The 288,358-nt window shown below is 41.3% G+C and overlaps 3 protein-coding genes and 1 pseudogene across 10 annotated transcripts; 3 read left to right on the forward strand and 1 right to left on the reverse strand.

Annotated features, from left to right (window-relative positions):
• Positions 1-13,078: 13,078 nt before the first annotated feature.
• Positions 13,079-64,517, reverse strand: LOC131196430 (histidine--tRNA ligase, cytoplasmic-like). Of its 8 annotated transcripts, none has more exons than XM_058179245.1 (15): positions 64,359-64,513; positions 63,816-63,894; positions 62,890-63,096; positions 54,801-54,884; positions 53,523-53,648; positions 30,152-30,247; positions 29,298-29,423; positions 28,926-29,033; positions 28,736-28,834; positions 27,636-27,729; positions 27,265-27,392; positions 26,936-27,175; positions 20,883-20,999; positions 13,495-13,641; positions 13,079-13,326 (listed from the first exon to the last, which is right to left on the reverse strand). In XM_058179245.1, the coding sequence occupies exons 3-15, from the start codon at positions 62,989-62,991 to the stop codon at positions 13,261-13,263; spliced, it is 1,533 nt and encodes a 510-aa protein (XP_058035228.1). In that variant the 5' UTR covers positions 62,992-63,096; positions 63,816-63,894; positions 64,359-64,513; the 3' UTR covers positions 13,079-13,260. The 8 variants fall into 8 exon arrangements, with proteins under 8 accessions (XP_058035228.1, XP_058035224.1, XP_058035226.1 ...); XM_058179241.1 differs by having other exon boundaries at positions 63,545-63,894; XM_058179243.1 differs by lacking the exon at positions 63,816-63,894 and adding an exon at positions 63,545-63,774 and having other exon boundaries at positions 64,359-64,510.
• Positions 64,518-64,586: 69 nt separating this feature from the next.
• ZMAT2 (zinc finger matrin-type 2) lies at positions 64,587-157,940 on the forward strand. The gene is made up of 6 exons (XM_058179249.1): positions 64,587-64,622; positions 79,518-79,611; positions 80,469-80,592; positions 130,956-131,029; positions 154,258-154,403; positions 157,559-157,940. The coding sequence occupies exons 1-6, from the start codon at positions 64,605-64,607 to the stop codon at positions 157,700-157,702; spliced, it is 600 nt and encodes a 199-aa protein (XP_058035232.1). The 5' UTR covers positions 64,587-64,604; the 3' UTR covers positions 157,703-157,940.
• A 12,453-nt stretch (positions 157,941-170,393) lies between these two features.
• Positions 170,394-202,149, forward strand: LOC131194986 (protocadherin-10-like). Its single transcript, XM_058176613.1, has 4 exons — positions 170,394-173,030; positions 193,399-193,451; positions 193,564-193,652; positions 201,095-202,149. The coding sequence occupies exons 1-4, from the start codon at positions 170,394-170,396 to the stop codon at positions 201,349-201,351; spliced, it is 3,036 nt and encodes a 1,011-aa protein (XP_058032596.1). The 3' UTR covers positions 201,352-202,149.
• A 73,963-nt stretch (positions 202,150-276,112) lies between these two features.
• On the forward strand, positions 276,113-278,067 carry LOC131194987 (E3 SUMO-protein ligase KIAA1586-like; annotated as a pseudogene).
• The last annotated feature ends 10,291 nt before the right edge of the window (positions 278,068-288,358 follow it).

Here is a 288,358-nt window from a genome sequence, read left to right on the forward strand (position 1 = left end):
CCTGTTCAACATCTAAATGAAGCCATTGGGAGAGATCATCAGTGGTTTTGGGGTGAGGTACCAACTGTATGCTGATGACACGCAGCTGTACTTTTCCACCCCGGGCCACCCCAACGAAGCTGTCGATGTACTGTCCCGGTGTCTGGAAGCCGTACGGGTCTGGATGGGGAGAAACAGGCTCAAGCTCAATCCCTCCAAGATGGAGTGGCTGTGGATGCCGGCACCCCAGTACAGTCAGCTGAAATTGTGGCTGGCTGTTGGGGGCGAGTCATTGGCCCCGATGGAAAGGGTGCGCAACTTGGGTGTTCTCCTGGATGGACGGTTGTCCTTTGAAGATCATGTAACGACCATATCCAGGAGAGCTTTTTATCAGGTTTCCCTGATCCGCCAGTTGCGCCCCTTCCTTGACTGGGATGCCTTATGCACGGTCACTCACGCTCTGGTTACCTCTCGCTTGGATTACTACAATGCTCTCTACATGGGGCTCCCCTTGAAGAGCACCCGGAGGCTCCAGTTGGTTCAGAATGCAGCTGTGCGGGTGATAGAGGGAGCCCCTCGTGGCTCCCATGTGACACCACTCCTGCGCAGACTGCACTGGCTACCTGTGGTCTTCCGGGTGCACTTCAAGGTGCTGATTACTATCTTTAAAGCGCTCCATGGCTTAGGGCCGGGTTACTTACGGGACCGCCTACTGCCACCGATTGCCTCTCACCGACCTGTGCGCTCCCACGGAGAGGGACTCCTTAGGGTGCCATCCGCCAGACAATGTCGGCTGGCGGCCCCCAGAAGTAGGGCCTTCTCTTTGGGGGCCCCCATCCTTTGGAATGAACTTCCCCCAGGACCTTCGAACCTTCCACCGCTAGCTGAAGACATACTTGTTCATCTGTGCAGGTCTGGCATAGGGTTATAGTTTTTATTGGTTTTAATTGATTGGGTTTTACTCTTAATTTTTAATATGGGCCAAATTGAATTAGGTTTTTAAATTGTATTTTATTCTGTATTTATTTTGTTTGGTGTTTTAGCTGGCTGTAAACTGCCCCGAGTCCTTCGGGAGAAGGGCGGTATAAAAATTTGATTAATAAATAAATAAATAAAAAAATACAGTCATACAGTCATAAGTGGAAAGAGATTGGTGATGGGAACCATGAGAAGATTAATAGTAGTGCAGATTCAGTAAATAGTTTGACAGTGTTGATGGAATTATTTGTTTAGCAGAGTGATGGCCTTCGGGAAAACTCTGTTCTTGTGTCTAGTTGTTCCGGTGTGCAGTGCTCTATAGCATCGTTTTGAGGGTAGGAGTTGAAACAGTTTATATCCAGGATGCGAGGGGTCTGTAAATATTTTCACGGCCTTGTTGTGTCTTGCCCGCCCTCAGAGCAGCCAGGGCCTTCTTACCTGCTCCCGAACACTGAGGAATGTATGCCTCCTGGCCCAAGTCCTGGCTCCATGCCCAGACAAACTGCAGAAGAAGGAGCATCTCCCTGCCCCAGCCCTGACTCCATGCCCAGGCAAACGGAGCAGCTAGACCCCTCCCCCTCCTCCACAGCAGGTGAGCCTGAGGAGGGTTTACTCCCAACAACAGCTGATTGGAGTGACCCTCGCATCAGAAGATTGGAGAGGCGGAGGCAACAGAAGGAAGGGAGGGGCAGGCCTTAATGAGTGCTGAGTCATGGAGCCACACCCCATGGCCTATATAAAGGATCTACTTTCTGGCAGTCTCTGAGTCAGGCAAAAGTCGAACTTATCTTGCTGAAGTCACTTACTGGTCTCCTGCCTGCTCTGAGGACTTTGCTAGGATTTTGGGCAGAACTGCAGAGGCAAGCCTGATTCGGATTTCCCGGACCCAGCTGTCAGCGGAGGAGTGGGACACGACAGGCCTTCTTCTTGATTCGTGCAGTATACAGGTCCTCAATGGAAGGCAGGTTGGTAGCTATTATTTTTTCTGCAGTTCTAATTATCCTCTGAAGTCTGTGTTTCTCTTGTTGGGTTGCAGAACCGAACCAGTTATAGAGGTGCAAATGACAGACTCAATAATTCCTCTGTAGAACTGAATCAGCAGCTCCTTGGGCAGTTTGAGCTTACTGAGTTGGCGCAGAAAGAACATTCTTTGTTGTCCTTTTTTAAAGATGTTTTTGATGTTAGCTGTCCATTTTAGATCTTGCGATATGGTAGAACCTAGAAATTTGAAGGTTTCTACTGTTGATACTGTGTTGTCTAGTATTGTGAGAGGTGGAAGTATGGAAGGGTTTCTCCTAAAGTCTACCACCATTTCTACGGTTTTGAGTGTGTTCAGTTCCAGATTGTTTTGGTTGCACCACAAGGCTAGTCGTTCGACCTCTCGTCTATATGCGGATTCGTCAGTCTCGAATGAGCCCAATCACTGTTGTGTCATCTGCGAACTTCAGTAGCTTAACAGATGGATCGTTGGAGATGCAGTCATTGGTATACAGAGAGAAGAGAAGTGGGGAGAGCACACAGCCTTGGGGGGGCCCTGTGCTAATTGTACAGGTATCTGATGTGATCTTGCTTAGCTTCACCTGCTGCTTCCCGTTTGTTAGGAAGCTTGTGATCCATTTACAAGTCTGTTCCGGTACCGGTAGCTGGTTTAGCTTAGTTAGAAGAATATCTGGAATGATGGTATTGAATGCTGTATCTCATCTTTCAGTATCTCATCTTTCAGATTTCTCTACCAAAATGTAGCAGTTTTCTCTGTATTTTTAAGAAACTTTAGCATCGATTTAAAATACTCATTTTTTTAACCTCCTCGGAACAAAAATTGCAAAATAATTTGGTCTTCTTTAACCTTACTATATCTGCTCTGCTACATTTTTGAGAGGAAATAGACTAGAATATACATATGTAATTAGGGCTCATACTATATAAGATGCAGATTTTTTAAAAAAATATTTTAATACAATTCTAAATATCTTATCTCTCTTGTGAAGATGATGATACAGGAGAAGTTCATACCCAGCGCTCCATATCTACAAAATAAATTTTTTTGTTAGTTTCTCCTTTAGGAGAAACGGTTTTTCAAGGTTAATTTCACTTATTAATTTGGGAAATAAGTGATTAAGGAGAAACCTACAGAATTCAACGTAACACAAACAATAGAACAAAATGATACCAGAATCTTAGATTTTAAAAGAGCAGATTTTAATAACTCAGAGAACTTGGGAAAGATTCCTTGGATGAAAATCCTGAAGGGGAAAACAACTCAAGAATCTTGGGAAACTCTGAAAAATACGATCATAAAAGCCCAGACCAGCACAATACCGCTGAGAAAGAAAAAAAAGAAATCTAAGAAGAAACCAGTATGGCTGCACAAAGATCTCTCTGACAAATTGAAAGACAAAAAGGACAAGTACAAAAAATGGAAAGAGGGACACATAACTAAGGCAGGATATCAGCAGACAGCCAGAATCTGCAAAGACGAAGTCAGGAAAGCAAAGGCTCCGAATGAACAAAGACTTGCAACAAAAGTCAAAGATAAAAAAAAAATTTCTTCCAATATATAAATAACAAGAAAAAAATCAAGGAAACAGTTGGTCCACTTAAGAGGCAAGATGGAAAGGAAATAACAGGCAACAGAGAGAAAGCAGAACTGTGTAACTCATTCTTTGCATTGGTCTTATATGCAAAAATAAACTATAGCCCAATCTACCAGAAACGTAACTGTAAAAAACAGACTGGAAATAAAAGTTAAAATAAGCAAAAAAATGGTAAGAGAACACCTGTCTGATCTTGATGATTACAAATCACCAGGACCTGATGGATTACATTCCAGAGTTCTAAAGGAGCTGGCAGATGTCATCTCAGAACCATTGCACCACATCTTTCAAGAATCCTAGAACATCGGGGAACTACCAAAGGACTGGAAAAGAGCTGATGTGGTTCCCATCTTCAAAAAAGGAAAAAAACAGACCCAGGAAACTACAGACCTATCAGCCTAACATCAATACCTGGGAAGATATTGGAAAAGATAATAAAAAAACAGATTGGCCAACACCTAGAAATGAGTAAAGTAAAGTAATAACTAGCAGTCAGAACAGGTTTGTTAAAAACAGATCATGCCAAACCAATCTTATCTCATTCTTCAACATAATGACTAAATTAATAGACAGCGAAATACTGTGGACATAATATACTTCAGCAAGGCATTCTATAAAGTAGACCACAACCTACTTCTTCGTAAGCTAGAAAAAAGCGAGATAGATAGCTTTGCAATTGGCTGACAAACCGTACTCAGTAGTCCTTAATGGGTCTACATGGAGAGAAGCAGTGGGGTGCCACAAGGTTCCATTTTAGGCCCAATACCAATATCTTCATAAATGACTTAGATAAGGGAATAGAAGGGGAACTCACCAAATTTGCAGATGATACTAAGCTGGCAGGAATAGCTAACACCCTAGGAGATGGGCTTAAGTTCCAGGTGGATCTTGACAGACTTGAACACTGGGCTCTATCTAACAAAATGAAATTCAGTGTAGAGAAAAGTAGTCTTACACTTAGGTAAGAAAAACCAAAAGCACACATATAAACTGGGGAAACCAGGCTTAATAGCAGTGACTGTAAAAGGGATCTTGGAGTCTTAGTGGACAATCAGCTAAATATGAGCCAGCAGTGTGCAGCGGCAGCTAAAAAAAGCCAACACAATCGTAAATTGCATTAACAGAGGGATACAATCAAGCTCAAGTGAGGTACTAATACCACTCTATAAAGCCTTAGTAATACCACACCCAGAATACTGCATCCAGCTTTGGTCACCACACTATAAAAAAAGATGTTGAGACTCTAGAAAAAGTGCAGAGAGCAACCACAATGATTAGGGGTCTGAAGAATAAAACATATGAAGAATGGTTACATGAACTGGGCATGGCTAGTCTAGTGAAGAGAAGGACCAGGGGAGACATGATAGCCATCTTCCAATACTTGAGGGCTGCCACAGAGGGGGTCAAGCTGTTTTCCAAAGCATGTGAAGGCCAGACAAGGAATAATGGATGGAAACTGACCAAGGACAGATTCAACCTAGAAATGAGGAGGAACTTTCTGACAGTGAGAACAATCAACCAATGGAACAGTGTACCTTCGGAAGTTGTGGGAGCTTCATCACCTGACTTTCCTGACTTTCAAGAAAAGATTGGATTGCCATTTGTCAGAAATGGTATAGGATCTCCTGCTTGAGCAGGGGGTTGGACTAGATGACCTATTAGATCCCTTCCAACTCTGTTAATGTTAAAATTTCAGGCCACAACATAATTAGTACATTGAATTCCTTTGTAGTGTCAAATGTGTATGCTCCTTTGATGGAGGCATTATAAGAATATTGTGGAATATGTATGTAGTGATAACTATAAAGGAGAAAGCTTAACAGCTGGGTTCAGCTAGCAAGATGTTCCTGGAGAGTGATAAAATTTACTTATCAATTAGAAGCTTGTAGTAATATTTATCTTCCACCATTGTCTTCCTCAACAAGACTTGTTGCCAGGGAATGCCTTTAATTTAAAGCTGTGGTAATGCAGTGGTTAGAATACAGTACTGCAGGTTAGTTCACTCCAAGAGTTCAATTCTAAGTGGCTCAAGGTTGACTAGCTTTCCATCCTTCTGAGATTGGTAAAATGAGGACCCAGATTGTTGGGGGCAATATACTGACTCTAAAAACTGCTTAGAAAGGACTGTAAAGCACTATGAAGTAGTATATAAGTCTAAGTGCTACTGCTACTAATCTTGGAGTATATATCTGTTATTTATCAAAATTAACCCTATGCAAAAAAGAGCTAAAAGTTAGAACAGAAGCTCTCCTATTACTGTATCAAAAAAGAAGAAATGCTCTGGCTATTCCAACTGCTACTTTGCCAACCTTTTCTGAAAGATGTCTTAACTCTTAGCACAAAATGAGCTGAGCAAACCTAAGGCCAATTCATAGAAGAAAATATTTGTAGATCAAGGTTGAACTGTGTCACTGATGCTCTGAACTTGGTTGTTTTGTTGCAGACATTTAATTATCTAAGTAGCACTGATGTTATTAAATGTGGTAATGAACCAGCTGCAAGAAAACAACCAAGCTCCGAGAGCACCAAGAACCCAAGTATTTGCATGCAGCTGAGCATTTATTTCTGACCTATTACTGAAACAACTTGCTTTCTGTTCTTCAGGCAGGTGATTCTAACTGTATGAGTAAACATAACCTAGCAAGTTGGGAGAATAAAAGACAGACTATATTTTCCCTGGCTTGTTTAAAAGTCAATCCTACCAACTGAGTTGCCATATGTGAAGCAACTGCATGGCCCTCTTCAAATTGGCACACAGTAAAATTTGAAAATGGTAAAAAACTAAAAATGAAGTAGACTCAGGAAAAGATCTTATAAGAGACTCCTCATACATAATGTCATCCCAAAGACCAGACTCTTTAAGTACCTTATAAATACCTAAGCAAACTACTTATGATTACTAAAGTCCCTGTGATGACATCTAGTGGTACTATCTGGTTTTCATCTTAGTCTGAACTAAGGCATAATATTCAATGTAAACAAAGATAGAAAGCATTTATTAGTACTCAGAAAATGTACCTCTCCATCAGCTAAGGTCTTTAGAATATAAGCCTTCATATTATTAAGATAATGAACAGAATGAATTCAGTTTAATTTCTAATCATACCAAGGAACATTTAGAAAATTCTAGATGGATACTGATCACGTATTTGGCCAAACCTATATCCTCTGCTCAGCAACAAACTTTTTTTAGATCTGACATGTTTTACCTGCAGAAATCCTTAGTGGAAGATTAGCCAAAATTCCTTTCTCCAGAATGATATGTCCCTATAATTCAATTTTGATAGAAGCCATTCATTTTCTGGTATTGATCATGTTAGGATAATCAACTAAGTTTAATCTTGCTTTCTCTTATTAGACAATAAACCTAATATTATATGCAATGTAGCTTGATTTTGTGTCACAGCTATTAAGGCATGAAAATAAATTTCAATAGAATTAGATCTGTGGTAATAATATGCCGAGTGAGTTGTTACATGCATTAATTTTTATATAGTTTTAAATAGTTTTTATTATGTTATATTACTGTAATTTTGGTGTTCTCATCATTGATCAAATAAATATAAGTATTCTAGTTCTTTTTATACGAGAAAGTATAACAGTCTTAAAATTAGGCTATTGGTTTGAGCTTCAACCTTGGCAATTTGGTTGCAAAACATTTTGTCACCATTCGAGACATTGTTAGTGCGTTTTGAATTCAAAACTCACTGACAATTCAAAACACATTGACAACTTCCGGTGACTCCGCGGATCGTTGATGGCGGTCTTTTGCAGACCGCCAGCCCCGTGATCTCGTAAAGCCGCTTAGACAGCGAAAATCAGCTGTCTGGTGGCTTGGATGCCTTCCCCTTGGGAGAAGAGTGGAAGGTGAGCTTTCGGGCTGAAGTTGAGCCCCCCCGGAAAGCCCCAGGATTAATCCTGGAGGCTTAAGGGAGGGAGCTCCTTCATTAGCCTGGAAAAAAGCTCCAGATCCAGAGGCACCTCTGCCTTGTGCAGAGCCAAACGTCGCATCCACATCTGTGTTCAATTTTGGATTATAAATGCATTTCTACGCAGATGGAGCAAAACCAGAAATATTGGCAGTTGCAAGTTAAAATTTTAACTCCCCAGTTTGTGGATATAACGTATGATCAGAGAAGAAGAAAGGAAATGGTGTCTTTGTAACAAGGCATGAAAGTGAAAGTTAAAGAAGCTTTCACTAATGGTGCTGGCGTTGATTTTACAGCAAGAAGTTAAAGCAAAGAGGAGTTATTTAATCCAATTACATTGTTAAAGAGAGGATTGGAAGATTTACCAATTTTTTTTCCTTTTTTTCCTTTTTCTTTCCTTTGGACTTTGTAGAATAAAGTTAAGGAGAAATGGCTTCTAAGCAAACAGAGTTAAGTGTTGCTAAGAACGTTGAAGTTTCTTTAGCTCAAATACACAAATTGAAAGAAGACATGAAAGAATATTTAAGAGCTCTTCTAAAAGAAATTTTTGAGTTTCAGACTTCGGTAATAGACCAAAAATTTAGTGAAACTGAAAAAGAAATAATTGAATTTAAAAATATGGTGGAAGCTTGGAATAATGAATTGGAAGAGGAAGTGTGGGCAACATTTCAAAAATTGGCAGAACATGCGGTTCAAATGAAGGAGAGGATGGAAGAAACTAATCAAATTAATTTGGATTTGCAAAAGGAAATAGAAGAGGCCCAGAGGGAACAAAACAATTTGAATTTGAAATACAAAATAGTGGAAGTACAGACTAAGGTGGATCAGGCAGAAGAACAGATGGTTATATTACAATATAGAACAATGGAGTATGCCTTGAAGGTTAGAGGACTGAAAGACTGTAAACAGGAGAACTTTAAAAAGATTTTTACACAAGCCTTTGCACAAGTAATTGGAGAGAAAGCAGAAGATTTTGAAGTTCACATTGAAAAAATCTTATCGTGTTAACTCCTGGATTGCAAGACAGCAGCAGCTACCAAGAGATATTGTGGTATATTTTACAACTAAGAAGGTTAGGAATGGAATTTTACAAGCATTTTTATAAAAACAAAATTCAAATATTAGACCAAGATGTACTAGTGATGAAGGAAATCCCTCCTAAAATGTTAAGAAGTAGAAAGCAGTTTGCCTTTTTAGTGGAGGAGCTTAAGAAACATCAAATATTGTTTAGATGGAATGTTCCAGCTGGTTTAACAGTGAATTATAAAGGAAGAAAGTATAGTTTTAATACAGTTTCCAAAGCAAGAGATTTCTACACTAAGGTATTAAAGGCTGAAATTTTGGGTTGTTAGAAGCTAAGATGAGTGTAGGAATGGAGGGGGAAAAATGGGGGATGGAAGTGAAACAATCACGAGATAAATAAACCTGTAAATATGGAGAAATATTGATAAAAGCAGAGGAGGTAAAGGATTAAAGATTAATTTGTTTAACTATTAAATTTAAGGGAAGAGATCTTTTTCCCCCTCTTTTTCTTTAAGTGAAAGGGTTAATTATGGAAACTTTTTAATATAATATAAAAAGGAAGTTTAATTTGTACGTGTATTTTTAAGAAATTTAAATTTCTTAATTTAACTGTTGGAAATGTGTCTGTGGGGTTAAATGGAGAAGAGTTTATATTAAAAGTAGATGGTATTTGAGGTTATTAGTTTATATATGTATTAAAAAAGGGTTATAAGAAAAAAAAATAAGGGAAAGAGTGGGAAGACATGGAGCAAAAGTAGATGGCATAGTTTTGAGATATGATTGTGGTAATCTTATCTGATTTTATATGGTGAATTTGCTAAAAATTAAACTATTTAGGATAAAAATTGTTAAAGTAGGTAAGAACTAGATAAATGTTAATAGAAATATTGATTACTTAATACTAGGTATGACAGATAAATATATTATTGGGTGAAGGACTTTTGTAATAGCAAAATTAGAAGATGGACTATTGGTTATTGTTGAAGATTGGATATTAAATTAAAATTTATGAGAAGTAGAAAATTTAAATGTAAGAGATATGATAGTGGTAACTTTATTTGATTTTATATGGGGGATTTATTAAAAAATTAAAATATTTTGGATAAAAATTTGTTAAGTACGTAAGAATAAGATAAATGTTGATAAATCAATTACTTATGTATGACAGACAAATATATCATTGGATGAAGGACTTTTGTTATAACAGTACTGGAAGATGGACTATTGTTTATTGAAGATTGGACGTTAAATTAAGGAACTTATGAGAAGCAGTGGAAGTTTCAACGTACATGAAAGACTATCCATGAAAGATATATACTGAGAAGAAGGACTGAAGATAGCTTATGATTGGATAGGGTTTAATTGTATTAGCTTGTTTTTCCTTTTTTCTATTTGTTAATGGAAAAGGGGAAGTTAAAGTAAGAGTAAGATAAAAGTTTTTAGGGTTGTTTATGTTAGTTTATGATTGCTAAGCTTTATATCTTGTATTTTGCTCTGGGAAGACTGGGGTGGGTGGGTGGGGGAGGGGGGTCTGGGTGAGGGAGGGAGGGGGGAGGGTAGGGGTAGGGGTGGAGGGAGAAAACTTGCGTAAAAATGTTTGTAAAACTTTTTAAATAAAAATTAAAAAATAAAACACATTGACGATGTCTCCTCAAATGGTGACAAAATATTTGCAACCAAATTGCCAAGTTCAGAGCTCAAACTAACAGCCTAACTACCAACCCAAGCTACTAATATTCAAACACATTTTAGTCTTAAAATTTAGAATGAAACCAATAAAGAACTAAATGGACATAAGGAGAAAAGAAGTTATGCAGTTTTCTGCTGGTTGTAAAAAAACAAGCGACAAGATTATACAAGCTGTTGCAAAGATATATATAAATCATGATCTCCAGATGACTGTGGCCTCCAACAGCTTTAGCAATATGATCCAAGATGAGATATAATTTGAAGCATCAGTGTTGTCAAGAACAATTAGCCAAATCTTGGCACAGGTAGGTTTTGGATGAGACAGTGGTATAAAATCAGAAACAATATCGTCCCTCATATAAGAGAAGCCAGAATGTTTTATTTTTTATTGGAGAAAAATTAGATTAAATAATAAAAATGAAGAAAACCCTATATTAAGTCTACTTTAGGGTCTGCATTATATTTTCCCTGTTTCCTATGCTATTTGTGTTTGTTATGGGGTTGGTGGGGCTCTAAAGGGGTTATGGGGTTATGGGGTTGGTGGGGCTCTAAAGCCTTGGCTCCTTCAAATAGCCATTCCTGCACTGGCAATTCACCAAATTGGGTGAACAGATCTGGGCTCAAGGTTCTCTGCTAAGTTTCTCTTTGATTGTAGTTGCTGAATGATACTGTGAAAAGATAGTTGCTTTAAAGAGGTGCAAGCATGTAGTATATTCATGCATTCCAAAGCACCAATTGGAAGTGCTCGTAGCTTACTCTGATGCTTTTTTTACTTGTACAATGAAGAGCAAATTTCCATTCTCTAATTGATTTTTTAAATTTCATACAAAAGCCAGGGCTCTGACAGTGTCACTGACATGAAAACACCCCAACTGCATTCCAAAATCATTTGGGGCCATCTGGCACAGACCATTTAACTGATGCAATGCGCATACAGATAATTACACAATTGATCCATTTAAGATTAAGTATGGCAAGTGCATAAAACAGAATAAAAGATCTATAGTATTTATTACTGCATGTCTACAGCCAGACATTAATCAGGACAAAGCTATGTGATTTGAGCAGAGGTCATTACCACATTCTGAGGGAGATGGGTGATTTAGAAATATGAAATATAAATAAGTAAAATCTAAGCATTCAATAAGCATGTCCTGATATATCCTTGATATTGCCTTCATCTCATCCCCAACCTAGGATTTAATAGAAACTTTATGCACAACAACTTTTGGAATTTTTCACTTTCATTAAACAAATAGCAAGTTTGCAAATATGATTTACAACCAAACACAGCATTCCATTCTTCCCTTTTTCTGTTGACTATTTTGAGTTAAGAGAAGCTGCTTGACATTTTAAACTGCAGAGCAATATGTAACTGGATATATAGACCCCCAATAATGGTGCTTGATTGGTGTGCGTATGGCAGATGAAGGTACCTCTACACTATTTTTCTGCTCTTACCTATCTTCTAGAGTTAAGGAAGGACTCTGTGTTAATAGTGACTCTTACTCTGTAAGTAGGCTGGCAGTTGCCATTTCTTAGGTTGGTAAAACTGCTGATCATCATTTTGACCCTCTTACTACAGCCATATGCAACCGGGTAGGCAATTATGTATCTACCTCTTTCATTTTGGCACATATCCCTAGCCTGCCCTGAACCCATTTTGTGAACTTCAGGCCACTTTCGAACAAGCTTTTTACAACATAACCGCTGCCCAAAACCAACTCATACTTGCCAGCTCTTTATTAAAACCATACTACTTCAAAATTCAGTCTTGATCTTAGTTATTAACATTTTGTTAGATTTATAACCCACATATTTGTACAACCCAAGGTGTACACAATACTTTTACATCCTGTTTTCCCCAAACTTCCATCCTGTGAGATGAGGTGGTCTAAAAGTCAGCCAACTAGTTTCCATGCCTAAGGTAACATTGGAATTCATGGTCTCCCATCTAACAGTTCATTAAAATGGCTCTGTACTTACTTTACTTGCATTTTTTCAGCTTTCCTTCCACCCCAATATCTTCAGCCCCTCCTTCTTTCTCCTATGGGAATATGTATTATATGAAGCTAAACTACGTTGTTTTCCAGTATGAGTATATGTCAGGCCTTCAAGGCACACCACTCAAAAACAGGCATGGCAGTGATTCTTTGAATGTTCTTTGCTAATAGTAAGATAGAATAGCAGTCCTAAATTCCTTTAAGGCAAGTTAACAATCCACAGGAGACCACAACTGAATATAAGCTGTTACAGATATACTTGTTGGTTGTGAAGTCAAGTGGCAACAGGGAATGTGATCAGATCAGCACTTATTGATCAGTTGAACCTGATGAAGTTATGACCCCCCAGGGCACTCTCTTCCAGGTCCATTCTGTTTGTGGAGCTGGAAAATTAGGCTGAAGCATTATACCCTGCATCTTGCAGATCAGCTCTGGAAAATGGTAAGTAAAAGCATGAGAATTCAGTTATTTCAAAAGAAGTACTTTTTGAAGAATGAAACTCTATTTTATCTTTGCATCTGTTGAGACACTTGATTTTGACAGATGGCTTAACCAGCACGGTTAAGAGCTCATGAAGAACTCTTTCAAAACTCTGCATGTCTGCAAAGCCATCGATCAACAGGCTACTACAGATGGTGAGTTTTGCCAGATGGCTAAAACAATGAGTCAAAAACATTTATCAATCATTCACAAATCTATCAGCACTGCTTTACAACTGTGTAGTTAGCTGCAGATTTGGGAACTGACATGCCAATCAGATTAGTAATGTAAGTGGAGAACATAATTAATGACAATAACAGAAAAGCTAATTCTTTTTGAAAGGCCAGCATACTTAAGCCTATGTACACAGCAATAGTGGATAAGAAAAGTACAATGACACAAATCCAGTTCTCTAAATCTTGGTTTGTGTGACTAAAATGTGAAATATTATTTTATTACAAAAAAAAGAGAGAAAGAAATACTGAACAACTCCAGGTGCTTTACAAGCCTGCAGTATTCCATAAGAGCAGTGTGTAAGCATATAAATCAGCCTTAGGAGCAGTATAAAAAGTCGATTACATGAAATTAAGTATTGTATTTTTCCAATCTTCTCTTGATCTCCTCTATAAAATTCTCTTGAGGGATATTAACCTAAAAAGCAGATAATAGAGACTTGATTAGTGCAACTAATCAAAATAAAATATCTTTACTGAGGAAAATTGAATTGCAAACATGATCTCAGTGGTGTTCAATCAGCTCTAGGGAAGATTATTTCACAGCAATAGTTTCAAATTGACTCCATTAAATAACAACACCAACCTCTTTCCTAGTCACAACATCCCGAAGTTTCACTACTCCATCATTCAGTTCTTGTTCTCCAATGATGATTGCCAGTGGGATTCCTGTTTCTTCACAATATTGCAATTGTTCCAGTAATCTGGGATTTTTTTTATATAACATCTCTGCCTGAAAAATGTTAAGAAATGGAAATATAAATACTGGCAACATCAGTTAAGATATAGTACAAAATGATTGACTCACAGAATTATTTAAGACATTTAGTAAAAAACTAAGATATTTTTCATTGAACTGAAGGTTGCATAGAGCAATAGCAATAGTACTTATATGCTGTTCTAGTGCTTTACAGCACTCTTGGAGCAGCTTACAATGTAAGCATATTGCTCCCAATAATCTGGATCCTTATTTTACTGATCTTGGAAGGACGGAAGGCTGATTCAATCTAGAGCTGGTCAGGATTGAACTTGTAATGTGTTGGCAGAGTTAGCTTGTAATACTGCATTTTAACCACTGTACCACCACAGCTTTTATAACCATTTTACAACTCTGTATAAGTATTTACCCCTTTTGGATCTTACAAATATTTGGAAAAATGTGCCACTATATATTAAAGCTTTGTGTGAATACTATATAAATAGTATTATGTAATTATAATAATATATAGTCTGAGTGAACAAATAGCAATGTTTCTTTTATTTAATAAATTCAATAGGCAATGTGGAAAAAGTATTATCTCTAGTTTGGGTGTTGGCAACTTGCAGCTCTGCAACCACTCTTTGGGCCCCTTGCTGTGGTTCCCTACCAAACTGGATCCCATCATTGGCTGCCCCTGCCCCTGCCCCTGCCCTCCCAGTCACTCCTCACCTGAGAAGGTAAGGGTAATGGTGGCGGATGAAGACTCACTCCATATTCCAGAATGGGAGTGAAACACCCCCAGTACTTGCCTCTTCTTCCGGCCTTTGTTGGTGCTGCGCATACCTCGGTCGCTTGGGGAGATGCGCAACTTTCTCTCCACCCTGAGACACTGGCCCAGCCCGGCTGCAGCTTATGCTGGTGCTCTTACCACCTCCATGGCCTCTGCTCACTGCTCTTCAGCGCCTTGCACAGCACACTTAAATTTAGCATGCTTCACAATGGGGGAGACGGCATCCCCTGCTCCTCCTGGAATCCATTACAATGCGGAGCATTGGTCGCTTGAGGAGAGGGCAAGGGGAGGGGCCAGCCAGTGGTGGGTTCAGCTGGCAGGCAGCCACAGCAGGGGGACAAAAGAGCTTCATTTATCTGGGAACCTGAAATGACTCTTGATTTAAATCATATGGTAAAAACACACAATGAAGAAGAAAGAACATTATCAGCCAAACAAAAAAAACAAAACAAAAAACCAACCCTCACTTGTTTTTGGAAATGGTTCAAGAGGGAACACACACATACACACACACGAGAGAGAGAGAGAGAGAGAGAGAGAGAGAGAGAGAGAGAGAGAGAGAGACAGAGAGAGACAGAGAGAGACAGAGAGAGACAAACAGACAGAGGGAGAAACAGAGAGATGAAGGGGAGATGGGAGAGAGAGATATGAGAAAGAGAAATAGAGACAGAGGAGATGAGAGAGAGGAGAGGGAGAGAGAGAGATGGTCCAAGCTCCGGATTGACACCAGTAGGAAAAACGCCACACGCTTGAATTCAAACTGGGTTTATTCAGCCAGACTCTGGCACACAGTGAGTTCATTCATCAGCAAAACAGCAGGTTGTAAAGTCTGTTTGAAGCCTGTTAGATGCAAAGTCAGCGCTGGGAGCATCCTTAAAGAGCCACACCTCTTCCCTGGGCTGGCTGGCCTCGCCTTGGTGATTATTCTGCACTGACACTCCGGCCCAGCTGATTGTCAGGCCGGAACAGCTGCTTGGCACTTTCCTTGCCTGGCCGCACCTCTACGCCTCAGCTGAGCCTTAGCCTCAAGCTAAGCTGATCATGGTAAGGACTCCCCCGTTGTTGCCACAGCTGTTCTGTCACCCCCATCAATGGTGCTCTCCAGTCACTGCAATGGCGGTCCCAACACCCTCCTTCACCTGTGCTCCGTCCCACCCAGATGTGACAAGCCTCATGGCTTGACAGATGAAAGCCATGCCCACCCAGGTTTTGTGGCTCCCAGTGTTTTCTGTGGGAAACGGGTCCAATGGCCCTCTGAGTGTCTAAGGTTGCAGACCTCTGCCCTAGTTCAATCAATACAATTAAAGAAATAACTGGTATCAAACTAGTATTTTGTGAGTACTTCATTTGATATTCAAAGTTGATTTGGGCCAGTGCTACCTTATAAACATCTTACAGATTTAACTCCTCTCATTACTGTAGGCTTCTCTTCACACAAATGAGACATGTTATGTCTTGCTCTAAAGAAATTTCTGAAGACCTTCACAAAAAAAAGTTAATTGATCAATGTGGTGAAATTTATAAAACTAGTCTTGAGACATAATCTTGAAATGGAGAAGATATGTTCAATAGTGAATCTCCAGACAGAAAAGTACTGGATAAAAATAGGATTGAAAGGGAATAAGAAAGCAAAACCCATTGTTCATTGAAAAGTATATTGATGCTCATCTGAAATTTTCAATAAAACAAAACAAAAACCCAATAAACAAAACACTACACCTGGATGAGTCTCCAGAACTGTGAAGCAATGTTCTGTTGACAGATGAGTTAAAAAAGAAACTTTTGGAGCCATGTGAGTCTTATGCTGGCAGAAACCAAAGACTGCTTTTAAGTCAGTGTTAAAATTTATAAAGGACTTAGATGAGGAATGAAGATTTAGACTGTGAAACTAACTATAGATTACTCTCACATCTCCATAAATACTCTCTTGTGAGAGAGGGTCTTGTGATGCTCTGATGAAGTTAAGAGCTATGCTGGTGATAGTGTATTCTACCAGAATATGCTACATATAGTGTATTCTGGTAGAATACACTATATGTCAGGCAGGCAGGTCTTAGAAAAAGAGCCAGACTATATGAATTCATCAACCCACTTAATATTGTGAGAAAACAGAAAAAGAATTCTATACTGGATTAGGTTGTGCTGATGATAAGATACACTGCTGGAATTATTAACTGGACACATCAATTTGGACAAAAAACCTCAAGAAAACTAATGACATCGCTGCACATTACATCCCCATATTACATAGCGATACTAATAGATTATACCTACCCCACAGAAATATGGGCAGAGTTTTAAGTCAAGTAAGAAAGGCATTAATTAGCTGATTACATAAAAGACAGCCAAGAACAAGTATCGATGCAAGTTAAAATTTGGAACTTACTGAAGCAGAACAAATATTGAAATAATACAATAAAAACATGAATAGAATGCTAGCAAGGAGAAGCATTACATCGTCAATTTCTACAAAGGATAAAGGGAAAAATGGATAAAGATGAAACTTGACAATGGCTTACAACTAGGTCATTAAAAAAAGAAGTGGTTTTGGCTGTTAAGAGCAAGCTATTCAAATTAATGCAATCAAAGTCCAAATTGAAAAATCATCAAATAATTCAAAGTGCAGATTGTCCAAAGACAAAAGAAAGAGCAGATCATATACTCAGCCAAAAACATTGAAAAACTGATTACAAATAATAACACCACAATTGCCAAAATGATTCAGTGGAACATCATATATCAATAATGAAAAATTGATGGAAACACAGAGTTAAAAGAGGAAAACAAGCAACTTAAAATATTGTGGGTTTTCCAAATTTGAACTGATAAAATCTTGGCCATAACACAGAACATTTAAATGAGGTTGAAAAGAAGGAAGTGTGGGAAATTGATGTAGTAATATTAAGAGATAGTAGAATACAAGACAAAGAATTAAAGATCACAAAGCATCAAAATCTGAAAATTGGAAGATTATGGCCATGATGGTCTTAGTAGTTATCCTTGCACTGGATGTCATGTCAAAAAATGTTGGATAGAGCTTAAAAAATCTGCACATTGATAAAATTTCTATCAATCAATTACAAAAGGCCACATTGCATCACACATGTACTAACAATATATTATGACATCCTAGGTTCTTGGGAAGAACTCAATGTGTACAACACTCAACACTAGCTAAAAAACTGCCAGCTGTGATTTCACATTTTTTGTGTATATAATCATAGTAATAGTTGTCTTGGATGCAATTCTTAAACACTTGGAACACCACTTGAAAATCATTTGTGTTGATAAAATCACTTAGTCAATTGTAACTTACAGCCTATGACAATACCCTTAACACCACATAACATCTGCCCATCCTTGATCATCAAAAGGTCTTGGTAGGTAGACAAAAATGCCAAATCCAGTCTAAACTTCTGGCTGACTATATGATCAACTAATAGGATATATTAAAGTTATATATTAATGGTGGTTAGAATGCAATATTGCAGGCTAACTCTGCTGACTGTCAGCAGTTCAATCCTGACGGGCTCAATGTTGACTCAGCCTTCCATCCTTCCGAGGTCAGTAAATGAGGACCCAGATTGTTGGGGACAATATGGTGACTCTATAAAACTGTTTAGAGAGGGCTGTAAAGCATTAAGAAGCAGTATATAAGTCTAAGTGCTATTGCTATATGCCAGCAACTCTCAGTGATTCTATAATTGTTAGAAACATTTCAGAACAAAAAGCATCAGAAAACCCACAAATAAGAGAACAAGCAATAGCAGAAAAAAACAAAAACTGCTTCCAGGGTCCCAAAAGATGGCATTATGTAATCAATGGAACCTGAAGCACACCAATTCTGCTAGATTGAAGTGGCGGAGCTGATAGTGTGGGGCATAAGAAGTCTCTCAAGTAATGTACATTCACTGTCAGATATGCAAGCATTCAAAATATCTGAAAGGGAGTGAATAATTTTTCACAGAAATACATGCTATAAATATATGCTAAATATAAAACTATAGCTTGAGGGTATACACTAATGCAGCCCACTATGTGGTTAGATCTGGCCCATCGAGCCACCCTGGAAATAGTGAAGGTCTGGCCAGCAGTGCCTTGGGCCAGCCCAGGCTGATCGGGCGTTGATCTAAAACCTGGCGGCAGCCAACTGGTCCGGAATGTGGTCAGCCTTAGATCCATGGGGATGCCTTGGAGCCGGCAGGGGGCTGCACCTGCCCTGCTCCCTAGGCATGTGCACGGTAGATGGCAAGCACTCAGGGCCTGGCTATCCTGGGGACCGTCTTGCCTTGCAGGCTGACTTTGTTCTGAGTGCTTCCCTTTCACCCAGGATGGCAACGCTTGCTGCCTCCTGTGCACATGCCCAGGGGGCAGAGCTAAGGCAGCAGGGAGGTCTCTTGCTGGTTCCAGGGCAGCTATGTGGGTCAGATCTATGGCTGACCGCATTCAGGCCTGGATGGCTGCCATAGGTTAAAGATCAGCACCTGATTGTCCTGGGCTGGGCCAAGGTGATACAGGTCAGTCCTTTGCTGTTTCCAGGGTGGCCCCATGGGAGAGTTTGGCAGAGCTGCCAGCGGCCATGCCTTTCCCATGCTGGAGCATTCCCAGTGAATGGGAAGCCTTGTGGGCTGCTAGGCCAGGCTCAGAAAGGGATGAGGGGAAGGAGAGAGACTGGCAGCGCTTTCCTTTTACTGGAACAGCCCCCGCCCCCAGTTGTAAAGCTCATAGCCAACACCTACCCCTGGTACCCGCAGGCTCCTACATCCTTTGAACAAGCAAGGCAGGAGTTCTACCGGCAAAGCTGGTCCAGCTTTCCTGATCTGCGGGCAGAGGAAAGGCATTGCCGGCAAGGCTTGGCCATAGGCGTCTGCAGGCAAAGCTGCAGGCCGTCACACCTGGAGGGCACTGTGGGCCAGAACTGAATATGAGGCGAGCTGGAGGGGCTGTGCGCTTGGGTGGGTAGATTGGAGCAAAACTGCAGCCCAGGCATCTGGTGAGGGAGCTTCTGGGCATGTGAAGAGTGTCCCTCGCTTGCTTCACCTGGATCAGGGTCTACAGCTGAGAAGCCTGGCCATGGCTTTCCAACGGGGGATGGTTGCAGTGAAAGGGAAACCTCGCAAAATGTGAGGTCAGGCCAATGAGTGGGGCATGGAGTCTCTGTTGTAAGTGTGGTGCTGATCTATTCTACAATCTGGTGGCAGCCATCCAGACCTGAACACGGTCAGCATTAGATCTGACTTGAGAGGCCGCTCCGCCACCCCCGCCTCACCCCCTGGGCATGCTCACAGGAGGCGGTGAGTATGCATGGGGCCTGGCATCCCTGCGGACTGTCTTGGCCCACAGGCTGACTGCATTCTGAGCGCTCCCCTTTCATCCAGGACGTGCATGTGCACTGTCTCCTATGTGCACACCCACAGGGTGGGGCCAAGGTGGCAGAGTGGGGTCGGATCTAAGGCTGACTGTATTCCAGCCTCAATGGCTGCACCAATTTGTAGATCAGTACCGCACCTCCATTCCCTGCTTGCTGGCCTTGCCTCGCAGCCCCCCTTTGCTGGGATCACCCTGCCCGCACATGGGAAAACCACAGCAGGGGGCAGCGCTGCCAATCTCTCCCCCTGCCTTCATCCCTTCCTGAGTGTAGAGGAAGATTGGAATGGCATGAAAAGTGCTTACAAGCTGACAAGACTTTGGGGCAGCGAAATAGCCTTGCTTCAAACCTCCCATTGGCTTGTAAACGCTCTTTGTGCCGAGACTAGAACAGTGCAAAAGGCGTTTTCCAGCTGATGGGAGGCTTCAAGCAAGGCAATTTCACTGCCCCCAAATCTGATCTTGCAAATGCTCTTTGGACGGATCTGATACAAGCCTCAGTTCATAGAGAACAGAGGCCTAAACTACTGTAGTGTGAGATCAGTAGTGTGAGATTTTGCGCTACTGATCTTGTGTGATCTTGCACTACGGTACTGCCCAAACTGCAGGACACTGGTGCGTGGCTGGGGAGGGTGCCTAGGGGAGTTGAACAGTACTGCATGGACTGCAACAGGGAGGGGGGGTGAACATGGGAAGCTGCCATGGGCAATAGTGGGTAGGGGCTTCCCATTTTGACGTCTCCCCATTGCGGTTACCTCTGCGCCTGAACTCCAACCTAAAATTGAACAGGTAGTTCGGCTGCGCCTCCCACTGTGCCCCAGCACTGTCCAACCCCTCAGGCACCCTCCCCAACTATGCTCAAGCACGATGCTGCCCACCCCCCCAGGCTTTAGTGCTCACTGTGGATCACCGTTCCCAGCCTTGTCTGACCCATCACAGGTGCTCCTTGACGTGAACAACACTGAGTGGGCCAGGTCGAGTTGGCCACGCCTACCCAATTACATGATCACCCAGCCATGCCCACCTGGTCCTTTGAGGGCACCCATAATGTTGATCCAGCCCTCAATGAAATTGAGTTTGACAGCCCTGCACCCGTGTAATAACTTCTCATTATTACCTTGATGCCAGCATTCCATAATTCAGATATGAATTTCATTCTGAATGCAAGGAAATTTTTCTGGGGAGTTGCCACCAATACTTGTGTCTCTGTTGTACGGATCTTCTCCTTGGCCATCTCAGAGGAAAGAGAAAAAAAAATCAGCATTATAACCAGAACTAAAATTTGCAAACAAGCTGTAAGGTCCTAATCAAGAAAGTACAGATTCTTGAGACAGCAGCATTTCAAAAGGAACCTTTTATTGAAAGGGAGTGATTGAAAGACAAAAGCAAAGCTGGGTCTAAGGTCCCCTTAGGCAATTCCGTTAGGATAAAGTGGTTAGAAACCCCTCCTCTCAGTTTGATATTGAATGAGCCAATCCACAGGTGTGGAGATGTTGTGGAAACATCTGAGAAAGAGATACGGATTTGTTCCCTTGCATTTTTTCTGTGAGGCTTCCAAACTGAAAGAGAACATATGGCCCTCCCCCACTTGTACATCCCCCAAGGTAAATCAAAGCACAGGGCAGAATAGGTGACAGGGTAAAAGTTATAAACTAGGGAATTACAGGATACATAGGAAAACAGGATGAGAGCAATAAGTGAGTAAAAGTTTCCCTCCCCACTTGAATGGCAGTATCACGATAGGGATCAGATACAAGCTCTACCTCAATTGGACTTAATTATTGTTGGAAATATTCTTCAGACAGTTTCAGTTTCAGATGTTTCCACTTATTTCCAAAATATAGATATTATAAACAACTTGTTTATAGAGACAGTGCCTTATTGTTGATTCTTTTATTGATGGATGGAGAATTTAAAGCTTATCTTTCCTGTGTGGAACATTGGAAAATTAAAACTGTGAGAATAAGGAAGATGATCTTGACAGAAATATGAAAGAACCAATATCCAGGCAAGAAGGGCTGAAATGTTCTTTAAATCCTGGGAAGCAAGATAATTTTTGCAAGTGCCTCAAGTAAACACCTCCCTTATACTCAATCAAGCATAAGAAAGAAGGGAAGTAAAGCACAACCAGACTCACAAGAGTCTGTTATTATAGCCTACCTCAATAAAGTATAAAAACAACTGCTTTTAAAAGTGTTGGAGTGTGCTGGCATTTGCTTGTAAGAAGATTTTAGCAAATGGCGTTTTGTGTATTGGAAGCGAAAGTTAATGAAATGCTTACTATAACTGCTGGCGTGGAACCTATAAGAAGAACAAGCTACTTTTTAAATGGAATGAATAAGAACTGTTTATGATTTTTTTTCTTTTTATCTTTTTCTCTATCACAGTGTTTAAGAAGAAAAGTTTATTGAATTTTTCCCCCTCTTTTTGGTAGATTATACAGTTTAAAAATGAATTAACTACTACTAAAAACAGAATTAACTACTACTAAAATCTTGGAAATTTCTTCAGTTCAAATATGGAAATTAAAAGATATCAAGGAAGGTTTAAGGAATTTTTTTACAGGAATTTTTGGAGGCTCATCTTTTCTTAATAAGTTTTTAAACAAGAGATTTTTACACCAATATATTAAAGATTGGAAATTCTTTATTGTTAGATGTTAAGCTGATTGGTGAGCAGATGGTGGAAAATGTGTAAGATAGAAGACAAGGGGAGGGAGAATGCTTAAGATGTGATTGTGATGGTATTTTTTTTTATATATATATAGGATTTAATTTTTATAACTGATCTATTTTGGGTATAAGTTATAGGTATTATTTGATATATGTGAGATATAAAGGAATGGGAAGATGGAATATTGTTTAATTTTGGAGGACAGATAGAAAAATTTATGAATTTGGATTAAATATTATATTTGAGAGATTGTTTATGGATGTAATGTTATTTGGTCAAACAGAATTTAATTGTTATAATTGATATATTTTGGATATAAGTTATAGGTATAATTTTAATAATGTTATTTGACATATGTAAGGTAAATTGAAGAAATATTAATATTAGCAATGCTATTTGATGTATGTAAGTGATATCAAAGATGAGAAGATAGAATTGTTTATTTTTGGAGATTGGATAAAAATTTAAGAATTTAAGCTGGAAATATGAATTATATTTGGGAGACTGTTTAAGGAAGAAAGGTATATTATAAAAGAATTTCTGATGAATACTGGAAGATGGAACATTGTCTTGGTCTTGATCGATGGAGATTGGATATTAAAAACTATATATTTTATTGATGAACTGGGAATACCAATTTAATTGGAAGATTCTGAAGACTTCAGGAGTGGAATGGACTGATATATATTTGGTGTTGATCGATGAAGACTGGATATTAAAACTATGTATTTTATTGATGAACTGGAAATACCAATTTAATTGGAAGATTCTGAAGATCTTAGAAGTGGAATGGACTGATATATAATGGACTGGAAGAAGAATGTATTTTTTTGTTTCTGGAAGGGGAGTTAAGGTTTTAGAGAGAGGAGTGACTATGGATTATGATTTATGTTGTATTTTAATTTATGATTGTTAATTTTATACCCTGTACTTTGTTCTGGGAAGTCTTGGGGGAGGGGGAGAAGGGGAGATGAAGGATCAATGTACAGGAATGATTGAAGATATGTAATTAAGAAATAGAAATAATTTGAAATGAAATCGGGCTGCTCAGCTGCCATTTCAGAAGGAATGGAAAGGAGAGAGGAGAGAGTGAAGGAAGAAAGTAGGTAGGAAGAGAGAGGTAGAAGAGGGGGAAAGGAGAGGAAGAAGAAAGGGGAAAGAGAGAGGGTTAGAAAGGGTGGAAGAGAAGAGTGGGGAAGGAGGAGAGGAAGTAGAAAAGCGAAGGAGAGGAAGGATGAAGAAAGTAGAAGAAGGTAGAGAAGGGAGGAGGAAAGGTTGTGTTAAGGAAGGAAGTGGTAGCTGGGCAGGTCCGAATAAGTAACAAATGAAAGTTAATGACTAATGTTGAATAACAGACTGTACATTGAATAGGTTGTTGGAAAATGAAAATAAAAAAAAGTATAATTGGATCTAGTTTTCTGTGAAACTGATTTTGGTATGGTCTACTTCAGGGTTCTCCAAACATTTCAGTCTGAAGGCCACATTGGACATTTTGCAAACATTTGAGGGGCCAGAGAAAAAAAAACAATTCTTGATTTTATAAAAATAATAATTAAATGAATGTGTTTTATTTTGCTCAATATGATATGAATCAACAGCAACAGCAAACAGCAAAAAAAGAAATGTATTATCTACAAAGAAACAATGTCTTGAGATATATAAGAAAAACTTCAAACATAAGCAAACACTCTGAAGAAATAATATATTAATAACTGCAGATGAGAAAAGAAGGCAATTCTTTTTTTCAATAAATATTATTTACCGGAACTTAAACTTTACAATTTACTTTAAATGAGAATCTGCACATAAAACAAAAATAGAAAAGCTATGCTGGGATCACTCTTTCCCTCTTTGTAAGCAAAGGAAGCAACCTTCCAGCCATCTAGAATGGGACGACGCACAGTGGCCAGGTGGGCATGGCTGGGTGGTTACAGATGGGTTGCTGCAACTAGGTGGGGGTGACTGGGTGGATGTGCTCACTTGGCACAGCTGACTTGGTATGGCCAGGTGGACGTGGCTTGGTAGACGTGGCTGGGTAGATGCAGCTGACTTGGCCTCTCTTTCTTGGAACCAGTGGTGGGTTTCAATTTTTTTTACTATCAGTTCTGTGTGTGTGGCTTGGTGGGTGTGGTATGCCTTGGTGGGCATGGCAGGAGAAGGTTACTGCAAAGTCTCCATTTAAACCCCACTCCAGGGGAAGGTTACTGCAAAATCTCCATTTCCTCCCAATCAGCTGGGACTCAGGAGGCAGAGAATAGATGGGAGCGGGGCTAGTCAGGGGTGGTATTTACCGGTTCTCCGAACTACTCAAAATTTCCATTATTGGTTCTCCAGAATTGGTCAGAACCTGCTGAAACCCACCTCTGCTCGCGACACCTGGGCTGGCATGGAACAAGTCGCACTAGCTAACTTGACTGAGGACAACTCAGTGCCCTACAAACTCCTTGCATCCCCAAACTGCTGGCAGCCAAGTGTATGTGTGCATATATCCACACACACCACATTCCAAGCTTGGAGACTTTTATCCACATCTGAGCTGGCAAGCTGCCAGTCATGTCTGGGCTTGGGGAGAAGGACTTCTCCTTCTTCTATGGATAAAAGTCCCCAAACTTGGAACGTGGTGTAAGTGCATGCACCTGCGCACACGCACTTGGCTGCCAGCAATTTGGGAGGCAAGGAGCTTGTGGGGCACTGATTTGTTCCCACGTTGAGTTAACCGGTACAACTTGTTCTGTGCCGAACCAGCCTTCTGAATCAGCTGGGCCAAGCCAGCTGCACCTACCTGGCCATGCCCACCTGGCTGGACCGAGTCAGCCACACCAAGTGAGTAGCATTGAGCTGGCGACAGCGACCATGCCCACCCAGCCATGCCCACCTGGCTGTTATGAGTCATCATAGAACCCCAGCCAGCTTTCTTTTCCTTGTCTGGCTGCCCTGACTTTGAACAGGGCTTTCTTTGTGAGGGGGCAGGGGGAGGAGAGAATGATCCAAAGGAGTCACTTGGATCCACCCCCTGCAAAGAAAGCAACTCTCCAGCTGGCTGAAAGCTGGGACAAATTTTAAAGGGAAAGATGTTTCCCCCTTCTTTGTTCAGAAACCCTCCAGCTGATTTGCACGCACACGCACACACACACACACACACACACACACACACACACACACACATTGTGGAGTCCTACTTTCCACTCATTCCATTATTATTTTTCTAGGGCTTCTCTTAGCACTCAGCTATTGATTGGCTATGGGTAATCCCTGTTTAATGTCTATTCATTTAGTGACCATTCAAAGTTACAATAGGGCTAAACAAGGGATACTTAAAACACGAACTCATAGTTGTGGCTGTTGCATTGTCCCTGCTGACACATGCTCTCAATTAGGGCCTACATTACATTACAGTTGTCTGCAATCATGTGATCGCTACTTGAGACCTTCATTGCTGCCTTCTGACAAGAAAATAAATAGGGAAGCCAGAAAAGATCGCAAATTGTGACCATATGACTATGGAAGGCTACAGTTACTCAGGATTCACCTAACAATGGCAACTAGGGCTGCCAGAACTGCTGTTGTAAGTCAGCATGCCTGTGTGATGTCACATTTTACAACTGCATCGTTTAGAAGCAGAGTTTCCACTTTCAATTAAAGACTGTCTGTAATACGGGGGATTGATCAGAGAGATTGAGAACAAGCAAGAGAGAGCAGTTCTGATTCAAATTGCATTGGTAAAGATCTCTTACTGAACAGGTGGTCTGAGCTAGTATGAAATAATAATGCAATTCAAGATGCAATGATGGGTCATATTGGACTGAAGGGAGAATAATATGATCTATTCTAGACAAAAATCTATGATTCAACTTGGAAGAGCCTGGCTCACTGTCCCCTAGAGGCAGCTGGGAGCCTATTCAAACTGCCTTTGGGAGAAGAGTGCCATCACTCTCTTTTTCTTTTATAAGACTAGACTCTTCTATCACTCTCTAGAGACGTTTTTCTCAACCTGAGTAACTTTAAGAAATGTGAATTTCAATTCCCAGAATTCCCAGCCAGAATGAAATGAGACTTGGACTATTTCAGATTGACTCTAGTCTTGTGATACCAGTAGGATGTAATCTTTCCAACTGAGTCTTTTTGTGCAGGTTTTTTCCAGAGAAATTCTACAGAGTTCGTTTGCTGCCAGGAAAAGTGGAAAAGGCCTGACTACATGTGGCAGGTCCCAACCATTTTCTCAAAGCATAGAACAGGAAAGCAGGCAGGCAGCCAAACTCTGAGGAATATTTTAAAATACTAACGGGGAAGCTACAATGCTTGAAGAGTTGGGGCTGTGCTATCCTTCATCCCACCCCTATCCAACAACTAGAGTTTGGACAGTCCTTGCATCTCTCTATTATTTCCTACCCTATAAATGTCTTTCACTTCCACACTTCCGCATTTGTATTCTGATCCCTATGCACAACCCTGAACTCTCATTTATTTAAAATCTTCTAACTGATTAATAGACCTTACCTCATTATTCTGCTCTATGATAGAGAAGATTCTTTCAACGCCAATGCTGAGTCCAACGCAAGGTACTTTATGTCCCTTTGAATCAAACTTTGCTACAAGCTCATCATAGCGTCCACCTCCAGCCACACTTAAGCTAAGAGACTCATTTAGGTGGCTATGCTTTTGGCACAATAAAACAGCCTCATAGATGACTCCAGTGTAATAACCCAGACCACGAGCCAAACTCAGATGTAAGGAGACCTGTGAAACAGGACAAGAGGGCTTTTAATAGGAACATATTGGACTGCTACAGATCTCTCATATTTACCTAATACCATATTCCAATTCACCTGATCTATGATGCCGAATAGAGTAAGGTATTCAAATAGCAATTTCATGTCCTCCAGTCCTTCCATAGCCAATCTGTTCTGTACCAGTTTTGGATCCTTGAGAAGCTTCTCAATGAGATGTGATCCCCCTACAGAAAAAGATGCATTTAAAGATGGAAGATATACTTACATTGTTTTCTATCACCTTCAGTAAATCTTACAATTACAATACTAACTCAACATTATTTCAACTTAAATTGAATCCAATGTTTGGAACACAAAACATAAAGAAGAGAGCACTTCGTACAAAATATCTGCAAAATCATAGTCAATCTTATTCCAACTAGAGATTAATTATTAATACATTACAGAATGCCTGTACTGATACTCACCATGAAGTTGAACATAATCACTAATACGATTGACACACTCAGGAGAAATACCATCCTCTAGGATCATTTCATTTTTCACTTCCTCCCATGAGATCTGTGGAAGAAGTGGGGGAGGAATGCATTATCTAGGTTAAATAATTCATCTTTTGCCTAATGCATTTCTTTGCTCAAAAAGCAGATAATTTAAACTGACAGTTTTTTTCAATATGGATGACATACAGACATAGGGAATGGCAATTTAACAGGATCCAAGTGAAATAATTATTCTTTTTCTTTCATGCATACCACATGAATGGGTAACATTTTCAGAGCTGAGGACCATACTCAGGCTTCCATGTTCATATGTGCCTGAATCCAAACAAATCACGTCGATCCGGGCATACACTTGCCGAGTCTAGCAGTGCTAATTCACAGAACTGCACTTCAAGTAAGAACTTCCATGGCTGCATTCCTTACTCCTCTTCCATATGCACAACCACAAATTCTCTCATACACAAACATGCTAGACAGACACTTCCATCACATATTCTGTTATCATTCTACCCCTCGTGTGCCGTCCTAATTCCATATACCGTATATACTCGAGTATAAGCCGAGTTTTTCAGCACGTTTTTTGTGCTGAAAAACGTCCCCTCGGCTTATACTCAAGTATATACGGCTTATACTCGAGTTTTTTTTTTTCTTCTTTTTTTCACATTATACCGGATGGTGCAAACTTGGCGGGCTTTTGCATTAGCGCGGGGAAGCCCTGCCGGTGCAGTGAGAGGGCGGGGCGGGGGAGCCGCCAGCCTTCTCGGCTGAGGAGGAGGCTTTCCTGACCGGTAGCTGCCTCATTTCCCTCCCTCGGCTTATACTCGAGTCCCCAGTTTACCCCAGTTTTTTGGGGTAAAATTGGGGACCTCGGCTTATACTCGGATCGGCTTATATTCGAGTATATACGGTACATATCCTATCTCTTCCATGTTCCTTCATATATGCATGTCCTGCTACCTTTCGGATCAAATATATAAATTATTATACTCTTCCTCTCCTCTACTTGTACCAATTCACTTTATTGCCTCTTCTACACGCCCACCAAGATCATACTGAAGATACTTAACCTTATCCAATTTGTCAAGAGTTGAGCAAATCCTTTCAAATTTGATTTCTGGAATACCACATATTGTAAAGATCCCTTGCAAAATGCGTCTGTCATTGATCTGGAGAAAACAGCAGAAATAAAAAAGAGATTAAAAAATAAATGCATACACTAAATAAATGAATACACAAGAAACAGCCAGTTCTTCTTACTTTGATAAGGAAATCTCCAACTTGCATGGCAGTTAAGATCTCATGTATGACTTTCAAACACTCTGCATCAGGAATCATAGGATCGTATTGGCCAGCAATGTCAAAATCCTGGAATACAGAAAGTAGCTTTTAAAAATCTCCAAATAAACTAGGTAGAGTAATTGAATAACTGAAGTACTCAATGATTAAATCTATTTTCCTGAAGTGTGAAGTAACATATGTACCCCATCTCACAAAGCATCCACTCATTTTCATATTTCAGACATGGATTTCTCTGCTTCTTTAAGTTCAATTTAAAGATCAAAGACAGGAGACAGCTCCTCTGCCTTTCTGTTTTGCCTCCCCAAAGTGGAAAAATCTTCAGATACTCACACATTGGATAAACTCCCTGAAGCGTCCTTTCTTTATGGATGGGCTATCACGCCTATAGACTTTTGCAATGTGATAACGTTTACATCGTTTAATTTTGTTCATAGCTAAGAAACGAGCAAATGGCACCTAGAAACATAGTTAAGAAAACTTGCCTGTAGCATGGAAAGTAAGCAAACAATGGGCAACCTTTTTCCATCTGAAAAATATTCTATTTTTTAATAAAAAACAAAAAACAAAAAACAAACAAAAATCCCACACCTAGTTTTCAAGACTGCTAGAAATACATCCAGTGACATCATTATGGCTACATTTCCAGTCTTTTTGAGTGTGAGATTTAAGATGTAAAATAGGTGTATAAAATCTCATTTAGGCTCAGATCATCTGTTTAATGACAACATTCACTTAATGACTGCAGTGTTCATTTAACGACCACTACAAAAAATATCCAAAAAATCAGATCATGTGATGACCTTTATTCTTGGCTCAATTGAGGACTAACTGTATGTAGAAAGAATTCTCTGTATCTTCTCAACAGTTTCAAGTTATAGAACAGTTACAAAAGATGACACACTGCACTGGTTCATGATATTTATATTGCAGTGTTTCTCCCTAACATATTAAATTGTGAACGAGAACATCCTGGCTAACAAAGTAAATAAGAGCTCTGATCTGATATGCTTACCTTAAACAAATCAACTAGAAAAAGAAAGCTTCTTCTGAATACCTCGCAATTTTTGACCAGCCTTCAATTACTGTTATGGGTCATGCAGTAATCTATTGTTATTCCACAATTCTGCCAGAGATGATCTATCTTTAAAAGTGGTTCTTGCAAGTTAGAATTTTTTTTAGGATACAGTTAAGTCATATCGAAGAGACAGCATCTCTCCTCCTTGATCTTCCAGATCATAAATCAACTTTGCCTCTTCACCATAGTTCTCTTGAAAGAGTTCCTTAAATGAAGGAAAAGAAAAGAAGGAAAAACATATTTTATCATTTGTAACTCTATGTTTCAATCTCATGTATCATTTTATTAAAAGTTTTAAGCAAGATGAAAGCTAACACAATCTAATCGAAAGTAAGAAAAAAGAAATATCAAAGAAAGATGCAAGTAAAGGAAAAAAAGGAGACATAGAAAAGGAAAAAGTATAAAATACCTTCCAATATTCTTCATAGCAGTTATAAATACAAATATATTTTAACTTATCTCCAAAGTTATATTACTCCTCTTTCTATAATCTATCCTGTGTAATCATCAAAACTGTAAGTTACAAGTTCATTATTTCATTTTTACAGAAAAGCCCATTAGAGACTTCCAGTTGGCAATAAATGTAGATTTCTTTTTTCTAATCAAATAATTTAATTTATCATTTCAGGAAAATGTTAACTTTACCAGCCATTCCTCCATAATAGGCAGTATTGAATCTTTCTATCTTTATACAGTAAACTCACTGTGGTGGTTGCACATTTAAATAACCTTCCCTAGGTTTTTTTTCTAATTGTTTATCCATTAATCCTAAAAGGAAAAGTTCTGGTTTCAAATAAATATTAACCTTTAAGATCCTCTGTATCAAAGTATGCATTTGGATCCAGAATTTTCAGCTCCTTTACATCTTCAAACATGGTGAAATATCCCTTCAACATTTGAAATGTCTTTATATATTGTAATTTTCATTCTAATAAATTTTTCTCCAAATTTCATGGTTAATTGTATGATTAGGAACAGCCAATTTAAATTATCGAAAGCCTTTTGTGAATCCACCAGTACTAATGCTAATTGTTTTTCAGGGTGGGCCTCATAATACTCTAATATGTTCATTATAATTCTTGTATTGTTTCTAATTTGTCGTTTGGGTAGAAACCCGTTTTGATCTGAATGAATAATATTGTTTAATATCTTTTTGAGTCTTTCTGCTATAATTGCAGCCAGGATTTTATAGTCAGTGTTTAGTAGAGAAATTGGCCTATAGTTTTGGATCAATTGATTATCAGTATTTTCTTTCAGGATTAATGTTATGAATGCCTCCGTCCATGAGTTTGGCATTTTAGCTCACTCTAATACATTGTTACACATTTCTAACATAATCTCTAATGGTTCTTGAAATTTTTTATATATTTCCACAGGAATCCCATCTGGCCCAGGTGTTTTATTGTTTTTTTGTTTCTTAATTGCCTCCTTCATCTCTATTAAGAGTAATTAAGGTATTAATAGGTACCTCTATTAAGGTAATTTTATTGTTTAACATTTCTTTTGCTTCCTCTGATATATTTGGCAGGTTTCTCTCTTGTAGATACTTTTGTTATTTTTTTTTCTGCAATACTTTCTTGACTATATAACACTTGAAAGTAATTTTGAATAATGTTTTTTTTTTCAATCTTGTAATGCAGATTCCCTTGTTCATCCTGTAGATGTTGTATTAACTTTTTAATTTTTTCCTTTTTCAGTTTATGGACCAACCATCTTCCAGGTTTATTTGCTGTTTCGAAGTAATTTTGTTTTGCCATTTTTATGTTCTGTATCATTGCTTCCGGTTGTATTAGATTGATTTTATGTTTTGTTAGCTCTCTTTCTTCCTTAGTTCTATTGTTCTGGGTTTTTTCCTGCAGGGCAATTTCCAATTTTTTGAGTTTCTCCAATAGTAACATTTGTTGTTCCCTTTTTTCTTTATTTCTCCTCGCCACATAAGCTATTGTTATTCCCCTCATATATGCCTTAGTGGTGTCCCATAAGTTCTGTAGTGTTGTTTGTTCTTTTCTGTTCTCCTTAAAGAAGTTATTCAATTCCTTTTCCATTATTTGTAAGTAGGGTTTTTCTTTTACAATTCTTTGGTTTAAAGTCCATCTCCTTCCCCCCCCCCCCCAACCTTTCCATTTTATTGATAAAGGGCTGTGGTCAGCCCAGGTATTTGGCAATATTTCTATATCTTCTATATTATTAATCAGTTCTGGATTCATCCATGACATATCTATGTGTGACCACGAACTATGAGGGAGGGAGAAGAATGTGTATTGTTTTTTCCCTGGGTTTAACACATCTCTTAGATTCAGTTCTTGCACCATTTCAGAAAATGCACTGAGTAATTTTCATCTTTTGTGTTTATTTTTCTTTGTAGTCCTGTAATTTCTTTTATTGTCTACCATCACATGGAAGTCATCTATTATGCAGATATTTTCAGTCTAATTCAGTTATTTTCCTAAATAGTTTAGAATTTTTTTGTTTTGTATTTGGTGCATAGATTGTCACTAAAAGAATTTGTTTATAATTTGTTGTAATTTCCGTTATCAAAATTCTATCTTCTTCATCACTAATTATTTTCCTTGAATTTAACCAGTGTTTTATGTATACTGCGATCCCTTTTTTTTTTGTTCTGTGCCAGCACCAGATGTAGTTTCCCTAGTTTGGGGCATTTTAAAAAGTCAGTGTTTTTCTTTAATGTGGACATCCTGCAAGCAGATGATATCCATATTTTCTCTTTGAAGTCTTGTTAATGTTTGCTTACGTTTTGTAGGTGAATTGATGCCATTGATGTTTAGTGATAACATCCTTATTTTGTCTTCCACCCTGTTATTTGTATTTAAGTTTTGGTCCTTCCCTTGCTCTTGTCTCAGTTTGTGCTCTCACCTGTTGTTCTATTTCTCTCTGATCTCTTATGCCTTGTACTGTGATTTTTTTCCTCTGATATCTGGTCCTCCTGGCTTTTGCTTTCTGCTTCCTCTCTGCTGTCTTGTTCATCCTCCCCGCTTATGTAATGATCGTAGAATTCTTGCCTTTTTCCAGAGAGTCAATCCAAAATTCCTTTTCCTGGCATGTTATTAACATCCCCTCAGGGATGAGCCATCTAAACATAACTTTGTATTTTAGCAATTGTGTGGAGAGGAAGTGATAGTTTTGTCATTGTTCCCTTATTCTTCTCGGTATCTGTTTTAATATTATAATCTCTTTTCCTTTGTAAGCCAGTGGATCCTCTTATTCTACTGTATACTTAATCTCTAGTTTTCTTTCTCACGAACTTGATGTGTACCTTTCTCAGGAGTTTGTGCCTGCGTGCATAATTCATGTGTATCCTGAATGCTTCATCTATTTCATTTTTGACTTCTTCTTTACATTTTTGCAGAGACTCCGCTAGAAGTTCAGCCATCAATGCACTAACAAGGGAGATAAGAGCAGCAAAAAGAAGCTACTCTGAAAAGCTAAAGAATCAGTTTTCAGCAAATGAACCAGCAAACATGTGGAAAACTCTTAAAAATATCACCGGCTATGGCAAACCTCCTTCCCAGGCTGAAGGTAATCAACAACTGGCAGATGACCTGAATGAGTTTTACTGCAGGTTTGAAAGGAAGCTACAGCCACCTATCTCCACAACCCCCAACTCAGACACACCAACAACACCCAAGCCTCCTACAACTGACCCCATTTCATTGGGTTCACAACCCCTAGTGATCACAGAAAAGGAAGTGCAGGACCTATTTCACAGACAAAAGCCAGGAAAAGCTCCAGGCCCAGACAAGATAACTCCTTCTTGCTTAAAAGTCTGTGCTGACCAATTGGGCCCCATCTTCACCCATATTTTCAATAAATCACTAGAGATGTGTTATGTTCCTTCTTGCTTCAAACGCTCTACCATCATCCCAGTGCCGAAGAAGCCCACCATCAAGGAACTGAATGACTACAGACCAGTTGCTTTAATATCTGTAGTCATGAAAACCTTTGAAAGGCTAGTGCTTTCCTACCTGAAATCCATCACGGATCCGCTGTTAGACCCCTTGCAATTTGCATACCGAGCAAATAGATCAACAGATGATGCTGTTAATATGGCTCTGCACTACATCCTACAACATCTTGAGTCTCCAAAGACCTATGCAAGGGTCCTTTTTGTAGACTTTAGTTCAGCATTCAATACCATCATTCCAGATATTCTTCTAACTAAGCTAAACCAGCTACAGGTACCGGAACAGGCTGGTAAGTGGATCACAAGCTTCCTAACAAACAGGAAGCAGCAGGTGAAGCTAAGCAAGATCACATCAAATACCTGTACAATTAGCACAGGGGCCCCCCAAGGCTGTGTGCTCTCCCCACTTCTCTTCTCTCTGTATACCAATGACTGCATCTCCAATGATCCATCTGTTAAGCTACTGAAGTTTGCAGATGACACAACAGTGATTGGTCTCATTCGAGACAATGACGAATCCGCATATAGACGAGAGGTCTATATGGTGCAACCTTGTGGTGCAACCAAAACAATCGGGAACTGAACACACTCAAAACCGTAGAAATGGTGGTAGACTTTAGGAGAAACCCTTCCATACTTCCACCTCTCACAATACTTGACAACACAGTATCAACAGTAGAAACCTTCAAATTTCTGGGTTCTATCATATCGCAAGATCTCAAATGGACAGCTAATATCAAAAACATCATTAAAAAAGGACAACAAAGAATGTTCTTTCTGCGCCAACTCAGTAAGCTCAAACTGCCCAAGGAGCTGCTGATCCAATTCTACAGAGGAATTATTGAGTCTGTCATTTGCACCTCTATAACTGTCTGGTTCGGTTCTGCAACCCAACAAGAAAAACACAGACTTCAGAGGATAATTAGAACTGCAGAAAAAATAATTGCTACCAACCTGCCTTCCATTGAGGACCTGTATACTGCACGAATCAAGAAGAGGGCCGTGAAAATATTTGCAGATCCCTCGCATCCTGGACATAAACTGTTTCAACTCCTACCCTCAAAACGACGCTATAGAGCACTGCACACCAGAACAACTAGACACAAGAACAGTTTTTTCCTGAAGGCCATCACTCTGCTAAACAAATAATTCCCTCAACACTGTCAGACTATTTACTGAATCTGCACTACTATTAATCGTTTCATAGTTCCCATCACCAATCTCTTTCCACTTATGACTGTATGACTATAACTTGTTGCTGGCAATCCTTATGATTTATATTGATATATTGATCATCAATTGTGTTGTAAATGTTGTACCTTGATGAACGTATCTTTTCTTTTATGTACACTGAGAGCATATGCACCAAGACAAATTCCTTGTGTATCCAATCACACTTGGCCAATAAAAAAATTCTATCAATTTAGGAAGTTCTTCTTCTTTACTTTCCACAATATTTTGAAATCGGAGATAAAACATTGATTTTTCTATCTCTAAATTTATTATGACTTCTTCTAACTCTCTATTTGCTGCCACCATTTTGTTTTCTATTTTCTATTTTTTTTCCATTTGTTCCATTTTAGCCTCTTACCGTTTTTATCTTTTGTTCATTTTTTATCATTTTCTGCACTGTACCAATTTTGTTGTCTAATTTGCGAATCTCGCCTTTCACTGCTCCCATATCATTCTTGATGTCTTTGTGGTTTTTGGACATTACCTCCTGCATTTTCATCATCTCCTGTATTGCCATCAAAATTGACTGCATATTCTGTAAATTCACAGTGGAACCAGATATCTCCCCTCCCAACATAGTTTCCACTGAACATGATCCTGAGTGGGAAGCTATTATCGAGGTTGCTTCCCCCCCTCCATTTTTGTAACTGGTAATTGTGCTTGTCATTTTGATGTCTTTTTTAAAAAAAACCACAGTACCATATATATCCACCCCTAGACTTTTCCTCCCTGCTTTTAGTCTCTGTCCTTTCTTAATTTCTTGAAGTTCTTTTCCACATATAATACCCCCCGGTAGTCACTTCCTATAAGACAATCTTTCTAGCAATCTATCTAATTCTATTTTCTCAATATCATTAGTATTCAATATTTCACCAATCAACCAACGACCTCTACATTCCCTCTATATTACTTGCTTTAACTTTACATCCAAATGAATTAAATTTAATACAATTACTTGATTTAATTAATAATTCATGAATAAATGTCTTCTTTCTTAAAGATCAAATAAAGCTATCTATCTTAAATATATTTCTATATATATGTTGTAGTATGTTATATATGTTAGCTATATATATATATAGCTGTACGGGTCTGGATGGGGAGAAACAGGCTCAAACTCAATCCCTCCAAGACGGAGTGGCTGTGGATGCCGGCACCCCGGTACAGTCAGCTGCAGCCGTGGCTGACTGTTGGGGGCGAATCATTGGCCCCAGTGGAAAGGGTGCGCAACTTGGGCGTCCTCCTGGAGGGACGGTTGTCCTTCGAAGATCATTTGACGACCGTCGCCAGGAGGGCTTTTTAACAGGTTCGCCTGGTCCGCCAGTTGCGCCCCTTCCTTGACCGGGATGCCTTATGCATGGTTACTCATGCTCTGGTTACCTCTCGCTTGGACTACTGTAATGCTCTCTACATGGGGCTCCCCTTGAAGAGCACCCGGAGGCTCCAGTTGGTTCAGAATGCAGCTGTGCGGGTGATAGTGGGAGCCACATGTTGGTCCCATGTAACACCTCTCCTGCGCAGTCTGCACTGGCTACCTGTTGTCTTTCGGGTGCACTTCAAGGTGTTGGTGACTACCTTTAAAGTGCTCCATGGCTTAGGGCCAGGGTACTTACAGGACCGCTTGCTGTTACCGAATACCTCCCACCGACCTGTACGCTCGCACAGAGAGGGACTCCTTAGGGTGCCGTCTGCCAAGCAATGTTGGCTGGCGGCCCCCAGGGGGAGGGCCTTCTCTGTGGGGGCTCCCACCATTTGGAACGAACTTCCCCCTGGACTCCGGCAACTGCCAGACCTTCGGACTTTTCGCTGCGAGCTGAAGACCTATTTGTTTGTTTGCGCCGGACTGGCATAGGATTTTAATAGGATTTTAATTAGTTTTAATGTTTTAATATTTTATAATTTGGGGATTTATTTTTAATGTTTTAATTCGGCCATTTGTATAATAAGTTTTTTAATTATGGTTTTATGTTTATATTGCTGTTGTTTTATTATGGCTGTAAACCGCCCTGAGTCCTTTGGGAGAAGGGCGGTATAAAAATTTAATAAATAAATAAATAAATAAATAAATAAATAAATAAATAAATAAATAAATAAATAAATAAAATATATATTATTTCTGTTCTTTAACTTACAATACTATACTTATCGTTAAATACACAGGTGATATCTATTGAATAAATAAATAGAATAAATAAATATAGATGTACAAATATAAATAAGGCAAACCTCCTTCCCAGGCTGAAGGTAATCAACAACTGGCAGATGACCTGAATGAGTTTTACTGCAGGTTTGAAAGGAAACTACAGCCACCTATCTCCACAACCCCCATCTCAGACACACCACCAACACCCAAGCCTCCTACAACTGACCCCATTTCATTGGGTTCACAACCCCTAGTGATCACAGAAAAGGAAGTGCAGGGCCTATTTCACAGACAAAAGCCAGGAAAAGCTCCAGGCCCAGACAAGATAACTCCTTCTTGCTTAAAAGTCTGTGCTGACCAATTGGCTCCCATCTTCACCCATATTTTCAATAAATCACTAGAGATGTGCTATGTTCCTTCTTGCTTCAAACACTCTACCATCATCCCAGTGCCGAAGAAGCCCACCATCAAGGAACTGAATGACTACAGACCAGTTGCTTTAACATCTATAGTCATGAAAACCTTTGAAAGGCTAGTGCTTTCCTACTTGAAAACCATCACGGATCCGCTGTTAGACCCCTTGCAATTTGCATACCGAGCAAATAGATCAACAGATGATGCTGTTAATATGGCTCTGAACTACATCCTACAACATCTTGAGTCTCCAAACATCTATGCAAGGGTCCTCTTTGTAGACTTTAGTTCAGCATTCAATACCATCATTCCAGACATTCTTCTAACTAAGCTAAACCAGCTACAGGTACCGGAACAGACTTGTAAGTGGAACACAAGCTTCCTAACAAACAGGAAGCAGCAGGTGAATCTAAGCAAGATCACATCAGATACCTGTACAATTAGCACAGGGCCCCCCCAAGGCTGTGTGCTCTCCCCACTTCTCTTCTCTCTGTATACCAATGACTGCATCTCCAACGATCCATCTGTTAAGCTACTGAAGTTCGCAGATGACACAACAGTGATTGGTCTCATTCGAGACAATGACGAATCCGCATATAGGTGAGAGATCGAACGACTAGCCTTGTGGTGCAACCAAAACAATCTGGAACTGAACACACTCAAAACCATAGAAATGGTGATAGACTTAAGGAGAAACCCTTCCATACTTCCACCTCTCACAATACTTGACAACACAGTATCAACAGTAGAAACCTTCAAATTTCTGGGTTCTATCATATCGCAAGATCTCAAATGGACAGTTAACATCAAAAAAGGACAACAAAGCAAGTATAATTCCTCCCTTCTTCTTTTAATGTATACAAAGATTTTAATTGTAAATTATACTTGGTTTCAATATGGACAGTTAAAGGCTAGATGGAAAGAAGATCAGAAAATTGGTATTATTCAAAATGAAGAAAACTTGGTTAAACAAATTAGAAATCAAACCCAGGGGCATATAAAGAGATTGTATAACGTCTTGATAGAAATAGACTCTGAAAGAGATTTAATAAAGAATTGTATGATAAAATGGGCACAGAATATTCAGGAACCAATAATGTTGGACACATGGGAGAAAATTTGGGTTAGAAATGTTAAATTTACACAAGCGCAGAATTTAAGGGAAAATTTTTATACGATGTTTTATAGATGGCATTTAGATCCTAAGAAGTTATCATGTATGTATCCAGATATGCAAGCGAAATGTTGGAGATGTAATTACGATGCTACATATTTTCATGTATGGTGGACTTGTAAGAAAATTAAGTCTTTCTGGATAAGAATCTGGTGGATTATTCAAAATGTCTTGAAGAAGAAGATAAAGTTCCTGCCGCAATTTTTCCTTTTGGGAATGATAACAGACTGTACAGTGACTGAGACGAAATTGATTTTGAACTTAGTAACAGCAGCAAGATTGTTAATTGGACAATACTGGAAGAAAAAAGAAGTACCCACAATAGAAGAATGGATATTGAAAGTTTCTAATTTGGCTGAGATGGCTAAAATCTCAGCCTTCTTGAAAGACAGTACTCAAGAAAAATATTTAAATGAATGGAAGAATTGGATTGATTATATTTAAAATAGATATCAGATTAAGAAATTTCAGATTGCCTTTGAATGAAGGGTGCTGTTTTTGATCTTAATGGAAGAAGTCAGGTTATGTGAAAGAGAAGGATTATAATTGTGTTAGATTTTAAAAACTTAATGTATGACTGTTTGTTTGTCGAACTATACCTTGCGTTTGTTCCGGGAAGTCGGGGGGAGCGGAGTTTTGGAGGGTGGGGGAGGGAGTGGGGAGGGGGGATGGGAGGGGAAAAGTTAATTGTTTTTGTAAAACTTTTTCAATTAAAAAAAAAAAGGACAACAAAGAATGTTCTTTCTGCGCCAACTCAGTAAGCTCAAACTGCCCAAGGAGCTGCTGATTCAGTTCTACAGAGGAATTACTGAGTCTGTCATTTGCACCTCTATAACTGTCTGGTTCGATTCTGCAACCCAACAAGAAAGATACAGACTTCAAAGGATAATTAGAACTGCAGAAAAAAATAATTGCTACCATCCTGCCTTCCATTGAGGACTTGTATACTGCACAAATCAAGAAGAGGGCCGTGAAAATATTTACAGATCCCTCACATCCTGGACATAAACTGTTTCAACTCCTACCCTCAAAACGACGCTATACAGCACTGCACACCAGAACAACTAGACACAAGAACAATTTTTTCCTGAAGGCCATCACTCTGCTAAACAAATAATTCCCTCAACACTGTCAAACTATTTACTAAATCTGCACTACTATTAATCTTCTCATTGTTCCCATCACCAATCTCTTTCCACTTGTGACTGTATGACTGTAACTTTGTTGCTGGCAGTCCTTATGATTTATATTGATATATTGACCATCGTGTTGTAAATGTTGTACCTTGATGAACGTATCTTTTCTTTCATGTACACTGAGAGCATATGCACCAAGACAAATTCCTTGTGTGTCCAATCACACTTGGCCAATAGAAAAATTCTATTCTATTTTATTCTATAAATGTATAGATATAAATATGTGAATAAATATATCACGTTTGTTCATCGGTAGTTCTTGCAGGTTTATTGATAACAAGAGTCCGTTCCTAAAGGACTATTTTTTTTTAATTATTTAAGCCTTTTCCACAGTTGACTCTTTAAGAATGTTCTATAGTACTTAAATGAGTACTATAAGTCCATGTCAGGACTCATAAAGTCTTGCGGTTTGTTTCTTCTTTCTCTTTTGAGTCCTGTATATGAAAGTTTTTCCCCCTCCAAGATGTCTTCTTGGTTCAAAAATGCAGTCACACCACTCTCTCTGGCAAAGTTTCTTTTCTAGCACGCACAATATTTTCTCTTTTCAAACACTGTTCTCAAAAGTCAGTTGATCTTTCAGATAGAGAAAAAAGGAAACAAAGCCCGAATTCATTCATTCACTCACACACGTTACTTTCTTTTCCAATATTTCACAGCTCGTAGTCTCCGCTCCCACCTCCGGATTGCCGCTATTTCACCTTCGTGGAGATTCCCTTTACCGCTAATATATCACGTCATTTCACAATGAATTTTTCCTTTCTGTCTCTTTTATTTCTTTTCTTGCCGATCCTTCAAGCTGCTTTTCACTCTTCTCTTCCTACTCGAACTATCGGATCATCACACCTCTGGATCCGCCATGCCAGGGCGATTTCTTCTGTGTCTAATCGGAGAGTTCCTCTTGCCAATTGGGAGCTCACACCACTCTCCATTCAGGCTCTGAGGGTACCCCTCTACTTTGTCAATCCCTCCAGGATCAGACTTGCCCGTTGGGTCCTTAAAACACAGAAAATCGGGTGAAAACGAGCGGAGCCCTGCTCGCTCGCCCTGCAATAGCATGTCGTCACTGCTGGAAGTCAAATATATTATAGTTTTTCTAGCATCATATACCAATAATAAATCATTTTCTAAAAAATGAGATCGTAACCCAGTATAAACTTCAACCCTTTTAATCTTGTATTTTCCTACTAATCCATCTGTATATTATAACCAAAAGTCTTAGCCCACTTCACCTCTTTTATCCTATTCTCCATTTCAAATTTCAAATTTTTTTACATTTTAGCAACTACATGTTTATCATTAGTACACATTTGTATTTCAAATTCCATCTTAATTTGGCTCCATTCCATAAGTCTTTTTGTCCATTCTAAAATTTCCAGATGACTGCAAATGGGAAAGCCATAGTCTGTGTTTTAGTCTTTCTGTCCATCCACTTCTGAGGGTTTGTTCATAAACAGGTACCTTACCTGATTTGTATCAATATATTCTGTCTCTGCCTCTCTGTCTGCACATATTGCTCTTTTCATCGATGTATACTAACAATCCTGCCCTCCCCCATCATAGCTTCCTTTATAGGAGCACCTATTTTCCTGCTAAAGGTTTCTTATATGTTCTGAAATATATTGACACATTACTTTCTATAATTATTATGGATGTTTTGTCCAGCACTTTTGAAACTCTGGCCTTCTCTTGAAGTACAGCAATGTACCACTTCATTGCTGAGCTACTAGAATAGGTAAGAATCCTGCTGCATTAGAAACACCTTGAACATATTATTTCTGGTAAGGCCATATGACTAAGAACTACGAACTACAAATAGTTGAAAAGGAAAGTAAGATACATCTTTCAATAATAGAAATGGAGAAATATTACGATCCTATAGTAGATGGAGAGTAACATAGGATAGATAATTCCCCATAATCAATCTAGAAGGAAAAAAATCATAGAATTTTGTCAATTCTTCATGATGGGACAGAACTTTCCTACCTAAGCTTGACAGTAACACCATATAATCCTATTTAAGAGGAATATTGAAAAACAGGAAAATTAATTTATAGAAACAAAAGGGAAAAAGTATCCTACTAAAAGATATGAAATCTAGAAGACACAAAATAATTGACTATAATAAAATTGCTCTTATCAGAGTGGGAGTAAAAATTATCTAACCACTGCAGAAGAACCTCACAGTAAATCTGATGTTCTATTTTCCAAGAGGATTTATTTAAGAAAAAGTATGCCTATTCATTGGCTGATCTATTCCAGTTTATGAATATTCATACTCTGACAGTGTTATCATAAAAGAGGACCTGATCTGGGGCACTCGCATTGCAGCACTGGTCAAAAGGGCCCGGCAGAGATTATACTATCCGAGACTTCTCAGGAAACAACAACTAAATGAAAAATTCCTGATGACCTTCTACCGCTGCATCATAGAGAGTATTTAAACTTATTGTCCCCTGTGTATGGTTTGCCAATTGCAGTGGCAGATAGCACAGCACTCCAGAGGGTTAATGTCCTTGCTCAGAGGATCATTGGTTGCTCTCTCCCCTCTTTGGAAGAGCTTTATAGCTCCCACTGCCTTAAGAAAGTTTAAAACATTCTTAAGGATCCATCTCATCCTGAGCACCATTTTTTTTGAACTATTACCATCTGGCAGATGGTACAGGATAATAAAAACAAGGACAAATAGGCTGAAAAACAGCTTCTATCCCAGGGCAAAAAAGTGAACTCTTTCCTCTTTTTTGTCTAACTCTAGAATATTAGACATTAGAGGGATTAAACTGACTGTTCTAATTATATTAGAGAGAAAATGGCCAAAACCACCTTATTTCTTTTAGAAATTAGAAATAATTTAGAAATAATTTATTTCTCTAAGAAATGAGTTGCTACCTTAGTAAAACTGTAATTTAGGACCAAGTTACAACTTGGAAGAAAATAAAGATAAATTATAGTAGGATACTAGAATGAGGCGCTTGTAATTATGGCGTCCAGCCACAGGTAGGGCCACCAAAACAGTACCAGGAGTTGATTAGACCGTGCCCTGACAAGTGGTAAGCCTGGCCTTGTTCAGCAATGATCTGAAAAGGTGAGGCCTGAAAAGCCCAACGAAATATGGTTGATCTGTAAAAGATCCTCATCATCAGAAAACTCAATATCACACTGCATCTCCTCCCCTGAGATGGAGCCCCAGCTGGAAGAAGCCTCTGCATCTTCCAGATCATGGAAGGGAAGATCCCAACCCCTGATGCCTATGATGGAAAGATTAGAGCTCTGGAACCTTCAGAAGCCATAGTAGCAGATATACATTGTAACCCTGCTTCAATGCCCTGATTTATGGCATTAGAATCAAGGTGGACAAATGTTCAGAGGTTTGTGTGTCAACTGTCTGACCAGGCTGTAAGCCTGCAGAAGTGGGAGTAGATGATGCCTCAAGAGGAGGAGACCTGTGTTCCACTTGTTACTCTCACGAGATAACTGAAGGTTCAAGAGCAGGAAAAGAAGATCAAAAAGAAGATCACTGTCACCAGGCAAGACAGGGGCTTGTGCAGAATCCCCACCTGGAGACCAGGCCAATGGAGGAGCTTCCTCTGGAATAGCTGACACCTCTTGCATCTCTTCAGAGGCAGCCTGGGCTCTAGGGAGATCCTTGCTCTGTGAACTCTTCCCCTTAAGTATAGTCTCCTTCTGAATCCTTTGGGAAACCTTTCCAAAGGACCTATGCTTTTACTTGGCCCCTCATTTAGAATATTTTGAAGGCTGGGAAGAAGGCTTTTGAGCTCAAGAATGGGCCTTGCCCAGCCCAAGGGATTGAGAACCCAAAGGCCCTTCCCCGGGATCACTGTCTTGTTGCAAAGGGCCAGATCCAGATTTGGACCTGGAACTCCCCGAAGCTGTAGAGGCCATTGTGCCAACTCCTGCAAGGAGAATATGGACACTATGAATAATGGTAGTAAAGTCCCCAACTGCAGTAATACTGAGTACTCACGAGGCCCACAATGCTCAGATAAAATGGGGAGGCCTAACAGCATGATTGGGTTCTGAACCCCAAGTGCCACTTCCCCAGCCAGGTCTCCTAAACCACTGCTCACAGGCAACAGAGACATGACTAATTACATGGACTCCCGGCTGAATAAAGTAGAGTGGACGCCCATGAGGCTTATCCCTTGGATTGGTCTTACCCAGGCTGAAATGAGCAACTGAGGATCTGTTGCCGAACTGCCCACACAGAGGTAATCAAAATGGCTGCCGAGCCTCCTTGCAGCCTTTCCAAAATGGCTGCAATCTTCACAAGGCTTCAAAATGGCCACCACTCAAACGAGGCTCTCAAAATGGCCACCAAGCCTCCACGCAGCTTTGCAATGCCGCCGAGCCTCTCATGGCTCCAGAAAGGCAGCTGCAACACAATTTCTGCTGAAAATGGCCACCACAAAGCGCAAGGTTCTGCAATAGCCGCTGCTCCTCTTTGCCGCTCCGTCCAATGCACAGGTCAGTGCTACAGAGCCAGGCTCATGGGCGTTGCCTGATGCTGCTTTCAGCGGTACCAATCCCACGCACTCACTAGGCAAGCGCTACAGAGCTATGCTTATGGGTATTGCCTTTGCTTTACAGAGAGACTGAAGCCTCGAATCCCCTGCGGGCCACCTGTTTGAGGAAAAGCTTTTGAGAGCTGCCTAGAGGTCCTCAGCCAAGAGACCTCACGCCGCTCCCGGGGCGCTCAGCGGGCTCAGGCTAAATCACCCTTCACGCTGGAAGAAGGCAAAGTTAAAGAAAAAAAAAAACACAAAAGAAATCTCCAACCTTTTTTTCTAGGAAAAAACAATCAGGAATGGATAGCTCAAAGAAAAATGTCTGCCCAGCTCGACTGAGTCTAAAAAGTTGGCAAGCAACAGGAAGAGGTGTGGCTTAACAATTTTGCAGACTCAGTCCAAGCAGAGTTAACTCATTCCTGACTGCTATTTCTTCCTGGATGGAGAATGGCCTATCTGCTGCAGACCTGCCACTATACCTTGCGAAATAGCCTCAGCAATGAGGTTTCTCATATCCTGAGATAGCCCAGATCCCTGGGCCTCCTCTGGGCAGAGCTCCGCCGTAGCAGGAGTAAATGCAGCTTCGGGAACAGAGCCCCTAGAAGAAACAGGCCCTGATTGCAAACTTATAGGAGCTAAACATGAGAATGGTAGAAAATTCACTTCCTGCCCTGCTATAAAGGCAGATCGAAACTCACCAGCTCCCTCTGGTGATCACTCCTGTTACTGTACCTCACTGAGTTGAGGAGACAGAGCAGGTTGCAATGATGTAGGGAAAACAACTTCTGCAAAGGAGACAGTTGGGTGCCTGAGCTCCTGAACCTGTTGCTGGACTTTGGAAAACTATTTTTCTAGAGTCCTGTGGTGCCTCTTGGCATCTTTCTCCAAGGTATAAGTATCCCTCTTAGACAGAGGCCTCTTAGAACTTTCTTTTTCCGATGCCCCTTTAGTAGAGGCCTTGGTATGCCTGGGGCTACAATCTCCAGCTCTATGGAGTCTGGGAGTTCTGCCTGGCCCTTGTTCAGGGACAGGGCTCTCTCCGCCATTTTGCTACCGCCCACATGTATACAGACGAGTCTGAAGGCTTTCTCTACCAGTTCCGGTCTCTCTGCAGGCTCAAGGGCCATGGTGGATCCACGTGGAAGGCCAGGGAAGTCCAGCACCCCCAGAGAAGGGGCGTTGGTCTTACCTGATAGCTCCTTCTCAGGGTTCAGGGAAGATCATCCAGATACGGATAATACTCTGCTTCACTACTTGGAGACTGAGTTAATTTTTCTTTGGCCACGCCTCCTCTGCCCGGGTCCTCCCGTTTGACGAGGGCGTGGCAATGAGGAGGCTCAGAAAAAAAGGATCCTGCGAAAACATAAGCCCCTCCAAACAATGGACCAGACGGTCAATAGGGTGGGGCTGAATGATCTTCCCTGAACCCTGAGAAGGAGCGTATCAGGTAAGACCAACGCCCCTTCTCCATTGTGTTGGGGAAGATCATCCAGATACGGGACGTACCAAAGCTGGCTAGTCCTATGGGAGGGCAGAAGTCTGGTCTCATTGCTCACACAGCGCGAGCCTACTTGGGAACCCCCTGCCCCAAGGTGACCCTTCCAAGTGAGAAATCCCAAACGATTCCACAAACCTCCATGACGGATCATCAAGTGATGCTACAGGAGGAGTCCCCCAGACAATGTCGACACAGCTGAATGGAAAACAAACGGAGGAACGAACCTCCCTGACAAATCCTTGTGTACCTAACTCAGGAATATCAGCAGAACCTGAAATGGTCAGGAGGTTGCCTGCTCCACATAGCCGGGTTACTGTCGAGAGATGTACCGTGACACCACAGGGCACCTGAAAAAGGAGAAAAAGGAGACTGTGCCCTCCAAGGAGAAAAACCCCAGAAGAAATGAAATGACACGAAATCTAACCTACCCAATTACTGGCGAGGATTGCAGACGGGACCTTGGAAGCCGGAAGTGACCCCATTGGACCTGTTCCAACAGGGAGAAATTCGTTAGGCCCTCCGAAATGAGGAACCGGTCATCCGTAGGCGACGCCGGAATCAACAGTCAGTCGGTGCTGTAACCGTTCTCCAGAACGAGGTGTGTGTGTAAAACTACCTGAAGATTGTATGGTGAGAAGACACTGAACAGAAGGCGAAGCCTTCCACCGTGCCAAAGACGAACCGTCTCCCTCTCTGACTCAGGAAGCCATGCCGAAGCTAGAAAGGAAACCATGGGCCTGCAAGGCCAAATCCGAAAACCCCGTGGGACCGTTCGGGAACCATTGTTATCTGTTGACCAGACGGCCTGTAAGGGTGGAATGTTTGAAAAAACCCGGAAGGGAACTGCGCCTCCCAGGGTCCAGATGGTGTACGGTGGGCAGTACAAGCCCTACACCATGAATGGATCAGGCCTCCCGTGGCTCCTGGCAATGGAGTGGGGCCCTAACAGCCAATTAGCAGGAGTAGAATCTTATGAACGCTATGACTACCTTCCCCTGCATAGCCCCTAAAAGTTGTGACATGCCTTGGGGCATATAAGGTTAGTCTGGTTACCTTAATATAATTTAGATGTTCTTGATAAGTAACCACAAAAGATTTTGTTTGTTTCATCATACGCCAGAACAGTGGAGCCCAATTAGACCAGGGTGATGCAGGGGCCGAAGGAAAACTGACCTGCAAGGATACCAGGATCTGACCACCCCCTAGGGAATGGGACAATGGAGATTGAAAGGACCATCCTGGGACTGTGGAAGTTCTCAGGCTCAAGGGCTCTGCAGAAGTAACAAGCCCTCTGGCCATGTTGGGACACGGGATGGCCACCTGTGATGGCGATGTCTAACTGGCCAATTAAGTCAAGAGCCAGCCTTGGAAGGCATGGTCCTGGTCCTAGGGTCACAGCTGATTCAACCCAGGAAAAAGCCCCCCAAGGGTGTGGGATTAGAATGACTGCTAAACCCAAGCGGCTGGCCAATATGGAAATGTCATCGTACCCCTGAAAGGTGGGCCACTAGAGATCCCCAAGGGAATGGGAACCGAACCTCGGTCAAGCCTAGCAAAGATAAGGTCACAGAAGCGCAGTATGTACATCCTAGGCAGTCACATTGGCTCCTAAGTTTCCAGACCAGAACAAATTCCTTGAGCTAGTAAATAATTCCAATAGCAGATTCCAATAGCAGTGAAACCTAAGTCAGTCTTAAAGTTTATGTTCTGACTTGACTATGGAATCAAAGCTATGCTACTCCCATAGCAACTGGGCGGGGAAGGTAAAGGATCGGAGCGTGGATTGTTCACAATTGAAGAACCTCATTTGTACTGTTTCAATGTAAAATGATGAAATGAACTCACTGAGAGCAGCAGAGGAAGGGATTAATGCTGACAAGGTAGAAACCAGCAGTTTCCAGGTTATAAACCTAGTCACGTCTCTGTCCTGCACATATTAAGGTGGAGGAGTAGGGTGGATGACCTTGTCCCCGACGCCGTGGGCAATTAGTGAGCTGCCAGGACGCCGATAGCCTGCCGAGGCCCATTTGTAGAAGGGCATTGGGACCCCTAAACTAAACTGGAGAGAGTAGAGGCACACTCCAACCCTTGGAATTTAGGAGCTCTGAATAGAGTGACTAAGTGTGTCATATACGGTCCCAAATAACTGGAACCACCTTCCCCATCAGGCAAGTGGTGCAAGCATTATCCAAGTGCCATGGCGGCACATAAGCCTAGTAGTAATTGAAGGACTGAGGCCCCTTGGTGCCGACAAATCTATCACGTTAGGGGACAGATCAATTTCAACATTGGCCTGCCAAGAGGAAGGACAGACTCGCCAGGCAATTAATCCGTGCAGCCATGAAGGTTAACACCAGGATGTCAAGTACCTTCTCCTCAAAGGTGGAGAATTCCTCCTGTCAAGGGCTGCCAGGCCCACTATCACTTACCCCCTCTTTCCGGCGAGAGCCGGTGGTGGGATTATTGGAGAGTAATGGTCCTTCCCGGATATACAATGGAAATGGACCTAATGCAAGCAGTATCGATGCCAGACAAGCAGCCGTATAGAACGACTGTATAAATCATTGGGTCAAGGCAGCCATACACTTATAACAGTAACAATTATATCATATCATATCATATCATATCATATCATATCATATCATATCATATCATATCATATCATAATATTTTATTTATTTATTTATTTAACTATAATAATTATTATTAAGTCATTTAACTATTATTTTTATTGAATTCTATGCAAATGTCCCTTGTATTCCTCGGCAACCAGTGCTCGAGGTCAAAACCAACTTGGCTGGAGGCAGAAACACTGCTTGAGAACACTAGGGCTCTAAGTATGCCGGGCAGAATGCCCACAGGACATTGCGATCTCAAGAAGGTAGCTAAAAGAAATCATATCTGCTGCTATTAGCGATCGCTGCTTTGTTAATAGGGTTAGATTTAATAAGCGGGTATGGAATAGGAGCTAAAGTCTCAAAAGGTCCCAAGGACAGTGGGAATGAGCCATAATAACCGTCAAAATGACGGGTAGGACTAGCCCCATATCTGACGAGGCGCTGCCTACGTCACCGTTTAAGGAAAGGGCGCCAATATTCCCGCCGTCTTCCTGTCTTGGAGGGAAATTTGGTTTAAATCTGGCCAACCGGCTTCTGCCATACCTGACTGAAGGAAACTCCCCTGCAACGCTGTAACAGCGATGTCTAAAGAAATCAGATTAGCCCAATAAGCTCCACGACGATGCTGCCCTGTGGAAAGCGCCGCCCGAAATGAGAGGTAGACTGGCTCAAGGAGCTACTGCAATCGCCGAAATGGCGTTAGGCGCTGTGGGTCCATCCCCACTTGTAATAGGTAGACCGGCTCTAAAAGCTCTCCTGCCGCCGCTGTTGGAGCAGTGAAGTCAGCCTGTGAAGTGTTTAGGGATTCACTCAAAAGGACCTATCAGCCTGTCCAATTTTTGTGACACCAAAAACATTCGTCCGGCTAGTCGATGGGGAACTCAGCGATTAAGGCTGCTATGGCACGTTAGTGCAGTAACTTTCTGTAACACTTGGAAAATCATAGCCCTCTTAAACGAACCATCCAGTCGCTTTTGCGATACGTCCCGGCTGCCCCATTACCTGTATAGTTGGGCAGACTGGCTCAAGAGTCCTCCAGCCGTTAAATCGCTGAGCGTCTACGCTACTGAGGTGGCGGAAATAGGCAGACTGGCTTGAACAGAGCGTTCCTGCCATGGCCATTAGATCGCCGAGTGTCGACGCCACTCAGGTGGCAGAATTAGGCAGACCAGTTCGAATAGATCACTCCTGCCGTGGCTGAAAAGGCACTGGACTCTCCCCTGCTCATGAAGCTGAAAGGGAGATACTCCGTCGTGGCTGCAGAGAGCCGAGCGCTGTTGCCACTTCAGTCAGTGGAAAGGGGCGGCTTGGGTCTCAAAGAACACTCCTGCAGCGGCAATAATGGCGCCAATCTCCTCAGCCACTGTCCACTGTAATTCAGGCAGACTGGCTCGCCATGAGCACTCCTGCCGTGGCTCTCAAATGCGCTCATGCGCTTGCCGCCATCAGTATGCCCGGATGATACCGGCAGGGACTGAATCCCACTTTGCCTTCGCAAAGTATACCAGGGGTAGCCCGCTAAAGGACAAGCCCCCTCTGCTAAGCGCGGGATCTCGGCTGATTTTAAGCCAGTAGGGAGGAATACCAGCGACCGGTACCTCCAATATTGCTTTCTGCGATCTTCGAGCCTCGCTCGGTAAAATATTTCCATTAAATTGATGAAGTAGCTGAGCCTCATTTTTCTCAATCTCACTCCTTGGAAGACTGAGTCGAACTGGGGAGAACCTGGGCAGAGGAGGCGTGGCCAAAGAAAAATCAACTCAGTCTCCAAGTAGTGAAGCAGAGTATTACCCATATCTGGATGATCTTCCCCGACACAATGGAAAAACTCTGGCTTCGAAGTGCGAGACACGGCAACACTGCCACGCCAAAGACCCAGCCACGCCTCTCAGCTGACTTCAAATGGCGCGAGAGTGAACTTTTTCACTCTCCCAGCATCGTGTGGAGAAAGGCAAGCCCCAAAGCTGGCCGCTGCTGAATAATAATATTACTTACTTACCACACGTATGTATGCATAGCTGAATAATACTACTTATATAAATAGCTGTTATATGTATTATTATTTTTAATAATAATTTCATTATATTTTAAAGTAATGTTATGTATTCTAATGTTTATGTTTGCAAGTAGTCTTCAGTTTAGGACCATTCATTTAATAATGGTTCGAAGTTATGATAAATTGTATGTTTTTTTATTGTTATTTTTTACCTCTCTAAAAGATTTCAGTTGAATTGTACAGCTTATACATTATATTAAAGTTGGAAAAATATCTGAAATGATTTATCTTGGTCTGATAGTTTTTTACATTATAAAAACCTGGCATTTTAAAGGAATATGTAGATTTTTTATATCCACTGTATGTCTATATGTACAAGTAGTTCTTGACTTACAACCACAATTGGGACCAAAATCTCGGTTGTTGAGCTAAGTGGTTATTAAACAAAATGCCCATGTTACTGCTTCACTCAAGAGCCTCTGGTGGCTTAGACTGGTAAGGCAGTCTGTTATTAACAGCAGCTGCTTGCAATTACTGCAGGTTCAAGTCCCACCAGGCCCAAGGTTGACTCAGTCTTCCATCCTTTATAAGGTAGGTAAAATGAGGACCCAGATTGTTGGGGGGCAATAAGTTGACTTTGTATATAATATACAAATGGATGAAGACTATTGCTTGACATAGTGTAAGCCGCCCTGAGTCTTCGGAGAAGGGCGGGATATAAATGCAAATTAAAAAAAAATGACTGCAATCTAGGCACTCCTGGCTGTAGCTGTTAAGTGATCTCCTGGGTTGTTAAGCAGATGAAGCAAAAGAGGTAGTTGACTCACAAATGTTCCTGTAGCCCTCATGCATGGAAGGGAGGGGAGGGGAAATTCTGCAGTAGGCTGTAGGAATGGAGCTGAAATCCTGAAGATTTCTGCTCCTTTTCTGCATCCCCACAAAGGATTTTAGCTCCCCTTTGAACGCAACCTTTCTTGCCGGCTTTTGATTGACTTCATGGAGAAGCCAGCAGAAATTATTGCAAATAAGGATCACACATTTGTTGGGTGCTTGGATTCCAGTTGCAAATGTGAGCCAGTTGACAAACGTCTGAAATGTCGGGGGAAATGGTGCAATGTTTTATGGGAGCCTGAAATGTTGTACAGGCTGTAAATCATTCTTTTGGAGGCCACTGTAACTTTGAACAGTTGTTAAAGAACTGGTCAGAAGCAGACTAACTTTATATCTCTATATATGTATTTGATATGTGTGTGTGTATTTCATATATATTATGTTGTCTGGCTCTAAAGCCATGAATAAGATTAAAAGCATTTTTCTCAAACAAAGTGAAGTACCAAAGATCAGCAAGAATAATATGAAATAAATACACATTTGGAGAAGTACCAAATAAATCAAATTTAAACAGTCTGCAACTTACGACCACAACTGAGCCCAAAATTTATGTAGCTAAGTGAGAAACTTGTGAGTTTTGCCCCATTTAACTTTTCTTGCCACATTTGTTAAGTGAATCACTGCAGTTTTAAATTACTGCAGCATAGTTGTTAAGTGAATCTGGCTTCCCCATTGACTTTGCTTGTCAGAAAGTCTCAAAACATGGTCACATAACACCAGGATGCTGCAATTGTCATAAATACAAACCAGTTGTCAAGCATCCGAATGTAAATCATGTAACCATGGGAATGCTGCAATGGTCATATAAATGTAAAAAATGGTCATAAGTAAGTTTTTTCAGTGCCACTGTAACTTTGAAAGGTCACTAAATGAACTGTTGTAAATCGAGTACTACCTGTGTATAACATAGGTTGAGGAAAAATATGGTTTATTAAAATAACCCAGCTATGAAATATGCTTACAAAAAAACACTTCCTGATGAAATAATTGTATGAAATCATTTTTACTTGGATAATTTATAATTCAAGATTTAAGCACTAAATTACCACAGTCAAGATATAGTACTATAATGTATCGTATTATATTTTCATATATGACAACTTCTGTTGTAGAAGAGATGCTTTTGCACAGTGATCTGTTTGAAATACATGGCTTATAGTTACTATTTTTATTGCAAAACACACAGTATTGCTGTACCCTCATTATAGGAATGTTTTATAAAATCATAAATTGATATTAAACATTTTATTATGACTTTACCCTTAGGAATAAAATTAATTTGGCTTACATTCATCTTTTTTAGTTCTTTAACACTTCATGTTATAAATTTGGAAAGGATAAATCTGTTTTAGGGTATGCTGGAAATATTTCCTAGGATTATCCTAATCAAACTGATAATTTTCATGTACTCCCAACATTATGATTCTGCTTGTAAAATACATAGCTTAAAAAATATTTTGATGAAAATAAGGGACATTGTAGAATTTACAGTGTTATGGGTCACTGCAACGAAGAATCATAAAATTGGGTCAGTTATGTGATTGGTCCGCTTTACAACTGTCATCATTTATGACCGTAATGGGCAGGCTCGATTATAGTCATAACTCAAGGTCTACCTGTATAAGGACACTACAGAACAAACACATTTCCATTTAAGAAACTAATCTTCATTCTAAATTTCATTATTTGAAACAAAATAACTGCATAACCAATGAATTCAACAAAACAAAACAAAACCATCCTTCCTTCCTCCTCACCCATCACCATGTTCAACCATGCATATAGTTTAATTAATTAAAATTAAGAAAGCTGGTTTATTGCAAAGAAAAAAGCTACAAAGACCTTATCAGCAACAGCAAAATTATTACTTACTCTCACCTTTAGCTCAAACACGGGAGTGTCTATTGTTACGGCTCCATGACTCTTGAAACAACTAATTATGGTGCTGAAGATTTTTTCACGGACAGCCATTTGCTTTGGGCTAAAATCCCTGGTACCCTAGGAGTTCAAGGGAAGGCAGAGGTTAGAACAGGAGTGTCAAACTTAATTTCATTGAGGGCCGCATCAGCATTATGGTTGCCCTAAGGGGGACAGGGAGAGCGTGGCCGGGTGATCACGGTCAACTGGGTGGGTGTGGCCAGCTCAACATTGCTTGTGTTGGGGACCGCCTGTAGGCGACCAGGCAGGTATGAAGAGGATCCACGTGTCTCCGGCAGAGGGGGAGTGGGACCAGGGTTGGTGCTGGGGCCTGATCCACCAGAGGAGCAAAGACAGATGGTGGTGTCGTGGCGAAGCAGCCCAGCCGGTTGCTGTCACTGCCGAGTCCCTGTGCACTTGGCCCCAGGCTGTCACGGGTGGGGTGGCGAGTGGAAGGCTTGTCCCACATGTGTAGCAGAGCTGGAAAATGAGGTTGGCCTGCGAGGGCACCACCCCCATCCCGCCCCAGTGGCACCAACAGCAGGTGGAGGTAGAGGTGCGCAAGCAAAGACAGATGGTGGGACAGAGCAAGTGGATGGTTAGCCACCCAGCAGGCTGGATCACGTCTCATACCTCTGCCTGCTTTGAGGGCTGGCCTACCTGTCACAGCCTCCCGCCTCCACCTGTGCTGTGCGAGATGAGGGGTCCCAGAGTGCACCAGTTGAGGGGCTGATGGGCTTCTGTTGCTGGACATTGTCAGCCCCTGCATGCTCATTGCCTCCTATATACATTCTGGGGGAATGCCCGGCTTGGATGGGCCGTGGTCGGGGCAGCAGGGGCCAGTCCCTTGCTGTCTCCAGGGTAGCACAGTGGGTCAAATCTGGGTCCATTGCGGGCCGTATTCTGCCCACAGACCTTGTGTTTGATATGTCTGGGTTAGCACATGAACATGTTTGGAAGAGAGGATAAAACTGAAAAAGCAGATTTATATGTATGTATATATATGTATCTCTCTGTGTATCTATATATGTGTAAACACACAAACACAAATATATATATTTCTATGTATACATACATAAATACATACATATACACACAAAACTTATGTGGAAAGATGCAAGTTCATTTAAAGTGCATTTTTCCACTGAACAGACTATCAGTGCTAATTCCAAGAAACCCTGGAGAGGAAAATAACACAGTAGATTCAGGAAGGTTACCATCATGCAGCATTACCTTGGGAACTTTGAGAATCAGGTTTCCTTTTGAGGCACCAGCATTCTGCTGGTGTGATAGCTGTTTTTCTGCATCTTCAGTAACCTGGAAAAGAGCAGAGTAATACAAACATGATATAGAAAACAAATAGCATTGATCTTCTAGTCATTCTTATTGTCATAAAATTCAACTTGTAAAACACAGAATAAAAGAACTTCTGTACTTTCAATGATCATTGATTCTGTGTGGGTATATTGGTTACATTTAGGATTGGCAAGGGTAAGGGGACAGGAGACAGGTTCTTGTTGTCCATAAACCAGGCAAACTCACTGCATTTCTCTCAGCCATTATTCAGAGCCTACTCAGGAGTATATATCTTCCATTTTTTAAAAAAAATACTTTACAGTACTAAAATATGTATTAATAAAATTGGCATATGATATTATACTTAACTTATTGTTAACAAGCCCTTCTAAACATGTTGAAGTAACTTTGTAATACTAATCCAGATGATTGTCCACCTAGTCCAGGCTTATGTAATTAAAGAACTCCACATGTAATCTAGCAAAGTGATTTTTCCCAATCTAACTATCTATTTTTTATTTCTTTGCGTTTTGCTGCTTTTTTCCTTGCTTTTTGGCGGGCCTATACTTGGATATAAATTGCTTGGAAATACCACGAACTATATTTGGTGGATTACAAATATCAAGACATTCATTACAAGTTAAAGAAAACAACATCAGCATTGTCCTCAGTGTCATCCTCTGCAACTTCTAGCCCTGCTGGTCAAAGAACATTAGATTCTATGGCACAACAATAAAAACAAATGCTATGTAATTGGAATTAAAGAATATGACACAAGCTCTTCATGAAGACTTGAAGGAAAGAATAGGCAAATCAAATGAGAGAATGGAGAAAGTAGAAGGGGAATTAAAAATGCTCAATGGATTATGGAGAAAAATGAGCAAAGAATGCAAAAAGTAGAAGAAAAACCCGAATTAACAGAAAAAAGACTGGGAGACCTGGATTACAGACTAACAGCGGCAGACAGAAACAAAGAGAAGACAATAATCTTGTTATAAATGAATCGAGCAGATTATTATCTGAAATTTCATAACTGGAAGAAGAGAAAAGGGAAAATTTACCAGATTTGTTGGCTGAAGTGATGGAGGAAACCAAGGAAAGAATTTTGAATGACATTGATAAAATATTTAGAGTGCATACAAGATACGCAATGAGAAATAACATACCCAGAGAAGTGCATGTTAGATTTACCAAGAAAGCAGTAAAAACAGAGATTTTACAGAGAGGAAGAAACATTCCTATAAAGTACAAGGGCAGAGAAATAGCAGTGTTAAAACAAATACCAAGAACAGTTAGAGACCTGAGAAGAGGGTATCAGTTCTTGACAAAATGTTTAATTAAAAAAGGAATAGATTTTAGATGGCTGATACCTGAAGGAGTGTTGGTGACTTGGCAGGAGCAAAGATACAGACTAGACTTGATAGGGAAGGCAGAACAATTTTATGATCAATACTTGGGACCACAAGAGGAGAGACTGAGAGGAGAGAGAGAGAGATAACAGAAGAAATCATGGAAGAGAGAGACAAACAACAAAAAAAAGCTGTTAAAGATCGGGAGGAAATAACACTAAGAGAAGAAGCAAGGGCAAAGGAACCAAGAGAGCCAAGAGAGATAAGGACAACTAGAGCAACAAAATTCACATATAAGTAAAACAAGGAAGAAGAAATAAAATTAACATCAATTAATATAAATGGACTGAATTTGGCAATAAAAAGGAAAAGAACTTCTAATAAATTGGAAAAATTAAAACAGGACATAATTTATTTACAGGAAGTTCACATCAAAAAACATCATAATTTTTTGGGGAAATATCCCAAAATAGGGAAACTATATGCCTTGCTTACACATCAAAATAAGAGAGGCGTTGTATTGTATATTAAGGAGGCAATAAAAGCCAAACCAATTTTTATGGATGATGAAGGGAGGATATTAATGGTGGAGATAAGGATGAACTATAAACAAATACTTCTAGTGGCAATATATGTACCAAATGATAACCAAGAACACTTCTATGGTAAATTACACAGGAAAATAATAGAATTGGAGTATGAAAACATATATATATATATAGTAGGTGATTTCAATGCAATTGTGAATGTGGACTTGGACTATAAAATGAAAAATATTAATAAGAAAGCTAGGAAAACACTTCCAAAACCCTTTTTCAAAATGGTGGAAGAATTAGGTATTCAAGATGCATGGCAAAAAAGATTTCTGGAGAAAAGTCAATATACGTTTTACTCAAACAGATATATGTCTTGGTCCAGAATTGATATGATGTGGATGTCAGACAATTTACTATCTAATATACAAGAAATAAATACTGAAACAAGCATATGGGCGGATCATAATCTAATGAAAATTATATGGAAGGGATAAAAAAAGAAATTAAGATGGACACTGAATCAAACAATTCTAAATGAAAAATAATTTTTACAGCATATGGAAAAGGAGTTGGTTTTCTTTTTTAAAGAGAATAGAAAGGAAGAAACTTAATTACAAAATGTATGGGACACAGCCAAAGCATATATCAGAGGACTGGCAATAACATATTTGGGAAAGAAAAATAAAAAGAAAAGACAAACTCAAAAAAACCCACAAAAAATTAGAGGAGTATAAGAAATTCGAAATGGAATTGCAAAAAGATCCACAAAAAAAGAACATAAAAAATCAAATGGATTTGAAAAAATATAAATTGAATTTAATAGAAAAGGAGGACTTAGCTCAAAAAATTAAGAGATCTAAACAAAACTTTTTTGAAAATGCAAATGAACCAAGATGATGGTTGGCATATAGATTGAAGGGACAGTACATTACCGAAATGAGAAAAAGAAAATGATTCATGATTATTATGAAAAATTTTACAAACAAGAGACAGTCAGAAGAAAAAATAAAACAATACTTAGAAAAAGCTGAATTACCTATTATACCAGAAACATTTAAAAAGGCACTAGAAGAAAGGATAACAATAATGGAATTGACAAGCAATTAAAAGACAAAAGAATGGCAAAGCACTGGCCCAGATGGATTACCTGTAGAGCTATGTAAAAAGTGACAAGAAGTTAAAAGTAATAAATGCTAGACGTATTCAATGAACTATAGTTAGAGGCGAAAATTCCAGCTTCGTGGACAGAAGCATATATTACTCTCATTCTGAAAGAAGACTCAGACCTGCAACGGATAAAAAATTATAGACTGATTTTCCTATTAAATGCAGATTACAAAATATTTACTTCAATAATGGCAGAAAGATTAAAGAAATGTTTAAATAAATTTCTACATACAGACCAAAATGGTTTCTTACCCAAGAGACAGATCAGAGACAATATGAGAATAATTTTGAATACATTGGAATATTATGAAGCACATCCAGAGAAACAAATGGCATTCATATTCCTTGATACACAAAAGGCGTTCGATAATGTGAACTGGCAATTCATGTTGGCACAATTAAAAGTTATGGATTTTGGGGAGAGATTTACTAATATGATTAAAACGATGTATTATAAACCAGCGTTTGTGAACCTTCCGTGTTCTTGCGTGCTGCCTGTGTGCCGGAAGTGGCACCAAAACCATCCAAAGATAAATGCGCGCCCTCGCCGGCTCCCATCGCGTTCCTGTGGTCAAACGCACGCCGGCCAGCTGGTCATCGCGCATGCGGTGCTGGCGACCCCGGAAGTGCGGCGGTCCATCACGCATGCGTGATGGCGAACCTCCGGCACGCACAGTCTGCTGGCACCGCACATGCACGATGGCCAGCTGACCGGCGCGCATTTGACCACAGGAACGCGACAAGGAGCCAGCGAGGGCACACATTTGTCTCGGGACGGTTTCGCATGCCGCTTCCGGCACGCGTGCCATAGGTTTGCCAACACTGTTATAAACGATTGGCAAAGGTAATGGTAAATGAAGATATGACAGAAAAGGTTAATATTATGAAAGGTACAAGGCAGGGATGTCATCTATCCCCACTATTATTTTACTGATGATAGAAGTATTAAATAGAAATATAAGATAGGATAAAGAGATAAAAGATATGGAAATTAAAAAGGAGGACTATAAATTACAGGCATTTGGAGATGATCAGGTGTTTAGTTTAGAAGAGCCATAAGAAACAGGGTCAAAAATATTAGAAAGAATAAAATATGGCGAGGTGGCAGGATTGAAAATTAATAAAGAGAAAACTAAGATATTAGTGAAAAATGTTACAGAGAAGCAGAAAAGGGAATTAACAAAGAAGTTAAATATTCAGATCATAAAGAAAGTGTTATGATTAAGGAAGATAATTATTATAAACTAATAAAACAAATTGAGACAGATTTGGAGAGATGGGAAAATTTGCAATTATCGTTAATAGGAAGAATAGCAACAATCAAGATGAACATATTACTAAGGCTATTGTTTTTATTTCAAACAATTCCAATAAAATTGGAGAAAAAATATTTTGAAAATTTGAATAAAACAACAGTGCAGGGGAAGAAGGCGAGAATCAACTTAAAACTGTTACAAGATGCAAGAACCAGAGGAAGGTTTGGATTACCAAAGTGGGAATTATATTACCAGGGAGCAGTGTTAACATGGATGAAAAAATGGATTATACAGAGAAATACAAGATTATTGACACTGGAGGGATATGACTTGCAATTGGTTTGGCACACCTTTTTATTTTATGGGAAAAATAAGATACATGGTTACTTCCAAACACATTATATAAAAAATATGTTATTATTACTATGGGAGAAAATTAGAGAACATTACTTGAAGATACCAGTTTGGCTTTCGACAACAGAAGCATTAATACATCCAAATATTATTAATATGGGAAATATTAGGATATTTTGTCAGAAAAGAGGGAACTTAAAACAAAACAGGATTTGGAAAAGCAGGGGATTAGTATGGTATGGTATACACAACTGCAAATACAATCTAGATATGAAAAAGATGCAAAATTATATGGTTTTTATATGGAACTGACAGAATTAGATATCAACAGGAACAGATGGAGTGATAAGAAAATTGTAAAGCTATTTATTGAGTATCAAATTGGAAGAAGAACAAGTTAAATAAACAATGATAGCACGGGCAAAAAACATTGGACATCACATCAGATACCTGTACAATTAGCACAGGGGCCCAAGGCTGTGTGCTTTCCCCACTTCTCTGCTCTCTGTACACCAATGACTGCATCTCTAACGATCCATCTGTTAAACTACTGAAGTTTGCAGATGACACAACAGTGATCAATCTCGAGATAATGATGAATCCGCATACAGACAGGAGGTTGAACAACTAGCCTCATGGTGCGACCGGAATAATCTGGAACTGAACCTACTCAAAACCATAGAAATGGTGGTAGACTTTAGGAGAAACCCTTCCATACTCCACCTCTTACAATACTAGACAACACAGTATCAACAGTAGAGACCTTCAAATTTCTAGATTCTACCATATTGCAAGATCTAAAATGGACAGCTAACATCAAAAACGTCATCAAAAAAGCACAACAAAGAATGTTCTTTCTGCGCCAACTCGGAAAGCTCAAACTGCCCAAGGAGCTGCTGATCCAGTTCTACAGAGGAATTATTGAGTCTGTCATCTGTACCTCTGTAACTGTCTGGTTTGGTTCTGCAATCCAACAAGACAAACACAGACTTCAGAGGATAATTAGAACTGTAGAAAAAATAATTGCTACCAACCTGTCTTCCATTGAGGACCTGTATACTGCACGAGTCAAAAAGAGGGCTGTAAAAATATTTACAGACCCCTCACATTCTGGACATAAACTATTTCAACTCCTACCCTCAAAACGACGCTATACAGCACTGCACACCAGAACAACTAGATACAAGAACAGTTTCCCCCCGAAAGCCATCACTCTGCTAAACAAATAATTGTCTCAACACTGTCAAACTATTTACTAAATCTGCACTATTAATCTTCTCATCGTTCCAATCAGCCATCTCCTTCTACTTATGACTGTATGACTGTAACTTTGTTGCTTGTATTTTTACAATTTATATTGATATTGTTTCCTGATTGCTTATTTGTACCCTATGATTATCATTAAGTGTTGTACCTTATGATTCTTGATGAACGTATCTTTTCTTTTATGTAAACTGAGAGCATATGCACCCAGACAAATTCCTTGTGTGTCCAATCCCACGTGGCCTTTAAAACTTCTATTCTATGGAGCTGGATAAATAGCAGCAATTATGGGATAGAAATTATAAATTAACAATGTCTACTGCATACAAGGAGAATTTGTACAAGAAGTTTTATATATGGCATTTGTCACCTGAAAGACTGGCAAAAATGTTTAAAGATAAATCAACTAAATGTTGGAAATGCCATCAGACACCGGGATTGTATTGTATGTGGTGGACATGTATAGAAGCAAAAAAATACTGGGTAAGAATTCGTATATGGTTGCAGAAGATGACGCATCAGCATATTGATTTAAAACCTGAGATATTCCTGTTGGGGATTTTACCAGGAAATTATAATAAAGAAATTTTATACTTGATTATTCAGGTAATAACTGCAGCTAGAATTGTATTTGCACAGAATTGGAAAGGTGAAGAGATCCCTGCAGATGAAAACGTGATTAAGAAAATATTGGAATGTGCAGAAATAGATTAACACTCACAATTAAAGGGAAGGAAGAATCCTATTATTAAAATATATGGGATTTATTTTATCAATAGTTAGAGAATAAATATGAAAGTAATGTACAGTAAATAAGTAAGCTCAGTAATGTTCAGTAAATTCAAACTGCCCAAGGAGCTGCTGATTCTGTTCTACAGAGGAATTATTGAGTCTGTCATTTGCACCTCTATAACTGTCTGGTTCGGTTCTGCAACCCAACAAGAAAGACACAGACTTCAGAGGATAATTAGAACTGCAGAAAAAATAATTGCTACCAACCTGCCTTCCATTGAGGACCTGTATACTGCACGAATCAAGAAGAGGGCCGTGAAAATATTTACAGATCCCTCACATCCTGGACATAAACTGTTTCAACTCCTACCCTCAAAACGACGCTATACAGCACTGCACACCAGAACAACTAGACACAAGAACAGTTTTTTCCCAAAGACCATCACTCTGCTAAACAAATAATTCCCTCAACACTGTCAAACTATTTACTAAATCTGCACTACTATTAATCTTCTCATCGTTCCCATCACCAATCACTTTCCACTTGTGACTTTATGACTGTAACTTTGTTGCTGGTAATCCTTATGATTTATATTGATATATTTGTGTTGTAAATGTTGTACCTTGATGAAGGTATCTTTTCTTTTATATACACTGAGAGCATATGCATCAAGACAAATTCCTTGTGTGTCCAATCACACTTGGCCAATAAAAAATTCTATTCTATTCTATTCTATTCTATTCTATTCTATTCTATTCTATTCTATTCTATTCTATTCTATTCTAAATAAATTAAGAAATGTTATAATAGATATGTTAAAGATTAAGCTCAGTGGATAAGACGGTGAGCTTGTCGATTGAAAGGTTGGCAGTTCAGCGGTTCGAATCCCGAGTGCCACGTAATGGCGTGAGCTCCCATTACTTGTCCCAGTTTCTGCCAACCTAGCAGTTCGAAAGCACGTCAAAAATGCAAGTAGCAAAATAGGGACCACCTTTGGTGGGAAGGTAACAGTCTTCCATGCGCCTTTGGCGTTTACTCATGCCGGCCACAAGACCATGGAGATGTCTTCGGACAGTGCTGGCTCTCTTTGGCTTTGAAACAGAGATGAGCACCGCCCCCTAGAGTCGGGAACGACACACTTTTAATGAATGATGCAATGTTTTGTATTAAAAGAAAATAAAAAAATAAAATAATAATGGATGAAGAATAAATAATAATATTACATATTTTTTAATTTTCAATTCCAATATTTCCAATTGATTTAGTTCTCAGTCAATAAACAGAGCCATAGATCAAAGTAATTCTAGAATTCTAAGTACATAAACAAACTATACTAAGGAGAATCAAATACTGCTAAATGATACACACCTGATTTGAAAGATGACTGGACAAAAAACGTAGAATGTGAAACTGTACAGGCAAGTGCCGGGTTCGAAAGGAAGCAGTTCTTAAAACAGTGATCCAGTGCATGTTGGAAAGTTTAGATAATTACATCAATTGCTGTAGTGTGATACTATTAGTACATCAGATATATGAAGTATTGCCTTCATTTTAGCCAAAGATGAGCAGAATTATCTATAAAGAAAAAGACATGCAGAGAAAAGGAGAAAAGAAATAGATAAATCCCTTAATGAAATCATATTGGCCTAATGTTTAATATTACAGCAAAGATGCAACATAATTACAGAGCAAAATAAAGCCTGGGAGACAACATTTGCATTCATTTATCATACGCATAACTTCTTGACTCTTCTACTACTATAGAGTTTAAGACTATACCGAATCTATTAGGAGGATTAGGTCAGCATATGATTAGTTTAAGGATCACACAATAAACTTTATGACACAGTACAGTTTAACTCTTACTGCCAATACTAAGGAGACAAGTAATTTAAAGTCCCTAACTTCTTCGTTGCAGCCCGTACATCCTCTATTGATAAAAATGAAGGGCGGGATTTTCTCGCCATTTTGAAGCAGGAAACATACTTTAGACACAGGAAGAAAAAAGATTCATTGAAATTACCTCTCCAAAGAAAAATCATGCCCAGGGGCGTGCCAAATCCCACGAATTTTGCATCACTTCCTTCTTGCAAGCCATGCCGATACAAAAAGATTGCTCACTCCTGCATCAGCCGACTCTCACAAACGTTGTATGTTAATCAGATTAAGGAACCGAGCGAGGCAAGAACGGCTACTAACGCCCAAATGCATTTTTTGAAAAGTTAAACCGCCGTTTCACAAAACGACAAAGGGCTGTATGGATAAAAGTTCTAAGTAAGCAAGAATTTCCTTACCATATGACCATTCTCTAAAGTTCCCATAAAGTGCACGAATCGTTCAAAGTAAATTTCCTAAACCAATGAGAAAGTGCCTCTGGAAGAAAAAAGCTTAAGTCAACTTCATAAGACGACAGTATATTCCTCACCGGAAGTAAAACGTTTTCACTTTCTCGGTCACAGATTTAAAATGATAAACCAGTTTTGCTCAACCTTAGAAAAGTTTAAGATGGTCAAATTTCAAAGCCCAGAATTCCCAGGCAGCAGAGTGGCTGGGAATTCTGAGAGTTGAAGTCCCCCTATCTTTAAGTCACCAAAGTTGAGAAATACTGCAGTAAATTAGCCATTTCACCCACCCTGCTTCGGTCTTCTGACACACGTTTATGTTTATTTTAAATTTAAAAACTTAAAGTTTATTTTAAGTTTAAAAACTTAAAATAAAAACTCGGTTTCTTCTAATGCTACAGAAATGATACGTGCCATGAATACGTGGACAAACACAATCGTTTGAAGGGTTGCATCTACTAAAGTCTGTGTTTAAAGTATAAAGTAAAAGCAAACCGCGTAGGGCGCGTTCCTTTAGCCTCCAGGTTTAGACTCAGGAGTATCCGACCAGCAGAAAGGCGCTACCGGGGCGAAGAAGCTCCTGGTTGCTTCGAAAAAAGCCCGGGCCCGCCTAACCTTCCTCCCCACTTCCCGGGTGCCTCTGCAGCCAGGAAGCCTTTCGGACGCCTCGGAGCCTGCCCTTGCCGAGCGCTGGGGGGAGGGGGGACGTCGTTTTCCGGCTTCCGACTCTTCAGAGGCAAGATGGCGTCGAGCAGCGGGGTAGGTGATAGGTTTGTGTTTTATTCCCCCAAAGAAAGGAAAATACGGTTTCTCTTCTAGCTCATTTGCTGAGAATCGTAGCACAAAACTGGTAAAGCCCTCCGTATAATTTCATCCGCGGAGATCTGGAGCGCCTCCTGTTTTTAAGGGCCGTAAGAAAAGGTCCGACTTCAACTCTTGATAGGTTTGACTGCGTTCTCTTTGTATGGGTATAGCTGGGACCCCGAGGAGCCTCTGTGGGCTTGGCCATAGTCACACCAGCGTTTTGGGTGATACAGTGGCTTCACGGACGGAAATCGGGAAGCTCCCAGGATAAGACTAGATAAGACAAGGTGATAGGTTCCTTCGTTAAAGGAGTTTGCTTCTGTGGTATGCAGACTTAATGGTTGCATACTAACTCTCGGATCCTAACTCCACAGCATCTAAAGGTGGCAATTTCTTTAATTTAATTTTATTGCTTATGAATCTCCTTTTATTGGATATCACTTTATATGTGTGGGAGAAAAGTAGGGTCCACAGGTTTATATAAGATCATTGGCAGTTTTATTTTCAGCTACTTTCCTGTTGATTTCAAGTATGACATTAGCCACATAGTGGGTTCACTTCTTATGATAGACATGCTTGAACAGTGCACTGAGCTAAAATTTTAAAACATAATTTATAAATACAGGTAGTCCTCAACTTACAACAGTTCATTTAGTTACTGTTCAAAGTCACAATGGCACTGAAAAAAGTGACTTATGACCGTTTTTCACACTTACCACCATTGCAGCATCCCCAGGATAACATGATCAAAATTTGGATGCTTGACAACTGACTGTTATTTATGGCAGTTGCAGTGTCCTGGGGTCACGTGATCACCTTTTGTGACCTGATAAGCAAAGTCAATGGGGAAATTACATTCACTTAACAAATGTGTTACTAACTTAACAATTACAGTGATTCACTTAACAACTGTGACAAGAAAGGCTATAAAATGGGGCAAAATTCACTTAACAAATGTTTCATGTAGCAACAAAAATTTTGGGCTCAATTGTAGTCATAAGTCAAGGACCACCTTTAAAGTTACATAGAGTTGGAGTTATATAGAGTTGGCATATTGTATTAGGTAAGAAACGATGGCAGATAACAGGAACTGGGTTCATACATTATGAAGCCACAGAAATATAAACTATACATTATCATCGGTCTATACGCAGTACCAAAAAAGTTGGAAAATAGCATGAATTTATAGGGCTTCAAATTAAAGCATTCCAAGAGATGACTATCCAGTTTCTGGTTGAATATATCCATCGAAGGAGAATTCACTCCTACTTAGTGTTTTAATCAAACATTTCTTATTTGGAAGGTTTTAATAATGACTAAATGTCTGTGGAGATTCTCAGTCATCAGGGTAATGGTTGAAAAAGCACCTTTGGGTTAATAATGACTAGAATCCCTCTTCTTGCAACTTAAAACCATTGTTCTCTGCCCTTCATTAGAGTAGAGTAGAGTAGAGTAGAGTAGAGTAGAATAGAATAGAATAGAATAGAATAGAATAGAATAGAATTTTTTATTGGCCAAGTGTGATTGGACAAACAAGGAATTTGACTTGGTGCATATGTTCTCGGTGTACATAAAAGAAAAGATGCGTTCATCAAGAATCATAAGGTACAAAACTTAATGATAATCATAGGGTACGAATAAGCAATCAGGAAACAATATCAATATTATATTGATATTGTTTCCTGATTGCTTATTTGTACCCTATGATTATCATAAGGATAAAGCAACAAAGTTACAGTCATACAGTCATAAGTGGAAGGAGATGGGTGATGGGAACGATGAGAAGATTAATAGTAGTGCAGATTTAGTAAACAGTTTGACAGTGTTGAGGGAATTATTTGTTTAGCAGAGTGATGGCGTTCAGGAAAAAACTGTTCTTGTGTCTAGTTGTTCTGGTGTGCAGTGCTGTATAGCGTCGTTTTGAGGGTAGGAGTTGAAACAGTTTATGTCCAGGATGTGAGGGGTCTGTAAATATTTTCACAGCACTCTTTTTGACTCGTGCAGTATACAGTGGAATGGAAGGCAGGTCAATGGAAGGCAGGTTGGTAGCAATTATTTTTTCTGCAGTTCTAATTATCCTCTGAAGTCTGTGTCTGTCTTGTTGGGTTGCAGAACCAAACCACAAGGTTATAGAGGTGCAGATGACAGACTCAATAATTCCTCTGTAGAACTGGATCAGCAGCTCCTTGAGCAGTTTGAGCTTTCTGAGTTGGTGCAGAAAGAACATTCTTTGTTGTCCCTTTTGTGATGACGTTTTTTATGTTAGCTATCCATTTTAGTTCTTGCGATATAGTAGAACCTAGAATTTGAAGGTCTCTACTGTTGATACTGTGTTGTCTAGTATTGTAACAGGTGAAAGTATGGAAAGGTTTCTCCTAAAGTCTACTACCATTTCTACGGTTTGGAGTGTGTTCAGTTCCAGATTTTTCCAGGCGCACCACGAGGCTAGTTGTTCAACCTCCCATCTGTATGCGGATTCATTATTGTCTCCAATGAGACTGATCACTGTTGTGTCATTTGTGAACTTCAGTAGTTTAACAGGTGGATCGTTAGAGATGCAGTCATTGTATACAGAGAGAAGAGAAGTGGGGAAATCACACAGCCTGGGGTGTGTGGCTGTGCTAATTGTACTGATGTGATTCTGCTTAGCTTCACCTGCTGCTTCCCGTTTGTTATTATGGGATATAGATAGTCCTCGTTTAAGCACAATTGGGAACGAAACTCCCTTACTAAGCAACTCTACCATTAAGCAAGACATGTGACTGATGGACTTACAACCTCACTTCTACTGCTTAAGCTGTTCTTAAGCAAGATATCACAACTTACAATTTTATTGCCAGCTTCTTCATTGACTCTGCCTGTCAGAAATCAACTGTGAAGTACACAAATTGTGATTACATGACAGTGGGACACTGCAACAGTTGTTGTTTGCAAAGTGTTTGAATCTTGTTCAGGTGACCACAGGGATGTTTTGATGGACTTGCCATAAAGTGGAGTTGTAACTTCAGAATGATCACTAAATAGTCACTAAATAGAGCAGCTGTTTAACAAGTTCTACCTGTAATAGACAGCAAGTTGTGATACTTCTTCATGTACTTGAAGAAGTACTTGCTGTTCGCAAATATATATCCAGTTTCCTCAATTTTACTTGTAAGACTTAGTTTCAAATTTGTGTAATAAGCTCAGAAAGAGGGTAAATAGTTATCTGTCAGAAATAGTGTAATCTATCTAGACCCGTTCCAGTCCGGCTTCCGGCCCGGATATAATACGGAGACAGCTTTGGTCGCGTTGGTGGATGATCTCTGGAGGGCCAGGGCCAGGGGTTGTTCCTCTGCCCTGGTCCTATTAGATCTCTCAGCGGCTTTTGATACCATCGACCATGGTATCTTGCTGCACCGGTTGGGGAGTTTGGGAGTGGGAGGCACCGTTTATCGGTGGTTCTCCTCCTATTTCTCTGACCGGTCACAGACGGTGTTGACAGGGGGGCAGAGATCAACTGCGAGGCGCCTCACTTGTGGGGTGCCGCAGGGGTCGATTCCCTCGCCTCTCCTGTTCAACATCTATATGAAGCCGCTGGGTGAGGTCATCAGTGGCTTTGAGGTGAGATACCAACTGTACGCTGACGATACTCAGTTGTACATTTCCACCCCAGGCCACCCCAACGAAGCTATCGAAGTACTGGCCTGGTGCCTGGAAGCCGTACGGGTCTGGATGGGGAGAAACAGGCTCAAGCTCAATCCCTCCAAGACGGAGTGGCTGTGGATGCCGGCACCCCGGTACAGTCAGATGCAGCCGCAGCTGACTGTTGGGGGCGAATCATTGGCCCCAATGGAAAAGGTGCGCAACTTGGGTGTTCTCCTGGATGGACGGTTGTCATTTGAAGATCATTTGACGGCCGTCTCCAGGAGAGCTTTTTACCAGGTCTGCCTGGTCCGCCAGTTGCACCCCTTCCTTGACCGGGATGCCCTATGCACAGTCACTCACGCTCTTGTTACCTCGCGCTTGGATTATTGCAATGCTCTCTACATGGGGCTCCCCTTGAAGTGCACCCGGAGGCTCCAGTTAGTTCAGAATGCAGCTGCGCGGGTGATAGAGGGAGCCCCTCGTGGTTCCCATGTGACACCACTCCTGCGCAGACTGCACTGGCTGCCTGTGGTCTTTCGGGTGCACTTTAAGGTTCTGGTTACTACCTTTAAAGCGCTCCATGGCTTAGGGCCAGGGTACTTACGGGACCGCCTATTGCTACCAAACGCCTCCCACCGACCCGTACGCTCACACAGAGAGGGACTTCTCAGGGTGCCATCCGCCAAGCAATGTCGGCTGCCGGCCCCCAGGGGAAGGTCCTTCTCTTTGGGGTCTCCTACCCTCTGGAACGAACTTCCCCTTGGCTTGTGTCAACTGCCAGACCTTCAGACCTTCCGCCGCGAGCTGAAGACGTATTTGTTTATTCGCGCGGGACTGGCTTAAGAATTTTAAATTTTAAAATTTTAAAGGGTTTGAATTTTAATATTTATATTCGATACAATTTTAAGGGGTTTTTAACGGTATAAATGTTTTAAATTTTTTGCCAAACATATAATAAGTTTTTTAATTTCTGTTTTTATCTGTAAATTGTCATTGTTTTTATTGTGGCTGTGAATCGCCCTGAGTCCTTCGGGAGAAGGGCGGTATAAAAATCTAATAAATACTAATACTAATACTAATTTGATTTTCTGCATCAGTCCTTTCTCAGACTGCCCACTCTATGCATCTCATAAAGTGAGGTGCAACTTACAAATACTTAGGTTCTTAAATAAAATTTGTTAGTTGGAAGAGGTGCTACCATATTCCTGATTTTTTTCCACCATAGACTAACATAATCTCCTCCTACAAATCACTAAGTGGAAGATGTTTATTAAATAAATCCATATGGCCACCCAACTGACAGTGATGCCAGGTGGCCTACAGCAATAAAAAGCTGCAGTACCAGTAGCACTTAAACTTCGTAGTGCTCTACATCCCTCTCTAAACTGCTTATTGTCAGCATATTGTCCCCAAGAATCTGGGTCAACATTTTACTGACTTTGGAAGGGTGGAAGGCTGAGTCAACCTTGAGCTGGTCAGGATTGAATTCCCAACATACACACACATACACACAAACACAGACCACCACCACCACACATTTAAGGAGATAAAATTCTCTTTCTAACTCTATAATATGAATAAATAATAATGAACAGAATTGGCTGAGCCTGAAATTGGTATAAATATTTTTTTGATGTACCTCTGCTATGTAAAGTATTTACTTTAGCACAGATATAACACATTGATATTTTCCAATCCTGTACACAGGGTTGTTCTATATTTGTTGACCTAGAGCTATTAGAACCAACTGCCTCCTTTTTTTGCTGTTTTAAACGGTTCAGTCATATTTCTTCAGTACCTGGTACTGTCCCTCAAGTTTCAGTAGAGTTTGTTTCTGAATGTATTCTTGCTTTACAAATGTCTTGTTATAGTAACATTTGTAAAGAGTTGCAGTAGTCTTTCTGTCTTCCTTTAATCTCACTTCCCTCTTTCTCTCTTCTTTCATGGTTATATTTATGTATTTTTATCTTACTGCATTTTCTTTGATTTTATTGATAGCTGTTCATTAGTTACCATACTTTTCGGAATATAAGAAATACTCCCCCCACCAATTGTGGTGCATCTTATACACCGAATGTTGCCGAAGCCCTGCCTACCTCCCGGCCTCCACCCTTTGGCCGTTTTTGGCCTCCGCACAACCCATTCTAGGCTGTGGGGATTGCCACAGCAAATCACTGCCGATCACCACCTCCGCGCGTTGCATTTTTGGCCTCCATGCGTCATGTTTTTGGCCTCTGCATGCCCCATTTTAGACCCGTTCCAGGCTGTGAGGATTGCCACAGCATATCGTCACCAATCGCCACCTCCGCTCATCGCATTTTTGGCCTATGCATGCCCCATTTTTGGTCTCTACACATCGCATTTTCAGCCGGTTCCAGGTGGCGGGGATTGGTGGCGACAATCCTTGCTGCCTCGAACCAGTCAAAAATGAGATGCGCAGAGGCCAAAAATGGGGAATGCAGAGCCAAAAATGTAACACACGGAGGCTGAAAACGTGATGCATGGAGGTGGTGATGTGCTGTGGCGATCCCGGCAGCCTGGAACAGGTCTAAAACGGAGTGTGTGGAGGTCAAAAATGTGACGTGCAGAGGTTGAAAATGTGATGGGCTGTGCCGATCCCCACAGCCTAGAACAGCTGATTGGCAGTATTCTGGGTGGCCGATCCAACCGTCAATCAGCTGTTTGTGCTAAATCAGGCTGCGATAATGTGCTGAAGTTGACCAGGCTGCTTGCTGTTTACTGCAAGAACTCTAGCCAGATGAACACTGATGGATGCTGCTAGGCAGAGGCAGAATTTTTTTTCTTGTTTTCCTCCCCAAAAACTAATGTGTGTCTTATATTCCAGAGCGTTTTATACTCAGAAAAATACGGTATATATTCTGCCTTTATTTTGTATAACTCAAAGCCAATGTACATAATGCTGTTTTCTCTATAACAACAATCCTATGAGATAGAGAGGTTGAAAGTAAGTGATTATTTCAAGGTTGTCTAAGTAGCTTCTGTGACTAATGATCGACAAGCATTCTTGTTGGACTGGTTTCTAGTCCAACACTTTTAACTTCTACCTATATGAATACCTACATGACTTTCTTAAAATATTTTTAATCTATAAAATATCTGGTGGCATTTTTTTGTTTTAGTATTTTTTTATTTATTGGTCTCCTTCGTGGAGGACATGCAGACCTGTGTGAGGGAGGGCAGCCTAGCCAGGGAATAACCTCCAAAATCTCATCTAGAATCAGGAATTGGTAAACTATTTCTGTATTATTGTTGTATGGCTGTGGCTGCTAAGCCTATCATGAAATGCTGTTGTGATTTCCAACAAACTGGTCTTTTGATTACATTGGAAAAGTTTTTTTGAAATTACAAGCTTGACAAGTTAGTAGTTGAATAATTCCTTTCTACCTGCTTAGTTTAGGAATGCAGCTAAAAGACCTTCAAAAGACTACGGCTTCTTTTTATTATTTAGGAGAAAAGTGAAGCAGCTAGTAAATTGCTTTCTCTCAGGCATGGGAAACTTTGATTTATTATAGTATTACTTCAATGTAGTTCAATCTGAAAATACCCTCCTTGCCACCTTATTAATTTTTGCCTTGTAAATCATCTTTATTATTCTTCCTGGAAAAAAATAAGCAGTGATTTAGTTATGACAGGTTTGAAACTGCTTAACAGGCCCCAGAAATAAATGAAACAAGGTTTTAAGCTGTTTGGGGCTCTTTTTGGTAGAATTTGCACTGGTTCTGTTTTAGGTTTTTGGCAGTACAAAAGTAGGAGGAAACTTTGATTTTAGTACACCCTTTTCAATTGAAAACTTTCATTTCTGTGCACTCAATAATGTAATTGTGGAAAAGAAAATATGAAAATGTTGATGCTTTGAGACATAACATTTATGAATAGCCTGTATTCTCATTCACTCAACTGTTTTATCATGTTAAAATACTAGTATGCACCCAGTTTCTGAAAAAGTAATGTTTTTTGGAAGCTGTTTGATACCTACACTTTTATTAGAACTGTTTGGATGTTAGTAACAAGGATCTGATATATGAATTTGGCAACCAACATGTCTTACAGGCAATCCTTGACTTATGATCACAATTGAGCCCAAAATTTCCATTTCTAAACAAAACAGTTGTGAATTGAGTTTTGTCCCATTTTATAACCTTGCTTGCAAAAGTTGTTAAGTGAATCATTGCAGTTGTTAAGTTAATAATATGGTTGTAAAATGAATTTGACTTCTTCATTGACTTTGCTAATCAGAAGGTTTCAAAAGGTGATCACATGACCCCAGGACACTGCAATCTTCATAAATATATGCCAATTGCCAAATGTCCAAATTTTGATCATGTGATCCTGGGAATGCTGCAACGATTGTAAGAGTGAAAAACAGTCATAAATCACTTTTTTTAATGAGTGGTTGTAAGTCAAGAACTGTCTGTATTTTTGGTGTATCATGCAACTCCATAGTAAAATGAACAATTTAACTTTAGTGGAACAATAGTTGGTACTCATGAATGAAAACAAACATATTTGTCCCTGGATAACGTTGCAGGATCCAATCTGTCACCAGGACCAGAGGTTTTGTCACCTGAGCTTTTGGACTCATGCTGGAGCCCTGACAAGGGTCCCAGGCTTCAATCACTTCCCTGGCTGTTTTTATTCCCTGCATGGATTGCCCCTATGACTATATAGGATAGATGGGGAGGAAGGTAATCACCAGATTGCAAGAACACAAACGAGCAGTCAGACAAGGAGACCTGAACTCATTGGTAGCCTCATACTGCAATGAACAAGGACACACATTCAGTTTTGCAACTACTAAGATTGTTGGACAAGCAGGCACAAAAACAGCCAGGAAAGAGATTGAAGGTCTGGGAAACAGGCCCCTTATCAGTCAACAGGAATGCTGATTTGCCACCAGCCTATCAAGTACTTAGAAGATGAAGGCTGGGCAGCACAAGCAAATACCAGCTAATGACTTAAAAGGCAGCCATCAACAAACCCCAATCATCATCTAAAAAGCCACATACAGATAATAATAATAACAACAACAACAACAGAGTTGGAAGGACCTTGGAGGCCTTCTAGTCCAACCCCCTGCCCAGGCAGGAACCCTATATCATCTCAGACAGATGGTTATCCATCATTTTCTTAAAAATTTCCAGAAATCATCTTGCTGGTGACTCCTTAATGCCAATCTGCCACAGTTGGAGTCAGTTAACATAAATAGAAATACCCTTGGACACCATGATCAACTACAAGATACTACTGGTATTAGCTGTTTAATAATGATCAAATTCACTAAACTGATAATGAAAAAGATTATTGTAATCAAGTTACAACAGAATATGTCTGAAAATATAATAACAGAACAAGTTAAAATACTGTAGTACAATTCCAGATATGTATGGTTTAGAGCTGACTATTTGCTATATTAAAACAACTCTGCTTTTGTTTATCCCTAAACTTCCATAAACCTGTAATCCTCAAAATGTCTTTTAATGTTAGCCCAGATAACTTTAGATACTATGGATAGGCAATGACTCTGAAAGACAAAAGAGAGAGCTGCTACTGTGGCATCATTCAGATAAGCAGGGCTTGAACTCCAGTTGAAGAAAATAACTTGAGGAAGCACTTTGAGATTTGCAAGATTGTCAGCCCAACAAGATAAACCTGAGTAAGAAACCAATGCTATATATACAGAGAGATGAAAAGTCTACACACCTTTGTTAAAATGCCAAAATTTTTGAAATGTAAAAAAATTAGACCAAGATAGCACTTCAGATTTTTCCACCTTTAGAATAGAATTTGTTAGACTAGAATAGAGTAGAATTTATTGGCCAAGTGTGATTGGACACACAAGGAATTTGTTTTGGTGCATATGCTCTCAGTGTACATAAAAGAAGAAGAAAAAAAATACCTTCATCAAAGGTACAACATTTATAACACAAATGATGGTCATAGGTTGCAATTTAACCCTTAATGATAGCAACAAAAAGTTATAGTCATACAGTCATAAGTAGAAAGAGATTGGTGATGAAAACGATGAGAAGTTTAATAGTAGTGTAGATTTAGTAAAAAGTTGACAGTGTTGAGGGAATTATTTGTTTAGCAGAGTGATGGCCTTCGGGAAAAAACTGTTCTTGTGTCTAGTTGTTCTGATGTGCAATGCTCTATAGCGTCGTTTTGATGGTAGGAGTTGAAACAGTTTATGTCCAGGATGTGAGGGATCTGTAAATATTTTCACGACCCTCTTCTTGATTCATGCAGTATACAGGTCCTCAATGGAAGGCAGGTTGGTAGCAATTATTTTTTCTGCAGTTCTAATTATCCTCTGAAGTCTGTGTCTTTCTTGTTGGGTTAAGATGTACAATTCAATTGAAAAACAAATTGAAATCTTTTAGAGGGAAAAATAATAAGAAACATATAATAATAATCACTAAATGAATGGTTGTAAGTCGAGGACTACCTGTAATGTTTTTAGGCTTTTCTGTGTATTTTGTTTGGTGTAGAAACTAAAGAATGTTTAAAGAAAGAACTAAAGAAAGTTTATCACTTGCTAAAGCAAAAGTGAGAGCTTGTGTGGTGTAATGGTTAAAGCATCAGGTAGGAAACAAAGAGACTGAGTTTTTGTCCTGATTTAGGCATAGAGTCAGCTGCGTGACCTTGGGCTAGTCACTTCTCACAGACTTGGGAAGGAGACAATGGCAAACCACTTCTGAAAAATCTTGCCAAGAGAACTGCAGGGATTAGTTGCCAGTAGTCAACACTGTTTCAAAGGCACCCTTCCCCCCTCCCTCACACAATCCCAAAGTAAATGGGATATTTGAAATTAGTTGCTACTTTATCAAATCTCTTCGTAATTGCATTCTGTGTGTTGTTGGGCTAAGGGATCCAGAATAGCAACTGATGCATGGAAATACATTGCTGAGCTATAGTAGGTTGTAGGGGGAGAAAATTATCTTACTGAGATTTCTAAGCACCTACTGAAATCCTGGAAGCGAAACTATGATAGTGGAAAAATAACAAGCAGAGCTCTGACATTAAAATGCTTGTGTAGAAATGCTTGACTAATTTTAATTTTGATGTCTTATTCTAACTATCCCTTAGGCTCACGCTTAGTAACAATTTAAAGTTGTAAATTTAAAATTAAAGCCTTTTTTCTTCTCATGCTCCAGGTAGGTGACAATAATTTGAGTAATAATAGGAATTAATATTTTTCAAAGCAAATTAACAAAGTATAAGAAATCTTCAAGCTGTTTTTCCTCTTTATGATTAATATTAAAATAATAAATGAATTACTCATATCATCCTGACCATCAGTGCTCATCTGATCAGAAGCTTTGAGTTATTTATATGAACTCCCAGAGGGATGGATTTTCAGAGTGAGGGATTGTTTGCCAAAGAATATCTTGATCTCAGCTCCTTCTTCACTGTCTGGTACATAAACAGCATGTGGTACACATGCAGTAGTTGATTTTTACACACTGAACAAGTAAGCAAAAGCACCCAGTTCCATTATTTTAAAAAAAATAGTGCCTGCTTACTATGAACTGATAGTACTGTTTCTGTTACAAGGTTTAGAAAATATCGTGCTGCTTTTTAATATTTGAGCCTTGAATTGAATAAAATAGTAGGATGGTGGTCCTGTATCTGACAAAATCTTGAATAAGGTAATCAAACAAAGTATTTATGAGCATCTAGAAACAAACAAGGTGATTCTTAGATGCCAGCTTGGGTTTGTTAAAAACAGATCATACCGGACAAATCTTATTGCCATTTTTGATAAAGTAACTAAACTAGTGGACAAGCAAAATGCTGTGGACATAATATACTTAGACTCCAAGCAAGACATTGACAAAGTTGACCACAACCTACTTCATAGTAAGATAGAATAATATGGGATAGACAGTACTATAACCAGACGGATTTTCAATTGGCTGACCAACCACACCCACAAATAATCCTTAATGGAATGATATTTACATGGAGGGAAGCATGCAATAGGGTGCCACAGGGTTTGGCCTTGGGCCCAGTACTCAATATCTTCATAAATGATCTAGACAAGGGGATAAAAGAGGAATTCATCAAATTTGTAGATAACATCGAGCTCTGGAAAATAGCTAATACCTTAGAACAGGTGTGTCAAACTCGATTTCATTGAGGGTTGTGTTTGACCTTGGGCTGGGTGGGCGTGGCCAGGTTGATGTCACTCATGTCAGGGTCACTTGTGGTGGCCCGGCAGGGCTGTGGGAATCCACTGTCTCCAGCAGAGGAAGGTGAGACCAGGGAGAGTACCAAACCCCTGTCCTCCGGAGGAGCCTCACCGTCCCTCTCAGGCCACACGGAAGACCCCCGGACAGCAGTGCAGGATGTCCAGTGCCCTAGGCAGCAGAGGGCAAGCGCCCAGCCTGGCCCTCGAGCTCCCAGGGCACAGGGACCCCACAACCCAACCCAGCCCAGCTTTGCTTCCCCGAGTGGGTGCCTGGCTATACTTAACCTCCCCCTCGAGACAGCAGGCACGTAACAATATAAATTTTGGTCTTAATTGTGGTTGTAACTCATGGACTTCCTGTACACATATGTGGAGGTTTGTTGGAAATGAATATGAAGCTCATAAGTTTTTTGTATTTTTCCAAATTTAATTTTTATATCTGAAGGTGAATTTGTATTAAAGTTCAGCCATCAAGTAGAGTTCCAAGTACAATTTAGCTGCGTTATTGAATGTTTCTGCTGCCAGGCTTTGGATGTTACCTCCCTAGACTCTTCCCCAAGGCTGGTGTCTGTCTTGCTGCTTCCATTGAGAGCTCAAGACATTTTGTTCATTCCTATTAAATGTTCATATTGTCCACATCTGTTTCCTACATGCTTTTAGGAATTTCTTTATGTTTCATGCCTGGGTAACTATGATCAAAATATCTTAGAATCAATGTATTCAATTTAGCTTTCATGATTAACTAATTGTTTCTTATTAAATCTGATCCAGAGGCCATCAACACATTTTGTAGCCTTGAATTTCATACCTTAGATGATGTACAGGCAATTTTTGATTCATGACTACAATTGAGCCCCCAATTTCTGTTGCTAAATAAGGCAACAATTATGGGTTTTGTCCCTTTTATGATCTTTTTTGCCATAGTTATTGAGCATATCACTGTAGTTGTGAAGTGAATCATACCATTAAATCAGTCTGGCTTCTCCCGTTGTCTTTGCTTTTTGGAAGCTGGCTGGGAAGGATACATGATGGTTACATAAGCTCTGGACATTGCAACTGTTATCAATACATGCAGTTGCGAAGCATCTAAATTTTGATTGTATGACCATGGAATTGCTGCAATGGTCATAAGTGTGCTAAGTCACTTTTTTCAGTATTGTAATTCTGAACAGTCATTAAACAAATGGTTTTAAGTCAAGAATTACCTGTACTACTTCCTGTTATCTGCCTTGAGTCTAATATCCACTATTCATTTTATTTACATAGTGATAATCTTGTTTTATAGTTTAATGCTCTTGTATATATCTATAAATTATTTCAAACTACTGAGATTTTGAGGAACTTAAAGGTAAACTGATTTTATTTATTATGTTACAATTAGTATTGAACCAATCATAGTTCTACATGTTATCTTGACATCTTGCTATGTCTAGTTCTTAAATTTTTTTTCTTACAATGAAAAACTCTACATGAGATTGAAGCTTAGTAGATAATAGTTTTTTTCCATGCCATAATTTAAGACTCTCTAGATGTACTTCTATTACTTTTTCCCCTCTTGCATTTAATGACAACATTTTCATTTTGGTTGTATGTCCCTGCATTTTTCTTAAAACTATATAAATATTTCATGTGCCGCGGTGTGGCTCAGGCTGTAAGAAGCCTGTTATTAAACACAGCTGCCTGCAATTACTGCAGGTTCAAGTCCCACCAGGCCCAAGGTTGACTCAGCCTTCCATCCTTTATAAGGTAGGTAAAATGAGGACCCAGATTGTTGGGGGGGCAATAAGTTGACTTTGTATATAAATATACAAATAGAATGAGACTATTGCCTTACACAATGTAAGCCGCCCTGAGTCTTCGGAGAAGGGCGGGATATAAATGTAAATTTTTAAAAAAAATTATCAGATATCTGCTGCCTTTATTTTTCTGTAGTTCACTTTAATAAGCAATTTCTACCTTCTTGGTCTAGTAACTGTCTCCCTAGGCTAGTATTTATTTTAGTCAGGAATGAATCTTTTCTCATAAAACAAAAGTATTATTGTAAGAATATTAATAAGAGTAAAACAAGTGTATCAGCAGTTGTGGTTATCATGATGCCTCTAAATGGCTCATATGGAACTCCAAAATGAAACAGTCATTTTTTTTAAATGGATGAAATCTTACATATTCACCAAATCTTATCATGGTGAAATTTCTGTCATAAGGTCTCTAGACTGAGACTGTAAAATCATGAGATTTCTGCCCTTTCAAATAGAAACGAAGCAATGTTTTAAATGCCCAGACGCAAGATAATACGATGATACAATTAGAAAAGCCATTTAAGCCATTGAGTCCCATTCCTTATTCAGGGCAAGAATCCTCACCAATGGCTGCCTAGTGTCCCTTTAAACAAATCCAGTGAAGGGGAATCCTTCTGGGTAATTAATTCCACTATTGTATTGGTTTTCTTGTAAAAACAAAACAAAACCTAACATTCAGTGATAATCTGCCTTCCTATAACTTTAATCCAGTATTCTGGGTCTTCTTGTCTGAGAAGGGGAGAGCTAGACTTTTTTGTGTATGACATCCTTTCAGACATTTGAAGACTATAATCATAGCTGTTGTTGGTCCTCTTTTGTGAAGACTTAAGATGCTGTTCTGTGATGGACTTTGACTACAGAAAAAATGGAACTATTACTTCTCATGATTTAGAATGGATATTTCTATTGATGTAGCCTAAAATTTCACCATGTATGCATACTGCCTAAAGAGATTGCTGACCCTTGTGGAATTCAGCTGTTGAGATTTACAGAAAAGTGTTATTCCTTATCAGACCTTCTCAGTTCTGTAGCTTTTAGAATTTGCCTGTAGCATATACTAGTTGAGGTAATGCTTTCTGTATAAACATTGCCTGTTATGCTTTTCCTGTGTAAGAATTTTTAGAGAAAACGAGTCTCCTATAAGCCAATAATTCATATTATTGTCAACACCAGACCATTTTTGTTAACTGGAACATTACATTCTTTCAATCATAGGCTAAAAACTTAGACTTCCGCCGAAAGTGGGACAAAGATGAATATGAGAAGCTTGCAGAGAAACGACTTACGGAAGAAAGAGAGAAGAAAGATGGTTAGTAGTATGCTGACTATGCAATGCACGGCTCTGTTTCATTAGCAGTTACTAAATCAGTTTGTAGATGCAAAGGACAACATTTCAGAGGGAAGGTTTAACCGCCCAGAGTCACCTTGCAGGGGAGATGGGAGGCATAATAGATAGATACATAGCTATATAGATAGACAGACAGCTAGATGTTCTTATGTTCTTTTAAAAATTGTAAAAATTTATTTCCTGTTTAATTTACTCATATTCAACAAATTATCATGTTTCCCTGAAAATAAGACCCTTTTTTATATTTTTATATTTTTTTCAACCTCGAAATAAGCACTTGGCCTTATTTTCGAGGAGGTCTTATTATTTTGGGGCACATGGAGCAAGACAAGGCTCCTCTTGCCATCTTACCTGATTTCCAGCTCTGTCTCCCTAATCCTAACCAGAGGAAAGGGCGGGGACTGGCTGCGCATGCGTTTAAATATTTTTGGGGAGGGCTTATTTTTGGAGAGGGCTTTTTTTTTTTAAAATAAAAAAGTTTTATTTCCATTTTCCAACAGCCTATTCAATATACAGTCTCTTATTCAACATTAGTCATTAACTTTCATTTGTAAGGAGAGGGCTTATTTTAGCACATGCTAAAATTTACCGATTGGATTTATTATCTGGGGAATGTCTTATTTTCAGAGAAACAGGGTAAGAAGTTAGGTTTATTTGATCTTAGAGTTGGGAAAATTAAAATTAAGTGAAGAACTTTCTTGGGCAATAGAGGAAAAATATTTACTGATTAAAATGAAGGTTTTATATTTCAAGGGTATACCAAATCATTCTCTCTATTTCTCTGTCTATCTCATTAATTTTTTTAATTTATATTTTAGGCAAACCAGTGCAGCCTATCAAGCGTGAGCTTCTGCGGCATCGAGACTATAAAGTGGATCTGGAATCCAAATTGGGGAAAACTATTGTTATTACCAAAACTACTCCTCAATCTGAGATGGGAGGGTAAGGTGATAGAGATTTTGTGTGCTAATGTACTAACATTTGATTAACAGGTTTAGCAACCAAACTTCCAGTACTCTTTTTCATAATATATTTGGAAAGAGTGGGCACGTGATTGAACAAACTGAAATGAATGTGAACCATGCCAAGTTTGATAATAGTAGCATCCCTTCAGATTGTGGATTGTACAGTTTGTAGATATTTGAGATGGCTGTTGTTTACTCATTGAAATAAGTACACATCTTAGGAGAGACATTTGATTCACCCTTTTTTATCAGTAGATTATTTCAGTTAACAAGAATATAAGCAGTGCCCTGTTGGATCAGACCCATCGACTAGATAGCCCATAGACTGTTTTCACAGTGACCAACTAGCTACACAAGGAAGCCTACTAATCTTGCAGCTAATGGCCTTCAAAGCCAATGGCCTTCAAAGCCAGTTATTGCTCCCCATGATTTCCATGAATTGATTTTTTTTTTAAGCTAGCCAAGCTAGCAGCTTGCATAATATCCCATGGTAGCAAATTCCAAAATTTAGTTATGTGTTGTATTAAAAAAATTGTCAATGGAGATTCTCAGTCATTCAGGAGATGGTTGTGTCAAAGGTGCTTTTTCATGAGGCAACTGGACTTACTTGTTTTTCTTTGAAGATGTTTTGCTTCTTATCCAAGAAGCTTCTTCAGCTCCGATTGGATAATGGGGAATGGAAGTATTTATATTCCTTGCAGACAGTTGGTCATTTGCATTCTTTTAGAATAGACAGTCGTTGAGGCCACTTGGAGGTTTATCTGTGTCCTTAGCCTCACCTGAGAAGTGAAAAGGGAACTGGTTCCTGTAGTCTGCAATTTTATGGAAACCGGTTCATACTCCCAAAGCATTCGAAGAGGGTTCATCCCAAAGGGCATAGTTAAATGTCTGATGATGAACCCCCTTCAAATGGTATGGGAGTATGAACTGATTTCCAAAAAATTGCAGACTACAGGCACTTCACTTTGAGATGCAGACAACACAGACTCATCCCCAACAGTAAAGGGACACTGTTGTGTCTTGCCCGCTCTCACCGCAGCCGGGGTCTGCTTATCTGCTTCCGAACGCTGAAGAATGTCCTCCCGGCCCCATCCCTGGCTCCATGCCCAGACAGGCTGAGGAGGGGGCATCTCCCGGCCCCAGCCCTGGCTCCATGCCCAAGCAGGCTGCAGAGGAGGGAGCACCCTCCTGGCCCCAGCCCTGGCTCCATGCCCAGGCAAACGGAGCAGCTAGACCCCTCCCCCTCCTCCACAGCATGTGAGCCTGAGGAAAGTTTATTTCCAACAGCTGCTGATTGGAGTGATCCTCGCATCAGAAGACTGGATAGGCGGAGGCAACAGAAGGAAGGGAGGGGCAGGCCTTAATGAGTGCTGAGTCATGGAGCCACACCCCATGGCCTATATAAAGGATCTGCTTTCTGGCAGTCTCTGAGTCAGGCAAAGTCGAACTTATCTTGCTGAAGTCACTTTCTGGTCTCCTGCCTGCTCTGAGGACTTTGCTAGGACTTTGGGCAGAGCTGCAGAGGCAAGCCTGATTCGGATTTCCCTGACCCGGTGTCAGCGGAGGAGTGGGACACGACAGACACAGGGCAGAAAACATCCTGCAAAAAAGCACAGCTCCACACTCCTTTCTGCAGTTCTAAGAAGGCACCACACCCATTTGCACTACTCAGGTGACCCTGAGGACACAGATAAACCTTCAGGTGGCCTCAATGACTCTCTAAAAGAATGCAAATGACCACTTGTCTTCAAGGAATATAAATCCTTTCATTCACCACCATCCAGTCAGAGCTGAAAAAGAAGCTTCTTGGATGAGAAGTGAAGCATCTTAAAAAACAAAAACAAAAAAACAACAATTCCAAAGAAGTCCAGTTTCCTTGGGAAAAATCACTTTTGGAATATTAAAAAAATCTTTTGTTTGTCCTGATTCTCTCTGAATTCAATTTTCTTAGACTTGTTTCTTATATTTTGGGAAGGGAAAAATAGCTTTTCCTTCTCTACTTTATCCATATCATACATAATTTTGTACACATTAATCATGTCTCTTCTCATTTGCCTTTCTAGATTAAAAACCCAAATGTTACTTTTCTCCATATCGGTTGGAAACATTAGCCAGGAATGGGTTAACTCCATCTACCAATAGATGGACTGAGTCTGCAATTTGCTTAGCCACGCCCTCCTGTAGCTCCCCAGTTTCAGGTTCAGTTGATCTTTGGACTAGGTGTGTTTTTCTGAGCTAATCCTTTTGGCTTATCTTTTTCCACTGATTAGGAGAATGGAAAGAAAATTTATTCTCCAGAAAGGCGGGACCCGCAGTCAGGAATGGGTTAACTCATTCTGATCTGATAGGACTGAGTCTGCCAGATGATAAGCTCCTCCTCTTCCTCTTGCCTCCCAGCTTTCAGACTCAGTCTGATCGGACAGATGTATTTTCTCTGAGCTGTCCCATTCTGACTGCTTTTAGCTGATTATTAATCTTGCCTGGGTCCCACTTTGCTGGTTGAGCATTAAATTTCCCAGCGTGAAAGGCAATTCAGCCTGATACCGCTGAAGGCTGCTTGGCAGCAGGAACATTAGGGAGAGTTCTCTGCTTTGCAGTTTGAGCTTATCCCTTTCCTGCATGCTGGGCAAGCAGACCCAATTCCGCTGAAGGCCTTAGGTGGGCAGCATCACGGAGGTAACCAGGGCACCAGATCTGTCCCTCTCAGCTCCCAGCGTGAATGACGCAATCAGCTGGAAACTGCTGAAGGTCACCAGCGTCGATGTCTCTGCCGGCCAGCAGAGCTTGAGGGCGGCGCTCTCGGGCTTGCTCAGTTGCCTAGCCCTTTGATCAGAGGGTCTGGAGGCTTCCACCCCTGACACCCCAGGACAAGCTGTAGGTGCAGTGCTCAAGAGTGAGCCTCTGCAGCCGCACTAGAAGGCCTTTCTTGAAGAAGCAGCTGCATCGAGCCGGTAAGACTGGTCCTCGCAGACGCAGCCAAGCCATTTGGCCTAGGATTCCCTCTTGCCCCGGCTAGGACAGGGGAAGGGGCTGAATGGGCCGATTTAACTCAGCTACAGCCCGTTTTGCCTTCAGGCCTTTTATTCAGGCCTTTTACTCAGGCCTTGGCCCATAAAAACAGGCCTTTAGGCCCTGCCACATGCACATTAGAGGTCTAGTGCCCCAGGCTTTATTGCCTGTTCAAAATGGCCGCCGCTCCAACAAAACAGGCCCGCAAATGTGCCTTTTAGGCCGTGGCCGCTGAGGCCCAGGAGGACCAGAGGCCCCTAACCAGAGTGGAACATCAAAAAACAAAACAAAAAAAAAACAAAAAAAACCAGCCAAGCCCCACAAGCAAGCCTCTAAGGCTTCGGAAAAGGAGGCTGAGAAGAGGCACAGGGCCATTGAGAAGGCCATTGAAAGGGCAGTCAAGAAGGCAAATAGACACCCTCGGGGTCTGCAGGAGGCTGTATAGCAACCCTTGCCTATCTCCTTTCCTATTCCAGAGATGTTACCAGCAACCCCAGTTCCCCTTACTACTGCCGGTTGGTCTCCTGATGAGAGGAGATGCAAGCCCCTCTGCTGCCAGATAACAGTGACAGGCTGTTTGGCCGTATCCCGGAACCAGGCCCCATGATATCCACTGGCAGTCACCCAGTCACAGGGGATCTTCTGTTCCAGCGACTTTTACACCTAAGGCCGCTGGCCTCAGACCCCACCCCCAACAGGAGATCCCACAGATACCAGCTAATATGGCTGCTTTTATTTCTGATGTCATCCAGTACAGCATGGCAGCTTGCATACAACAACAGGTCCATGCATGGGCCCTTGATTATCCTAGACCCCAGGGATCCTCAACAATTAGAGGAAGCTGCCCCTTCCCAAGATCTCGATTATTCTTCTGCATCACCCAGCCAGGAGTCTCTGGAGGGAGAGGACAATATCCGAGATCCGGATTTGTCAGAGGATGAAGACTTTCTGACCAGTCATCATTTGTGGGTCTTTTTCGGCCCCAACTTTTCCAGTCCTTGCTTCACAAGGCCAAATCCACTACCAGGCAAGGCCCAGTCTGGCCAATCCCAGATCCCTCTATGGGCGAGGTTGATCCCTCAGTCCCTCTGTTTTCTGAGCTGGCCATTGAGGCAGAGGAAGTGCCCACCCCCAGGCTATTTTCTGACGTCGTGCAACAACAATGGTCTGCACCGACCTCTGGTCCCAATCCAAATAATATTGATAGATGCCTCTACAACCTGGGCGCAGATTTTACCAAATTGCTGCAAGTACCTACTATTGATTCACCAGTGGTGGCTTTGTCCGCTCCTCCAGTTTTAACGTGGCCTCCGGAAGAGATACTACGGCCGGAAGATAAGAGGGCTGAACAATCACTGGTCAAAGCACACCAATCAGCTGCCTGGGCCATTAAAGCCTCCATGGCAGCTTCATTCTTTAACAGGGCGTCTCTGCTTTGACTTAAACAGCTGCAGGACCACTTGTCCCCATCTGACACCAGATTGCAGCGGGTTTTAAAATCGTGGCTGCCTTAGAATTTTCGGTGGACACCACCCTAAATGCCTCCAGATTTGCTGCCAAGGCTATAGGAGCCACAGTCTCTTCTTGACGATTACTCTGGATCCGCCATTGGCAAGCAGATGCCCGCAAGAAATGGAGGCTGGCCTCAGGCCCCTATTCAGGTAGCAGTCTGTTCAGCCAGTCCCTGGAACCCATCCTAGTGGAAACCAGGGACAAACGGAAAATCCTCCCAGGCCTATCCTGTAGAGCGGAAACTAGGCCTCAGCCTTATTTTTGTTCCTTTCGGGGGTCAGACAAGAGTCACCTTTCTCCTACAACTCACATTCAACATTTAGGGTCCATCATAGATATGGTCAAGGGCAGAGTATACCTTTCCCAGAAGCGTCTTGTCAGCCTGACGGATCTGGTGCAGTGGGTCAGGGCTTGGAGCCAGGTTTCTCTGTTCCTGGTCTCCCAGTTCCTGGGAAAGATGGTCTCCCGCATAGGCATTGTACCCTGGGCACACCTCAACTGCAGGGCTTTGCAATGATTCCTTCTCCTGTACCAACAAAGGTTCCAGAGCACCTCATACCTGAGGGTCCAGGTTTCTTTAGAATTCCTTCAATCCCTCATGTGGTGGACCTCTCCAGCCCCTCTCCAGGGGGTTCCCTGGACCCCAACCAACTAGTCCTGACAACAGATGCCAGCCTTCATGGTTGGGGAGCCCACCTCTAATTTCAGATGGCCAGGGCCAGTGGACTCAGGAGGACCAGAGCCACAACATCAATTGGTTGGTGCTCTGGGCTATCCATCTGGCCCTCCGGGTGTTTTGGGACACGATCATAGATCGAGACATTCTGGTTCTGACAGACAATGTGGCCACAAAGGCCCACATAAACCGCCTAGGAGGGACCCACTCCCGGCACCTCATGGAGGAAGCCGAACAGTTGGGCCTCTGGGCGGAGACACATCTGCGGTCCATTCAGGCTGCACACATTTCAGGAGTGGCAAACATGCAGGTGGACTGGCTCAGCCGGACTGTCGTCAACCACGGGGAGTGGCACCTGTACCCGGTCATGTTTCAGGAACTGTCAGCTCGCTTCAGCACTCCGACACTAGACCTGTTTGCCACCCAGACAAATCACCAAACAGCCACCATACAGGGGTCACACCAGCCTTCCACCTGCCGTATCTAGGATGCTACTTGGCAGGCTTTAGACATCTGGTACGCCCAGAAGAACCAGGCTCCCACGGAGGCTTCCACGCCACTGGTCTTGGAATTCCTGCAAGACGGCTTGGAGAAAGGATTGGCCCCAACCACTTTCCGGAGACAGGTAGCTACCCTTTCATCCGATTTATCATGTGGGTCCACGGGTTCCCTGTCCAGCTTCCCTCTCATTTGACAATTCCTCAAGGGGGCTACTAACCCCAGGCCTCCTGTGGTGCACCATTTCCCCACATGGAAGCTTATGAAGGTGTTATCCATCCTAACCTGCAGCCCCTTCAAACCCTTGTGGGAGGTCAACCTTTGATTCCTCTTATACAAGGTTGTGTTCCTGACAGCCATTACATCAGCCCACTGAATTTCTGAGCTGGCGGCCCTCTTGATCAGGCCCGACCTCTGCATCTTCCGCCCAGACAGGGTAGTCTTACATTTGGACCCTATGTTCATTTCTAAGATCAACACAACGTTCCCTCAGTCCCAAAAATTGGTCCTTCCCAGTTTCTGCCTTCCCACCAATTGGAACGTATGTGGCATACCCTAGAAGTCCGGAGGGCTCTCCGTATCTACAGAATCCCTCTTTGTATCTTTCCATCCATCTACCCTTGGTCATCGGCTTACGTCGGCCATTTTGGGGCACTGGATTAGAGCAGCGATTGCTAAAGCCTACGATGCACAGGTCTTTCCCGCCCCTAGATGCATCAGGGCTCACTTGACCAGGAGCGCGGCCACCTCGACTGTGTGGGCTATGCAGACCTCCTTGGTCTTCCCAGTCTCCCTTTACCCACCATTATAAATTAGATGTTTATGGTTCGGCCTTTGGCCACCGGGTTCTCCAGAGGGTTCACACGAAGTTGAGCATGCCGGACCAGTCGGGTCCCTCCCATTAGGACACACTGCTTTAGTATGTCCCATTCCTGACTGCGGGTCCCTCCTTTCTGGAGAATGAGCGTTGCCTTACCTGAATGCTCTTTCTCATAAAGCAGAGACCTGCAATCAGCCCCGCCCTGGTTCCTCCAGGTTCCAGCCTCGGGGGAGGGGACTAATATTGTCATTACAGCTCAGCACATCGGTCTGCCACTCATCCTCGTCAGAAAGCTGGGATGCAAGAAGAAGAGGAGGAGCTTATCATCTGGCAGACTCAGTCCTATCAGATCAGAAAGAGTTAACCCATTCCTGACTGCGGGTCCCTGCTTTATGAGAAAGGGCGTTCAGGTAAGGCAACACCCATTTTATTCCAGCATCTGAGGGCCGTGGAGATGGCACAGGACTGCTGGCTCCCAGGTCCTTTGTGCAGCACTCACGAGCCTAGCTCCAAACCACTGCCCCACGGAGTGGGGGATTTCACCCCTCCCATAGATATTCAAGCTGTGGGACCGCAGTGGAGGCAAGGGCAGCGCGCATGAGCAACAGCTCTGCAGCACAAGCCTTTTTAGCGCAACGAGGTATTCTGTGCTAATTACAAGCTTTTGGGAGCTGGAGAGTCAGCGGGGAGAGGCAAGCAGCCCCACTTTTGCCGCCTTGCTCCCACGCCAGAGGGCAGCATTGGAGATCAAATTTGCTGACCCTTGGGAATCTGGTTGGTGATTTCAACCTCTGAGGAGGCAATCGACAGGGTGGTGAGTACTTGCGAACACAGTTCCCACCCAGAAAACTACTTTGTGAAGCTTTGCAGCAACTCGGCCCTCTAGGTCAGATTGGCCTAGCTAAATTTAAAATGGCAGCTGCCAGAAAAGGGCGCAACACCCGCGTGGTGGGAAACCCTGTGCGCATGCGTGCACCAGGGGAGAGGGAGGAACAGTGTTCAGATGCTTTACCTTCTAAAAGGAAGCCTCACCATTCTTCCAAGAAGCCTTCCAAGCAGTCTTCCAAAGCTGAGGAAAGGAGGCATAAGGCAATGGAAAGAGCTATTCAGAAAACTCAACAGGAGGCAGAGAAAAAAGCTAAGATGCCTCAGATTCTGGAACAGTCCTCCTCCATTCAGGCACCATCTGCTCTCCTACAGCAGGATGGTCCCCTAGAAGGGACATCAGCTGCAAATTGGTCTCCGGATGGAGCCATGGTTTTACCTCTGGAACATTCTGACAACAGGGATCTGCTGTTTCGTGTGACAGAGGGACAGGAGGTTACCTGGGAACAACCTGTTAGGCAGGGGAGCTCCTCTGCAGAGGCTACCTTTACGCCCACAGCCGAAGGATTGCTACAAGAGGTGTCTATGGAGACTCAGATTCTGGCCTCATTGGGAGCTTTAATTTCCGACGCCATAAAACAAGGCATCGCTGAGGGTCTCCAAAAAAGAGCAGGAACAAGAGTTTCTGATTCTCCCAGGGCACAGGAATATGATCTAAATCTGGCCTATTCCCAGCCTTTTTCCAGTCAAGCATCTCTCTCAGGGAATGAGATTCAGGTTGATTATGATATATCTGATAATGAAGGCCTTTTGCCTGACCAGCCAGCCTTTCTGGGGCTTTTCTGTCCCTAGATGTTTAAATCCTTACTTCATAAGGCCAAGACTTCTTCTGGATTGTGATTCAGTCAAGTCCCTCAAAGGTCGGTGGGGAAGGATCTTCGGATCCCATAGATCCTTTGTTTGTGGAGCCCACTGTTGAAACAGAAGAGGTTCCAGCCCCCAAAATGTTTCTGGATATAGTACAGAGGCAGTGGGCCTCTCCTGGATCAGGGCCTGCTCCCAGTGGATTAGATAGACGCTTTAATAATATGGGCATGAATCTTTCCAAGGCTCTTCAAGTTCCCTCTTTTGATAGTCCAGTGGAGTCCCTGGCCTCGCAGTCTGTCCTAACAGGTCCTCCTGAGGAACTTCTTCGACCTGAGGACAAGAGGGCAGAACAATCGCTGGTCAAAGGTCATCTGGCTTCTGCATGGGCAGTTAAAGCTTTGTCAGTGGCCTCATTTTTTAATAGAGCAACTTTAGTGTGGTTGAAACAGCTGCAGCACCACTTGCCAGCTGAGGACACTAGGTCACAGCAAGATCTTAACAAAATAATTGCAGCTATAGAACTTTCAGCTGACGCCATGTTGAATGCCTTCAGATTTTCGGCAAAATCCATCGGTTCTTCCATTACAACCAGGCGTCTCATCTGACTGAGACAATGGCAAGCTGATGCCAGAAACAAATGGAGATTGGCTTCTGCTCTGTATAACGGGGACAAATTATTTGGTGATTCCTTGGAGCCTCTTCTAGTAGAAACTAGGGATAAACACAAGGTTTTGCCCAGCTTGCTCCGTAGACCGGATTCCCAACCAGGTCCTTATTTCCATCCTCAGCCCTTTTGAGGGCTGGATAGTGGATTTGGAGGGCCAGGGTCACAAGGTTTGTATTCTTCCAGACAGGGTCCTTATCAGGACAGACAGAACAGGCAGGGCCACAGATATCCCCCTAGAAGGTCCTTTCGGGGCAGAAGGGATAGGCCATTCCGACATTACAAATAGCTGCCCTTCCGATTCTCCCATAGGTGGTCGATTGGCACTGTTTGCCAGCCAGTGAGAAGTGATCACCACAGACCGTTGGGTCAGAGAGACCATCGGATCAGGTTTAGTTCTGGAGTTTTTGTCCAGTCCCCTTAGTATGTTTATTAGTTGTCCTTTGTCCAGGGATCCCGCCAGGCGGCTAATCATGGAAGTGGCAATCAGCCATCTTTTAGAGATTCAGCCATTCAACCAGTTCCCCAAGACCAATTCAGACAAGGGTTTTATTCCCATTTGTTCATCGTAAGACATTCTTCAGAAGGATGGAGGTCTATTTTGGACTTAAAGTCCCTGAACCATCATGTCATCTATAGACCATTTAAAATGCAATCTTTCCAGATTATCTTGGAGAGCATAAGGGAGGGGGACTTTCGTACATCTGTAGATTTGACGGAGGTCTATTTCCATGTTCCTGTCCATCCAGATTTCAGACAATTTCTCCACTTCCATTATGCGAGGAAGCATTTCCAGTATAAGGCCATGCCCTTCGGGCTGTCGTCCGCCCCCAGAATCTTCACTAAATTGATGGCAGCTTTGGCAGGCTACCTTAGAACCCTTCCAATACGGGTGGAATTCTATCTGGACGGTATTCTTATACAGTCCAGGTCTGAAGCTCTGGCACAGTGAGACTTGACCAGCACTATGCAGGTTTTACAGGACTATGGCTTTTCTATTAACCGGGCCAAAATCCACTTGGAACCTTCCACTAGGCTATTCCATCTTGGGGCGGTCATTGATACTGTAGAGTCTAGGGTAGTGGTGAAATGTAAAATTTGTTACTGTTGGTTCTGTGGGCATGGCTTGGGGGGGGTAATGTGACTGGGTGTGTGTGGCCAACTTTTATTTTTTTTACTTTTAAAAGCATTTTTTCTACAACCTCTTCAGCCGAAGAGGTTGTAGAAAAATGCTTTTAAAAGCCTCTGACAATCCCAAGTTGAACCCTGCGATCATCAGAGGTTTTTTTTTTACTTTTAAAAGCATTTTTTCAGCCGAAGAAAAAGTGCTTTTAAAAGTAAAAAAAAAACCCTCTGATGATCGTATGGCTTAGCTGGGCATGGGGGTATGCAGGGATTTTTGCTACCGGTTCTCTGAACCACCCGCCGCCATCGCTACCAGATTGGATAATTGGGTCCGAACCAGGAGCATTTCATCCCTGGTCTAGGGTCTTTCTTTCCCAGGACAGGCAAGTCAGTCTGAGGGAGTTGACATGACAGGTCAGGGCGCAACTTACAGTTCCCCTTCTTTTGCTCTCTCAACTCTTGGGGAAAATGGTATCAAACATCGCTGTTTGATCAAACATCAAACACACCCTGGGCCTGCCTCCACAGCAGGGATCTGCAGTGTTTCTTGTTCCCCTTTCAAAAGTCAGGTACCAGCACCTCTCCAGACAAGGTCTGGGTGCCCCCAGAGGTTCTCCACTTGCTCAGCTGGTGGGATTCCGAGACCATCACTTAGGGATGCAGATTTAGGGAACCTCATTGTTTGGTTCTCGCCATGGACGCTAGCCTCTGGGGCTGGGGTGCCCACCTAGGGTCTCACATGGAAGGGAAAGTGGGCCCAGACAGATTTGACTCACAACATAAATTGGTTGGAGCTCCAGGCTATACACCTGGCCCTCCAAGCTCTCAAGGACATAGTAGTATGCAAGGACATTCTGATTTTGACTGACAATGTGGCCGCCAAGGCTCATGTAAATCGCCTAGGGGGCACCGAATCCAAGGCACTGATGGACGAGGCCAAACAACTAGGGCTTTGAACAGAGGCCCATCTTCCTTCAATTCGAGCAGATCATATCTCAGGGGCGGCAGATGTGCAGGCGGACTGGCTCAGCCGACATCGACCACGCAGAGTGCATCTGCATCCATCCCAGTTCCAAGAATTTACAGACTGGTTCAGTCTTCTGACTGAAAATCCATTGGGTTTTATTCTATGCATGTTATTCTATGATTTCACGGTTATCTATCAAGTTTGTCAGTGTCTATCTTCAAAATTGATGGAGGTTTCATAGCATAGGGATCACCAGCAGGTTCTGTCAGCAGATGCAGCTTTTAGTTCCCTTAGCTAGATGTCCCAGTGGTGTAGGTTTTCTTTCATGGTGTATTTTTAGTTTAGTTTTGTTGACCTTAAGGTCTCTTCCCAGATTCCAGCACACTAGAACAACTGGAGAGAGGCATAAGGAGGTCATCCATTCTGATGACATGTCCCACTCATCTCATATAGGCGTTGATAATTGTGACTTCCATTCCGCAGCAAATTTCCTAAATTGAAAGCTTGTAAACTGAGAGCCATTATCAGAGATCACTTTATCTCGTTGGCCATGACGTGCAAAATGAGCCTTGCATCTCCTAATACTAGTGTCAGGGTTCCAAGTAACACCCCCAACGAAAGAAGACTCCAAGGGTTAAAATTCCTCAAAGTTCCATTTTATTAGAGATGTCATATTGGCCATCTGGGAAAACCCGAATCTGAAAGCTTCCAGGTTTTCCCCACTCAATGGAAAGTCCAAGTCCCTGCCCAGCACCCACATGTCCATCACATGGTCCAATCAAAGCACCATTCCAACTTCAGATGCCTCCTAGTTCCAGCCCTCCAGGTGTAGGGCAAGATGTCCTTGATTCTCTGCGAAAGAATGTTATTATGACTATATATCACCCATGCTCCATACAGTCCCCCTCCCAATTTCCTACAGTAGTAAATGTGGCAGGCCTGAAGACCCAATGCAAAAGATGGCTTCCAGGCCTGTCAGGCTGCCCACCATCAGAAGATTGTGTCCTGCAACAAGAGTAATACAGGGGGTTACTTCAAAGGACTAACCACTTCTTCCCCCGCCAGAGGGGCCTTTTAGCTTATCAGGGTATTTATCATGGAATTGTTTTACTAGCCTATCTGCTTTCACATCCCAGCTCTTAACCCAAGTAGCTTCAGACAAAGGGGTACCCCTTCCAATGTACTAGATATTGCAGTCTAAAATCTTTTTTACTGGGGTTTCCCCTTGCACCACCATAGGCTTGGGGAGTGGTTGAGACTGAGGTCTTAATCTGGACCCTATGGCTGGCTTCAGCAGACTGCAGTGAAAAACGGGATGCACTTTCCCTAGAATGTGGGAGAGGTTATGTTGAACTGTCACTGGGTTAATTACTATATTTTTCAGAGTATAAGACACATTGGAGTATAAAACACAGCTTAGTGTTTGGGGAGGAAAATAAGGGAAAAAAGTCTGCGTACCAGGTATTCATCTGGCTAGCTTCCTTAGTCTGGTCAGCTTCAGCACATTAGTTTGCTGGTTTTTATCCCCTGCTTGGGGATAAAAAACAGCTTCTAAAGAACAACTGATCTTTGGAGAGAGAAGCAATGAGAAAATCAGGCAAACCACGGAGATCGCTTCACTCACTAGCACCTCATTAGGGCTGAAAAAAAGCTTCACAGCTGAGAGTTGGAGGGAGCAGGCAAAGAATGGACGATCGCTTTACTGAAAAAAAGCTAAAGCACAGCTGAGAGTCGGAAGTAGATCACTTCACTCGCTAGCGCCTGATTAAGGCTGAAAAAAAGCTTCGAAAAAGCTGCATTTGGAGTATAAGACGCACCCAAATTTTCAACCTCTTTTAGGAAGGAAAAAAGTGTGTCTTATACTCAGAAAAATACAGTACTATAAGTTTAGGTCCCAGCTTCTTACTAGGCAGCTTTAGTCTTACGTATTTGGGGGGGGTTGGTTTTTTTTTTAAATTTGAATTTATATCCCGCCCTTCTCCAATGACTCAGGGCGGCTTACATTGTGTTAAGCAATAGTCTCATCCATTTGTATATTATATACAAAGTCAACTTTTATTGCCCTCAACAATCTGGGTCCTCATTTTACCTACCTTATAAAGGATGGAAGGCTGAGTCAACCTTGGGCCTGGTGGGACTTGAACTTGCAGTAATTGCAAGCAGCTGTGTTAATAACAGACTGCATTAGTCTGTTGAGCCATCAGAGGCCCATAGATAAACCCGATTACCACACGGAAGGGAGGCTGAAGAGATCAGTGTTATCCGCTTACTTTTTATATCCCTCAGCGGCCTCCGCTAGCACTTTTTTAGTGTTCTCCCAGCTATTTTTCAGCAACTCCATCCACTCATTCAGGTTCATGGAAGAGGGGGGGCTCTCTGGGCAGTTTGGGCATGGGTACACTGGTGACCTGGAAAGGGGTTAATCAGGTGCCTCTGTGCACGGCATTGTAAGCCACTTCTGCAAATGGCAGCAGGTCCACCCAGTTCTCTTGTTGGTAATCCACATAGCATCTTATAAATTATTCCACCATTGCGTTCCCTTGTTCCTCAGCTCCGTTCATACTCTGATGGAAAGCTGAGTTAAGTCCTTGTGTGTATCCGGCTGATCTCAAAAACTCTTTCCAAAATTTAGCCGTGAATTGGACTCCTCAATTTGAGACCCAGTGGGGTATTCCGTGTAGCCGGTAATTCTGTTTGATGAACATCTTCACCAGTTTTTTCTCTGATGGTAACCGGGAACAGGCTGTGAAGTGGGCTTGCTTTGAAAATAAGTTGATTACTGTCCAAATGACTGTATTTTCCCCCACTCTCTGGGAGTTCAACTATAAAGTCCATTGGAATCTCCTCCCAGGATCAGCTGGGGCTGCTACTTGCTGGAGGAGCCCAGGTATTTTCCCTGGTCTCATTTTCATGGCAGCACAGGTGGCACAGCTTTGCATGTAGTCCTCCACCTCAGCTTTCATTTTTGGCCACCAAAACTGCCTCCAGGCTAAATGCAGGATTTTTAAGAATCCGAAATGGCCAGCTAGCCTGGGATCGTGGCTGCGCTGTAGTACTTCAGGTCTCAAGTTGGCGGGGACATATAGTTTCGAACCTGTTCTGTTTCCCTCCCCCAATACTCCCAACAGAGAGTCAGTCAAAGGCCTTCTTTTCTAGTTTATTTACATAGATAAATGTTCTGGCCACGTCTACCCACGGGCCTGCCAAATCTCTGGAGATAACTAGGAAATTATAGATAAGGCTGGAGTTACTTACTAAGGTATTCTTTCCTCCATTGAAACAGTTTGCCCACGCAAATTCACTGCTTTGTCCAAGACAAAAAGCCAGGAAGTCCCGCCTCCTGCTTTTATAGCCTCTGTGGGTGTCACTGCGTGACTCATCATTCTTTGACTTTGTCCCAACACCTCCTCTACTGCGCGCGCCGGTCACATCTGCGCAGTTTTGCATCAAGCCAAAACTGTTCTTGGGGCGTTGCCAAATCAGAAGAAGGCCCGGGAGAATCAGGCCTTGCCGGCCTCTTCTCGTCCCTTTGGGTGGGTGCCAGGGAGGGAGAGGGCCCAGGAGAAGCAGGCCTTGCCAGGTCTTCTTCCTCACTTTCTGAATCATCCGAGTCCAGGAGTCAGTCCAGGAACCTGGGTCACAACAGAACCCTTCCAAGCCAGTCCATCTCTCATGGTCAAGATATCCCTATTATCTATGAACCATAGGTAGGCTGGGAGCGCTGCTTTCAGTGCCACCGTCGGCTTGTCCTGGCTGGGATCGGGTTATCTGGTGGTGACTTGTGCGGCTGATTGCGAGGGGGGAATGATGAAGTGGACGATTTCTTCCCTGAAGCTATCAAATTGGGGTTTTCTCAATAGGGCATCAGCTAGTAGATACTTTCCCACTGGGATGTACTTTAGCTTGAATTTAAACCGCCTGAAGTACTGCCCAGCGGATTTGTTTGGGAGATAGTTTCCTGGCGTTTTTTTAGAGCTTCGAGGTTTTTATGATCAGTCCAGACCTCTAGGAAATGCCTCCAGGAGAGGAGAGCCCAGCGGACTGCGTAGGCTTCTTTCTCCCAAATGGCCCACCTCCTCTCAATCTCTGTAAGCTTTTTGGATATATAGGCACAGGGCAGGAGCTATCCTTGTGGGTCCTTCTGTAGGAACACGGCTGCAACGGCTATGTCGCTGGTGTCTGGTTGGATGATGAACTGTTATTCTGGGTCTGGGTGCTGGAGGATCGGCTCCTTGGCAAAGAGCTGTTTTAGTTTTTCAAAGCCTCTTTGACAGTTGATTGACCAGGTGAGCAGTTGGTTCGGCCGTGGTGCTGCAGGAGGAGGCCCCATTTTAACAGTTCTGGTAGTGTCAGGGCGACTATTGCAAAGGTTGGGATAAATTGTTTGTAGAAGTGTGCAAACCCCAGGAAGCTTTGAAGCTGTTTGCGGTTGCATTGGGGCTGCCAGTCTAGCACCGCTTTCACTTTTCCTGGGTCCAGCTCCACCCCTCCACTGGATATTCGATAGCCTAGATAATCTAGGGAAGTTTGATGGAATTCACATTTTGACAGCTTTGCGTAGAGTTTTGCAGCGAGGAGTTTTTTCAGCACTTGCTGCACCAGTTTTACATGCTTGAGAATGTTGTTCAGGTAAACTAGGACCCCTTTGTATAGGTGTTCATGCAACACTTCATTAATTAATTGCATGAAGACTGCTGGGGCTCCCGGCAGGCCAAACAGCATGACTTTGAATTGGAAGCTGCCAAGCAGGCAGTTAAAGGCTGTCTTCCACTCATCTCCTTCTCTGATTCTTATGTGATAGTAGGCTTCTCTCAAGTCCAGTTTGGTGAACACCTTGTCCTTGGCCAAGTGGCTTAGCATGTTCTTCATGAGGGGTAAGGGGTAGGTGTTCTCCACCTACATGATGTTAATTCAGTGAAAATCAATGCAAAGCCTCACCCCCCATCTTTTTTTTCTTTAAATGGTACTGAGGCCGCGACTCTTGATTTTGCGGGTTAGATGAAGCCCGCACTAGGTTATCATTGATATATTTTCTCAGCTCTTCCATCTCCTTGGGAGTCATGGAATATATCTTTGGCCTGGGTAGCTTGGCTCTGCCAAGAAGGCTCTGCACATGCGTGGAGGAGGCGCACGCATTCACATTTGCGAACCGGTAGCGAAGGTAAGTGAATACCACCCCTGCTACACCAGTCTAGTAGCGCTATGAGGTTCTCATCATGGTCATGCTCAACTTCTTCATCTGTATCACCATAGCAAACTACAAGAATGTCATCAGCTATTGGCTCAGTTCTACTGAGCCCAGTTAATAGTTCATGCTACTTTTGTTGATACACCTCTGGTGCTATAGAGGCTCCAAAGGATAGTTTGACTCATCTCTTTCTGCCCCAAGGAGTCCAGAACGTGGTCATGTAGCTACTCTTTTCATCCAGTTTGCACTGTAAAAAAGGCATCTCTGGCGTCAACAAGCATGAAAACCTATGCTTTGGGTAGTTGATACTGACAATAGCAGTTTCTGATTGGCTTCCACAATCTCAAATTCAAGTTTGTGAATACTCCCATGTATGCTGCATTCTGTTTGGAAAAGTCCTAATGATTCATTAGCTCCCCTGAATATAACTTCAGTTTGGTGCTATTAGGCTGAAGAGGTACTTCAGGTGCCAGTTACATTTTGTCCTTCAAACTCATGACATCACATGTTGCACCCAAGTCCAGCTGGCAGGGTTGGGTTAGATTGTTAAAACTCAGATTTACAAACCATTTTTTGCCCTTAGACTGTACTGCACCAATGCATTCTTTTATATAAACCACATCAGTGGTAAACAAATGTGTATTCTCAGGATCTGACATTTTCTCAATTGTGTACAGCTTTGCAGGACATACTCCTGCAAAATAATTAGATCTCTCACATGCTCTGCAGATTTTCCCATATGCAGGACATTGCTGTTTTTCTCATACATGCATACTGCCACAGTATTTACATGATACTGGGTTGCTCCCAGGTGAATTGTGCAGATGAATTTTGCGCTAGCGCTTGTGGTGATGGTTCTTCATGCTTAGTGTTGTTTGGAGGCTGTATTGATACTGTCAATCTGTTCAGTAAGTTCTGTGGTACGACATCTCAATTGTTGCTTGTAAAAATTAAATTATGTTCCTTCAAGAGGCGGAGGCAGCATGTGCTTTCACTAGTGATACCCAGAACTATTTTATCACGAATAAGTTCATCTGTCAGAGCCATGCTCACAGCTTGCAGCTTTTTCTCTTAGTCATGTGACAAAACACAGAGTCCTTGAGTGGCTCAGACTGCTAAGACAGTCTGTTATTAACAGCAGCTGCTTGCAATTACTGCAGGTTCAAGTCCCACCAGGCCCAAGGTTGACTCAGCCTTCCATCCTTTATAAGGTAGGTAAAATGAGGACCCAGATTGTTGGGGGCAATAAGTTGACTTTGTATATAATATACAAATGGATGAAGACTATTGCTTGACATAGTGTAAGCTGCCCTGAGTCTTCGGAGAAGGGTGGAATATAAATGCAAAAAAACCCAAAAAACCTGTCTATTGTTTCATCTTCTTGCTTACAGCTGCCAAATATAAATCTTTCATATCAGGGTGAAAAGCTCCCAGTTCGGACTGGATCAGTCAATCCGGTAGCGATGGCGGTGGGTGGTTCAGAGAACCGGTAGCAAAAATCCCTGCCCCCCCCACCCCTGGCCCATGCCCAGCTGAGCCGCGTGATTGTCAGAGCCTTTTTTTTACTTTTAAAAGCATTTTTTTACAACCTCTTCGGTTGTAAAATGCTGCAATCTCCACTCACCCTCATGTCCTCAGGTGCTGGTATGCTGTTAGCAGCTGCCATGATGCTGATATTTTTGTTTCATATGCTTGGCTTCCAGCATATGACAGGACTGCAAGTGCTAGACTGGTATGCATCAAATGTGTAGAGACAGCATAGATTCAGATGCTTCTGACACCATATTTCATGTAGAGTATGTAAGCACACTACAAGCCCTCACTGTGCAGAAGCCATTTTATTAGAGAGTGCATCATAGGAATAGTAGAAATGAATTCTAGAATGGCAATGTGGTACACGAAACAACTACAATATAGAGGAATGATAGAGCTGCATATAAGGTAGACATAACACCTGTAACATACACAGCCATTCCAATGCCTGGCTGGCCTTGTCAATTCTGGATTCAATTTCTTTATCCAAAGACTCATCACTCAAGATGATGCTTCCCAAGTATTTGAAGCTATTTACATTTATCAATTGGGTGTCACCAACAGTGATTTTTCCTTCTACGGGCTTCATATTTGGCATGGGCTGGTAAAATACTTAAGCTGATAGTCTGAAGAACATAGCATCATCTGAGAATTTGTTCAGCATCAACTGTAGATCACTATCCTTGTGTGCAAAGAGTGCATAGTCATCAGCAAAGAAGGTCTCTCGAATGACTGAATGTATGTTCAAGTTGTCAAGGTCAGAGAGAGAGCTGTCCAATCATTACCTGATAATACACTTTCTCCTTCAGACCCTGGATAGCATCTGGTGACAACATGCAAGTGAAGAACAGACAGAATAGCCCACAACCTTGCTTTACCTCATTGGAAATGGCAAATGCAAATACAACTGATGTATCACCCTTTTAAAGAACTTATCTGTCATTCTGTCATGGAGTAGCCGAATCAACTTCACAGATTTCTTTGGAGATCCATAATATCTCAGAATAATTCAGAAACCTTCCCTGTTTACAGTTCAACTGCCTTTGTCAGGTATGCCTTACCTGTCTGCCTCCCAGTGGCCCCGGCGGCTGCTACTTCCCCTCCCTCCGGTCCTGGTGACAGATCTGCAAGGTCCCAAAACTTGCGGAGCAGCCACGGTATTTTTTTTTTTAAATCACACACTGCCCCCACAGCACCATTGCTTCTGCCTGCCACCCAATTGGCTGGGGGCTATTCGTCCATGCAACCAAAGGCTGTTTGGGCGAATGGGCAGGGATGAAGGGTGAGGCCCAGAGGGCCAGGGGCCTATTGGCCGTGGAGAATGGCCCTTGGAAAGGCCAGTGGAGGAGGAAAGCTGGCTGTAAATGGGCTGAGGTGGGTGGCTAGGCACAAAGGAGGCATGGCCAAGGGTCCCTGCCTAAGCATGCTAAACCCATTTTGAAAGTGTTTGGGTCTAGTGCTTTGTAGATCTCAGCAAGCATGCTATCTTGCTCTGTTACTTTATTTCAGGTTATTTGTGAGATCTTTAAAAATATGGCTAAATAGCCTCATTCTCTAAGTTTGAAGTCACAGTACTAAATTTCTGTTCATAAATCCTGTCTTTGCTTGGCTTCCCTGGGTCAGGGTCATGTTGTAGTCAATTGCCCACATTTTACAAAGCAAGATGGCTTACCAGATCATCCAGACTTTGCTTTTGTTTGAGGGGAAAGCATTGGAATCAGAGGCTTCATCAACTTTTTGTCCACTGGTTAGACTAAAAGTGCCTTTTTAATCTACCTTTAGGACTTTTGCGGAGAATAAATCATGTTTTAGGTCATATTTATGCAGAAATTGAGTTGTTAAAATTGGGGAAGCTTTTGAGCACCACTCTAACCTTCCCATTCTGCTGCCTTTCAGTTGTGTTATGCTAGAAAAGTGTTTCTCAGACTTGGCAACTTGGAAATTATGTGGACTTCAACTCTCAGAATTTCCCAGCTAGCAAGCTGCCAAAGTTGAGAAACACTGTACTGGAACTTCATTTTGACTAGCAACATGCTAGTTCCAAATGGTAAAAATTACAGTCTGAACATATTTGAAAAGCTTCACATAGGGAAGCTATGTGAATAGCTTCACATACCACTGCAATATTACTGCTACCGGTACTAAGATGTTGAAGTTCTTTAGCAACTTTAGGAAAACTCAGAGGAATGGACCAGAAGCAATATATGCTCTGTAGCATTTGAATTCAAAAGAATAACTTGGAGAACAAAATTATGAATTGCAACAACTAAGTTATGGGTAGAGGCCTTTTAGAGTCAACAATTCAGCTACACATATGACCTGTTTTCTTCAAACCTGTTGGTTCCATACCAGTGAATGTGGGTTGAGAGTTAGATGTAATGAAAGATAGTCATGTTTGAATGCTCTGGCATTCAGCGTTTTCAGTCATTCAGAACTTGCAGCTCTTCATGAACTCTTATGTGATATCAGTATCTTGATACAAAATCCAAATTCTTCCATTGTTTTTTATAAATTTTCAAGAGAGCTGATATGTACGCCAGAGCTAAATAATATCTTTGTAATTGAAGCACATTCCCTGTATAAACAGAAGATTATCTTAGTCTGTAGAGTTTCTCAGTCATTCAGGCCATGGTTGTCCCAAAAGTGGTTTTTCAAGAGGCAGCTGGACTTTCTGGTTTTTCTTTTGAAGACGTTTCGCTTCACATCCAAGAAGCTCCTTCAGCTCTGACAGGATAGTGGGGAATGAAAGGATTTATGGAAGAGCCACTGTGGTACAGTGGTTAGAGTGCAGTACTACAGGCTACTTCTGCTGATCACTGGCTGCCAGCAGTTTGGCAGATCGAATCTCACCAGGCTCAAGGTTGACTCAGCCTTCTGAGGTCGGTAAAATGATACTTGATACTTGCAATTACAGTTGCCAGAACTCCTGTTTTCGCTCCGTCTGCATTGGAATCATCTTGAAACAAGTATTAAGCACAGAGGTGGATGCGGCGTCTTGTTCTGCTTAGGCAGAAGCGCTTCGGATCCGGAGCTTGTCAAGCTTCTGGGGAGCTGTCACCTTTCGAGCCCCAAGCTTTATTCCTGGGGTTCTAAGGGAGCTCTACCCATGCCTGGCTGCTCTTCCTCCCCTCTTCTCCTGAGGGGAAGGAATTCAAACCGTCGGACAGCTGATTTGCACTATCCAGATGGTTCTAAACGTGATCCCGAGGCAGACGATCCATGGGACCGTCTTTGACGCAGCAGAGCCAACCGGAAGCTGGGTGGGTATTCATTCTTAAGGAAAGTGTTAGGCCACCTTAAGAGCTAGGCTTGTGTATGAACTTAGTTGTAGGTTCGGCTCACAGTATGGTGACTAGAAGTAGGACCTTCAGCATTTCAATTATGGAACTTTTAGGAACTTTCTCCCAAAGGATAAAGGCATATCTTTTTCAATTTGTAGGATAGCACTTATCAACACCAAACTGTCTTTTAGATTGTCTGTTATTTTGCTTTTTTGATTTGTAAAAATATATTCTTGAGCGTTGCTAGGTTTGTGGTGATGGTTTTACTGTGCAGGTTATTGTATATGTTTTCCCCTTCTGTTTAATACTTTTGGGTTCATAAGCTCCATTACTTTGGGGTGGTGCAAGAAACTAAGTCCTTCAGAGGTTTCATTCGCTTTAGAAATTCTTGCCAAAATTTAGATATAAACTGTACCGCTCTTGGTCTGAGAGGACTCTCTGGAGCTCCCTGGAGCCTATATGCGTATTGTACCAAGAATTTTGCTAGGGTTCACGCCAATGGTATTTTAGGACAAGCTATGAAATGTGCTTGCTTGGAGAATAGAAAATGGTCTTTCCCAAACTCTCTGATAGCTCCACAATGAAGTACATGGATATTTCTTTCTGGGGAGTGGTAGGATTGGCCACGGACTGCAGTAAACCTGGTGTCTTGTCAGGGCATCTTTTTGCTGATGCACACACTAGACAACTGGTCATATATTTCTCAATGTCCTTTATCTTAGCCACCAAAATTGACAGTTGATGAGGTGTAGGGTTTTTACAAATCCAAAATGTTCAGCTGTTTTGAAGTTGTAGCTCCACTGAAGGATTAAGCTTTTCTGATTGGAGGGCACATAAAGTCTGGTCCCAATCCAGGCCATGTCATCCCTTAGCGAAAGATCCCCTTTATGGAGTTCAAACGATTCATCACCCAGTAGAGCAATTCTTAATGCCCAAGTCAGGTCCTCAGTCATTTGCAATTTGAGTTTTTTCTGTGCTCCAGTGATGGCAGGAGCTGCTATTTGGTTGGATGGGACGATGCAGTTTATGACCTCCTTTCTGATGCTGTTATATTGGAATAACCTGGACAGGGCATCGGCCAGGAAATTCTCCCCACCCCACCCCCAGGCAAGTAACGAAGGATGAAATTAAAATGATTGAAGTATCGCGCCCACCTCACTTGTTTAGGGGATAACTTCTGAGTAGTGTTCAATACTTCTAGGTTTTTGTGGTTGGTCCAGACTTTGAACATGGTTTTCCTGTCCTCTGAATTGCCTTCACTGTATAGCATAAGCTTCTTTCTGTCATACTGCCCATCTGCGTTCCACATGAGAAAACTTTTGGGAGATCTAGGCATAGAGTTGCAGTGCCCCTTGTTTATACTTTTGGAAGAGGACTACTCCCATGTCATATTGCTGGCATCTGCTTTAATGATAAACTGCTTGTCAGGGTCAAAGTGTTTGAGCATGGGCCTGACTGCAAAAAGACGCTTCAGCTTCTCAAAAGCTGCCTGACGCTCCATAGACCATCGTAGTGGTTGATTCAATTCTTCTTCCAGTCTACTGATGGATTCCATTTCTTTAGCCAAGCCAGCCCAAGCGCCATCAGTTCTGTCATGCCAGGTCCCACAGTGAAACTGATGGTTTCCTGTGGGGCTTTATCTTTAGTTCCATAGGCTCCATTAGGAATGTGGCCAGGTTTCCCCCGTTTGGGTCCCATCTAGTTGGGAAAATGCTATGGGAATTTTTAACTCCCTGAGACACATTCCCAGTTTCTCCACCATGCCAGGGCTAACTGGGTATCTGGTACACCCAGAGTCCAACAAGGCAGTCGTTATGCCCTTATGTTCCGAGGAACCAACCGTTAGTTCCAGAAAAAAAAAATCCTGGCCAAGTGAAACTCTTTCAACATCTTTCAAAGTTCTTTTACTAGGATAGGTAAACTGGTACATCTGGGAAAATCTAAATTTGAGAGATCCAGGTTTTCTCTCAGTAAATCAAAAACCCCAAAACTACCCCCTGACTCCTCTGCCGATCATATGCTCCAATCGCCAACCGTCCCATCTCAAGATATCACTCTGACCACTCCTTCTCCAGATGCAGGATCGGACTGACCTTGACCGATAGAAATAATGTTATTATATCTAATGGCAACCCCTTTACTAAATCCCCCCTCCTACTTTCCCACACATGAGAAAGTGGCAGCATGGAAGCTTCCGGCCTAGTATGGCTTCCAAAGCTGACAGGTGTCCCTCCCTGCAGAAGAAAACACACCCTGAAAAATAAAACAGACAAAATACAAAAGATACATCATGTACACACGCCCTTAACCCCCTCTCTCCTCTCCAGGAAGACCCTTAGGTTTCTCAGGGAATTTATCATGAAATTGCTTTACTAGTGTATCAGCATTCACATCCCAACTTTTCACCCACGTAGCTTCAGATTACGGGTACCTCTTCCAGTGGACCAAATATTGCTTAACACAATGTAAGCTGCCCTGAGTCTTCGGAGAAGGGCGGGATATAAATTCAAAAAAAAAATATGTAAACGACCTCTGTATAGTCTAGAGTCAAGGATCTTCTTAACTTCATAATGAGTCTCCCCTTGGACTATCAAAGGGGGGGAGAGCAGCTGGTAAGTGCCTTTAGTTAGGTCCTCTTGCTGGTTTCAATAAACAACTGTGAAACACTTGGTGCACTTTCCCTAATTTTTGAGGGAGGCTAAGTTGGACAGTCACTGGGTTAATCACCTTCACTATAGGAAAGGGACCTATGAATTTGGGTCCAAACTTCTTGCTAGGTAACCTCAATCTTAGGTATTTGGTTGACAAATACACCTTATCTCCTATTGGAAAGGTGGTTGGAGAGACCGGTGTTTGTTGGCCTGGGCCTTATATTTCTCCGCCGACTCAACCAAATCTTTCTTAGTGTTCTCCCAACCCCTTTTTAATGAGTTCATCCATTCTGTCAGGGACATGGAAGTGGGTGGCTCTCTAGGCAGCTCAGGCATTGGTACAAAATGCCTGTGTACTGCATTATTATAAGCCATTTCTGCAAATAGTAACAACTCCGCCCAGTTTTCTTGTTGATAATTTACATAACATCTAATGTATTGTACCACCATGGCGTTCAATTTTTCAGCGGCTCCGTTAGTCGACAGGTGGAAGGTTGACTAAGCCCCTGGGATGGCCTAATGGACCGCAGAAACTCCTTCCAGAACTTAGCAGCAAACTGAACCCTGTGATCTGATATTATTCTCCGTGGAACCCCATGTAGTCTGTAGATATGCTTCATGAAAAGCTTTGTCAGCTTCTTGGCCGAGGGTAGCCCATTGCAGGCAGTGAAATGTGCTTGTTTGGAAAATAAATCAATGACAGTCCAAATCATCCTGTTCCCTCCGCTGTCAGGGAGCTCGACTATGAAGTCCATTGCAATCTCCTCCCAGGGCTTTGTGGGTTCGGCCACGATCTGGAGAAGTCCCAGGGGCTTCCCTGGTCTGGACTTCATGGTGGCGCAGGTGGCGCAGCTTTTAACATAGTCATCTACATTGGCTTTCATCCTTGGCCACCAGAATTGTCTTCTAACCAAATGGAGCGTTTTTAAAAATCCAAAGTGGGCCCCTAGTCAAGAATCATTACTCTGCTGTAGCACTGTGAGTCACATACTGCTGGGCACATAAATCTTACTCCCCTTCCAAGCCAATCCCTCTCTTAGGGTCAGGTCCGTTAGGTTCTCCTTGAACCAGGCATCAGCTGAGAGTGCCGATTTTAGCTCTGCTGTCAACTTGTCTTTGGGGAGATCAGAACTATGGCTTGGTTGCACTGGAGTGCAAGCTTGGGCCGCTGGTTGGGTTTCCGAGATCATGGCGTGAACTACCTCTTCCCGTCGGCTGTCAAACTGGGACTTCCTTGATAAGGTATCAGCTAATAGATTCCCCCCCCCCCCCGGGGATGTATTTCAGGTTGAAGTTAAAACGTTTGAAATACTGAGCCCAACGAACCTGCTTGGGGGAATGTTTCCGACGGGTCTTCATGGCCTCGAGGTTTTTGTGGTCCGTCCACACTTCAAAAGGTTCCTTAACTCCCTCTAGGAAGTGTCTCCAGGATAGGAGAGCCCATTGCTCCACAAAAGCCTCCTTCTCCCATACCGCCCATCTGCGCTCTGTGTCCGTTAATTTTTTCAATACATAAGCACATGGCATTAGTTCGTTTTGGGCATTCCTTTGCATTAGAATAGCCGCCACAGCCACATCACTAGCATCAGCCTGGACCACAAATGGTTTACTTGGGTCCAGATGCTGGAGGATTGGTTCCATTGTGAACAGGCACTTCGAAAGGCTTCTTAACTCCCTCTAGGAAGTGTCTCCAGGATAGGAGAGCCCATCACACCGCAAAAGCCTCCTTCTCCCATACTGCCCATCTGTGCTCCATGTCCGTTAATTTTTTTGATAAGTAAGCACACGGCATTAGTTCATTTTGGGTATTCTTTTGCCACATCACTAGCGTCAGCCTGGACTACAGTTGGGTCAGGGTGCTGGAGGATTGGTTTCATTGCAAATAGGCGTTTTAATTGCTCAAAGGATTTTTGACAGTCCATTGTCCAAGCTAGGGGTTGGCTAGGTTTTGGATTGGTGGGAGATGGACTGGTTTTTAGTAATTCCGTCAAGGGGAGAGCAACCTCAGTGAAGGAAGGGATGAATTGCCTGTAAAAATTTGCAAACCCCAGGAAACTTTAAAGCTGCTTACGTGTTCATGGAGGTTGCCAGTCTAGCACCGTCTTCACCTTCCCCGGGTCCATTTTGATTCCTTGGTTCAACACCCTGTAGCCCAGGTAGTCCAAGGACTCCTTATGGAACTCGCATTTTGACAGCTTTGTGTAAAGTTTGGCTGCTAGGAGTTTTTTCAGCACTTGCCTGACTAACTTGATATGCTCTTTCATATTTTCGCTGAATATAATAATATCATCCAAGTAGACAAGAACCCCCTTATTTAGGTGCTCATACAGAATTTCATTGTTCAGTTGCATGAAGACTGCTGGGGCCCCTTGAAGTCCAAATGGCGGACCGGAATTGGAAACTGCCCAGGGGGCAGTTAAAAGCAGTTTTCTGTCCGTCTCCCTCCCTTATGCGGATCCAGTAGTAGGCTTCCCTTAGATCTAGCTTGGTGAAAAGCTTGCCTTTTGACATGTGGTTCAGCAAATCTTTCATCAGTGGTAGGGGGTAGGTGTTTTCTATGCAAACTTCATTGATATTACGAAAATCAACACATAATCTCAGCCCCCCCTCCCATCTTTCTTCTCTTTAAACAATATGGGGGCGGCCACCCTGGACTTTGCAGGCTCGATGAATCCTCTGGCTAGGTTGGTGTTGATGTACCTCCTCAACTCAGTCATTTCAGCAGGCATCATGGAGTACATCCTGGGTTTTGGTAACTTGGCTTCCAGCTCTAATTTGATGGCACAATCTGTGGCCCTATGATCTGCCCCATCTGTCGCTTAGGCACCCCCCGGATTCCATAGGCTGTTCTGACTTCTTGATTAATGGCCTCTTTAAAATAGTGTAGGAGTATGCGGTCTGGCCAATGCCCCAGGTTCCCTGCAACCCGTCTAAAGTCCCACACAAAGTCTTTTATGGGTTGATTACCTTGCTTCATCACCTTAATGGTGGCTTCACTGTCATTGATACGGTCTGGGTCTTCAAATCTGGCCCGGAGCAGTGCAACAAACCCATCGACATCATTTAATTCTGCAACGCTTTCATTGTGCAGCTGGGGCTATCCATTCAGAAGCCTCCCCTTCATTCATCCCATCAGAAATTGCTGATACCAAGTCCCGATCTGATTCGTATCGATCTCCATACTGATCTATATGAGCCCAGACCCTGCTGAGGAAGTAGGCCAATTTGGCAGGTATGCCATCAAATGTTGCTCTGAAGCGTGGTGGTGTTGACCACACAGGGGAATGGGTTTGGTGGCAGGCAGTTGAGGTGGAACCTGTAGCGGAGCTGCTGCAGGTTGTGTAGTTTAGGTCTTCAGGTAGATTGCTGTTGCACATCTGGCTTAATGCATTCCATAGACCTTAGAATGGTCAGCAGCCCTCATGGGATGGCACAACATGTAGTTTCAATTCCCCTTATCACAGCTCCTCCTTTACAACTCCGCAACACCCTCCCCCTATTGCGTTTGGCAGACTAGTATCTAACAAAGCACAGCTGGTGCAGCAGGGTGGGAATCCTGACAATTATTTTAGCTGACTATGCATATTTTAAAGCTGCAGTTCTCTTTTTTACTTTCTTGGGACCAAGGCAGGGAATGTTGGTTTTATTATATAGGTTTGCAATGTAGAGTGTAAAAACCATATCCTGGAATGCCAGATAGCCAAGCAGTTATCTTTAGAGCAGGGATGTCAAACTGGTGGCCCATGGGCCAGATGCATCACATGCAGGCCACACCCACCCTAGCTCCATGAAGGGGAAAAAGGTCGCAATACATCATGTGGTGACAATGTGATGCCGCGGGTTTGACACCTGTCCTTTAAAAGATCTCAATGGTTTCTTTACACAGGCAATATTTTCTTCCATGGCTTTTTACCAGGGTCTTCCTATTCTGTAGTTATGTAGAACAGAAACTTGGTCCCAATCTTTTACCTTCATTAGATACTATTGCTTTAATGTTCATGTCACAATACCGGCATCTTATATGCGAACAGTCTTGGTTTCCACTAGGTGTGACACTTATCTATTGCAAATCATTAAACTTGTTCCTTATATATAAGGTTATGGCTTACCTACGGCTATTCTCACACTGTCTGTAAAGAAGGGTGCTTCTATTGCAAATCACAACAATAGTTTCTGTGTAGCCATATCACTTACATATGGGAATCCATAGGCCATTCAAAGAAGCATATTCAGAGAAGCAGATAAAGTTGTTTAATGGGTATTTTATTTTTACAAGCTTTAGGTAATTGCTCTTTTACTGCAGAAGATAATAATAAAGAAATATATTTTTATATTTGTTCAAAAGATAGATAAATGAATGAATGAATGAATGAATGAATAAAAATACACTTCTGTATTATCCTAGGCAGCCTCCAATCATCCAATAAAAATGCTGTATAAAACATTAAAACAATAAATAGAGATATTAAATTGAAATTTAGTTAAAATTAAATTAAGATGGAGAGGAAGGGAGCAAAGTATGCACAGGAAGGAGGTGGGGTGTTAGCTAATCCATTAGACATCTCCAGAGTGCCACATCCCTATTAGGGCCCTAAGCTAGTTGGCAGATCCATATCTTCAAGCTGTTTCTGAAGGCCAAAAGGGTGGTTGTGGATCTCACTTCGGGAGGCATGATAGGGCTGGAACTATAGCAGAAAAGGCTGTGAATCCCGCCAGCTGAAATTCCTTGACTGCCAAGCATTCTCTTTCTGCCAGTGTGGGTGGGGCAGTATAATCACATCCAGGTGAGATGGTTCCTCAGATAACCTGGATCTATGCTTTAAAGGTGATGAGTGCATCACAGTAGTTCAAGTAGCCTTGGAGAAAGGAATCAACCAGCACAAGACTGTGCCACCCAGTCCTAAATCCCACAGCCAGCCCAAAAGGATACCATGGTTAATGGTATCAAAGGCCACTGGGAGGTCAAGGAGATCAAGGAGGGATGCACTATTCCCACCCTGCTCTTGCCAGAGTTCATCAGTAAGTGTGACCAATGCTGTCTCTGTCCCATAAGTGGGCCTGAAACCTAACTGGAAAGGGTCGAGATAATCCATTTCATCCAGGATCCTCTGAAGCTGCCATGTGGCCACCTTCTCTGCCATCTAAAAAGAAGGTGGGAGAATGGATGGAAATTGCCAGACAGATTAAGGGATTAAGAGATGGTTTTTTTGAGGAGGGGTTGAACCAAAGTCTTGTTAAAAGGTCTTGGAAATGTCCCCTCCTCCAGTGAAGAATTTATCACTGCTTGTACTCACCTGGCTGTCACTGTCATTGGACGCTTTCACCAACCTGGAGGGACAGGGATTTAATTGACAGGTGGTTGCACTGACAGCATCAAGGACCCTCTTCACTTCATCAGGTGTGACAGGATCAAACTGTTCCAAGAAAATTAAGATCTTTCCCCCAGCATAGACCCACGCTACATATGGATTCCATCTGGTAATGAATCTGAGTAACTCTACCAGGTGTTCAACAAATTCTTTTGAAGAATTTCAAAAGAGGCACTGGGCGATCCTGAACAGGACCACCGGGTGACACTTGCAGATGCAATATGTGTGGAGAACTAATGTGATTTGCCATTCTTATTTCATGAAATAGGCCTTTGTAGCAGCTTGAAGCTGTGTCATCCTTTATTTTCCTCCAGCAGCACTCTCTTAACCTCATTTCAGAAACGCAGCTCAACTGTGAACCACAGGGAATGCTAGGCGTGATGGTCAAGAGAGACTGCACATATGCAATCCTGTCCAAACCCTTGGCTGCCCTTGGGTTCTAGGATATAACCAGAGTGTTGTCAGGACTGTGCAGCAAACCCCCATTCCCTAGAATATCCCCCTTCTGGAACCCATTTAGGTCCATCAGTAACCAGAACGACCACTTGAATGGGTCTGGTCAACCTATGATGGTGGTGGGATGCCCTAAGAGAATTTCAATGATACCAGGGCATGAGATCACCATGGTGGGGAAATAATTATAGATTCCCTCACCAAATCACGTTGCCAATGCTCTGACAAGATCATATTGGCATGCGACCACTGTCCTGAGTTGGATCCAAGATGACCTGGGAATAAGCCCATGGCCACCATGATAGAAGATTTTAATGAAAAGTAGGCAAAAATAAAATACGATAAAACTGGATGGTCTTTTCATGAAAACATCTCATTGCTCTGTTCCCTTAAGCATTCTAGTGCCATATCAGCCAACTTTGTAGAGTGTCCTTGTATAGACTTACAAGTAGCTATAGCTTCCTGAAATATAACCACAACTAATTAAATCTTTGTGTCTCAGAGCTGCATTTCCCCTGGAAATTGACAGTAATATTACAGTGTCATGTGGAATTGATTGCTAATCGTTGATTGCTTTTGAAGAATTACTTTTCAAAAGAAATTAATTACTGGGCTATTTAACCACATATGCAGGAGGTTGCCTGTGTCTCCAAAAATCCTTCAACAACTCATTTAAGAGTCAAGGATTAGGCAAGTACATAGGAGTAAAAATGCCATGTCTGCCCCAGCTTCAGAAAAGAATAATACTTGAATAGAAATAGTTTTAATAATTTGAAAAATAAAAATTATACAGCATTGAAATTCTCCAAGTTCCTTATTCAAGTCATTTTCCCATATTGGCTTGCACTCAGATTTCTTTTTTATAAGTTACTTGTTGTTTGTAGTTAAATGGAACTTCCCTTATCTATACCTTCCAGCACTGCACAAGGCTGTTATAAATAAAAGAGTTAATGACCTACAAGTTTCATTGACTAGATAAGCTGCAGTGGATAATGCATCTGCAACCATCCTAATGGATTATTCCCTTGCATATTATTAATAGAATCCCCAGTCAAAGAAAAGTTTACTCTACCACATAAAATCACTAAGCTTTCTCTTCCCAGCAATAAATTGTTTATATTTTATAAGTATAGAAAAGTAAGATAATCCTCCCCATCAGAATAAAAAAAAATCTAGTTCAAGATTTCCAAATATTTAATCTAGATATGTCATGGCAGTGACATAAATACAATCAAGACGTGGCAAGTAGCATCTTGGGAAAAACAAAAACATAAAAATCAGTAGCATTAATAATTCAGTATTTGACAAACTGGCTCTTAAAGCTTCCTAATATTTGACTAAAATAATTCATTTCTATATCTTCTCCTATTTATCTATTTTTAATAAGGACTGCTGCTGCTTTAACTTATTACCTGAAGGTAATCTATGGACTGTTTGAACAAGAAAAAAATGGGGTAAAATAATCAATTTAATTATAAATATTTGCCCCAAGAGAGTTACTTTTAAATCATGAGAATACGTCAACCTTAATTGTCTTAAATGAAAGATTCCTAGAGAATAAATTGCAATTTCTAGGGATCTTGAATTCAAACTTTCCTGTCCATAACATTTAAATATTGATTATATACAAGGTAAACTTCGACAATTCACATAATCTATATTGAATGGAACTTGACATCTCAGTTCATATAAGAAAGGATTTTTTTTCATGATTCTTTTTTCAAATGTTATTTAGGAAATTGTATTTCTTGTATTCTATACTTTTTCTTTTTTTTAAGCCATATTTTATTAATTTTTTTAAACCAAAAAACAAACAAACCACCAAATACAGCAATACAAAAATACAAAAAAGAAAATTTTTGTTTAGAACTGTGACCATTTACACGACATATCCCTAAGAAGTTTTTATACTCTGTACATTTTGCTTTATTAAATTTTGCTATGTCTGAGTCTGTTTTATTTTTCTCTTTTCAATCCATTTGTACCATTTCTCCCATGATACATAATACTCCAAGTCTGTCATTCCTTTCAATTCCAATGATAGTTTGTCCATTTCAGCACAGTCAAAAAAAAATTAATTATTAAGTCATTGAAGGGCGTCTTTACATTCTTCCAACATTACGCAAAGGCCAATCTTGCTGCAGTTGTTATATCTAATATCATGTGTCTTGTTTTCTTATTGTAAGTTTTTCTCATTATCCCCAGAAGAAACAATTCCGGTGTATATTCTAGTTGAACACCGGTTATTTCCTGTAGCCAATTTTCCCCCCCAATATTTTTTCGATTTTGGACACAGCCATCATGAGTGATAGAAGGTACCCTGCTTCTGTGCACATTGCCAACAATTTGGGGTTAAATTTGGATATCTTTTTGCCAATCTTGAGGGAGCCAAATGCCAGCCTTAGAACATTTTGTATTCATTTTCTTTATATTTTGCCAAACTTGTTATTTTATAATTTCTATTCCAAATTGTTTCCCATTCCTCTAATTCAATGTTATGTCCTACATTTTTTGCCCACCCTATCATCACTCCCTTCACTATTTCTTCTGCTTTGTCAAATTCCAAAAAATATTTATACAATTTAGTTATTAATTTTTCATCTGGACCAATCAGTTATTTGTCTAAGTGTTGTGGGACCAATTCAATTCTATATTCCTCTTTGTCCTTTAAATACCGTGATTTTACTTGTAGGTAAGGCCACCAATCAATGTTAATTCCTTGTTTCTCCAAATCTTGCCTACTTTTTAAATTTCCTTGGGCATCTAAAATTTTGCAATATTTGACCATTTTGTTTATATCCATGGCATTTGGGTGTATCATTGCCTCCATTGTCGACACCCACCCAAGCATTTTTATATAGTATTTTTTCTTGATCTCTTGCCATATTAGCATTAAGGCCTCTTGTATTTTATGATGAAAAAAATATGAATGGGATTTATTTTCTTTGTCCCATAGAAAGGCATGCCACCCTTTTTGGAAATCATGCCCTTATAATATGAGTAATCTTTTTTTTCTTAAATTTATCCGCTCCTTAATCCAGGTTAAAATTGCTGCTTTGTAATAGAGTCACTAGTCTGGAAGTCCTAGACCACCTCTGCTTCTGCTATCTTGAAGGTCTGTTAATTTTATTCGTGCTTTTCTGCCAGCCCATATAAATTTTGTTGTAATTTGGTTCAATTCTATAAAAAAATTATTATCTAATTTTATGGGTATGGACTGAAAAAGGTATAATAATTTTGGCAAGACATTCATTTTAATTGTTACAATTCAGCCTAATATTGATAATTGTAATGCACCCCATCTTTCTAAATCTAATTTTATTTGCTGTATAAGTTTTACATAATTATCTTCTTTTATTGAGGTACGTCTCGCTATCAACCATATTCCTAAATATTTAATTTTCTTTACACTTTGTAATCCCAATTTTTCTTCTAATTCTCTTTCCTGTTGTCTTTTCATGTTTTTAACTATCATTTTGTCTTATTAATTTTAAGGCCCAATATTTCTCCATATTTTTCTATCTCCCTTATTAAAATAGGTCCTGTCTCTTTTGGCTCCTCAATGAAAAACACCAGGTCATCTGTGAATGCCTTTAACTTGTATTCTTCTCTCTTAATTTTGGTCCCCTTAATCTCTGTATTTGCCCTGATATTTTTCAATAATGATTCTAATGTCAGAATAAAAAGCAGAGGTGATAATGGGCATCCTTCGTGAACTCCTTTCTTTATCTCAAATAATTTTGTTGATTATAATATTTGCTTTTTGGGTGGAGTAGATTATTTCAATCATTTGTTCAAATTTATTACCGAATTTCATTTCTTTGTTTTATTATATATTTCCAATTTAAGTTATCAAAGGCTTTCTGCGCGTCCAGAAAAACAAGGGCTACTTGTTTCTCTGGATGCGCCTCATAGTATTTTAATATATTCAAAACTGTCCTTGTATTGTCTTTAATTTGCCTCAGTGGGAGAAAGCCATTCTGATCGGAGTGGATAATTTCATTTAATATTTTTTTAATCCTTCCTGCCATGATGGTCATAAAAATCTTGTAGTCGTTATTCAAAAGAGATATTGGTCCATAGTTTTGAATCTGATTCGGGTTGGTACCTTCTTTTATGATGACTGTAATATATTCTTCTCTCCATGTGATGGGCATTTTTGCTTCCAACAGTACCACTGTTGTGGTCCGCCAGCAGCCTGCGGAGCTGGCAATGGAGTCAGACAGCGATGAGGCTGAGGAAGAGTGTGGGCCAGTCCTGGAGGCTGGGGAAGGCTTGAATGAGGGCTCTGCGTCGGAGGCTGAGGTGAGGCCAGGGCCATCGGGGAGTGAGGTGCAGACTCCAGAGCCTCCAGAGGCTGACAGTAGTGAGGCAGAGGAACAGGAGAAGCCTGTTCCTAATGCACACATGAGAAGAGCTGCCAGAAGGCAAGAGCAGCTCAAGCTCAAGAGGACAACTCAGGAGTAGGGCCAAGAGATGATTGGCCCCTCCCATAAGGCTTAAAAGACCAGCAATGGCGTTTGGGCTTTGCCAGAAAACGTTGATAGATTTGTTTGTTGCATATATTTTGTATTGGTGTCTCTGAACTTTTGCCAAGAAAGGCCTTTGGCAGTTTGCCTAATTGGACCAAGGTTGATGATAGGACTGAGGAATTGTGTTGTGAGGAATTTGCTTTAATTTAGTTGAACTACACTGAGAATGAAGTAATTCTCAGCTGTTCAAATAAAGTTTGTTTGTTTTTACACTGACTGAGTTTTCTACTACCAACCTGGGCCTGGGTCACAACAACCTCGTTATATAAATCCAAGAGTATCGGTTCCAATATTTCCCCATATTTTTGTAAAATTCACCTGGTAGACCATCAGGTCCCGGAGTCTTATTGTTTTTTTGTCTATGGATCACTTCCTTTAATTCTTCTAAAGAAATCTTTCTATTTAAGCTCATCCTTTCCTCTTCCTCTAACCAGGGCATACTTTCCTCCTGTAAGTAACCATTTATTTTTTTCATCTCCACTTCCTCTTGATTATACAAGTTTTCAAAGTATTCTAACATAATTCTTTTAATTTCTTCTTCATTGTTTTGTAGTTGCCCACCTCATCTTGTAATTGGTATGCTATTTTCTCTTTCTTTTTTTAATTTATATGTTAACTACCTCCCTGATTTATTTGTGTTTTCAAACTGATATTGTTTTGCGTATTTAATATTTTTAATATGTTCTGCTTGTTCAATTTAATTTACGTTTAACTGATGTTAAATCTTCCTTAATTTGGGGTCCACCTGGATTTAGTTGAAATTTGTTTTCTAGGTACTCTAGTTCCTTTAATAATATATCCTGCTGTTGCTTTTTTTTCTCTTTCCTTATTGATGTATATGCTAATGTTATTCCTCTCATAAATGCCTTTAATGTATCCCATAGGTTCTGCAATGATGTATGGTGTTTTTTTTTTGTTTTTTTTTTATTCAAAAAGTTTTACAAAAAATTTTTTTCCCTCCCTTTCCCCCCAACCCCTCTCCCTTCACAAACCCCCTCCCCCCTCCCCCCCTGGCTTCCCGGAACAAACACAAGGTATAGTTAAAAATAAAACGACCATATGCTAAAAAAATTTTTTTTCCCAAAACTATTATACCAATTCTCCCTCTCTAGCTCTGACTTCCTCCTTACATAACCAAAATCCTTCAAAAAATTAACAATAAACAGTAATAAAATATATAGATCAGTAGAACAAATTAATCCTAAAATATTTAAAACCAGCTAAAGCATAAAAATCCAATCCAATTCAGAGAATATCTCCCTTATAACTTCTATAACCATATAATTTTCCCCCCAAGTCTTTCTTACATAAGATCTTTCGAGAATATTCTATTTAAAATTCAATACAACAGATTATAGAATTTCAATACAGGGAAATTACAATATCTGTTCAACTTTAGTCCTTCCTCGTCAAAATCCAGTATAAATCCAAATATCTAGTCTTTTATGATGGTTATAAAACATATAATCAACCCATTTCTTCCAAATCTTCCTTACGTATTGTCTTTCAGAAAGGCTAAAATCTTTTTCTGTTAATATTTCAAAAAAAAAAAAATTCTTTCAAAAATGATACTTTTGTCTCTTGCCATTTTTGATGCATTAGTCTCTGTCTTTCCTTCATTACTCCTTTTGAAAAGTCAGTCACAATATTTCCTAATAGTTCCTTATGTCCAAGAATCCACGAGTTACTGCCGTATATTCCCTCAATCCGAAAAGAGAACTCTTGGAAAGCATTAACCCTGTGAATTTTTCCATTTCGGGAGACAGCCTCCTGTAGCACAACTTCAGGCTTTTCATCCAAACTTTTTAAAAAAGGCTTCTTTACATCCATTCCATATTCCAAGTCCTGATTACTTTGGTTAATTTCCTCCAAACTCTCATCCAAAACGCCTCCATTTTTTCCCAATTCGTATTGTTGAATAATTAAATACATTCTTTCTGTATAATCCTGTATAAAGTCACGAATCCATTCTTCTGAAAAAACCTTCATGGCAAAGTTCTTGCTGAAAATCCCCTTATAAAATACTTAAACAAACTAAAGTAATCCAACAATCCACAGTCCAGTACAATAAGATAAAATCTCCATTCAGTTTCACTTTCTCAACAAGTAAATGCCATTTTATTTCATTGTGTTAATTGTAGATGAGAGGGGAAAAAAATATTTTTTTAAAAAAAAATAGAAGTCAGATTTAATACTTGCAATTTAAATGACTGATCTCCTGTGTTTTATTCCGTCTGCTTATAAATATCCATAACAATCAATTGAAGCAGAAGTGGTCGCTCTCTTCTCTGTCTGCTTAAAGCAGAAACACACTGGGGCTGGAGCTTTGCAGAAGGAATTCCAGGGAACTTTCCCTTTCGAGTTCCCCAAACGGGGCCTCTAGAGAGAGCTCTACCCTTCCCTCTTCTGCTCTTTCCCTTCTCCTTACCGGGGAAGGTACTTTCAGCCGTTGATTTCGCCGGCTTTTACAGAATCCCAGCGCGGGCGCCCTTAGGGCGTCCTTCGGAGAGAGCGGAGCCACCAGAAGCCGATGTATGGTGTTTTTTATTTACGTCTAGGAACAAAAACAGCTCTTTTTCTATCTTCTCTAAGGATTCCTTTTCCTGTAGTATTTGCGTGTTTATTAGAGTCCATCTCCTAGGTTTCCTTTTTTGGCCTTTCCAGGTTATTCTCAAGGGATTATGATCCGCCCAATCATTGGGAAGAATCTCTATATTTTCAATTTCTTTGATTATTTCTCTGTTTGCCCATACCATGTCAATTCTTGAAAACGAATCGTGTGGATTAGAATAGAAGGTGATTTTTTTTCCCCATGGGGTTTAATAGTCTCCCTACATCCTTCAGATTCAGTTCTTCAGCCATATTAAAAAAAGTTTTCGGTAATACATTCCTCTTTTTTTGTTTTTTTTATTACAAATATAATCATTTCTTACATCTATTATTCCATTATAATCACCCACTACACATACATTTTGGTAATCTGCTTCAATAATCATATCATGCATTTTCCTATAAAATTATTTCTGTTTTTTGTTGGGAGCGTATATATTAATTAATAACATTTTAGTTTCCCCTCTTATCAATTCTATCAAAAGTACCCTTCCTTTAGGGTCCTCATAGATTGCTTTAGCTATTATTTTTTTTCTGAGATATACCACTACCCGTCTTTTCCTTTTTTCTGATAGTGCTGCAAACAAGTTTCCTAATTTATTGTATTCCAGGTATTTTCTATCTTGTTTTCTAATGTGTGCCTCCTGGAGATATATTATATCTACATTCTGCTTTGCTAATTTTGAAAATATCTTTTCCTTTTTATCTGATCGTTCAGTCCATTTACATTTATTGATAGTAATTGGGTTCTTTTCTCTATTTTCTTATTTATCTGCCGGTTTCTGATTCCTGGTTGCTCTAGTGGTTCTTTGTGGTCTATTCTTACTTTCCATTCCTTCATCTCGATTTTCCATTGTCACCTTAGTTCCCTCTTCCACTTCCTCACTTCCAGATTCTTGTATTTGTTCTTCTGTGCTAGCTGTCTCCAATTGCTCTCTATTGCTTGAACTTTTCTCCACCCCTGTCAATTGGTCAAATATTTCTTGGGCTTTGTCTAAGTTGTCAATTTTAATTTTTTTGCCTTGCCAAGTTATTATCATTCCTTCTGGAGTGATCCACCTAAATAGAATTTTCCTTGTGTTCAATAGAGATGCCAGGAATCTATAATCCCTCCTTTGTTGTCGTACCCATCTAGGAGTCTGCTTTAGTGTTATGATTTCTGTCCCTTTATAGAATATTGGTTCCTCTCTTGTAGTTTTATCATCACAAATCATATATATCATCACAAATTTTTTTACGTGCAAATCTAATATGCACCTCTTTAGGGAGATGATGATGCCTTGCGTAGTTAGTTTGAAATTGATAAATTTCATCGAGCTCATTCTTAATCTCTCTTTTATCTCTCTGTAGGGCTTCGGCAATCAGTTCCACCATTATCTCCCCTAAATTCTCTTCTTTTGTTTCTACTACGTTTTGAAACCTCAAGTAGAAAGAGGCTCAGTCCATTTAGAGAACTATTTAGATTCAAACTAAATGTCAAACTGTCTCTGATTATATTTAGGAAAGAAAACACTTTGACTTCATTTGAAAATAAAGAAAAGTACTTTTACTAAATACATCTGGATTACAGACTTGTATAGTTGAATCTGAGACAAAATATGGCAAACATCTCATATCCCCTCGTTAGTCCCTCCTCCCCACAGAGGTCAGGCAGGGCTGGGCCAATGCCAGCTCCTTCTAGCCCCCCGTGGTAATCTTCTTCCATAGGTCTCCGGCTGCTTGGCATGTCAGGAATGCAGGTTTTGTTGAAAAGCCCGCGCGTCTGGCCTTCATGCTGATTTCAAACCTTTCCTCCCCCCTTCTCCTTTTTTATGTCAGATGACACAAAGGGCCCCCTTCTCTTATTCTGAATAGGATAGTAATACACCTTAAGTCCATGAGCTATTCTACATCAAACATAATGACATTGCAATTTCACTACTAAATATAAAATGCACAAATAAAAGTGAAGATTGGAGTGGAGGCTGACAGGTCCTTTGGTCCTAGGCAGCGGGCACATCTGGACAGGCCTCCTTGAGGTAAAGCCATTTCTGTCAAACAGCCTTTTTGAGGGGGAGGAGGTCGCTCTTTCCGCCGCCAATGTTGATTGCAGATCCGACATTCCCATCGGTGGTAGATTAGCTCTCTTTGCCGACCAGTGGGATGCTCTGATGTCGGATGCTTGGGTCAGGGATACTGTTAAGGTCTAGTTTATCCCTGGAATTTTTCTCCACCCCTCTGAGTTTTTTTATTACTTGTCCTGTATCGAAAGTTCAGAACAAGCGGGTCCTCATGTATTTGGCTGTGCAGCACCTTCTGGAAATCAGAGCAATTCAGAAGGTGCCAGAGGATCAGGCAGGATAGGGATTTTATTGCCTCTTATTTCTTGTTCCCAAATCCTCGGGTGAGACCTATTCTGGACTTTAAAAGACTGAACGGATACATTATCTACAAATGGTTCAAGATGCAATCTTTGCAGTCTATTCTGGCAGGCATCAGGAAGGGCAATCTCTTCACTTCTATTGACCTAACTGAAGTGTATTTGCACATCCCTATATTTCCCCCTCATTGTAGGTTTCTTAGATTTTGTTATGCCGGTATTCACTACCAGTACCATGCGTTACTCTTTGGTCTTTCTTCTGCTCCCCGCACCTTTACTAAGGTGCTTGCTGCGTTGGCAGCCAAGCTTAGGACCGTCCCTATTCGGGTCCAATGTTACTTGGATGACATTTTAATTCAGTCCTCTTCAAGGCAACTTTCCATCTATGATCTCCAAGTCTAAAGGAGCACGGTTTTTCCATTAACATGGACAAAAGCCACTTGACTCCTTCAACCCGATTGCTCCATCTCAGGGCAGTAATAGATTCCCTGGAGGGGAAAGTGTATTTGTCTCCGGAGCGGCAGGCCAATATTTGAGAACTAGTTGGTAGGGTTCAACATGAACACAAGATCCCTTTGCCACTGCTGTCAACGCTCCTAGGCAAAATGGTTTCAGCCATTAATGTCACCCCATGGGCCCGTCTGCATGCTCGAGACCTTCAGTGGTTTCTTTTGCCTTTTCAGAAGGCGGGCAAGGGTACCTCTCCAACCGAGGTTCAAGTTCCCCCCAAAGTCAGCTTGTCCCTCACCTGGTGAAGGTCGACTGCCATGTCCAAGGGGCAGATGTTCCTTGAATCTCCTTGCCTAGTGTTAATGACAGACACCAGCCTCAGTGGGTGGGGAGCGCACATCCAGTCCCACATTGCCCAAGGCACTTGGTCTAGCTGCAACCGACAAAAGAACATCAATTGTCTGGAGCTCTGGGCAGTGTACTTGGCTCTGCAGCGTTTTTGACGTGTTGTCACAAACAACCATGTGTTGGTACTGACAGACAATGTGGCCACGAAACCGCACATCAACCACCAAGGTGGCACAAGATCAAACGGTCTGATGTTGAAGGCCAAGAGGCTAGGCCTCTGGGCGGAGCGGCATCTACTTTCCTTGACGGTAGAGCACATCTCTGGGGACTCCAACGTGTAGGCGGACTGACTGAGCCGGACAGTAGTCGACCATGCAGAGTGACACCTGAGGTAGACAGGTAGACCAAAAAGAACTGACAACCTTCGAATCCAGCCAGTAGGACAGGGCAGAAAGAGCCTAATACGACAGGCGTGATGTCTGCCTACACACCACCAGCTCCATTTGATCCATTGAAAGAAAAGTGGTGATTGTACATGGCGCAGTTTGAATGCTTCCTCGAAGCCTACTTTCTGAGCCATTGCGGCCCCGAAGTCTTCAACGTGGCTGAGTCACTATCAGAGCCGACCCCAGTGCAATCGGTGCCATGGCAGCTCTTGCAGACTACACTACAGGCACATTACGCCCCAGTTCCCTCCAAATTTGTTCAGCGGTATGAGTTCCAGCAGAGATTGCAGTGAGAGGGAGAGCTGATCAGTGCTTACATGGCCGCTCTGCGTAAAGCTGCCACACACTGCAAGTACTGAGACCTCGATGATGCACTCCTAGAGCAACTAATCTGCGGCATTAGAGATACTTGCCTCCAGAGACAGCTGCTAGCTAAAATCAATCTGACCCTGCATACCACATTGGATGAAGCAAGGGCATACGAGTCACCGACTAAGGCCACCGAGACACTGCAGTGACTAGCACCACCCCAGACAACTCCAAAATCAGCCCCGGTACATCGAGGTGACCCAGTCCGATAGCGGCGATGAGACTTACTAAGATGTCTTCAAGACAGACAGACACAAACGTGATGATGGGGACCGAAAAGATGGCTGTGCCAGTTGTGGAGGATCACACCAAAGATGGACATGTCAATTCAAAGACGCCATTTGTAGGCGATGTGACAAGAAAGGACATTTAGCAAGGGTGTGCAGGGCAATCCAGCCATCCAGCCACAACCAAAGAGCAGTCAAACCGGTCAGCCACAAAAGTGGAGAAAAGATAGAACTGACCAGCACCAGAAAAGCGCGCAATTCAAAATGCCAGAAACATTCCAGACCAGAATTGGCCAGACAATCACCTCCCCAGAAAAGAAGATGCATATCACTGTCGAAATAGAGGGCATGCCATGTCAAATGGAGCTTGACACAGGCTCATCTATCACCATAATGTCTTGGGCCGAACTTAAAGCAGCAGTTCCAAGCCTAAGAAGGCATCAACACCAACGACTGAGACTACAAGATTACCAGGGAAATCACATCCTTGTAGAAGGCTATGGCACGTTCCAGGTCAAGTACGGCCAGCACAACAAAAATCTTCCCCTCACTGTGGTCAGCGGACATCTTCCAAGTCTTTTAGATTTAGATTGGTTCAGAGCTTTGGGACTGGGGGTCACTGGAATCAACGCCACTCGAAGCAGCCTGAGGGATGACCTCTTATGTGAATTCCAGGACGTGTTTGACGACCGTCTTTACAAGTATGTGGGGACCCCTATCTTGTTCAATCTGGACCCTAATGTATCCCCTATTAGATTGAAGGCGAGGAGAGTGCCTTTCGCACTAAAGCCAAAAATAGATCAGGAGCTAGACAAGCTCATACAACAAGGGATCTTAATTCCGGTGGACCATGCAAAATGGGAAACACTGATAGTCACCCCAATTAAATCAGATGGATCAGTGCGCATATGCACTGATTATAAAGCGACATTAAACAAGGCCCTTCAAAAGAGCGCTTATCCGGTCCCCATTGTGCAGCACCTTTTACACTCTCTGGGCCCTGGCAAGGTTTTTGCTAAACTCGGTGTTGCGCAGGCGTTCCAGCAGCTGCAGGTAGATGGCGCTACCATGGAAGCACAGACTATTGTAACCCATAGAGGTGCCTTCAAGTGCACTACACTACAGTTCGGGGTTAGCGTAGCCCCCGGTCTATTTCAAAGCATAATGGAGCATCTGTTGCAAGGACTTCCAGGGGTAGTCCCCTATTTCGATGATGTCCTAGTCTCCGCAGCAGATGAACAACGACTGGGGGACCGGTTACAGAGAGTGCTAACCATTTTTAGGGCCACAAGACTGCAAGTTAAATTGAACAAGTGCAAAATAGCAGTTCCTGCCATTGAATTTTTGGGGTACAAGATTGACAGGACTGGCATTCGCCCCACTGAAAGTAAAATACAGGCTATTCAGAATGCACCAACCTCCCAAAACAGGGCAGAATTGCAGGCATTCTTGGGACTTTTGAACTTTTACTCCATATTTCTAAGAGACAAAGCTACAATTGCTGAACCGCTCCACCGGTTGTTGGCCAAAAAGTCCATTTGGGTTTGGGGCAAAGCAGAGGCCGAAGCATTCGCGGCTGTAAAAAAACTGTCTGCCGACAGCCTTTTAATCCAATATAATGGGACGCTTCCCCTTGTATTGGTCTGTAACGCATCCCTCTTTGGTGTAGGGGCTGTTTTGAGCCATAGACTACCAAACAGCCTAGTGGCGCCTATCACCTATTTCTCCCACACCCTGTCTTGCGCTGAACGGAATTACAGCCAGCTGGACAGGGAATTCCATGATTATCTGTTCGGCCAAACTTTCAAACTAGTCACTGACCACCAGCCCCTCTCAGGACTTTTGGTTGGAGATCATCCCACTGCAGCAGCACTGTCTCCCCGTCTGACTAGGTGGGCCATTTTTCTGGCTGCCTATTCCTACCACCTTGTTCTTCGCTCCGGTCGAAGCCTTGGACATGCTGATGCTCTGAACAGGTGCCCGTTACTGGACTTGCTGGAGGACCCGATTCCGGGGGTCCCTATCCTGCTCATTGATACTATGGACTCGGGGCCTCTCACTTCTGCAGAAGTGGCGAGAGCCTCTGCTAAAGACATTTTATTGCGTACTGTGATTGGCTGGGTGCATAGGGGGTGGCCGAAGGACTCTGTGCGCAGGGAATTTAAACCATTTCAAGCCAAGCAAATTGAACTGTCTACGCAAGGGGGGTGCCTATTGTGGGGTGATCGTATTGTTGTACCATTAAGTCTGCAAAGCAAAGTGTTGAAAATGTTGCATGTGGGGCACCCAGGTATAGTGAGGATGAAGAGGTTGGCAAGGAGCTACCTATGGTGGCCCGGAATGGACAACAGCATTGCCCAGTGGGTGGCTAAATGTTCTCCCTGTCAAGAATTGAGGCCCCTGGCTCCCACAGTTCCAGTCAGGGAATGGGAAAAACCCCAGGGCCCCTGGTCGCGAATTCATATCAATTTTGCAGGACTTTTGCATGGGCAAACATTTCTTGTGATTATTGACACCTATTTGAAATGAGTTGAAATAATTCTGATGCACTCCACCACTGCGGAGGCGGTAATTAGGACACTCCGGAAACTCTTTGCCACCCATGGGCTGCTGGACACACTGGTGTCCGACAACAGGCCCCAGTTCATGGTCACGAGTTCAAGGGGTACCTGGCAGAAATGGGAATCCAACATCAGCGCTGTTTCATCTGGCCAGTAATGGGCAGGCAGAGAAATTTGTGAGAACGGCCAAAGAGGCGTTGGCTAGGCTAGGGCCCAGAGATTGGCAGGCCAGAATCGACACCTTAGCTGCCCAACATGGCACACCATGTACAGCCACAGGGAAAAGCCCGGCTGAATTGTTAATGGGCCGAAAGCACCACTGTGCTCTAGATCAGCTACATCCAAATTATATACCGGACAAGTATAGGGAATCCGAAAAAACAATTAGAAGTTTCTCCATTGGGGCACCAGTGTTCGCAAGAAGCTATGCAGACGGTCCCCAGGGGGCAAATCGCTGAAGTAACTGGTCCAAAATCGTATGTCGTACAAATGGGTGATGGAAGAGTCTGGCGCAGACACATAGATCAACTTAGAAAACGCGTTGAAACACCAGATTTCAATCCAACAATGCCAGTCCCTGACTCACAAAACCTTCCCCCCACAGCTAACTCAAACCCAAAATGGCCAGAGGACTTATCTGCTGAGTTCAGTGTCCAGCGCCGCCCTCTCAAGCCAGCCCCAACCGAAGAAAACAATTTATCACTGCAACGGTTTGCCTTCAGGAGTTGTGGTTTTTAAGAAGAGACTGGATAGCCATTTGTCTGAAATGGTATAAGGTCTCCTGCTTGAACAGAGGGTTGGACTAGAAGACCTGTAAGGTACCTTCCATCTCTGTTATTCTGTATCTATATTTCATTATTGTTTAATCTTTAACCTTTTTTCATTAAATTATTGCCTATCTTTTCATACACATTCTCAAATAGATTATTTAATTATCTGATAAACAGGCAGGGCCTGGGGATGAAACCTAGTAGCTTTTAATGAATCCAGCACTGGTGCCCATCTCAAAAATGATGTATTTAGCTACAGTATAGGCTTTTTAAAAAAGTGGTTTAAAAACTGGCTCAAAAGCAAAAACAGAGTCAGATGTCAGATGTCAAAGCTACTACTATTGCTCCACTTTGATCAATTCACTGAAGATAAATGTCAATAAATAGATCTCCCAAACCAAACAATATGCTAAATTGTAACAAAACACATTTATAAGCCAGAGTATCAGGATTCACTCTATATACCAAGCAAAAACCAATCAACTATACAATACATGAATTCAACAATAACCATCTTTAAAAAAACGTCCTGCATATAAAATCTGTCTTCTCTTTGCAACTTTAACAAAATCAATTACCACCAGGGTATTTTATTAAATGCCACAAATGAATCCTAAGACATAAATATTTTAGATTTAAAAAAAGCAAAATCAAGATACAATCAGCAATTTTGCTAGGCCTCATACTGAGATCATATGTCCCTGAAGTTGAGCAAATAACAGCAATAATTAAAAATCAATTCTGGAATATCTCCCATGTCTATAGAATACAATTTCCAACCTTAGAATAGAAAGCACTCTTTATATTAAATAACTGATGAGCATCTATATGAATCTTTGTATATTTGGTAATTGTTAATAATCAACTAAGCCTGATAGCTTTGTTAAAAAATATATTGCTGAATTTTCTACTTTTGTCTCTTCAACCCTGCTTCCAATATTTTTTTTTAATCTTCAGTGAATAATTCAGGTTCAGGTTGGATAAGTGAAGAGGGCAATACATTTAAACTGTTTCATATATGAAGCATAAAAGGAGACTACTTTAAGGACTGCCCAGCTATATTATCTTTTTCAAAAACACATCAGCAATTCCAGTCCTCTTATACTTGTTGATGGTGATTGGACATTGCTTCAAGATCAATACTATAATCCTCTGGCTTTGGTTGACTTGGTAGCACAATATTGTCCTCTAATTAAAAAATGCAATGGCAACAACCTCTTGATTCTTGCTATTGGTTTTTTGAAGTCACAATAAGGAATGTTCTCTAATGAGGTTTAAAACACCATATCTCTTGACAGCATTTCACAGGCCATTGACAGTTAACTAAGGAATTAAAAAGCATCCAAATTCCAAGAAAGTAGAAGCAGCTTAAGCAAGCAATGTATGTCTTTGTGCTAAACAATCAAGGCAACCAACCTAAACAACCAATCATTCTTGTCAAGGCATAATAATAATGTGGGGATGAGGCCCACGCTTGATCTCATCTTTAAATTCCTGACCCTATCTGCAATTTTAAACACCAAGGGCAGTTCTCCTTTTACTGCCCCTAACTTTGTACTGCTCCTAACTCTCCACAAGACAAATCCCAGAACCTGGGAGGTCAAGTTCCCATCTACCCAATCCAATCCATGGATGATAACTCCAAATGGAATGTAAAATCCTACTTACTATGGAAATTATGCTCATATGAAATTGTTGGTCTGTGTTTTCTAGAAGAGTGCTAGTATGAAATGGGTGCACCTTCCAAGGGTACAAAATATGTGAAACACGATATCAGAATTTAAAGTGAACTGTCTGAGGACTGGAGATGAAGATTTATGCCTTAAATATCGGAGGAAGAAATGTGATTCTAGTTCCTAGGCTATTAAGTTAGTGTATACAGTGAAACATCAGGAAGAACAACTCACCACAGAATGTGTTAAGTTGGACAATCGAGGAGACAGGAGACAGGTCTATGTGAACAACAGCTCTTTATTGTACAGTGAGAATCCAGCAAAATATACAATGGTGCAGCTCTATATAGTTTCTTGGTCAGGATGTCAGTCAGTGATCTTTCAGCTTTTCCCCACTCAATTTTCCTTCCAAAATTAGATACATAACACCCCTCCCTTCCCAGAAGACACTTGGACAACTATTTACATATATAATCACGCAGGTGACCAGGGCGTTCCCTGATACTAGTTGACCTGTGTAATTCAGTCTGAGACGGGGTTTTGGGCTGGTCAGAGGGACTTTTCATTTCTCCCAGCCCAGCCAATGGAACCTCCTGGATTGTACTATGGGTGTTGTTTTAACTCTCCTTAATTTTAAATTGGATCTCTCTTTGGTAATCTACCATCCATTACTTCTTGTCCTGCTCTCAGGTGCTTTGGAGAATAGGTTGACTGTTCTTTTTTGTGACAGCCCCTCAAATATTGGAAGACTGATGGCTATCATGTTACTCCTTGTCCTTCTCTTCCTTAGACTAGACATACCTCATTCCTGCAACTGTTCATCGTACAGTTTGGCCTCCAATCCCCTAATTAACTTTGTTGCTCTTTACACTCTTTCTAGAATCCCAATCTTTTTGTATTGTAGGGATCAGACCTGACACAATATTCCAAGTGTAGTCTTAAGACTGCAGTATTAAGCAGTACAAATACTTCATGTGGTTTTGATATTGCCCCTCTGTTGATGCAGCCTAGGACTGCATTGGCTTTTTTGGCAGATGCAGCATCTTGCTGGCTCATACTCTGGTAGTGGTCCACTAAGATACCTAGATCCCTCTTAAAGTTACTGCTGTTGAGCCCTATGCATTTGATTTTTAATAGAAGAGAATATTTGTAGCTCAGGGTTGAAATGAGAGTTCCTTGGTGCTCTCTGAGCTTGGTGGTTTTTTTGCAGCCGTTTCATTGCCCAAACTAGGTAATATCAGTTGTTAGTAAGGAGTGGAGGTTTGCTCTTGGTTTATAGTCTAGTGACTTTCCCTGTCAGTATTGGTGGGAGTGGTCTTGGAAATTCTTTGGTTGGCCTGTTTAAGTTCCTTTGTTTGGCAGTTCCTTGATTGGGGTATTGTTTATTGTTTACTTCTTGATTGTTGGTCTGATGTTAATCTATGCTCATCTGGGTCTTGATTTCTGGTAGAGAGGTGTTTTGGTATTTTGTTTTGGTATTTTTGGCTTGTTGATTGTCTCTTATGCATTTTATGTAGATATTGTTTATATTTATGTGTCTATTGATAGCTAATTTGTCAGAGTGCCAGGCTTCTAGAAATTTTGTAACATTTTTGTACTTGGCTTAGCCTAGGATGGTCACAGTTTCCCAGTTGAAACTGTGGTTAAGTCTGCCCATATATTGTGAAATTAAAGACTTTTCATCATGTTTTCCGACTTCTACTTCATGGATGCATTTTGCCAGAGTTCTGCCTGTTTGTCCTACATAGTTGCAGTCATTACACTGTTCAAGTAGTCCTCAACTTATGACCTCAGTTGAGCCCCAAATTTCTATAGCTAAGTGAGATATTTGTTAAGTGAATTCTGCCTCATTTTACGACCTTTCTTGCCACAGTTGTTAGGCAAATCACTGCAGTTGTTAAGTTAGTAACATGGTTATTAAGTGAATCTGGCTTCCCCATTGACTTTGCTTTTTAGAAGAGTGCAAAAAGTGATCACGTGACCCCGGGACACTGCAGCCATTAGAAATATGAGTTGGTTTCTGAATGTCCAAATTTTGATCATGGGATCATAGGTGTGAAAAAGCCATAAGTCACTTTTTTCAGGATTGTTGTAACTTCAAATGGTCACTAAACGAACTGTTGTAAGTCAGTGACTACCTGTGTGTTATAGATGACTTCTATTTTTCCTTCTGAGCCTGCTGGGTCTTTTGGGTCTCCACATTCTGTACCTTGAGTCTGTCTTCTAAAGTGTTGACTATTCCTCCCAGCTTGGTGCCATCTGCAAGTCTAATGAGTTCCCCTTCCATCCTCTCATCTAGATCATTTATGAAGATGCTGAAGTGTACTGGGCCTAAGACTGAACTTTGCAGTATCCCACTGCATGCTTCCCTAGGTTTAATTCCATTGAGAACTACTTGTTGAGTGTGGTTGGTCAGCGAATCACAAATCTGTCTGGTGGTGACATTGTCTATCACAAATCTTACCAAGAAGTAGGCCTTGGTCTACTTTGTCAAATGCCTTACTAATGTCTAAGTAAACAGTGTTTATAGTATTCCCCTTATCCATTAATTTAGTCACTTTATCAAAAATACTATAAGGTTTGTCTGGCATGATCTATTTTTGACAAACCCAGTTGATTTCTACTAATAGCTTTGCTTGTTTCTAGATGTTTGCAGATTCCTTGTTTGATTATCTTTTCCAGGATCTTCTCAGATATTGAGGCTGATTGTGAGATATTGAGGCTGATTGGTCTGTAGTTTCCTAAATCCACATTTTTCTCCTTGCAGATTGGATTCCTACTAGCTCTTTCCCAATCCACTGGTGGTTTCCCAGTACTCCAGGATCTTTGAAAGATATGGTTCAAATACACACATTAAACTAGGATAATACTGCAGGCTTTACAGTTATTTATCACTTTATAAGAAGATCAGTAAGTCTTGAAAAAAGTAAATAAGTAAAACTTACATAAAGTAATGAGAAACCTCTAATACATGATCTGAAATTTAAAGCTCAGCCCTTGAAGATAAAATGAAGAAAATAACAGCTAGTTTTACTGTTTTGCAGAATGAGGTTTACTTTGTGATCATTTGGTTTTGGATGTCATGAAAGAACTGAAAATTATTTTAAGCTGTATTTATTTATGAATTTTTTACTTGTAGAGCGTGGCTGTTATGGAAAATGTTGTCTCATACACCAAAATAATTAGGCTCATTTTGATGACAGTTATGCATTTTGACTTGGGGAATGCCATTTGCTGCTGTGCCTTAGGTACAAATTGATTATAACTAGCCACTGAGGACAAGGTCTGTTTTCAAAACTCCTATGGCCACTGAATAGTGTTCATCTTCTTTTTGTAATGGCTTTAGATATAAATATCAAATAACAAAACTGAACCCCTTGAATTCAGTCAGCTCTTATGTGTACTCCAAGTATACTGTATAATAAGGAAGACTGAAACTGTACATATAGTAAAGAATAGGAGTCCAAACAAATGTTTTATATAGAGGTAGTCCATGACTTATGATGGCAGTTGAGAACAGAATTTCTGTTGGTAGGTGATGTAGACATAAAGTGTCATTGCATCACTTAGTGACAGCAATCCCTGCAGTTCTGGTTGCCTTTGTTAAACAAATCCTATGGTCATTAGGTGAGGCAACTCCTTGCTGACTTCCTATATCCAGATCAGTGGGGAAACCAGCAGGAAATTGCAAGTGTCAGGTACTTGCAAAGTGTCTGCTGCCAGGTAGGGGAAGGCGGTGCACAGGTCTGTGAGAGAGGTGGAGCAAAAGTAGGGGAAGGTATAGAAAGATGCAAGGAGGACATAGTGGGGTTCAGGGAGAATGCATTGCAAGAGGCTATATGAGAATTCTGGGGACTAGTCATAACCACCATTTGTTCAGTACTGTCGAGGACTATCTGAATGTGGAAGCTGCAGATTGATATAAAACATAATCATAGGGCTGGAAGGGACCTTAGAAGTCTTCTGGTCCAACCCCTTGCTTAAGGCTGAACACATTTATAACATCCCAGTTAATTTTTTGTCCAGTTTATTTTTGAAAACCACCAGTGATGGAGCACCTACAACTCTGAAGGCAAGCTATTCCATTGTTTAACAATTTAACAGAAATGTTTTCCTTCTAGGGTCTAGGAAGCTCTTTAACAAGCATCCACCCATTACTTCTAGACCTGCCCTCAGCTGCTTTGGAGAATAAGTTGACCCCCTCCTCCCTGTGACAGCCCCTCAAGTATTGGAAGACTGTCCCCTCTAATCCATGTCTTTGACAGGCTAGACCTACTTAGCTCCCTCAACTGTTCATCATACTCTTTAGCCTCCAACCCTTTATCATCTTTATTGCTCTTATCTGCATACTTTGTAGGATCTTAGCACCTTTTTTTTTGTATGTTAACAATTTGGGAAATAATTTCCAAGGTAATAGTAACAAGCAGAAAAGAAGTGCTGTGGTTTAACCTGCTTCTAGAAACTTAATAATTTTGTTGCTTTTGGGTGGGATAATAAATTGGTTTGAAAATGTTGAATTAGCTATTTGATGATTGATTATCTTCTCCTTCTCCTCAGGTATTATTGTAATGTATGTGACTGTGTAGTGAAAGATTCCATCAACTTCCTTGATCATATCAATGGCAAAAAACGTATGTATAACATGCTTTTCATGTACAATTTTGATATTGTTGTTGTTTTGTTCTTATTATTAATTATCCCACACTCAACCAGATGTTCATGGGTTTGGCCTTTTTTGTCTACCTATTAAGTCCTTACCAAGGACGTGGGATAGACATATGTGGATATTTGATTGTGTTACTGATATCGTCGCAAGATGGAAGCTGTTCCCAGTAAAGCTGCCTTTTGCAATTGACTGATGGAGAATGTGTCAGTGCGGATGGTGTTCAAGTGGTTCACTAGCCAGACTTTTTTGTCTTTCTTATCGACAATTGTTAAGTCTGGATGTTATATGGCAAGTGCCTATCTGCTTGAATGCTAAAGTCCCAGAATAATTTAGCTTCATTTTCTATGATTTTTTTATTTTATGGTCTCACCAGTTCTTGCTTGCAGGCAAATGATATTCCTTGCAGATCTTCCAATGCACCATTGTTGCTACTTTGTCATGCCACTGCTTGTAATCAGTTTGTGCAATCTTCTTGCAGCAGTTTACCAGGTGGTCCACTGTTTCTTCACCTTATTTGCATAGGTGGCACTTACTGCCTGCTGCTGTCTTCTCAATTCTGGCTTTGTATTCATTTGTCCTCAAAGCTTGGTCTTGTGTAGCCAGAATTAGTCTCTTGATCTCTTTCTTCAAAGTTCCCGCTCATAACCATTGCCAGGTCTTGTTATTATCTGCTTTCCCTGCTATTTTTTTTAATGTACTGGCCATATAGTACTTTGTCTTCCCATGCCTCCATTCTGTTCTTCATTTGATCTTTCTTGTAGGACAGTTTAGTCTCTCCAGTAGTCAGTAAGCCTTCCTGAACTTCAAAGCATCTTCATTATTGTCTTTCGGATATTCTTCCAAAGCCATTTTTTTTTTCTTCAGTCATCTGATGTACTTGCAACATTCCACACCCACCTATTTGCCTTAGTAGGTAAAGTCTGTCAGTGTCACTGTTGGAAGAACGGCATGATTCATCATCATTATTTTTCTGATCTTCCTATCCATTCTTTTAAGTTCTGCTTGAGTCTGGTCCACTATTCCAGCTGTGTATCTAATGATGAATTGCCGAGGTGTTGATTGCCTTGATGGTATTTTGTCCATTGAGTTTGAACTTTAGTGTCTTCACTCTCTTGATGTATTCACCTCTAATCTTTTTCTTGACTTCAGTATGCTTGATGTTTGTAATAATCATCCTCATCCATACCCTCAATATTATTTTCTTAGGACATCTTGATTCCTTCAGTTTTCACTATTTTTCCTTGTTTGATAGTGAGTGTGGCACATTAGGATTTGTCCAATCCAAATTCCATTGCTAAATGTTGGCTATGTATACAGAGAGTGTTGAGCAGTGATTCTATTTCAGATGGTGTTTTTCCATGTATCGGTAGCTTCAGATCGTCCATGTAAAGGAAGTGTATCCCATGTATCGGTAGCTTCAGATCGTCCATGTAAAGGAAGTATTTGGCAGATGTTTTTGATTTTTGTTAAATAGTAGTGGGGGATAGTGAATCTCCTTGAAATATTCCTCTCTTCCAGAGCTCTCCTAGTTTCTCACCATTGACCTGCAACTGTGTCTTCCATTGTGCCATCAATCTTTGCGCAAAGTTTCTGATGTTTCTACTGACTCCTGTTATTTCTAGGCACTTGATTATCCATCTAATCATATGGCAGAGAATCAAATGCCTTTTTGTAGTCAATCCCTGTTTGGATTCAGGTTGTTCTTCCTTCTGTTGCAGTTTTCCAAAATCATTTTGTCAATTAGGAGTTGATCTTTTGTTCCTCTGCTATTGGGGTGGTTTCCTTTCTGCTCAGGTGGAAGGAGATTGTTTTCACTAGATGCTGTTGGACTGCATCAGCTACTACACCAGTTAACAATTTGAAAGTTGTTGGTAAGCACGTAATTGGCCTGCAGTTGCCTGGCCCTTTTGCTGGATTATCAGGCTTTTGTTTTGAATAATACCAATTTTCTGATCTTCTTTCCATCTAGCCTTTAACTGTCCATATTGAAACCAAGTATAATTCCTCCCTTCTTCTTTTAATGTATCCAAAGATTTTAGTTGTAGGTTTCCCCTCTCATTATATAAAAGATCTTTATAAGTAATCATTTCTTGTTCCTGTTTTATATTTATATTCTCTACTGCATGCCAAGGACTTGCCCATATAGGAATTTTATAATTTAACTTATAATAATATTTTTTCCAGACACGCAGAAGAGAAATTCTCAACACATGATTCTTAAAAGCTTTATCTACTTTCTTATCATACAATAAATATGCATGCCAACCATATAATAAATCATAACCTTCTATATTCAAAATCCTTTCCTCTGTCAAATTAAACCAATCACTTATTACAGAAAGAACAACTGCTTCATAATACAATTTTAAATTAGGCATTTTTAATCCTCCTCTTTCCCATGTATCTTGCATTATTTTCATTTTAACTCTCGCTTTTTTCCCTTCCCATATAAATTTATTAATTCCAATCTGCCATTCTTCCAAATTTTTATCTTTCTTAATTATTGGTATCATCTGAAATAAGAACAAGAATTTAGGCAAAACATTCATTTTTATAGCTGCTATTCTCCCCAATAAAGATAATTGTAATTTTTTCCAATTATTCATTTCCTTCTGAATTTTTTTCCATAACACATTATAATTATTCTTATACAATTTTACATTCGATGAAGTAAGAAAGACTCCTAAATATTTAACCTTTTTTACAATTTCAAATCCTGTTATTTCCTCTAGTTTTTCTTTCTGGTTCTTAATCATATTTTTGGTTAACACTTTTGTTTTATTTTGATTCACTTTAAACCCTGAGACCTTTCCATATTGATTAATTACTTCCAACAAATATACACTTGAATTTATAGGCTGAGTCAACATAACAACCAAATCGTCTGCAAATGCTCTGACTTTGTATTCATGTCTTCTAATACTAATACCCTCTATCTCCCTTCTTATCTTATCCAATAAAGGTTCCAAAGACAAAATAAACAATAAAGGTGATAAAGGACACCCCTGCCTCGTTCCTTTCGCAATTTTAAAACTATCTGTCAAACTACCATTAATTATTATCTGAGCTGTTTGCTCTCCATAAATTGCCCTAAGTATTTGTATAAAACCATTTCCAAATTGCATTTTGTCTGTTAATTTAAATAAAAATTCCCAGTGCAAACGATCAAAAGCTTTCTCTGCATCCAAAAATATAAATGCTGCCGGAATCTGATTTTTCTTTTCCAAATATTCCAATAAATTCACTATCTGCCTAACATTATTCCTCATTTGTCTCCCTTTTATAAAACCAGACTGGTCAGTATGAATCCTTTGTTGAAAAAGGATTATCAGGCTTTTGAATTTTGAATTTTGTTCATTATCAGGCAGGTTTTCCCAGATGTTAGCTACTCTTCAATTTTACCTCCTTGTAGTATGTTGTTAAACTGCTTGGCAACAAGTGGATGTAGACCAGGGGTGTCAAACTCGCGTTGTCACGTTGTCGTCATGTGACGTATCATAACTTTTCCCCCCTTCTCTAAAATGAGGGGGTGTGTGGCCAGCATGTGACGCATCCAGCCTGCAGGCCACAAGTTTAACACCCCTGCCATAGACCATGCAGTTCATCTTCACCTGATGCTGACCAGTTCTTGATCTTTCTTGTTCTTTTCTCTGCCATTTTTGCTATTATTACTAGTTCCTTCATTCCAACTTCTTTTTTATTTTTATGCACCTCTTTTAACCAAGCTGCATCTTTGTTGTATTTCTTTGGGTTATCCCATATCTGTGCCTAGAACTGCATTGTTTCTTCCTTTTCAGGTACTGACTGATTCACTGCAGTTTCTCCATTGATAGATCGGTAGAAACATTTCTGATTGGATTGAAATTAGAGGTTCTGCCTATAATTTGCAATTTGAGCTTCGTATCTGCTGATCTTCTTGGCTAAAGCTATTATTTGCTCCTTTATTATTTCCAGTGCTTCCTTGTTCTTCCTTGTTTCTAATTCTTGATTAGGTATTCTTTGGTCTTGTTCTTCAGCTTCTTTTCTTTCATCTGTTTTAGTTTGCTTGCATCTGATCTTAACTTGCTGATCTTATTTTCCAGTCTAATCTTCCATTTTTGTGGTGCCCTGTTTGGTATTTTTTCCCATTTGATTTTGCATCCCAAGTGCAAAATTAAATGATTTTGCAGTAACTGCAGCTATACAGTACGCTGTACATTAATTGGTTTGTTTCTTGCAATGAGTTGGTGCTTATACTTGATATTGCATGATTTGCATCTTGTAACACTTGTGCTAGCTGTTTCTTTGGAACAAGCTTCAGTGTAGGCAGCCTTATTCTGATATTTCGGTGCTGTTCTAGATGCTCAGGTATTCTTTGTTTCAATTCTTTATTTCTTTAGTTAGAGGGCTTTGTTCTTCCTGAGGCAGAGGAGAGGGTGCCCAGTTTCCAAATGAAAACATTTTATATCTGCTGGATCCTCTATTGCTAACTCCCCCTGGTTTGCCTCTACATTCTGAGTTATTTCTGGCAAGGCTTTGATTTCTTTGCCCCGAATAAACCTTTGCAGTTCTTCCAATTCTGCTTCTATGAATACTTTATTTTGTATTATAAATTGACATTGATCTCCTAGCCTCTGTTTTGTTATTTCTGGTTCTGGATGTTGTTCTTTCCAGAACTGATTCATTCGTTTCAATCATCCTTGTTGGACAATCAAAGTGTATTTGCAATGGGTAAACACCTTTTCTTCCAATAGTTCTGCAGCTGCTGGCCCTAGCTGTTCAGACAACAGTCCTGAGTCCTGCAGCCCATTTTTCACCAGATATCCAGGAACTCCAACATCTAGCATGGACCTTGTTACATGGGTGACATTTGAGCCGGTATGGCTTTCTGAAATTTACATCTCACCATATTTTTTATGGGAGTAACACTCTTTGTCAGACTTCTCTGATGAGACCTATCCAGTATGATTGAACCTCTGGCATATCTCTCATCTTCCTCAGAGCACACAAGCCCCAGAACCACTTCAAAGCAGTGCTTCACTGGGGGATTGTTGTTGTTGTTGTTGTTGTTGTTGTTGTTATCTCTTTTATTCATTAAACATGAAACTCAGTCAACTGAACATTTAAAAATGTGTCACAAATATGATTGACTGGTGCTAATGGTTGGTACAGGTTGCTGCCAGCGTCCTACCGTGTTTTCCCAAAAATAAGTCTTATATTTTTTTGAACCCCGAAATAAGTGCTTGGTCTTATTTTCGAGGATGTCTTATTACTTTGGGGCACGTAGAGCAAGATGGAGCTCCTCTTGCCATCTTACCTGATTGCTAGCTCTGTCTCCCTAACCCTAACCAGAGGAAATGGTGGGGACCAGCTGCGCATGTGTTTAAATATTTTCAGAGGGACTTGTTTTCAGGGTGGGGGCTTATTTTAGGGCATGCCCTCAAAAGCCCTATTGGGCTTATTATCAGGGGATGTCTTATTTTAGGGGAAACAGGGTGGGTATCAACCAAGTATCTTCTTAAAACACATGATGTTCCGAGTAGTGCAGTTTTTTGCAGTTCTTCCAATTCTGCTTCTATGAATACTTTATTTTGTATTATAAATTGACATTGATCTCCTAGCCTCTGTTTTGTTATTTCTGGTTCTGGATGTTGTTCTTTCCAGAACTGATTCATTCGTTTCAATCATCCTTGTTGGACAATCAAAGTGTATTTGCAATGGGTAAACACCTTTTCTTCCAATAGTTCTGCAGCTGCTGGCCCTAGCTGTTCAGACAACAGTCCTGAGTCCTGCAGCCCATTTTTCACCAGATATCCAGGAACTCCAACATCTAGCATGGACCTTGTTACATGGGTGACATTTGAGCCGGTATGGCTTTCTGAAATTTACATCTCACCATATTTTTTATGGGAGTAACACTCTTTGTCAGACTTCTCTGATGAGACCTATCCAGTATGATTGAACCTCTGGCATATCTCTCATCTTCCTCAGAGCACACAAGCCCCAGAACCACTTCAAAGCAGTGCTTCACTGGGGGATTGTTGTTGTTGTTGTTGTTGTTGTTGTTGTTATCTCTTTTATTCATTAAACATGAAACTCAGTCAACTGAACATTTAAAAATGTGTCACAAATATGATTGACTGGTGCTAATGGTTGGTACAGGTTGCTGCCAGCGTCCTACCGTGTTTTCCCAAAAATAAGTCTTATATTTTTTTGAACCCCGAAATAAGTGCTTGGTCTTATTTTCGAGGATGTCTTATTACTTTGGGGCACGTAGAGCAAGATGGAGCTCCTCTTGCCATCTTACCTGATTGCTAGCTCTGTCTCCCTAACCCTAACCAGAGGAAATGGTGGGGACCAGCTGCGCATGTGTTTAAATATTTTCAGAGGGACTTGTTTTCAGGGTGGGGGCTTATTTTAGGGCATGCCCTCAAAAGCCCTATTGGGCTTATTATCAGGGGATGTCTTATTTTAGGGGAAACAGGGTGGGTATCAACCAAGTATCTTCTTAAAACACATGATGTTCCGAGTAGTGCAGTTTTTTGCAGTTCCGCTGGTATTATTGCAGGAAGCTGCAATTTGTTGATGTGTTTTGTACAATTTTTGGACATCATACCAAGTGCCCCATGACAATGGGTATCACTGTTACATGTTTCATCCATAGCCATATAGTTTCGATGGCCAGGTCGCGATATTTCGTGATTTTTTCCCTGTTCTTTTTCTTCGACTCTGGCGTCTCCTGGTACAGCGATATCAATAAATTGTATGCTTCGGCCCTGAACAACCATGATATCTGGCATGTTATGTTTCAAATGAGGATCCATCTGTATTCAACAGTCCCGCAAGATCTTCACTGTCTTATTTTTGATAACTTTTTCCACTTTGTGCTCCCATGACTTTTCAGATACAGGTATATCGTATTTTTTACATAATGACCAGTGGACTAGTTTAGCAACTCGATCATCTTTAGCTTTGTAATCAGTTTGCGTGATTTTGCTGCACTCACATATTAAGTGTGAAGCAGTTTTATCTTTGTCATTGCAATATTGACAGTTTGGATTGTCAGTAGATTTTTGTATTTTCGCTTTCATGGCATTAGTTTGTAGTGCGTGTTCTTGAGCAGTGAGTATTAAACCTTCCATTTCTTTCTTGATGATTCCTCTTTTAAGCCATGCCCATGTCAAGTTGTTACAACACATTCCTTCAATGTTTTTCAAGTGCTGTCCATGCAGGGCTTTGGTTTTCCATCCATTTAATCTGTAATCCAACTGTTTTTCCTAATATTCTGCCTTTGTTTCTGTTGTTTTTATAATGTTCTCCGTTTTCACAGCCTGCAGCAATCTTTCTGTGCTTTGGTTCACATAATCATTCAAACTTCGTTTTTCTTCTTCTACAGTTTGATGGATTTGCAATAGTCCCGTGCCCCCTATTCTTCTTGGCAGGTATAACCTGTTGGTGTCACTTCGTGGATGTATACCGTGGTACACATTCAAAACTTTACGTGTTTTCCCATCCAGGTTTTCCAGTTCAGCCACAGTTCAATTGGTGATTCCAGCTGGTAGCGTATGACTGGAAATGCCCATGTATTAATGGTTTTAATTATGTCTCCAGCATTCAGTTTTGATTTTAATATTTTGTGGATCCTCGTGATGTATTCCTTTTGCGTTGACTCTTTGACTTTTCCATTCAAGATGCTATCTGCTTCCAATATGCCTAGGTATTTGTAACCATCATCCTTTGCTTTCACAATGCTTCCATTTCCCAGTTTTCTTCCTTCTATTTTTTCCATTTTTCTCGCTACATGGATAGTATAGCACATTTTTAAGTCCAAAATTCATTCTGATGTTGCTGCTAAACAGTTGAACTATGTTGAGTATTGATTTAAGTTCAGTGGGGTTTTTCACATAGAGTTTTAAGTCATTCATGTATAGTAGATGGATTATCTTGCCATGTTGGCTTGAGATTTGGTGTCCCAGTTTTGTGTTTCATAGGATTATTGTCAGTGGAATTAATGCGATGTCGAAGAGTAGTGTTGAAAGTCCCTGTGGAAGATTCTTCGTCTGATGTGGACTTCACCAATGTTCTCCCCATTTGCTGTTAGAATTGTTTTCCATTTTTGCATATTTGCTTTCAAAAATGTACAAATATTTTTGCTGATTCCAAAGTTTTCCAGACAGGTGTTAATCCACCTGTGGGGGTAATGAGTCAAATGCCTTCTTGTAATCAATCCATGCCATATTTAGACTTGTTTTTCTTCGTTTTGCATTTTTTAGTACTATTTGTCAGTGAGCAGCTGATCTTTTGCTCCTCTTGATTTTTTATAGTTTCCTTTTTGTTCTACTGGATACAAACTGTTTTCCATCAGATGATTGAATACTGAATTTGCCAGTATTCTTGTAAAAAGTTTGAATGTTGTTGGCAGATAAGTAATTAGGCGATCGTTGCTTGGTTCTGTGCCCTTTTCTGGATCTTTCATTATCAAGTATGTTTGACCAGATGCTAACCATTCTTCGCTTGTTGCATTTTGAAGCATTTGATCAAATTGAGTGGCCATGGGATGATGGAGGCTGGTCAGGTGTTTTAGCCAGTATCCATGCAGTTTTTCCAGGCTAGGTGCACTCCAGTTCTTGACCTTCTTTGCTTGTTTTGCAACCATGTCAGTTGTTATTACAATATTTTCCATTTTGTTTCGTGTTGTTTGTTGTTGAATATCTTTGATCCAGGAGGCAGTTTTATTGTGTTCCACTGGGTTTTCCCACAGTTCTTTCCAAAAGTTCAAAGTTTTTTCTTTACATGGGTGAATATTAGTTTGGACTCAATTTTCATTAAGGAACTGGTAGAAGAGGTGTTGGTTTCTTCTGAACTGAACATTTTCACGATAGTGTTTAATTCATCTTTCATATCTTTCAATTTTCTTTGCTGTTGCTATTACATGTTGTTTTAGTTCTTCCATGATTTCCGTTATTGTTTTTTTGTGTAAATTATTTTTCAGCTTTTTGTTACTTTGTTTTCCTTCTTTCAAGAACTTCAGATTACTGACATCCCCTTGTAGTATTTTTATTTTATTTTCAAATTGAATTTTCCACTTTGGTATTCCAGCGGGTTTCTTTTTTGGCATGTTATAGCCCAGTTCTGCAGTTATAACGGTGGCTGTACTATACATTAGTTGGTTGGTTTCATATGGTGTGCTGGATGGGATGGACGTTAAAATGTTGTTCACGGCAGTTAGTAGATCTTTCACTCATTTGCTATGCATTTTGCAAATGGTAGGTAGTCTTTTTCTTTCTATGTTTTCTTTGATGTGGTTTTCAGTCTTTTCTTTCATCATCATCATCATCATCATCATTATTATTATTTTATTTACACAAAATGTCAACAAACGAGATTATTATTATTATTATTATTATTATTGTTATTGTTATTGTTATTGTTATTGTTATTGTTATTATTCACACTGTCACACAGATGTTTAGATTGGATTTGACACTTTTATCCACCCAGTAGGTGGATGCTGTTCAATGGTGTTAAAGGTATTGTAGCAGAATGTAAATTGTTCCAAGTAAAGCTGCCTTTTGCAATTGATTGATTAGTCAGTACTGTGGTAGTCAATTGGTGCCCCATAAGTTTTGGAATTGCGCTCAAGGTGACTATTACTATTGGTACTATATTATTACAATAATAAAATAATAATAAAATTATAATTATTATTATTTATAAGTATATGCAGCCCAGTTCTAAATGATTCAGAGCAGCTCACAACAATAAAAGAAATTACAGTGATTTCCAGCCTGGCTAGAGATCTTTGGCCTTAGTCAATAGATAGTCATCATTTTATTTGATTGTAAAGTAGTCATGGATGCAGGATTTATTCTTTGGGACATATTAGACTTACTAATCTATCTCATACAGAACAAATCCATTGGTTGGTTTATCCTGTCTTGTTATTATTTTTCTTGATTCTCAGCAGTTATCAAAGATCTGAGAGACTCCAGTGACTTTTATATGCAATTCATGTATTCCTCTGTTAAGCTAACGGATCTTGTGGTCTGCAGACCACTAAGTTCCAAGAGGTGATCCTCTACACAGCTTCCTTATGTCCACCAGTCAAAGCTTGATCATTGCCCAAGCCCCACCTCTCTAGGCATGTCAACAGTGCTGGTGAGAGAGAGACACTCTTCATCTCAGCTTCCTCCTTATGCATGTTCATGAGAATGGATCAATGGCTGGAATTGAGTTAATGAAACATATATGTAGCATTGTTTAGAAAGCCACAGAGATGACCTGGGAGAAATTATATACAATAGATAGGACTTCAAAAGCATATATACAAACATGCTTTATGTATGGGAAACAAAGATAACATATGCATTTGGTAATTGGTTCTACCCTAATTTCCTGGAGTATAAGAAGGAGGGAAAGAGAACTGCTGTCAAACTTCAAGATTCTGTTACTATAGCCTGTATCAATAAAGTAATTTTAGTTAAATTTAGGAAATTGTCTTTCTTGTCTGAGTTGTCTTAAAAGGCTGACATATCATGAATATTAAAATGTAAAAAAATGATAAGTGAACAAATTTCAAGTGCAGTTACCATCTGAGCCTATATATGCTATGTCGTGATCTCTCACAAGCACCCCCAAAAAGAAGGTATGACTAGGAAATATAGTGATAGTTTTTGACCTTACTACTTTGAGATTTCTGTTGCAGAATATTCTGAACTAGCAAATGTGTGGTAAATGGGTAAATATTATGATATGGGGTATGTGAAATCTTTCAAGTGAAAAATGAGTGTTTTTCTGGATTATTTTTGGTACAAATTAATCTTAAAAGGCCTTTAAAATGGAGAAAATACAAAGGCTTAACTAAATGTAACAAAAATCATTATCTTTGTGAACTCCCTTGCTCAGATAAAAATGTAAAGAGTGGTTAGTTAGTTTATTGTTCGCTTGATTGAATGACATCCAAATTTTGGGAATGTTTATTTGGTATTCAACAATTGTAAAAGTTGAAGAGCAGGGCATTAAATTAATATTTGTTGCTGCTTTCTACGTCAGATATAATTCATGATTTAGGTTTTAACATACAGATTTCCTTGCAACTCTATTATAATTTATTAATTATATATAATTTATTAAACTCTATAATTTATTAAGCAAGCAATTGATTTTGCTTCTCCAATTTTACCATTTATGGGATTTTTCCATATACCTAAGAAAACACATTCTTTACTTCAAAGTAAAGTTAAGATGGTACTTCCGTATTATTTGGTGGTGCTTCCGTATTATTTGGTGGCCCAACAAAAAAGAAAGGCACAATAGTTTTTAAGTTTTGGGTCTTTAGTGATTGAAAAACAAGCATCCTTTTTATTATATAATGTACAGGTGACCTTTTTCAATATTGAGGCATTCATTAACTACTTGAAATTTGAATGCTATGCTGATTTTGTTATAAAGATTGTCCTTGACTTATGACCATTTAACAACCATTTGAAATTATGACAGTACTGAAAAAAAGTGACTTATAATCGGTCCTTGCAGTTATAACTGTTGCAGCATCCTCAAGATCTCATAACTGAAATTTGGGTGCTTGGGAACCACCATGGGTTTACGACTGTTGCTGCGTCCTGGTGTCATGTGATTGCCATCTTCAACCTTCCTAGTTGGCATCCAATCAGGAAAGTCAACGGGGGAAGCCAGATTCACTTAATGACCATGTGATTTGTTTAACAATTGTGGCAAAAAAGGTTGTAAAATCTGATGCAATTCACTTAATGATTGTATCACTTAGCAATGAAAGTTCTAAACATGCACCCCACCCCCCACCAGTTGCGGTTGTAAGCTGAGGACTACCTGTTTGCCAGTAATCCTGGAATCTTAAAACACTATAATTTTTACAGGTAACATTTAGAGGGTTTGAGATAAAATGTTCTCTTTTTCATCCATTCTTTCCCATAAACCACTTTCAGACTTCTTTAATTTTAGGATGGCTGCACATGAAGATCAAATGGAATAAGGCCACAGAGAGGCTTCCTTTGTATACTATATCTTTATCTGGAAAAATATACTTTAAATTCCTCCTGTAAGATGATGCTGTGGAGAGAGATAAAGTTTCTCTCTATCATGAGCTATTCCACACAAATTGTTTGAGGTATGGAGGCAAACTCCATGAGTTGTGGAGAATGACCTCTAGTTTGACCTCTAGTTTGACCTCTGACCAATATATCATGGACTATGTAAACTCATCCGCTCTTGCATTAGAACTTTCCATTCAATTCCCTTTCCATCTCCCTCCCCATACATTAGACAACAGATCTTCACTGAAAGTTCTTCTGACCCATCTCGCAGGTATTGGGAGAGGTGAGTGGGAAGAATCTTGTTTGAACCTCTGGATTGTTTCCTCTGTTAACCAACCGCTAAATCTCCCATGAGAAAGAACAAGAGAGAAGGACAGATTAAGAATCTGCTTTGGTTACCTATCTACTCCTCATCATTAGGTCAACTGATATCATTTAATTATTTTTGTTGTTGCATTTTTCATTGTAATTTCTTTTGACTTCTTTAAGATGGAATATTAATAAACATAGTATATTTCCAAGTAATGCTGTTTTCTTTTTTCATATTTTTATATGCCTGACTTTACCACTGTTTTTTGCCTTAATAAATCTTACGTGTCAGGTTGTTTTGCTTTTGAATTATTCAATACTGTGCCATTTATAAACTCATTCTGCTGTTTAGTAATTGCATACTTACTTGCAATAAATGTAGAGAGTTGTGAATGGTAAAGATAGAAAGCCCCCATAAGTAAAGAGAAAGCAAACACAATGTTATAGCCATATATTTATGTTAGCTGGATTTCTCTACAGTCACTGATTAAAAACTGATTTTTTGTAGAAATTTCATCCAGCTTTCCTTTCAATATAGAAGCCACAGCATAAGCAAAAGAGAAAGAACCCTGATTGCTTTTCATACCATGGAGAACATAGCAACATTCTAACTGAGGGAAATAAATGGAATGTATTTATAGCCCAACTGGCTTAGGCCAAGAACCAACATCTGCATCACACATTGACCCGTCTGATTCTTTCAGAAACTTCACAATCATAGCTGAGATGGTGATGGTTCTTTTCAGTGCTCTCCCCTAGTAGTTTAAGCCATACTGCCCATGGTTTCAAAACTAGCAAACTGCCCTCAAGACCATTGATAACATGTTCCTCCATAGACATTTGTCTAGTCTCCTTTAAAACCATTTAAATTGGTAACCATCTTAATATCTATTATCAGCACGTTCCAGGCCTAAACTATACATTGCGTAAAAAGCTTTTCCTTTTATTATTCTTGAGCCTCTCTATATTTAGTTTTAATAGAAGACTGCCATTGTAGAAGGGAGAGAACAGTATTTATGTCTTCACTTTCCATCATACATGGTTCTATATACCCCTGCCCTATTTCCTTTTGTTCCCTCTTCCTGCAGAACTAAAAAAAAATCCAAAAGGTAGTCTTTACCTTCCTGCAAAGGACAAGATTGAAATTTTCCTACCTCACTTCCAAGAAACTGTTTAGGTTTATACATACTGGCATTGAATTCTTGCCTCAGGGTTGTAGCGATTCGGTAGCTGCTGGTACTGTCTTACAGGTGAATGCTTTACCTGATACTGTAACCTCTGTGGGAAATAGACAGGGACCCACAGGTGCCTTAGTTTTTCTTATGGGCAAATAAAATAAAAGCTGAGAGTCATGACCTTGTTCCATGAAAAACATGATTAGGAAATCAGGTCCCCCTCCTTCTTTCAGAGAAAGATCACTTTCACAAGAGATTAATAAAATTATGTATAAAATTACAATGGATAAGATGGTACCCTTTATAGTCACTTTTTTCTGTGAACATATGGGCACCCATTAAAAATGAAATTCTGATACTCTCTTTCAAAAGAAAACAAATATATACCCATACACAAGCATGCACACACGTAAACATATGAGATATATTTTTATATATAAATCCCTAATATAAATAAAGTATAAATAAATAAAACATGATAAATCCCTGTCCCATTAGAATCAGAGCACTGTTTAAGGTGCTTCCAGGTTGAAAAAATTAGCCGGCAATATCATTGTTGCTGGGTGGGTGGGGAATCCATGAGAACTCCTTTCATGTCCCCATCAAGGAGCTGAAATGAATGACAGTAGCTCACCCCACCAAGCAGTAACACTTGGGTCTTGAACACGGGCTTGCTAAACTCCAGCCCAGCAACTTAACTATATAAGCCACCATGCTCCTAACATGATAAATAAGTGCAAAATAACTAGAATATAAAAATCCCTTTTTAATTTTAAATAGTCACATGTAAAATATTGGACAAAAAGGTAAAATATAGGGCCGTTCAAAACAGATGTTCAAATGAAAAAGGCAAAATAATATGTAAGGCTCTGGATAGACAACAAAATGATATTCATATACTTCTAATTTAAACTCTATTCCAAGTTGCACAAATGTTTACAATAGGGTTTGCATAGGTAAAATAAATATCAGAGATGATAAATTGCTAGAATCCTTAAGGATTTTATTTGGCATACACAAATTAAATAGAATAGAATAACAGAGTTGGAAGGGACCTTGGAGATCTTCTACTCCAATCTCCTGCTTAGACAGGAAACCCTATACCACTTCAGACAAATGGTTATCCAACATCTTCTTAAAAACTTCCAATGTTGAGCATTCACAACTTCTGGAGGCAAGTTGTCCCACTGATTAATTGTTCTAACTGTCAGAAAATTTCTCCTTAGTTCCAGGTTGCTTCCCTCTTTGATTAGTTTCTACCCATTGCTTTTTGTCCTGCCCTCAGGTGCTTTGGAGAATAGCTTGACTCCCTCCTCTTTGTGGCAGCCCCTGGGATATTGGAACACGGCTATCATGTCACCCCTAGTCCTTTTTTTCATCAAACTAGACATACCCAATGCCAGCAACCGTTCTTTATATGCTTTAGAGTCCAGACCCTTAATCATCTTTGTTGCTCTTCTCTGCACTCTTTCTAGAGTCTCAACATCTTTTTTACATCGTGGCGACCAAAACTGGATGCAGTATTCAAAGTGTGGCCTTACCAAGGCAGTATAAAGTGGTATTAACTAGTGGTGAAATGTAAAATTTGTTACTACTGGTTCTGTGGGTTGGCTTGGTGGTGGGGGTAATGTGAAGAGGTTGTAAAAAATGCTTTTAAAAGGCTCTGATGATCCCAGCTGAGTTGTCTGATCGTCAGAGGCTTTTATTTTCTTTTAAAAACTTTTTTTTTTGCCTTTAAAAGAAAAAAAGCCTCTGACAATCAGGCAACTCAGCTGGGATCGCCAGAGCCTTTTAAAAGTATTTTTCTACAACCTATTCGGCCAAAGAGGTTGTAGAAAAAATGCTTTTAAAAGGCTCTGACAATCCCAGCTGAGCCACACGATCATTAGAGGCTTTTTTTTTTTACTTTTAAAAGCATTTTTTCGTGGCTCAGCTGAGCATTGTGGGAGTGCAGGGATTTTTGCTAATGGTTCCCCAAACCACCCGCCGCCATCACTATCGGATCGGGCGATCCAGTCTGAACCGGGAACATTTCACCCCTGGTATTAACACTTCACGTGTTCTCGATTCTATCCCTGTTCATGCAGCCTAGAACTATGTTGGCTTTTTTGGCAGTTGCAGCAGACTGCTGGCTCATATTTAAATTAAAGGTCTAATCACAGATTCCTAATTAAATACACCTTTGAAAGAAAACATAGCTTTTATTATTTATCCTGAATTTTCTACAATTTAATTGATTCTGACCTTTAATCACAGGAGCAAGTTCTGTAGCTTTTTCTTAGCGCTGGTATGTTGCTTCTCTTTTTCCTGCTTCCTGGAGGAAAAAAATACCTGAAATTTCTCTTTGCCTGTGCTGCCCAGCTTTCCTCATATGCACACAGCGATAGTTCTAAAGATGTTTATTCACACACACACACACACACACACACACACACACACACGCACACACACCACGTCCATAGAAAGCACTAACTTTGCCCAAGTTCAGATTCCAAGCTCAGCATGACAAGAGTCACTGGGTAAATCAAGTCTTAACGGGCACACATGAAGTCCAGGGAAATAATCCATGAGTCAAACAGGTCAGGATACACGACAAAAGCATACAAGGCAAAGAACTGGGCATGTTGCTCAATGCTCAAGTCCTCAGGGCGGGATTAAGTAGGCAACACCGGTGCAGCTTTTCATGAGGGATGAGGTTGCCTCCTCGTGAGTAGTCTAGCTGACCAGAGTTGCACATCTCTCTTCTCTGCCCTACATGTCCTTAGATTGGGAGGAGGTGTGGACTCCACTGCCTCCTCATTGCTAACTTCCAACAGCTGCTCCTGGTCCTTGCCTGGAGCCTCCTGGTCAACTCATTGCAGCTTGGCTCACTCAGTCTCAGCCTGTCACTTTTCCGATCGATCCAGGTGAGGCTGCTCCATCAGGCTAGCAGTTTCTGTGCCCCAATCTGGACCATCACATGACTGCGCTTTCCTTTGCTGACTCAAATTCATCCTCCTCCTCCAAACTCATTTCTGGAGAGGGGTTCGGGAGTGGATCCACGACACTGCCCTCTCATAAATAAAAGCTTTCTCATTTGGAGAGAAAGAGTTGTGAGGGAATCTCCTTGTTAAAGTCCATCATTCTGGAAGATCCTGTTTGTTGTAGAGGAATGTATACAGAATTCCTTATCTGGGAAACAGCTATCAGTCCTTTGGATATCAGGTGATATTTATTTATTTATTTATTTATTTTATTCGATTTTTATATCGCCCTTCTCCCGAAGGACTCAGCCAAATAAAAATCAACAATATACACTTTAAAACAGAACTAAAACAAAACATATTACAAAATGGCCAGAATTTAAAACAATTTAAAATACTAAAATATAAATAACCCCAGTTAAAATTAGTAATTTATTTGCCCTTGTACCATCCTTTTTCAGTGGTGATTGGAGCTGTACATAATATTCCAAGTATAATTTTTACTACAGATTTATATAAGGACCTCACTAAATATGCAGATTTTGCTACAATTCCCTCCTTAATTATTCCATATTAGACTTTGTCTTTTTTTTTACTCTGAGATGGTACCTTCACTGAGTTATCTACCATGACTCTGAACTCCCCTTTCTCATCAGTCACTGCCAACACAGAGCTCATTAATTCTTTTGCGAAATAGGGGAGGGGAGGTTTTCTTATGTGTATTGTGAAGTTTGGTGCCTTGGCCATTGAGGTGTACTCACCTAGCTGGGGGATAGCATTTTAGAGCTTTTTTAGTCTGTTTGATTTACAGCCCTAAACTGTTAGCCACTTAGGAATTATCCTTGGCTCTGAAAACTCACAAATCTTTAGTGAAGAGTGTTGTCAAACACTTTTTAAAAGTGCAAATAAATAGACAAATAGTCCTTAGGTTATGACCATTTGTTCAACAACCATTCAAAATTCCAGTGACCTCAAAGAAGGGGGAGCTTCGATGGATCCTTTGAGTTCTAGCCATTGCTGTGTCCCTCTACAGTTTTTCTGCAGATCACAATTTGTGACATTGCCTTCTGGCTTCTCACAAGCAAAGTCAATGGGGAAGCCAGCAGGAATTTGGAAGTCCCAATTTAATGACCTGCAGTGGTCTTTTTTAAAACAATGGCAAGTGGGACTACTGGAATTGCTGTTGCTAAGTGATACGTTTATGTGACATCACACTTTATAATACATGGCTTATCAATGTATGCTTGTTAACATCCTCAAAAAGTCTAAAAGATTAAAAGACTTAATCATATTGAAACCACAAGACTGAGTTTACATTTAAATTGAATATCTATTACTACAGTTTTAAATAATTTTCAAGCACTAGAAAGAGTACTTTCTAGTCCCTTTCAGTTTTGAAGTCCTTTCTTCATTTCGTCCATAAGCAGGTCTTTAATAGTTCTTGGAGTCTTTTCTATCCTTTCTGCATTAATAAAATTAATGGGCAAAATAGTTGTCTTAAATCTTGCAGATGTTTAAGACATCTGTTTCATTGCCTAAAATCCCTAAAACTTTTAAAATGCAGTCTTCGACATTCTTGTTTAGGTTGATGCAGATCTTGAGCTAGTGGGAGTTGCACGTTCCTAATTTGAAGGTATGCTGAATAATTCGTTCTAATAACTAAATATAGTTTGGTTCAATATAGTTTTATGTTACAGTTGTGATTCTGAGCACTGTTTAGGATTAAGCCTAATCTGTACAGAAGGACTTAATTCTTACAAAGAGAGAAGAAGTGATAGAGGGAGTTGAAACTGCAGGAACCTTGGGTGAGAGTGACCATGTCATACTAGAATTCAGCATAACACAAAACAAGCAATAGAACATAATGATATCAGAGTCTTAGATTTTAAAAGAGCTGATTTTAACAAACTCAGAGAGAACTTGGGAAAGATTCCTTGAATGAAAATCCTAAAGGGGAAAATAACTCAAGAATGTTGGGAAACTCTGAAAAATATTATCATAAAAGCCAAAACCAGCACAATACCACTGAAAAAGAAATCTAAGAAGAAACCAGCATGGCTGCACAAAGATCTCTTTGACAAATTGAAAGAAAGAAAGGACAAAAGAAAGAAAATGCAAAAAATGAAAAGAGGGACTCACAACTAAAACAGATAGCCAGAATCTGCAAAGACAAAGTCAGGAAAGCAAAGGCTCAGAATGAACAAAATCTTGCAATAAAAGTCAAAGATAATTTTAAAAAGTTTCTTCCAACATATAAATGACAAGAAAAAAATCAAGGAAACATTCGGTCCACTAAAGAGAGAAGATGGCATGGAAGTAACAGGCAGCAGAGAGAAAGCAGAACTATATAACTCATTCTTTGCATCAGTCTTCATGCAAAAAGATACTATAGCCCAATCTACCAAAACATAACTGTAAAAGACAGACTAGAAATAAAAGTTAAAATAAGCAAAAAAATAAATAAATAGTAAGAGAACACCTGTCTGATCTTGATGAACACAAATCATCAGTACCTGATGGATTGCATCCCAGGGTTCTAAAGGAGCTGGCAGATGTCATTTCAGAACCACTGTACCACATCTTTCAAAAATCCTGGAGCAGTGTGATAGATAGCATCACCACCAGATGGATTTGTAACTGGCTGACAAACCATACTCAATGAGTAGTCCTTAGTGGGTCTATGTCTACACGGAGGGAAGTAAGCAGAGGGGTACCACAAGGTTCCGTCTTAGGCCCAGTAATCTTCAATATCTTCATAAATGACTTATATGAGGGAATAAAAGGGGAATTTACCAAATTTGCAGATGATATTAAGCTGGCAGGAATAGTTAACACCCTAGATCGGGTGTCAGCAACCCGCGGCTCCAGGGCCACATGTGGCCCTTTGACCCCTCTCCTGCAGCTCCCTGTTGACCCGGTCGCGCAACCTGCTCTCCGCATCAAGACACTGGCCCAACCCGGACGTGCAACCTGCTCTCCGCCCCGAGAAGGCGCGAGCCTTTCTGCAGACCTGCACAGCTGAAGCGCCCCAGCGTTTTCTCAGCACTGCCCATAACCGGCTGCTTTTTGCAATTCCTTTGCAGGTAGCTCAGCACCAGCCGCAGTCCCCTCCGTGTTGGCTCAGGAATGAAGGGAACAGGGAAGAGCAACAGCAGCTGCCGGATGCAGGGACAGAAGAGCTCGGACTCTCCTGCACAGCACGGCCAGCTACTCACCTGAGTGCTGAGGGAGAGAGGAGAGAGAAAAGGGGAAAGAGAGAGAGAAATGAGAAAATGATGGAAGGAGAAAATGAGAGAGAGGAAAGAGAGAAACAAATGAGAGAGAGAGAAATGACAGAGCTGGAGGGAAAGAATGAGAGAGAGGGAAAAGAGAGGGAAACAAAAGAGAGAGAAGGGAAGAAAAAGAAAGGGAGTGGAAAAGAGAAAAACAGAAATGAGAGAGAGAAAGAGAGGAAAGAGGAGAAAAAGAGAGAGAAATGGGAAAATGAAGGAAGGAATAAGAGGAAAAAGAGTGAGAAACAATTGAGAGAGAAATGAGAGAGAGATGGAGGGAGACAATGAGAGAGGGAAACAAATGAGAGAAAAAAAGAAGGGGGAGAGAAAGAAAGGGAGAGGGAGAGGGAGAGGAAAAAGAGAAAAACAAATGAGAGGGAGAGAAAGAGAAATGAGAGAGAGGGAGAGAAAAAGAAAGAAATGAGAAAATGATGGGAGAGAATGAGAGAGGAAAAAGAGAGAGAAATAAATGAGAGAGAGCTAGTGGGAGAGAAAGAGAGAGGGAAACAAATGAGAGAGAGAAGGGAGGGAGAGGAAAAAGAGAGAAAAACAGAAATGGGAGGGGGGGAGAGAGAGAGAGAGAGAGAGAGAGAGACCCATTTTGCACAGAAAATACCTGGTATGCGTGGTTGGGGCGGTGTCATGTGACTGGGTGAGACTGACGTTGAGTTGGCCATACCCACCCAGGTTTTGTGACTCCCTGTGTTTTCTTTTCTGTGGGAAACAGGTCCAAATGGCTCTGAGTGTTTAAGGTTCCAGACCCCTGCCCTAGATGATAGGCTCAAGGTCCAGATGGAACTTGACAAACTTGAACACTGGGCCCTATCTAACAAAATGAAATTCAATGTAGAGAAAAGTAAAGTCTTATACTTAGGCAAGAAAAACCAAACATACACATGTAGACTGGGTGAAAGCAGGGTCAATAGCAGTAACTTTGTGAGGGAGTCTTAGTAGACAACCTGTTAAATATGAGTTAGCAGTGTGCGGCGGCAGCCAAAAAAGCCAATGGAATCCTAAGTTGCATTAACAGGGATACAATCAAGATCAAGTGAGGTACTAATACCACTCTATAAAGCCTTAGTAAGACCACAACTAGAATACTGCATTCAGTTTTGGTCACCACACTATAAAAAAGATGTTGAGACTCTAAAGTGCAGAGAAGAGCAACCAGAATGATTAGGGGACTGGAGACTAAAACATATGAAGAATGTTTGCAGGAACTGGATATGACTAGTCTAGTGAAGAGAAGGACCATGGAGACATGATAGCAGTGTTCCAATATTTGAGGGGCTGCCACAAAGGGGTCGAGCTATTTTCCAAGGCACCTGAAGGTCAGACAAGGAATAATGGATGGAAACTGATCAAGGAGAGATTCAACCTAGAAATAAGGAGAAATTTTCTGACAGTGAGAATAATCAACCAATGGAACAGCTTGCCTTTGGAAGTTGTGGGAGCTTCATCACTGGAGGCTTTCAAGAAGAGATTGGACTGCCATTTGTCAAAAATGGTGTAGGGCAGGGGTGAAATGCTATCAGTTCAGACCGGTTCGGCCGAACTGGTAGTAATGAAAGCTACTGGTTTGGGCGAACTGATAGTAAAAAAAAATGCTGCCGGTTCAGGCGAACCGGTATTTCCAATGATCAACTGTGCCACGTGATTTATATTTGCTTTCTAGCGAATCTAAATTTTGCAGCACAGCTGTTCCTCCACTTGCTGTTCTACTTACCTTAGAAAAGGCTTCTTAATCTTCCTTTTTCAGCGCTGCGCTGTAGCGCCTGCGATGTGCCTGTGCATGCAAAGCGTGCGTTTGGCACAGACTGCTCATGGGCGCGCAAAGCAAACCAGTAGCATACTTCAGAGCATTTAACCCCTGGTGTAGGGTCTCCTGCTTCCGGGAGGGATGTGGACTAGATGACCTACAAGGTCCCTTCCAACTCTGTTGATCTTTTAAGACTCCTTCACTACCTCTTGGAAGGCACACATACATTTAGCATATCTGGATATTTGGTCTCCTTATCAGATAATTCATTATGTGAGTGTAGTTTGAATCATAGAGGTTTTTTCTATATCTTTCTGATGTCCTTTTCTTTCTGAAACAGATTGAGCTTCTTAATTCCCACTGAAAGGAATAGAGAGTAGTATATCCTGCAACACAGGGATTTTGTGGAAGAGTGTTGAGTTCTAGTTTACAGATTGCTTCTTTGAGACATAGAGCCATTCTGTGCAATAATTCCTGCCCTTTGTATGACTTATATTTCAACAAAAATATATCCATTTGCTTCTCTCCATTTCACCTGATTTCTGTAATACTTGCCATATAACTGTGTTCTCTTCTAGCATTAAACACATCTCATTTTGACTAAGGGACTTCTGGGATTTGCATACAAGTGCTTACACGCAATATCTTCATTTAATTTTTCCCCATATGGCTTTCTTGATCAACTACACTAATTTTCTAGATCTGTACTACCCCCCACCCAAACCATTATAATAATTTATACTCTCATCCTCTGGAGTGATTTCTTCCTATACCAAATGCTCCTTACATTCTGTTAGCTACCCCCTCCCACCCGAGAATTAATTTAAAAGCTGCTTTGCCACATTTTTTGATAATATGTGCCAGCAATCTGGTGCTTTCTTGGTTTATGTGGGCCACCCCCCATTTGCAGAAGCTGGTTTGTTCCCAAAGGTATTCTAATGCTTCACAAATCCAAACCTTCATCCTAACTAACATCTTCTCATCCAGGCACTAAGGCTGTTCAGTTCTGTCTGTTTAATGGGGCTGGCATGTGGAACTGATAGCATTTTCAAGGAATCTGCTTTAACAATCCTGGATTTCAGCATTCTACTCCATAAATATGGTTTCCAGGACTGAATTATTTTTGCTTTCATTAATGCCAATGTGTAACATAGCCACATGCTCTTCTCCAGCACTATCTGCCAGACTACAATACATGGCATGTTATACCCATGAGCTTAATTCTGTCAAGCAAGTCACCGTGTGTTTGAATGCCTAGCGCTTAGCCACCCATCTGTAGTAGAAGTTATAAGGGCAGCAAACAAACATACGTTCGTCCCTTGTCATTTATGCAGCATATCAGTACCATCAATATTATAAAGGAAGATGTTCTAAAATGCATATTTTAAAAAACCCCACTCTATCCCCACAAGCCCAGGAATACTAATCTAACGGTATATAGACTTGGATAAATGGTTGGGGTAGGATGGACCATTCTAGGAGGATGAATAAAAACACAGCAGAGTTAAAAGAAGTCTCAAAGTAATATTAATAGCAAGCTTTACTTATTTGTGCAAAAATATTGCTCAACTACAAGAAAACAATACATTCTGTGTTGCCTGTTAAAGTATTGACAAGGTTTTTAGGCAATTCCAAAAATATTTAATTGGTTCCTACTTTTTCTAGATCAGAGGAACCTTGGTATGTCCATGAGAGTAGAGCGTTCTACTCTGGATCAGGTGAAGAAACGTTTTGAAGTGAACAAGAAAAAAATGGAGGAGAAACAGAAGGATTATGACTTTGAGGAGAGGATGAAGGAGCTCAGAGAAGAGGTGAAGTATTACCCAGAAATTAACAGGACATGATTGTAATGGAATACATCTTAAGCTGATAGATATTCTATTTTGATTATCTTGCTGAAGAATCATTTTTATATTGTCTTTAAAAAAGATGTCCAGCAATGATGATCATCATCATTTTAGATCAGTGGTGTCAAACTTGATTTCATTGAGGACCACATCAGGGTTGTGTTTTACCTCGGGGCTGGCATGTGGAACTGATAGCATTTTCAAGGAATCTGCTTTAACAATCCTGGATTTCAGCATTCTACTCCATAAATATGGTTTCCAGGACTGAATTATTTTTGCTTTCATTAATGCCAATGTGTAACATAGCCACATGCTCTTCTCCAGCACTATCTGCCAGACTACAATACATGGCATGTTATACCCATGAGCTTAATTCTGTCAAGCAAGTCACCGTGTGTTTGAATGCCTAGCGCTTAGCCACCCATCTGTAGTAGAAGTTATAAGGGCAGCAAACAAACATACGTTCGTCCCTTGTCATTTATGCAGCATATCAGTACCATCAATATTATAAAGGAAGATGTTCTAAAATGCATATTTTAAAAAACCCCACTCTATCCCCACAAGCCCAGGAATACTAATCTAACGGTATATAGACTTGGATAAATGGTTGGGGTAGGATGGACCATTCTAGGAGGATGAATAAAAACACAGCAGAGTTAAAAGAAGTCTCAAAGTAATATTAATAGCAAGCTTTACTTATTTGTGCAAAAATATTGCTCAACTACAAGAAAACAATACATTCTGTGTTGCCTGTTAAAGTATTGACAAGGTTTTTAGGCAATTCCAAAAATATTTAATTGGTTCCTACTTTTTCTAGATCAGAGGAACCTTGGTATGTCCATGAGAGTAGAGCGTTCTACTCTGGATCAGGTGAAGAAACGTTTTGAAGTGAACAAGAAAAAAATGGAGGAGAAACAGAAGGATTATGACTTTGAGGAGAGGATGAAGGAGCTCAGAGAAGAGGTGAAGTATTACCCAGAAATTAACAGGACATGATTGTAATGGAATACATCTTAAGCTGATAGATATTCTATTTTGATTATCTTGCTGAAGAATCATTTTTATATTGTCTTTAAAAAAGATGTCCAGCAATGATGATCATCATCATTTTAGATCAGTGGTGTCAAACTTGATTTCATTGAGGACCACATCAGGGTTGTGTTTTACCTCGGGGGGGCTGGCCGGGGGGGGCATGGCCAGCTTGATGTCACTGGTCTCGGGGGTGCCTTTTGTGGCCCAAGAACTCTGCCAATGAAAACGGGCTCCCAAGCTCCGTTTCCAGCTGCGATGGCCTCCTGCAACCCTCTGCCAGGGAAAACAGAGCTTTGGAGGGCTGCATGTGGGCCAGTCCTTCGCTGTTTCCAGGGTGGCCCCACAGACGAGATCTAAGCACCCTGCGGGCTGGATGACACTCCTATTCTAGATGGAATTAGATCTTTGTGCCAAATTCAGCATATTTACTATTCTTATATTGCCCCCAAGAGTTGCTTGTCTTGAAAATGATCAGGAAACTTATTTTTGTTCCTTGATTTCCCCAGTATAATAACTGGCTGAATATAGCATTCAAAATTTCATTGGCTTTGCAGCACAATCTGGTGAAATTGTGTATGAAGACTTCTGGTGATTAGGAAAACTATATTTTGGACATTTCCCCCTTCTTTTTAAAACCCACATGTGACAAAAATTAGAATTATATGTAATATAGAAATATTATAGAGGCAGTTATGTTGTCTGTCCTGTTCAATAAAACAAAATTGATTTTTAAACATTTATTATACCTAAAATTGAAATTGGAAGATCTGAGGAAGATTTTTAGAAGTCATGGGGATAATCTTTAATACCACTCATAGGTACTTGCACTTCCTAGAAACAAAAGAAACAATTTGTTCTTTATTGCATGCATATATGCATATTTAATGAAGGTTACAATATTCAGATAGTTTTGCAAATTATCTTTATTATTTAGCATATAAGCACAATGGAGCAGGGAAGGAAGGAAAGAAAGAAGGAAGGAAGGAAGGAAGGAAGGAAGGAAGGAAGGAAGGAAGGAAGGAAAGAAAAAGTCAGACCTTGCAAAGCATCTTTTTTGGTTATATTTTATGCTTCTTTCTGTCATTTGAAAGTGACCTATATGATGACCCCTTGCCTCATTTCCTTGCAACATCTGTTCTCTAGCCCCCTATAATGTTAATTAGAATGCAAAAGAGTGACTGGCCCCAAATCACTAGGATTGAGTATTTGAATGGGAACTTGAACCCATTCTTCTGGCTCTTGAACCATTGTAGAAATGAAAAATGGGGGTTTTGGCATGCCATGAATTGATCATCTTTATACAATGGGAAATTTAGAATTTTCTTTTGGAATTTTGGAAACAAGAAATAATATAGAAATTATGTATATGAATATATGACTTTATTCAGGTTGCCCTAATAATCACTTCAAGACATGTTTTAGATCTCTTGGTTGTGTAGTTAGTTAATACAAAAAAGTCCTGCAATGTCATGCAAGCTTTTGCAGCCTTAACAACTGCTGAGAAACCATTAACCGAAGTCCCACTTCAACATTTCCCAACCCAAGCATGGCTGCTTTCCAGGTCTTGCAATCTCACAGAACAACAAAATATTTTGATTAGAGTTGTAGAAGTCCTTTGATGCCAGAGCCATTCAAAACACAGCTTATGTTCTGCTGAGCAGCTGTCATCAGGCTGTTCCAAGAGCTATCAGCTGCTGACATTGCCTTCTGGCATCATTCAGCACCACTTTTGTAACAGGGCATTAATACAGAATCCATGTGATTGTTTTCAAGCAAAGCTGTATTTCTATCACTATTAATTTCAGATGAAGTCTTCAATATTGGTTTAAAAACAGATGCTGACAGCAAATGAGTGTTCTCCCATACAATCAGCATCTACTCTTGGCACTTTGGTATTTGCACCTTTGGGTTGCTTTTCTTTCATTGTTGCTTTGGGATGAGCTATTTTTCTTCCACTCATTTTGTTTCTTCTTCAGACCAGAAAGCATGTTGTCTCAATTGCCTAATTTCTGAGGTTTGTCTTTCTTTTCAAAGATTTTGATTATGTGAGCAAACTTGGATAAAAAGAGTTATTTCCTGTGTTGCAGGAGGAAAAGGCCAAAGCCTACAAAAAGGAAAAACAGAGGGAGAAGAAAAGGAGGGCAGAAGAAGATTTGACATTTGAAGAGGATGATGAAATGGCTGCTGTAATGGGTTTCTCTGGTTTTGGCTCAACTAAGAAAACCCACTGACAAGCCAGAAACTGTATTTTGAACGGCTACTGTTTATGTCCTGATGATGCTTCAAAATCCTAGAAAGACTTTGCAAAGAATTTGTATCCAAATAACAAGTTGGGAAACAATTCCACACTTCCCATGTGGGGTGATTCTGCCCTACCATAATTAAATCTTCCCTGGTTGAAAAGATAGCACCACATTTGCCTGTGTGTTGATAACTCTAAATCTCAAATAAAAATACTATCAAATAATATCTCCCCTGCCTTGATCCCCTGACAATATTTAAGGATACATCTTTTCTCAAGATCTGCTTGAAATGCACACACACTTTCACACAGAATTCTGTGGAGATTATAGAGAGTAATTTTTAAGCACTAAATTTCTCTTGGCCTTGTCTGCAGCTGCAGTTTTCCTGTGCAAGTTCTGCTTGCTTTTTACTTTGTATTGTGTGCATGAGAGATATGCTACTGGGTATGCTTTTTTCTTTTAATAAACTCATAAAAATCTAGTACAATGGGGTTTTAAAACTGTTTTATAAAGTGTTTGTATACAGGAGAGGATAGATTCATATACACTATTATTTTCCAGAACTCACAGGAGATTATTATCTATATACTGAGCAAGTTATTGTCTGCACCATTAGCTTGCTGAAATGTTTTTTAAAAAATATATTTAGTTGGTAAACTTAGAGGATCAAGGTTCTGGTTGATCTCCTTTCATTGATGTAGATAGTAAATTATCTGAGAATTTGGTAAGATTAGGCTAATTTGAATTTTTTTTCTGAAATAGCAGTAAATGACGCTCTGCTCTTAAAATAGAGAAATTTCTCATCAAGAAAAAATTGCCCCAGTGGGATTGCCTGCATTTTTTAAAAAATGAAATCTCCGGTTTAAAGATTTTCCAAGGTTAGAATAGTAAAATGCCCTTTGGGCTTAATGCAAGTGTTGAGAAAGAATCCCAGATGAATCTCTTTTCTATTAAAGTAGAATGAGCCTTGCCAGTATCTTGCCACTGGCCATATTGAATAGATATCTCTGAGTTTTATCAGAACAGATGGGGGTTTGATAGAGAAGAAGGCGCTTTCTTGCGATCTTGATTCAGAGTGGAGAAATGTTATCAGTGCTGCTCTAGCTGCTGTTTATGCCCCATGTCATTTTCATTGCTTTCTTAATTTTAGTTCAGCCAACCCCACTGTGACTCATTCATCGGTTTAGGAGGATTTACATCTAGCATGACTGATTTTCATAGTCTCTCCCTTATAGTGATGGGATCATTGTTCTTGCTTTTCTCCTCACTTTAATTAAATCTTGCGTTCTTTCAAATACAGGTAGAATAAATCCTACAATGTTTTCTGCTGTTTTAATTCCTTAATCTTAGACTGCTGACAGCTTCATTGCTTCAGATATTTCCACTTCAATTCAGATTATAATCCCCACTGAAGATGTCATTTAAATGATACAAAGCCTGTAGCACTGCTAGCAGAGATTCAAATGCCCTTGGAGACTTGATCCTTTAAAATAAAATTTTAAAAAATACCTGCTTAATGTGCCTCAGATTCCTTCCATGCACCAAAGAAAAATGAACATTTAATTCCAATAATGTCCTTATTTGCATTCAAACCAAAAAATAAAAAATGAAACGTATGACTAAATATTCTAGACAATTTGAAGAGAGGAGGTACAAAAAAAGAGTTACAATGCTGTGTTAATTCTTTTTATGCACATTAAAATATGGAACATTTTGAATAATTTTACGTAGCTAGCAGTGTTGCAACATGCTCATTATTGTACCTTTATCCAATTTGGTTAGTACTTATGAGAAATAGTGTAATCCAGGAGATCTCTGATACAGGTGAGCAGTGAATATGCTGTCCTAGTGTTCTAAACTTAATACTAGCTGTGTTAGTGTGAGTTTCAAAGAGATTCCTCTGTTCTACATATTGTTAAAAGCTGTTGCAATTAAAGCACAGCCCTTTTATCTGCACTTTATGGGTGGGGAAAATCAATGACTACTTAGCTCTAGTGGTGGGTATATTAACTTTTAGTCTCAGAGATTAACTAGTACTTGCTGGGAAATAAATGTGAATGGCATTCGTGTTTTGCTTATGAGTTTCCATATATGTTTGATCTTTATGAAATCAGAATGGGCCTTTGATTAGATATAGCATTGTTCTTTTTGTGTTCTTGAAAAGGTTAACATAGAGATGTTTGCTGTTTTAAGCCATGCAGTACAGAAAATGGCACTAATGTACAATTTTTACATGTAAGTTTTGATAATGTATTGTTTGTCAAATTTTGAATAATTATCTTAATGAAGAATAACATACTCAATAAGCTACAGAATCATATCAATTGCTAATTAATATGACAAAAGGAGAAGGAGCCCTTCTGCACAATATGGTGTGTATTTGTGTGCATCAGTGTGGGTAGAGAGAAGAATGTAATTTCCATGGTATTTTCTTCTCCGTTTCCTATTAGAAGCCTTTTGCCTATATTCAAGCCTAAGGGCATCTTCCTCTATGGGGCCAGAGCATCTGCCTGCACATGCAGTATTTCTGCCAGTTTTTCCTATCCCAGCACTGGAGGTTTTCTCCGTGTGGTGGTGGAGGGAATGTCTTTGTCTTGAGCACTTGCTGAGAGCAATGGAGTGTGTGGCAGAGATACAGACTCCTGCTGGATTCCCAGCAGCAGGAGCTGCCTTTAGCCAAGGATGCAAAACATGTTTCCTTGAAAGAAATAATATTTAGACAAAAATCTAGAGAAAATGTTTTTCTGCAAAGGTCATTAACCCCAAATTCCCCGTTCAACTTTTTGTTTGCTGAAACTAGCCCTTTGATTTCCTGCTGATCAAATCACAGTTCTTTATACCAACCACCAATCATCCAACCATAGTTCATCTTTACCTGATCTGATTAAGCATGCTGTAATTCCTTTGTTTTCTTTTTCATGTCTGTGTGTGCCATGTTCTTCCCAGGGAGCCAAGGAACGCATAGGCTAATATGGATGAAAAAAAATTATTTGATTCTGTCTTGAATGGATACTGATTTGCTTCCTCTTTGATTAGGCAGAAAAAGACTGGGTGAAGTCTGTTTTATAATTTCTCACCACGGTTAGGCCTCACTTAATGACCACAACTGAACCCAAAATTTTGGTCATAAATTGTTGCTGTCATTAAGTGGTCACCATGTGACCTGACTCAGTTTTACAACCATTTGTACAGTACAGTACAGTTGTAAAGTGAGTCACAGTTGTTAAGCAAATCACATAACCATTAAGTGAACCGTGTATTTATTAAAGAAATCCATTCTCACAAATGCAAAAAATGTCAGAAACAGGCTAAAAAGGTCACAAATCGTTTCATGTGAACACAGGATGCTGCAGTCAGTCATAAATGCAAGCCAATTGTCAAGCATCCAAAGTGTAATTATGTGATTGTGTCTGTTTGTGTGTAGCACAGGCAGTCATAACTCCAAGAAAAGGTCATAATATTTTGAGATCCATTGTAATCTCAAATAGTTATTAAGTGACTGGTCATTAAACAAGCATTACCTGTAGGTTTATTTTACCTCTTCTGTAATGTATTGCTGTTCATGCAGATATATAAAGTCAGAATGATGCAAGTTTTGTTTTCCAGTTTTAACAGATCAGGAAATTGAAAATGCTTTGTATGCATTATGGGAATATTGATGATTAAGCTTGTGCCATTGTTTCTTTCTTCTTACTGTTGGTCCATCTAATCCATGAATGTGATTGGTAATAACTGTAAAAATGACACATTTCCCTCCTTTAACTTCTGTCCTTCTCAATCAGGATGATTTTTTCCCCTAAAGTTTTGTATATATACACTTGCTCACAAGTATACAAGGGATTTTTAGCAAAAATGAAATTATAGAAAAACTAAACACTAAAGCAAAAGGAAATTTTAAAAAATAACATGCCTAATATGAGTATGTATATGGGCAGCAGAAAACACACAAATGTAATTTTAAGGATGAATTCAAATATTTTAAATATATTTAATATTTCTATACAGAAATTGTCACTATCATTAAAAAATTATAACCAGATTTAAATATATTTATCCTACATTTTAGGATTTTTCAAAACACTTTCAAAGATGGGAGAAAACACCTTGTTCAAAGCAGTGTGCTTTCTAAATTTATTTCAAAGCCCTTTTTAAAAATTAGAATTAAGTGAATTTTACGTGATTGCAATACTCTAAATTAATTGAAATATATCTTGAAGAAAATAGAGGTGTGAAAGAGAAATATATTCTAAACACATCAAAAGGGCCTACTTTGCAATTCTGAAAGGTAGAGTTCTGATGCAGTCTTACGCAGTAGTGGGATTCAATATTGTAACAACTGGTTCACTGCATGCACGTGCAAATTCGTGTTTCTGCGCATGTACATTATGATCAAAAGTTACCTTCTACTGAATCCAGAGTGAGTAAAACAGCTGAGGCATGGCAATCTGCTCTGCCGCGCCTATCAGCTGGGTTTAAAACAAAAGAAATAAGGTAGGTTATAGCGTGTGGATAGGCAGGCCCATCTGGTCGTCAGAGTGAACCGGTTCACTCTCATCTGATTGTTGGAACTACCAGTATGGCCGAACTGGTCAGAATCACTGAATCCCACTCCTGGTCTTAAGTATGCCCACTCGTTTGTGAGCATTTTTTGCTACTTCACTTTAATAATAATAATAATAATAATAATAATAATAATAATATTTTAATTTTTATACCGCCCTTCTCCCGAAGGACTCAGGGCGGTGAACAGCCAGATAAAACAATACAATATATTACAATAAAAACACTATTAAAAAACTTATTCAATATGGCCTAAATTTAAAATAAAATACATAATATAAAATAAACCCCAGTAAAATCCAATTAAAAACCCTATTAAGCCAGTCCTGCTCGGAAGAACAAATATGTCTTCAGCTCGCGGCGAAAGGTCCAGAGGTCAGGAAGTTGTCGAAGTCCTGGGGGAAGCTCATTCCAGAGGGTAGGTGCCCCCACAGAGAAGGCTCTCCCCCTGGGGGTTGCCAGCCTACACTTTAGCATGACTTGTTGTATTATTTTGGACCAAAAAAGAGATAGCTTAGTTAAAGCCAGTTACTTTCTTATTTTTTTTTCTAAAACTTTTCAGAATGTCTGGCAAACTGTTAATCTTTCTGTTTGTTTTTGCGGTGTTTAATTATGTATCAAGTTATATCAATCGATTTTAAACATTGCGATAGTCTGAAAAATAGTTTTGATTAACTTGCAAACGTTTCCATCTGATTTAGAGTGCCAATCCTAGCTCTACCCGAAGAATAATTCTAGTGGATTTGAAAGCTTCCCCATTATTTTGCAATATTTTAGTTAGATCCAGTTGAACAAGTAGATTACAGTTACATCATAGGATGTTTCTATCTACGTCTCTTCCCATTATAGAGAAGTGCAGCCATATTTCTGTCTTTAATAAAAGTTCTGGTTTTACAATTTTTTGCAAAGGACAGAAGACTAATAATAGTGACTTTTTATAGTTGTGTCTTCTAACTAGAAAAGGCAAGATTTAAGAAGACTTGGGATACATTAAGGCTGACAACTAGAAACTACCACATCTTCTCCACTTTCCCTATTCTCTAGCGCAGAGGTCTCTAAGCCCCTGTCCATGGACCAGCACCAGTCCTCAGCATGCCAGAAACTGGGCCGCGCAAACAAGCAAAGCCCCATCCATAGGATGCAGGCAGCACACAAAGCCACACCCCCTCCAGTCTGCAGAAAACCCTCTCTCCATGGAATGGGTTCCTGGTGCCCAAAACGTTGGAGGCCACTGCTCTAGCAAATGCTTCAGTACCATGTGTACTGAAGAAATCGTACCTTTAAAAAAACCACAATGTTTTCTAGTCAAATATTCCAGTCAAATATTTCATAGGTGATCTTTATTCAGTATAAGAATTGGTTTATATTGTTCTGTTTTATACATGCCCATGGCCATTAGCTCTCTGTTGAAGAATTTGGATTCGTCATAGAACTGATTTTGACCCCTGTGCATTAGTGACTTCCTTTAGGGATAGGAAACCACGGTCTGGTGTTCGATGGCAGCCTGTCTTATACAACTACTTGCAGGAGGTTGGGACTGTTCAGCATTCTTTGCAGGCTTGATATGAATGTAAAATATTACACACTGTTAAAGAGTTTTGAATGTCATTTATGAACTTGAAAAGTTTTGTTCCTTTGTGTCCTAGACATAAAAATTAATGAGCCAGTTGCAGAGTGTTTGTTTGCTGATGAAGCACAATATAACTTATTAACTTTTTATCTAGCTCCTGTAGCCGACAGTATTATATAGAATTAAATCTTTTGGTCTTAGATTTTCTTGTATATTCCCTACCTGACACTGTGTCTCTTCTTTACCACTTCATTGCTATTTTTCAATTCTTCCTTTCTCCTGTCAGTTTTTTTTTTAATTTCCTCATGGAGGAGATGGAGAAAAAATGGACTGAAGAGGTTTAATTGTACAATAATGTTTGGTTCAGTACAATTGTTTATGCAGTTGTTTATCTATGCCAACCTCAGATAATATCTAATAGAATGTTCATATACCAAAATAATTGAAGTTCTGGTTAAAATAACAAATGAAAAGAATTCTAAAATGATTTGGATAGACACATATACACAAAATTGCGCATAAATTACATCTGTAAACTACTCCAAGGACATTTGTCAGTTGGCTGATACATACATACAGCCAATACAGTACATTTATAATAACAAGAGGCCTCACAGAGACTTCAGAATTTAACAAGTTGATGTCATTGAGGGAACAAAGCTGCTTATCAGCTGTAATAGACACATTCTCTTATCGAAGCTGGGGGATTTTAAGACACTCTTAAGTTTGGGCTATTATTGTGCATACCGGATTATCAGGCATGAATTCCTTTATCGTTTGTAATTTTGTTCTCTTCTCTAATACTTCCCACAAAACATTAATGCCTTTGCTATCTATTCATTCATTCCTGCCCCATTTATCCTTCAAATCCCCTTTTCACAGTGGTTTCCTCAGTTTATTATTAAACCCCCATTACTTTTTCAGGAAAGGAAGGAAGGAAGGACTTCTTTGCTGTTTTTCATATACTTTGATACACTAAATGTTAAAGTGTATTATATTTCTTTCACTCTAATTAACTAATGATATGGTTTTAATAATGTACTATAGTAGTACATGTTTATAAGAGGAAGTGCATGAGAAGGACATTGTAGCTGACCAAATTTGATACTGCCACCATCAGACACTTGGGCTATGATACTGAGAGTATAGCATTTATCAGGTGCTCAAGGAGAACATAACTATGCTCTCTATGGAAACAGAGAAGACAAATGGCTATGCTTTCAGAACATGGCATTGCTGCTGGGGTGGGCTGCTGGGGGTTCGCAGGGGTTCAGGAGAACATCTAGCTAAGATTCTGTACAGTTCGAAGAACCCCCAAATCCCACTCCTGGCGGGCCCCGCTCACTCCACCCTGCACCTCCCAGGAGTCACTATGCGGCCTGTTTTGGATGCAGGTAAGTGCAGGGCGCGCATGGAGGCTCAGGGAGGTTGAAAAACGGGCCTACCGGAAGTTCAGAAAGGCTGGAAATGGCCCAAAATAGAATGTAAATCGCCATATATGTTTTAATCCATGGCTGTCTTTCAATTTTGAGAATTTACTAGAGTACGGTAACTAATAGACTGAACCATAAATTGGGAAATTCATGGTTCAAATCTCCTTTCTGCAATGCTGTCACTTACTCATCCACCGCCACCCCAGTCTTTCATCTGGGATAATACTGCTAAGCTTACCTAAGATACAGAGTTGCAAGAACTTCCAACACAATAAGAAAGATAGGGCAGCATTTTAACACTCTAATGCACATTTTTACAATGCATATTGTAAATTGTATATTTTCCTTTATATCTTGTCATTTTAATTAACTCTTCCATGTAGTTCAAAGAAGGATTGGATATATTCATGTAGGAACTGAAAAACTTATCATTTCAGATGGTCAGAGAGCTGTAACCAGAAATAAGTGGTGACTGATTTTGATAGATACCTGAATTTGTCTATTGTGATTAGGAAATTAAGTTACCATATGATTGCTTCAATATCACACTCTGAATATTGCTTCCAGTTTTGATTAGTAACCACTTCCTTTGGGGTTTCTGCATAGATTCTGCATAGGTTTCTGAGTGTTGTGAAGCTTTGTGTAAAATCAAACTGAAACAGTATTAAAGCACACTGAACAAGCAATTCTCTGAATATAATAGAAGCTGCGACTGATTTTTTACAGAATGGATCAGCTGAGCTGGATGTTCAGCCTGAGAATATGCTCCTAGGAATTCCTGTAAGGAACAGTCTTAAACATCTCTTTCTGGATTCTTTACTTTCTGCAAGCTATTAGAATTTCTCATGTCCAGTGGTAAATGAGAAAGAATGTACTAACTGCTTTGACACAGAAAAATATCTTTCAATGTCTATGTGGATATATGAATATAAAAGGACATTGTAAAATATATATTAGAAATTTATATGTATTTTAAAACTATTTGATCTTGAACTATAATTCCACAATTGTTTTTTTTACACTGATAACCAAGTAGGTATCTTCTGTTCTCTATATTAAATTTTCTTTTATTATTTTCTAGTTCTGTAACCAAAGCATCCCAGAATATAATTAAAGTTTTATTAAACATTTCCTTCACCTCCTTGTCCAAATAATTTATAAAAATATTGAATGGTGCTAAGTTCCAGACTGAACATTGCAACATGCCATTCAGTGTCTCCTTCCAATTTAATAACCAATTGTTGATGAGCACTCTTGGATTATGTTATAGCCAAATGACACCTAATAAATGTGTCTGTCATATTTAATTAGCTTTCAAACTGGTAGGCTGCTATGTGAAGTATCTCATCATTCTGTGACTTATAGAAGCAGCTACTTCAATGTCCTTCACAGTCTTCAAAATGGATAGCTACACTGAACCAGTTAAGACTGACATGCTTCTTTGTGTGTCAACATGGTACCTTGAAGCAAATTGTTCTAGGAATTTATGAGGTTTCTGCAAAAAGTGCTACTTCTTATAGGTGTATTAATTTACTAAATTCATGTGATCAATACATAACACAAGTTGTAATTCTTTCCCAGATGGAAATGTTTCCCATTATTCTGCTTCTTTCTCTTTCTCTCAGTTTCATCATGATGGTATCTTGGCTCAACCTGTCTCCCATTTTTCTGTAGTGAGGGTTGTTTTAAAATAGCTTTTAATGTTGGAGGTGCATAACTTCTTTCCCTCCTCTCACTTGTTCCTTTCCCTGTCTGATCTGTGATTTTCGTTTATGACGGATGAAAGAAAATGCCTCCAAAACTTTGAATATTTAACATGGAGGGAGGGAGGGAGGGAAGAGAACTGTTAACCATTGGGGGGCACTTTTATCTCTCACTTGATTTATGTTTCAAAAAGAAAAGAAAAGAAAAGAAAACACACAGCACTTCTTCAAAATCTCCTAAATTGATAGTTTACAGATTATTTCTTTCTTTACCTCTAAATTGCACTCTGGAATGTTTTGTTCAGAAGACTGCTGTGTGCATTCTTTGATTAATGCCAGGAGACACCCCTGGCTGTTTTCATCCACCTAAATTATGACTAGGAGAATAAGTGAGCCAGCAACCTTCTGCAAATGGGATCCGAGATGGTTGACTGGAGAAGGAGACAAAATTGTATCCAAAGAATGATGAGGATGCTAATGTAGGAGATGAAACGGAACAGCTCTCTGTGGGGCCAGGCCACCAAACAAAATGTCCCAAAAACAGGAATCCTGAGGGAGTAATGTTAGAATTTATTCCAAATGAGCATGCTTCTTTAAACAGTGTATATTATTTCAGATGATTGGGGTTATTGTGAATGGGCTTGAATAACTAAAACTTGGCTTAAACAATGCTTTGAGTATTCTGTTGTTAGTGAGGTATCAGAATATAACATGCCTTTTTGGCACATGGTTTACTCTGCCTGCAGAGGGAAACCATTCAAAGTATCAAATCCTAAAAACCATTGCATGCAAACACGCATATCACATCACCATAAATCCCTGTGCTAGTCCTGAGCAATGGACTGCAGTCAATTTACTTCAGCCTCCTGGCCCTTTGTGAAAAGGTTAATGTAAAACCTGTAGAACAGCTTCTTTCCCCGGGCGCTGCTGGAGTCTATGAGATTAGACACAGTTGGAATTCTTGTGGCTCCAGAAGGATGGGTGTTACGAAAGGAGGGGGAGGGGGAACTATATGATTCAGTGCTGATGGAATCACCCTTGATCCGTCTGTCTGGGATATAATCCTCGCTTCAGTAATTAAAATAATAATAATAATCAGTATTACAAGGAAAATGGTGTACAGTAAAATGTAATCAATTCCGTAGAAGCTTAACCATCTGTTAAAGGTTAAATCCGTGAAGAGTATAATGTCAGGGTATGGCGCATTTGTCCTTTGATGCATTGGGCTCTCTAATCTAGCCTAATGTTGAGACAAGCAAATGTAGAAAGGGAGGAATTCCCACAATACCAGAGCAAAATTAATGTTGTCTTCAGTCTGGGTAAAAGTTATATCCTTAGGGGTCTCATAGATCTTTATGATGTTTGAATTCCCCTGAAACCATCACCAAGCCACAATTTCTATCTACTTGCAAAGAATAAACCATTGCAATTGAATGATTATTGCTGCTTACCATGGTTTATAAGCATGGCCTTGAGGCATAAATCCTCATGGATCTTTTAGTTTTTAAATGAGACCTCCTTGAAACCAACTTCAAATCACAAATTGCATTTCTCTGCACGGAATGTGCATGACTATTATGCATCTGATAATTGGCAGTGCTGCTATAGTTCCAAAACCTGGCTCTGAGTATTGAAAATTTTGCTTAATATCTACTTGAAGCCATCATTAAAACATATAGCACATGCATCTACACAAATGAACTATTACAGTAATGCAGCTTGCTATTTCTGACTACTATCATAGTGCAAAAGTTTTTGTGCAGCATAGATACTAAAACCAGAGGAAACAAAATGGAATCCTCGAGGGACCAATTCCAATGATAATGCTTTGTGAATTAAAACAACATCCCTCAGCAATGGTCTGAAATGTATCCTTCAAATAGATCTGGAGCCATTCCATTACAGAACTCACATCCTAATAACAGAGAAATGGTCTGCAAGGATATGATGTTGGAAGATAGACATTAAGGGAAATCATGGTTGAATCATGGAAACAGGTTCCAACTATGATTTGATTGTATTTTCAACTGGAAACTCATGAAGATCTATTGTTTGAATCCTTATAGTCATTTATAGTACCAACAATCATTATATCTATAATTGGTATATTTTTTAGATGGGCCCTACCAGTAAAATCATGAGAATCCATGTGCATTCAGGCCCCAGGCCTTAGTTTCTATTTATTGGTTTGTTGCCTGACTTCCAAAGATTCTAGGCAACTTGCAAGTAAAAATACTGAGGAAAAAAGGCCTACACAATTGTGGAAGGGGATCACTAATCCTTACCAAAGTCCTGGAAGAAGAGTCAGTTCTTCAAGCTCCTTCAAAACACCAGTAGAGTGGGCATCTGGCTCTTCAGGGAATCTCATTCCAGAAAATAGGAGTTGCTATAGAAAAGACTTCCAAGATCCCAACATATGGCATTGTTTAAACAAAGGAACCTAGCATGTACCATATACCAACCCTTCTAGATTGAATGCGGATACTGTGAAAGAGGTTAATGTTTTATTGAATAGTACCATAAATACTTGGATATATAATTATTATGATTCAATCTGTGCATATCTATTCTTTGCCAGTAATTTCATCAAGGTCAGAGATAAAAACTGCAAGGATTTTTGATAATCCACATTTAAATCCTTATTTTTCCTTCACTGTGGCTCCAGTGAATATAATAGTAGTATTCTGCATGAAAGATTTGCCATTTTCAGGTGTACTCCATGTAAGAACCATGAACCTTTGAGGGGATCCAAGCTGTTTCTCCTTGTCAGCATCAAGAGATACATCCATTGCCTATCTATTTTTTCTACTGGAAAGTTGTGTCTTTGTGGTATAAAAATAAAAACAGTCTCCCTATGACTGTATTCACAGGACATGCTTAATCAGATCAGGTAAAGATTAAGCAGATGCATTCATACATTACTTTGATCTTTGGATCTTACTGTCTTGCATGAACGCGGCTTGTGAATCCAACAGGTTAATCCGGTTCCTGAATGTGTACAACACAAACTCTCCCCCCCCAACTCCATCTCACTCTCCTTACAAAACTGGGTTAAGCCTGTTGCATGAACATGTCTGTCTGTCTGTCTCTCTCTCCCTCTCTCTCTCTCTCTCTCCCCTCTCCCCCCAGTCTTGTTCTCCTTACTTCTTCGCCAAAATTTTACTCTGCCCACCGAGGGGTTAATAGTTCTGCCACTCGTCGTCGCAGCAGTTGGGGCTCTGGTTCGACGGCGCTGTCCACCAATACGGTGCTGAAATGGCAAGCGGGTCCTCCTTTGCTGGCTCGTTCTGCCAACCGAAAGTAGTTGGAAGTCTAAGTCAATCGATGATGAAGACGCGCAAGGGAAGGAGCGGAGGCTGCAGCTGAGGCGGAGCCAGAGCCAGTGCTCTGTCGCGTCCCTTCTGAGCCCGCCGATGTCTCTTCTCGATCGAGGCAGCGGGACTTCCCGCTGGGACTGGGAATATTGTACGGGGAAACTAAGGCTCTCCCAGAGCTTGTCGAGCTGCGCTCCGAGTTGGGGAAGACTCGAGGTGTTGCTCCTGTTAAGTTCTTGCTTGGCTTTGGCTCCGGCTCCGGCTCCGGCAGCTGGCCAGCTACGCTACTCGGTACCCGAAGAACTGGACCACGGAGCCTTTGTGGCCAACATCGCGGAAGACTTAGGTCTGGATGTCTCCGAATTATCAGCCAGGCGGTTTCGTATTGCGTCCCGGGCGGGGAGTAAGCAACACCTGGAGGTGAATCTGGAAAACGGGATCCTCTTTGTTAACGAGAAAATAGATCGGGAAGAGGTGTGCGAGGGCAGCAAGGCCTGCCTCTTGCACCTGCAGCTGGTCATCGAGAGCCCCCTTGAGCTTTATCGCATCGAAGTGGAGGTGCTAGACATCAACGACAATGCACCCCGGTTCCCTTGGCAAGAATATGTGCTGGAAGTGACAGAATCAGCACTACCTGGGGCCCGCTTTCCCCTGGAGAGTGCACAGGATCCCGACGTGGGCACAAACTCCCTGCGTACTTACAGACTCAGTCCTAATGGTTATTTCTCGCTGGAGGTGCAGACTCGTAGTGACGGCAGCAAGTTTGCAGAGCTGGTGCTGGAGAGGAGTCTGGACCGAGAGCAACAGCGTAGCCACAGAGTCCTGCTCACGGCTTTGGATGGTGGTATCCCGGAGCGCTCGGGTACAGCTAGAGTTGTGATCATGGTGTTGGATGCCAACGACAATGTGCCAGTCTTTGATCAACCCACTTACAGTGTAAGCCTCCCGGAGGATGCGCCCAAAGGGACTCTGGCTATCAAGCTCAATGCTACTGACTTGGATGAGGGAACCAATGGCGAAATTGAGTATTCATTCAGTGGGCACGCTCCACTAGGTGTGCGGGAGCTTTTCAGCGTGGAACCCCACTCTGGGCAGGTGCGCCTGAAAGGCCAATTGGACTATGAGCGAGCTGATCTTCATGAGCTATATGTGCAGGCCAAGGACCGGGGCCCCTCTGCAGTTGCCATTCATTGTCGGGTATTGGTGCACCTCCTGGATGTCAATGATAACGCACCGGAGGTGACCCTCACCTCGGTCTCCACACCAGTTTTGGAGGATGCACCTCCCGGTACTGTCATAGCTGTAATCAGCGTGCTGGATAGAGATTCCGGAGACAACGGCAAGGTGAGCTGCGAAATCCCGACTGATATACCCTTTCAGCTTCAGTCGTCTTTTCACAACTATTATGCACTAGTAACTACTGCACCACTCGACCGTGAGGCTGTGGCCGAATATAATGTCAGTATCACTGCCCAAGATCTAGGGTCTCCAGCACTGGCTACTAAGAAGACCCTGACAGTCCAGGTGTCTGATATCAACGACAACGCACCCCGCTTCTTGCAACCCTCTTACAGCGTCTACGTGACTGAGAACAACGCTCCTGGGGCATCGATCTGCTCCGTCAGTGCGCTGGACCCAGACTGCCAACAGAACGCTTACTTGTCCTACTCCATCGCGGACGGCCAGATCCAGGGCATGCCAGTGGCCACCTACGTCTCCATCAACTCGGACAGCGGGCACATGTATGCTCTGCGCTCCCTGGACTACGAGCAGATTCGCAACTTCCAGATCCAAGTCGTGGCTCAGGACGCCGGGTTCCCTCCTCTTAGCGGGAACGCTACGGTCCATGTCTTCGTGCTGGACCAAAACGACAACGCGCCCTTGGTCGTGGCTCCCATGCCCCGCAATGGTTCCATGGCTGTAGAGGTGGTCCCTCGCTCAGCAGAGCCTGGCTACTTGGTGGGTAAAGTCTCCGCAGTGGACGCCGATGCAGGACAGAATTCGCGGCTTTCCTACCGGATAGTCCAGGCTACCGATGCCAGCCTCTTCAGCGTGGCCCTCTACACGGGCGAAATCCGCACCGTCCGCGCTTTCCTGGCCAAAGACGCCCCGAAGCACCGTCTTCTCGTCCAGGTGCGGGACAACGGACAGCCCCCGCTCTCGGCTTCCGTGGCCCTGTTGCTCTCGGTGGTGGACAGCGTCCCAGAGGTGCTCTCGGACTTTCGCGAGCTTCCTCCGGGAAGCGAGACCGCTTCTTCCAGGCTTACCCTCTATCTGATCGCCTCTCTGGGCTCCGTCTCCTTCACTTTCCTGGTGGCCATCGTTATCCTCACGGTGGTCAAGTGCCCCAAGGAGCGGCTGACCTTCCCCGACTATGCCTGCTCGCAGTTGTCTTGTGGCGGGGAGGGCGGCGGCTCCTCTGCCTTCTGCTGCTGCGGCGGCGGTTGCGGCTCGTGTGAGCGCTCGGCCCCAGCCTCAGACCGCTTCAAGAACTCTGGCAGTGTCAACGCCCCGGTCCCCTCGGGCGACTGCGGGGACGTCGGAGCCAGCGCAGGCCCTCCTGCCTATTGCTATAAAGTCTGCCTGAGCCCTGAATCAGCCAAGAGCGACTTCATGTTCCTGAAGGCTTGCAGTCCCGCCCCTCCGAGGAACAACGAAGCGGGCCCTCAGAACTTGCCGCCGGGTCCCGGCTCGAAAACCCGAGGGGCCAATAACTCTCGGCAGCTCGCCGACCAGGTAGCTTCTTGGGCGCCGCGAGGGGTGGGGGAGCCCTCTCCGGGAGATAGCCTGCTAGAAAGGCAAACAATGCCCGGAACCTGGAATACAGTATAGCAACTTTCGAGTGGGGGAGATGTTTTCAGTCTCCCACAACTTTCTGAAAGATTGCAGCTCGGCCTTTTCACCTAAAGAGCCATCGGGCTCAGCCAAAACTCTGGCTAATTACGTAATTGTTTGCCCAAACTTGGATTTCTCTTAGATAGATGAGATGTGGGAGAGGAGTTGGGAAAAGTCCCAGAAGCGCCGCTTTGGTCGCTCCGAAACTGGGGTGTTTCCCTTCCCAGGCCGCCGCTCGTTGGATCTCTTTCACTCGGGCGCGATGGGACTCGGTGGTTCCTAAATCGATACCTGGGTGTCTGTGGGAGGGGGCAGTAGTGGAGCACTTCGTTCCCTTCTACTGGGTGGGAGAAGGAAGCCCAACTGAGTCGGTTGAGATAAAGCTTCAGACTCCACCATTTTTGTTGTTGTTAGTTGTGAAGTCGTGTCCACCCACCGAAACCCCATGGACAACGTTCCTCCAGGCCTTCCTGTCCTCTGTCATCCTCTGGAGTCCATTTAAGCTCACGCCTACTGCTTCAGTGACTCCATCCAGCCACCTCATTCTCTGTCGTCCCTTTTTTCTTTTGCCCTCAATCGTTCCCACCATTAGGCTCTTCTCCAGTGAGTCCTTCCTTCTCATTAGGTGGCCAAAGTATTTCAGTTTCATCTTCAGGATCTGGCCTTCTTTGGCCGAAAAATGCTTTTAAAAATAAAAAAAAAAGCCTCTGATGATCATGCGGCTCAGCTGGGTTCATCAGAGGCTTTTAAAATCAATTTTTTACAACCTCTTTGGCTAAATAGGTTGTAGAAAAAATGCTTTTAAAAGGCTCTGGCGATCCCAGCTGAGTTGCCTGGTCATCAGAGGCTTTTTTTTCTTTTAAAGGCAAAAAAAAAATGCTTTTAAAAGAAAATAAAAGCCTCTGACAATCAGGCAACTCAGCTGGGATTGTCAGAGGAGCCTTTTAAAAGGCCAAAGAGGTTGTAGAAAAAATGCTTTTAAAAGTTTTTTTTTAAAAAAGTTGGCCACGCCCACCCAGTCACATTACCCACCACCACTATCAAGCTACGCCCACAGAACCGGTAGTAACAAATTTTACATTTCACCATTGGTCCAAGGGACTTGCAGGAGTCTTTTCCAGCACCAGAGTTCAAAGGCCTCAATTCTTTGGCGCTCAGCCTTTCTTATGGTTCAATCTTCACAGCCATACATTGCAACTGGGGAAACCATAGCCTTGACTATATGTACTTTTATTGGCATATGTCTCTTTTATTTTATATGTCTCTGCTTTTTAGTACGCTGTCTAGATTTGCCATAGCTTTCCTCCCCAGGAGCAGGCAACTTTTAATTTCTTGGCTGCAGTCCCCATCTGTGGTGATCTTGGAGCCCAGGAAAATAAAATCTGTCACTACTTCCATTTCTTCACCATCTATCTGCCAGGAATTGAGAGGGCCGGATGCCATGATTTTAGTTTTCTTAATGTTGAGTTTCAAGCCAACTTTTGCACTCTTCTCCTTCACCCATATCAAGAGGCTCTTTAGCTCCTCTTCACTTTCTGCCAGTAGAGTGGTATCATCTGCATATCTGATATATGCATATCTGATATATCTGATACATATCCACTTTTGCTCAGAATCAATTGCCCGACTTGCATTTGCAGTGGGATCCTGCATGTCAATCACAGAGTTGAGAAGGACCGGGCAGAGTCTTTCCTTCACTACTAACTGAAGGATGTGGTTGGAACCGAATCTCCTCAGCAAGGCTCTCTGGACAAGCCAAGGACCATTGTGGAGAGATGCGTCCTGTTGAGCTCAGGAAACTTTCCCAAACCCTGGAATCCCTCCATGGGCCCCTCCTCATTTCCAGAGGATGGGCACCTGCTCTTTCCACTTAGGCAGCCCAGCCTTGCCTGCTACTTTCTCTGTATATCCCAACCATTGTTGGGTTCCCATCTCTATCCTGTTTCTGGCCTCATGTGAGATTAATGCCACACTGCTTTGTGCCAAAAAGAGAGAGGATGCTTTGTGACAGCAACCAACTCCTGCCCATTCCAAAGCTGAATAAAATGAAAAAGAGGTCTAGGTTGCTGGGGTTGAGGAGAAAAAATCATCACCATTTGCTAAGTCTATTTTTCAATGAAGCACTTCCTTTGATAATAAAGCAGGATGGCTAAAGGTGCAAAGCAGTGCATACATAAAATGCACGTGGTTTCTCAGCTCTTTGAAAAATGGCCTCACCTTTCTCTAGACAGTGTTTCTTTGTCCATTTTCCTTTTCCTTGTTTGATATCCTTGTCTAATATGGTAATGTTCTTGTCAGCTCAAAAACTCCCCCTAGTGACTTGATGGCTTGAGCTGATTTCCACCCCTCTTGTCTCAGGCTGATAGAGGAAACAGCAGCAACACTGGCTAGCCAGTGAAAGAAATGAGGGGGGGGGCTGGCATTCCTGGGGGGGGGAAGAAAGAGAGGGAGAGAGAGAGACAGACAGACAGAAGAAATGAAACTGCTGAAGTTGTACATAGGGCACTGAGGCTTGGAGGCATTTATTCCTCCAAAGCTAACTTCTTAGGAAGGAAGGTGAATCTTTGCTCACCATGAAATTTTGAATGAAAACAACCTCCAACTTCTTTCTCATGTTTTCTTCTGTTCTTGTCTCTTTGGAAGAATGGTACACTTCCTTGTTAGCTCTTAGAAATCCTCAGAGAATAAACCACCTTGAAATGACTGAAGTGGGCTCCCCTTTACCCTTTCATTTATACAGGAAGAATTTGATAGCCTTAAATTGCCCTTTACTTTACTATTGGGATCTTCTAGGCCACAGGGAATAAGGGAACTCTCTGAAAGTCCACAGGGGGAAAAAATGAAATGAAAATCAGTGCAAGCTGAATCTGAACAAGAGCTGCAAAATAAAGCATGGAAAACATTTGGAATGGAAATAGAATGTAAGATGAATTATGTATGTCTGCTATATTTTGTAAAAGGCAGAAGTGATAGTGTTCTCACAGATTCTCCCCCAGTAGAAGGACGGGCTTTGGGGAAAAATGGAATTACCCCCCCCCCCGCCTGATCCAGAAATGGTCTGGAATACTGTAAAGGTTTTTTGGAATAAGTCAGGTACAGGACTGGAATAAGAGTTCCAGGCAGTTGAAGGACTGATAAAGAATTATAAAGCCATCTCTGAAACTACAGTAGAAGGACAGGCATTATGGGCTGAGGGGAGAATGAAGGAGTTGAGCTAGCATGACCAAGTGAGAAAATTATTGAGGTTATCTACCTATGCTGATTCTTCAGACACTCTAATAAGGTACTTAGATTATTATTTTATTTTATTTTTTGTTGCATTTTTTGTTGCACAATGTGTTTGGATAATGGAGTAAACATTATCCATTATCTATGCAGAGAAAAGTAAGCAAACATTCAAAATCCAATGCCTTCAGTGAATACAAAGTATTCTTTGTATCCAGTATGCAAATCTTTTAACCAGTTTGCCAACATTTTCTATGATGGCAAATTAGATAGAAATATTAAAGAATATTCAGCTATTTGTCATAATCACCTTAATTCTCAATCACAACTTAGAAAAATACTGCCTCACTCAAAATATATTACTGGTAGTTAAACCATATCTAAATTCTTCTGCTTGTATATCAAGTATTTTTCTTTCTTCCTTATTAGGAGTTAATAAATAGTTTTTTAAAAAATATGCTTCCTTCTAACAACCTTTTTAAAATGTGTGCCAGAGCTTTTTCTCTTTTCACTTCCATGGGTCATGTACTCTGACAGCTGTTGGGCTATGGCTCCAATGGGCTGCATATATTCTGATAAATACAGAGATGGCATTTGCATCAAGATCTTCCTTTTTGATTCAGAGCTTGCTGGGGAATGAACAGTAAAGCCTGGCCTCTCACAAACACTGGAAAGAAATTCCTGAAAAGATGAGATTTAACTTGATCACTCTGAGGGAAGGTATTAACCTTGACCCAGTCCTGCTTTCCATTTTATACCAGGAGGCTGATCAGCTAGATGGAGAAAAAAATGGGTCTTTGGGAACACTAATGGCTGGAAGAAACTCATGGGCCCTTGTTTCCAAGATGGGGTTGTTGTTATTATTGTTTACTTATATCTAGAACATTAAATATATTTAATATTTTTCCATTGTTTTTTCCTGGTTTTTTTCACAAGGCATCTTTGAGAGAAGCAAGTTGAGAATTCTCCCTTCCTAAGAATTTCAAGAAAATTTTAAAAGCCGCTTATTCTTAAAATCATTGCTGCTAATATAGTTTGACATTGCAAGTCACGTAATAATTACACATTTGATACTCCCCCCTCACTGCCTTCAAGTCAGTCTTGACTCCTAGTCACTAATGTGGACAGGTGCATGCAGTTTTCTTGGCAATATTTTCAAAAGTAGTTTGTTATTCCTAGGGCTGAGAGAGTGATTGGTCCAAAATCAGGATCTTAGTAGAACTATTTTGAACAAACAAAAGGCATCAGCTTTCATGAGTTCATGAAAGGACTCTAGGATCATTGCCACCATAGACTAGCCCTGCTCTTCTCCTCAAATAACCCAAAGTGACTTAGTGGGCTTTCATGCTTAAGGAAAGGCTAGAAGTCCTGCTTCCGCATTCCTAGCCCTGCATCTTATTTATCAGACCAACCTGGCTCTTAATAAAATTAATTATCAGTGAAAATTACACCCAGAGGATTGTGGACCGGTGCTCTTATTCTATTCCCAGCTATATACTTCCTTTTTTACTTTCTCATTACAGCATAGAGGGATTTCACCAAAGACTCTGCAATTTCCGCCTATTGTCTGCCTGCCTTGTTCACTCAAGAGTCGGTCGTTTAACGTTTGAAATAGAGCAGAAGAAACACTATCATCCATCTCATCTCATGTTTATTTTTTCCTCCGACCCATTTCCCTTCAGAGCCCTCCCCAAGCTTTATTGCATGCTTCCTGTGGGCCTCTGGAGAGCGCTCCTTGTTTCCATGGCGCACACTTTTCCTGCCTGCCTGCCTCCTGTCAGGTATCTGGAAACCAGAGCAAGAGCAGCCGGCTGGGGAACCGATCCGCGGCGTCGTCCATCCTCTCTGTCGAAAGAAGACGAGGATGCTGCTCTTCCACGAGAGAAAGGGACCCCTTTAGCCTTCTTTCAGGCGATGAAAGTGGCCTTTGCAAGAACCGCTCCCCCCTCCTCCCAAAATCCCTGTAGAGGAAGAGCTTTAGCGCCACTTGGCAAAGGCCTCTCCCTCCACGGCTGATTCTCTGTCGGGGGCCGAACAAACAAGCGAGTTTCACACCCGCTTTCCGCTTTCCGCTCCCCGCGATAACGAGGCCAATTAAGGCGAAAGCGTAAAACTAGGGCAATGATTTCGGGCTTTGAAATGCAGCCAAAGCTAGAGGTGTCTCTTTCAGCAAATCTGAGTGACGCCACTACATTTCAACCATCTCCGCGAAACACGCGAGTCCCTCTTTGGAAAGAGCGCCCCCTTTCGTTGATCAGGATGCCATTCGCCCGCAAATTAAAGAGAGTTGGATGATTCTTTGAAATCCGTATTCTTGCATAGGGATCCGGCGACTGTCAAAACAGCTGTTCGGTTTTGTCTTCTAACAAGCTGCGCAGCCCTAGCTTTTCCTGGGCCGCTTTCTTCATACCTATTCAGCTTACTCAGTGTCTGAAGGGAACTTACTACAGTAAGCGAATAAATCACGCCACAAGTTCAGTAAGATATCAGTATCAGCTTTTCAGTGAAGATGGCACCCGCCTTCCGTTAAAAGAGCCAGCATGTGCAGATTCAGGAAGTTTTCAAGTAACTATTATACCACTTTGGAAAGCTTTCCAGTTACAGTATTGTACTTCACATTTTTTTCATTACTGAAAGAAATGTAATAGGTTAGAAAGAAGAGAAAAAAACAGAATGCAAGGAGATGCATTCTGTATAGGGATGAAATCTAGCAGGTTCTGACAGGTTCTGGAGAACTGGTAGCAGACATTTTGAGTAGTTTGGTGAACTGGCAAATATCACCTCTGTCTGGCCCCAGAGTGGGGTGGGAATGGAGATTTTGCAATATCCTTCCCCTGCCATGCCCACCAAGCCACACCACACCCACCCAGAACCAGTAGTAAAAACATTTGGATTTCACCACTGATTCTGTACATGCAGTATATGCAGCCCATATAGCAGTGCTATTCCTTTCTGGCAACAACAACACCCCCAACACACATGCTTCTGATACGTTCAAAAACTAACACATTTATTGTAGCAAAAACTTTTATGAACTGCAGTTGACTTTACTGGATGCATAATGATCAGACTATTGACTCATAAACTACTTGATATGTGTTGGCTAAATATTAATGCCCAGAGTATGGAAAATGAACACAATTATCTTAATTCTTAGTATAGGAAGGCAACTTTATTTCTGCAGGTATTATTGAGACCTGATTCCTGAAACCAGTCTATAGCCTCTGAAGAATAACAACTGAGTTCAAACTAATAGAAACAATAGGAATGGAGACAAATCACAATCTATGTCAAAACTATTCTCAGCTGCTTCAAAAGCCAATTTAATGAATTCGGTGATACTGTAGAAATTATCTGGATTAAAATAAGGGGAAGGGAAATATGCACAATTGTTCTTGGTTTCTACTACTGTTGGCCCAATCAAAGAGATAGAGTGTAGAATACTTGCCAGATGAGGAACAAGTAGTAATAATGGAGGACTTTTATTATCCGCACATCAGTGGGGGGGGGGAATGTCAAGAGTAGCCCTTCCAGGAAATTTATGAACTATACAGCTTTTTTGTTCAGCTAATAGAGTCAAAAGGGGGACATCTGGACTACAACTGTGCGTTTCCCCACCATCTCCACTTTTTAAATGAATGTTTTTACTGTTTGATTACAATTTGTTTTTGTTTTTTGCTTTAGTATTATTTTTATTGTTCACTGAAATGCATGGAAAGTATAAAGGAATATTTTTAATCAAAAAGTAAATTCATAAATAAGATGCCAATATATTTTATATTAATGAGAGCAATTGGTGTAATGATTACTGTACCAGGCTAGAAACTGGGGAACCAGGAATTCCAGTCCTGCCTAAGGCATGTGGGTAGTTATTCTTTCTCAACCCTAGAAAGGAGGCAATGGCAAATCATGACTGAAAAACCTTGCCAAGAAAACTGCAAGGACTAGTCCAGGGAGTCTCCAGGAGTCAATACTGACTCAAAGATGCACAAAAATGTATTTTACATAGAAAACTAGGAACAATATGAAAATAATAAAGGGCATAAATAGAAAGTGGAAAGAGGGACACATAATAAGGAAATGAAGGCATAGTTAGCCTGGATTTATAGAGAAATAGGATAACAGAAACTCAGAATGAACTAAGCTTTCTTCATTCCTAAGAAAGGAAGCTAAGTAGATTTTTTTCCAAAATCCTAGGAAAATAAAAAGTCTTCTGTGCAAGTAACAAAAATCAAAAAGATAACAGTAAAGGTAGAATAAATTGTATATTCCATTATTTACAATAAAGTTCAGGACAGAAAATAATTAACTCTACATTATATAGCTGAATGTTCCTTGTATCAGGGTTCCAAGTAACACCCCAACGAAAGAAGACTCCGAGGCTTGAAGTTCCTCAAAGTTTCATTTTATTAGAGATGTCATATTGGCACAGCTGGGAAAACCCAATTCTGAAACCTTCCAGGTTTTCCCCACCCAAAGGAAAGTCCAAGTCCCTGCCCAGCACCCACAAGTCCATCACGTGGTTGAATCAAAGCACCATCCTAACTGGAGATGCCTCCCAGTCAAACCCCTCCAGGTACAGGGCAAAATGTCCTTGACTCTCTGAGAAAGAAATGTTATTATGACTATATATTATCCCTGCTCCACACAATCCCCCCTCCCAATTTCCCACAGCACTAATTGTGGCAGGCCTGAAGGCCCAATGCAAAAGATGGCTTCCAGGCCTGAAAGGCCTCCCCCCCTCATCAGAGGATTGTGTCCTGCAACAAGAGTAATACAGGGGTTTAATTCAAAAGACTAACGACCTCTTTCCCCCCCACCAAAGGGGACCCATTGGTTTATCTGAGTATTTATCATGGAATTGTTTTACTAGCCTGTCTGCTTTTATATCCCAGCTTTTGACCCAAGTAGCTTCAGACAAAGGGTACCCTTTCCAATGAACTAAATTCTAAGGGCCTCTGGTGGCTCAGCAGACTAAGTCTGTCTGTTATTAACACAGCTGCTTGCAATTACTGCAAGTTCAAGTCCCACCAGGCCCAAGGTTGACTCAGCCTTCCATCCTTTATAAGGTAGGTAAAATGAGGACCCAGATTGTTGGGGGCAATAAAAGTTGACTTTGTATATAATATACAAATGGATGAAGACTATTGCTTAACACACTGTAAGCTGCCCTGAGTCTTCGGAGAAGGGCGGGATATAAATTCAAATTAAAATAAAAAAATAAAAAAATATTGCAATCAAAATAATCTAGTGTCTAAAATCTTTTTAACTTCGTAATGGCCTCCTTGCACTGCCATAGATTTGGGAGGTAGTTGAATCTGTGGTCTTAATCTAGACCCTATGGCTGGCTTCAGCAAATTAGGGCTTTCCCTAGAATGAGGGGACGGTTAAATTGAACTGTCACTGGGTTAATTACTTTCAGTATTGAGAATGGACCTAAAAACTTAGGTTCCAGCTTTTTACTAGGCAGTTTTAGTCATATGTATTTGGTTGATAGATAAACCTGCTCTCCCACACGGAAGGGAGGCTGAAGAGATTGGTGTTTGTTCACTTGCTTTTCATATGCCTCAGCAGCTTTTGCTAGTGCTTTTTTAGTGCTCTCCAAGCCCTTCCTCAGTAACTCCATCCACTCAGTCAGGGTCATGGAAGAGGGGGGTTCTCTGGGCAGTTTGGGCATGGGTACAAAGTCCATGCTGCTGGTGACCTGGAAGGAGGTTAATCTGGTGCTACTGTGCACAGCGTTGTTGTAAGCCACTTCTGCAAACGGCAGCAGGTCCGTCCAGTTCATTTGTTTTGGTAATCCACATAGCATCTTATATATTGTTCCACTATTGCGTTTGCTCATTCCACAGCTCTGTTTGTACTCAGATGGAAAGCAGAGCTAAGTCGTTGTGCAGATCCAACTGATCTCAGGAACTGTCTCCAAAATTTAGCTGTGAATTGGACTCCTTGGTCTGAGATGACCCAGTGGGGTATTCCATGCAGTTGCTAAATCTGTTTGATGAACATCTTTGCCAGTTTTTTCACTGATGGCAATCCCGAACAGGTTGTGAAGTGGGCTTGCTTTGAAAATAAGTCGATTACTGCCCGTGACTGAATTTTCCCCACTTTCTGGGTGCTCAACTATAAAATCCATTGCAATTTCCTCCCAAGGTCTGCTGGGGCTAGCTACTTGCTGGAGGAGCCCAGGAGGTTCCCTGGTCTCATCTTCATGGCATCACAAGTGGCACAGCTTTTTAGGTAATCCTCTACATCAGCTTTCATTTTTGGCCACCAAAATTGCCTCCTGGATAGGTGCAGAGTTTTCAAGAATCTGAGATGGCTGGCCAGTCGGGAGTCATGGCTGTGCTGTAGCACTTCCAGTCTCAAGCTGGCAGGGACACATAGTTTTGATCCCTTCCAAGCCAGTCCATTTCTCATGGTCAAGATATCTCTATTATCTATGAGCCATGAGTCAGTTGGAAGCGCTGTTTTCAGTGCCACTGTCAGCTTGTCCTGCCCATCTGCTTTGGCCCCTAGTGGTGAGTTGTGTGGCTGATTGAGAGGGTGTCAGTGTTCCAGAAACCCCCCCCCCAACTCCAAGTAAAAACTTTGAAGCAAGCATCTTCCAAAGTTCTATTTACTAGGATAGGTAAACTGGCACATCTGGGAAAACCCAAAGGTCCAGGTTTTCCCTCAGTAAATCAAAAAACCCCAAACCATCCCTTGACTCCGCAGTCGATCACATGCGCCAATCGCCAACCAACCAATCGCCAACCATCCTATCTCGAGACAGCAATCTGACCACTCCTTCTCCAGATGCAGGATCAGCCTGATCTTGACCAACAGGAAGAATGCTATTATGTCTAAAGACAAACCCTTCTACTAAATCCCCCTCCTACTTTCCCATACATGAGAAACTGGCAGCGCAGAAGCGTCCAGCCTAATATGGCTTCCAAAGCTGAGAGGCATTCCCCCCCCCCCCGCAGAAAAAACACACCCTTGAAAATAAAACAGACAAAACACAAAAGATGGGGTTAACGCCTTGTACATAACTTCTTAACTCCCCCCCCTCCCCTCTCCAGGAGGACCCTTTGGTTTCTCAGGGAATTTATCATGAAACTGCTTTACCAGGGCATCAGCATTCACATCCCAACTTTTCACCCACATAGCTTCAGATAACATGTACCCTTTCCAGTGTACCAAATACTGTAAACAACCCCTGTATAGTCTAGAGTCAAGGATCTTCTTAACTTCATAATGAGTCTCCCCTTGTACTATCAAAGGAGGGGGGAGCAGCTGGGAAGTGCCTTAAGTTAGATCCTCTTGCTGGTTTCAATAAGCAACTGTGAAAAACTGGGTGCACTTTCCCTAATATTTGAAGGAGGCTAAGTTGGACAGTCACTGGGTTAATCACTTTCATTATAGGGAAGGGATCTATTAATTTGGGTCCAAACCTCTTGCTAAGTAAGCTCAATTTTAGATATTTGGTTGACAAATACATCTTATCTCCTATTCGGAAAGGTGGTTGAAGAGACCGGTGTTTGTCGGCCTGGGCTTTATATTTTTCCACTGACTCAGCCAAAGCTTTCTTAGTATTCTCCCAACCCTTTTTAATGAGGTCATCCATTCTGTCAGGGACATGGAAGTGGATGGCTGTCTAGGCAACTCAGGTATCAGCACAAAATCCATGCTCATAGTTATTTGAAAAGGAGTCAACCCAGTAATACTGTGTACTGCATTATTATAAGCCACTTCTGCGAATGGTAATAACTCCACTCAGCTTTCTTGTTGATAATTTACATAACATCTAATGTATTGTACCACCATGGCATTCAATTTTTCAGTGGATCCGTTAGTCAATGGGTGGAAAGCTGAGCTAAGCCCCTGGGATGACTCAATGGACCGCAGGACCTCCTTCCAGAATTTAACAGTAAACTGGACCCTGAGATCTGATATTATTATCCTTGGAACCCCATGTAGTCTGTATATGCTTCACAAAAAGTTTTGCCAGCTTCTTGGCCAAGGGCAGGCCAAGTGAAGTGTGCTTGTTTGGAGAATAAATCAATGACAGTCCAAATCACCTTGTTCCCTCTGCTGTCAGGAAGTTTGACTATGAAGTCCATTGCAATCTCCTCCCAGGGCTTTGTGGGTTCAGCCACAGTCTGGAGAAGCCCAGGGGGCTTCCCTGGTCTGGACTTCGTGGTGGCGCAGGTGGCGCAGCTTTTAACATAGTCTTCTATATCGGCCTTCATCTTTAGCCACCAGAATTGTCTTCTAGCCAAATGGAGGGTTTTTAAAAATCCAAAGTGGGGCCCTAGTTGAGAATCATGACTCAGCTGTAGCACTCTGAGTTGCATACTGCTGGGCACATAAATCTTATTCCCCTTCCAAGCCAATTTCTCTCTTAGGGTTAGGTCTGTCTGCTGCTCCTTGAACCAGGCATCGGTTGAGAGCGCCGCTGTTGTCAGCTTGTCTTCGGGGAGGTCGGAACCATGGCATGGTTGTGCTGTAGTGCGAGCTTGGGCCACTGGTTGGGGTTCAGAGATCATGGTGTGAACTACCTCTTCCTGTCAGCTGTCAAATTGGGACTTCCTTGATAGGGCATCAGCTAATAGGTTTCCCCGCCCCCCGGAATGTATTTCAGGTTGAAGTTAAAATGTTTGAAATACTGAGCCCAGTGAACCTGCTTGGGGGAAAGTTTCTGAGGGGTCTTCAGTGCCTTGAGGTTTTGTGGTCAGTCCACACTTCGAAAGGCTCCTTAACCCCCTCTAGGAAGTGTCTCCAGGACAGGAGAGCCCATCGCACCTCAAAAGCCTCCCATACCACCCATCTGTGCTCCGTGTCCGTTAATTTTTTCGATACGTAAGCACATGGCATTAGTTCATTTTGGGCATTCCTTTGCATTAAAATAGCCGCCACTGCCACATCACTAGCGTCAGCCTGGACTACAATTGCTTTATTTGGGTCAGGGTGCTGGAGGATCGGTTTCATTGCAAATAGGCTTTTTAATTGCTCAAAGGATTTTTGACAGTCCATTGTCCAAGCTAGGGGTTGGCTAGGTTTTGGCTTGGTGGGAGATGGACCGGTTTTTAGTAATTCCGTCAAGGGGAGAGCAACCTCAGTGAAGGAAGGGATGAATTGCCTATAAAAATTTGCAAACCCCAGGAAACTTTGAAGCTGCTTATGTGCTTGTGGGGGTTGCCAGTCTAGCACTGCCTTCCCCTTCCCCGGGTCCATTTTGATTCCTTGATTTGACACCCTGTAGCCCAGGTAGTCCAAGGACTCCTTATGGAACTTGCATTTTGACAGCTTTGTATAAAGTTTGGCCGCTAGGAGTTTTTTTAGCATTTACCTGACTAATTTGATATGCTTTTCCATATTTTCGCTGAATATAAGAATGTCGATCAGATAAACAAGGACCCCCTTATATAGGTGCTCATGCAGAACTTCATTGATCAGTTGCTTGAAGACTGCGGGGGGACCTCTTGAAGACCAAAAGGCATGACCTGGAATTGGAAACTGCCCAGGGGGCAGTTAAAAGCAGTCTTCCATTCATCTCCCTCCCTTATGCAGACCCTGTAGTAGGCTTCCCTTAGATCTAACTTGGTGAAAATCTTGCCTTTTGACAAGTGTTTCAGCAAGTCTTTCATTAGTGGTAGGGGGTAGGTAATTTGTATGCAAATGCAATTGATGCCTCTAAAGTCCACACATAATCTCCAGCCTCCATCTTTTTTCTCTTTAAACAATACAGGGGCGGCCACCCTGGATTTTGCAGGTTCGATGAACCCCCTGACTAGGTTGGTGTCAATGTACTTCCTCAGCTCGGTCATTTCAGCAGGCATCATGAAGTACATCCTGGGTTTTGGTAACTTGGCTCCCGGTTCTAATTCAGTGGCACAATCTGTGGGCCAATGTGGGGGGGGGGGGAGGATGTTACATTCCTCCTTGCTAAATGCTTCAGCCAAGTCTGTATATGCCTTAGGAATCTGGGGTTCGCCTGGAGACCTGTCTGACCCAGTGGCTACTGTTTCTGGCAGCTGGCCTTTATGGGTTGGCCATTCCTTGGGAAGAGGGGGCAGTGGGCCGATACCCATTATGATTTTCCAGTATCCATCTTCCCATTTAATGGTGGGGCCCTATTTGTCCAGCCAAGCCAGCCTCAGTATGACAGATTCTGACATCTTTGGGGTTACTAATCGGATGAGTTCATGATGTCTTCCAATTTCTAATCTAATCAGTTCTGTAATTTGGGTGGCTGGGACTCCCCAAATTAATGTTCCATCCACCTGGTGAAATTTAATTGGGCGCTTTAAGGCTCTTGTTTTGATCCCCAATTGTTCAACAATTGGAAGTCCAATTAGACATCTGGTACAGACTGTATCTATTATTGCTAGTAGTTCTCCTTGATCCCCCGTCTCTGGCACCACCCAGTCTCACTTTAATTGAAAAGGGGGGGATGTGTGCACTCACCATCGGGTTGTTTTCTCTGCTAGCCTTGTCAGGAGGGGCTTCTTCAGCTGGAGGTTCCTCACTGTCTTCAGTGGGGAGGGCTACGGCTTGTCTGGAAAATTGACTTGTGTCTGGGACCTTCCTTGGAGCCCTTTTGCCTCGGGCAACCGTGGCTGGACATTGTTGTGGAACTGGAGCAGAGGCCAGGAACTCAGAAGCTCGATTTCCTGATTGTCCACACTGATAGCATTTAATTAGTGTGGGGGGGAGACTTCAGCAGACTTTGAAAGGGGCAGTCTGGCTAATGCTCTCCGAGGAGGTTTTTCGACGGGTTTTGCTGTGGGGGTGAATTTCTCTGTCCAGAGCTATGGACATGGTGTACCAGTTTTGCAGTCACTCAGGCACCCCCAGGACCCCACAGGCTGTTCTGACTTCTTGATTAATGGCCTCTTTAAAATAGTGTAGGAGGATGCGGTCCGGCCAATGCCCCAGGTTCCCTGCAACCCATCTAAAGTTTTTTATCTCTGGTCAGTGGGTTAATGATCTGGATTTAGGAGATATAGTTAAAGAGCCAGTGTCATGGTCAGATCATATTCTTCTTCGCCTGGACTTTCGGACCGCCGCTCACCACCGCAGGGAGACGGAGCCAATGCGTTGGTTCCGTCCCAGGCGCCTGATGGACCCGGAGAGGTTCCGGATGGAGCTTGGGCCGTTCCCTGAGGATCTTACCCACGGCACGACTGAAGAACTGGTTGCGGCCTGGGAACGGGCCGCGGCTGGGGCTTTGGACCGTGTCGTGCCTTTGCGGCCTCTGACCCGGCGTAGATCTCAATTGGCTCCCTGGTTTTCCGAGGAGCTGAGAGAGATGAAACGCCGGAGAAGACGCCTAGAGAGTACTTGGAGGTCTAGCTGTTCCGAGGCTGATCGGACACTAGTGAGGTCCTTTACTAGGACCTACCTAGTGGCAATGAGGGAGGCGAAAACGTTCTCGTTTCCACTCTCATTGCATCGGCAGATAACCGCCCGGCCGCCCTGTTTCGGGTGACCCGTTCCCTCCTCCATCAAGAGGGACGGGATGACCCCTTACAGGGACGAGCTGAGGAGTTTAACGGTTATCTATACGATAAAATCGTTCAGCTTCGGGATAGTTTTGACCAAGATTGCAATGATCCAGCTGAGATGACAGAGACACGTCTTGTTGAGGTTATTTGGGATGAGTTTGAGTCTGTGGCTCCCGAGGACATGGACAGGTTGCTGGGGAGGTTACATGCAACTACATGTTTACTGGACCCGTGCCCTTCCTGGTTAGTGCTGGCTGCTCAGGAAGTGACACGAGGCTGGCTCAGGGATTATAAATGCTTCTTTGATGGAAGGGTTTTCCCGCCTTGAAAGAGGCGGTGGTGAGACCTCTCCTCAAGAAGCCTTCCCTGGACCCAGCTATTTTGGGTAATTACCGTCCAGTCTCCAACCTTCGCTTTGTGGCGAAGGTTGTAGAGAGTGTGGTTGCATGGCAGCTCCCTCGGCACCTGGAGGAAACTGTCTATCTAGACCCGTTCCAGTCTGGCTTCTGACCCGGTTATAGCACGGAGACGGCTTTGGTCGCGTTGGTGGATGACCTCTGGAGGGCCAGGGACAGAGGTTGTTCCTCTGCCTTGGTCCTATTAGATCTCTCAGCGGCCTTCGATACCATCGACCATGGTATCCTGCTGCGCCGGTTGGAGGGATTGGGAGTGGGGGGCACCGTTTATCGGTGGTTCTCCTCCTATCTCTCTGACTGTCGCAGACGGTGTTGACAGGGGGCAGAGGTCGTCCTCGGGCGCCTCACTTGTGGGGTGCCTCAGGGTCGATTCTCTCGCCTACCCTGTTCAACATCTATATGAAGCCGCTGGGTGAGGTCATCAGTGGTTTCGGGGTGAGTTATCATCTGTACGCTGATGATACTCAGCTGTACTTTTCCACCCCGGACCACCCCAACGAAGCGGTCGAAGTGCTGTCCCGGTGCCTGGAAGCTGTACGGGTCTGGATGGGGAGAAACAGACTCAAGCTCAATCCCTCCAAGACGGAGTGGCTGTGGATGCCGGCATCCCGGTACAGTCAGCTGCACCCGCAGCTGACTGTTGGGGGCGAGTTAGTGGCCCCAAAGGAGGTGATTCGCAACTTGGGCGTCCTCCTGGATGGACGGCTGTCTTTTGATGAACACCTGGTGGCCATCGCCAGGAGGGCCTTTTACCAAGTTCGCTTGGTTCGCCAGTTGCGTCCCTTCCTTGACCGGGATGCCTTATGCACGGTCACTCACGCTCTGGTTACGTCTAGGCTGGATTATTGCAATGCTCTCTACATGGGGCTGCCCTTGAGGTGCACCCGGAGGCTGCAGTTAGTCCAGAATGCGGCTGCGCGAGTAGTAACGGGAGCCGCTCGTGGTTCCCACGTGACATCGCTGCTCCGTAGCTTGCACTGGCTTCCTGTGGTCTTTCGGGTGCGCTTCAAGATTTTGGTAACTATCTTTAAAGCGCTCCATGGCTTAGGACCCGGGTACTTACGAGACCGCCTGCTGTTACCTTTGCCTCCCACCGACCAGACGCCTCACAGAGAGGGTCTTCTCAGGGTGCCGTCCGCCAAACAGTGTCGGCTGGCGGCCCCCAGGAGTAGGGCCTTCTCTGTGGGGGCAGTGACGCTCTGGAACGAACTTCCCCCTGGCCTGCGTCAAGTGCCTGATCTTCGGACCTTCTGTCGTGAGCTCAAAACATATCTATTTATTAAAGCGGGACTGGCATAATTTGTGTTGAATTTTAAATTGGGCATTCTTAATATTTTTAAATTTTTAAATCTAAATTTTAATAATCAGCCTTTAAAATTTGCTCTTTTTAAATGTTGTTTTAAATTGTATATATTTTGTTTTTATTCTGGCTGTACTCCCTGAGTCCTTCGGGAGAAGGGCGGTATAAAAATTTAATAAAATAAATAAATAAATAAATAAATAAATAAAGTCCCATACAAAGTCTTTTATGGGTTGATTACCTTGCTTCATCACCTTTATGGTGGCTTCACTTTCATTGATTTGGTCTGGGTCTTCAAATCTGGCCCGGAGCAGCACAACAAACGCATCTGCATCATTTAATTCTGCAGCGCCTTCATTGTGCAGCTGGGCTATCCATGCAGAAGCCTCCTTTTCATTCATCCCATCAGAAATCACCGATACCAAGTCCCGATATAATTTGTATTGGTCTCCATACCGATCGATATGAGCCCACACCCTGCTGAGGAAGTAAGCCAGTTGTGTGCCATCAAATGTTGCTCTGAAGCAGGGTGGTGTCAGCCTCACAGATGGAATGGGCCTGGCGATGGGCAGTTGCCAGGCCCTGTGGAACCTGTGGCCAAGCTGCTGCTGGTTGCTGGGAGGCCCTCTGCTGAGGGAGAGGGGCCAGCGGCTGAGCTGCTTGTTGGGCTGCAGAGGGGGGAGAACTCCAGCCAGCTGCTGGATTAGCCCCCCCCCCACCTGCGGTGCTGGGATCATTGGGCCATCCTAGGGTCAGCAGGATCCCTGGAAAATTGGAGCAGATGATGCTGGATACCACTGACATTGGATCCACCCCTGGCCAGGAAAGAATCCCCAGCCTGGGGGGATGCAGTCAGCAGGAAGTAGCACAAAGACAGGCAGGCAAGGGAGGCCAGCAGGGGGTTTTTGCATTCCCCATGTGGGCTGCGTCTGATGTCTCCCAGCTGCGGGATGGCCCTGCTGTGCAGGAGAGTCGATCATTTCACCCCTGGCCAGTAGGGAGGTGCCTGCACCCCGCTAATTCCTCCGCCCGGTCCTGGATGGGGGAAGGTGAACATAGACTGCAATAAGCTTCATCTCACTTGAGGAGATTGGGAGAGGGGTGCATAACTTCCCACTTCCATCCCAAATGCTCAGGGAGCCCAGTCAATGATTGGCTTCACGATGGGGGCAACAGATTTCACCACTCTGCTCATGGGGAGACTTCGCTGGGCTGGAAGTGGCATAATATCCAGGCGGTCTCTCCTCTGGTCCCCTTTCTGGAGTTGGATCAGACTGGCAACTTTTCCAGGAATCCAACTCCTTGGGCCGAGCGCCTAGCCTTTGGGCCTCCTCTGCAGCCTCAATGGAACGCACCATTTCTTCAGAAGGAGAAAACTCAATAAATCCTTGAGTATCTGTCCCCACAGCCCCCTCTGTAATCTCTTCTTTCTCCTCCATCTTCACTGAGTCTTCGCACCACTCAAGGTTTCGGTAGATGCTGGGGCTCAGCCCCCTTGACAGTCCCCTTTCGGGGTGCCGTTATGCTTTAAGGGAGATTCGGGTTAATGTCAGAGAAAAAAACCCAACTCCAAGTAAAAACTCCGAAGCAAGCATCTTCCAAAGTTCTATTTACTAGGATAGGTAAACTGGCACATCTGGGAAAACCCGAATCTGAGAGGTCCGGGTTTTCCCTCAGTAAATCAAAACCCCCAAAACCATCCCCTGACTCTGCAGTCAATCACATGCTCCAATCACTAATAGTCCCATCTCGAGACACCACTCCAACCACTCCTTTTCCAGATGCAGGATCGGCCTGACCTTGACCAACAGGAAGAATGCTATTATGCCTAAAGACAACCCCTCTACTAAATCCCCACATGTCCATCACATGGTCCAATCAAAGCACCGTCCCAACTGGAGATGCCTCTCAGTCACACCCCTCCAGGTTTAGGGCAAGATGTCCTTGACTCTCTGAGAAAGGAACGTTATTATGACTATATATCACCCCTGCTCTATACAATCCCCCCTCCCAGTTTCCCATAGCACTAAATGTGGCAGGCTTGAAGGTCCAATGCAAAAGATGGCTTCCAGGCCTGACACCTTGGTTTTTATGGAAGATTTGTGTTTGATGACCTAAAATCTAGAAAGCCTTGCAGTCTTCATAGCCTGGTTTCAAAAACTTCTTTGAGAGAATGTTTATGCAGGAATTTATGTTAAGTTAATCTTTCTAGAAGTATAGAATGTGATATGGGTTTTCCTCAAGGACTAGCTTTCAAACAGAGATAACAGGCCATCTAACTTGGTAATGAGGCACAAAGCATCCAGAATTCTCATCTGACAGAAGCCTGCTTTATGTACAGTAACTGACAGTTTAAGGACAGTTCATGTCCTACATTTGAGGACAAGTTCTCCAATTTTCCTTCTAACTTCTTCCTCAGGTCATTCACCATCCTACTTAATAATTTTTCTTCAATTCTAACATTTGAGGGAAAATTACTGAGTATGAAGAACAAATGGGCCAAGAAGAAGCTAGAAGAAAAATTCGGGAATCTGTCCTGAAATACGTTAAGCTGTTTACGAAAACAGAAAAAAATGCTCATATTTGCTAGAGGTTCTTCACCAAACTTGTTCAGTTTTGTATAATAGTCCAGCCAAATGAAACATTATTTGATTTCTCCAGAAACTACAGCCAGTTTATTCAAAATTTCATGGAAATTACTTAGCTCTGATATCTTTTCAATCTTCTCTCCAAGTCTGTGTTCTTCAAATCTATGCTTGCAGCTTCTTTAGAAAGCTCAGCTTCCTAATATCTGATTCCATATGGCTCCTACCATTTAGAATAAGTAGTTGCATTTCAAAAGGAGCGTCCTGGAACATTGCCAACAGTTTCTGTTGGTATCATTAATCTTCTGTTGATCAAATCCTCAATGTTGCAAACAAAATTCAAAAGTTGTAATGTAAGAGGAATTTCTTGTATTTTGGGAGAAAAATGTGTTAAGGTATTTAAACTCATAAAATTTAGAAAAATGTTGATAGAAATAACAATTAGATACATTCTCTGTGGATGTGTTCTCTGTGTTATGTAATTATAAATCTAACTCTTGATTTTGTATTATGTGTAGAAAGAAAAGAATTTGAGCTTGAACCAACTTTTGTCTCCATCTAAATCTATACCTGGTCCAGAATGAAAATAAAACAGAAATTAAGCAAAATTCCTATTGCATTAATTTTTTGTTTGTTTTTATATTCACATGTCCTCAGACTCTAGGTAGAATACACAGAGGCTCCTCCAATTTAATTAACAACATTGTAAGTGAATCTCTTGCTGTAGGCCATTGATAGTGGATGATCCACCATGTTTGTTTTAGAGTCCCACAGCCTAACTATTATGCCGTACTGATAAAAACAATGAAAGAAAAAAAAGGAGGCATGAAACTTTTCAGGAATTAAGCCACTTTGTGATACGCTTGGCCAGGCTGGCGAGACTTGATAAGAATTGGGAATTCAATACTATTTGGAGTGTTGTCCAAAGGCAATTTGATTGCTTTGAGAAAGGATTTGAAATTTCCTACCAGGGTGGGGTGATTTGTAGCAGGTTCTAGCCTTTGGTAAGTATTGTATTTATCCTGTTTCAGTCAAACAATTCCACATCAGCAAAAGCATCCTATGGGAGAGCTTGAAAGACTCTTTTTGTCTCTTAATATTGCTCCTTTGTTGTCCTGCTGTAAGCCATTATTAGTTGTTATGAGAGCAATTGCTTTCAAAGCAACAAAAAGGTTACTAGAACAAATACATGTGGTCAAGCTGTCTTGAGGATGTGTATTTAATTCAAAACCTTTGTTTTTAAATTTGTAGGTAAAACAGCCCAATGCAGACTGGCTGCCATCAAAACAACCAATACTGAAGAGGTATTATAAGGGATGGGATGGTTGCCTTATTATCTTAGGAGAATAGTTGCTAAATATTTTATGAGTGCTTATCTTATGGCTGGATATGTCTTTTTTATTTCTTATGTTCTAGTTCGCAGAGCCTAGAGGATGTAGGAAAAGTTTGGAAAGGAGTTCAGAAAGACCATGATAGATTGTGCACTTTGGTCACGCCAATGTCTGGTGAGTTTTGAATAACTGAACCCTAAAATCTAATGATTTCTATAATTTTTGAGACAATGAAAACCTCCCTAAGATGTTCACCTCCTGTCTTACTTTGGCATATGTATATATATATATATTTGGTTTTTGGATATTATTTCTCAGCCAAACCTGCCAAACCAGGGTTGTAAGAATAAGAATAAAACTGACAGGGAGAAGCAAGCAAACAAATCTATAGCTGATATAAAATAATGTCCCCTTCTAGTTGAGCTGAGTTCCAGGTAACAAGTCTATGTAGTTTCCTTGACAACAGCACAAAAGGGATTCTTCTGGGATGTTCTTTTTAAAAAGATGAGTTTTATTGATGTTTATTATAAGATAAAACATAATGAAAATAAAGATTAAGATCTTTTTTTAAAAAAAGGAAAAGAAAAAGCACAGTAAAATACTAGTACAGTTACAACCTCAACTTTTTACATTACTTACAATTATTACAAACTAATTCCACAACTGCACAATTATTAAATCTTCAAACTAAATTCTAAATTTCATTTATTTCACACATATATATGTGTGTGTGTACGTGTGCCTGTGTGTGTCTGTGTATGAAACAGGAAAAGAAAAAAAAACATTTTCAAACCCATTTTATGAGCACAAAAACATATGTCAAACCAATAAAAAAAAATCTATCCTAACTCCCCCCAACTTTTTCCCCCCAAACTCTCAATCTAGTTTCTAGCCCTGATATGTTTTCTGGAAGCTTCCTACTCAACTATTCAAGGTGACACAGGGAGTGCCAATTGTGTGTGTTTCTCTCTCACTCACTCACTCTCCCTCCCTCCCTGTCTGTCTGTCCATGTCTGTGTCCATATTCATATTTCATTCATTCAAGGACTGGCTTTCAACTTCAGAGGAACCCCAAATCTGAGGCAAATTGAGGCATTGTCGGAAAGATTTTTATTCACCCTAAGCAGGGTAATTTGCCTTAACTACTTTTCCCAGTTCAAAATCTCCACAAACCTTTATCATATTTCTTTCACTTTTTTGTTAAAGCACTTTTTTTATTTCTTTTTGACAATGTTTATATTTCCATTACTATTATCTTTGTGTTTTGCTCCTTCCCCACTCTTATTTATCACTAATTAAAAATAAAATTTAAAAAAGAAAGAAAAGAAAGAAAGTTTCTGGTATTTGCTTGGGTGTTCAGGAACTGACAGGTCTCTTCTTACTTTTGAATGATCTTTGCAAACTTATTCTCATTGATCTGATCATACCTTTTGCATGAATTGCAAGTTAATAGAACAGAATAGGGGTGAAATGTAAAAATGTTTGCTACTGGTTCTGTGGGTGTGGCTTGATGGGCGTGGCTTGGTGGTCATGTGACCGTGTAGGCGTGGTCAACTTGATGTCACTCATTGTTACCGTGTTTCCCTGAAACTAGGACATGTCCGGATTTCGAGCGCATGCAGTAAAATAGGCACCCCCTGAAAACAACCCCCCCCAAATACTTAGATGCGCAGGGGGGGGAAAGGGAGGGGGAACATCAGCAGGCGAGATTTGGTGAGCTGGATGCACCACTGCCACTCGGGAGGAGAAGAGAGAGAAGCGGCGCTGCGAGAGCTCCCATTTCTCGTGTTTCATGTTTCATTTCTCATCTCTGCAGTGGTAGTACATTCTGCTTCCCAAATCTGGTTTGCCGATCTTCACTGGCGAGCGGGAGTGGCAGGTGGGGAGGGGTGGGGTGGTGGAGAAGCAAGAATTCTGCCGCTCGCCCAAAACCCAGATCTCCTGTTTGCCCTGCAGGCTCTTTAAGAGGAAAGCGCTTGAGCCAGTCCATGGCTTTTGCAATCCAAGCCAGCGCTTCTGCTCCCGTCTGAGCGGCATGTAACTTGGATTCTCTCTTTTAAACTCTTCCCGGCCGTCCTTTTGTTCTTCGCTTCGGCCCCAGAAGCTGCAACTAACCCTCATCCCTGGCTGGGGGGGGGGGGGTGGTGGTTCGGGAGAACTTCAGCAAGGCTGGCTGGGCAACCCTCGGGGCAGAGACCCTCACCCTAGCCCCTTGGCTGCTTTCAGAATGGTCGTGCAAGTCCAATCCAACCCAGTCCAGCCAGCTTCCTTGGTTGGCAGCTGGGGAAATGGGGTGGGGGGGGGAGAAGATCCAAGAAGAACCCCCGGGCTGCCCCACCATGCTTCTCTTGCTCCCTCGCCCTCTTTTCACACTTTGCCTCGGTCAAAGACCCTCCCCCCCATCTCTCACAATCCTTTCTCTGAAAGCCAATCGTATGGAGCTTCCTTGTGTACAGGCTTGCCAGAAACTCTGCCTCCTTCCTGCTTTGTGCTCTGAAGCCTTTCTCATCCAGGATACCATGGAGCCTGGCGGAGCTGGCCAGAGAGGCCAATGTCAGCCACTGGAGAGCCTGAGAAGACACATGTTGTTGGCCTTCACGCCCTGCGCCATGTGAGCCCTGCTCACTTCCCTTTTGACCTACTATACACCAGGCATTGCCTCCGCTTGGGAGTTGGACTTGGGACCCTCCTTCCGGGCATCCTTCCACCCAACCAAGCCCTGCCAACTTTACGGGAGTGGGAGTGGAAGAAAAGTTGGGGAGCTGCCAAGATTGCTAGAGGCAGAGGCCTGAGACACACTGGCAGAGCAGCTGGTGGATGCTCCAGCACCAGTCCCCCTGCCAGGGGCCAAGGTTTTGAGCTCCTGCACCTCAAAAATAATAACACTCCCCTGATAATGCCACCCTCTTGTGCTTTCTTCCTTCTCCCGCTACGAAACAAAAGCGAATGGTGGCAGGGTTCTTCGGGCAGGCGGACATCTGCAGCCAGGCAGGATGGGAGGGTGGTGAGAGTGGCGGCGGCCCCTTCCCTGTGCAGTGCATGGAGGCGGTGAAGATGGGCAGCAATGGCAATGGTGGGGGCAGAGCTTGCCTGGGCTCTCCTGCCATCCTGGAACTGCACCAGGGAGTTCTCCTGTGCGGCCGTGGTGCCGGCACCAGCGACAGCGGTGGCAGAGCACACCCTGCCCTTCAGGGATCCGAGGGTGGGTAGGCTGGCCCAGAAGCAATGCGCCCCCATAATGGGATGGATGCTGGGGGGAGGCAAGTGGGTGGCAGTTGACTAAAGGCCCCATGGAAGCCGAGCGTGAAAGCCAAGTGCACCAGGCCCAAAAGGCGAGTGAGCTTCGCCATGTTCCCCCGAGCCCGAGCCCAGCGGGTCTCCCTCCCCACTGCCGCAAGTAATGGCTTACCTTCTAGATCCATGATGGTGAACCTATGGCACATGTGCCACAGGTAGCACGCGTATTCATGTTGGCGGGCATGCAAGCTGGTATGCATGCGCGTGCTGGCCAGCTGATTTTTGGGCCTTCTGGGCCCACTGGTAGTAGGGAAACAGGCTGCTTCCTACCTGGGGGTGGGTGGGGAAGGCCCATTTTTTGCTTTCCCCAGGCTCCAGAGCCTTTCTAGGAACCTGTGGGTGGGTGGCCAAAACAGCCTCCACCCCGGAGGCCCTCCAGAGCCCAGATATGGCCCTTTTGCAAACTTCCACTGGGGCTGGAAATTGGCCAATGGGCCGTTTCTGGCCTCTGGAGGGCCTCCGGGTGCGGGGTGGGGGTGGGGAAGGCCATTCTGCCCCTCTCAAGGCTCCTAGAAAGAATCTGGAGCCTGGGGAGAGCAAAAAACGGGCCTTCTGGTCCCATTGGAAGTTGGCAAATGGGCCCCTTCCCAGTCTCCGGAGGGCCTCTGTGGCAGTGGGGAAGGTCGATTTCGACCCCCCAAGGTTCCTAGAAAGGCTCTGGAGCCTGGGGAGAGCAAAAAATGGGCCTATTGGGCCCACCAGGCCAAAAGTGGGGGGGAGCACAGGCAGTGTTATATGTGCATGCATATAATTATGGGTGTGCATATAATTATGGGTGTGCATATAATTATGCATATAATTATGCATATAATTATGGGTGTGCATATAATTATGCATGTGGGCCAGGGGTGAAATGCTCCTGGTTCGGATCAGCTCGCCCGATCCGGTAGCGATGGTGGCTGGTGGTTCGGAGAAAAGGTAGCAAAAATCCCTGGTCCCACCCCGCCCCTGCCTCTGCTGAGCCGCGCCATCATCAGAGGTTTGGTTTTTTTTTACTTTTAAAAGCAGTTTTTCTTCAGCCGAAAAAATGCTTTTAAAAGTTAAAAAAAAAGTCTTTGATGATCCTGTGGCTCGGCTGGGGTCATCAGAACCTTTAAACTCTTTTTTTTAACAACCTCTTCGGCTGAAGAGGTTGTAAAAAAAAGGTTTTAAAAGGCTTCTCTGGCAATCCCAGATGAGTTCCTCACCACCAGAACCTTAAAACACATGTTTTTTACAAGCTCTTCAGCCAAAGAGCTTGTTAAAAGAATTATTTTAAGAGGTTCTGGGCTGCTATGAGGCAACTTCACCTGGGATCGTCAGAGGAGTTTTTAAAGTCTTTTTTTCCTCTGGTGATCCCAGATGAGTTGCCTCATCATCACAGGCTTTTAAAATCATTTTTAACAACCTCTTACAATAGTCCCCACTCATGCCCACCCAACGCCCCGTCCCCACTTGCCTTATTGCTGCTTCTTTCGGGCTTGTAAAGCCATGCTTTACATCAGTTGCATCAGCTAGCAACTGAACCTGCCTGCCTGCAATCCATTTCCTTAGTGAGCAACTCAATCTGCCTGCTTTGCTGGCTAAGGAACTTAGTAACCTTAAAGTTACTAAGGTTGGAGACCCCTGATCTAAAAAATATAAATAAAATAAAATAATAAAATAAATATTTGTGCAGCTTTCTGAGATTTGGTGTGTTTCTGAAGTGTTTCACTCTAACTACACAAACAAACAAAATCTCACAAAGCTGTATGTGGCATTTTGTGTGTGTGAGTCAGTTGTGGTGTGTGTGTGTAAAGTGTGAAAGTTGGTTTTTGGTTATATACTTTGTTTATTATTTTATTATTTTTATTATTTATTGTTATTGGCCACGCCCACCGAGTCATCTGACCACCAAGCCACACCCACCAATTAAGCCACGCCCACAGAACCTGTAGGGAAAATGTTTAGATTTCACCCCTGGTGTGGGCACGTGCACACGCGACATCCCCCCCACACTCCCCACACTTTTGGCACGCGATGGCAAAAAAGGTTTGCCATCACTGTTCTAGATCCTCCACTGGCATATTCGGCATCCCCATCATTCCAATGGACCCAGTGCATTGGTAAGGCTGACAGCAGCAGCCCCAAGACATCCACCTGGTGCCTGCCCTCCTGGAAAATGACCACCACCTCCACTGCCCTTCTCAGCCCCAGCGCAGCAGCTGTGTCTCCACCAAGGGTTGCCCTTTCACTCACTGGCTGGGCAGGGCTTGATGCTGACCTTGGAAGGCAAGCAGGTGTGGGGGACTGCCAGGAAGGCAGCATGGAAGGCAGGCAAGCATGGCAGGGCTATGGGGAAGGGAGTAGGCTGCTAGCTCCCTTCCCCACAGCACTGACATGCTTGCCTGCCTTCCACATGGCCTTCTGCTTGCCTGCCTTCGCAAGCTGGCCATAAGAAGGCTGTGTGGAAGGGAGGGAAGCATGGCAGGGCTGCGGGCCATGGACCAGTTTGGGGGAGTGGCCAGTCAGCGATTGCTACCAGGCACCCAAACTCCGCTACTGGTTCTCCCGAACCAATCCGAACCAGTAGCATTTCACCCTTGGAACAGGATATCTCAGGTGCTGATTGAAAAGTGGAATAGGCTGTTTAGGGACTGAAGGCCAAGAATAGGTCTTAGTGAAACTTGGTAATACAAAGGATTGTTATGAGTTTGGGGAATGCCATAAAATTATTCAGTAACTGGCTTTTATATCCAAAAGACAAATTACTGATTGAGATATCTATTATGGCCAAAATTTGTAGTTCAGTCTTGGAGGCACTGTGGCTAGGACACCTTAAAAATGTATCTTTGAGTAAGGAAGGAATAATTAACTTTCCTTCCTCCTGTTGCAAAAAACTGCCATGTTCTTCTAGAGACCTGGCACTGGTTCTGCAAGTGATATAGTGCCGAATGGTTTTGTAATTTCTAAATTCAGAAATCTTTTAGATCTATTCTGATTTAGAATAATGATAAAAGGAGAGTTTGCTGCATGGCAGTGGTTGAGTACCAATTTTTTTCTATGTTACGTAACGTTATAGGTGAAAGACAGACAAATCAATGACAGAAGTAAGTAAGTAAATAAATATATGGTACTCTTCCTGCCAGCAAAATTGAAGCTCCCATTTTCCTGAATCACTTTCTGATATGTTGAACTTCTTAGGATGAACCATTCTAACAAATTGATATATTGCTGGAGTATTAGGTTTTGCCCATGGAGTGGATTGGGAAGTCTACTGTCTGTGTTTACCCGTATATGGATAAGGAAATATAATATTACACACACAGGTAACAAACCACACTATTTAACAAATGTTTGAAATTATGACAGACCCCCAAAAGCTATATATCACCCCATTTCAAAGTTATGATGGCTGCTGTGGGTGTTTGGTCATTTGCTCTTATGACCGACCACAGAGTCACTGCAGTGCCCTCCTACCTCTCTCTCCCCCATCCCAGTGCTTTGGCCTCTTCCTCACATGCTCTTCTGAAGCTCTCCAGACCTCATGTTGAATGAGTCCCCAGCCAAGCAGCAGCATTTTGTCCCACTCCTTTGTAGGCAGGACAAAATGGTGGCGACCAGAGAAATTGCTTCATTTTGCTGCACAAGCAAGCAGTTTGTCTTGGGGCGATGTGACAGCATTTGAGCAACTCAAATGTGGCTGTCATTTGTGGGTGGGGACAAAATGGCGTTTACCAGACAAACTGCTCCATTTTGGGGTGCCTCCTGAACACATTTCACCTAATGACTGCTGCAATATGCAACTGCAATAGGCAGGCTCCGTTATGGCCATATCTCAAGGACTGCCTGTATACAGATAATCACTGTGACTGGCAAATTGGTTGGTAAGTGCTACAGTTGCTAAGCAAAAAATCATATGGGTTTATGACCTTACAGTATTTCTCATTTGGTTGTTAAGTGGAGTACTACAGTCATGAAGTGAAACATCACATGTCTACAACTTAGAATTTTACTTCCATAGTCTCTATTAACGCTTCTTGTCGCAAGCTGGTTGCAAAGCATGTGAATGGCTATTACGTAACCACGGGACACTGAGACAGTCATTAATGCGAGGATTGGCCAGAAAGATTTTTTTACACCATTGTAACTTCAAAGTTAGTGGATAAGTGAGGAACATCTTTATTCTGCCATGTACAGATGCATTTTCTTTGTCTTGGATATCATACTTTTCTTAAATTGAAATATAATTTACAAAAATGAAGCATTTACCCGGCATCTTCTGTAAAATGGACAGTGTTTGATGTGTGTGTTTTATCCAGAGGTTTCCCTCTATCATTAAAAAAAATTGTTTTTCACAGAACATAAGAAGACATCTGGTCCCCCTAACAGCATACGGACCCCTCCATATGCACCCCTGTATTTACAACATATTCCTCCTCTGGATTATCAACACAATGTATATATTCCAGGAACCCCAACAACATCTACCAATAAGGACGGCTCTGTATTTCTGGAGCAGGAGGCTAAAAACAGCTTCTCCACGTTTGGAAAGAGGAAGAAAATGATCAATTATTCTGATAAGCATGACAGCATGGTTATTAACAACCTGAAATAAAGTTTCTTTTGCAGACCGGCAGGCATTGCAAACCATGCCTAAATATTTCCATGGTGCTGGAAAACTCCGACTTTAACTCTGTATGTGATTGTACATAATATAAGGGGCCAAGAGTACTTACCTATAAGCTACTTCCCCTGAAAAGACGGCAAAAAGTGAATGACGGTAATGTCAAGACATAGGAATGACTGTAATTTATAATGAAGGCATGGATATGTCTCCATGGACCCAGGTGAATGCTAGCTCTTGGAATTGGAGAAAGGAAAAAAATAAAATAAAATAGAATGGACATAACATAACATTCCCCCCCACCATGTTTTCAGAGTTCTGGTGGCTGCTTTGTGTGAAGAATGCAGCACAACTGGCAAGTTGAAAAAGAACATAAAAGAATCATTTGTTTTACACTATGGAATATAATAAATGATTGGGAAGCAGGACAATTGTCTGAAATTAAAAGAGGCCATGGTATACACCTTTCAACTTTTAGCAACTTTCCCCCATTTTGTATATGAAGTAATTCTTTTTTGTCTGTGAATGTTTCAACACTGTCTTTCATTTTGTTGTGTTGTTAGCACACTTAGCCATATGAAAAATTATGGAAAGCTAAAACTACTTTTTGCAACATAGAATTTGTGAGGGTAGAAGTAATGCTTAGCAGAAATGCATCTATTTATTTGATATATTTCACCCACTGATAAAAATATTTTCTCATTATTACATACATTTGGATTTAAAACAAAGCATCTTTTAAAATGGGAGGAGCCAGTACTACAGCCCGTAAAGAGATATTGGGGTGGGAGCAGTAGTGAAATCCAATTTTTTTTACTACCGGTTGTGTGGGTGTGGCTTGGTGGGCGTGGTGTGGCTTGGTGGGCATGGCTTGGTGGGTGTGGCAGGGGAAGGTTACTGAAAAATCCCCATTCCCTCCCCACTCCTGGGGGAAGGATAGTGCAAAATCCCCATTCCCACCCTACTGGGGCCAGCCAAAGGTGGTATTTGCCGGTTCTCCAAACTACTCAAAATTTCCACTACTGGTTCTCCAGAATCTGTCAGAACCTGCTGGATTGCACCCCTGGGTGGGGGAAACCCTCCAAGGAAAATGAATGTTTTTGATATCCTACCAGACTCTGCCAAGCAATTTCTGCTATCTTCTGAATAGCAATTCTATGAGACTATTACATTCTATTGAATGGATGTTATATTTTGGATCAATTTACAGCCAAATTGTTATCGCTTTCCTTCTCCCTTCAACTAATTTTAAAGGATTTTGAATACAAAGCCACTATTTTTACTAGACACAACTAGACACAAAGGAGAGCTGAAAGGAGAATAAGAATTAATTCTATTCTAGTGCTCTAATATTGGGAATAAATTCTAGCCTGCTCTTCTGGGCCTGGGCAAGACAAGTAGGAAAGTTTTGGGACACATTATATGCATTCACCACCATTGCAGCTATACCACAGTCTAAATGATGAACACCAAAGAGAAATGAAATGACTATAAAAATGGTTCTGTCAGATCACATTATCAGTATTTGCATATATGCATCATTTTGCCCTATGGACAAAATCAAAAGAAACCCGTGAGTTTCCAACCTATTGTAAAACTTGATGTAGGATATATAATGGGAGAAAGGCTGATAGAATTAGAACTTAACACAATAGATCTTCATTATTCTACATTTTCAATTTGTTCTTTTCATAGGCATTCCAGATTTAAATATTTGCAATTCTACCCTCATTTTTCACAAGATTGGTTTCAGCAACAAGTTATTTGCCCAATGAACAGGTCCATTGGGCACATTAGTTTAAGATAATTTGTGTGTATTTATGTGTATGCGCGTGAGTTTTTTTCTTCTTAAAAACAGTCTTTGACCTATATGCATGGAAACAGTCTGCCAGAATCACAGAAAGAAAAATTGATTGCATTTGAATTATAGTTGACTGCTTTTTGAATAATACATGCAGTGCATGTTTGATTTATAGTAATAAATTGTTCTTTAATAATCCCAAATGAAAAAAAAATGTTGTTGCTTTTTGGTCATATTACTAGATAATAGAAGCAGCAATCAGTGAAAAATATTTACAATGATTGTGTGAGTGGAAGAATAGCTTGAAAATCTCAAAGGTGAAGTCCTAGTAAAGTTTTCTTGCAGCAGTCTTTCAAAGTGTGGTTACTTGTTGCAATTACATTCTTAAAGGCAAGCAATATAAACTACGTTATCTTTTAGGGAGGGAGCTATGTACTGTGCAAATCTTGCTAGGCAAATTTATGAGAATATAATGCTTAGTGAATGTCTAGGTGGCTTGTGGTTGACATTATCTCTACCTATTTGGGATGCTAAAAAATTAAAAATGTATTTATATCCATAATTGCAGGGCTTTGTAATCAATGGAGAAATTTTGCTTTTGTTTGCATTTTTCCCACTGATCCAATATAGCAAAAATTCAAGAAAAATTGAGTTCTTACTGAAGCAGAGTGGAGCAGATTATTTTGTGAAATAAACTAGTCTCATAAGATATATTTAAGTATTAAACCCCAGAAGGTCTGGACAAATATTTTTTTAATGTAGAGGTGGGTTTTTACATACAGGATTGCAACCATTTGTTTTATAGTGTGAGGCCTGAAAGCAGCCCCTGAAATGTTTACCTGTACAATCTTCTTAAAAATTGAGTTCATGAATTCAAGATTTAAACTTGTTCATAATTAGTGTGGGTGGGATGGAGACTTGATTGCAGAAACTGAATCTAGGGGAACTAGTTTTACCATTTGAAATAGTATGTGGCTGTAGTCAGTCCTGGATATGGGGATGTGCTCTGTTCAGTGGAAGACCATTGGAGAGAGAATAGAAATGGGAAACAGGTACAATGCTGGCATCCCAAAAGGCATTTTTTTATAGCATCATCAAGTTGAACAGACACTCTGATCCTTTATAGAGAATTCCTTGCCTTCATATTCGTAAATATAGCTGCTTCCCCCATATTACTGACTTCTCATGGATGCTTCATAGACATAGTGTTGCTTCCTAATTTGATGAGCTGGCATCCTAAGTAGGCCTTTTACACTTTGTTTCAGTTTATAGCTTATTGATTTCTCAGTTAATTCCAATACAATAAAGCCTGATACAATATAGATCACTTGTGAGAGAGCTTGGCTGCAAAACAGCTTTGTTGAAAAAAATGTAAAATATTAGCACTTTAGCTTGATTAGCATGACCCATAGTAGAAAGTATTATTTGGTGAAACAAAATAGTCCTAAAAGCATACATGGTATTTCTAGAATTGGAAGGAAGACAGCTTCTGACTTTCTGATAATATTAGAAAGACATGATATCGTAATGTCAGTAATCACTAATGCTGTTGCTAGGAGAGAACCACTTTTAGTTGCAAAGTTGATAATAGATGGAAGGTAAGCTATTATCTTCAAGATAAGTCAGGAACACCAGATTTTAATAAACTAAAATTAAAAAATGCACACAAATTCATAAAACATGCAAATAATGCATACTGTGTTAGATTCATAACATGGCAATTTTAAAATAATACTTAAACAGAAAATTATGCAGAATTATATTAATCAGTTTTTTCATTTTATTGGTAAAGAGCCAATTAAAAATCTGAAACTGAAAACATGTCTTCAATCTGGGATTTTAAATTCAGAGTAACAATTTCTTTTTAACAATGCAAACTGTCTTCTGGGGTATGTTGCAAGCTCAATAAATCCAAAATATTGGATTTCTTAAACAGTTACATTTCAAGTTTTCAATATATAACTCAACACAAAATTAATATAATTAAACCTTATTTCTCTTCACAAGATATATTATCAATAATTTCACTAGCAATTCCAAGTGGAACTACTGTAGAAGAGGCGCAAATCACAGATGTCAGGGCCCTTTCAAATACATATACAGGGATGAAAATTATGTTCCAATCCATTATTCTAAAGTCCTTGCAAACTGTCAAGATATTTCAGCTATATTTTTAAAATGGAAGTTTAGAATTTTCCAAAATATTTTTCAATACAAAAAGTAACTGGGGAGATTGCTTTTCACTGACTGTCACTTATCCTGTTCCATCAGGTCTGGGAAGAAGAGCATGCTCCAGGTTCTGTTAAGGTCCACGGGACCCAGAAAGTCATACTTTTTCTATTGCTCTGCCTACTTCTCCCTGAAATAATATTGGTTTTTCAGAAGGCCCTATTATCCCAAGCTTCCCAACAATCACAATATAATTAGAAGCTCGCCAATTTCCCAACTTGGGAAACTGGAGAGCTTCTAATTATATTGTGATTGTGATTATATTTATTTCGGATGGTTATTTGTGGCTGACATTCTGTTTTAGTTGTGCATCAAATCAAACTTTCATATATATTCATATACAGGTAGTCTTCAACGGTTCATTTATTGATCGTTCAAAGTTGCAAAGGCATTTCACACTTACGAACATTGCAGCATTGCCATGATCACATGATCAAAATTAAAATGTCATTTGGCAAATGACGTTTATGACATTTGCAGTGTCCAAGAGTCATGTGATTACCTTTTGTGATCTTCTGACAAGCAAAATCAATGGGGAAACCAAACTCACTTTACAACCATGCTACTAACTTAACAACTGCAGTGATTCACTTAACAACTTTGGCAAAAAAGGTTGTAAAATGGATTAAAATTCCCTTAGCAACATACATTTTGGGCTCAATTGTTCTTGTAAGTCGAGGACTACCTGTATAAATATTGGCCCAATGTTGAACATGATGACCTATGGACTTTGCAACAATGAATGAATGAAGTCTATTCTAGCAGCTGAGCATATCTGAGGTCTCAAACCAATTCTGCCCCAAACTCTCTGGCCTACTTGCCCTAGTTCAGTGATGGTTAAACTTTTTGGTGCCAAGTGCCCAAAGCACGTGTATGCATGTGCGAATGTTTGCACATGTGCGTGAACCCCCAAAATGTAATGTGAGCGCCCTCTCACGCATGCGCCCAACCCCTACACATGCGCACGCATCCCAGTGCATGTGCGCACATCCCAGTGCATGTGTACATAGCCCCTGCATGCGCTCCTGCAGGGCATCGACGGCGAGAGGCAGTGGTGGTGAACAGCAGCAGCAGTGCCAATGGCAGCCAATGGCGAACAGCAAACAGCAGCAGCAGCAATCAGCGGCGATAGGCAGCGGCAGTGATTCCCCCCACATAGAACAGATGAACAGTGATATTCCGGGAGGCCGATCCAACCGTCAATCAGCTGCTCAGCAAGGAAGGCTCCAGCATTTGCCAGCAGTGGCAGCAGCTCAGCTCAGTTGATCAGTGGTGGGCGCAATGGTGCAGAGCCCTGATGAGCTACGTGCTGGGGCTGCGATAATGTGCTGAAGCTGACCAGGCTGTTTGCTGCGAGGATGCTAGCCAGATGAATACCAGATGGATGCTGGGAGGAAGAGGCGATGTTTTTTTCTTGTTTACCTCCTCTAAAGCTAATGTGTTTCTTATGGTCTGGTGCGTCTTATAGTGCAAAAAATACGCTATTTCTTTATTCCCGTTGTATGGATATTGTATGGACTCATGAAGCTTTACAATAAAAACAGCCACAGAGTAGAATCAAAATGTAAACAGTAAAATATAAAATAAAAACAGCAATATTTGATATATGAATCAAATTATTAAAAAATGCACAATGTAAAACTAATATTCTTAATAAAGGTAAAGGTTTCCCCTGTCCAGTTATGTCTGACTCTGGGAGGCAGTGCTCATTTCTGTTTCTTAGTTGAGAAAGCCAGCATTGTCCAAAGATACTTTCCATGGTCGTGTGGCTAGCATGACTATACTCTGAGGTGCACGGAACACGGCTACCTTCCCACTAAAGTAGTACCTATTTATCTACTTGCATTTGCATGCTTTTGAACTGCTAGGTAGAGAGGAACTGGGGCAAGAACGGGAGTCCATGCCATCATGCAGCACTGGGGTCTTGAACATGGATTGTCAGCCGCCAAGTCACACCACGCCCACCAAGCCACGCCCACAGAATTGGTAGTAAAAAATTTGGATTTCACCACTGCTTTGCTGTCCATTGCAGCTAGGAATCTCAAATATGGCTGAGAATGAACATTTGTGTTGTAGCCGCTGAAACAGGCAGCCAAGCCAAATGCCTGAAGGACCCCATCCCTTCACAGGTGCCTCAGCGATTGCATTGGTGAGCAAGACTTCTGCTGGGCTCCTCAAGAGATGAGGAGTTAACAGGAAGCCGATCTAACACCCAGGCTGGCTACAACATAATGTTCATTCTCAGCCTTATTTGAGATTCCTAGCTGCAATGGACAGCAAAGCTAGGTTTGACCGTGGCTGCTTTTCTCCACCACAGTGCTTCCTGGATGTGGCTTACAGCTTCAAGCCCAAAGCGGCAGGAGGTAAGGGCTGCCTTGGCACCACCAGCCTCGGGTGCTTAGCAGTCCGCAGAGGACATGCTCAAATCAGTGCCGAGACCAGGGCCCCAGAAGGGCGCGGGTGAAGACTTTTATGGCCAGCCAGACTAGCCCGGAAGTGGCGCATTCCCCAGTTGCAGGCTGGATGCAGGGTCCAAGGTAGAGGGAAGGCAAGTGGCCAGCCCTCAGAGGAGAGCACCGTGCTAAGGCACTGTTGCTCTTGGGCCTCTCACCCGTCTCTGCTTCTCTGAAGCAGAAAGAAAGCTGTAAAAAAAAACCTAGAAGGAAACTAAAGCCTCATCAGCCCTGCTTCTTTCCCAAACTTTGGGAAAAAAGAAGCTGCGGGATTCCCTGAGATTGCAAAGTCCTCTTCTGCATCCACCAGCAGCTACCCGAGCCTCCCCACTTGCTCCGGGGAAAACAGCGCCTTCCGCCTCTGCTTCTTAGTTTGGGCTTCCTCCATCCATCCATCCCTGGATTCTGGGCAGGGATCAACCAGCATGCTCCAAGTGGGCAAGCAGCTGTGGTGGCCCTGGAGCTCCTAGCCTGGCCCAAAGGAGGCTCCTGCAAGCCGGTGAAGTAGGACTGGCGAGACATGAGTAAGCTAGGGAGTGGGCACTGCAACATCCACCTCTGCTGCCTTCTCCCCCCGCCACCGCTGCTTGGCTGCCCATCATTCTCCCGCTCGACACTTGACAGTTCCAGGGTGGTGGCCAGCAAGGCTGCCCACCCCTGAATAAAGACGGCCATCTCCACCCCTGGAGAAGGAGGCAGGAAAGGTTGGCTGGCTGGTGGATCAGAACCTGTTGCATGTGTTTGGCACATGCGGAGGAAGCTCCGGGGCAGCCAGCGAGATTCCAAAAGCGTATTGAGACTGTCATGATATGAATAGAATAGAGTAGAATGGAATGGCATGGAAATAGGAGAGAATGGAATGGGAATAGGAATAGGAATAGGAATAGGAATAGGAATAGGAATAGGAATAGGAATAGGAATAGGAATAGGAATAGGAATAGGAATGGAATGGGATGGGATGGGATGGGATGGGATGGGATGGGATGGGATGAGATGGATGGATGGATGGAATGCAATAGCAATAGCAATAGGATGGAATGAGAATGGGAATGGGAATGGGAATGGGAATGGGAATGGGAATGGGAATGGGAATGGGAATAGGATGGAATGAAATGGAAATGGAAATGGAAATGGAATGGAATGGAATGGAATAGAATAGAATAGAATAGAATAACCTTTTTAAAAAAATAATTTTTATTCAGCATTTACATCTTTAAAATCATTGTTACATTTTTACAGCTTTCCGATACCGGCATCTTTGATAACATCCATTTTATCTTTTAACCAGACTATATACATATACATTTTATATATTACTAGCTAATTTCTATATTCATTACACTTTATAGCTATCTATTACATATTATCTATTTCATTCCTCTATAGTATCTTCTCTTATGTTTATACATTTATACATTAATTTTAGATTCTTTCTCCAACCAGTTGTACCATCTATTTCATGTTTCATAATATATCATTTCCTCTCAGTCTTTTAATTCCATTGTTAATTTATCTGCTTCTGCACATTCTAGCACCTTTTTAATAATCATCGAGTTTAATGGAGCAGAATTTTGCTTCCAATTTTGTGCAAATGAAATTCTAGCGGCCGTAATTATGTGTAGTATGAAGTAATAAATTTCTTTTCTAATATTCTGTTTGATAATTCCCAACAAAAATAATTCAGGTTTCATGGCAATTTCCCCCCCTGTCATTTCCTTTATCCATTTTTGGATTTTTAGTCAGTATGCTTTTGCTTTGGGACATGTCCACCATGTGTGGAAATATGTCTCATGTTGATAGTTGCATTTCTAGCAATTTGGTGTATTTTTGAGGATATCTTGGCCAATCTTGCCAGGGGTAAATGCCACCTATAAAACATTTTGTAAATGTTTTCTTTGTAGGCGGCCAACAAACGTCATTTTATAATTTGTTTCCCATAGTTTTTCCCAATACTCTAATTCTATATTATACCCAAAATTTTTTGCCCAAATTATCACCGTTTCCTTCACCGTTTCCTCCTCCATTTTAAATTGAAGGAGGCATTTATATATTTTGGTAATTATTTTCTCATCCATCCCAGTTAATATCTTATCCATTTCTTGTTGGTCAGTTTGGAATCCATATAATTCTAAGTCTCTTTTGTATTTTGTTTGTATTTATAAATAGGACCACCAGTCAATTTTGATTCCTTCTTCTAATAATTTTTGTCTAGATTTCAAATTCCCTAATCCATCTAACAGTTCCTTGTATGTTACTATTTTGTTAAGGTCAATTAAATTAGAGTAGACCAAGGCTTCCATTGTCGACACCCGTCTTGAAATTTTTGGATAAAAGTTCCTTTTAATTTTTGTCCAAGTTTCTAATAGTACTTCCCTCACATGATGCCTCTGGAAATATTTATGGGCTTTGTCTTTTCCATCCCAGATAAAGGCATGCCAACCCTTCTGCAAGTCATGGCCCTCAATAGTTAAAATTCTTCCATTCTTCAAATTTATCCATTCTCTGAGCCATAACAGTATTGCTGTCTGATGGTATAGTTCCCAATCTGGGAGGCCAAATCCACCCTTACTTCTGACATCTTGTTACATTTTAAATTTGATTTGGTTTTTTTTTCTCCTAGCCATATAAATTTACTAATAATTTCATTCAATTTGTCAAAAAATGTTTTCCCCAATTTTATAAGTACTGTTTGAAACAAATATAAAACTTTAGGTAGGATGTTCATCTTTATTGTGGTGATTCTCCCAATCAATTAAATTTGTAGTTTTGCTCAATTTTCTAAGTTTTTTGAATTTGGGCAATATTTTAGAGTAATTGTCTTCCTCAGTGGTGGGATTCAAATTTTTTAACAACTGGTTCTGTGGGCGTGGCTTATTTTGGGGTGTGGCTAGCTAGTCATGTGACTGGGTGGGTGAGGCTAGCTCGTCATGTGACCGGGTGGCCATGGCTATGGGCATAGAAATTACTCAGAGGGCTAAAAAAAGTCATTTCTGACCAGTCCTCGCACTTTTGACTGGTCCTCACACTTATGACCATCCTCACATTTATGCCCATTGCAGCATTTTATTTTATTCAAAAAGTTTTACAGAAAATTCCCCTTTCCCCCCTCCCCTCCTTCACAACCCCTCCCCGACTTCCCGGAACGAGCACAAGGTATAGTTAAAAATAAAACAAACATGCTAAAAAAATTTCGTTCCAACTTAATTATACTCCTACAATTCTCATCATAACTTCCCCCGAAAACAATCAAGAATAATACATCATAATCATTCAAAAGCAGTCTGATAACTCTTAGTCTGATATCTACTTTGAATATAGTCAATCCATTTTTTCCATTCCTTTAAGTATCTTTCTTGCATATTGTCTTTCAAAAAGGCTGATATTTTCGGCATCTTAGCCAAATTGGCAACTTTCAATATCCATTCTTCTATTGTAGGTACTTCTTTTTTCTTCCAATACTATTAGTAATCTTGCTGCTGTTATTAGATTTAAAATCAATTTAGTCTCAATTACTGTACAATCCGTAATAATTCCCAACAGGAAAAATTGCGGCAGGAACTTTATCTTCTTTTTCAAAACATTTTGTAAAATCCACCAAATTTTTATCCAAAAGGCCTTTATATCCTTACAAGTCCACCAAATATGAAAATATATAGCGTCATCACAATTACATCTCCAACATTTTGCTTGCATATCTGGATACATACACAATAATTTCTTAGGATCTAAATGCCATCTATAAAACATTTTATAAAAATTTTCCCTCAAATTCTGTGCCTGCGTGAATTTAACATTTCTAACCCAGATTTTTCCCCAAGTTTCCAATAATATTGGCTCCTGAAAATTTTGTGCCCACTTTATCATACAGTCATTTATCAAGTCCCTTTCAGAATCTATTTCAAGTAACACATTATACAATCTCTTTATATGCTCCTGAGACTGATTTCTAATTTGCTTTACCAAATTTCCCTCGTTCTGCTCTATACCAATTTTCTGATCTTCCTTCCATCTAGCACGTAGTTGCTCATATTGAAACCAAGTATAATTTTTCCCTTCTTCTTTAGTACGTGCAAAGATTTTAATTGCAAATTACCTCTTTCAGTATACAAAAGATCTTTATATGTAATCATTTCCTGATTATGTTCTATATTTATATTCTCTATTGTATGTCTAGGACTTGCCCACATAGGAACCTTATAATTTAGTTTATAAGAGTATTTTTTCCAAACACGCAGAAGAGCAGTTCTTAACACATGATTTTTAAAGGCCTTATCCACTTTTTTTGTCATAAATTAAATATGCATGCCATCCATATAGCAAGTCATAACCTTCTATATTCAGAATTCTTTCCTCCGTTAAATTAAACCAATCACTTATTGCAGAGAGAGCAGCTGCTTCATAGTATAATTTAAAATTGGGCATTTTTAAACCTCCCCTTTCCTGAGAATCTTGAATTATTTTCATTTTGACCCTAGCTTTTTTACCTTCCCATATAAATTTGTTAATTCCCATCTGCCATTCCTCAAGATTCTTATCTTTCTTAATTATTGGTATCATCTGAAAGAGGAATAAAAATCTAGGTAAAACATTCATTTTAATAGCAGCTATTCTCCCCAGTGTTGTTATGACCAGTCATCATTTATGCCTGTTGCAGCATTTTTAATAACCATGTCACAACTGCGGTGCTTCATGTGACCGGGTGGGCGTGGCCAGGTGGTCATGTGACAGCTTCTTTGCCCTAATGACAGTTTGCTGCAATGTTCGTAAGTGTGAAAAATGGTCATCAGTCACTTTACCATGCTTGTTAAACCAATTACCAGAACAAATCCATTCTCCCCACTCTTTCTCTCCATCACTTTTTCTCCAGATGGGGTAGGGTAGGCTGGCCCTGCCCTGGTATTCTAACATTTCTTGCCTGAGAATTTCCTGTGGATGAATCCTGTTGTGGAGTCTCATAAAATGACACTGTTTTCCCAATCAAGCAGTTATGTACGATCTTTTATTTAAAATGCATCACAGTAATTGTCAATTACACCTGCCAAGAGAGTCATCTCAGTTCTCCCACAATTGGGATAGAGTTAATCATACTGATTTGTGCTTTGTTGTCCTTGCAGTAATTGGTAAATTAGCCAATTACTTGGGTATAAAAACATATCTCAGAGTTATGGCTGCATTATAACCAAAAGAAATCTATGGTGCTCCTGAAGAAAATTCTCTTTAAAATTGGAGGGCGGGAGGTTGTATGTCCCATCTTACATTTGCTGGCAATATGGTAATTCTATTCTTTGTTTTGGGGGAAAAGATTGTCTTCAAGGTTTTTTTCTTTTCATTTAGCCATGTCATGAATGGGAATTGGAAAAGAGCAGTATATTTTTGATGCATACTTAAAACAGTTGAGCAAATGAATTCAAAATTAGGAGTGCACTATAGGCATTTGAGAATGAGCTGTTTGACACAGAAAGGATGACACTACTTTGACACAGAAAGGATGACACTATGAGCAATTTAGCTCAATTTAGTGCCTCGCTGGACACGCGGCTGCCAACCAAAGCCTGCCTGCATCCAAGCGTCTCGCTAGCCAGCCCATTCAAGCGCCTCACTGGCCGTGCTTGAATCGGCTGGCTAAAGAGACGCTTGGATGGAGGCAGGCTTCGGTCGGCAGCCGTGTGGTGCTTGGATTGGGTGGGCAGCGAGGTGCATGAATCGGGTGGGCAGCGGCTTGTGGCCGCTGCCCACCTGATCCATGCACCTCGCTGCCCACCTGATCCATGCACCTCGCTGCCCACCTGATGCAAGCACCATGCTGCCCACCCGATGCAAGCGCCTCGGATTGGGTGGACAGCGAAGTCCATGGATCGGGTGGGCAGCGGCCAAAAGCTGCTGCCCACCCAATCCATGCACCTCACTGCCCACCCGTTCCAAGCGCCACGCGGCTGCCGACTGAAGCCTGCCTCCATCCAAGCATCTTGCTAGCCAGCTAATTCAAGCGTGGCCAGCGAGGTGCTTGAATGGGCTGGCTAGTGAGACACTTGGATGCAGGCAGAGTTTGGTCGGTGGCCGCGTGGCGCTTGGATCAGGTGGACAGCTAGGTGTATGGATCGGGTGGGCAGTGAGACACTTGAATAAAGGCAGTCTTTGGTCGGCGGCCCATAGCCAGCAAGGTGCTTGGATGGGTGTAGGTCATGGCCAGCAGCCAGGCGGGTGCAGGTCAACCACCTTTCCCAGTCCCGCTTCCCCAGGGGCAGCACTCGGCTGTACTTGCCTTCTGCTGCTGGAGTGGTTGGGGCAGTCCGAGGTGGGCAGTCCAAGATGGGGAACAGAGTGGTAGGCCACGGCAAAAGTAGGAAAGGCTGGGCCATGAGCGAAAGGATAGCGATAACTACAGCTATGCCTCAGTGTGTCACTAAGGCAAACTGTGCAACTCTGCGAGTGAGGCCAATAAATAGTGGTAAGGCGGGGCAATGGGTGGGTGAGCCAGCAATTTAACAAACGGTTCGGTGTGCTCTGAGGCCAATAAATAGTGGTGGGGCGGGGCCAGGCGAGAGGCGGCTGAGCCAGACATTTAACAAGCAGTTCGGGTGTGCTCCCAGGGGGGAGGAGAGTGCGAGCCAGCAATTTAACAAATGGTGCTGCGAGGCCGGTAAGTAATGATGGGGAGGGGAGGGGCAAGGGATGGGGCAAACTGGCAATTTAACAAACGGTTCGGCCGAACCGCCTAGAACTGGCAGAATCCCACCACTGGTCTTCCTTTATTGAAGATGTTTTGGCTGTAAGCCAAATGTCCAGGTACTTTACCTTTTTGACAATTTGAATTTCTAGTTTCTCCTCTAATTTCTTGTCCTGTCCTTTCGTGTGGTTCTTGGTAATTATCTTTGTTTTGTTTTTATTTATTTCCAGGCTTGCTACTGTTCCAAATTTCTCTATTTCTTGTAGGAGCTTTTCTCCTGTTTCCAAAGAGTCCTCTAATATAAATGCCATGTCGTCTGCGAAGGCCTGTGTTCTATCCTTTTTGATTTTTAACCCTTTTATTTCTTTATTTCCCCTGACTTGCGCCAATAATATTTCCAATGCAAGAATGAATAAAAGGGGGGGGACTGAGGACAGCCTTGTCTAACCCCTTTATTTATTTCGACTTTTTCTATAAGATCTCCATTGACCAAAATTTTTGCTATTTGCTTCAAATAATTGTCTTAATCATTTCTATAAATTTTTCGCCAAATTGCATCCTAATTAATTGATTAATTAAAAACTCTCAATTCAAGTTGTCAAACGCCTTTTGTGCATCTACCATTATTACTGCCAATTGTTTTTCTGGGTTAGCCTCATAATATTCTAGAACATTCATTATCATCCTACTATTGGTTTTAATTTGTCATTTGGGTAGAAACCCATTTTGATCTGAATAATTTTGTTTAATATCTTTTTTAATCTTTCTGCAATTATTGTTGCCAGGATTTTATAGTCGGCATTTAACAGGGAGATTGGCATATATCATCCATGCTTTCTTTGGTGATTAATACTATATATGCTTCCCTCCAAGTATTTGGCATTTTCGTTTTCTCTAGTACCTCATTGTACATATCCAACATAGTTTCTTCCCAAAACTCCCTGAAATTTTTTATATATTTCCGCCAAAATTCCATCTGTCCCTGGTGTTTTGTTATTTTTCTGTTTTTTAATTGTCTCTCTTAACTCTGTTAAGGTAATTTCTCCATTCAACATTTCCTTATCTTCTTCTGTTATATTTGGCAAATTCCTCTCCTGTAAGTAATTTATGATATTTTTTTCTTTAATGTTTTCTTGACTATATAGTGTTTGAAAGTAATTTTGAATAATATTTTTCCCCCCTCAATTCATCTTGTAAATATTGTATTTATTTTTTGGCTTTTTCTTTTTTCAATTTATGAGTGAGCCATTTCTCTGGTTTATTTGCCGATTCAAAACAATTTTGTTTTGCCAATTTTGTATTCCTTATCATTTCTTCCGGTTGTAGTAAATTAATTTTATGTTTCATTAGCTCTATTTTCTTTCTTATTTCCGTATTTTGGGGATCTTTCTGGAGTGATAGTTTTAATTTTTTCAGCTTCTCCAATGTCAACGTTTGTTGCTCCTTCTCTTTATTTCTCCTCGCCATGTACGCAATAGTTATCCCCCTCATGTAGGCTTGGCGGTGTCCCATAAGTTTTGTAATGTAGTATCTTCATTCCTATTCTTTTTAAGAAACATCTTTAATTCTCTTTCCATTATTTTTGAATATTGTTTTTCTTTAATAATTCTTTGATCTAATGTCCAACTCTTCTTTTTTTGCCCTATCTTTCCATTTTAATACTAAGGGACTATGGTCCGCCCAGGTGTTCAGCTTAATGTCCATCTCTTCTAGATTATTGATCAATTCTGGATTCATCCAGGCCATGTCTATGTGAGACCATGAGTTATGCAGATGAGAGAAGAAAGTGTATTGTTTTTCCTGTATGTTTTCATACATCCTGTATGTCTCCATGCATCACCTAAATTGAACTCTTTTGCCATTTCAAAAAATGCATTTGGTAATTTTCGTCTTTTATTTTAATTTTCTTTTGTTGTCTTATAGTCTAATTTATTGTCTATCACTCCGTTAAAGTCCCCTATTATAACAAATATTTTCACCCTCTAGTTCCATTTATTTCCTATGTAATTTATCAAAGAATTTTTCTTGTTTTATACTTGGTGCGTAAATTGTTACTAACAGTATTTTCCTATAATTTGTACTTATTTCCATTATTAGAATTCTTCAGTCTTTATCGCCAAACATTTTCCTGGGATTTAACCAATCTTTTATATATACAGCGATCCCTCTTTTTTTATTTTGTGCCAGTGCCGAAAATACTTCCCCTAATTTGGGACACCTTAGGAGATCACTATGTTTTTCTTTAATATGTACCTCATAGAATAGAATAGAATTTTTTTTTATTGGCCAAGTGTGATTGGACACACAAGGAATTTGTCTTGGTGCATATGCTCTCAGTGTACATAAAAGAAAAGATACGTTCATCAAGGTACAACATTTACAACACAATTGATGATCAATATATCAATATAAATCATAAGGATTGCCAGCAACAAGTTATAGTCATACAGTCATAAGTGGAAAGAGATTGGCGATGGGAACTATGAAATGATTAATAGTAGTGCAGATTCAGTAAATAGTCTGACAGTGTTGAGGGAATTATTTGTTTAGCAGAGTGATGGCCTTCGGGAAAAAACTGTTCTTGTGTCTAGTTGTTCTGGTGTGCAGTGCTGTATAGCGTCGTTTTGAGGGTAGGAGTTGAAACAGTTTATGTCCAGGATGCGAGGGATCTGCAAATATTTTCACGGCCCTCTTCTTGATTCGTGCAGTATACAGGTCCTCAATGGAGGCATATGATATCTATTTTTTCTTTTTGTTGTCTTGATAATATTTGTTTACGTTTGGTAGCTGAATTGATGCCATTTATATTTAGTGACAGCATCTTTATTTCATTTTCCATCTTCTTATTTCCCTGCTAATTTCAATCTTCTCTTTGCTCTGTTCTCTGTCTGTGCTCTGGTTCTGGCTCCTTCCCTCTCTTGTTGGTCTGTTTCCTTGTGGTCTCTTATGTCTTGTTCTACACATTTTTCTTCCAATGTCTGATCTTCTTGGCTTTTACTTTCTTCTTCTTCCCTACTGTCTTGCTCGTCTTCCCCACTTATATAGTGATCATAGAACTCCTGGGCTTTTTCTAATGTGTCAATCTGAAATTTTTTCTCCGGGCACGTTATCAACATCCCCTCCAGGATGAGCCATTGTAACATCACTCTATATGTTAGTAATTGTGAAGAGAGGAAATGATAACTTCGCCTTTGCTCTCTTACTCTTTTGGGGATCTGTTTTAATACAGTGATATCCTTTCCATTGTACATCAGTGGGTCTTCTCGTGTTTTCGAATATACTTCATCTCTTATTTTTTTCCTGACAAATTTAACATGAACTTCTCTTGGAAGTCTGTTCCTCCATGCATAATTTGTATTGATTCTGTATGCCTCATCAATTTTGTTTTCCAGTTCTTGTTTACCTTTTTGCACTATTTCTACTAGTAGCTCAGCCATCAATAGAGGGAGATTTTCTTCTTTGTTTTCAGGAATATTTTTTTTCCTGTGAATTTTTTTTATTTTTTAGACAAACATACATAAAAACATCTTCAATACAAATACAAACAGTGTGTCAGTTGGTTGAGTACAAATCTTTTGTGGAATTCCACCAAATTCATATCTTTTAATTTATCTAATTTCACATTTTACCAATCTAATATATATCCAAATGTTTTGATCCATTAATCATTTGTTTAACTATAAGTATTTCTTCCCTCACTTCGTACAAAATGTTCTAAATTTTAAGTTAATTGTATTAAATCGTTTATTTCACCATCTTGAATCAAACCAATGATATTACTTTATATTTTATATATTTCAACAATTCTTACATTATAAAAACCTCTATCAAACTTCATTAACATATTTTTTATCTAACCATTGATAAAATAAGTCCCATATCTTGTAATATTGTTTATCTTCCTGTTCCCTAATTTCAAATGTCAATTTGCTCATTTCAGCACATTTCATTATTTTCTTAATAACTTCATCTTGCGTTGGTATTTTCTCATTTTTCCAGTTTTTAGCAAACACAATTCTAGCCACTGTTAATACATTCACAATCAAATATCTCATTTCTCTATTGTAAATTTAAGGTATGATCCCCAATAAAAAAAACCCCTCTGGTTTAAAATCTATGTGTTTTTTGATATCTGATGATATTTCCAACATTTTTCGGATTTGTTCTTGAACATTCTGGCTATTCTCGTTGTGGGTAGACACCATCTGTAAAACATATTGTACAAATTCTCTTTATTTGCAGTTGACATTGTCATTTTATAATTTTGTAGCCACAATTTTTGCCATTCCTCTAGGTCAATCCCATGTCCAAAATTTTTCCCCCAAGCAATCATTGTTTCTTTAACTTGATCTTCTTCCAATTTAACCTATAATTAGTATCCATATAATTTTTTGATTACATTTTCATCAGTACCTGTTAAAATTTTATCTAAGTTAGTCAAGTTGTTATAAAATCCTTCTGTCTTGGAATCTTTATCATACCTAGAATGTATTTTCAAATAAGAAAACTAATTCATTTTTATGCCTTGTAGTTCTAATTCTTGCATAGATTTAAGTTCACCCTTTTCATTCAATAATTCACTATATCTAACAATTTGTTCCTTTCTAAATATTACTGAGTATGAAAATGCTTCAATAGTTGATAACCAGACTGGAATTTTTAAATAATATTGTCTCTTAATCTTCTCCCAATTTAATAACAAGGCCTCTTGTATAAAATGTAAAATAATACGTATAAAATAATCCTGTGTTTTTGCTTCCTTATACCATAAGAAAGCATGCCATCCCAACAAGTCATGCCCTTCTAAAGTCAATATTCTAGTATTTCTTAACATTATCCATTCCTTGATCCACATCAAATTTGTTGCTTGGTAGTATAATTTCCAATTAGGCAGAATCTTCGTATTCTGGCATCTTGCAACAATTTTAATTTTATCCTAACTTTTTTGCCCTGCCAGATATATTTCAACATTATTTTATTCAATTCTTCAAAATAACCTTTCCCCAACCTAATTGGAATTGTCTGGAATAAATATAATATTCTAGGCAATATATTCATCTTAATCGTTGATATTCTCCCTATCAATGATAGTTGTAAGTTCTCCCACTTTGTCAAGTCCCTCACTATTTGTTGTTTAAGTTTATTATAGTTATTCTCTTTAAGTGTACTACATCTTGCTGTCAAATATATTTCCAGATATTTAACCTTATTTGTGACCTGCATCTTTGATCGTTCCGCCAATTCCTCTTTTTGTTTCGTTAACATGTTTTTTTGTCAAGATCTTCATTTTGTCTTTGTTTATTTTCAATCCTGCAACTTTTCCATATTCTCCTATCTTATCTATCAGTATAGTTATTGATTTTAATGGATCTTCAAGAATAAAAACCAGGTCATCTGCAAATACTTGCAGTTTATATTCTTCCTTTTGGATTTTCTTCTCTAATATTTCTCTTTAACACTTCTAATGCTAATACAAATAACAGGGGTGACAGTGGGCAACCTTGTCTTGTTCCTTTTTTTATTTCAATAGGTTCTGTCACTTCTCCATTTATCATTACATTTGCTGTTTGTTTATGATATATGGCTTCTATGGCCTGGATAAACTTTCTACCAAAGCCCATCTGTTCCAATTGTAGTAGCATAAAATACCAATTCACGTTATCAAAAGCTTTCTGTGCATCAAGAAATATCAAAGGCATTTGTTTTTCAGGATACACCTCATAGTATACCAAGGTATCCAGAATTATCCTCATATTATCTTTAATCTGTCTTTTTGGCAGAAACCCATTTTGATAAGAGTGTATAAAATTGTTTAAGTATCTTTTAAGTCTTCCTGCCAATATTGAAGCAAAGATTTTATAATCTGAGTTTAACAACCATACAGGCCTATAATTCTTAATTTGCTGTGAGTCAGTATCCTTCTTTGGAATAAGTGTAATATAAGCTTCTGACCATGACTTAGGTAGTTTCATCTTTAACATAACTTCATTCATGACTTCTAACAATGGGAGACTCAACGACTCCTGTAGTGTCTTGTAATATTCTGCTTGTAATCCATCTGGTCCTTCCCATTCTTTTGTTTTTTGAGTGCTTCAGTTAGTTCTATTATCGTTATATTTCCTTTTAACATCATTTCAGTATCTTTAGGAATCTGAGGTAAATTCGCTTTTTGCAGGTATACTTTCCTCTTCTAAATTCTTTTGTTCATACAATTTTCTATAGTAATCTTGTATAATTTTTTTCTTCTCTTCATTCCCATATCTGATTTGTCCTTGGTCATCCACTAGCCATGTTATTTTTCTTGATTCTCTCTCTTTTTTCAATTTATATGCTAACCATCTACCTGGTTTATTGGCATCTTCAAAATAGTTCTGTCTTGCACTTCTAATTTTTTGCACTAAATCCTCTTTTTCTATTAACCCTATTTTATGTCTAATTATTTCCATTTTTGTTTTAATATCCTTTTTTTGTGGAAATTTCTGTAATTCTTTCTCAAGTTCCTTATGGTCATCCTCTAGTGTTTTATAGGCCTCTAGCATAGGCCTTCATTGTATCCCAAAGATTTGTATTGATGTATCCTCTTTTCTATTTTCTTTAAAAAAGAAAACCAATTCTTTCTCCATCTTCTGTACAAATTCCTTATCTTTTAATACTGTGTTATTTAAGGTCCACCTAGATCTTCTTTGTCCTTTCCATTTCATCGGCATAGGATTACGGTCTGCCCAGGTATTGGTTTCTATATCAATTTCTTCTATATTAGACGTCAATTCCATAGTCATATCCATATCTATTCTAGACCATGATAAATGTCTATTTGAATAAAAGGTGCATTGCCTATTTTCTGTATTTCTTTCTCTCCATATATCTTTTAAGTTTGTGGAGTCTTAATTTGGTTTGGTAGTCAGATGTGTTCATAACCACGGTGGCGTTGCCCTTGTCTGCTGGTAGGATTATTATGCTGGTGTCTTCTTTCAGGTTAAGTAATGCTGTCTGTTCCTCTTTGGGTAAGTTGCTTTTGGGTGGCTTGCTGCTGCAGAGGATGTTGGTGATTTCGAGTCTGATTCTGTTAGTGTCATCAGGGTTGATTTTGGTCAGGCTGGTTTCAACTCCACATGTAATGGTTTCAATTGGGATGTGTTTGGGAGCGACTGCAAAGTTGAATCCTTTGGAAAGGACATCAGTTTCGGCTTTGGTGAGGATCCTATCTGAGATGTTATGCACTGTTTCATGTGTGGCTGTGAAGGGGGAGGGGTTTGTTTCTGGCGTTCTTGTAGTCTTCGGAGTTTGTTGGTGTGTGTGTCTGTCTTAAGGGTGGTCTGTGTTTCAGCTCTCCAGACGGTGAGTTGTTTGGATTTGTCCCAAAGTGCAGGGTGGATCTCGTTGCTGAGTTTGAGGTGAAGTGTGAGGAGATCTTTGTTGATTCGATCTAGGAGGAATTTTTTGTGTGAAGTTCATTTCTGATTAGGGCCAATTTTGTTCTTTTTAGGATGCGTTTGGTGGCTGCAGAGTTGGAGTGGAATTTCAATTGGAAGCATGTGGGGATTAAATTTTGATCTCGGCAGTTTGGTAGGAATGCGAGGTCACATAAAATGGAAGCTCTTTGGTCACTCCCAAACACCGTGGCATTGCCCTTGTTCCTCCCAAAGAGGAACAGACAGCACTACTTAACCTGAAAGAAGACACCAGCATAATAATCCTACCACCAGACAAGGGCAACGCCATGGTGATTATGAACACATCTGACTACCAAACCAAATTAACCAACCTACTCCAAGACTCCACATAAAAAACCCCTAAACACAGACCCCATCACCTATCTAGAAAAAAACACTAGATCCAAAATAAAAGCCTCCCCCATTAGCGAAGAAATCCAGCAAAGAATCATCCCCAGAGAGAAATCATCCAGATGCCCTAAACTCTATGGTCTCCCCAAGATACACAAAGTAGGAACCCCACTCAGACCCATAGTCAGCTCCATAGGCTCACCTCTACAAAACCTAGCCAAATTTCTTGCCAAACAACTACAGCCCTATGCAGAATCCATCACCTCACACGTAAAAAACTCATTCTAGTTTGTAGAGATCATAAAGAAACAAAACTTAGTCCAACGATTTACTCATGAGCTTCGATGTCATATCCCTCTTCACCCAAGTGGCAATCAAAGAAGCGTTAACAGCCATCCAAAATAAATATAACCCCCCCAAGCACATCTTAGATCTGACCAATCACTGCCCACCCAACACATACTTCATCTATAATGGACAAAAATACAAACAAACAGAAGGAGCCCCCATGGGATCACTCCTCTCACCTGTCATTGCCAACCTCTACATGGAACACTTTGAAACCCAAGCTCTAGAAAAATATGACCACAAACCCAAACTCTGGCTCAGATACGTAGACGACATCTTTCATTCCCACATGGGAAAGAAAAACTGGACAACTTCCTCATACATCTCAACAGCTTATACCCCAAAATACAATTCACCATGGAAACAGAAGCTAACAACCAACTTCCCTTCCTGGATGTCTTAGTCTACAGGAAATCCAGTGGCTCCCTAGGACACACTATCTACCAGAAGAAAACACACAGAAACCACTATCTGTACGCACTCTCACATCACCACCCAGCACAGATCAACACTGTAGCCAAGACACTCATCTCCAGAACAAAATGCTTAGCTGACAAACAACATCTAAAAACTGAACTACACACTCTCACTAATGTACTAACATCCAATGGATTCCAAAGAAATAAGATTACCAAACTAATCCATAAAGAAACCCCCATTAAAATCCAAGACAGAGAACGAGAAAACGGCAAAGCCCTTCTCCCATATATAAAAGGCACCACAGACAGAATCAGCAAGATCCTCCACAAACACAACATCAAGACAGCATTCTGCACAAACCGAAAAATATCCACCATCCTAAGAAACCCCAAAGACAAAATTGAGTTAGAAAATCAAGGAGTATATGAAATCCCATGCACTGCCTGCAGCACCACATACATTGAACAAACCAACAGAAGAATAAGTGCACGCATTGAAGAACATAAGAACTCAGTCAGAAAAGAGGAACCAACTTCTTCCCTGGTCCAACATCTTAAAGCCACAGGACATAAAATTGACTTTAAAAATACCAGAACTATCACCAAAACTGAACACTTTAACAACAGAATAATCAGAGAAGCCATCGAGATAGAAAAACGCCCACACAGCATGAATAAACGAGATGATACCTCCTGCCTACCGGCCTTTTGGAAACCCGCCCTTATCGACAAACGAGTCCCTAACATGAAGAATGATGCAAGACCCACACTCACGAGTGCCATACGGCATGTCACCACCACACATCCACGTGGAAAGCAGACTCAAACCCACACCAATAATGAAGCATGACCATGGACCAGAAGCTAGACTGCAGCTGCATCATTAGCCATTTCAAACTCCTCCAAACCATACATGCAGCAGACTGACACCCACCATGAAGATGTAGCATGACCACGAACGCGAAGCCAAACAACAGCAATGCAGCTCACCAACTCAAATCCTCCTGCAACTCAGACTAACCTGAGCACAACGAAGCCCCCCCCCAAACAGAACACACTCCCAGCCAATCAGAGCACAGCCAATCCCACCATCCAATCAGAGCACAACCAAAGCCCCACCCAATCAGAACACACCTCCACCCAATCAGAATATAGCCAAGCTCCCATCCAATCAGTTCAAACCCACACTAGCAGTTAAAAGGAAGAAACAGCTGCGATCACACATTGCTCCCAGAAGCACAAAGCTGAAGCCTGAAGATGACGAATGAGACTTCATCGAAATGTCGCCTAGACACTTCTAATTTTACACAGGAGAAAACCCGAATAACCAAAGACCTACATACAAACAACCATGAAAACCTCAGAATAAATTATTATGCTGGTGTCTTCTTTCAGGTTAAGTAGTGCTGTCTGTTCCTCTTTGGGAGGAACAAGGGCAATGCCACGGTGTTTGGGAGCGACCAAAGAGCTTCCATTTTATGTGACCTCGCATTCCTACCAAACTGCCGAGATCAAAATTTAATCCCCACATGCTTCCAATTGAAATTCCACTCCAACTCTGCAGCCACCAAATGCATCCTAAAAAGAACAAAATTGGCCCTAATCAGAAATGAACTTCACACAAAAAGATTCCTCCTAGATCAAATCAACGAAGATCTCCTCACACTTCACCTCAAACTCAGCAACAAGATCCACCCTGCACTTTGGGACAAATCCAAACAACTCGCCGTCTGGAGAGCCGAAACACAGACCACCCTCAAGGCAGACACACACACCAACAAACTCCGAAGACTACAAGAACGCCAAAAACAAACCCCTCCCCCCTCACAGCCACACATGAAACAAACAGTGCATAACATCTCAGATAGGATCCTCACCAAAGCTGAAACCGATGTCCTTTCCAAAGGATTCAACTTTACAATCACTCCCAAATACATCCCCACTGAAACCATTATATGCAGAGTTGAAACCAGCCTGATCAAAATCAACCCCGATGATGCTAACAAAATCAGACTCGAAATCACCAACATCCTCTGCAGCCGCAAGCCACCCAAAAGCAACTTACCCAAAGAGGAACAAACAGCACTATCTAACCTGAAAAAAGACACCAGCATAATAATCCTACCAGCAGACAAGGGCAATGCCACAGTGGTTATGAACACATCTGACTACCAAACCAAATTAACCAACCTACTCCAAGACCCTGCATACAAGCCCCTAAAAACAGACCCCACCACCTACCTAGAAAAAACCACTAGATCCAAAATAAAAGCCTCCCCCATTAGCGAAGAAATCCAACAAAGAATCATTCCCAGAGAGAAATCATCCAGATGCCCTAAACTCTATGGTCTCCCCAAGATACACAAAGTAGGAACCCCACTCAGACCCATAGTCAGCTCCATAGGCTCACCTCTACAAAACCTAGCCAAATTTCTTGCCAAACAACTACAGCCCTATGCAGAATCCATTGCCTCACACGTAAAAAACTCATTCCAGTTCATAGAGATCATAAAGAAACAAAACTTACAGCCCAGCGACCTACTCGTGAGCTTTGATGTCAGATCCCTCTTCACCCAAGTGCCAATTAAAGAAGCCTTGACAGCTATCCAAAACAAATATAACCCCCCCAAGCACATCCTAGATCTGACCAACCACTGCCTATCTAACACATACTTCATCTACAACAGACAAAAATACAAACAAATAGAAGGAGCACCCATGGGATCACTCCTCTCACCTGTCATTGCCAACCTCTACATGGAATACTTTGAAACCCAAGCTCTAGAAAAATCTGATCACAAACCCAAACTCTGGCTCAGATACATAGACACACCTTCATAATCTGGCCACATGGGAAAGAAAAACTTGACAACTTCTCACACACCTCAATAGCCTACACCCCAAAATACAGTTCACCATGGAAACAGAAGTTAACAAGCAACTTCCCTTCCTAGATGTCTTAGTCTACAGGAAACCCAATGGCTCCCTAGGACACACCATCTACCAGAAGAAAACACACACAAACCGCTATCTGCACGCACTCTCACACCCCCACCCAGCACAGATCAACTCCGTAGCCAAGACACTCATCTCCAGAACAAAACGCTTAGCTGACGAACAACACCTAAAAACCGAACTACACACTCTCACTAACGTACTAACATCCAATGGATTCCAGAGAAATAAGATTACCAAACTAATTCAAAAAGAACCCCCCACTAAAATCCAAGACAGAGAACAAGAAAACAGCACAGCCCTCCTCCCATATATAAAAGGCACCACAGACAGAATCAGCAAGATCCTCCACAAAAACAACATCAAGACAGCATTCTGCACAAACCGAGAAATATCCACCATCCTAGAAAACCCCAAAGACAAAATTGAGTTAGAAATCAAGGAGTATATGAAATCCCATGCACCGCCTGTCCCACCACATACATTGAACAAACCAACAGAAGAATAAGTGCACGCATTGAAGAACATAAGAACTCAGTCAGAAAAGAGGAACCAACTTCTTCCCTGGTCCAACATCTTAAAGCCACAGGACATAAAATTGACTTTAAAAAGACCAGAACTATCGCTAAAACTGAACACTTTAACAACAGAATAATCAGAGAAGCCATTGAGATAGAAAAACGCCCACATAGCATGAACAAACGAGACGATACCTCCCGCCTATCAGCCATTTGGAAACCCGCCCTTATTGACAAACGAGTCCCTAACATGAGGAATGACACCAGACCCATACTCACGAGGTCCACACAGGATGTCACCACCACACATCCACCCAGAAAGCAGACCCAAACCCACACTGATCATGGGTTTGGGTCCCACACTGACCGACCAAGGACCGCAGCTGCAACATTAGTCATTTCAAATCCCTCCAATCCATACATGCAGCAGACTGACACCCACTATGAAGATGTAGCACGACCACGACCACGAAGCCAAACAACAGCAATGCAGCTCACCAGCTCAAATCGCACTGCTACTCAGACTAATCTGAGCACAACCAAGCCCCCACCCAAACAGGACACACCCCCAGCCAATCAGAGCACAAAAAAACCCCATCCAATCAGAGCACAGCCAAGCTCCCACCCAATCAGTTCAAACCCCCACTAGCAGTTAAAAAGGAAGAAACAGCTGCAATCACACATTGCTCCCAGGAGCACGAAGCTGAAGCCTGAAGGTGACGAATGAGACTTCGTCGAAACATCGCCAAGACACTTCCAATTTTACGTGGGAGAAAACCCGAATAACCAAAGACCTACATATATATATATATATATAAATTATATATATATATATAAATATATATATATATATATATATATATATATATATATATATATATATATATATATATATATATATAATACTCAATAATTCATCAATGTATTCTTTCCATCCTAAACTTCTATAACCTTTACAAATAGCAACTTTACATATATTCCTATATTTCTGTGCCTACTACTCTATTCACTTACAATTAAGTGAGAGTCTATTAATATAGCAAACTAAATATATATGTTTGTAAATATACAGAAATTAATAGGGGTTAATACAGATTGTAAATATTTCAATATAAATGTATATATATAAGTAACACTAGATATCTCTGAGTATATAATAAGTACAAATATAGATATTAATTAATTATAATTAATTATAGATACTTCAGTTAATGTATATATATATATATAAGGAGTTCGAAATGTTCTTCAGTTAATTGTTAGGAAATGGGATTTTTTTTTGTTTTTTAAGAGAATGACCCCTTTCTTCAAAATGTCTTCTTTATTCAGAATTGCACAATCACCGTCGTTGTCAGTAGCTCAGCAGTAGCTCCATTTTTAATCTATTGCTCCAGCGTATTCTTCAAATCCAACACTTTCTCTTCTTACCCTCCAACTGCAACATCTAGAGTTATAAAGTTTCTTCTGGCACAAAAAATGTATCAAAAACGTTCCAATCCACTTGTTTGCTCCACTCACCACAATAAGTTCTTTCCTGTTTGACAGCTCCCGATCTCTGCTCCCACCGCCGTCTTGCCATTCAAGATCCTCCTTGGAGTCTCACTTTGCCGCTTCTCTTTCAAGTCCTTTAACAATCTCTGAGAGTTTCCTCTTTCTGGCACTTTTCTTCTCCTCTCTTCAGTTCTTCAAGCTGCTTTCCACTATTCACTCCCTGTATAGCTCATCGGGACCTCACGCCTCTGGATCTGCCATTCTTAAGCAGATTTCTTTCGTGCTTATCTGGAGGGCTCTTCTTGCCGAACGGGCACTCGCACTGCTCCACGTTCAGGTCCAGAGAAACCCCTCCACCTCATCGATCCCTCCAGGATCTGACCTGCCTCAAAAGGCTTCAAAAACACAAAAATTCGGGCACAAACTCACGGAGCCCCACTTGTTTGCCTTGCTGCAGCATGACATCACTGCTATAAATGTCAGAATAGAATAACTTTATTGTCGCTTTGTACTGTAATTGGCATACATTAAAATGAAATGAAAATGAAAATTCTGGGCTTTAGTCCCGCCAATGATCCTCATTCTTGGACTTGTTTCAGTGGGTTATGTAAACAGTCCGAGGAGGGTCAGTCCAGCGAACCCACGGCTGCTTCTTCAGCTGCATCAAAGAGCTGAGGACTCTTCTCTAGGCTAGCTCCCCCTCTTCTTTCCCTCAAACTCTCCATTCTGCTCCTTCCTGGAATTGTACTACGATGTCTTTCATCTCCTTAGGGCAGCCCAAGTCTTGGCCCTTTTGTCAGAAGAAGATGGGGCCTGAGCAACATTCCCTGGCAACCATTTAGACTGGCCAACAGATGTGGATTCTGGCTGGCAAAGGAACAACAGGAGCAGCTGGCTTGCTGGGTGCTAGTTGCAGACCCTCCACAGATCGCATTCATAGTCTCTTTGCAGGGCTTCAGAACAACTCCTCTTCTTGCCACAATCTTCTCTAGTCTTCCCAGTCCCACACTGGAGCTGTTTCATTTTCCCATGATGGTGCACCGGTCCTTGCCTGATGCTAAGCCTCATACAGCTGATAAATGCCAGTTTTGGGATTCTGGGATTTCCACTTCAGGAGAGGCTCCACCTCTCTCATGACCATGGAGATCCTAAGTAATTCAGCAATTTGTAGGAGCAAGTTCCAATTTTGGCTTTTTCCAGCCCTGGACAACTGTAGATGCCAACGATGCCCATAAAAAACACTTCTGAACATGGGAATCAGAGGCATCTATGAGGCAGACCTTTATCCTGATTCAGAAACAATCTTGGGGCTGAGAAGAATGGCTGCAAAACTGAGTTTCCTGAAGTGGACCACTAGACTCTAAACAACTTAAAAAACGATCTAGTAAAAAGAAAAGTCAACCAAAAGAGCAACATGCAAACAGGAGCAAAACAAATTAAAGTTTAATTTCTGTGTATTATTTAATGGATTGCTAAATTGACCACGCCCACCCAGTCACATAACCACCTCGCCACACCCACTCAGCTGGTCCCACCCCCCAACAGTCTGAGAGACCGTGAATTGACTCCCTGTTTAAAAAGTTTGAGGACCCCTGCTGTATTATCACAGCTAGATGTAGAATAAGAGAAAATTCTTGAAACAGAAAATATCTGGATTCTTCTAAACTGCTTTTTCAACTTTTAGGCAATCATTTGTGAGAAGAAGAACTGGAAACTGTTCAAAATGGCTTTGATTTTGAATTCCTGATATTTTTTTGGGCAGGGGGGAGACAACATAAAATGTATTCTGGAAATTGCCTGCTTTTATTCTCCTATTACATATATATTGGCATTTATAAATAACTTGTTTTCATTTTCTAGCATACATGAATAAGGCTTTAAATCAGAAAATTGAGGAGGGAGGGAAGTACAGTGTCTCCGTAACAGAAAGATCTATAATGATCTCTTACTACCCATTTATTAAATCGATTATGCATAAATTTTACTGGTGCGTTTTAATTGTTCCTAATACTGTGAAAAGTAGAATTTGGAGTTTACAAATTTAATGAGAAATAACCACATGCATGGGACAAATGTATCAAATAAATTTAATGTTTAATTAAAAAAAGATGACATCAATAAGCACACTGATTCATTTATTGCCATTGTCCTTTATTTGGCACTGGTTATTGCAAGATAGAATAGAAATAGATATTGATAGAAATTTGATTTTCTATATTTATTTGAATATGATCTATAATTTTATGAAATAAAATTCCAACCAAAATTAATACCTGATTCAATTCACATACAATAGAACAACAGGACAACAGAGATTATTTCTATAAATTAAAAGCCAACAGTTTAAAGGAGAACAGAATTAGGCATAGAAATGTCTACACAATTCTCATGCTTTACTCATCATTTTTTTGATTTATTGGAATGCACTGTACATGGGATTTTTCCTGATGACCACATGAAAGTTTCAGATGGTCCAGAATGCAGTGGGTTGATAGCCATGGGAATTTGTCCATTTACCGTAATAACTCTTCTTTAAGAGTTGCACTGATAACAGTTTCTTTCCAGGTACACTTCAATGTTTCGGTGAATATCTACATGGAATGTGGATATCTGTCTGGGACTGACTTCTGCCAGTGAATTGTGCTTACCTAATAAGATTGAAAAGAAATTAGTTCTCCAGGAACCCCAGGGAACAAGTGTTCTCAGTCTTTGCTTCTCTTCTCTGGAAGAGGATTCTACCAAAGATTAGACTGGGACCCACTGTTGTGGTCCGCCAGCAGACTGCGGACCTGGCAACAGAGTCGGACAGCGATGAGGCTGAGGAAGAAAATGGGCCAGTCCTGGAGGCTGGGGAAGACCCAGATGAGGGCTCTGCATTGGAGACAGAGGTGAGGCCAGGGCCATCTGGGAGTGATTGCAGACTCCGGAGCCTCCAGAGGCTGACAGTAGTGAGGCAGAGGAACAGGCTCCTCCTGTTCCTAATGCATGCATGAGAAGAGCTGCCAGAAGGCAAGAGCAGCTAAAGCAAAGAGGACGACTCAGGAGTAGGGCCAAGAGATGATTGGCCCCTCTCATAAGGTCTAAAAGACCAGCAACGGCGTTTGGGCTCTTTGCCAGAAAACATCATTGATAGCCTTGCTCCTTGTCTTGCTGCATTTATTTCTTGTCGGCGTCTTCTGCTTTTGAACTTTTGCCAAGAAAAGCCTTTGGCAGTTTGCCTAATTAGACCAAGGTTAGTGATAAGACTGAAGAATTGTGTTATGAAGAATTTGCATTGATTTAGTTTGGACTACTCTGAGAATGAGTTAATTCTGAGCTGTTCTAATAAAGTCTGTTTGTTTTTGAACTGATTGAGACTACTACCTACTTGGGCCTGGGTCACAACAGTTTGTTTTCTGGCCCAATGAGGATAATTATCAACAAACCTCTATCACAATGGAGGAGCTCCATGCTGAGAACACGCAGCTTCAGCAGCAAGTAGCTTTGTTATCTGCACAGATGGCTTAACTCCGAGCTCCAGATTCTTCCCCTCCCTGTAGAAAATGTCATATTGCCATGCCAGACACGTTTGACGGTACTCAAGCCATGTTTCCTGCTTTTATGGGGCAATGCCAGCTTTTTATCAGCCTGAGAACGGAGGACTTCCCCACTGACCGGGATAAAGCGAGGTTTGTTCTCAGCCTGCTCTCCGGCTCTGCAGCTCGCTGGGCCATGCCCCTGCTGGTCCAGGCTAGTTCTCTATTGGATGATTTCAGGGGTTTTTGTGAGTATCTCAAACTTATGTATGAGGACCCCATCAAAATGCAGACTGCCACCAGATGACTGAAGACCCTGAAGCAGAGCCAGAAACCGCTGCAGGAATATATCAGTGAGTTTTGGCTGCTTAGCCAGGATTCGGCCTGGGAATGAGGTGGCCCACATGGACACGTTCCAGGATGGCTTATTGGAGAGTTGCAGGATGAGCTGGTCTGGATTGATATCCCTCCAATCCACAACTCACTGGTACATCTGTGCCTTAGGATCTACGCCCGGTTGCAGATATGGACCAATTGCCGTGCCTGCCAGGAGACCAGTGTGGTTCCAGTCATGCATGAGACCCTGGCTCCATCGGAGGAGCCCATCAAAATAGGTGCAGCCAGACCCCATGGTGTCGGTTGCCGAGAAAAATAGACAACAATCAGGAGGGTTGTGCTTGTATTGCAGGGAACCCGGGCACATGGCTGCCTCTTGCCCAAAGAAGCAACGAGGGGAGCCGGCTCCTGGGCCTGCCCCAAGGCCACAGAAAACCTTGTCGGGAAACTCCCTGAACCTGATCTAGGGAAGATCCTGGGTCAGGCGCGCACCAATACCAAGGCATGCCCAGCGAATGTGGAGCCCGGACCCCCTGGCACTTGTTTTTGGTGGCAAAAGTCTTCTTGTCCAATAGTCTGTAGGGGATTCTGGCGCACGCCTTGGTGGACAAAAACCTGGCTTGGGGAAGAAACCGGAAGCGTCATGGCAGGACGGATGGGGAAGAGTGAGCTCCACTGAGCTTTGCGAATTCCCCGGGCTGACGAACTGCTGCTGAGGAGTCTTTGGACCGGAACCATCCTGTAGTGATGGTGAAGTAGGAGAGGCACCTCATTTGACCGAGAGGAACCGGCAAGTTCCTCAAAGGTCAGAGGAAACTTCTCCAACTCAGCGGCGGTGGCAGTGGCTACGGCAGCCATCAATAAGCTGGGGCAACCAGAAAAGAATTGAACAGGAGTGGTGACTTGAGCAAAGTGTCGAAGCTGGGTGAGTAAGTGAACATCAACTCACAGAAAATATTCTATCTGATATCTGAGGAAAAAACTTTTTGGCGGTGGAACAGCGGCTAAATTAAGAAGGAATACAAAAATTATAGAATTAAGAGAAACAGAAACACTAACCTAAGATTTGACCTGGAACTTTTAAATTAAAGCGAAGATCTCTAAAAAAAAAGATGGGGTTAGAAAGAAACCCTTTAAATAAAGTTGGAAAATTTGGGACTTTTAAAACTTATTATTGGACTATAAGAATGCAGGAAGAAAGGAAGAAGGAGATGGGACATCTGGAAAAGACATGGAATTTTTCTGACCTTTCTCTTCTATTGTAAATTGGAACTAAATAAATTTGGACATTGACTTTAAATTGAAGCAATTTGGAACTAAATGGAATATATATAAAAGCTGAAATTGGACAAAGGGCTGTTTTAAACAGAAGAAACAAAATGGACACTTTGGTTAATTGTTGATTAAGACACCTTGTGTCTTAAGAGGGCCGTGAAAATATTTGCAGATCACTCGCATCCTGGACATAAACTGTTTCAACTCCTACCCTCAAAACGACGCTATAGAGCACTGCACACCAGAACAACTAGACACAAGAACAGTTTTTCCCCGAAGGCCATCACTCTGCTAAACAAATAATTCCCTCAACACTGTCAGACTATTTACTGAATCTGCACTACTATTAATCGTTTCATAGTTCCCATCACCAATCTCTTTTCACTTATGACTGTATGACTATAACTTGTTGCTGGCAATCTTTATGATTTATATTGATATATTGATCATCAATTGTGTTGTAAATGTTGTACCTTGATGAACGTATCTTTTCTTTTATGTACACTGAGAGCATATGCACCAAGACAAATTCCTTGTGTGTCCAATCACACTTGGCCAATAAATTCTATTCTATTCTATTCTATTGAGGCAGAAGGGGAAATTGCATTGACTAGTATTTGTTGTGGAAAATTCCTTTGCTGAAAAGATAAGACAAGTGGGAAAACGAAAGGGAGGTTTTTCCCTGTGTGCTATCTGACTCTGACTTTGATGATAAAAAGAAATACAATTTTGGAAATACAGAATGGTAAAGGGAATAATCAAAATGATGAAAAAAAATGCAAATGACTTTTGGACAAGAAATAAAAGGAATAATTACAAGACCATATGGAAAACAAGAACCAGAGGAAGTTGGAGCAGCACTGAAATCTACACCAAACAAAGAAACTATGAAGTAAGAGAGAGGACTGGAAGACAAAAGAAAAAATGTTGATGTTGAATTTTTAAATAAGGGTGGAAATTTAAATGAATCTAAAGAGAGAGAGGATAAAATTTATAATGAGAAATCAGAAGGTTACATTGGGATTAATAATAAGAAAAAAGAAATTATTAAGAGAAAGATGAGAATTTTAAATAGAAAAGTATTGCAAATAAAATTGGGTAAAAATAAGAAGAAAGAAAAGAAAAAACAAAGAGTGGTAGAAACGGAGGAAAAAAATACAAAGCTAAGAGATGACTTAGGGATCAGTGGAGAAAAGAAAAAAATGGGGGAAGGGAAGAAAAGGAGAGTGGATGAAAATACAGGACAAATAAAGAGATTGAAGAAATTTAAGAGGAGGAAGGAGAAAAAGATAAGAGGGGGAAAGAAAAAGAAAAAAAGAAAATACCTAATTAATGAGTCTGGATTTTAATATAAGAAAAGTTAATTGAAGGTTATGATAGAGTGTTAGTTATAATGATACTGGAAAAATTATTTTGTAAAATCTTTTAAAGTGAATTTCTGTTTGTTTTCTTCTCCCTTTTCTTTCCTCTGGATGATACATAATTTACAAAATGTAATTGTAATATAGAGATATGATCTATGATGATGTTTAACTGGAAGATGCACTAGAACATATAATAAGGGGGAATAAAAGGATTTGATATAAATGGGAATAGAGAAAAGGGGGGAAAAGAAGTTTAATTATAGATAAAGATTAAAGATGGGGGCAAGCAGTTAGATTTTTAAGAAGATGGAAAACAAGGAAGGGAAAATGAGAGAAAATATATTGATGAAGGCATGGAAGGAGGGTTGGAAAATAACAGATTTGATTTGACATGTACCTGGCAGGTATTTTGTTCAGAAAAAAATGTTTTTTGTGTTGTCTGTGTCTAAAAAATAAAATTTTTTTTACAAAAAAACCAACACCTGGCTCGGGATTTTATCCGGCCCTCGTCATAACCCTTGTCTGCATCGGTCCTGTTTGTGAAAAAGAAGACCGGAGACTTGTGGCTTTGTTGCGACTACTGCAAGTTAAACACCATCACAGTGTGCAACCGGTATCATCTGCCCCTTATTCCCGAACTCTTGGAACAGCTTCGGGAGGCTACCGTGTTCACTAAATTGGACTTGCGAGCGGTTTATAATCTTGTTTGGATCCGTCCTGGGGATGAATGGAAGATGGCGTTCGTCACCCGTTATGGATAGTTTGAGTATACAGTCATGCTGTTTGGGCTGACCAATGCTCCTGCCATCTTCCAACATTTCATGAACAACATTTTTAGGGACCTCTTGGACACGTTTGTTGTCATTTATATGAACGACATTCTGATCTACTCTCCTTCCCAGGACAGCCACCAAAAGCACCACAGCTTGGTCCTGCAATGTCTTCGGGAGCATCAGCTGTATGCTAAACTGGAGAAATGCCAGTTTTTTCAGTCCACCATTGAGATCCTGGGGCATTGCATGTCTCCTGAGGGCATTGCCATGGAGCCGAGCAAGGTGGAGTCTTTGCATAGTTGGCAACCTCTTCGACGAGTGAAGGATGTCTAGCACCTTCTTGGGTTTGCCAACTACTATCGGACTGTTATCCCCAGCTTTGCTGCCTTGACCATGCCCCTCACTCGGCTTCTGCAGAAAAAGGTCCCGTACCGGTGGGGTACCTCCAAGCAGCAGGCATTCCAGGCCTTGAAACAGGCTTTCATGAAGGAGCCTATCTTGAAGCATCCTGACCCCCATCATCCATTTGTGGTGGAACCAGATGCATCGGATGTTGCTGTTGGTGTGGTGTTGCTCCAGGCTCACGTGTCCGGTGGTACCCTCTTCCCTTGCGCATATTATTCATGGAAGCTTAACCCTTCCGAGTGCAATTACACCATCTGAGAGAAGGAGCTACTGGCCATTAAGATGGCATTTAAGGCCTGGAGACATCTTCTGGAGGGGACAAATTGAAGTCCGGACAGACCATAAAAATTTGGAGTTCCTACAGACAGCCCGGAAACTGAACCAATGGCAGATTTGGTGGTCCTTCTTCTTTGCCCGGTTCAGTTTTCATGTAACGTACATCCCCAGTAGTCGCAACCAAAGGGTGGATGCGCTCTCACGGAAATCGGAGTATTCCCACATCAAAGATCCACTTCTGCTCCAGACAGTGTTACCTGTAGAGTCTTACTCAGGAACCAGTGGTTTTACGGGCTCAGATACGGAAAGTGCAGCAGCATGATGCTTACATAGAGCAAACGAAGGAAGAGGTAGAACCCGCCTCTCCATGGACATTTCATGAGGAACTCTTGCGGTACCAAGACAGACTCTACGTGCTGGTGGGACCACTCCAGGGAATTATCTTGTCACAGTGCAGTGATAATCCTGCGGCGGGGCACTTCGGCCTCTTTAAGACACTGAATCTAGTTTTTCACACTTTTTGGTGGCCCCGATTGCGACATGATGTCCAGGTTTATGTCAATCCTGTGTTCACTGCTGACAGGCCAAGTCAGCAACAGGAGCCCCTTCAGGGCTACTTCAGCCATTGCCAACACCAGAGAGACCCTGGGGTGCTATTTCAATGGACTTCTTGACAGATTTTCCTCTGTCTTCTGGATTCAGGACTGTGTTCATGGTGGTGGACATGCTGATGAAGATGGCACATTTCATTCCATGTCGTGGGTTACCGATGGCTCGCACCACCTCTTGCATGCTTATCCAACACATTTTCTGGCTGCACGGCCTACTAGATAGGGTCGTATCGGACCGAGGGGCTCAATTTACTGCTCAGTTTTGGAAAGGGCTGACAACGGCCTTGGATGTAAAAATCTGCCTGTCATCGGCACATCATCCGGAAACCAACAGCGGGACTGAGAAAGTTATTGCCATTCTGGAGCAATACCTGCGCTGCTTCATGAACCAGCATTCAGTATTTGGCAGTAGCAGAGTTCGCGTTCAACAACTAGCAGCACACCTCCACACAAACGACCCATTTCCTGGCTAATATAGGATATCATTGTTGGTTCTTTCCCCTCACACAACTTGATTCCCCAGTACCGGCAGCGAGTTGCAGGCCATCCATCAGTTGGTGTGAACTGTCACAGAGGAAGCCAAGGAGGACTATAAGAGAATCACGGACTGATCTTGGTGGGCGATGCCACCATTAGCTGTGGGGGATCAAGTCTGGTTGTCCACCAGGCATCTTCCATCAGACTGGCCGGTCAGGAAGCTAGACCACTGGTACCTTGGTCTGTTCCCTGTTGAGGCAGTTATTAACCCAGTCGGCTACCGCCTGACCTTGCCACGTTTGATGCATGCCCACTCAGTCTTTCATAGATCCCACCTTGTCCCAGAAGAGCCAGCCTGTTTGTTCTGCCAACCTGACTGTCCCCAGCCAGCACCACGTGACGGAGATGAACTACCCAAGTATGAGGTTGCCAGCATTCGGGACTCCCTGTGGGTAAAAGTATGATTCCAATATCTCATTGAGTGGAAGGGATATGGGCCGGAGGACTTCACCAGGGAGGATGCGACCTCCGTGCATGCACCTGCCTTGGTGAAATCCTTCCATGACCAATTCCTGTCACGACCGCATCCAGATCATCAAACTCGGGGAAAGGCCCCTGCGTGGGGGATAGTGTTGTTGTCCACCAGCAACCTCTGGAGCTGGCAATAGAGTCGGACAGCGATGAGGCTGAGGAAGAACATGGGCCAATCCTGGAGGCTGGGGAAGACCCGGATGAGGGCTCTACGTTGGAGGCAGAGGTGGGGCCAGGGCCATCTGGGAGTGATGTGCGGACTCACTCCGGAGTAGTGAGGCAGAGGAACAGGAGAAGCCTGTTCCTAATGCACGCATGAGAAGAGCTGCCAGAAGGTAAGAGCAGCTAAAGCAAAGAGTGAGGGCCAGGAGTAGGGCCAAGAGATGATTGCTCCCCACCGTAAGGCTTAAAACACCAGAGTGTTTGGGCTCTTTGCCAGAAAACAACATTGATAGCTTTGCTCTTTGTCTTGCTGCATTTATTTCTTGTCGGCGTCTTCTGCTTTTGAACTTTTGCCAAGAAAAGCCTTTGGCAGTTTGCCTAATTAGACCAAGGTTGGTGATAAGACTGAAGAATTGTGTTATGAAGAATTTGCATTGATTTAGTTTGGACCACTCTGAGAATGAGTTAATTCTGAGCTGTTCTAATAAAGTCTGTTTGTTTTTGAACTGATTGCGTCTACTTCTACCTACTTGGGCCTGGGTCACAACACCCACCCAATCAATTTTTCAGAATGCCTTACAGTAGATTTATAATGTTACTGTGGATTTCTCTATAGTTCCTTGGGATTGCTGTTTTTTTAAATATATATTAATTACAGTTTTAATTTTTTTACTGAAAAGTGTAACATGTTCAGAGTCTTGTGTGCATTGGAATGACATGTAGTACATAAGCAAGCATGTAATAAATTTAGAATATTCAGTAGAAAATGTATGATTAAAAAGGCAAGGCTAGTCACACAAGCAATATATTTTTATATTCCTATGTAGGGATTGAATTCAAACAGTAATTTTTCTACTGCTTATCCAACTTCTGCTGTCTTGGGCAGAAATCAAGATTTAAGAAATTGGCATATAGGTAGTCTTCAATCAATGACTGTTTGCTTAATATTACTTATGACCCATCCTAGAAATTATGAGTGCTGCAATCCCCCCTGAGATCACCTGATCCCATTTCAGGAACTTGGCAACTGGTTCGCAGTTATAACCAATTGCAGCATCCTGTGATCACATGAACACAATTTATAATTTTTTTTGCTAGTTTTCAGTGTTTTTAGCTAATGGACTTAATGATCACATGGTTCACTTAACAACCATGTGAATTGCTTAACAACTGTGATGACCTGGTTTATGGACATCATAAAAGATCATTGTAAAATCAAATCTGGTTATATGGTGGCCCATTTAACCACCACAATCGCTTGCAAGCAAAATTTCAGGCATAATTGTGATCATTAAGTGAGGACTAGTGTGTGTGTGCGTGTGTGTGTGTGTGTGTGTGTGTGTGTGTGTATACATATGTAGGTCTTTGGTTATTCGGGTTTTCTCCCGCGTAAAATTGGAAGTGTCTTGGCGACGTTTCGACGAAGTCTCATTCGTCATCTTCAGGCTTCAGCTTCGTGCTTCTGGGAGCAATACATACAAACACCCGCGAAAACCTCAGAAAACATATATACATATATATATATAAGCTGAATATTACTAGATGATATACTTAGAAAAAATTACATAAAAATGAACCCTTTTTAAAGCTATACTGATAAAAATGTAGAAAAAAGTACCCTAAGACCTTATGTTCTCTGGAAGATGGTCCATAGGTTTCTATGTTACAGACAGGTGCAGATGATCAAGATATGCAGATAATCAAGACATGCAGGGGAGATTAATTTCAACTGAGTCTCAGTGTAATGCATATAATAGCACCCCACCCCTCTACATGATCATGTTGTAATCAATGTGATTATAGATATGATCAGGTCAGGGTGAGAAATGCTTTTGATTAACCTGGCATAAACACAAACATTATTCCAGATGAACAAGGACATCAGTGACCCTACCACAAACTGCCTTCATTTCCCATCTAGGTTACTGCCAGCATTTTATGAGAAAGAGGAAACCCAGAAGCACAGTTATATTCTAAAAACTACAAATGAGTATAAAAGGTTACCAGAGAATAATATGAAATACACAGAGAATATTACCTTTTGCTGAATAAAATGTAGGTTAATGCACATATCATAACATCTCTATACATTAGAATACCTAATTTTATCCTAGTCAAGGAGGAGTAGAGAAGGAAGGAATGGTGTATTACAGTTAGCTCCAAATTACATCTGGGATGTGTGCAGGCTAAGAGCCTTGCCACAAGAAGATATGGGCATTGACCAAAAGGCCTGTAAACCTTAGCTGTTAATCCTTCTATGGATTGCTAAAATCAAGGGCAGTACAGAACACCTCTTACAGTCTAACTCAGTCTATCCCCAAAGAAAAAGAAGATGGGCATATATGAGACCTCAAAAAAAACCCCAAAGGATATGATCTTATACAGAAGCAAGAGGACAAAGAATTAATAGGATCAAGTACTAAATAGAATTGAAGTACCTCACTCTGTCAAGGACCTTGGAGTATTCATCTCAAACAATCTAAGTGCCAGACCTCACTGTAACAGCATTGCCAAAAAGGCATTAAAAGTTGTTAACCTAATCTTGTGTAGCTTCTTCTCTGGTAATATTGTACTACTAACTTTTGCATACAAAACATTTGCTAGACCAATTCTCAAATACAGCTCATCTGTCTGGAATCTGCACTGCATATCAGACATTAATACAATTGAGAGATTCCAGAGATATTTCACGAGAAGAGTCCTCCTTTCCTCTAACTGCAATAGAGGTATGCCACCAGACTTGAAATTTTGGGCTTAGACAACTTAGAACTATGCCACCTTCATTCTGATCTAATGTAGTACATAAAATCATCTGCTACAATGTCCTACCGGTCAACGACTACATCAGCTTCAACCACAACAATACACGAGCAAACAATAGATACAAACTTAAGGCAACCACTCCAAACTCGATTGCAGAAAATATGACTTCAGCAACAAAGTGGTCAATGCCTGGAATGCACTACCTGACTTTGTGGTTTCTTCCCCAAACCCCCAAAACTTTAACCTTAGACTGTCTACTGTCGACCTCACCCCATTCCTAAGATGTCTGTAAGAGGCGTGCATAGAATAGAATTTTTTTATTGGCCAAGTGTGATTGGACACACAAGGAATTTGTCTTGGTGCATATGCTCTCAGTGTACATAAAAGAAAAGATACGTTCATCAAGGTACAACATTTACAACACAATTGATGGTCAATATATCAATATAAATCATAAGGATTGCCAGCAACAAGTTATAGTCATACAGTCATAAGTGGAAAGAGATTGGTGATGGGAACGATGAAAAGATTAATAGTAGTGCAGATTCAGTAAATAGTCTGACAGTGTTGATGGAATTATTTGTTTAGCAGAGTGATGGCCTTCGGGAAAAAACTGTTCTTTTGTCTAGTTGTTCTGGTGTGCAGTGCTCTATAGCGTCGTTTTGAGGGTAGGAGTTGAAACAGTTTATGTCCAGGATGCGAGTGATCTGCAAATATTTTCACGGCCCTCTTCTTGATTCGTGCAGTATACAGGTCCTCAATGGAAGGCAGGTTGGTAGCAATTATTTTTTCTGCAGTTCTAATTATCCTCTGAAGTCTGTGTTTTTCTTGTTGGGTTGCAGAACCGAACCAGACAGTTATAGAGGTGCAAATGACAGACTCAATAATTCCTCTGTAGAATTGGATCAGCAGCTCCTTGGATAGTTTGAGCTTACTGAGTTGGCGCAGAAAGAACATTCTTTGTGTCCTTTTTTAATGATGTTTTTGATATTAGCTGTCTATTTGAGATCTTGCGATATGATAGAACCTAGAAATTTGAAGGTTTCTACTGTTGATACTGTGTTGTCAAGTATTGTGAGAGGTGGAAGTATGGAAGGGTTTCTCCTAAAGTCTACCACCATTTCTACGGTTTTGAGTGTGTTCAGTTCCAGATTGTTTTGGTTGCACCACAAGGCTAGTCGTTCGACCTCTCGTCTATATGCGGATTCGTCATTGTCTCGAATGAGACCAATCATTGTTGTGTCATCTGCAAACTTCAGTATTTATTTATTTTATTATTTATTTATTTACATTTATATCCCGCCCTTCTCCGAAGACTCAGGGCGGCTTACAGTGTATAAGGCAATAGTCTCATTCTATTTGTATATTTACAAAGTCAACTTATTGCCCCCCCAACAATCTGGGTCCTCATTTTACCTACCTTATAAAGGATGGAAGGCTGAGTCAACCTTGGGCCGGGCTTGAACCTGCAGTAATTGCAGGCTGCTGTGTTCTAATAACAGGCTTCTTACCAGCCTGAGCTACCACGGCCAGTAGCTTAACAGATGGATCATTGGAGATGCAGTCATTGGTATACAGAGAGAAGAGAAGTGGGGAGAGCACACAGCCTTGGGGGGCCCCTGTGCTAATTGTACAGGCATCTGAAGTGATCCCGCTTAGCTTCACCTGCTGCTTCCTATTTGTTAGCAAGCTTGTGATCCACTTACAAGTCTGTTCCGGTACCTGTAGCTGGTTTAGCTTAGTTAGAAGAATGTCTGGAATGATGGTATTGAATGCTGAACTAAAGTCTACAAAAAGGACCCTTGCATAGGTCTTTGGAGACTCAAGATGTTGTAGGATGTAGTGCAGAGCCATATTAACAGCATCATCTGTTGATCTATTTGCTCGGTATGCAAATTGCAAGGGGTCTAACAGTGGATCCGTGATGGTTTTCAGGTAGGAAAGCACTAGCCTTTCAAAGGTTTTCATGACTACAGATGTTAAAGCAACTGGTCTGTAGTCATTCAGTTCCTTGATGGTGGGCTTCTTCGGCACTGGGATGATGGTAGAGTGTTTGAAGCAAGAAGGAACATAACACATCTCTAGTGATTTATTGAAAATATGGGTGAAGATGGGGGCCAATTGGTCAGCACAGACTTTTAAGCAAGAAGGAGTTATCTTGTCTGGGCCTGGAGCTTTTCCTGGCTTTTGTCTGTGAAATAGGTCCTGCACTTCCTTTTCTGTGATCACTAGGGGTTGTGAACCCAATGAAATGGGGTCAGTTGTAGGAGGCTTGGCTGTTGTTGGTGTGTCTGAGATGGGGGTTGTGGAGATAGGTGGCTGTAGTTTCCTTTCAAACCTGCAGTAAAACTCATTCAGGTCATCTGCCAGTTGTTGATTACCTTCAGCCTGGGAAGGAGGTTTGCCATAGCCGGTGATATTTTTAAGAGTTTTCCACATGTTTGCTGGTTCATTTGCTGAAAACTGATTACCAGAGCACCAGTGTGCCTACTGTCCCTGTCCTAATGTTCCCTTTTATTTGTATCCATCTCATGTATTCATAATTATGTCTATACTTATATATGTTATCTAATACATGTGTTGTGCCTCGTCCGCTTTCCCCGCAGCCGGGCCCATCTTATCTGCTTCCAAACGCTGAGGAATGTCCTAGCATGCCTCCCGGCCCCAGCCCTGGCTCCATGCCCAGACAGGCCGAAGAAGAAGAAGTGCCTCCAGCCCCTAGCCCTGGCTCCATGCCCAGGCAAATGGAGCAACTAGACCCCTCCCCCTCCCCCACAGCATGTGAGCCTGAGGAAGGTCAATTACCAACAGCTGCAGACTGGAGTGACCCTCGCTTCAGGAGAATTGATAGGCGGCGTCAACAGAAGGAAGGGAGGGGCAGGCCTGGATAAGTGCTGAGTCATGGAGCCACACCCCATGGCCTATATAAAGGATCTGCTTTCTGGCATTCTCTGAGTCAGGCAAAGTCTACCTTATCTTGCTGAAGTCACTTTCTGGTCTCCTGCCTGCCTTGAGAACTTTGCTAGGACTTTGGCAGAGCTGCAGAGGCACGCCTGATTCGGATTTCCCTGACCCGGCCGTCAGCGGAGGAGTGGGACACGACAACATGCTTAATGAAATAAATACCGTATTTTTTGGAGTATAAGACACACCTTTTTATCCCCAAAAGAGGGTGAAAATCTGGGTGCGTCTTATACTCCGAATGTTTCATCAGCCATACCTGGGGTGGGGGTGGGGGAGGGAGTTGGTGCGATGGCAGCAACAGCAACAATGGAGACAATGGTGGTAACAGGTAGCTGATTGGTGGTATTCTGGGATCCAACTGCCAATCAGAAAGGTGAAAAGCAAATGGTTCTGGGAACCGTTTGCTATAAATTGAGCCGCCGCCCTGCCACTGCCTGAGCTACTGCCTGAACCGCCTCCCCCCCACCAATTGCTGCTGCTCACCTGAAGAAGCCGCCTGAGCTGCCGCTGCTTGCCTGGAGAAGCCACCACTGAAGCCGCTGCCACCTCCAACACCACCTGCAGGAGCCGCTGCTGAAGCTGAACCCCCCCCCAATACTGTGTCAGGCCTGGAAACCATATTAGACTTTAGGTTTCCAGACGCTGCCACATTTTTCCCCTGAGGGGAAGAAGGGGGGCTGAGGGGTATGGTAACATTCTTCAGACGGTCAAGGTCGGATGGGGTTCACATCTGCAGGAGGAGTGGCAAGAAGATATTCGAATGGACTGGGAGAACGTGGGACCATGTGACCATCAAAGGGGTCAGGGGGGTGGGACTCTTGGGGTTTGTATAACTGGGGGAAAAGAATCCAGAACTTCAGTTTTGGAATTGCACTCATCATGTGCCAGTCTCCTCATGCTAGTAAAGAACTCTGGAAAAGAAATGTCTCTGAGTTTCTTTTACGCAGAAGAGGTATTTCTGGAATCTTGACATTATTCCAAAACTCATAACTTTCTTTTGCTAACGGTACCCTCTCCTCCTCTCAGAGGGGGCCCGTTAGAGGGGTGCTGGGCCCCAGTCTCCGCAACCTCCACAGCGGTGCAAAGACCCAGTGAAGATGGAAGAGCAGCAAGTTGAAAGCGTAGAAGGAGCACCGGAACATGAATCTGACGATTTAATTGAAGTCACCTATTTCCCATCGGAGAAGGGGACTCGAAGCCCCGAAGTGGTAGAGCCTGCTTGTCAGCTTGGAGCACGGCCCAAGGACTCTGATTCATGGGTAAGCTGCCAGTCGGGAGAAAACATTTCCCCGGGGCGGAATGGAGAGCCCCCTCCCTCTTCTCAACCTCACTGGAGGACAGTAAAACCTGGAGAATCGGGAGAGTCACTGGATTGGGACCTGAGAAACCCCCTGAAATCCCAGTCCCTATTAGACCTCCCTGAAACTTTTGAGCGCCTGGAAGTGAGGCCCCGCATAAGCTCAGCCCACCTACCTCGAGAGCCTTTAGCTCAGCCTAAATTCACCTTCCCTCCCGCCAGAGAGAGAGAAATTACTGAAGCTCGAAGCCGTTCCGATGAACGCAGACAACCCTCCCTTCCCTCTTTCGGACGGCAGGGGGTTCAGGCAGCACCAGAAGCTTGGGGGGAATCGCAACTCCCCCCTCCAATTGACATTTCCCGCCAACAGAGGCCTACGCTGCCTCCAGCAGCTTCTATTCCTCCTGGCTGGGCGTTTTATCCTGGGCAAGGGTGGATCCAATACCAATGGCAACCAGCCAGTTCAGCACCTTTCTTTCCTGGGGCCCCCACGCCGATGTTTGTTTCCTCAGCTGAAGCATTTCAAGGACTTCCTTCTCAGCAGCCAGGGGGAACTCCACCCCCCTTTACAGCTCAACAACCAGCCACAACAGCAACGGCCCGCCCCTGCAAATCCCTCTTCAGCCGCAAGCAGGCCAGCTGAACTCCCCGTGCAACCCCCCACTTCGGTTTCCCTAACGGACTGGATGAATTCGTTGAAGAAAGGTTGGGAAAACACAAAAAAGGCCTTAGCTGTGACAGCTCGAAATTACAAAGCCCAAGCGGACAAACACCGTTCCCTTCAACCCCCTTTTCGCATTGGAGATAAAGTCTTTTTGTCTACTAAGTATCTAAGATTAAGGATACCCAGCAGAAAATTCGGTCCAAAAATTTTTGGGTCCTTTCCCCATTGTAAAAATTATTAATCCCGTTACCGTCCAACTCAAGCTCCCTCGAATGTTGGGGAAAATACACCCGGTATTCCATACCAGCTTATTAAAACCTGCTAGACAGTCTGGTCTGAGACCTCAACCTGCCGCTCCCCCACCACCCTTGATAATCCAAGGTGAAACCCACTATGAAATCAAGAAAATCCTTGACTCTAGACTATATAGAGGTCAATTACAATATTTAGTCCACTGGAAGGGATATCCATTATCTGAATCTACTTGGGTCAAAAGTTGGAAAGTAAATGCGGACAATTTGATTAAACAATTTCACGACACTTTCCCTGACAAACCTAAGAAACCTCTTGGAGAGGGGGGGGTAGAAGGGAAGTGTGGACCACTGACACTCTTCTTTATCGACTCTTTGTTTTCTTTCCTAGGATATAGCTTCTTTTCCAAGAGGGGACGCCTGTCAGGCCTGGAAACCATATTAGACTTTAGGTTTCCAGACGCTGCCACATTTTTCCCCTGAGGGGAAGAAGGGGGGCTGAGGGGTATGGTAACATTCTTCAGACGGTCAAGGTCGGATGGGGTTCACATCTGCAGGAGGAGTGGCAAGAAGATATTCGAATGGACTGGGAGAACGTGGGACCATGTGACCATCAAAGGGGTCAGGGGGGTGGGACTCTTGGGGTTTGTATAACTGGGGGAAAAGAATCCGGAACTTCAGTTTTGGAATTGCACTCATCGTGTGCCAGTCTCCTCATGCTAGTAAAGAACTCTGGAAAAGAAATGTCTCTGAGTTTCTTTTACGCAGAAGAGGTATTTCTGGAACCTTGACATTCTGCTGCACACCTTCAGGAGCTGCTGCCAAAGCTGTGCCCCCCCAATGCCACCACACACCTTCAGGAGCCACCTCCAACTCTGCCACTCACCTGCAGGAGCTGCTGCCACTCTCTTGGAGAAGCCATGCCCCCCCAATGCTGCCGCTCGCCTGGAGAAACCGCTGCCTGACAGATTAGCACCTTTTTGTAAATTTGACAGCTTTAGACTTGTGGACTTTAAATCCCAGAATTCCTGAGCTAGGAATTCTGGGAGTTGAAGTCCACAAGTCTTAAAGCTGTTAACTTGTGGACTTTAGGTCTCAGAATTCTGAATTCACAAGTTTTAAAGCTGTCAACTTGTGTCCCAGAATTCTGGGAGTCCCAGAATTCTGGGACTTGAAGTCTACAAGTCTTAAAGCTGTCAAGTTTTAAGACCCTTTCCCTAACCATTTACAGACAGATAGAGGAAACAGGTGGAACAGCTGCAAAAGGTAAGGGATAAAAGCAAGCACAACTTTCATGGGCTTCCTGCAAAGTGGCTACAGAGGAGGACATGAGACTGGATCACAGGTCATTGGAACAGTGGCTTTTCAGTCACCACAAAAATGGTATATGAAGCCAAACACATTTCTACACAGAAAGGCATTCAGGATTTTACTGAATCACCATCGTGGTGCTTCAGATTTGTGAGGCGACATGGCCTTGCTATGTGCACCAAAACTAGAATTGCGCAAAGAATGCCAAAAGAGTATGAATGTAAGATTCTGTCTTTTCATACCTTTGTGATAGACTCCAGGAAGAAAAATAATTTTGAAATTGGCCAGATTGGGAATATGGATGAAGTCCTACTAACCTTTGATGTGCCATCAAATAGGACTGTTAATGTGAAAGGTGCCAAAAGCATAACCGTGAAAACCTCAGGACATGAGAAAACACATTACACGGTTGTGTTGCCCTGCTGTGCAGATAGCACCAGATTGCCACAAACGTAAAATTCTCATGGACATGCACAACAACAGCTCTTGGAATTACTTCCTTTGGGAAAAACCTTCCCAAAGGAAGTAATTCCAAGAGCTGTTGTTGTGCATGTCCATGAGAAAGGATGGATGGACGAACATGGAATGAAAGTATGGATTGAAAGAGTGTTCTGTTCCGAGCGTAGCTGGCTCCTCACAGACAGATAAACGCAATGCAAAACGAGAAATTCATGCAGATTAGGTTTATTCTTCAGGTATCCTTAATCATTGACTTACGATCAAGATTCATCTGAGGCTTAACAGATCTTGATTACACATCGGTGAAAAAAGATGCATTTCTCCCCATGCTGCAAGGCTGCTGCTGGTTCCTTTGCTGGGATTCAAAATAACTGCTGTCTGCCCGGCACATTTACCCAGCAGAGCTATAACTCAGTGCCAATCAAATTGCGTAGATGCTATCACATGTCACAAAGACTACATTTCCCAGAGATCAATCCATTAAAGAGATATGTTCCCAAACTAAACTAAATATGACTCTAGTCAGCACAGAGTGTGATCCAAATGTCCTGGAGGGCTTCTGAAAAATTCAGCTTTATTAGTGCTCGACCAGTTTAGAGCATATATTAGCGAAACCACAAAAAAAAGATTCAAAGAAGTGAAGACTCATCTAGCTGTAATTCCTGGGATCTTACCAGCCAGTTGCAACCTCTTGATGTTTCCATCAACAAGCCATTCAAAGTGAGAAGAATGGAACAAATGGATGGCTGCTGGTAATCAATTTTTTTTTAAACAAATAAACATAAAAGCATCTTCCATCCAAATACAATGTGTCGGTGGGTTAGTTACAAATTTTTTGTGCAATTTCAACATATACATATCATTAATTTATCTAATCTCACATTTTATCATCCAATATATATCCAAATGTTTTAATCATTTAATTTTTAGATTTAACTATAATATTTTATTCTCTCATTTGATATAAGTTATTCTAAATCAATATTTCATCTTATTAAGCCATTTATTCCATCATCTTAAATCATTTGTATCATTCAGTAATTCTTCCCTTGTAAGAAACTCCAATCTTTTTAAACTTATTTTCCCTTCTAGCCATTGATAAAATAAATCCTATATCTTATAATATTGCTTATCTTCCTGTTCTCTAATTTCAAATGTCAGTTTACTCATTTCTGCACATTCCATTATTTTCTTAATAATTTCATCTTGCAATGGTAATATCTCATTTTTCCAGTTCTTAGCAAATACAATCCTAGCTGCTGTTACTACATTCCCAATCAAGTATCTCAATTCTCTATTATAAATTTCAGGTATAATCCCCAATAAAAAATCTAGTTTAAATCTTCTGGTTTAAAATCTATATGCTTTTTTATCATTTTCTCCAACCATGTGTGGATTTTAGTCCAGTATCTTTTAGCTTCTGCGCATGTCTACCACATATGGTAATAAGAACCAGGTATCTGATGACATTTCCAGGCTGCTGATAATCATGATCTGACACCCAGTGGACTAATGAGGAGGCCCACTCTCATTCAAGTTTGTGAATGGGTGAAAACATCATGGAACTCAGTGAAGGATGACATTGTTACACGTCCTTCAAAAAGTGTGGTATTAGCAATGCCTTAGATGGAACTGAAGATGATATCATTTATGAAGGTAATAAAGAAAGTGATATCAGTGATTGTGAGCAACTGACCTTCCTAATCTCTGACACCAGCAATGACAATGAGTTCTTGGAGTTTCCAGAAAATTAAAGGAGTGCTTGAAACTTAAAGTATCTCCTCATTTGTTAATGACAGTGATGATGGTTCTTAACACTACTGTTGACTTTACATGGTTGTAAAAAGTGTACGTGGTTGTAAAAAGTATACATGGTTGTAAAAATTACTCTGCTATACTGGTATTTTATTAATATATCACTACACCATTTGGTTCAGAATATTTTTTCCTTGTTTTCCTCCTCTAAAATCTAGGTGCATCTTATAGTCTGGTGCATCTTATACTCTGAAAAATATGATAAATAAAATAAAATAAATAAAAATAAATACCCAGTCAAGATGGAAGCTTTAAGCTAAGCTAAGAACAAACACACAGCAAAGTCTCTGACTCATTTCAAATAGACAGCAACTTAATCTCGGCTAGCTCAGCCGCAGTTGTGTCAGACACCGTGAGAAGAAACAAGCCAACTTGGTTTTCTTTTCCAACAGTGACTTTGTTTATTGGATCTGCTACAAACCGGGTTCAGTAATAGTCGAGGTCTCTCTGTACAAACTCAGTGCTGAGAGCTTCTGCCTCACAGCCCCTTTTAAACATCCCACGCTGCTTATGCCCCGCCCCATGGCTGAACTGCTCAGCTGATTGGACGCCTGGCCACTCTCTCCCTCCTTTGACAGCCTCAGCTGCCATGTCATCTGCCAAATCCCGGAACTAAAGCAGCTCTTTGTGACGCCCAGCCCTCATCTCCCTCTATCCCGGTCGCCAATGCGATGATCCCCTCCCCATGCTTCCCAAACGCAGATCCCTGCAGCCCTCGAACAAATCCTTAATAATTTATCCTTTTGGATCTTTGATTAGGAGCTGCTCCCATGATCAAGACCTCTGTAGTGTCATGTGTTGAGCCGGAGCTGGGCTCGACACTTAGTCACTTGGAGTCTGAGTATGCATTGTCTCATAAAGAAAGGACAAACTTGAGGCAAACAAATTTATTTATTATTTATTTATTTATTTATTCAATTTGTATACCGCCCTTCTCCCGAAGGACTCAGGGCATTTCACAGCCAATAAAAATACAAAAAATACATATAACACAGGTTAAAAACAATATAAAAAACTAATTCAATATATGCCCTAAAAATTGGAATAAAATTAAAAACCCCATTTAAAAACCCCATTTAAAAACTACATTTAAGCTAACCCTGTGCGCTGAAACAAAAGCGTCTTCAGCTCGCGGCGAAAGGTCCAGAGGTTGGGGAGTTGACGAAGCCCCGGAGGCAGCTCATTCCAGAGGGCAGGAGCCCCCACAGGGAAGGCCCTCCCCCTGGGGGTCGCCAGACGACATAGTTTGGCCGACGGTACCCAGAGAAGGCCCTCTCTGTGGGAGTGCACAGATCAATGGGAGGCTACTGGTGGCAGTAGGTGGTCCTGTAAGTAACCCGGTCCTATGCCATGGAGCACTTTAAAAATCAAACAGTAGCATTATAATAATAATAATAATAATAATAATAATAATAATAATAATAATAATAATAATAATAATAATAATAATAATAATAATAATAATAATAATAATAATAATAATAATAATTTAATTTATAGACCGCCCTTCTCCCGAGGGACTCAGGGCGTTGAACAGCCAGTTAAAATACAGGAAAACAAACAATATTAAAAAACAACCCTTAAAAAACTCATTCAATTGGCCAAAACTAAAACACAATTACACCCTATAAATTATTAAAAATTTAAAACCCCAATTAATCAAATTAAATTTTTTTAAAAAAAAATCAAGCCAGTCCAGAGAGACGGAACAAATAGGTTTTAAGTTTGCGGCGAAAGGTCCTAAGGTCAGACAATTGTCGGAGTCCAGGGGGAAGCTCATTCCACAGGGTAGGAGCCCCCACAGAGAAGGCCCTCCTTCTGGGGGCCGGCAGCCGACATTGTTTGGCTGACGGCACCCTAAGGAGTCCCTCTCTGTGAGAACGCACCGGTCGCTGGGAGATTGAAGCCGGCAGAAGACAGTCCCGTAAATATCCCGGTCCTAAGCCATGGAGCGCTTTAAAGGTTGTCACCAAAACCAGCAAATGAATAAAAAAATGAGCTTTCTAAGGCCAGGAATTTTATTTATTTATTTATTTAGTTATTTATTTATCACATTTCTATACCGCCCTTCTCCGAAGACTCAGCAAGTCCAGAACTGTATTTCATACATCATTCTTCTTAGTACCTGGGATATACAAAACTCTTGAGATTCCTTTGCAATATTGTCAAGGCTAAAGGAAATTAAAAGATAACAAGTATACTAACTTTGTGCATTTATTGATTATGCTCAAAAAGATTTACACAGAACTGTGCTACATAGTAATGGTAACAGAGTTGTAAGGGACCTTGGACGTCATCTAGTCCAACCCCCTGCTCATGCAGGTGACCTATACTAGGGATTCTAACCACCTAACTGCCAACCTTTCTTCCTGATTGACAAGCTCAGCATCTTAGCCACTGAGCCATCTAGCCAGGCTATTGAGCCACCTAACCAGGCTAGATGCCTTCATCTTACAAATGAATGAACCACAATGGCAAACAAACTATAATGGATAGAAAGTTGTTACCCTAAGTGCCAGTTGAATAAGTTGAACCCTATTTTTTAAGTAAATAAATTCAAAAGATCAAATATTGTTTATGTAAGACTGATAGAGTTTGCCTCATCCAGCCAAATGCATTCAGCACAATGTGTCAATCCCTACTTCATTCTTATTAAACTTTTGCTGACTTTGTTGGAGTTTATCCAGTGGTGGGATTCAAATTTTTTTACTACCAGTTCTGTGGGCATGGTTTGGTGGGCATGGCTTGGCTTGGCAGTCATGTGACTATGTGGATATAGCTTGCTGGTCATGTGACTGTATGGGCGTGGCTGGGTGGTTGTGTGACTGTGTGGGCATGGCTGGGTGGTCATATGACCATGTGGGCATGACTTTAGACGAAACAGATTTTCTTGAGTTGCTCGAGTCAAGTGGCATATAAATTTAATAAATTATTATTATTAATTGCATATATATTTCTCCATGCTTGGTGACAAAAAGACTGCCTGCCTTAACTATTCAGAGGCTTTATTAACCATCATTTAGTTTGGAAGCAGTAGAGCAACTTCTGTTCCAGATCATTACCCTAATTAACTACAGACCATAAAGCCAGAGAAATATATAATCATTATATATATATATATATATATATATATATATATATATATATATATATATATATATATATATATATATATATATATATATATATATATATATATATATATATATATATATATATATATATATATATGTTTTCTGAGGTTTTCACGGTGTTTGTATATAGGTCTTTGGTTGTTCGGTTTTCTCCCGTGTAAAATTGGAAGTGTCTTGGCGACGTTTCATAAGTCTCATTCGTCATCTTCAGGCTTCAGCTTCGTGCTTCTGGGAGCAATGTGTGATCGCAGCTGTTTCTTCCTTTTTAACTGCTAGTGGGGGTTTGAACTGATTGGGTGGGAGCTTGGCTGTGCTCTGATTGGATGGGTTTTTTTGTGTGTGCTCTGATTGGCTGGGGGTGTGTCCTGTCTGGGTGGGGGCTTGGTTGTGCTCAAATTAGTCTGAGTAGCAGGGGGATTTGAGCTGGTGAGCTGCATTGCTGTTGTTTGGCTTCGTGTTCGTGGTCGTGCTACATCTTCATAGTGGGTGTCAGTCTGCTGCATGTATGGATTGGAGGGGTTTGAAATGGCTAATGTTGCAGCTGCGGTCTGGCTTCTGGTCCTTGGTCGTGCTTCATGATCAGTGTGGGTTTGGGTCTGCTTTCTGGGTGGATGTGTGGTGGTGACATCCTGTGTGGACCTCGTGAGTGTGGGTCTGGTGTCATTCCTAGTGTTAGGGACTCGTTTGTCAATAAGGGCAGGTTTCCAAATGGCTGGTAGGTGGGAGGTATCATCTCGTTTGTTCATGCTGTGTGGGCGTTTTTCTATCTCAATGGCTTCTCTGATTATTCTGTCAAAACTGAACACTTTAACAACAGAATAATCTGTTGCATGTATGGATTTATGACCAAAACAGGCTTCCCCTGTTGACTTTGCTTGTCAGTCGTCAGCTGGGAAGGTTGCAAATAGTGATCACGTGACCCCAGGATGCTGCAACCATACATGCTGGTTGCCAAGCACCAGAATTTTTTATTTTTTTTTCCATAAAAAAGTTTTATTTTTACAATCATGTCAAACATCTTATTCAATGTACAGTTATATACAATTAGTCGGGCCTGCCCAGTCACCACCCCCCTTTTTAACACTCTTCCCTCTTCTACCTTCTACTTTCCAGACCTTCCTCTCCTTCTCTTATCTACATCCTCTCCTCCCTCCCCCCTACACCTTCCTTCTCCCTCTTCTATCCCTCTTCCTTCCTCTTCTCCTCTTTCCTACCTCCTACTCTCTCTTTTCTCCCTCCCCACCGTTCTAAAATGGTAACTGGGCAGACCCGACCCTATATTAATTATATTTATACATCTTCAATAATCCCTGTACATTAACCATCACTCCATCTCTAGCCTCAACCCCCAATTCCCTCCCCTTACCCCCCACCCCCCACCCTGACTTCCCAGAACAAAATGCAGGGTATCAAAACTAACAATCATAATCTAAAATAATTCCTAAATTATAATCTCTAGTCTCTCCACACTTAATCACACTCTCAATTCCCCTCTCCTTCAGAAATATATCTAATACAAAATATTTCCTAAATTTATTCATATGCTATTCGATATTTTTTTATCTGATACTTATTTTGAATATAATCAATCCACATTTTCCATTTTAACATATATTTTTCTTGTGTATAGTCTTTCAAGTAAGCAGAGATTTTTGCCATTTCTGCCAGATTTGATACTTTAAGTGTCCATTCTTCAATTGTAGGTAATTCTTCTTTCTTCCAATATTGAGCAATCAAAAGTCTTGCGGCTGTTATTAAGTTCAAAATCAATTTAGTCTCTATAGCTGTACAATCCATAATTATTCCTAGTAAAAAGAACTGCGGGGTAAACTTAATCTTCTTTTTCAAAATATTCTGCATGATCCACCATACTTTAATCCAAAATGCTTTAACTTTTTTACAAGTCCACCATGTATGATAATAAGTGGCATCTTCACAATCGCATCTCCAACATTTAGCCTGTACATTAGGATACATACATTACAATTTTTTGGGGTCTAAATGCCATCTATAAAACATCTATAAAAATTTTCTCTCATATTTTGCGCTTGTGTAAATTTAACATTCCTCACCCAAATTCTTTCCCAAGTTTCCAACATTATTGGTTGCTGAAAATTTTGTGCCCACTTAATCATACAATCCTTAACCAATTCAGTCTCTGAGTCTATTTCTACTAATACATTATACAACCTCTTAATATGCTGTTGGCCTTGATCTCTCATTTGTTTTAACAAATTATCCTCAATTTGCTTAACACCTATTTTTTGATCTAATTTCCATCTAGCTTGTAATTGTCCATATTGAAACCATGTATAATTTTTCCCTTCTTCCCCCATCTTTTCTCTAGATTTTAATTGTAATTCCCCCTTTTCCATACAAAGAAGTTCTTTATAGGTAACTACCTCCATCTTTTGATATATATTTATATTTTCTATCATGTGTCTCGGAATTGCCCATATTGGAATCTTTCCATCTAATTTATATTGATATTTCCTCCAAACCCTCAATAATGCATTTCTAATTATATTATTTTTAAATATTTTATCTACTTTCTTATCATATAATAAATAGGCATGCCACCCATATAACAAACCATAACCTTCTATATTCAAAACTCTTTCCTCAGTTAAATTAATCCAATCAGTAATTAAGGATAAGACAACTGCCTCATAATACAATTTTAAATTAGGCATTTTAAGACCCCCCCCTTTCCCTTGTATCCTGCATTATTTTTAATTTTATTCTTGGTTTTTTGCCCATCCATACAAATTTACTAATCCCCTTTTGCCATTCCTGTAATTTAATATCATTCTTAAGCACCGGTATCATTTGAAACAAAAATAAAAACCTGGGCAAAACATTCATTTTTATAGCCGCTATTCTTCCCAGCAAAGATAGTTGTAACTTCTTCCAACTCTCCATTTCTTTCCATACCTTCTGCCACAATACCTCATAATTATTTTTGTATAATTTAACATTTGAAGCTGTAATATATATTCCTAAATATTTAACCTTTTTAACAATTTCAAAACCTGTAGTTCTTTTTAACTCTTCTTTTTGTTGTGTATTCATATTTTTAGTTATCATCTTTGTCTTTTGCTGATTCACCTTAAATCCAAATACTTTGCCATACTGACCAATTATATCTTTTAAACCAGTTACTGAGTATATTAGTTGAGATACAGTAACAACCAGGTCATCTGCAAAAGCTCTTAATCTGTAATCTTGATGTTTAACTCTAATTCCCTTTATTTGATCGGAATCACGTATTTTATTCAAAAGAATTTCTAAAGTTAAAATAAAAAGTAATGGGGACATGGGACATCCCTGTCTCGTCCCTTTCCCAATTTTAAAAGTTTCTGTTAACCCACCATTTACTATTATTTGTGCTGTTTGCTTCTGATATCTTGCTTTAATTGCATGGATAAAATAATCCCCAAATTGCATTTTTTCTATTACTTTAAACAAAAACTGCCAATCCAATCTATCAAAAGCTTTTTCAGCATCCAAAAAAAGGAATGCTGCTGATACTTGGTTGTTTCGTTCCAAATATTCAAGTAAATTTACGATTTGCCTCACATTATATCTCATCTGCCTACCCTTAATAAATCCTGACTGATCATTATGAATTATTTGATTCATCACTGGCATTAATCTATTAGCAAGTATCTTGGTAAATATCTTTTAATCAGTATTTAGAAGTGATATAGGCCTATAATTCTCTGCTTTAATACCATCTCGATCTTCCTTTGGTATTAACGAAATAAAGGCTGTCCTCCATGAAGGGGGAACATCTCCTCCCATTTGAATTTTATTAAATAACTCTTTAAGTGGTTCAACCATCTCATTTTGTAAATTTTTATAATAAACAGCTGTTAAACCATCTGTACCTGGTGCTTTACCGATTTTAAGTTGTTTAATTGCTAACAAAATTTCCTCTGAAGTAATTAATTGATTCAGTTCTTCTCTTTGGTTTTCTGTAAGCTCACAAATATTTTGCTGTTGTAAATATCTTTCTATCTCTGTATCATCAATCATATCCCTAGAATATAACTTAGTATAATACTCTAAAAATGCTTTTTTAATCAAATTCTTTTGATAAAATTCCTTACCCCTATATTCTATTTTATCAATCATTCGTGATTTCTGTTTTTTCCTTATTAAATAGGCAAGCCATCTTCCTGGCTTATTGGCATTATTAAACGTATTATGTTTTACATATTGTAAATTAATTGCTACTTGATCTGCCACCAACATATTAAACTGACCTCTTAATATATTTATTGATTCTTTTATTTTACTATTTCCTGGGCTATTTATCAATAATTGTTCTTTCTTTTTAATTTCCTCTTCCAGTTCCTTTTTCTTTTTCTGCAATTTATTTTTGTATTTAATATTCATTTGTATAAGATTTCCTCTCATATAAGCCTTGCTGGCGTCCCAAATCATCTCTATAGATGTCTCTTTTTTCATATTCATAATAAAAAATTCTTTCATTTGCTTTTTACATTCATTTAAATTTTGTTCATATTTAAACAAATTCTCATTCAACCTCCATGATCTCCTAGCCTCCTTTTCCCGATCAAATTCAGTCCAAACTGGACTATGATCAGATAGAGTTCTTGAACAAATCTTAGTCCTCTTCACTCTAGAATACAAATCATTAGTAATCAAAATAAAATCAATCCTCGAAAATGATTGGTGCCTGTCAGAAAAGAAGGTAAAATCCCTCTCTTCTGTATTATGTTCTCTCCAAATATCTCTTAATTCCAAGTCCTCCATCATTTCAAAAAAAGCCTTTGGTAATTTCGCCCGGCTTGATATCTTCCTTAAACTTTTTTTGTCTTTTTGAGTATCCAACACACCATTCCAATCACCCATTAATATATATGATTTATAATCCCAAAATACTATTCTTTTATGTAAAAACTTGAAAAAGTTTTCTTGTTGTTGATTCGGAGCATAAACTCCTATTAATAATGTCTTCTTTCCCTCCAACAAAGGTTCAATAGCAATGTATCTTCCTTGCTTATCCACCTCAATTAATTTTGCTGATATATCCTTCTTTATATATATAACTAAACCATTTTTTTTCTCCAAAGAGGAGGCAACAAAATGTACTCCCAGTTTTGAATTTATCAAATATTTCTGGTCTAAAGATCTAATATGAGGGCAGAGGTTGAATTTCCCTAAAGCCCCTGAGAAAAAAGGGGTTTGAAGGGTTAAGTTCCCTCCAGCAACCCGAAGTGCTCCAGATGCGAGGATTTTTCTGCTTTGGCGGAACCAATCACCACGACCAAACACCGAGATTTATTTTGGACAATAAAGGATTATACCGGACAGAACGAAAGTGGGAGAACTTTATGCAAGTAGCCAAGCCAATTCCCCGTTACTTTGTAACAAGCTTGAAAACAGCAAGAAAATGGAGGCGAATTGTTAACAAGTTAACGAGTGGAAAGCGAAAGTGATACTTTTAGCGTGCCGTCTGCTGCTGGTAAATTGCATGTTATTTGCTACTTTAACTCTTTAACTCTTTGCTGCCTGCTGATAGAATCTAGCGGAGATTTTTAAATATTGCTTTAAAAGACTGTGTTTCTCAGAGGTTAAGAAGATTTAAAGTGAATATTAAGTTGGAAATAAATAAATAATTTTATAGAAGATGGCAGCCAAACAATTAAAGTCTACTGTAACAAAGGGCTCTGGAATTTCATCAGCTGGTGCCTCTCCAGCTCATACAGCAGAGACTAGAACATTGAATTTAGAGGCGGTACAAGAGAATTTAAAAGACTTTATGCAAGAAAAAGTTAAAGTAATAACTGATGAGATGTCTGAAATGAAAGAGTAGATATCAGAAATTCAAGTGGGAAATAAAGAAGTTAAGGAAGGATTTGTAATTGCAGTACAAAGTTTGGCAACAAATGTGATTTTATTAGAAGAGGAAGTTGAAGAAATTAAGCAACATAATTCAAAATTAGAAAATAAAATGGCTGAATTTCAAAGTAAAATGGAAAAAACAGATGATGAAATAGTTTTGATACAATATAGAAATATGGAATTTGCTCTAAGAATCCGTGGTCTGAAAGAGAATAAAGAAGAGAATTTAAGGGAAAATTTTTCTGAAGTATTTGCTGAGATATTAGCAGCTCGTCCAGCAGATGTGGCTTATCAAATTGATAAAATATATCATGTGAACTCTTGGATAGCAAGGCAAAAAAGTTGCCAAGGGATGTTGTTATTTATTTTACAAATAGAACAGTGAGAAATCAGATTTTGCAAGCCTCATATAAGGGGGAGAAGATTCAGATTGCTGGTCAAGATATTTTAATATTAAAGGAGATTCCACCAAAAATGTTAAGGGCTAGGAAGGAATTTGCCTTCCTGGTGAATGAACTTAAAAAACGTCAGATTGAATATAGATGGGATATTCCAACTGGTATAATAGTATATTATGCAGGGAAAGTACATCGTCTCAATACAGTTGGAAAAGCAAGAGAATTTTATGTTGAGGCATTAAAAGGTGGAAGTCCTCCTCCATTGGAAGCTAGAAGAAGGGAGACTGAAGTGAAGGAAAGAGAAGTGAAGCAGGTACAAGAACAGATTGTGATGGAAGAAGATTTATTACAAGTGTTGGAAATACCTATGATGGGTTCAGACTCAAAAGAACAAAGGCTGACAAGAGCTGCTGCTAAACGCAAGGAACAAGAGATGAAGGCACAACAACAACTGGCAACTACTACAACGGAAACAGTGGGAGGAGCAAGGCCTAAAGCAAAATGTGATCTGCGGCTAGTGTTCCAAAAGTTTCCTTTGGCCGATAATGACAATTAAACTATTATCTTGGAATGTTAATGGTTTGAATTCACCGCAGAAGAGAATGAAAGTATTTCACTATTTGAAACAATTTAAAAATGACATTACCTATTTGCCAAGCACCAGAATTTTGATCACATGGCCATGGAGATGCTTCAACTGTCGTAAGTGAGAGGATCAGTCATAAGTCACTTTTTTCAGTGCTGTTGTAACTTTGAATGGAGGCTAAACAAATGGTTATAGTCAAGGACTATCTGTATCTGTGGCTTTAAACTTCCAATTAGCATCTAACTAGATTTCAGCTGCATCTCTGCACCAGGCACAATAGGATAATTTCCTTATTCCCAAAATGCAGGAGAATAACTCAGGCTCACAAGTTGTTGTACTTCTGAGTGTTTTTCAAGTTTAGCAACTTTAAGACATGTGGACTTCAATTCCCAGAATTCTCCAGGCAGCATGAGACCTGATTGTTTGATTACTCTCAAGTCAGCAACATAAAAGAATTACCAACTTTAAAGATACTGAGCATTGTATCTCTGTATGAATTGATTTAATAAGATTCCATACTTACGACACTCATGTCTCTGCTTGGACAGAACCATCAAGGCACTTCTACTGGATTGCCCATTGTACCAATTTGGGGAGCTCTGATTTAATATTATTTATTTATTTATTTTGTCACAACAGTATATATAAGCATAAGCATGAAGTAACTATATAGTATATGAGCATATATATGAGTATAAGTATGAAATAACTATATAAATTGGATATAATGAAAGGAAACAGTAGGCCATGAACGGTAGGCACGTTTGTGCTCTTATACAAGCCCCTTAAAGACCTCTTAGGAATGGGGTGAGGTCAACAGTAGACAGTTTTTGGTTAAAGCTTTGGGAATTTTGAGTAGATAACACAGAGTCTGGTAGTGCGTTCCAAGCATTAATAACTCTGTTCCTGAAGTCATATTTTCTACAATCAAGATTGAAGCGGTAAACATGTTTAAATCTATTGTTTGCTCTTGTATTGTTGTGATTGAAGCTGAAGTAATCCTCAACAGGAAGGACTTTGCAATAGATGATTCTATGAGTTAAACATAGGTCCTGTCGAAGGCGGTGGAGTTCTAAGTTTTCTAAACCCAAGATTTCAAGACTGGTGGTATAAGGTATTTTGTTATATTCAGTAAAATATTTCTGGACACGTTCAATCGTGTCAGAAATGTGGTATGGGTTTCAGACAGGCGAGTTGTATTCTAGAATTGGTCTAGCAAATGTTTTATATGCTCTGGTTAGTAGTGTAATATTTCTGGAGAAGAAGCTATGCAAGATTAAGTTTACAACTCTTAAAGCCTTTTTGGCGTTGTAGTTGTAGTGGGCTTTGGCACTTAGATCATTGAATATGAAGACTCCAAGGTCTTTGACTGGGTGGGAGTCATCTGTAAGGTAATGTCCATCGAGTTTGTATTTAGTGTTTGGATTCTTTTTTCCAATGTGTAAGACAGAGCATTTGCTGGTTGAGATTTGGAGTTGCCAGGTTTTTGACCATTCTGACACAAAGTCAAGGTCTTTTTGAAGAGTAGCTGTATTATTGGAAGTGTTAAATAGTTTGACATCATCAGAGAAGAGAACACAATTATTTTTAATATGGCCACAGAGATCATTAATGTATAATATATATTATACATATATATATAATATATATTATATATATATATCTAATTATAATATTATAATATTATAATATAATAATTATATTAATAATTATAATATAATATATATATATATTATATATATATATATATATCTTATATCTTATATAATATATTATATATATAATATATATAATAATTATATTATAAGATAATTATAATATAATAATGTATAAATTGTCTCCTCCTCCTCACTAAATGCATGGATTGACCTCAAATGGATGTTACCTATTTTCTGTTGGTGGATTAATCAATCAAAATGTAATATAAACTGCCCCTTCATCACAACAACACAGCTTTAAAGAGTAAAGGTTTTTTCCCCTAAATATCTCTTCCAGCATGGTTGTTCCTAATCCATTAAAATGTTCTACAGTTAGTGCTGTCTTAAATTTAGAAATAAGTATTTGGTTTAATTATATTAGTAGTGTAAAACAGCAGAGACTGACTACTGAAAATCATACCTAGGAAGGCCAGCAAATCTAATTGCCTTTCTACCTCCATAACAATTTTAAGGCTGAGTATTGCCTGTTTATAGCCCCATCATAAGCACTACATCAAATGAAAAGTCATAACACAGCAATTTCCAATGAATTAGTCAATTAAATAATAATTTTAAACTACTTTCTCTCCTGGAATCTGGGCTGAAGCAGAATTAAACCATATTTGCTCCTTTGTGTTTTCTGAATGGATTTTATAGGAAGGAGGCTTAATTTCACACCTACACCCACCAGCCACTCAATCTACCTCAGGTAGCATGGAGGAGGTAGTCAGCAACAGCAAAACTCAATATCTTCCAAATGGGATGGGGGTGAGAGGGGTGAGGGATTCTTGCTCCAGGCTACTTTAAAATGCTTTAAAGCCTGGCTGTTCAGCTCCGGGAACGGTGGCTTCCTGGAACTACTTCTCCTTGTAGCACTGAGCTCCTTGCTGGATTTTGAAATCCAGCACTCTTGAATGTCAAGAGTGCTCGGGCTCGGCAGCCAGAGAAGCAGCGCTGGATTTAAAAAGGCAAGCAGCTCAGTGCTACAAGAAGTGCTGGGGTGGCTGGGAGGGGCAAGGGGTGTGGCTGGGTGTGCAGTGCTACCAGTTTGGGCAAACTGGACAGGACAGGCTGAATCCCACCACTGGGTATATCAATGATTTTTTGTTGTATTGTCCAACATATCTGCTTGGTCATAGCACTGTCACAATAATTGATTGTAAGCAGTGGTGGGATGCAAATAATTTAACAACAGGTTCTGTGGGCGTGGCAAGGTGGGCGTGGCAAGGTGATCATGTGACTGGGTGGGCGTGACTAAATGGCCATGTGACTGGATGGGCATGGCTAGACGGCCATGTGACTGGGTGGCCATGGCTGGGTGGTCATGTGAGTGGGTGAGTATGGCCAGCTCAATGTCATTCATGTCAAGGGGTGCCTTGCCTGGCCACTCCCCTCCCAGCCATTTCTTGTCACACTCAGCCTCAACGTATCTATAGTTCTGTAAAAATGATGTTCATCTTTTTTCAACTTTATTATCTGCATCTACATACTATAGATGTACTTTCATGGACCACTGAAAGGAGGAAATGGCTCACATGCTTTGCCCAAGAGTGTGATAGGCAACAGGCTTTTAAGGGGCTGCCACAAAGAAGGGGGGAGGCAATGTATTTTCCAAAGAAGCAGAAGGCAAAACAAGAAGCAATTGATGTGTTAAGTCCTCGCAGTTACGACTCCGCCCAAGCCGGGCTAATTGCTACCCACTACTTATTGGCTGAGACGCATGCAGCCAAATAGCGAGAAATTGGAGCCCCGTTATTGCTAGCTCCCTATTTAAGCAGCTGTCAGATGGCAACTTGCTGTCAGTGTGTTTGAGTCGGCGTGGAGTTTGTCTTGTTTGTTAGCGGTTACTTGTTAGAAATAAAGAGTTTGTTGCATTAGCCAAGCCTCTGCCTATCCTTGCCTAGTTCTCCATACAGAACACTGGCGACGAAGATGGAATTGGCTGAGGCGATGGCTGCTGAAGTCACTTGATCAGAGCTGAGGTACCCGAAGTGAAAGCGAAGCCTGCAGTCACTAGTGATGAAACGTCACCTCAAGGCAACTCCCCTTGTTACACTGACCATGGCCTCAATTCTCCCTGCTTTCTCCCCATTTGTGCTGACCGCGGAAATATGGGACACTTATCTCGAAAGATTTGAGTGCTTCCTGCAGGCCAACGACCTCACAGACCTGTCCAGCGCCAGGAAGAGGGGCTATTTCCTCAGTTCTTGTGGCAGTGAGGTTTTTGGAACCGCTAGGGCCCTAGCCGCCCCTCAGCAGGTATTCACAGTGCCATGGGAAATGGTAGTGGAGAAATTGAAAAACCACTATCCTCTGACCCCGTCCTGGTTTGCTAGAAGGCACGTGTTCAATCAACGCTCTCAGAAAGAGGGGGAGTCCATCAATGACTATATGACCTCCTCGCAGGCAGCCGCTTTACATTGCAACTTCCGTGAATTGGATGAAATGCTGTTCGACCAGGTGGTCTGTGGATTCAAAGACCTGAGGCTTCAGCGGCACCTCCTAGCCCGCAAAGATCTGAGCCTCCAGAAAGCATTGGATGAGGCCAGAGCAGCCAAGAGGGCTGACAGGTCTGTCGCCGAGATTCAACATTTCCAGATGGAAGTCACCCCTGCTGGAAAATCTCTGTCTGCCCACTATGAAGGGTCTGATCGGGAGAGCACCTTAGAACAGTGGTTCTCAACCTTTATAGTGCTGCGACCCCTTTAATACAATTCCACATGATGTGGCAACCCCTTTAATACAGTTCCCCACGATGTGGCGACCCCAACTGTAAAATTATTTTCGTTTTGAATTTATCGCACCTGAAGCCGTATTGGCTAGCGATCTGAACTGCTTGTGATTGCCTTGAGGACGGAGGCATTAAAGTGGAGACTCCTCCCCTATTAAGTTTATGGCGCCTGAAGCCAGATTAGGCTAGCGATTGGGAGTGATTGCAGCTGGCTTGAGAGGGAGATATCAGAGCAAAGATTTCTCTCTTTTTTAATTCATCGCGCCTGAAGCCGAATTCGGCTAGCGATTTGAAGAGCCTGCAGCTGGCTTGTGGAGTCAACCATTGGAGCGCGATTCTTCAACTCGCAAGTATACTTCCCATATTTCCGATGGTCTTAGGCGACCCCTGGCAAATTGTCATTTGACCCCCAATGGGGTCCCGACCCACAGGTTGAGAACCGCTGCCTTAGAAGATGAGGAGGAAGTGAGCCACCTCAAAATGACTCGCAAGCGGAGGGGTATGACAGTTGTCAAATTCCCCCAGGACACTTGCTTGGGCTGCGGTGGAAACCACAGCAGAGCTGACTGTCTGTCGTGTCCCCCTCCCCCTCCGACGACCGGGTCTAGGAAGTCCGTATCAAGCGTGGCCACGAAGCCTCTGCAGCTTTGCCAAATTCCTTTCAGATTTCTCAGGGCAGGCAGGAATCCAAGTTGTGACTTCAGCAAACTAAATGAGACTTTGCTTGACTCAAAGTTGCTTGACTCAAGCTGGTCCTTTATATAGGCTGTGGGGTGTGGCTCCATGACTCAGCACTTATCCAGGCCTGCCCCTCCCTCCCTTCTGCTGACGTCGCCTCTCAGATCTCCGGAAGCAGGGATCCTCCCACTGTGAATTCTCTTCAGCTGGCTCTGCTGTTGATAATTCCAGCACGTGACTGGCTCCCTGCTCACACGCTGTAGAAGTGAGGTTTGTTTGTTCATTCCTGACATCCTGTCCAGGCATGGGGCCAGGGCTGGGGGCTGGAGGTATGACAGGCCGTTCATCTTCATTATCAGACTCCGAATCTGATAGCAGGCCCGGGAGGAGACGGGAGGGGCCTGGCTGAGGAAAGGAGGGAGGACGAGGCACAACACTGTCGGTTCAAAACCACCATTTGCTGCCGTTGTGGTAAGAGGGGCCACCTGTCAAGGGTCTGCCAAGCAACCCTCCCAGCCAATGCTGGCCCTGTCGAGACCATCAGGAACAGACGACCGTTCGAAAAGGCGGCTGCCTTTTTCCCATTTCAACGAGCCGTTTGAACTTGCTGTCAGCCATGCCATCTCCACATCTCCTGTGAACAAAATTTACCTCACAGTAAATTTAAAGGGAACGCCTTGCAAAATGGAGGTTGACACTGGTTCCTCCAAGTCTTTGATTGCCTGGTCTACCCTGAGACAGCTGCTGCCCAACATCTCTAAAAGTTGCCTCCAGCCCTGCACAGTCACCCTAAAGTACTACCAAGGAAAGACCATCCCGACCATGGGGGTTGACACTTTCCGGGTGTCCTACAAATCATTCTCAGGCCATCTGCAACTGATCGTGGTCAAGAGTGACCTGCCCTGCATCCTGGGTTTGGACTGGTTTGTAGCCCTGAAGTTCAATGTGTCCGGGGTCCATGCCTATATGCCTGAAGCCTCAAAGGGTGCCACTAGCACCCCGGCCTTGGGTGGAGAAACAGCTAGATAAGCTCATTGCCCAGGTAATACTAGTGCCAACTGACCATTCTAAATGGGAGACCCCTATAGTGATTCCCCTGAAGCCAGATGGCTCCATAAGGATATGTGCAGACTATAAGTGCACCATTAATAGGGCGCTATAGGTCAACCCTTATCCAGTGCCTGTAGTGCAGCACCTACTCCATTCCTTAGGTCAGGCCTGGGTGTTTGCCAAATTGGATCTGGCACAAGCGTACCAGCAACTCCCGGTGGATGAAGCCACCGCAATGGCCCAAACAATAGTCACCCTCCGGGGAGCATTCAAATGCACTCGGCTCCAATTTGGAGTTAGTGTCACCCCTGGCCTATTCCTGAGCCTTATGGAGCGACTACTCCACGGGTGCCGTAAGATTGGCCAAAGAGGCTCTAAGCTGCCTGGATTTTGCAAATTGGCACCAGAAAATTAGTCACTACCTCCTGGCATAACATACGACCCCTTGCTCGTCGACCAGACTCAGCCCAGCAGAACTGCTAATGGCACGGTGGCTCCGGACAGTCCTAGACCGCTTGCACCCCAATTATGCCCCCCAAACACTCCAAGAGACACGTAGCTAGGCCAGGACATTTGCAATTGGGGACCTGGTGTTTGCCCAAAAACTATGGAGCCAATGCAAGGTGGCTACCAGGACATATCCTTCAATTAACTGGGCCCTACTCTTATAGGGTTCAGCTCGACAATGGAAGGACATGGCGCCAACATATAAACCAACTCCAGCGAAGGATAGCTGCCGATGCGCCCGACCAACCTTCAAGACAGGCCCAACCAGACCTCCCAAATGACGCGGCCTATCCACCTTCAGGACAGGCCCAACCAAACATCACAGAAGAAACACCTATAGGGGGCCCACAAGCTAAGCCTGGAATGAACACTGCAACACCCACTGAAGTGTTCTCATTGAAAAACTTACCAGGGGTCCAACGGGCTCCAGGATCAACGAGGCTGCAATCCAGACCCATGACACAGTCTCCTGTAGTTCCGGGGGACGATAATCCAGCTCCTCCCTCGTCCACGGCCATCCCTGAACTGATCTGGGCATGCGCCATCCAGGGGGAGAGGGGTGTTAAGTCCTCGCACTTACAACTCCGCCCAAGCCGGGCTAGTTGCTACCCACTCCTGATTGGCTGAGACGCATGCAGCCAAATAGCGGGAAAGTGGTGCACCACTATCGGTCCTCTCTGTCTGACAGGTCCCTATTTAAGCAGCTGTCAGACGGCAACTTGCTGTCAATGTGTTTGAACCAGCACGGAGTTTGCCTTGTTTGTTAGCAGTTACTTGTTAGAAATAACAAGTTTGTTGCATTAGCCAAGCGTCTGCCTATCCTTGCCTAGTTCTCCATACAGAACAGATGGAAACTGAACAAAGAGAGAAGCAACCTGAAACTAAGAAGAAACTTCCTGACAGTGGAACTGCTTGTCTCCAGAAGTTCTGGGTACTCAATCACTGGAAGTTTTTAAGAAAAGACTGGACAGCCATTTCTCTGAAATGGTATAGGGTTTTGCCCCCCTCACCACAAGGTCCCTTCTAAGTGTGATTCTGTTATTCTGACACTTTTCCCAGGCCCTCTGCTCAGATTTTGACATCCTCAGTTTTCCTGCCTGAGCAGTGGGTTGGAATTCCAAAGTCCCTTTCAAATCTTTTCTGTCTTTTCTGTTCTGTCGTTTCAACAGAACAGTTATTTTGTTATTCCTGAGCTAAATAGCTAAGACCCTCATTGGGACCCTATCTCTTTTGCTCCCTCTGGACTAATGTGTAAAAAAGCTGCCTCTAGGCATTCATTTTAATACAAGTTTTAGAAACCTGCAGTTGAAAGTTCTTCATGTCTCCTTACCCTGAAGACTCAATTTCATTTGGAATTTAATCCCAAACTGATTGCCCTTTAGGCATTTCTATTCATATTTCTCCAAAATGCACCCTCAAGAAGCCACATCCATATTTCTCTCTCTCTCTCTCTCTCTCTCTCTCTCTCTCTCTCTCTCTCTCTCTCTCTCTCTCTCTCTCTCTCACACACACACACACACACACACACACAATTTAAGCAAATTCCCTTGTCTTGGAGACTTTAGAATCATAGGCTAGAAAAAAGTACCTTGGAGGTCTTATAGTAGTAGTAGTCCTGTCTGGACTACTGCAACGCTCTCTACATGGGGCTCCCCTTGAAGAGCACCCAAAGACTTCAACTGGTTCAGAATGTGGCCGCGCGAGTGATAGAGAGAGCGACTCGTTGCTCCAATATAACGCCCCTCCTGCGCAGGCTGCACTGGCTTCCGGTGATCATTTGGGTGCAATTCAAAGTGTTGGTTACCACCCTTAAAGCGCTCCATGGCATAGGACTGGGTTATTTATGGGACCATCTGCTGCTACCGGCGGCCTCCCATCGATCAGTGTACTCCCATAGGGAGGGTCTCTTCAGGGTGCCGTCGGCCAGACAATGTTGGCTGGCGACCCCAGGGGAAGGACCTTCTCTGTAGGGGCACTAACCCTCTGGAATGAGCTACCACTGGCTATTCGCCAACTCCCTGATCTCCGGACCTTTCGACGTGAGCTGAAAACATTTTTATTTCATCGCGCAGGACTGGCCTAATGGTTTTAAATGGGGTTTTTATTGGTTTTAAATGGTCTAGCCAACTTTGAATTTTTGCTTTTAAATTGGTTTTAACTTTTATATTGATTGTTTTATTTTGGCTGTAAACCGCCCTGAGTCCTTTGGGAGAAGGGCGGTATAGAAATTTAAATAATAAATAAATAAATAAATAAATAAATAAATAAATAAATAAATAAATAAATAAATAAATAAATAAATAGTTCAACCTTCTGCTCAAGGCAAAAGACCTCATATATACTTGTGGATTTGCAGACATCCTGGCTTTGTCTGCAAAAACTGCAGGCAGCCTTCCCAGCCACACACTTCCTCATCCTGCCGCCCCATGTGAGGCAGGAGGCTCAAAAGAAAGCACCTGGTCTGGGCACATAGCCCTTCACGACGGAGCCCTTCCCAGGGAGCAAAGCATGGCTTGGACAAACTGATCCATCCTGAAGGTGAGCTCCAGAGCAGCAGCGGCAGAAGGAAGAAAGCGAGCTCCAGAGTGGTGGTGGTGGCAAAAGGCAAGCTCTAGAGCGGTGGCAGCAGCAGCAGAAGGTAGAAGGTGAGTTCCAGAATGGCGGAGATGGCGGAAGGCGGTGGAGGAAGGCGAACTCCAGAGTGACGGCAGTGGTGGCATTCCAGGAAGGCGGGCGGATGTCTTGGGGCTGCACATGCACACTGCAGAGGAGCATTAATTTTGGCCCCAGCGCAGCACCTCTCCCAAGGGCCGCCCACCCACTTGCTGGCCAATCTAGCCCAGAAGCAGTGCATCTCCCCTCACGGACTGGATGTGGGACCCAAGGTGGAGGGGAGGGCAAGCAGGCAGCAGTCATCCGGAAGCCCCACAGAAGCCAAGCGCACCAGGCCCAAAACATGGCTCGGGGGGACACGGCTCGCTGTGTCCCCCCGAGGTGGCTCTTCAGCTGACCACAGTGGGTGTCCCTTCCCTGCCACCAGCATAGGCCTTACCTTCTATATCTTTCATGCGCTTCTGTCGGCCTGAATACCATGCCTTTCAGATCCCAACGGGGACAGTGCATGGCTGCCCATGAAAGTAAGGCTGATGGTGGGTGGCTCTCAGGGGAGACACCTTCCTGGGGCTGAGACTGCTGCTCCACTACAGTGTTCATGTGCAGCCCTGGGACATCTGGCTGCCCTCCTGGAGAACCGTTGTCGGGTGCTGGCCCCATTGGCATCTAAAGGACAGGGCACTGGGGCCGGCGGAGGTGCGTGGAAAGTCTGCAACTTCTCAAGGCCTTTGGGATAGATCAGATTGTCCAAGGCTTTGCTCCCCAGGAAGGGCTCCATTGTGGAGGGCTGTTCTCAAGGCTTCTTGGGCCTCGAGAAGCAGTAGGAGGCTGAGGGAGAGGAACGGATTGAGGCGGAGAGAAGCAGTAGGAGGGTTAGAGAAATGGGAGGCTTTGGAGACAAGCACCCTTCCCAGCCCTGCTTCCCTGAGGGGGCGCTTGGCTGCGCTTATTTCTGCTTCGAGGCTTCTGCTGCTGGAATGGGTGGGAGCAGGCTAAACCAGCTGGGCAAGTCTACATGAACAAGGAGTGGAGATTGGTGAAGGAAGGCAGAGGCAGAGAGCTAGGCCACAGCTGCTACGTAATAGGCCATGGCAGAAGGTAGGCAAGCTGGCTGGGCCATGTGGGAGACAGCTAGGGCAGGATTTGTGGCTTGCTTGCAGGCTCACCCAGGCAGATCAGGGTTGCTCAGCTGGGTTTAGGGGAGAGCGCTGCGTGGGATGCAGCTGCGGTGGCGAAAGTAGGCAAGCCCATGTGTTTGAGGCAAGTGTGGGAGCCAGACAAAGCAGCAACAGCTATGCCAGGTGAGCAGGCAAGATGAGGAGTGACTGGGCAGGGTGGGGTGGGGCAGGGCAGGGTGCAGTGGGGTTGGGCGGGTGGGGTGGGGACAGTGCTGAATTTTAACAACTGGTTTGCCTTAACCAGCCCGAACCAGCTGAATCCCACCATTGATTGTAATGTTGCATCTAGCAGATACGGAGTCACAAACCATAGATGAAAATATGTAGACATGGTAGTGTTGGAAGGAAAATCCATCTGGTTCAGTTTAAATCTGTGAGAAAGACACTGGAAACAAAATGGAGGCTGATTTGCAAAGAAGGTCCATTTATTGGTGAACAAAACCACCAGGGTTTGTGGTTCTGGGGCAACTGACCAATTAGTTTGATGAGTATATGGATTTTTATAAATTTCAGAGATGCTGCTAGGGAGGTTGTACAATGTCTGAAATGCCGTTAGGAGATTGTGCAATGTAGTGGTTCCGTGGCTAAGACACTGAGCTTGTTGATCAGAAAGGTTGGCAGTTCGGCGGTTTGAATCCCTAGTACAGGTCTCCTGCATGAGAAGGGGGTTGGACTAGACGACCTCCAAGGTCCCTTCCAATTCTGTTACTGTACTGTTAGTGAGCTCTGTGTCTTCTGCTAAATCAGGGGTGTCCAAACTTGGTCCCTTTAAGACTTTTGGACTTCAACTCCCAGAGTTCCTCAGCCAGCTTTGCTGGCTGAGGGACTCTGGGAGTTGAAGTCCAAAAGTCTTAAAGGGACCAAGTTTGGACACCCCTGTGCTAAATGGTAGTGGGTTAATCCTATTATGTCTTGAATGGTCATGTTCTGTTCTTCTTAACCCCATCACCTTGGAGCTGAAGGGGAAATATAATATTCTGCTTTTTTAATATTTGCCAAAATGTTTCATTCTTCCGGGGCGGGGGGGCTTCCCCCAGTAGATTTTAGATTTGGGCAGGGAATTGCTTTGGTAACAGTAAAAGGATACTTCAGATTAGTTTGTTTCTGGGGTCATTATATTTCTGCGAGTAAGTAATCTCAAATAATTACATGCCTCTTTGGTGTGCCTAAAGAGTTCGATCCTACATTATAAAATATTGTGAAAAAATTGTGATCTTGAAATCAACAGAAGATATTTCCTATGCTCATTTGAGTTTTTATGACATCTACAAAATGATGTCCAAGTCAGCCACATTTTAGCCTAGTATGTGGTATAAACTCAATGTGTCCTGTGAACCCTGACTGTGGGATTAACAAAGTACAAACCATAATTAAAGTAATCATGGGAAAATGTGTTATAGAGAATGAATATTTTCCCCTCATCTGTTTAGATATTTTGTTTTTATATAGAGATCACACGTTATTCTAGTCCATATGTTCTTGTCACAATCCTTACAAGATTGTTACAGAAATTATTAGGTGCTGCAGTTTTCATCAGGATAATATTTAAGCATTTCCAGTAAATAGCTGTAAAAGATGGCCAAACATGCCTTTAACCAGGCATTTTTCTACAATATTTTAATTTGTTGGTTGAAGTTTCTTTTATTACATATTTTTCACCTGCTATTGGGAAATACCAAACAACTGGAAAATTGTAAGACATTATGGTTCCACATCTTCCTTCTTCTTTTTTTGCAATTTTCTTTTCAGTTGCAAATATCACCTAAAGAAAAACAATGTTCGTAGAACAGGCCTTACTATGTAATTTCCCAGTTTACTTTTAATGCAGTTTCAGTTTGAATTGGTGGAAATGTAAATACTGTCTGTAGTATTCATTCCGCTGAACAAAAAATTCTTGTTAATAATAGTATGAATTAATCAGTCTAACTAATGTAAGATGAAAATGGAAACTTTTGCATACTGAATAACTTTTGTTATTTTTCTTCAAATAACATAAATTAGGTGCCAGAAAATAAATTAAAAATAACTTTTAAGCAGGTTTTGCTTTGCCTAATGACTTTTCTCCCATGAAATTCAATTGAGTGCAAACCTTAGAATTAAATAAATGATAGGTTTAAAACATGCCTGAAACAATGACAACATTTTCTATCCTTATTGGAATTCAGAGCACTATTCCAATCTCAAGAAGCAGGGCAAACAAGTTCATGCTAGATGAACTGAAAAATAAAATATTTGTGCAGCCAGCAGAAATACATTCAGAGAGGCTGGAGGCATTTTGATATTTTTTTTCTTTTCAGTTCATTGCTTTAAATACCTCTAGCTGGTGGAAAAAAATAACAGGAAATAAAAAGATAAGTTAGGTTCTAGGCAAGGTCAGAATACACATTTTCTGATCATGAGAGCTCTGCCATTTTAATGCATACAGTAAAAAATACTGTACCATGACATATTGGAGCAACTCTCTCTTTCCCTCCCACCCTCTGTGTTCCCTCAAGTCAGTGGTGGGTTTTAAATTTTTTTACTACCGGTTCTGTGGGTGTGGCTTGGTGGGCATGGCATGAGAAAATACTGTAAAATCTCCATTCCCTCCCAACTCCAGGGGAAGGTTCCTGTAAAATCCCCATTTCCTCCCGATCAGCTGGGACTCAGAAGGTAGAGAATAGATAGGGGTGAGGCCAGTCAGAATTGTTACAACCAGTTCTCTGAACTACTCAAAATTTCCGCTACCGGTTCTCCAGAACTGGTCAGAACCTGCTGAAACCCACCTCTGCCTTAAGTGGCTTTCCAGTCTCTTCTTAAAGGCCTCCAGTGATGAAGCACCACAACTTCTGAAGGCAAGCTTTTAGTATACAATTAATTTATATTCTCTCTCTCTCTCTCTCTCTCTCTCTGTGTGTGTGTGTGTGTGTGTGTGTGTGTGTGTGTGAGAGAGAGAGAGAGAGAGAAGGACAGTATGTATACTTCCTGACTTTCCTGGCTGAGGAACTCTGGGAATTGAAGTCCACGAACCTTAAAGTTACTAAGGTTGGAGACCCCTGATCTAAAAAATATAAATAAAATAAAATAATACAATAAAATATTTGTGCAGCTTTCTGAGATTTGGTGTGTTTCTGTAGTGTTTCAGTCTAACTACACAAACCCACAAAATCTCACAAAGCTGTATGTGGCATTTTGTGTGTGTGTGAGTCAGTTGTATTGTGTTGTGTGTGTGTAAAGTGTGAAAGTTGTTTTTTGAGCTTTTTATGGCTGTGTGAGGCTCCTGCTTGTTGCAGGGGCCATTTTGGGTGAGGTGCAGCTGCTTTTACATTGTGTGTGAGTCAGTTATGTTGTGTTGTATGTGTATAAAGTGTGAAAGTTGGTTTTTGGTACCGCTTATTGTTTTGTATACTTTGTTTACTATTTTTATTATTTATTGTTATTGACCACGGCCACCCAGTCACATGACTGCCAAGCCATTCTCACCCAGTCACATGACTGCCAAGCCACTCTCACCCAGTCACATGACCGCCAAGCCACGCCCAGTGTTACATGACCATAAAAATAAGGCACACCCACAGAAACGGTAGTAAAAAATTTTAGAACCCACCCCTGAGTTGAACATCTGGAGTTGAGAGCGAAGGTATTTTATTCCTTCTCTAGGGCTTTGCACTTGAGCTTCCTATTCCTGTGGAAGAACATGTATTCTATTGGCTGTTGTAGCGGTTAGGTAGGGATTGTAGCTGGCTCTATAGATTGTCTGAGCTACGTTTGGTTGAAGTTTGGAGGGTGATGCAATGTCCTTTGGAGATTGTGCAATGTAGGGAGCTCTGCTGCTAAATGGTAGTGGGTTAATCATCCTGGAGCTGAAGGTATTTTACTTCGTAGATGGAATGGCATTCTTAATGGGCACAAAATATCTGCTGGGGGCTGGGAATTGGGGCTCTGAGTTTCTGTTTTCCTTAAGATTTTTTATTTCTCTTTTACGAGAAATATTTTATCCTGCCTTTTTAAATATTTCTCAAAATATTTCATTCTTCTAGAGGAGGATGGCTTCCCACAATGCCATTTCAGTGTCACAGTGGCAATTTTTCCCATCTAGAGATTTAAGTTCCGGTAAGTAAATAGATACTGCATTCTCTGACCATGTTTTGATCAACTTTAAGCTGTATTCCTATCCTTTCATCCTATTCTTCCTAATTGCTTGGGACATACACACTTTTATGCAGAAACCTGAACTAAAATACCGGTAATCTTTATTTAGGTTATTAAGGTTTTAGTTAACCTTATTTATGGGAAGTTTAGCAAGTCCTGAGGTCATGTGATAATCTTTTGTGACCTTCTGACAAGCAAAGTCAATGGGGAAGCCAGATTCACTTAACAACCATATTACTAACTTAACAACTTCAGTGTTTCAGGTAAAATGAGAAGAAAGCACTTAAAATGGCAAGAAAGGTTGTAAAAAGAGGCAAAAATCACTTAAAAATTGTCTTACTTAGCAACAGAAATTTGCTAAGGTTGTTAACCTGGTTATCCAATTGGTGCTTTGTGCTACTACTACTGTTTAACAAATGTTTTGGCTTAATTATATCCGAAGCTGAGTAGAAGACTTGGAAAAAAGCCCAAGGTTGACTTTTAGTTGCTACTGCCTTTTTTCATGTGGATTGAAAAAGCATCCCTTGTAATAAATGGTGCAAGTCCAACAGGGAGGAAGGATAGTTTAAGCTGATAGTTGACTGCTGTGATCCGCAGGCGGCCTGCAGAGCTGGCAGCAGAGTTGGACAGTGAGGAAGTTGGGGAGGAACATGGGCCAGTCTTGGAATCTGGGGAAGGCTTGAATGAGGGGTCTGCGTCGGAGGCAGAGAGGGGGCCAGGGCCACCTGGTAGTTATGTGCTGCCTCTGGAGCCTCCAGAACCTGACATCAGTGAGGCAGAAGAACAGTGTGAGCCTCTTCCCAGTGTGCACCTGCGCAGAGCTGCCAGAAGACAAGAACAGTTAAGGAAAAAAAGGGTGACTCATGAGTAAGGCTTGGAGTTGATTGGCCCCCCTCATAAGACATAAAAGAGGAGCAAACAGATGTGAGCCTTTGCAGGAAGCAGTTAGTTCATATCAGGGGTGACATCCTACTGGTTTGGACTGGTTCGGCCAAACTGGTAGCGATGATGGCCATCGGTTCACTGAACCGGTAGGAATCTTCCCTGGCCCAGCCCATGTCCACCCAATCACCCAGTCACCCGCTTGCCCACTTGCTGCTTCCTTCCAGGTTCCTTGCCGCTTCCTTCCGGCTCGCTCACTTTTCCCGCCACTCACTTTTCCCACCATTTGGCACTTCTGGCCTACCCACCCCATCCCCGGCCTATATAAGTTCCCCTTTGCCATGCGGCCCAGCTACTTCTCCAACACCTGCCTGCTTGGATGCCTCACCTCGCTTGGATGCCTCACCTCGCTTGGATGCCTTGCTTTGCTTGGACGCCTCGCCAATGGATCCTCACTCAAAAAAATAATCATTGCCGGTTGCGGCCCAGCATGCCTCCCTAATCCCCAGCCTTGCATACTTTGTGCAGCCACTGGAGATTGTTTGTGCATTGCAGCCTAGCATGCTGCCCCCCAATCCCCAGCCTCACATATTTTGCACAGCCATCGGGGATCGGTTGCAGGCCTCATGCCACCCCTGGATCCCCTGCCTGGCCTGGCTAAGCTATCTAACTAACCACCCACCTTCCTCCCAGCCTCCAGCTTTCTTACCTCCACTTTTTGGACTGAATCCCGAGCCGCTGGCCTCAACACTTGCATTGCTTCATCTGCTGCAATCCCTGCAATCAATCTCATCAGTGAGCAACTCTATCTGCCTGCAATCAATCTCATTGGCGAACAACTGAATCTGCCTGCCTGCCTTGTGCCTTCAATTGGATAAGTAACTGGATTGGTTTTTTTGGGGGGTTTAAAAAATTTTTTAATTGGGGTTTTTTTAAGGATTTTTTTTTTAGACATAGCCATTTAAAATTTAGGAAGTTTTAAATTTAGCTGCTTTTATCTAAAAATATAAATAAAATAAAATAAAATGATAAAATAAAATATCTATTCAGATTTTTGAGATTTGTGTGTTTCTGTAGTGTTTCACAGTCACTACACAAACACACAAAATCTCACAAAGCCCTATGTGACATTTTGTGTGGAAAAAGTGTGAAAGTTGGTTTTTGAGCTTTTTGTGGCTGTTTGTTGCAGGGGCCATTTGAGGTGAAGTGCAGCTGCTTTTGCATTGTGTGTGAGTCAGTTATGTTGTTTTGTGTTGTGTGTGTGTGTAAAGTGTGAAAGTTGGGTTTTGAGCTTTTTGTATGCTTTTACATTGTGTATTCCCTGCTAACAAGGCTCATTTTTTCCCCTTTTGTAGTAGCAGCTGCCTTTAAGAGGAAGGATGAAAAGGCAACAGACTTTGATTGGTTTCTTGGCCAAGAAACCAAAACTTGCACAACAACCATCAGAAGTGGCCTTGGATGATCCAAAACCATCCCAAGCACCACCACCTGAAACCGGAGAAAGCAGCAAGTCAAGTATTGAGTCACCCACTGTGCCCAAAATTGAAAGCATTCTTCCAGACTGCTGGACTATGCAACAGTACAACAACTTCTAAGTATGATGGGTTGGAGGTTTCAAATAAGATACTAGGTTGCAAGTATTGTGCAAAACATGAGTTCATAATAGAGAGCAATATTCATTTGTCCAAAGAGTGGAAGCATTTCAAGTTTGACGCGGCTGGGAAAAAGAAGGAAGTGCAGCAGGCGTTTCTAAGGAAGAAAATGCGAGAACATTTCATTTCAAAATCGCACACCATTTGTAGAGACAACGTAAAACAAGCAGAGCAGGAAGCCATAACAAAAGCAATGGACAAGATTTCTGAAAGGCAATATGGCACCACTTCTAAAATGTTCAAAACTGTTTCAGCCTGGCAAAAGCATGCAGACCAGTGGTGAAATGTAAAATTTGTTACTACAGGTTCTGTGGGCATGGCTTGGTGGTGGGGGTAATGTGACTAGGTGGGCGTGGCCAATTTAAAAAAACTTTTAAAAGCATTTTTCCCAGCTGAGTTGCCTGATCATCAGAACCTTTTAAAAGCATTTTTTAAACAACCTGTTCGGTCAAAGAGGTTGTAGAAAAAATGCTTTTAAAAGGTTCTGACAATCCCAGCTGAGTCACACGATCATCAGAAGCTTTTTATTTACTTTTAAAAGCATTTTTTTGGCTGAAGAAAAAATGCTTTTAAAAGTTAAAAAAAAACCTCTGATGACCAGCTCAGCTGGGGGAGGGGCAGGGATTTTTGCTACCGGTTCTCTGAACCATCCACCGCCATCACTACTGGATTGGGCAATCCGATCTGAACCGGGAGCATTTCACCCCTGATACAGACCAATTTCAAGCATAGAGGAATTCATAGAATTACAAACTGAAAATGGAGTAGATTTGGCATTAGGATTGCATTCAAGGCCAACAGTTGTGAAAATAGTTGAGTGCATTGCAAATGAAATTAAAACCCAAATGTTTACCACCATCATTGCAAAGAATCTGAAAATATGTCTGATCATTGATGAAGCCTCAACAGTATCCTGCAAACCAGTTTTGATAGTTTTCATAAAAGTTGAGGACTCAGAGGATCCACCAACAATTTTTGTTGAGCTTGTTGAATTGAAGAAACAAGATGCAGAGACAATATGTTCTGCAGTTTTTGAAAGTCTACAAAAGGTTGGGTTTACCCGGGACTACCTACAAAAATATTTAATAGTGTTCTGTTTTGATGGTGCCAGCATTATGCTTGGGAGAAAATCTGGAGTGAGCACCAGAATAGCAAAAGAATTTCTAAACATTATCATATAGCACTGCTTGAACCATCATCTCCAACTTGTTTTAGATGACTCCATAAAGCAAATAAAGCAAGTAAATCATTTCAGAATATTTATTGATAAGATACACTCTATTTTCAGTAATCCAATAAGAACCAAATTGAATTTGATGAAATTCAAATTAACATCATAAGGATTGGTAGAGTTTTTGGGCCAAGATGGGCTGCCTGTAGTTTAAGGGCAACCATAACTGTGTGGCATGCTTATCCAGCGTTAGATCAATATTTTCATGTGAATGCAAAATACTCAGGCATGGCTGCCCATCAATAAATATTTCTTAAATGATTTGGCATCGATGATCGATATTCTGGAAGAAATCTCACTTCTTTCAACTGCACTGCAAGCACGCAATACAGACATCATGAAGGCTGAAAAATGGCTGAGAAGATCAATGAAAGCATTTGAACTACTTACAAAGGGAAAGGGCCCATACAAAAGAAAAGTTGACGGACTTCAGAAACCTTCAAAAATATAAACTTTGTGGAAAATCATCGATTTGTTGGACTTCATTGGGAAAGAACCTTTCATGGATTACTGTCTTGTCGTGGCGAAGGGGCTTGCGTAGCTCAATGAAGCTATGAGCTATGCTGTGCAGGGACACCCAAGACGGACAGGTCATAGCAGAGAGTTCTGACAAAACGTGATCCACTGGAGAAGGAAATGGCAACCCACTCCAGTATCTTTGCCATGAAAACCCCATGGAGAGTACAAAAAGGAAAAAAAGATATGATGCCAGAAGATGAGCCCCACAGGTCGGAAGGTGTCTAATATGCTACTGGGGAAGAGCAGAGGGCTAGTACTAGTAGCACCAGAAAGAATGAAGTGACTGGGCCAAAGCCGAAAGGACGCTCAGCTGTGGATGTATCTGGTGTGTGAAAGGAAAGTCCGATACTGTGAAGATTTTTTCTCCATAGGAACCTGGAATGTAAGATCCATGAATCAAGGCAAGCTGGATGTGGTCAAACAAGAGATGACAAGACTGAACAACGACATCTTAGGAATCAGTGAACTAAAATGGACAGGAATGGGTGCATTTAATTCAGATGACCATCGGGTATACCACTGTGGGCAAGAATCCCTCAGAAGAAATGGAGTAGCCTTCATAATCAATAAAAAAGTAGGAAAAGCAATACTGGGATACAATCCCCAAAATGACAGAATGATCTCAGTCCAAATCCAAGGCAAACCATTCAATATCACAGTAGTTCAAGTCTATGCCTCAACCACTGGTGCTGAAGAAGATGAAATTGACCGGTTCTATGAAGCCCTACAGCACCTGATAGAATTAACATCAAAAAATGATGTCCTTATCATCATGGGAGATTGGAATGCTAAAGTAGGAAGCCAAAAGATAACCGGAATAATAGGCAAGTTTGGCCTTGGAGTACAAAATGAAGCAGGGCACAGGCTGATCGAATTTTGTCAAGATAATACGATGGTCATAGCAAACACTCTTTTCCAACAACCCAAGAGATAACTCTACACATGGACATCACCAGACGGTCAAATCAGATTGACTATGTGCTCTGCAGCCAAAGATGGAGAAGCTCTATACAATCAGTAAAAATAAGACCAGGAGCTGACTGTGGCTCAGATCATGAGCTTCTCCTTGCAAAATTTAGGCTTAAACTGAAGAAAGTAGGGGAAAGCCCCAGGCCACTCAGGTATGAACTAAATCATATCCCTGATGAATATACAGTAGAGGTGAGAAATAGATTTAAAGAATTAGATCTGATAAACAGAGTGCCTGATGAACTATGGACGGAGGTTCACAACGTTGTACAAGAGGTAGCAACTAAAACCATTCCAAAGAAAAAGAAATGCAAGAAAGCAAAATGGCTGTCTGAGGAAGCTCTGCAAATAGCTGAGGAAAGAAGGGAAGTGAAAGGCAAGGGAGAAAGAGAAAGATACACCCAGTTGAATGCAGAATTCCAGAGAATAGCTAGAAGAGATAAGAATGCATTCTTAAATGAACAGTGTAAATAAATAGAAGAAAACAATAGAATAGGGAGGACCAGAGATCTATTCAAGAAAATTGGAGATATGAAGGGAACGTTTCATACAAAGATGGGCATGATAAAGGATCAGAATGGCGGGGACCTAACAGAGGCAGAAGATATTAAGAAGAGGTGGCAAAATTACACAGAAGAACTATACAAGAATGAGCTTAACATACCTGATAACATACCTTAACATACCTGATAACCACGATGGGGTGGTCACTAACCTTGAGCCAGACATCCTAGAATGTGAAGTCAAATCGGCCTTAGGAAATCTGAGCAACAACAAAGCTAGTGGAGGAGACAGTATTCCAGTTGAGCTATTCAAAATCTTAAAAGATGACGCAGTAAAAGTGCTATTTTTATTTATTTATTTATTTAATCAAATTTGTATACCGCCCTATCTCCCGAAGGACTCAGGGCGGTTCACAGGCCAATAAAAAACATATAAATACAGATTAAGATCACAATTAAAAAACTTATTCTAAAGCCAAATTAATTAAAATGATATAAATACTAAAACCAATTAAAATCAATATAAATTTAAAACCTAGTCCAGTCCTGCGCAAATGAATAAATATGTTTTAAGCTCGCGGCGGAAGGTTCGGAGGTCCGGAAGTTGACGAAGTCCTGGGGGGAGTTCGTTCCAGAGGGTGGGAGCCCCCACAGAGAAGGCCCTTCCCCTGGGTGTCGCCAGACGACACTGCCTAGCTGACGGCACCCTGAGGAGTCCCTCTCTGTGAGAGCGCACGGGTCGGTGAGAGGTATTCGGTAGCAGTAGGCGGTCCTGTAAGTAACCCGGCTTACGGGTTACGGGCTACACCCAATTTGCCAGCAAATTTGGAAAACTCAACAAGGGCCACAGGATTGGAAAAGGTCAGTTTACATTCCAATTCCAAAGAAAGGCAATGCCAAAGAATGTTCAAACTATCGCACCATTGCGCTCATTTCACATGCTAGTAAGGTTATGCTTAAAATCCTACAAGCTAGGCTCCAGCAGTATGTGGATCGAGAACTACCAGAAGTACAGGCAGGATTTCGTAGAGGTAAAGGAACTAGAGATCAAATTGCCAACATACGCTGGATCATGGAGAAAGCTAGGGAGTTCCAGAAAAACATCTACTTCTGCTTCATTGACTATGCTAAAGCCTTTAATTGTGTGGATCACAACAAATTGTGGCAAGTTCTTAAAGAGACGGGTGTACCAGACCATCTTATTTGTCTCTTGAGAAACCTGTATGCGGGTCAAGAAGCAACAGTGAGAACTGGACACGGAACCACTGATTGGTTCAAAATTGGGAAAGGAGTCCGGCAAGGCTGTATACTATCACCCTGCCTATTTAACTTATATGCAGAACACATCATGAGAAAGGCGGGGCTAGATGAATCAAAAATTGGAATTAAGATTGCCGGAAGAAATATCAACAACCTCAGATATGCAGATGATACCACTCTAATGGCAGAAAGCGAAGAGGAACTAAAGAGCCTCTTGATGCAGGTAAAGGAGGAGAGTGCAAAAGTTGGCTTGAAACTCAACATTAAGAAAACTAAAATCATGGCATCCGGCCCTCTCAATTCCTGGCAGATAGATGGGGAAGAAATGGAGGTAGTGACCAATTTTATTTTCCTGGGCTCCAAGATCACCGCAGATGGGGACTGCAGCCAAGAAATTAAAAGTCGCCTGCTCCTGGGGAGGAAAGCTATGGCAAATCTAGACAGTGTACTAAAAAGCAGAGACATTACCCTGCCAACAAAAGTACGTATAGTCAAGGCTATGGTTTTCCCAGTTGCAATGTATGGCTGTGAAGGTTGGACCATAAGAAAGGCTGAGTGCCAAAGAATTGAGGCCTTTGAACTCTGGTGCTGGAGAAGACTCCTGCGAGTCCCTTGGACTGCAAGGCGAATAAATAAATCAGTTCTAGAGGAGATCAACCCTGACTGCTCTTTAGAAGGCCAGATCCTGAAGATGAAACTGAAATACGTTGGCCACCTAATGAGAAAGAAGGACTCACTGGAGAAGAGCCTAATGCTGGGAAAGATTGAAGGCAAAAGAAGAAGGGGACGACAGAGAACAAGGTGGCTGGATGAAGCAGTAGGCTTCAGAGGATTCTGAACTCCAGAGATGGTAGAGGGTAGGAAGGCCTGGAGGAACGTTGTCCATGGAGTCGTGATGGGTGGGACACGACTTCGCAACTAACATCAACATTGGGAAAGACTTTTAGGAAGCATCATAACAAATTTTCCAAAACGACTGATGGACTGTGAACATTTAAAAACTGGTAGCCAGTTGCAAGACACCACAAATAAATTACAGTTTCTATATTTTTTGGTGCCAGAGTACTGGGATTTTGAGGAAGTAGTCGTTCCATGGACATCAGCTGAAGAACAACTGCACACATTTGGTGACATTTTCAATTACAACATTAACATCAACGACTATAGAGATTTTGTGGAGAATGTGTTAAAAGATTCGAAGAGGTATGCAATTCCTGACAGTATTAAAAAAGCAAAAGATATTGTCAGAACAATTGCTGTAAGTTCTGCAGAAGCAGAAAGGGTTTTTCTGAAAATGAACTTCATATGTTCAGAGAGCAGAAATCGCCTAACCGTTTCCAGTTTAACCAACCTCATGACCGTCAGCATTACTGGCCTATCTCTTCCAAAATGGGACCTTATTCCTGCAGTGAAAAAGTGGTTCAGAGAACACCATCGCTTAGCCAATAATCCGCGCATCAAGTTCAAGAAAAGGGGAAGTGAGAGTGCCACTGAAATAGCTATGTGAAAACATCTTAAAGCTAAAGACAACTAACCATTTTATGTAAGTATTTGTATACCTCTTTTATTAGTTTTTTTGTGTACTTCTTTTATTCTTATTTAAGTATTAAATGGTTGAATTTTATATCATGGTATATCTTTTTTTTATAGGTCATTATTATCATTGGTGCAAGGAAGTGATGTCGAAGACAACACTTTTATTGCTCTTATGTAAGTATTTGGGTACCTCTTATTGTTTTGTGCACTTCGTTTATTCTTATTTAAGTATTAATTGCATGAAATAATTGGTATATTTTCTTTTTGTAGGTCAAAAAAGGGCAAAGAAGTGACATTGATTTGGCCACACCCACCCAGACATACAACCACCAAGCCATGCCCACCCAGACATATGACCACCAAGCCACACTCACCCGGTCACCTGACCACCAAGCTATGCCCACTAAGTCACCTGACCACCAAGCCATGCCCACCAAATAAGGCATGCCCACAGAACCACTAAGGAAAATTTTTAGATTTCACCCCTGGTTCATATAATCAATTCAAGCTCCAGGAAGTGCATTTGACTCTGTGCTCCATTTGGCCTTGCAAAACTAATTGGTGATTAGGTCTCTGGCCACGTTTCAAGGGAGATAAAGGTGGGTGCTTATCAACATTACCCTGAAAGACTGTGTCAACTCGAGCAGACATCTTGTTGTGTCTCGCTCGCTTTCCCTGCAGCCGGGTCCTTCTTATCTCCTGCCGAACGCTGAGGAATGTCCTGGCATGTCTCCAGCCCCCAGCCCTGGCTCCATGCCCAGGCAAACGGAGCAACTAGACCCCTCCCCCACAGCATGTGAGCCTGAGGAATGTGAATTGCCAACAGCTGGAGCCTGGAGAGATCCTCGCTTCAGGAGAATTGATAGGCGGCATCAGCAAAAGGAAGGGAGGGGCAGGCCTGGATAAGTGCTGAGTCATGGAGCCACACCCCATGGCCTATATAAAGGATCTGCTTTCTGGCATTCTCTGAGTCAGGCAAAGTCTACCTTGGATTGCTGAAGTCACTTCCTGGTCTCCTGCCTGCCTTGAGAACTTTGCTAGGACTTTGGCAGAGCTGCAGAGGCACGCCTGATACGGACTTCCCTGACCTGGCCATCAGCGGAGGAGTGGGACACGACACATCTGTTGGAATCTTCACAGACTGTTTGTGAATCATTACGGGCTGTGAATGACCATAATTCACAACCATCTCAATAAAAGAGGTTTTTTGAGACTAAAGAGGTTTTTTGAGACCTTTTGAGAGTTTTTTTTGTGATTTATGCTTTCTCAGGAAGCTTATGTAAGAACAGTTAACTATGGTCACCAGTATCCCAGACTTCCCTTGGGTAAAAAAGGTGAGTATTGTGGATAGAAGATTCAATTCTTAGGGGAACAGAAACTATAGTCTGCAGACTGGACATTCCATCTGGGCACATATACTGTTTCCCTGGAGCAAAAATCAAAGATATAACTGAGAACCTTACACCATGGATTACTACCCCTTTCTTCTCCTACACATGGGACGAATGACAGAATAATGAACCTGAAAACAATAACAAGAGATTACAAATAGCTAGGGAAGAAAGTTAAGAAATTAGGAGCACAAGTGATGTTTCCATCTATACTTCCAACCAAAGGCCAACATCCAATGAGGGAGAAAAGGATTTTAGAAACAAACCACTGGCTTAAAAATTGATGTCCTCAAGAGAACTTTGGTTTCCTAGACCTGGTCTACATTACTTACATGAAGAGCTACTGGAAAGGGCTGGATTGTGTCTCACAAGAATGTGAAAGAATATATTTGGAAAATGATTAGCTCATTTTATCAGAAGGGCTTTAAAGTAAAATTGAGGGGCGAAGGTGGCCCTCTAGAACCTAATTCCAAGCAAAACCCACTAAATAACCAATTAAATAAAGAGGTAGGAAATAAAAAGAAAGAAGAAAAATTCAGATGCAAAGTAGAAGGTTTAGGAAGCATACCCAGGATTAGCCATAAATGCCTATATACTAACACTCAAAGTTTAGGGAACAAACAGGATGAACTTGAAATACTAGTCCACAAGAGCATGTATAATATAGTTGCTTTGGTGGGATGAAATGACTGGAATGTACCAAGAGCACAATACAAGCTATTCAAAAGAAACAGACCTAATAAAAGAGGAGGTGGAATTGCATTATATCTGTTTCCCTCTGATTGGCCTTGGAAAAGCCTGCCCTCAGAATTGTATGCCTGCAGCCAGAGCTGGGCTTGCAGCAGCAGCAACAGTTTGGAGCTTGTTAAGAAGGACAGCCTCCCTCGGGACATTTCCATTGGCCCTTCTCTGGGCCTTGGGGACCATGAGGAAGGCAGGCAAGCTGGCTGGGCCTCAAGGATTGCAGGGAAGGCAATGGGGAAGGTAGGCAAGCATGGTGGGCCATGGGCCATGTGGAATGGATTAGGAAAGGCTGGGGGTGAGGACGGATGGTGGGGGGTCAGTTAGCTAGGCCGCAACTCACAGGTTTACTTACCAAGGCAGGTGATCAGAGCCACTCAGTTGGGCCACAGGCAGGCAAACCTCAGAGACTGTGTGGTCAATGCAAGCAAGGAGCCACATATGCTGGGGAGGCAAGATGAGGAGTGACTGGGCATGGTGGAGCAAGCGGGTGGGTGGGGCGAGCAGTGAGCCAGCAAGTGGGTGGGTGGGAGCGGGGCCAGCCAGAGGTGGTATTTGCTCGTTCTCCAAACTATTTTTTTAAATTTTATTTTGTCACAACAGTATACACAAGCATCGACATAAATCAACAAAATATCACATAAGCATATATATGAGCAAAAGTATGTAATAATTGTATTAATCTGATATAATGAAAGGAAACATTAGGACAGGAATGGTAGGCACCTTTGTGCTCTTATGCACGCCCCTTATAGTCCTCTTAGGAATGGGGTGAGGTCAATGGTAGACAGTTTTTGGGTAAAGCTTTTGGGAGTTGGAGAAGAGACCACAGAGTCAGGTAGTGTGTTCCAAGCATTAACAACTCTGTTACAAAAATTATATTTTCTGGAATCAAGATTGAAGCGGTTAACATTAAGTTTGAATCTATTGTTTGCTCTTGTATTATTGCGATTGAAGCTGAAGTAGTCTTTAACAGGAAGGACATTGCAATAGATGATTCTGTATATTAAACACAGGTCTTGTCAGAGTCGGCGGAGTTCTAAATTTTCTAATCCCAGGATTTCAATCTGATGGTATTTTGTTGTTTTCAGAGGAGCGGAGAACCCTTCTTGTAAAATATTTCTGGACATGTTCAATTGTATTAATGTCAGAGATGTGGTGTGGGTTCCAGACAGGTGAGCTGAATTCAAAAATAGGTCTAGCAAATGTTTTGTATGCTCTGGTTAGTAGTGTAGAGTTTTTGGAAAAGAAGCTACGCAAAATTAGGTTTACAACTCTTAGAGCCTTTTTTGCTATGTAGCTGCAGTGGGCTTTGGCACTTAGATCATTTGATATGTAAACTCCAAGGTCTTTAACGGGGTGGTGGTGGTGGTGGTGGTGGTCGTCTGTAAGGTAATGTCTATCAAGCTTGTACTTAGTGTTTGGGTTCTTTTTTCCAATATGTAAGACAGCATTTGCTGGTTGAGATTTGGAGTTGCCAAGTTTTAGACCAATCGGATATAAAGTCAAGGTCTTTTTGAAGGGTAGAAGTATTCACATATTAGTATATTTACTAAATTAGTAATTAATTTACAAATATAGTATATAGTATTGAAATCTATTCAAAATTTCTGCTACGGGTTTGCCTGAACTGGTCTGAACTGGCTGAATACCACCTCTAACTTCCTTGCCACCACACTGGGATTAGCTGACATTATGTGGTCATCATTTCCAGCAATCCCTGCCAGTTTTCTATAAGAAAAGTCCTATAAGAAAATATAATTAGGCTGGAGGCTAAAACATATAAAGAACAGTTGCTGGAATTGGGTATGTTTAGTTTAATGAAAAAAAGGACTCGGGGTAATATGATAGCAGTGTTTCAATATCTCAGGGGTTGCCACAAAGCAGAGGGAGTCAGGCTATTCTCCAAAGCACCTGAAGGCAGGACAAGAAACAATGGTGGAAACTAATCCAGGAGAGAAGCAATTTAGAACTAAGGAGAAATTTCCAGACAATTAATCAGTGGAACAACTTGCCTCCAGAAATTGTGAATGCTCCAACATTGGAAGTTTTTAAGAAGAGATTGGATAACCATTTGTCTGAAATGCTGTAGGGTTTCCTGCTTGAGCAGGATTAGGCTAGAAGACCTCCAGGGTCCTATTCTATTCTGTTGTGTTGTGTTCTGTTCTGTTCTGTTTTGGTCTAGTCTAGTCTAGTCTAGTCTAGTCTAGTCGATTCTAGCAATTGTTCTTGCTAGAAAGAAAAGTGCAGATTAAAATTTCCATATAAATCTGTACCTGAGAATTGACTAGCCTTCCTATGGAAGTCCCTTTATCCTGTTCAAACATTTTGGTTCAGCAACAGATCTCATAACATTCTTGTTAGCTCAGGTGTGTTAGCTTGCCTATCCATCAGCCTGATAACAGATCTATGCACAGACCCTTATGTTTTTTAAAGATATAAATTATTAAGAAAATACTGAAGCTTTTCCCAAACTCCCCGTGTGCAATTACTTATCCAGATAAGTTACTTAAATAACATGTGTCTGTGTGAGACATTCAGTAGGGCAAATAAAATTCTTAAAATAGCCTACAATGCTTGTACATATGCAACAAATCTGAATTTTACTCAGTGTTAATATTGAAAACAATGCTGATGAAAGCAAAGATTTCCTAAATGTTGCACAATAGCAGTGATGGCTAACCTTTTCCAGACCGAGTGCCCAAAGCACCCAAACCCCCAAAATGCAATGTGCATACAGACCCCATGCATGTTTGTGCACCCCGCATGTGCCTGTCCCCATGCATGTGCACACAGCCCCTACATGCACACATAGCCTTCGCATGCGCCTGCCCCCTGCATGCACGCATGGTCCCTGTAGGTTCACCATCACAGCACTATAATCTCAAATCTCATTGTATAACCTTAAAATAGTTGTGAGATGGAGACAATCACCCCTATTTACATTAAACAGCCTTTTCTTCTCCAAAGCTTCACAAATGGTACTTTGCTGACCTCATGCTGGAGTTTTCCAACAGACTAATTATCAAGAAATTATTATCTTATCCATGGAGAGCATTATAGTCTGGAAAAATATGCTAAAATTGTTCTCAGCATCATTATTTTACAATCCAGTCATATAAGCCTAGATGATATACTAGAAGACGAAACTTGAACAAATCAACCCAGAGCTATTACTTGAGGCACAAATGACCAGGCTCAAATTATTTATTTATTAATTTTTATGCTGCCTTTCTCCCCTATAAGGTGACTTTTATTATCCTACGTTATTTATTTATTTAACATATGGAATATCATACATGGACTAGTAATATAAATTAACATTTCAGCTAGATTAGTAAAACACAGTAAAATATAAATGTTAAAAAGGTCTATGTTCAAATGTTTAGGCCTGTGATGGTGAACCTATGGCATGTGTGCCACAGGTAGCACGTATAGCCATATTGGTGGGCATGCGAGCTCAGCTGTGCACACCGGCCATGCATGCATTTTTGGGCCCTCTGGTAGCTTGTTTCCTACCTCCAGAGGGCCTGGGTGGGGTGGAAGGCCCATTTTTTTGCTCTCCTCAGGCTCCAGAGCTTTTCTAGGAACCTTGGGAGGACCAAAACGGCTCCCCCCCCGGAGACCCTCCAAAGGCTGGAAACGGCCCATTTGCCAACTTCTGGTGGGACTGGAAATTGGCAAACGGGCCATTTTTGGCCTTTGGAGGGTCTTTGGTGGGGTGGGGAAGGACGTTTTCACCCCCCCAGGCTCCTAGAAAGGCTCAGAAGCCTGGGGAAAGAAAAAAACGAGCCTTCCAGTCCCACTGTACCAAAAGCGGGGG

This window comes from Ahaetulla prasina, chromosome 3 (assembly GCF_028640845.1).
Source record: "Ahaetulla prasina isolate Xishuangbanna chromosome 3, ASM2864084v1, whole genome shotgun sequence".
In the NCBI taxonomy this organism is placed as follows: Eukaryota; Metazoa; Chordata; class Lepidosauria; order Squamata; family Colubridae; genus Ahaetulla; species Ahaetulla prasina.

What these genes read in the sequence shown, in the direction of transcription:
- LOC131196430 (XM_058179246.1), bottom strand. Translation starts at nt 62,991, where the DNA reads ATGCACTGGATCACTGTTTTAAGAACTGCTTCCTTTCGAACCCGGCAC. An exon ending in CCAGTCATCTTTCAAATCAG is followed by an intron (nt 54,885 to 62,889) that starts GTGTGTATCATT and finishes GCTCTTTTCCAG; the next exon opens with GTTACTGAAGATGCAGAAAA. An exon ending in TGATTATGTTCAACTTCATG is followed by an intron (nt 27,393 to 27,635) that starts GTGAGTATCAGT and finishes CTTTTTCTGTAG; the next exon opens with GGGGATCACATCTCATTGAG.
- ZMAT2 (XM_058179249.1), top strand. An exon ending in CCTCAATCTGAGATGGGAGG is followed by an intron (nt 80,593 to 130,955) that starts GTAAGGTGATAG and finishes CCTTCTCCTCAG; the next exon opens with GTATTATTGTAATGTATGTG. An exon ending in TCATATCAATGGCAAAAAAC is followed by an intron (nt 131,030 to 154,257) that starts GTATGTATAACA and finishes TACTTTTTCTAG; the next exon opens with ATCAGAGGAACCTTGGTATG.
- LOC131194986 (XM_058176613.1), top strand. Translation starts at nt 170,394, where the DNA reads ATGTCTCTTCTCGATCGAGGCAGCGGGACTTCCCGCTGGGACTGGGAA. An exon ending in CTCGGCAGCTCGCCGACCAG is followed by an intron (nt 173,031 to 193,398) that starts GTAGCTTCTTGG and finishes TTAAATTTGTAG; the next exon opens with GTAAAACAGCCCAATGCAGA. An exon ending in AAACAACCAATACTGAAGAG is followed by an intron (nt 193,452 to 193,563) that starts GTATTATAAGGG and finishes CTTATGTTCTAG; the next exon opens with TTCGCAGAGCCTAGAGGATG.